Here is a 240,717-nt window from a genome sequence, read left to right on the forward strand (position 1 = left end):
ATCGAAGCGATTCACTGCAAAGGTAGTCACCCTGAGGTGTGAGTGTTTTCGTTTCCTAATTATCTCATTTCACCTACATATAAGTATCTTCACACCCGCTACCTTGCTAGAAAAGCGCCAACCAAACGTGGAAAGCCGAGAAATAATAATAAAATAAAAGAAAAACTGCCGCTGCTGGAAGGAAAACTTTAAACGAACCGCATCCGACAGCAGCGCCAGGAAGCCCCATTTATCACACAATGCAACTTTCCCATATTACGAAAACCGCATAAATCAAAGCGCATATGAGCCGCTTTTCTACTAACAGATGAAATGGCGAAAAGTGAAGTTGGTTTTTCAGATCGATGCAAATATTTATAAGAGGGGAAATTATCGGGAAACTTTTCACTCTATGGTGACAGCTCAATTCGATGATTCAGTTCAATGGGATGTATTGGATTCAGGGCTTTTAACGTTCGACCTAGATAGGACCCTTTTCCTGACATGAAATAGTATGGGTGTTCCTTGTTTTGTCTTTTTTTTTTATTGAGGTTTTTGATTTTTCTAGTGAATAATGCAAACTAAGAACTGAGGGAATGGTGGGTTGTCCAAGGTTTCCTAAAAAAATCTGTGTTTTTCAGAAAAAAAAATTCTGACTTTCTGCGATTTTAGCCAAAATTCTGCGATGGTTTTCTGTGATGCGATTTCCTTCAACTTCATTGAAAATTCATGATAAATTGGGTCTTTTTAACATTTTAGTTGGGAAAAATCAATTGACATTACCAATCTTATCATACTTTTCTAATTCAAAGTAAGAAATCTAAATTTAATGTTGACCATAAAAATTTTGAAATCCATTCGAAATTGAAAAATTCTGTTAAATCTGTGAATATTTCAAAACTCTGTGTTCTGTGACACAGATTCCGTGATGAAAATTTGCTCAAAATTCTGTGAAATTACAGATTTTTCTATGATTTCGGCAACCTTGATGGTCACCTGGAATGGGTCATTAAGTAGGGGAGAGTGGGGTATCGTGGGCAATGGGGAAACGTGGGCTACTTTTAATATCTCAGATGTGTGTTGAGATAAAAATCTCAAACCAACTGTCATCGTCGTCGCTTTGCGTGAGCATATATTCCTATATGTTGTTGACTGAAATACGCATCATATGCTTCTTTTATTTATCAAGCTAAAAAAAGTTAGAAAAATTTACTTACATCATTAAAAAAAAACCCGCTAATTTCATCGATGGGGAATTTAAAGTGCATAACAAAAATATGCTCATACGCTTATGATCTTAATTTTGTCATGATTTTTCACGTGAAAAAGGAATTTTTGATGAAATATCAATAAGTCACACAAACGCAACCAATTTGCAAATCATTGCTTGTGGGGAATCGTGGGCCACACATCTTGAATCACCTATATTTTTATGTTTTTATACACATTCAGAACTTAAAATACGTTTTACCTATCCGCACAGTATTCTTATGCCAAACGAAGAGTTGTGAAAAATATATTGTCAATTTTGCCAAAACGTTTGCGAGCCAGGTTTTGGAATTTATGCGATCATACACAGCTCTCTTTTTTATTTCAACATCTGAAATTGCTTTTAAATAACGAAATAAATTAGAAAATCACAGTTTTGGGTCAACTTATAAACTTTGCATGTTATTTAGTCAATTTGGATTTGGTGGCCCACGATTCCCCACCATTTTGTAAAATCCAAAAAATATTGCTTTTTTTCAAACACTCAGAATTAAGGGAAAACAACTTATTAAAATTTAAAAAAAAATACCTTATGATACCTTGAAAATGTAGAAAACCATACTATTTTTTATTTTCATTTTATCTTTTCTAATAAAGAAGTTATGGAACAACGAAAAAAAGTGGCCCATGATTCCCCACTCTCCCATATTAATTTAGCTTGTTCGAGATTTTAATATTCGCTAAGAGGATGTTAACATCCTTACTAATTTTTTTTGTTTATTCTCTATTTTCCATAAGGTATCCACAACTTTATTCGAGATTTGTTGTGAAGATTCAATAGTTTGACAATAAAACAGACTCAATCCAAATTTTCGTAATCAGAGTTTCAAATAATACTCTAGGTAGTGGAAATAAGACCATGATAGCCACACAAGGCAAATTAGGTACTTCCAGTTTTTGCGTAACTCTGTGTTTTTTGGGACTTTTTTCGAAGCACACTTTTTTAAGAGCTAATTTCTTATTTATTTCCGTACTTGGGTACTTGGATTTTCGATTCAAAACAGAGAAAACATGAAGGAAATGAAGTGAATCGAGCTATGACCCAAATTTTTCAGATTGGGCAACGTATACCTGCATTGAAATGGAATTGGTAAGAATAGCTTTTTGAAGTAGTTTACTTCAAGATAATGTCAGATTGGGCAGCAGTTTATCGCTTACTAGCTTCCTGAAAATGTATTTCAAACTCTCTTGTCGCAATGCTCGTTATATGATGAAATCTGTCCATTTGATTTAGGTTTATTTCGAAGGAGTAGGTATAGAATATTTCTGTAAGTTTTATCAATATCAATTCGAAACCCTACAATATTACTTAATATGCTCGTCATATCCTTATTTCCCCCATATTTTTATCAGATGTTTAATATTCGATTTATGGAAATAATGTTAGAGAACTCAATTGTTATACTTTTAGAAATATCTTTCATTCAAAAACAAACAAACAACCTTTTTTTTTCTCATTTCAAACGATTATTAAGTTATTCCAAAATTTATTCATGAAATTTTTTCAAAATTTGTCTATTAAATTCACCTCTGATGCCTTTTTTACTCTTAACTTGTTTGCGGCTATTTAATAAAATAAATAAAATTAAATAAAATAAAAATGAAATTGTTCAAAGTTTCAAGTTTTTTTTAAATTCTCAATCGAAAATTATAAATGACTGAATAAATATTGAATTTGAGTTTGAACATGGGAAAATTGATATATGAAATTGAATAATGAGAAACGACTGATTTCTTGAATCTGAGCACTTAATTTTTATGAAAAACTTATAATTTTCATTATTTTACTTTGTTCTAGTGATTTTCATTCAAGAGATTTTTAATTAAAATTTTTAATTTAAATTTATATAAAGCACATGAATGTCTATTTCGAGTTTTATTGTAGGAATAAAAACATTTATACTGTTCGTTGAAATTTTGTTAAATATTTCCATTTTTCAGTATGAATTTGGAATTTCAATCAATCATTCAATTTTAAAAAGTTATTGTGCACTGGAAGTCTGAATTTTGTTAAAAAAAATCAATTTATGATATTATTCTATGATATATTCTTTATTAAAACTGATTCTTAATCCGTGTTAAATCCGTGTTAAAAAGTGTCAACAAAGATTTTTGATGAACTTGCTTTTGATAATTTCAATTCTGAAAATATTTAAACGTTTTATTTAACCTTTTCAACAAAAATTTGGTAGTGGTAGCATTTGATCTAGATTTATCTTCCGAATTTGAATAAGCGATCAATAGTTTTACCAACGTATTTCTAAGGTTTTATAACTTTTCATTGAATGTTGCAACTGCATTTGTGATACGATTCTGAATTGTGATCCTGATTTCATTGTTTATTGTTTATAAAATTATTGCTAATGTTTTTATTCTGCAGATGAAGATCAATATTTCATTTTAATTTGGTTATTTCAAAGTGTCTATTTGTTTGTTTTCGACCGGGAGTGTTTTGGAAGTTATGTTAGGCTTTCGGTCTTTCGGCCAAGAAAAACAACACTTTTTATGTGCTCTTTATCAAATGTTTCGAATTACCAAATATTCATACTTTTTCAAGACTTTTTAAAGCCTATAGCATATTTCTTGTGAAACGAGAAAATAAAAAGTTTTTATGAAATTTTAACCTTTTTGAGGCTTGTAAACATTAAATAATTTAGAGATATATTTTTGAATAACAGATAAGGCCGGAAGAAATTTTAAATCCACCTTTTGTCATATAAGTTGAGACGAGGGCGGGGAATATTGAGACACAGTTCAAGTTTTCAATTAACTGAAACAAATTGAATAGAATCTTGTATGCATCAAAATTGCACACAATATGTGCTGCACAATATAAAGAAATCAAGTTACCGTCAAACGGAGCATTATGAAACAGCAGGATTGGATGCAACTTCTGTATGCCACAACACTTATCACAAAGTTATCGTTTAATGATCACAAAATGATCATGACATAATTTTTCACTTCGTGAGATAGTTTTTGCAGTTTTTGATTCTCATAGACAATTGAAAAATCGAGCAATAGATGTACAAATTTCAAGATTGTACGTTGCCATAAAAAACTTTATCCAGTATGACGGATATAACCTACAAACTGTATATTGCTTTTATTTTTTTTTCCTATAAAAACAAAAAAAATATTTTTTATGAAAATCACCATTTTTTTAAATAAATATTTTTTAATTCAGTTACCAGTCTGAACTAAAATGCATCAAAATGCAAATCAAAGATTCACTTTTAAATCCCGTTTCCATATGCTGAAATATGATTGTTTTGCATCACGCTTTTGTTAATTTCATAATTTCATTCATCTAAACATTAAATTTTATGATTTCAGCTAGTTGTATTTTTGGTAGTATTTTTTAACCCTTAATGTATGCTTTTTCTTCAAAAAAAACATTTTTGACAGAATAAATGGAAAATTTTATTCGATTAAAACGAAAAATAACAGCAATTGGTGCTTTATGCGAGATGACATCCCAAACATAACAAAAACAATAAATTTTCAAACGTTTTCATTTGATTTTTCATTAAAAACAGAGTTTGTTGCAACTTGCCCCTTTTTCTAAGTAAGGTGAAAATCACATGTTTATGTAAATCTAAAAATAACTATTGAAACCTATAGTTTTTCTGACTACGTCAATTTAATAAAACATCTAACTTAAAACTTTTTATTAACAAGCGGTACGATGCTTTGTACATATGAAGCCCTAGTTAACGGTATATAAGATCGAAAATTTGAAAAAAAAAATCGCGAATGCAAAAAATGATAGAATCTACATGTTCTATAGCTTGATTTCGTTCTTTCAACTAGTTGAAATTTCGAATATTTTTTTTTAAATTTTCTTAATTTCCTATTTGAGATTTTCAAGGAAGGGAAGAGGTGACAAAAGAAAAGTTTTACATTTGTTCCAGTCTAGCTACATCGTTATTAAAAAAAAAAGAAAGAAAATGATAAGAGTTCCCTGTAGAAAAATTGGACGGAGGCTTAATCGGGTCCTGCTCCTATCCTCACTGAGGTTTGTTACTTTATTCTTCATTAAGGAATAGATTCTGTTTCTGTTTATTTTTAATTGTTTGCCAGTTGAGGTTGAGAATTAAAGTTGTTTTTAAATTTTTAAATCTGCTCAATGTTAAAATTCTGCATCAAAGTATTTACAAGTTCTGAACATATTTTGCAGAATCTGAAAATTGATTATTGATTTTGAGTGCCAAAAATGCATTTTTGCAGAATTCAGTTTACAGAATGAATATGAGGTAAAGGCTTTTAAATGGATCTTCCCCCTAAGGCTTAGGAAAATATAAAAAATAATCTTTGCATCACAATAATATCTAAGAACGGAGGTATCTAGGAATATTTTCAAAAAAAAAATTAATTTAGGTATGTCTTCAAAAATACTTTCTAGAGATGTAAACTATGATAGCTAGATATAAAAAGATGTTTTCAATATAACTTCAGAATCAGCACTACAGTACTTTCTGTATTTCGACCACTTAAACAGTAGTTTTTCAGATATTCTGTTTGCGTCGATATCTTGAATACATTAATTAAATTCTCTTTCTTATATTTCTACTCGTCGGTGCTATTTTTAGCACGACTCGGAACTGCCTTGTCGTCTAGCTTCTATAATGGACTATATGACCAATTTATTCACTAAAATACTGAAGTTTCAAAAGTATACACTCAAAGCATTGTTATTACAGATTTCGTAATTACACGTGAGAAATTCTACGTAAAAGGCTGAAAATTACAAAATCAAATTTCAACAATTTGAGGGATGAACCAGCCTTTGACCGAAGGTCTTTGTATTAAAAATGTTATCATATTACTACAGTAGTTTTTCGATTTTATCACGGTCAAAAAAAATTTCACCTTGAATATGGCGAAACCGTGAATTTGGCGAAACTATAAATTGAAGTGGAAAAAAGTATTTTTATTGTCTTCAATCAATAATGTACAATGTTTTTAGTAGCGCAAACGTTTTGTATCAATAAATTTTGATCATAAGGTGTAACCATCAAAGATTACTAAAAAAAAGGATCGTTTTCAGTTCAAATTATTCTTCTCTAAAGCAAATTTTTAGGTTTTTCTTGAAATAAAACCATATTATATATCCATTTGATAGTCTACATCTAATTACAGTGAATTATTTTGTTTTAATGGAAATTTAACAGTCGTTATCTCTTATTTCAATTCTGAAAAAAAGTTCAAAGTAGTTAGCATTAATAAAAGTTTTCTGCTAATTTCATATTTCAATATTTTAATCTTAACGCCTTTGATGAACTAAAAAGTAAACTTTTTCGAAAAATATTTTAAAATTTGCTCAACTTAGACTTTTATAGTGTGTTTTTTGAAATTTGCTTTATGGGCATGCAGATAATCCTTTGTCTTTATATGTAGAAAAACAGAAATTTCAGTCCTTTTTACATATTTTCAGACAAAGCTAGTAGAATTTCATTTTGGTCTTCCAAAATTATCCATTCAGACAATACTAAAGGCTATCCAATAAGGATTACGCGCACCACGCTTTAAAATAAACAAATTCAACAAAGAAATCAGAGACACTTATCTGTTTTCAAAAACGCTTAAATTCACTCACATTTTTATATGATTCGCATAACCAAGAAAGTTAACTTTTTTAGAGCGACTAACCAACACAAGTAACAACACTAGCATCAGCGTGACGTTAAAAAACTTGTGTCGATTATTACAAGTGTTTTTGAAATCCAAATGACGATTTTGAACACTACATAGATAAAATAAGCAGTTCAATGGCATTTTCATATTATTGGATACTTATATACCATAACATAAACCATAAAAAATATCATGAACAAAGACGCTTTACGCTTTTGAATTAAAATTAAGATCCTGGAAATGGTTTCTGAATGATTTCTTATAAATCGTGATAAAATCGAAACAATAACCGTGATAAAATCGAGCGTGAATTTGGCGAGTATTGATAAAATCGAATAGTGATAAAATCGAGAAACTACTGTATTATTAATAAAATGAGCCCTGAAATTACGTGAGCCATCACTATACTTTGGAAGGGTATTAAGGTAAAATTTCAATACAATTGGCATCGTGGTCGCTTAGGATAAGCACATTATTGAGAAAGTTGTTGACTTGTGTACGCAATTTATACTAGTTCTATAAAACTTTCAAAAACGATTGTTCGTATTAGCGAACTTTGTCAAATTGCATCGATGTGGAACTTAACCTAAATTTGCTCAAATGCCGATAAACATAGTGTGGTAGTTATAGCAAGGGTTAGTAAGGAAATGAGAGCTGTTGGGTAGAAAAGAGCAACAAGAGTCTATCAATCTTTTTCAAGCAGTTTGAAGATTTTGTTAATTTGACAAGGAGGCTCAATAATAATAATAACAAAGTTAATATGAGAGTGAATAAACGCAAAGTAAAATTTCAATAAAACATATTGAGGCATCAAATCTCTCAATTTCCATAGGATACAACAAAGAGGAGAATTTTTGTTTCTCTACATATTCTGTGTGACGACTCCAAGTAAGAGTTTCATCTAGGTAGATTCCTTAATATTTAAAGCATTTTACCCTCCCAATTATGATATTTCGGATTTATAACAATTACACCACAATACTTTAGCTCATACGTCTATACTCCGAACCATCTCTCCAAAGACTAAACTACACTCTTCGAAATATACACACGTTTCTGTAGTGACCTTCCTCTGACCCCGCGTTAAAACGTGACTATCTTTGCCAAATTTCGTTTATAGAATGATTTCTCCCTTGTTGTTGTTGTTGCATGCACGCTTCACTTTAAAACCGTCCCTTTGTCAATACACGAACGGAAATTAAGCTTCAATTTTGAATTGTAAATAATAGTTTGTTAAACCCTTTTACTTAAATTCCAGATATTTCCACATTTGCTTATTTTTCATTATTATTAAAACATTCGAAATCATTTTAACTGTAAATCAGCTCTCATTTCCTTACTAACCCTTGCTATAACTACCACACATAGTTTCATTTTTCTGTCACTTAATAAGTTTAAGTTTAAGTCTGTTTAAGTCACAGGTGGCATTTAGCCACCAAATCGAAAATCAATGCTTCTGGGCCATATGATTGTGACTTCCTATGATTTTAAGTTGTCTAATAAATTCATTACTTGAAACATATTTTCTTAGAATGCTTAGATTTATAATGCGAAAAAAAGATTTTGAGAAATTTAAAAAAAAAACTGAAAAAATGCGGTTGAAAGGTACGTAAAACATATCTGAAGAACTTTGCCAACATGTTCACATGCCAAATTTTTAAATTTTTATTTCAAATTTTAAATTTCTTTTTAATAATTAAATGAATTGTACAATTCCTATTTTGACAAAAGTTTTTTATTTTGCATGTTATTTGATAAGTTTTAAACAGTGGCTAGTCGCTGCAAAATATATAATATTTTTTAAACAGAAAAACTCGGGATTTTTTTTTTAATATTTGATTTGATAAAATATTCGATAAAAATTAAGAATTCTATAAGGGAAAGTGAAGACACTTAATCCCTGAGGTGACTTGATCCCTGAGCAATATCTTGTAACTGGAATCTCTTAGAAAAAACTAATGTTGTTGAAAAATGTGCGAAATGGAGCAAAGATCTAATCTAGATACAGATTTAAATACCCTCCCGGTGAGTTCGAATGTATTCCGGTTAAGCGAGGGTTCTAGCTCGAATTGCCTAAGGCTGAACCCGTTTACGATGATTAATTTCATGCAAAATCTGACGCTATTATTAAAAACTTAATCTAACAAATATGTTGTTATTTTAGAAAATTTGGGGAAAAAAATTTAGGGTTATATAATTTTTGATTGAAAAATTTAACAAAATGTTACTCATAGAACTTTTTTCATCAAGTTTAAAACATGTAAAACTTGAATCAAACACAAGGCCGTGCGAACGGGGGGGGGGGGGATTGGAGATTTTTCCAAGTAAAATTTTCAGTACAAGAAATGAATTTATCGGAGATAACTTGATCCCAAAAGGTGTTTAAAAATGAGTGTTGACAAATATGTCAGAAATTTGGCTTTTGGAATTTTTACTTTCTCTAGGCTTGAGACAATAAAGGCTAAGGCTAATCTAGGCTTAAGGCAATAAAGCTTTCAATAATGAACTGAACATGTTGTTTTATAAATATATGAAGTAATAATTGTAAACTTCAGAAATGAACTAAACTATTTCAGTCCTTTAGGTTGATAACTGGACGAAATAAAAAAATGATGTTATCTCTAATTTTGATCCCTGGTACTCTTGAAATAAAATTGATATTCTTCTTTGTATAAAATTAAATTTAATCATCAAGTATGTAGGTATTCTCTCAAGTTCAAAATTAATTTTTGTCCTTATCAAGATTTCACAAAAATGATGATTAAATATTTCTTCAAATTTAAAATATTACAGTGGAGTATTTCAATCAAGCATTCGATTGAAAATGAAGGAAAGGAATGTTAACTTAGACGATTAATAAACAAAAATTATTATAGTTTTGCTGAACAATTTTAAATCATGATTAATTTCTTATATTTTCTGAAAATTATTCTAGAATTCAGATTAAGTTTCTTTTTTAATCTGGGTTAAATTGATGAATTTTATTTCTATTATTCTTATGCCCGAATCTTTTATTCAAAATTTTAAATCGCATTCTTTTTTTGTGTTTTCTAAAATATTGATGTTACATTTGTAAACTTGATTGCTTCGTATTTGTTTTTAAGCAAATGTCTAGTTCAGAAAAGGAACATTATTTTCAATAATTTATTGATGGTTTGCCGGAGGGAGCAATGATTCAAAACTTTGCAAATCTTGAATTTGAATTTTGAATTTTGAAACCCCCCTCCCCCTCCCCCATGAGCGGGTCCTTCGCACGGGCCTGATCAAACATATTTATTACACTTTGGTCATAGCCTTTAGGCCGCGAAAAATATTAATTTCAATATGTCGACTGTTGGAGAATGTTATGAAGTTCATAATTAGAGGATTTTAGAACAATAATGGTTTACTCTTCACTTTTGCTTCATTTTTTTAAATGTTACCTATGGGTTCAATAATCTCTTGAGTTCAAAAAGACATACCTACTAATAAATCTTTTCATAGAAATAAATCTTGATCATAATTTATCCAATTTCATGTCATACTTATCAAATAACCAGTCTTCATCCGACGATTGCCTGGTAAAAAATACTTAAAACATTGAAATTACCTCAAAATACCTTTGACTATAGGGTTGTAGACAGAATTATAGAATTCTCACTATCTTCAACTTTAAAATAACAGAAATAAAAAGTTATATAACCAAAAATAGTCAATTTACCTTTAATATAACAACCATCCTTGATTTTTCATAATGGTAAGAGGTTATGGGTTAAGGAGTAAGGAATAAAAAACGCCACACATTTTTTCTCTCTACGAAAATTCATCTAATGCACCAACTGGATTGAGTTTCGTTCTAATTTTTGGAGCATAGAAACTTGTATGCTTTCAGAATCTGTTAAAACGGCGATTTGCTAAATCTTCAAAAAAGATATGACGAAGACAAGAAAATGGGATCAAGTCTACCCACTCTCCCCTATCCTTTGTAATTTTCATTGTATGATATGTTTCATAGAAGTTGGGTTAAAAGAAAAAGTGACCCAAAATACTACACCTCTTCTAGCACTTGAAACGACAGTTTCGCGAGGTACGATTGATAAGTAATATCATATCATCTTAATTCCTCACAATTTCAGAATTGAAAATTTAGAATGACGAAAGCAGAGTTCTTCTTTTGGCCTGGTGATCTATATTGAGCAATTACACTTGTTTCCAATTTGTTTGTTTTGTTTTGTTTTCTTTCCATAAGAAGCAAAATATCTGCAACGGTGTTAAAACAAAACTGCAACAACTGACGGATGGTTTTCATAATCAGCCAGAAGTGTGCTAATTTGATGTGGCTGAACGCGTACATACCAACCTATGTTAAAAACCAACGGAACGCTTTTGCAGTGTAATAATAAGCCCCTTGGAGGTCTAGTTTAGTTGGGTCCGGTCCAAAGATCCGGCCTCGTTTTTTTCTACTCACTGCTTCATCCCTACCACACACAGAGAGAGGCACATTCTGACGGAAGGTGGTTGGAAAATTACAACTTTTCACCTCCTCGAGAGGGAAGGGCTGACGTTCTTTGCACATACTTAAGCAAAGTGGCTCACTTTGTTTTTTTTTTCTTCTTTTGCCCCGTCTAAGCAGAGGATGACGGAAGGTATGTTGCTATTTTCCACTTGCGGTGAAATAGTTTTTTGCGCTGATCCACTTCGGGCTGAATTATGCAAATAACCCAAGTGGATTGCTTTAGACGACTGTGGAATGGGGCGTTGATTGTTTGATTTGAAACGCGTTAACCAATGGTGGTCATTTCAATCTGCTCAATTCCATTCTGTTTCACCCGAAGTCATCCTTATAGTCTAATTTCTCAAACAAAGAATTTAACTGTTTGAATTTTCAGCAGGTATTGGTTTCAATCAACGATCTAATATTGGATGTCAACTGCAAATTCCAATCTGTCAGGTGGTTATAATGAAACGTCATGTTCTTTTTATACTATGTACAATAAACACGTACACGATGACAGGATCTAAACTCCTCAGATCTAAACTAGATCCAGTTTGGAAAACCTCCCGGTGAGTTCGAATGTCACCCAGTTCAGCAAAGGTTCTAACGATGTTAGAAACCAGTTTTCGACGATGTTTGGCGTGTAAATTCTGACGCTATGATTGAAAGCTTTATCTAATAATCATTACTTGCCAGATCAGCTGTTATACTCTACTTCTAAGCACGACAGGTGAAAAACGGTCGTGCCCCTGGATGATTGATTTAAATACTAGATCCTTGTTGAGAAGAAACACAAAAGCGTTTTATATAAATAAACTAGCAGACCCGGTAAACTTCGTCTTACCGTCTTGGCGTCCATTTTCCATTGATTCTTTGCTGTTTAACTTTTTAAAAACATCAAATTTTAAGTTGTATATCATCTTGCTTTCGTGACCTTTTCCTAGTTTTAGTTACATTTCCCTCCTATCCGTTTACTAATTGTCCCGTTTAATACTATCGGAATCAAACCTAAGAATTTTAACTTAATTCTACGGGTCTTAACTTAAATTATCATAAAATAACCTTCAATAAATCTTACATGTATCTTACATGAATAATTTTTTATTTACTTTTCTTTAATTCGGAAGTTTTGAATATTGAATATTGAAAATTCTTTTTTTCTGCTCTCAACGTAACCATCAAACTGGGCTAGCCTCGTGCAAAAAAATCCACTTTTTGTACCTTGTTGATAATATCTTTGTTTTATTTATTGAATACTATTTAGTTGATTTATTTACTCTAGTTTGCTCGAGTTCCTTTAAGGTTCTTTAAGGTTAAAATCGGAATCAAAAGTTTCTCATCAATTGTAAATTTATTGCATATGAAACTTTATAGAAATAGAATTTTGAGTATCGGGATAATTTTTGAAATATTTACCCAATGTTCTCCCTAATGTAGCACTTTCAGCTCCTGATTGGCTTTGGGTGGTATATTTGTTAGAACTGAAGAAATAAAAATACATAAGAGAAGATTTTCCAAATAATGATTTTCAAGATGCTTTTTTTTCACCATCCTCGCCCTTCGAAGAAGTTAGAATTAATATCCATATTTTCACCAAAATCATGCCCACTAAAAGGTTTGATGTTTTTAAATATTTATTCAAGGAAAAATTGATATTAATTTCCTTTGAACTTTAACCCAATTAATCAAGCAAGGAAAAACATATGTTTAGATTTTATATCATTCAACCAAATATTTTTTTTTTCTTTTTTATTATAAGGGACATATGTACGAATTTAAGCCATTGTATATTGAGATTCTATCTGAAGCATTGGGGTGTTCTGAGTTCAAAATTACCTGAGTAGTGTTGGAGGTTATCTGCGATTAAATTAAAGATTATGTGATATTTTCAAGATTCAATAACATTATAAGCAGATTAAAAAAAAAAAGATCGAAAAGAATAAATTTGTTACGGCTACGATGGTTTCATGAGTTCATTCTATTTTCTGGAAATTTTCATGTAAACAAACCTCAAAACCTTAAAAAAAATTAATGTGTCTTTTTTTATTGTAATTGTACTTTTTAATAAAGAAACACCAGGGCAAGTGTAAACGGATACCATCGTGTGAAATGACGGGAGTGAATATTATTTTCACAACATTCAGGTCATAATAAAAACTTATTTAAAAAGTTTTGTTCTACTATAAAAAAACACTTCTGGAATATCAATCACAAAAATACACTTGCGCCTTAAAGTAAAGTGTCCATCTGAGCACCGCTAGAATTTATCTGGTGTTATCTCAAGAATAATTTAGCGGGAAAAGCTGTAATTATAAATGTAGAATAAATAAAAACTCCCTTTCATTTTAATTGTTTGCCAAATAAGACGTGCTATTTTCCTCCGAAAATGGTTGACCTAACTTTTCATCAAAAAAGCGGACCGAAATTCTCTTCTATGTAGCCAACATATTTAAAACAAAAACATGTAAGCGAGCAGTGAACCTGTAAACAGTTATTCGGTGAATGATTCAAAAAAAAATTAGTTTATTTAGTCAGCTAGTTTAAAGGACAGTTCATGTGTCTGTCCATTTTCATTGGGTTTTGTTGTTGTATTAACAATTTAAAGGCGTTTGATTCATCTCCAGTTAAGTTCCTTTGAAACATGTTCAAAAAATGTTTTCGATCTGTTTCTGTCGAAAACATCTTATTCATTTTTCTGTTATCGATATAAATCAAAACTTGCCTTCTAGGCGTATTGGATTATACAATTGTATGTAAAGCTTCCCACTTTCTTTTTTCAAACAACCGTTAAAAGGTCATACCATTATTTCATATGCATCAGTTCTAAATTCAAAATTTTTCAGACAATAATTGCTGCTTTAATAAACACAAAATCAAAATAGTTTTAATTTTTTAAATCGTTTATATGGTTTTGATTCGATCGGCAATATATGAATTTTGGTCATATCTAGGCGTCATTCATTACCATGTGCTGTACAAATGAGCTAAGAATCAAGAAAAAAAACATCTAGGCTTCATATCGCCAACACGTGCATTGAAAGTATGCTTGGTTGGAATAGGCGCCCAAATATTCCCACTAATCAGTATGCTATGCCCTGGTTACTATCCTCTAGCGACGTTTGTTCGCGACGCTTCGACCTTGGAAACGAAAAACAAACCGCCCGGCGCCCAAAAGAAAGAAAATCTCGAAAAAATTGAAGGCCATGACTTTAATTTGAATCAATTTATTACAAATTTAATGATTACAGACAATTCATGCGACTTTGTGTTGTTTTTATTCGATATAAACCGATTCGCATGGCTACAGAATATTCTAAAATTAATTTCATTCGAATCGTTTCGGCCATTTCGGAGGAGTAGTACTACAAACACCGTTACAAGAGAATTTTATATAATAGATATTTAACTATTTATACCGAGCATGGCCGTAGGAACGGGAGGGATTTGGTGGATGTATAAACTCCCCCTCTCCCCAACCCCTCTGAAGGTTCATGAACACCTATCAAGATGCTCTATTCTAAATATTAAATAAAAATCTCTCTAGAAATTTCATTTTTTTCTATTTGGTAATCAAATTCTTGGCTCAGAACTAAAATCAAGACCAGAAAAACAGATCTCAGGTTAAGATCAAGTTTTTAAATTTCAGTTACGCTTATTTTCGGTCGATGTATCTAATGTAAACTAATACTCATTTATGGACTCCAGCCAGTTAGAATATGATACCTTCAATTTGGTTAAACATAGAGACACAAGCTTGGCTTGACTAGAAAAAAAAATCTATAGATGATTGTTTTCATAAATGAAAGTTTCTCGTTAAGTTAATTTCAAATTTAATATCTCGCATTACAGAACATGAAAATAAAATTAAAAAAAATCAGTTTTAGAATATTGTTTCATATTCAAAATAGCAACCTGTATTCTGAGTAACAGTACAGATACAAAAAAAATGCAATTTCATAATTCTGGTGTAAAATTGAGAATTCAAAACCAGATTCAATATTTAAAATTTAATCCGTTTTGGAAAAAAACTAACAGTAGATTTTAGTAATTGGTAGCTCTGATCAAAATTCTACATTCGAAAGAAGAAATCTGTTGAAATTCAAATTCAGATTCTATATTCTGAACTAAGCTGGTCCTAGTTTTGAAAATAAAATGAAAAAAAAATAGAAAAAAATTTCAACAATTTTCATTTGTCAGTTGCCAAATCTGAGGATGATATTTCAAAAATACTCAGAATTATTTTAAAATAATTTAAAGTTAAATCTTTTACATAATAATACATACATACAATAATACATAAGTACTTCTCCTTGAAGACGTCTTTATTGTAGTATTTGTTGCATCATGGAAACCAATCATTTCTTAAATGTTTTTTTTTCTCTATTTCAAAAAGATAAAGTTCGATTCTTGATAAACAAAACTCTACACTACACTTATCGTACTTTCACAGCCTAACTAATGTCAAATCCTGGAGAAGAATAAAAGATTGTAATAATTCTTCTTGTCTTTGCTCAAATTTCCCATTATGTTGACATGAAAACATTAAAATAATAGAAAACATTAACCGGCTGGGCCCACTGTGGAGCAGAGAAAACAGAGACGTCAGGATCAAAGGGAAAAAAGAAGCGTGGACCACCAGTACCATACGCTTCGAGGGGCAATGTGATGGAAGCACGCTGAAAAGTGATCCTTGTAGTAGAAGTAGGTCCAGGAAATGAGTTATTATGAACACGGAAGTAAAAAAAAAAATCGGAATCATAAAAATACGTTGATGAATTTAAGCTACTAAACATTCTGAGTTTATAAAAACTATCTGTAAATATTAGGGTTTATGTGTCTTCGATTTCTGGCTCAGGCTTCAGCCCTAACTTCAAACCATGGGAGAACAAAATCGGTTTTTTAGAAGGGCGCACTTTAAACGCAATTTTCCGGAACTGATAGCGACAAATTCATCCTGTAAAAAACCGATACACAGATTTTCGTGTTTTGATTTTTTATTATGTTCAGGGGTGCCAAGTGTATAGATATTGGAAAATGATTATATATTTTTTCAATTGCACTGTCAGTCACAGTCAGAGTCAGAGTATATAGATGGTACTATTATTAAAACACATAACCTTTCGAGGTCTGTCGAGAAGCCAAAAGGTTATTTTTGTTTAAAAAAAACAATCTGATTTAATCAATTCCTTGTATGTTTACAGATAAAAACCTTTAAAACATTTATAAATTGACAAAAACATCCCCCGCTTAAATATTTTTTTTTTCAAATTACACTAACTGGTATTTCTTTCATAAGAAAATCGATTCTGCTGAAAATAGGTAATGCAGTTCTTCAAGGATATTGATGTTATTTAAAGTTTATTAAAAAAATTCTATAAATCTGATGAAATGAGGATTTTGTGAAAACCATTACTTTAATCAAATAAGTCATCGACGATTCTTATCATTGCGCAGCTTCATTTCAAAGACATAAGGCTTCCAGGGATCGCAATTAACGTATGGAAAAAGTCACAGCTGTGCATTAGAAAACACATGTTCCAATCGAAAAAATAATTTTCCAATGACACTCTCCTATTCAAATTACACCACAATGCATATAAAATGCCAATCGTACTTCGATTTCTGGAGATCAATTATTATGAGCACAACCAGAACACCAGAATAAAATACGTTCTAGCAGCCATCAAAGAGCAAAACTCATTCTAATCGTTCTCGGGAGATTCAATCACGCATAAATTGCTTTCCTCTCTGTCACTTGTTTGTACTTTTCAATTTCGATTTTCTTGAAAAACTATGCGCATCAGGTTTATCGTTAATTTATGCACATTTTCAAAACTTTACCAGAATCAAAATCTAACTGACGAGGAACTTAACACTTGTTAGATCTGTTTAACACGCCAAAGGCGAGCTCAGCTATACAACTAAACTTTCAACATGAGTCTCATTTAATACATTTGATTTGCACTAAATCACACAACTTATTATACTAATGTATGTGAGCGTTATTATTGTTGAAAGCCGTGAGTCCAATTCATAATTTTCACCTATTTGGACCTCTTTTATTGGAAAAAAAATTCTTAAAAACTTGCGAAACGAAGAGCGCAGAAATTTTTTCGTCATATCCGAAGCACGGGTAACTTTGATCTCCAATTATTGTTTGACAAAACTCTACATTTGAAAAAACCAAAACCATATGGTATTTAGCATTTATATTTTGAAACTATTAGACAGTGAATGAATATTAGTATTGCCATTGATTTCGGTGTCCAATTGAAGCTTAAAAATTTAAACAAAATAAATTCACCGAAACACCACTGTTTTCAGTTCGGCTTCCGAGTGTAATCCTCTTTCGCTGATCGTGCTCCACTCGTTACCCGAGTTTACACGAGCTGCTCGGACGGTAAACAGGGTTGCCAACAATTTTTTTCAAAAATCAATGAACTGGTGAAATAAAAATCAGGCAACATCAGGCTACGATAAAGTAATGGAAATTTCCTCATTTTCTCTCTAATAGGTTTGAGTACTTCTACTGAATCAAAGCAATCGAAATATTCCCTTAAATTCCCATTTTTTAATAAAAAATCAAGGGGATATTCCGATTGCTTTGATTCAGCCACATTTTTACTTTTATACTTCAGCAATGGTACCTAATTCAGTTCCTTAATACCCATTTTTCATCACATTCGCAAAAATCAGCCATATTTTCAAAAATCAGGCAAACTCAATGGCTTATCAGGTTGTCAGGCAGAGCCTAGTAAAATCAGGCAATACCTGAAAAATTAGGCACATTGGCATCTCTGACGGCAAGTGTGAGAGCTTTCACATCTGAGGGGGAAAAAGAGAATTCTTAACAATGAGCGCTCTGGCGTTTCAGTCATACACCTCAGGGTAAACGAAGAAAAAAAAATAGACTCCCACCACACGACGTTGGAAAAATAACAACAATTTCTCCCCCTGGTTTTGTCAAAAAATCAGGACACCGGGACGAAAATAAAACAGGATTTTCCAGAAAACCAGTAGATTGGTTGAAATGAAATTCAGCTCTTCTTAGATTGCATAAATTAAGGTGAAATAATGGTGCTATATACGCCCTTATTTGTTCAGCAGAAGAGATAAAAAGCCGTTAAAATATCATCTGAACCGAAGATTCCTATCGGTTTAAGATGTTAAACTGTTCTATTACAAATTCAATTATAATTAAGACAGTTTTAAAAAAATCAGGACAGCTTCTCGAAAATCTGGTCAAATCCTGAAAAATCAGAACTCCTTTGGCACCTTTGGTTCGGAGAGCAGTGTCTTTTCTCGCGAACGTACTAAGAATAAACTGTGTTAGCTCTCAGATTTCACCTCAACAAAATATGCAAAAGATTTGTCCGGAAAAGGGAATTCTCTTCATCAGCCGATGTGAATGCTCTCGCTCACTCTTATGTGTTGACAATCTCACTCTTGATTTCAGTGTGATTTTTCTCTCCCCGCACAGCTTGGGGGAGCAGACGAAAAAAATAACACTCTCTTTTACTGGGCAAGCCGATCTGAGGAGTTTTGCCATCCATGCCTACAGGCGTACGTACGCAAAACTTGCCGGTCCAAAGTTTTGTGCACCGTACCAGCTTCCCTTTCCATACTTCCCAATCCAGTTTGAAAGGCTCCAATGCGTACTTCTTTCATTTTCGTCAACTGACTCAGGAAAATGTTGGGTAAAGTACGCCTTTTTTGCATGATATTTTGGCGCTTTTCCGGAAAAATGCTTCTCATTTTTACGATAATTTTGAGAACTGGAGCTCACGATACACAGTGTTTTAAACTAAACTGTAAAAAAAAACAGAAATCAGCTGTTTAAACGTCATCCGGAATGAGCAGGGTTGTATCAAAATCGTGCTAAGACATAATGCTGACACCCTATAAGTCACAACTTTCAACTATCGAATCACTCACACAAAATGCATCAAAGTTTTATCTTATTATCGAAAACTTTAAACGAATAATTAACTTTTGTTTTTTTTCTATTTCTTTTTTTACAGGTAAGGCCCTTCAACCATTCCAAGTAAACTGCGCATATTGAAATCTTTCATACAGAACTGTTCATCTAGATTCTTGACCTAGAAGGTATGCTTTTTTTGAGTATGTATAAAAGATACAGATAGTTTCAAATTATATTTAAGTCTTTTAAAGAACGTAGGCAATGTCAAGTGTTTCTTAAAATTAGGTAAACATAATCGAGGAGAAATGTCATCCAAACTTAATTCAATGGTTAATTTAAATATAAGAAAGTCTGCCTTTTCAAAAACTTGTAATATAAAAATTAAGTTTATCACCAAGGCATTTGAGTTTTGAAAAAAAAAAGATAACATCGACTGATCACTACTGAGACACAAAACAGACTACTAAATTGCTGTATTTCAAACCTAACTGCCCTAAGCCTAACTTTTCTGTGCATCATAAATGCTAAGCATGATAAAATATAAACGCTGTCTATGGATATTATTTAGAAAAAGTTTAATATGGCAAAAAGTAGCTTGGCGAAGAAAAATGCAAAACATGAAATGGAAAAATAATTGAAATTCACCAGAATATCGAGAAAAAATTTAACTTGGTAATAGTAAAAAATGAATTTCCCATTAAAAATAAACTTCAAATCTGAAAACCGTTTTTTAAGTGTCAGATAGTGTTTCACCCTTGAAGGAAAAAATGTTTCAAACATGATTTTTTATTCGTAACATTTTCTCATGTACATTTGAAAAGTCTCAAATTTGTTTTAAAATTTTCGTTCGTCGCCATGCTCATTTTGGTGGTTTTACTGGCCAGGCCCAATGAAATTTTCGGTGCGAGAAAGAAAAGAGGGAGAATTCCACCATTTGAATCGTGTGGCTAAACTGAGCGGATAACTTGAGTAAGAGAGCGTCATACGTTTTTTGATGTGACAGTGACGGGGCCTCCCAGGAAATATGACCGTCACCCGAATATGGGTCCATGGCGACGAACATGTTAAGAGGGATTAACCTGAAGTTTTAACCCTTAAATTTACATTTTATTGGATTCAATTATTGGTTTTTTTTTTTCTAATTAAGCATGTGTGAGAGAATGAATTAAAAAATTGATCTGAAAAATGGTTTTATTACTATGCCACCTTGTGTGTTTTTTATGTGCAATTATCCAAAAGTGCCAAATGCAATTGGTTAACGCATAAAAAAATTCATTAACCATGGTAAAACTAAATGGCTATATAATACTCCTCAAGCTAATGTTCAATATCGACTTGTTGACTTTTAAATTGTTTTTATTGCGGGTGGCAAACGCACTTTACTCACGCTATTTTGGCAGATCTACAGCCTTTACTAGGTAGCTTCCAGGCTGAAAACATAAAACGAACTTCATCCATTACTCAGTCAGGCTAAGTTAGTTGCGTTATGTTAGTTTGAGCGCAGCCAAGAACCAAATAAATGAAATGATATTTGAGTTAACTGCGATATTGAAAAAATAATCCGAACCACATGTTAAGGTTTTGATCCGTAAGTTTGAATGATTTTTTCCCTATTTTCAAAAAACGAACTCACACAATTAGGATCTCAGAGAAACTTCATATTTCTTTGAAGAGAACTATATTTTATTTAAGACTTAAGCGTTGATCTTCCATGACCTCTGGCTTAGAAGACTTAAACGCTATATTCTAGGCCACGGTCGTCAGCTAAATTTTTGAATCTGCGTTGTCTAAAAAATTTCATTTGGTTCAAACTTTCCTAAGCTTTGGTAAAAAAATTGTCAAACAACATCGATCTGAGTGCCGTAATGAAATAATAACTAAATAATGAAATAATAACTAAAATAATAACTTTAAACTTTCATATTTTACTCTTGCAAAATGGGGAATTCTGAAGTTGTTTCAAAGTTAAAGAGTTAGTTGCTGAAGTTCAAATAGTAAGAAGAACAATATTCTTTCAATATAATGAATTTTTAATTTTGCTACTGCGACTGAACCCCAAAACACTTAAAACGAATCGTCACTTTGGGTTTCACTTTCTTTGAAAAGCGCCTCACTCATGTCATTTGGCGAAAAAATTGCTGAACTCTTGACCATGTTCGCATTGCTGCTATTTAGTCGGAAAACATGATGGTCATGTTTGTGTGATTTTTTATCGTCTTCCTAAGTAGGTTACTGTCACTTTTCCTGAGTCATGCTTTGGTTGATGGAAAAAAAATCAACAAGGGAAGCAATGTAAACATTGCAGAATGACTTTTGGGTTTTCGGCTGATTATTAACACGAGTTTTGTTCGGTCGAATTGAGCCAGATCAAGGCGAGGGTTGAACCAACTGATCAGCTGAAGTTTTCAAAGCTTGTCGCTGGTTTTGAAAGTGTGCATAGTGTGGATTATTTACACTCCCGCGCTACTAATTCTTTCAGGTGCTAACGAAAGAGGTCCAGCTAAACGACAACTAACGGTGGTATGCAAATGGCGAGTAACTGGTTTATGCAAACAGAAAAAAATACTTTTACCCGGAGAAGTTGAGCTTTAACGATGAAGACGAAAGTAGGATCGTATAGCTAAGACACTCTATACCAAGGTGACACTTTTGCTTGCTGCAGTAATTCATCGCCAAGCGCGAACTTACTGCGGGTTTACAATTAAAATAGCAGTATGTTTAGCGTAAGTAATTTGTTCGGGGTTTATCCAATTTGTGCTGCGCTAGACAACCAACTCTCTCGGGGGTCCTCCCGTGAGGAGCCAGAAGATAATAATCGCTCGTGAAAGTGAAAGGATGCTGTAATGGCAATGGATTTGTCTAACGAGCGGATGGTCAAGGTGCTCAAATTACTCATACATGACGATGCCTATAGCTTTGTTTCAAGTGATTTCGAGACTGGTCGGGATAATAAGCTGGAAAAACTTGACGCTAAAACAAGCTTATAATTAGGGTGCAGTCCTAGCAAGGAGCTTCATCATCACGGAAAAAGTACTTTTACAAATAAGTGAAAATTGATCTCGAGTCGTTTCTTCGTTTTTTTGTTCATGAGACAACCTGAAGTGTGACAAATATGAAATAATGAAAAAATCCTCTGAGGCATAACAACTTTTAGCTGTAAACGTTTTCTTCTTTAATAAAATTGATATGAATAGAGAATTTGAAACCAATTCTCACAAAACAAATAACGTTACTGTGAAGTAATTAAAATATATTCTTGATTCAAATTTTCAATAACATTGATAGATATTAACTTCAATAGAAAATTCTTGTTGCTATTCAAATCCCAAATAAAATTAATTAGAAGAGTTTCGTTTTCAGCCTAAGAAAATATGGCACTGTTCATATTAATAAATATGTTTTTGTATCAAAATGAATTGTTCTGATACTGTAAATAATGGGATGATTGAAAATCAAACAAATTTTTATTTTCTGAAACAAGAATTTGCAAAAAAAAAATCATTACGTTATACCCGTCTTTATAAAAATACGAAGATTGATTACTTATTCTTTGCTGAAAAATCTGCTTACTAGAAATCTTCATCCACAGCTTTATCCATCTTCCCGAATTGCGAATCGTTTGCGTAAAACTGGACGTCGTGGGAGACTCCATTCAATCCATCGCGAGTCCATTTCTTGGACAATTGCATGCGCTGCATGATCGGTACTCGTTTTTGAAAAATCTCGTAAATCTTGATATGGTGCAATTCAAAAAAATTTTTGACTAAACAGTTGAAGATTTCCAATCGATTTTAAATTCTTCACTAGCTTGATTTTGACAGAATAAAAAAAATACGTCTTTCTCGTTACACACATACTTCACTCTCCCCATTCGTTTTCTTCGGCTTTACTTATGAACAACAATTCATTTTGTTACATTAAACTATTTTTTATTTCCAATCAACTCAGAGCAAGTTCAATCATGTTGGGAAAAGTGGTAGAAATTTCGACACTTGTAGCATATTTTAAAAATTCTACCAGGCAAAAATGTTTTCAAGATCATTGGCTGTTGTATTTAAGATTAGATTTCATTAGATTTCATAAGATTTCATTCGATTTCATTAGATTTCATTAGATTTCTTTTGATTTCATTTGAAGTCATTAGATTTCATTGAATTTCATTAGGTTTCCTTGAATTTCATTAGATATTATTAGATTTCATTACATTTTATTACATTTCATTAGATTCCATTAGATTTCATTTGATTTCATTAGATCATAAGATTTCATTAGATTTCATCAGATTTCATTAGATTTCATATGATTTCATTTGATTTCATAAGATTTCATTAGATTTCATTAGATTTCATTAGATTTCATTAGAAGTCATTAGATTTCATTAGATTTCAATAGATTTCATTAAATTCCATGAGATTTCATGAGATTTCATTATATTTCATTAGATATCGTTAGATTTCATTAGAAGTCATTAGATTTCATTGAATTTCATTAGGTTTCATTAGATTTCATTAGATTTCATTAGATTTCATTTGATTTCATTTGATTCCATAAGAAGTCATTAGATTTCATTGAATTTCATTAGATTTCATTAGATTTAATAAGATTTCATTACATTTTGTAAGATTTTAATAGATTTCATAAGATTTCATAAGATTTCATAAAATTTCATTAGATTTCATCAGATTTCATTAGATTTTATTAGATTTCATTAGATTTTATTAGATTACGTTAGATTTCGTTCGATTTCATTAGATTTCATTAGATTTCATTAGATTTCATTAGATTTCTTAGATTTCATTAGATTTCATTAGATTTCATTAGATTTCATTAGATTTCATTAGATTTCATTAGATTTCATTAGATTTCATTAGATTTCATTAAATTTCATTAGATTCCATTAGATTTCATTGAACTTCATTTGATTTCATTAGATTTCATTTGATTTCATTAGATTTCATTAGATTTCATAAGATTTCCTTTAATTTCATTAGATTTCATTAGATTTCATTAGATTTCATTAGAATTCATTAGATTTCATTGGATTTCATTACATTTCATGAGATTTCTTTAGATTACATTAGATTTCATTACATTTCACTGAATTTCATTAGATTCTATTAGATTTCATTACATTTCATTAGATTAAGATTTCATTAGATTTCATAACAATCAGATTTCAAGAAATTTCAATAGATTTCGATAGATTCTCTTAGACTTCTTTGATTTCATTAGATTTCATTAGATTTCTTAGATTTCATTAGATTTCATTAGATTTCATTAGATTTCATTAGATTTCATTAGATTTCATTAGATTTCATTAGATTTCATTAGATTTCATTGAATTTCATTAGATTCCATTAGATTTCATTGAACTTCATTTGATTTCATAAGATTTCATTTGATTTCATTAGATTTCATTAGATTTCATTAGATTTCCTTTAATTTCATTAGATTTCATTAGATTTCATTAGATTTCATTAGAATTCATTAGATTTCATTGGATTTCATTACATTTCATGAGATTTCTTTAGATTACATTAGATTTCATTACATTTCACTGAATTTCATTAGATTCTATTAGATTTCATTACATTTCATTAGATTAAGATTTCATTAGATTTCATAACAATCAGATTTCAAGAAATTTCAATAGATTTCGATAGATTCTCTTAGACTTCTTTGATTTCATTAGATTTCATTAAATTTCATAAGATTTCATTAGATTTCATTAGATTTCATTAGATTTCATTAGATTTCATAAGATTTCATTAGATTTCATTAGATTTCATTAGATTTCATTAGATTTCATTGGAATTCATTAAATTTCATTAGATTTCATTGGGTTTTATTTGATTTCATAAGATTCCATTAGATTTCATTTGATTTCATTAGATTTCATTAGATTTCATTAAATTTCATTGAATTTGATTAGATTTCATTAGATTTCTCTACATTTCATTAGATTTTATAATATTTCATTAGATTTCATTAGATTTCATTAGATTTCATTGGATTTCATTAGAGTTCATTAGATTTCATTAGATTTCATTAGATTTCATCAGATTTCATTAGATTTCATTAGATTTAATTAGATTTCATTAGATTTCATTAGATTTCATTAGATTTCATTAGATTTCATTAGATTTCATTAGATTTCATTAGATTTCATTAGATTGCATAAGATTTCATTAGATTTCATTAGATTTCATTAGATTTCATTCGATTTCATTAGGTTTCATTAGAAGTCATTAGATTTCATTAGATTTCATAAGATTTTATAAGACTACATTAGATTCCATTAGATTTCATTAGATTTCATTAGATTACATTAGATTTCATTAGATTCCATCTGATTTTAATACATTGAATTAGATGGTTTATTTCTTATTTTATGTTGTTTGATTATTTTATTTGATCTTGTAAAGCAGTGTTTTCTTTTTTTTTTTGTTATGTCTATTACAACCATGTTTTGTTTTCTTGTATTTGCCTGTTATATGTTATTTTTTGTTGTTTTTTTTTTCTTGTTCAATTGTCCTTAACTTTGTTTTTATCTCTTACAAATTGTTGTATCGTTTTCTATCCTTTTCTGTTTTGTTTCATCTTGCTTCATTTGTTTTATTCTTGTTTTATCATTTTTATATTGTTGTTACCTATTTGTATCTCATTTAATTTTTTTCATCTATGTTTTTTTTTTGTTTGAATTTAATTCATCTTAATGTATCTCGTTCAATCTTGTTTTATCCTTTTTATCTTGTTTTTTTTTTATTTTGCTTGGGGCTCGGAAAGCATTTTTAAGAAAACTTTTTCGGTCATCACTTAGAAAGGCCTTTTTGTTCCCATGAGGTTATCAATTCTGAAGTACAACTTGTTGTACGTGAATTCAAGAGTGTCCCACATCAAATTGCATCACTTTTTAAATGCTTTAGTAAATCACATATTGAGTGTTTTTGCTCAAAAATTTACAAAAGATAGCCTAGAATGTATTGTTCACAACGTATATTTTTCTGTAATTTGAAAGTTGAAGTAATAAAGTTCCTTTAAGAGTAATTCATTAAACGGGATGTTGAAAAAAAAAACATTTGGAGTCTTACTGTTATTGTGATTTTTTGTGACAAAACGCTTCAAAAAAGTTCTTAGAATCAATAGAAGAAAATTGTTGTTTTATTAGTCCTTAGAACACACAAGTGAGTGAGTGAATACAGTTTTAAGCAATATCTCTTAATTTCGATTAAAAAAATAAAAGAGCGATTCCATATAAAGGAGTGACCACGAATATTTCCACGGTCTTTATATTAAATTTACATAAATTTTACAGTGATTTTAGCAAACCTGTGGATCAGAAAAACGCACAATTTTAACAATTTTGCTCCATGTGCATACCTAGTGGACCGATTTCATCAACAGAACCATTTCTGAATTGCATTAATCGCTGCTTTTTTATATCAAATGCGTATACTTTTGGTGACATCGAAGAATTTTAAATAGATACATACAAAATTTTCTGATGGTTGTGATGGTTTTAAGGAAAGCTTCTAAAGCTCTTTGAAGCTAGACATGCATTTTTGGTTTGTTAAAAATCCAAAATAATTTATAGGGCAGACCAAGATCTATTGAGTAAGGTTACTTCATATGTCAAATCGCACGTTCAGCCATATTGAAAAAAGTTTTGACAGCTGGCTGAAGTGTTAACGAAAACGGGGGTCCAGGGATGACAGGTGTTTGAGTTAAAAAATCAGAGAAATTTGAAAAAAAAGTCTGTGCTTGTGCACAAGCTTAGATCACAAATCTGGAATCAGAAAAAAAATCCTTAGGAAAGTGCAGCAAAAACAAATACTCTTTGATTTTTAGATGAATAGAAATTGTTTGGTTGAAACAAGAACAAGACTTAAAAATCCAATGCATAGTGGATATTGCGATCAGTATCTTTCCCTTAAGTTTGATGTATTTGATATCTTTGACCAACTTATACAACAACTAAAGGCGGTCATTAAGAATGAAATAATGTTAGAGTGGCTCTTAAAGATAAAGAGATATGGAAACAATATACTAACTGTAAGAAGACAGTGGCCTATATTGTTCTACAATAATGTATTACATAATAATTTGTGAAACTTGGTCCAAGACAACAAACATCTATCTCTTGAACTAAAAGGTTTATGGCAATTAGTTTTCATGAAGTTAGGGTGGTCCTACAATAAATAGTTTTTTCATTATATCTTTTTAGGGTGATATTTTATCACAAACATTTGTTCAGCCAGATTTAAAGATCTGACCGAAAAAATGTTTTTGATAAAATATTTCCCTGGAAAGATATAACAAAAAAAACTGTTTATTTGTAGGACCTATATTTAGATAACCATGATGCGCATCTTTCGCTGAAACGTATAATCAATATTTGACTGTTTTAGAACTACGATGACTCCAGATAGGGCTAGTCAAAAATTTTATCGTTGATTGCATTTGAAAGTTTATGTTACAGACTTTACAATATAAAAAAAACTGGAAAGAAGGTCGAACAAATGTTTTTGATAAAATATCACTCTGGAAAAATACAACGAAAAAACTGTTTTTCGTAGGACCACCCTAATTTCATGAAAATTAATTTGTGTAAACCTTTTAGTTCAAGAGATAGATGTTTGATGTCATCGACAAATTTTTATTAATTACTACGTTGGAAAATAATATTCATATCACTGAAACTTTATGAACCCCCCTTAAATTATTTCATTCAAAATGATTGCCTTTAGTTGTTGTATGAGTTTAGCTAAGACACCAAATGCATCAAATTTAAGGGGAAGATGCTAACAATTTCTTCTAGCAGAATTTCATTTCTGGACCCTTCCTGTGCGATGGAACCATTCATTTATAAATTTTATTCGTTGTGATGATCGCCACAGAAAAAAATAATCTGTTTTTAACGTTACCACGTGCAGCTTCCACCTGTCGAAAGGGAATCCCATCGAAAGTAAAAACTAACAATTATCGTAACGACCAGAGATAAAATCCGATCCAGCAGTGCCATAATTCCGGCTAAATCGAATAGCAAAACATCAACAAAGCCAGTCACGTTATTGTGTTTGCTGCACCAAAAGCATCCCCCGAAGTACTCCCACATCTCTAGAAAGGGGGCTTCGGTTCATTGAACCGCCCCACGTAACTGCTCCAACCATTCACAACATCAATTCACAGGGAAATTCATCCAAATTTTGAGCTCTTTATAATCCGCCCAAATCGGGCTGAGCTGCTTTCGCTTTAACAACCCATAAATGCCCGTTTTGGCTTCACCAGTTTGAGTTTCGTATCCAACCGAACTAATGACCATTAATCCAACGGCGGCGGCCGCCCTTCGGCAGTTCCCTCAGCAAATCGAGGCATTAGGCTCAAATTTTCTCGGAACACGAGAGACTAAACTCTAACTAAAAGCGACCCACAACGGGTCATAGAGAGGGGTGGGTCACTGTTGCGTGTGCCGAAAAAGTTAATCCAATTTGCCGGTTTTTTATTGCTAAGCTACCTTCTTTCTACTGAACTGCTTGCTCACTGTTTTTTTTTTGTGGTCTGAGACTATTGCCTTCGCTCATTTTGGTTTTACCGAGGCTTTGAACCAACATTCAATGAACACATTCAGTTTTGCTGAAAAACAAGAGTGTATGTTATGCCCAAATTAAGCTGCCGAATATGTAGCGTTGAGAAAGGTCATTGAGTCGAGGGAACATGTTATCTGATTTTCTCAGAGTAACTAGTAGGTACCTACTTTTGATTTGGAGAATGATTGCTTGCATCAAGATCACAGAACTAATTGTCATGTTGCCGAGGATGTAGACGATCAAAGTACCAAACTGTATAATACCGCGAAATCCGATGAATGAAGTTTTGAGACATTTTAGACTTTTTTACTGTTTACCGGTTGCATCGACCTCCCTGCTAAAGTCTAGTGAATGGAATATATTACATATTATTTAACATTTTCAAATTTTTTAAAGCATAAACAAACATTTGTGGATTTTTTCGAAAGAACATACGTTTAAATTTCCAATAGCTTTTTGGTTTTCCATTGTGACTAAGCATGCATACTGCGCATTACGGATTAAATTTCTGTTTATCGTGAGCTCCAGGTTTCATTATGTAAGTGAAAATTAGAAGCATTTTCCCGGAGAAGCACACAAATATTGTGCACAAATGGTGAACTTTCCCCAACATTTCACGGAGGCAGTTGGCGACTATGGAAGAAGTAAGCTTTGGAGTCCAAAATGCGACTCGGTAGTTTGGAGAGGGCAGCAGCTTTGTGGACAAAAAAAAAATGGTCGTAAACCGGGTCCGGTGGACAAAACTTTAGACCGAAAGACATGTATGCTTACTTCAGACTACCACAGTTCGTAATGTGGCCAAAAAATGGGAATCCTTTCTCCGCATTATCCACCGTGCCAAGGTAAGATTGGATTTAAAGACTTATAAGAAGCAGAAGTTTTCGTGTATAAACAAGCCCAAACAAATTTTGGAAAAAAATGGTCGAAAGCAATTCAACCATTTGACTGAACCTTTCAAACAAAGCTATGCTTAAGAGCAAAGAATCAGCATCTCTCTGATATCAATTTTACGAACATTCCCCAAGTAAAGTTGAATTTCTCCAAAGAACGTTTCAAAAAGGACTTACTGACTTTTCTGGATAGAAGTTTGATCGATCTCGTTCGTATTGGTTCGTATTCAGTGGTATTTTCAAAGCCCTTTGTACTATTTGCTATAAATTTGAATTCCAAATGTTGCCAGCCGTTATTGTTTTCTGTAATTGTAAAAATATTTAAAGCGCCAAAACCTGTAATTTAAGAAGAAATAAAAGTTGAGATCTTTTTCGGTTTAACAGTCGACCAGAAAATAAGTTTCTGATTTGCATCCGAAACCCATCCAAAATGGTCTGCCCAAATAAAGTTCTTAGAGCTTTGTCACATGCTGATTATCGGTTATTAAAGGGTGATACGTTCAAAATTTGGTCAATATCAACTTGACGTATTTCTTTCAATTTTGCATTTAAAAAACCTCTACACCCCTCATTTTAAAGGTGTGTGTGTGTGTAAAATGTTGCTCCTATTTGATTTTGGAATTCACTCTTCAGTTGTCAAAACGCCGTCAAAACGCGCATCGCGAAAATCCGAGCTACTCGCACGTAAAGCTGGCAAAATCGCCAAATCAACCGTTACAAATGTAATTAAAGTGTTTTGGGAACGTTTGTCGACAGCCAGGAAGTCTGGATCGGGGGGAAATCGAAAACCGGAAGCCGCTGAGACGACAAGAGAGTTACCGGTAGTTTCAAGCGAAACCCTAATCTCTCTCTCCGAGATGCCGCAAATAAGCTGGGTGTATCGTCTTCAACCGTGCATCGAGCCAAAAAACGAGCCGGACTATCGACTTACAAGAAGGTAGTGACTCCAAATCGCGATGATAAACAAAATACGACGGCCAAAGCGCGATCCCAGAGGCTGTACACGACGATGCTGACGAAGTTTGACTGCGTGGTAATGGACGACGAAACCTACGTCAAAGCCGACCACAAGCAGCTTTCGGGACAGGAGTTTTATACGGCAAAAGTAAGGGGAAAGGTAGCAGATATTTTCAAGCACATGAAACTGTCAAAGTTCGCGAAGATATATCTGGTTTGGCAAGCCATCTGTACCTGTGGCTTGAAAAGCAGCATTTTTATAGCTTCCGGGACTGTCAACCAAGAAATTTTGGCCGGATTTGGCATCTTGCCATTACGCATGGATGCTTTGAAAATGTGTTGAAGAAAATAAAAGAAAATAAATTTTGGTTGGGCCATGAGGCAATAGTAGCATTTTCGGACATAGTCAAAATGCGAATACAGATAACTTGTCTAAGTAATTATGAATTTCACATTGGAGAAGAAGGTAACGGAAGCATCTTAAAAGTTTTTTTACTGTGGGACCGATTCTCTTAATCACTACGATAGCATAATTGATAGAGTTAGGTCTTTGGACACTTGCATCGAAAACGAAATTTCTATAATTCACAATATTGAAAACAACACTCTGACCACAAACAATGCTGAAAGCTCAAAAGATTCAAGTGATGAAAAAAGCAAAATTAAGAACAAGGATCTCAGAATAGCATCTTGGAATGTGCGTGGTTGCAGAAATAAAACAAAACGGCAAAATATAGATGACATTCTAAACCAGCACCAAATAAACATAGCGTTTCTGCAAGAAGTCAACACATTAGGTCAGGAAATAAGTACAAGAAACTACGATTGGAAAATAGTTGGGAAAAGGCTAAATCGATCAAGAGGTTTAGCAGTTGTTATGAGAAAATATGATGGTAGTGGCACAAAAATATTACAATCAGAGGAACTTTATCAAGGAATTGTTTGGACAAAAATGAAGGTGGGTGAAGAGCTGTTTTTTGTGATCAACGTGCATGCTCCCAATGCTAGTCAAAATAAATTTCTTGCAAATCTGCTAGAAGGGGCTAAGAAGAACAGGAGAAAGTTACTGATACTAGGTGACTTCAATGCACAAATTGGTATACAGGATAAGTCTCTTGAGGATAATCGGGTTGTAGGCGACGTTTTAGGTCATGACTATTGCAACTCAAATGGGGAATTATTCAAAATGTTCTTGCATACTGCAAACTTAAAGAATATTTCTTCCGTTATAGGAAAGGATACAGAATACACGTGGAGAGGTCCGGATAATCAAAGCCAAATTGATCACATTTTGAAACCGGTATGCACAGATTATTATGTGAGATTTATTAGAGGTTTTTGGACTCCTGCAAAAACTGATCATAAACTGTTGGTGGCTGGAATAGTGTTTAAAAAAGGTCTCAAAAAAGAGGTCAAAGAGGTTAAAAACTTTAAACCGAACCTTGAATTATTGAAAATACCCAAAATCCAAGAAAAATACCAAAATCGTCTTCAAGATATCTTAACCGAAACTGATAGGAGATCACAATCTATAAATGAAAAGTATCTCTTACTATCTGAAGCATTAAAAAATGCTGCATACAGCACTCTTAAAGCTGCAAAAGAACCTAGTACTCCAGTTAGAAAAAAGGCATTTAGTCGTTTGAAAAAAGCTATGGAATGGTCAAAAAAGCATCCTGGTATGGAAGTTTACAAATATAAACTTAAAAATAGGAGACAAGAATACCATGAGGCAATAAAAAAGCATAAAGAGAAGATAATAACAACATTTTTTCAAAATCTGAATGATTTTGATTCAGGCGTGAGAGTAAAAAAAACTTACAGCTACCTGAAGGGATATATTAAAACTAAACAGAAAAAGAGTGCTCAGATAAGTCTTAAAACCTGGGAGGATATTTTAAAATCATTTGAAGGACCTGAAGTTGAATTTTGTAGACAGAGCGATTTCATACCGCTGCCTAATCCTCCGAGCTCCGAAGAAGTGAAATCAATCATTAAGAAATCAGCGAATGGTAAATCACCTGGTTCAGACAAAGTATACATGGAGTTTATGAAATATGCCGATGAGGGAACTATTGAACTTCTTATTGAAATTATTCGAGAAGCGTATATTAATAATGTTCTTCCGACAGATTGGAATCAAACCATTCAGATTCCAATTCCGAAAAAAGCAGGGGCAAGAGAGGCTGATGACTTTAGGAGAATCTCCTTATGCAATGTAGTTTACAAAATTTATGCGAGGTGGTTAGATAGTAAGCTTAGAATCTATGCGGGGGAGGTGGGACTGCATCAGGCAGCTTTTACCAATAGCAGATCTACTAATGATCAGATTTTTATTGCAAGAAGATTTATGGAAGAGAATTGGAATGGAGGGAAAATTTATATGTATTAGCTTTAGATATAAAGAAGGCTTTTGATACAGTTAGTTTAAAATGCTTAGAAAGGGTTCTGTCAAATTTGAGTGTACCATCACGCTTCATAGATAGAGTTCTTGCGTGTGTCAAAAGTGAAATGACTCAAATCTTGTGGGAGAACCAACTATCAAACAGTGTAAAACGGGGAATAGGCATCAAGCAAGGTTGCCCACTGTCGCCACTTCTGTTCAATTATATTATGCAAGACGTGTTAATTAAAGTTCAGGAACAGGTAAGAGAGTTAACACTAATTGGATTAGATCACCTCCAACTCCCACTCTTATTAGCGTTCGCAGATGATTTATTGATCAATCCAATCAAAGTGAACTAGAAGTCATTTTGAGATATCTGGAAGCTGAATTGGCCCAAGTAGGATTAGTCATTAATAGAAATAAAAGTCAGGTTCTCATAAGACATCCAACGCTTAAAGCGCAACATAGTAACCATATCATTTTGAATGGAAGTGAGTTTAAAGTTTGTGAGAAAATTAAATATCTAGGAGTCTGTATTACTTCGACACTGGACAGGAAAATGACATACAGGGACAGATGTCGAAGCGCACTACAGGTAGCAAGATTTATTATTAATTTCTGCAAGACATTCAAACCATCTTGGAGTTTAGGAAAATTAATATATAATACAGTCATAGCGCCAGCTCTTTTGTATGGCACGAAAGTTGCAGTTCTGACAAAAAAAAGTAGAGTTTCTATGGCAGACTATGAAAAATTTATTTTGCTTAATATTTTCAAAAATTGCACTAAACAAAAAGACTTAAAATTCAATGCTAGAAAGCTTTTAGATGGCAAGACGATAAATAGAAGAATTAGTGTAGGTCGGATTTGCTACTACGGACATATCAGAAGAAGGGAAAGCAATCATCCGCTCAATATTGCATTTAAATTAAATGCAAGGAAAAAGAAGAGAGGAAGACCTAGCCTTACTTGGAAAAACTCATTAGCAACGGATTTTGAAAAAGTAGGTTATGATCTAGAAGAAAAATGGAACGAGCTGATTAAAGATAAAGAGAAACTGAAAAGAAAAGCTGAAGAAGTATATAAAAATTCAAGTTCCGAAATCTCAGATGGAATTTCCTCCGATGAAGAATCAAACCCATACATACATTGGAAAAATAAAAAAATATGAAGGTACATTACAGATGATTGACATTAAACCCTAGGTGTGAGCGTGAGAGTATATGACAAAAGGTGATAGAGGGGGGGGGGGGGGGGGGGGTGGAGACTGAGAGAGAGAAAAAAGGAGGGAGATATTATTTTTAAGTTAAATGCAATAAGAAAAGAAAAATTAATCCAAATTAATATAATGAGAAAACAATAATTATTGAAGCGCATGCAAAGTGGAAGATTGCTTTCAACTTACACAATTTATAAATAGAATTAATCAAAAAGTTTTTTTCAGGTCTATTACCAGGTAATTAATCAAAACTATGCATAATCAATTCTTAATCTGATATTTTTATATAATTGGGGTTTGGGGGATCCATCCGGGCATCTGATTGATGCGGTTCTTTGAGGAGAGCATTGGGCTACCTCTATTTATGGAATCGTGGATTGAAGACGGGCTCGTCTCCACACCCAGCGGAGCGCTCTTCATTATGACGGCTCGAATCAAAGATTTTTTGATTTCAATATGTTCTTTCGATGGAGAAAATTAAATCCTATCCCTAACTAGAAGTTCAAGTGCCTCTGCTTGCACTTCTTATCCTTTGGAACAGTCCATTCAAAGGCATGTTGGTTCATTTAGTCTGTGAATCTTGAACAAGTTATAAGGAAAAAGTTGCTCGCTGCTACTGGCTGCGCCTTGCTAGCTGGGTGGTAGATATACATACATACATACATACATACATTTGGCATCTTGCCATTACGGTAAAAATGCCATGGAGTGGTACGCCGCCTACAACGTGCAGGTGGTTCCCGAGGACAAGAACCCTCCCAACACGCCAGAGCTACGCCCAATTGAGAAATACTGGGCTATTGTCAAGTGGAACCTAAAGAAGACCAAAAAAACTGCTAAGGACGAGCAGCAGTTCAAGGCAAACTGGCGTTCTGCGGCGAAGAAGGTGGACAAGGTGGCTGTACAAAATCTGATGGCAGGGGTTAAGCGTAAGGCCCGGCAACTCGGATTTGGAAAAGCGGAAGCCTAACTGAATAATTTTCTTGAAATTTATACTAATTAAACTTGAAAAAGAAATTTAATTTGATTTTTTAAATAAACGACTTTACGCGCGTTTTCCCTTGACCAAATTTTGACCGTATCACCCTTTATGTATGTATGGTTCCCCCATCGGTAGCAAGGTCCAGCCTATGTCTGTGTGGCTTGGCCTTTCGAATTGACTTCTAGAGCTTCCACGGCCGATGGTTCGTCGAGAGTAAGCATCCAATCCTCAGAAACCTACAATGGTTGGCAATCCACTCCGCTTGCAATAATTGCTTTGGGCTATCTCCAGATGCTTTCTCTCTGGTAAATGAACACAGCATATAATGATAGATAAATAAGAATAAATTATAATATTAACAATAAATTATATATCATATAATAAATACTAGCAGACCCGGTAAACTTCGTCTTACCATGTTCAACTTGGCGTCCATTTTCCATTTTTTCTAGTTTTCTTTACATTTCCCTTCTTTCCCTTTACTCGAATCGTCTCTATATGTTGATAATATGTGTGTTTCATTTGCTTTATTCCATTTAGTAGATTTATTCCGTTTTATTTGAGTTCACATTAAGGTTTAAACCGAAATAAAAAGTTTCTCGTTTATTGGAATATATTGCTTATGAATCTTTTTAAAAATAGAATTTATCGGGAATATCGGGACAATGTTTGGAGTATTTGTCAAATATTTTGCCCAACGCGGCGCTTTCAGCTCCCAATTAGCTTTGGATGGTGTATTTTTAGAGCTGAAGAAATGAAACACATAAGAAAAGATTTTTTACTAACCATTTTCAAACAGCTTTTTATTCTCCATTCTCATGCTTCGAAGCAGTTTGAATTAAAATCCATATTTTTACCAAAATCATTTCCAAAAAGTTTCGCCTGATACTTAAGTTATAGACTTTACACATTTCAACTTAAAATGTTCCCAAAAATATGTAAAACAAAATCATACTTTTTATGTTAAGTTCGTTCTTGAATTATGTGTAAACAAACAGTAATCGTGTAAACAGTTTTTTTTATGAATGATTTTAAAAATTTTTTGATCATTTTGTTTAATCAGATTTAATCAGATTGTTTTTTTGGGCCCAACAATTTTTAGATGAAGAAATATTGTATACACTTTTCGTAAAAGTTGAAAGTTTGCACTTGCTCTTGTTTACTTTCTTAATTGAAAATTCTTCCGGAAAATTCATATTCTCTTTTTTTGTTATAGAAAAGTAGATTATTTTATTGATAACTTCAACTTACGTTTGCAAAAAATCAAAAAGTTCATTCGGCCTTTAAAAACTTCAATCCGATCTAATCTATTTCAAAGAACAGACTTTCGTTCAGTTAATGTGTCCAGCGTTCTAGGCGTATCGGATTATACGAAATTGAATGTAAAGCTTCCCAATTTCTTATTTTCAAACGTCCAAAAAGTGTCATTATTTTATATTTATCATTACCAAATTCATATCTTTTGGACAACAATTTACTACTTAAATTAACACGAATTAAAAATTGTTTTAATATTTGAAATCGTTTATATGGTTTTGATTCGATCGATAAAATATCAATCCGTGTCACATCTAGGCGTCATTTATTACCATGTGCTGTGTACAAATAAGTAAGGCAAAAACACATCTAGGTTGCATATAGCCCCAACGTGCATAAGAAATATAGGTTCTTGGTTGAGAAATAGGCGCCTAATTTTTAAATTTTTCCAGCGATCAATGCTTTGGTTACTATTATCTTGCAACGACGTTTGCTAGCGACGCCTCGCCCATGGAGACGAAAAACAAACCCCTCGAAGAAAAGAAAATCTCTAAAAATGGATGCCTGACTTTTCAATTTCAGATTTTGGCAAAACAAATATTATATGTTTTATTCGATCAGCAAAATGTCAACCTGAGTCACATCTAGGCGTCATTCATGACCATGTGAGCTAGGAATCAAGAACAAAAAAAATCACATCAAGGCATCATATCGCCACCACTTGCATTGAAAATATGCTTGGTTGAGAAATACGCGCCAAAATATTCTCACTGATCAGTATGCTATGCCATGGTTACTATCTTCTAACGACGTCAGGTCGCGACGCCTCGACCTTGGAGACGAAAAACAAACCGCCCAAAGGAAAAAAAAAATCTCGAAAAAATGGAAGCCATGACTTTCATTTCATTCAAAAAACTACAAATTTAATAATTACGGACAATTGATGCGACTTTGTGTTGTTTTTATTCGATATAAACCGATTCGCATGGCTTCAGAATATTCTAAAAATAATTTCATTCGAATCGTTTGGGTCATTTCGGAGGAGTAGTAATACAAACACCGTTACAGGAGAATTTTATATAATAGATGTAATACAAATAATAATTTTACAACAGCTAATGAAATCAGTTGGCTGACAATTCCCTTTTCTAATAAGAATTTACCATCACACGCTCAAGACAAATGCACAAAATGGATTTAAATCATCCACTTAGACTTTAAGTGAAATTCATGCTTCAGTTATGTGGCAGTAAAATTTTCGTTATACTACAAGACACACGTAGAATTGATATAATGCAGCAAAATTCTAGTTTCTTGGGTGTATTGTACATTGTACATTGGCCTCCAGACTATACTCGCGAAATCTAATCTAGATCTTACCAAACTGACATACAGGCTTTTTGATGGTGTATGGATCTTCCAATTTCCCAGCAAAGCGTCGAACTACACCGAAAAGTGCAAGTCCATCCGATACCAAGTTATTAATGTGATCTCTGAAGCTTAATCTGGAGTTCAAAGTAACGCCCAAGTCCAATACGCTGGTAACTCTTTGAATGTCATCGCCACCGAGGGAATACCTGAACAGGATCGGAGTATTGCTTCTGGTAAACGAAATCGTTGAGCATTTGGAGATGTTCACTTTTAGCTTGCATCCGTTCACAAAAGCAGAGAACGCGTCCAAAGCTTTTTGAAGTTTCTTACAATCTTCCATCTTTTTCACGGGTAGAAATAATTTCACGTCATCGGCGTAGATCAAAGCGAATTAATCGGTAAGTTATTCATTAACAAAATAAAGAGAAGTGGACCCAAGTGGAAATAGGATGCAGAAGTATGGACGGCTTTATACAGACTTGATGTTTACACATTGCTTTTTCAATTTTCTCTTCTTCATCCAATACAATTTAGCTATGAAATATGAGGTAAAGTACTTGTTTGTTCTGGAATAAGTATATTTTTTCGCTAAAATCGGATCTCATGTGTTGCAACATAAATTACACAAAATAATCTTTGAAAGATACCTTAATAATAGTATCATGAACTTTTTTCAATATTTTAGATGGTTAGAGCAATAAAGTAACGTATTCAACCGTCCACACTTATCCCGGTGTACCTTACAATGAAGCCTGGCACTGTATAATAACGAAGCAGGAATTTTTTGCGTACAACAATTAGATTTGAAGTAGGTAATAGCAATAAGATTTACAATAGGATGCCAACTTCAAATGTCAACGAAGCAGAAACAATCCATAGGCCAAACACAAAGAACATTCTCCCAAAGACTGAGAAGGAATCATATAAATTATCGCAATAAATCTCATTTGACCTTCCATTTGATGGCATTAGTAGTGATCATCATTGGAGCTATGATATAAGTACATTTAAGTCATCCCTTTAAATTGATTTCCTCTTCAACGAGAGAAATAGGGATTTATGCAGAATTCAATTAAAAAAAAGTCATAAACTAAAGGTCAATTTTAGTCCCTGCTTTGCAATTCAAATTAAAACCTATGAAATTGAAAAAAAAATAAAGTCAAGGCAAATCAATTACTGTTCCACGCCGATGACTGGCAATCATGCAGCTCATAAAGCCCTTAAGGGGGTTTCCAGAAGAAATGAAAAGTATTCTTAGAAGACAGCAAATAAAAAAAGGCAAACTCAGCCTACACGATACCGAACAGACCGTTAAACTCTAGAAACAAAACATCATCGATTAGAAACTAAACTGATAATTACGTATCAAAATGCGCACCGCCTTAGAGTCAACCGCCCATTCAAGAAAACAAGTTTACCAATCACCAATCGAGTCGAGACTCATACAAACATGCGCCAAGTCAGTGACATCGCAAAGGGGGGCCTTAAACACGATTACATCGAGAGCTGCTGACCAATTGCATACATACATTAGCCCCTTTCCCTTTCCGTTCCACCCTTCTAGTAAAGGCAAAAGCTTTCCTTGGACCTGTACCTCAAAGAGCAACAGCAGCCCCCCGAAAGGTTTGTTAACTCATAAATGGTAATTACACCCCCCTTCGATGACGACCTGATTGATATATGGCATACCGTACATACACACTTTACACACTCGAATCAACTTCAACTGGACGAACAGAACTGCAGTCAGGGTCTTGAAGCCGCAATTTGAAAGCTTGACCAGAAACAACAACTAGACTTGGTGCTAGTCGGAGAGCGGGTTCCAAATAGTTATTCCAAAAAATTGTCAAATTTAACGTTAAAAAATTAATCGAGAAAATAGCTTCAAATTATCTAACTATTTTTTTCAACTTTTCCAAGCCTGAAGCTCACCTGTCAAATTATGGTGTCAAAGCCATCAATTAGACGAAAAAAATTAGCCTTGGGGAAAAGTGATATCTTTTTACCAGACCGATGACAAACTTCCCAGAAACAAAAACTTCAAATAGAGCGAACATGTTTTAACAGCAAAGATGCTCTAATAACGGACCACGTCAATATAATTAGGCTGTAATCTCGGCAAGATGATTCAATTAAACCAAGTCACGGTTTCCATTTGAATACAAGTTGAAATAGTTACTTCGTAGGTCGGTTCGTAAATAGCATATTAAATGAGGCCTATGCAAATTATGAGGGAAAATCTACTATTTAGAAGTAGGTTGGACATAATGATTGCAACGCTAATGTTATGAATTTCCTATCGATACTTGTGGATGTTGAAGTGCGGAAAATGTACAGCTAGCAGGAGAATAAGGAAATTGCTGGAAATCAGTGAATTTAAACGAATTGCTTAAGAATATGCGTTGGAAATGGTTGAAAAAATGTATAGGAATGGTTTAGAAGGGAGCTGAACAGTTGAACATTTTTCTTTCATAAATCAAAAATAATTTTGTTTTTCCGAATAAAACATTTTTTTCGTATTTCATCTTCCTAAATTGCTACATCGATTTTACCCGTAATGGATGATAGTCAAGAAAGTTTGATGTGTTCAAAGTCAAGTCAAATTTCAACGGTTTACGTCATATTAAATTTCTTCACTTTGAGGAGTGTGTTTTGAAATTTAGAAACAAAATCTTTTTATTCTTTGTACGAGGTGAAATCATCCACAAATTGTTTAAAAATAAATAAAAAAAATAGTCGAATTCGGCAGCACTGAAGATAAATAAAATAAAATAAATTTGTATGGCAAAGTTTGTTATTTTGGCAACACTGAGCAAAACAAATCAAACAAAGTCAGTCATTGATCTATTCTTGTGAGTGACAGACGTGTCTGAGTGAAGTTTCATAAGAATTGTCAAATCACGACATTAATTGCGTGGTTGGTAGAATAAGGACAGAGAGCGCAGATTGTCAAGGCTGCTGCTACGGAAAATTTATTTCTGTTTCGGCCTCCGGTAGAAAGACGGATTGGCTGAGAAAGCGCAGATTTTAAAGGCAGCTTCTGATAGTTGTTTGCTTCGATTTGGCCTTCCGGTGGAAAAAAACGGAATTGGCTAAGAAAGTGCTGATTTTTAAGGCAGCTTCTGCTGATTGTTTTGATTTGGCCTTCCGATGGAAAAAGACGGGATTGGCTTAGGAAGCGCAGATTCTTAAGGCAACTGTTTTTGTTTGCTTTGAGTTGACCAGCCTGTGGAAAAAGACGGAATTGGCTTGCCAAGTGCAGATTGTTAAGGCTCCTGCTGCTGATTGTTTGTGTTGATTTGGCCATCCTGTGGTAAAAAACGGAATTTTTCTTAGAAAGTGCAGATTTTTAAGGCAGCTTCTGCTGATTGTTAGTTTTGATTTGGCCTTCGGGTAAAAAAAGACGGAATTTACTTAGGAAGCGTAGATTTTTAAGGCAACTGTTTTTGTTTGCTTTGATTTGGCCATCCGGTGGAAAAAGACAAAATATCTTAGGAAGTGCAGATTTTCAAGGCTTTGCTGCTGATTGTATGTGTTGATTTGTCCTTCCGGTGCAGAAAGACGGAAAGGGTTTGGAAGAGCAGATTTTTATGGCTGCTGCTGCTGATTGTTTGTTTTGGTTTGGGTTCTCGGTGGAAAAGACGGAATTTTTCTTAGAAAGCGCAGATTTTTAAGGCAGCTGCTTCTTATTGTTTGTTATGATTTGGGCTCCCGGTGAAAAAAGATGGAATGGCTTTAGAAGCGCATGTTTTTAGGGCGGTTGCGGTTTATTGTTTGCATTGATTTGGCCATCCAGAGGAATAAGACGGAAATGGCATAGTAAGCTCAGATTTTTAAAGCTGCTGCTGCTGATTATTTGTTAAGATTTTGTTTCCGGTGGAAAAAAATGGAATTGGCTTAGGAAGTGCAGATTTTTGAGGCAGCTTCAGCTGATTGTTGCTTGGATTTGGCCATCCGGTGGAAAAAGACGGAGTTGGCTTGTGAAGCGCAGATTTTTGAGGCTGCTGATTGTTTGTGTTCTGTTTGTGATTTGGTCTCCCGTGGAAAAAGACGGAAATTTTCTTAGGAAGCGCAGATTTTCAAAGCTGCTTCTGCTGATTGTTTGTTTTAATTTGCCCAACCGGTTTAAAAGGACGGAATTGGCTAAGGAAGTGTAGATTTTTAAGGCTGTTGTTGTTGATTGTTTGTTATGATTTTGCTTCCCGGTGAAAAAAAATGGAATTGGCTGAGGAAGTGCAGATTTTAAAGGCAGATTATGCTGTTTGTGTGTTTTGATTTAGCCTTCCCGTGGAAAAAGACGGAATTGGCTTAGGAAGCGCAGATTTTTAAGGCAACTGTTTATGTTTGCTTGGATTTGACCATTCCGTGGACTAAAGACGAAATTGGTTTAGGAAGTGCAGATTTTTAAGGTTGCGGCTGCTGATTGTTTGTGTTAAATTTGCCTTCCGGTGGAAAAAAACGGAATTGGCTAAGGAAGTGCAGATTCTTAAGGCTGCTAATGCTGATTGTTTAATTTGTTTTGGTCTTCCGGTGGAAAAGGACGGAATTGGCTTAAGAATCACGGATTTATAAGGCTGCTGCTGCTGATTCTTTGTTTTGATTTGGCTTTCTGGTTGGGAAGGCTGATTCTGAGAATACTATCGAATTATTACGGCTCTCGTAAACAGAGACAAAGTGATAAGAAAAGCACAGTTCAGGAAAGCTGTTGCAAAAAAATGTTTCGGATTGTTCCGGATTTGGTAAACAGAGCACAGATTGGGAAGGCTTTTGTGAAGAATATTTTCGGATTGGATGAATAATATGCAGAAAATTAATTAATTTTAAGATTTGAAAAGCTTTGCTGATAATGGAATGTAGAATTTTGATTAGGGATATTTGAAAAAAAAAATTTTATGTTTGAGAAAAACAAAAGTCAGTAAATAAAAGATTAAGTTGAGAATAGAGATGAAAAGGAATGTAGAGATGAGAATAAGGATTTACAGAAATTAAATAAAATTTGTAGCATGGAAAATAGAGATGCGGAATATGGAATAAAAATTAAGGATATTTGGTAAATAAAATTAAACAAACTACAAGTTGATGTCGAAGCTTAAAAAGTTTTGGATGGAATAGAAATGAGAAGGAATATAGAGGTACGATGAAGGCTATGCAGATAATATTTCAAATTTAATAAAAAATAAAATAAAATAATAGTTGTATTCCGCAGCACTGAAGATAAATAAAATAAAATAAATTTCTATGGCAACGTTTGTTATTTTGGCAATACTAGGCAAAACAAACAAAACAAAGTCAGTCATTGATTTATTCTTGTGAGTGACAGACGTTTCTGAGTTAATCTCTGAATTGAGATTCATAAGAATCGTCGAATAGCGATAAAGTGCTCAACAGAGAATAAAAAGATGCTTTAAGCAATACATTCACGGTGTCATTTTGAGAACGATCGGCTTCTCTGAAAATTTTCCACATTAAAGAGGAGACTTTCCCAAAAAAAAAAGTCGACCGGTGGGTCTAGAACAACTTTTTTTGTTGAAGATTGGCGAACGAAATACACAAGTTAATTTAAAAAATGTTCACTTATAATTACTCCTAAAAACGTCAATTTGAATTTATCTTCAAAAATTAATAATTACTTGAAATATTTTGATGAAAATATTTTTTAACCAAACGGTTGTAGCAAAACAGTATAAAATTTTGACTACAACATTAAATTTTTTCTAAATTCAGCTGTAAACATAACTGGCAGCACTGAAGAATATGTACACAAACTTTGTCATAAAGGTGCATTTTCTGTGATATTTTCCATCGAAGCCAGAATGTAGTTTTAAATTGAGGGAAGAAAGGATCAATTTAATCATTCAGCATTATATTGTTTCTCCATCAAAATTCATTTGTACTTAAGACATATGAAAGTACCTGTTTTTATCAAACACGTATTTATCAAACGTAATTTGTATAGCTTTTTGCAGTGCTTTCTATGAAGTACAACTTTTTATAATGGATATAAACCGTTATTTGGATTTGTTTACTCGATAATTTTTACTTTTTAACATTAAGTTTCCGTTTTAAGGAATGTTTTAGGCATATAAATTATCTACATAGATCTTCATAAGTAATCACAACGTGTTTGATGAACTTTCAAAAATATAAACTCAATTTAGACCGCAAAATAAAAGTTAGAACAATCAGACACTTAGTTTTTTATTTATTTTTTTCCTCTAGGAATGGTTTCCCAAGCAAACAAAAGTCGCATGTTTACTTAATGTTGTACATTTAAAGCTCACATTTTGCTGACTTAAAGTTACTCGGGGAAAATAAAAATCAATTTACCCGAGTACTTAATTTCGACTTTTGAACAAACATGAAGAGTCTTTAAAAATCTCATAAAACATTTATGGCGTTCGAAGCACTTTTAAATGTCATATGATCAATTTGAACTATCGAGCTTTCTAATGAACTGCTTACGAACTTTTCGGTTCCATGCGGAACTGAATTGGAACAACATTGAGAAATGATTTGTGGTGGAATTAAAAACAAACTTTTTTTCGATAATTTCGGCAAGATTGGAATTCTAAGCTTGTCACAGAGATGGATAAAAAAAGTACTCAGAAATATAAACGGAATTGCTAGTTAAAGTTGCTAAAAATATCAAATATTTTTAAAAGGCATTTAATATACACTAGCTGATTTTACCCGGCCTTGCTCGGGTTCACATAAAATATAAATCGAAATGAGTCGTTTGACTTTTTTAAAGCTTTTTGTTCATCATCATAACAAATTTGACCATGTGTGGCCATGTGAGCTTTGTAAGTTTTGTAAGTCTTCTTAAAGTTTTAATTGGGATTATTAGCAATGTTTATCGTTTTCATATTATTAAATAACTAATAGCTTTGCTAATAGCAATTTGAAAGAATTTCCCTTCAATGCTTACCCATTCTATCACGAAAAATATTTCAATCTATGGTTGCCAGGTTGCCCGGATTTATCCAGATTTGCTAGAACATTTGAATAAAAATTTGAGGTAAGTCCGGTCTGGCCCGGTTTCCCAGATTTTGTTGCAAAAAGCCAGGATTTGCCCGGATTTATCCACATAATTTTCAAAACGTAACATAAACTAGAGATGTTTTCATTTTACGTTCAAAAAGAAGTTTTAAAAGGCTAGTTTTTGAAATAATTATGACTCGTGTTTGGAAGCTTGATATACAATTTAAAATCTGCTGATGGGGTTTGTTAAAAAAAAATATTTGCAAGTATATTTTTCGTTATTTTCTTTTCAATTTCGTTATTTATTCAAGTTTGCCCAGATATTGCCAGGATATCGGTTTGAACATTTTGAAATCAAATGTTGGATCTGGCCAGGTTTTTCGATAAATGTTTTTCATCAAATGATAACATTTTTTTTATCTTTTCCATGGGTTATCCAGTGAAAATCGAATTTATTAAGCTTGTAAACAAATGTTAACGACCTCTTTTCAAGATCTACCCGTAGAATGGAATACCTATTTAAGTTTTATTTTGTACTAAGATATTTCACAATAGATTTCCGCTGAAACCTTATAAAAGACTTCCTCTGTATGTTTTCAATGTGCTTTTTAAGTTTTCTCATAAATGGATGGTAGAATTGAACACATCGATGATCAATAAGTACTTAAAATTTTAAAAATTTACAAATGAAATTGAATTGTACAAAACTAAAAACTTCAGATTAAATTACTAAAAGTCTCGTGCGTTGGATTTGGTTGCATAAAATGAACCTTTAATTGTCTAATTCCTATTGTAAACTAAATTTCTACACGGCAATCAAAATGTTGAGATCGCAGCCTTGAACCTACAACACAACCTTCAGTTTTATTAATTGTTTCCCTATGAAAAGTTCCGAAAATATGAAAATGGTTGGTTCCTAAAAGCTGGAATATTAGTTTTCAGTCCAAATAGTTATTCAACTGAAGAGGTCAATTCATAATGAACATGAATTAATGTATTACTATGTGTATGTATATATGTATTATTAATGTATTACACACTGCATATTCTAGTAGATACTCAACCACTGTTCTTCTCAATATATTTCTAACAGGCGAGTAGTTTTTTTAAATCCTAAGTCCTAAATGAAGGTTCATTATTGCAATCAAATGCCTCGCACCGGTACCACGTGCTTTGAACAGTAGAAGGGAAAAACACCCGCAAAAATTTCTCCTTATGCTCAGCAAGCTTTGATATGCTTTCCAGTACACGTGAACTTTGCATGGTCGTTTCTAATGAAAACAATCCCGCCAAAGGAAACGAAAATCGGTTGGCAAAATGGGTGCCATGACTTTTGGTTCGTGTGAATAAAAACGAAAGTTGTATGGGAGGGTCCCTTTTCTTAGGTGGGAGGGTCTCAGAACTGTTACTTAAACCTTACCCTGGTCCGAATACACCTCTGTACCAAATTTCAGGCTGATCGGTTAAGCGGTGTCGATTTGTATAAGGTGCATACAAACAAACAAACATATATAGTCCAACTCATCTTTATATATTAGATAAATAATTTTTGTTATATGATTTTAATCGCCGTAATTTGTATGATTATAATTTTAATGGCATGTGCTGCGGAATGAAAACTAGAGAGAATTTATTTTTATAGAATTTGAAAGAAAGGTGGATAGACAGGCATTAGTGCGCCAAGAGGAGAAAGCTTGATAGGTGTTGAAATTTTAGGCTAGAGGGCATGTTGATGAAAAGCTCCCATGAATTGCTCCCGCCTTTACTCTCTAGTTTTCATTCCGCCGCACATGTCATTAAAATTATAATCATAAATAATTTTTGGTTTTTGTACAAAAACAATGAAATTTGAAAAAAAAACTTATCAGTTCAAAATAAAAATAATATTTTCTGGTTTATGACTTATTCTAATTTCATTGTTAAAATTGTTAATGAGTCATACATTCAATTCACGTTTTTCTTAATTTATACACCAAATCCTGAGCCCTGATTCTATTTCGATCCTTCACTTTGTTCTTCTTGCTGGGCAGCAGTACAGTACAACAGATGGAATTTAAGGCAGCCGTCTCTAGACCAAAAGCAATCATCTAATTTTAATTCATTTTCTAGAAAAACAGCCAAAAAGTTAGTAGCTTCTATCATTTTTTTTTTGTATTCTGAAATTTGAAAAATTTGTATCACAAAAAGAAATAAAAACAGTAGGAGAAAGCTTTACCTTTAACCCTCATGTCTCCAATTGCAATTTCTTGCTCCTTTTTTTTCCTTGGATTCAAGTTCAATTCAACATTTTTTAGCAAACGACCTTCTTCTTCTGTAACAGTGCATAATGGGGAAAAGTGTATAAACCGTGAAGAAATTCAACATCTTCCGCCCTACAAGAGCCAAATCTATGAGAAAATACTTTCCTATAGTAAAAACAAATATACGGAGACTCGATTATACATAGTTTCAGACGCCGCACGAGCTTAAGAACGCAGATATAGTGCATTTCGTAACCCCTAATTCCCCTATATTTTGTACAGGCTCCGGTAATTGAAGTGCTACATTGAAATAAACTATAAATTGATCAAAACAACAACTTTTTATTTCAATGACATTCAATTTCTCTTGAAAACAAATAACTTTTTCAAAATTCACTGGTAAAATTCGACTTGTTCGCCCTTGAGTTTAACCACTCGCCGCAGACGGTCGAGGAACGCATCGTGTGAGGCCCGCAGGTGTTCTTGTGGTATTTTAACCCAGGCTGCCACTAGATGTCGCTTCGGCACCTCCAAACCTTCATGTTTCTCAGAGCAGACTTCGGCCTCCAACATACTCCAAACAGCGAAGTCCATAGGGTTCAGGTCTGGCGAACTCGCCGGCCACTCGGAGTTCGAAATGAACCCTGGAAAATGTTGCGCAACCCAAAGTTGTCGATCTGCCTACGGTTCGACGACATTCTGTAGAACTAGTTCCCGATATGTATTTTGGTTGATCTTCACTCCTTCAGGGACAATAACCAGCGGAGTCCGGCCATCACGGGTGATTCCGGCCCAAACCATCACCGATGGTGGTTTCTGTAGCCGAGTGGCCGTCAACAAGTCGGCATGGCTTCGTGATATGTCTGGCAACCAAACTCTGTCGTTCGCCTTATTCACGAACTGCTCTACGGTGAAGAATTTCTCGTCGGTAAACACGATATTCTTCAACCTTCCTTCCGCGGCCCTCTTCAGCGGGGCCTTCGCTCTTTTTACCCGTTCTTGTTTCTGCTTCACCGCAAGGTCTTGAACCTTTTGAATCTTGTAGGGCTTGGTCTGAAGTTTATCTTTCAAGTGTCACCACAGTAGGTCGGCGTCCCCCACCATACCGTTTTTTGGCACTTCCGGTCTCCAGGTATCTTTTAACTGTAACTTCTGTACACACTTATATCGGCCAGCTCACTAACTATGTCCTTCTGCCGCTTGCCAACTAGGAACAAGGCAACCACAGCGCTACGTTTCTGTTCGAGATCCATTTTCCGGAAAACATCTGATTACAAAAGTTACACTTACATACAATGATAGCTAAGACTAAATGTAAACAAAGCGACGAGGGGTCGTTCAATACTGTTTCGTGTGCAACGAAATAATTACCGCTGAAGTAATGTAGCAGTTCAATTGCCGGTCCCTGTAGACAATATAGAAAAACACTAATGTGGACTAGAAAATTTTAAACAGAAATAGACCTTTCTTGTGTGATTTTTTCCGAGAAACAAATGAAGGCTACTTGAGTCACCGCACGCATCGGAAAATTCCTCAGAAAAAATCACATAAATTAGTTCTATTTTCAAAATTCAAAATTATCAAGTCTGAACATGCATTTCTGCAATATGTAGAACAATTAGGGAAATTAAGGTTCTAACAGCCATAAATTCATTTTCCGAAGCGTGTGGTGGCTGAAACAGCTTTCATTCGATTCCTTGAAAAAAAAATCACACAAAATAGGTCTGATTTCATTCAAAATTTTCATGTCCGAACTTACTGTTTTCATAATTCCTTGAAAAATATAGGGGGATCGAGAGTAAAATCAGCCATTACTCCATTTTACGAAGCGTGCGGTGACATAAGTAGCCTTCACTTGATTCTTCGAAGAAAAAAACCGCATAAAATATATCTCATTTGGTTCAAAATTATCAAATCCGAACATGCTTTTTCTGAGCTATATTAAAAATGTTGAATAATTGAGGGGAAAATGGCTGAAACTACGTTTTATGATGCGTGCAGAGAAAAAATCACCCATGAAAGGTATATTTCTGTTCAAAATGTTCAAGTCCAAATCAGTGTTTTTCTGGATTGTTTGCAAAATAAAGGGGAATTAGGGGATAAAAGGGCACTATATTTCAGTTCGTAAGCTCGTGCGCCATCTGGAAGTATGTCTAATCGTACATTTTCACTAAAGGAAAGTATATTTTCAAAGATTTGGCTTATGTAGGACGGGAGATATTCAATTTCTTCGCAGTTTATACACTTTTTCACCATTGTTCAGTGATTTATTGACTGTCCGCATATGCAAGCTTTCACTATCTCAAACTGTAAATTTGATAAATTCTTCGAAAATTCAAACATTTTAAAGATTTGAAACCAAACTGTTGAAGATGGGAATTGTATTACCTCTTATTGTAAAACTTTTTTTTTTTCAAATTTTCAATTTAAAATAACTTGATTTTTCCTATTTTTTTGTATGATAGATTGCAAGCATGCAAGTTTGTTGCATACAAGGTTGTGTTCAATTTGTTCAAATTATTGAAAATTTGAAGAAGTAAATTCCGAGGAAATACGTGAAACCAGCGGACAGTGTGGAAAAATTCCAAAACAATTTGTTGGTAAATAATGGTCGATGAAAACACTTTGGTGAAGCTGATGAATATTATTTTTTGTTTTGATTATAGTCGATTTAACATCTTTATGTCATTCGTGACTTATATCAACGAAGCAGTTGGCGGACTGTCATTGAAAAACTTATCCGGTACAACTGTGATCGATGTTTACTCTTGGGCTCGAAATAACAGGCATCGGCTCAGGAAGCAACTGTCTTGCCAACTGAGCTATATCACAATCCATTGCTGATGAGCTGGTTCAGGAGAAAAATAAGAGAAACACTATTTTGCAGCACTCAAACATACTGCAAAATAACGTGTTAAAAAAACGTTTCTTTTAGGCAGGAACAAATATCAATTTCTTCTTTTGTTAATCACCCACCCCCTCTCCTCACCCCCCTCCCCCTTTTGGGTGGAATAAATAAAGTTTGAAGTATTTTTTGAAAATTTCGAAAATTTTATCCAATATCCGAAAGATATCAAGAGCAAAAAGCAAATTCTGAAAGATGGGAGTTTTATCACTTTGATTCATTGAATTTTTCGATAAAAAATTACTCATTTATAGGTTTTGTGCAATGATATAGAATACAATGTTGTTGCAATTTATTCCAATTTATTAGTTTTTGCATCCTTTTTTTATTATCCCCTCCTCGCGATTTTCCAACTCCGTGTGACAAAAGAAGGATTTGACATTTGTTCCGGCCTTTTTTGAGAAAGAAAGTGTATTCATAATTTTTAGAACAGTCTACATGTGCAATTTGGAAAAAGTCTGATCTGGCCCGGTTTCTCTAATATCTTGAAAAACAAAATTGGTTACTGGAGTTAGGGTCTTCAGAGGTGGGAAATGTGGTTTTTAATTTTAAGTTAATTCTTTTCGGTTTTTTTAGTTAGTTTAATGTTTTCATTTAGTGTTGATTACGAAGATTTCGACTGTATGTTTAGTGTTTAAATAACGGCAAATCAGTCCAATTTGGTTTTAATATACGACGTTTAATTTAAGCTAGTTCCAAAATGACCTTAACACATTGTTTGGAAATCCTAAATTAGATGTGTTGATTTGACCAATCATAGTTATCATCATATTCAGATTCAGGTGCCTTTTTGTTCTTTGAAAATTTACAAAGTTTTAAATAATTTTTCAAAATGTACTGTGGGCTTTTCAATTGGTCATTTGCAGCAGATGTTTTGTCAAGCTGAATTCATTCAACTAAACATCATCTGACATCAAACCATTTTTCAGTGGACCCACAAAGATAAGCTTACGTCTCGACTAGACACATGTTTACTCGGCAATTTAGGAAAGGAAGTGTTATGGATGAATGATGGAATCCTCGCTCGGGTCCAGTTCCACTAACATTTAACCATTTCTGGTGCACCAAGAGATGCCATAGTGTCAGGTTGGTTGGTCGATTAAATAATACCCGACCCTCACTCGGCATCTCGATGCGAAGCACCTGTTATGATGACAATTTTTTGCTCACTTATCCGGTCAACATTGACCGAAATTTTTCTCCTAAAGAACTGGCCGTCAAGAGTTTGTTTTTTATTTCCTCCAGCAACAGTAAGGAACAAAAAAAATCGGAGAAGACCTTTCCTCGGAATGGATCGTCCAAAGTCGAGCAATTTGAGTAGCGTTTACGATGGAACATACTGTACGTTTACTTACTGCGTTGTGATGATCATCAGCCAAAAACAGATGAAGTAGTCACACGTGCCTATGAGTCCGATCGTAAAATGAGAAGGTTTGGCCCGAAGGAAAATGGTTACTGACAAAGGGGCAGGAAAAAATGTGCGAATTAAATCTGTGCTTAGCCTTCGTACTGATTCATTGGATTTGCTTCCTCAAAGACGTTTAATTAGGATCGTCTTCTTAAATTCCAAAAAAAAAAAATTAGTTGCTTAGGATTCTAACACTAAAATGTATCTTGAATTCTGTGCTCTTCATCCTAGGTTTCATTTTCGCAAAATTGATTGTGGAATCCAGAAGCAAAAATCGACTCCAAATATGATGGAAACGTTGAGATTTTTTATTAATATTTCGATTTTAAAAATCATTCACTAAGTTTTTTTTTCTTTTGAGCTGAAAATAAAACACACTTACAAGCTCAAACATTATGTTTCAAGAAGTAATTCATCTCACGACACTGGTCTTGAAGTGAGTGGGCGGGATGTAGGAAAAGTATTTGAATGAATTTTTCTTGCCTCTGACTCACGTAGTATGGTCGGTATTTGTAGCTGAAGATGTTCACAGACGTTGTCTGTTGTTTCAATTCCCATGTACCGAACTACCAAGTTAGTTGCCCTAAGGCAGTTAGTTGTTGGATTGGTACGCTAATGTCGGTCTAATGAGTATGCGTAAAACAAAGCCGTTCATATTGGTAAAAGGTTTTTCCATTGGTTAATGAACCGTAGTTGTTGGCAGCCAGGTAATAACCCTGGCGAGCGATTAATTCGGAAAATTGATAGAGACTTTGGTGGAATTTAGTTGTAGCGAAGTTGTAAATAGTTGTTTTGAGCTTTTTTTTTAATGTGAAAATGAAAAAAAAAACAAAACCATTTTTATGAACAAACATAACAATTTTTATTATGCTGGCTGCGTTTTGTTTCGTTTAGGAAGAGATTTCCTCTAACAATTTTTATTTTGCGGTAGCGTACAGGAAAGTAAAAGTTAGCATTACTGTGCGTCGCACAAGAAAAGAAACGCAAAAAGATGACGATGGTCATTTGGTTAAGTCAGCCGTAAAAAAAAATTAAGTTTATAGCTATACACATGAAAACAGTTCTATTGTATCAAAATTGAAAGTTTTTCCTTGGATCATTACAAAAATGGCTGGTTGAGATAACAATACGTCCATGTATCTTGGAATTGATTATTTTCTGATACCTTATTTAGAAAAACCAGATCTACCGAATATGTCATTTTACGAGCAGAAGCACATTCAATGTGAACTTTTAATAATGATATTGATTATAGGCAGCAAAGTATTCCAGTTCCAATAAAAAATCACTCAATCTATCTAAACAATGATTTTAGTTTCCTCATGCCGTGGTAAAAATTAAAATATTTGAATTCACTTATGTTGTGTTTTTTTTTTCCTTTTTTAAAACTTGCTTTCAATTGCATCGGAAGTTTTTTTTCTCTTTGTATATTCAAAATGAATTCACTAGGATAAGAATCTACAATTTGATTTTCAAAAACGAAACTAATGAGGTTTTAAACTTTCCGCCTAAGTAGCTCCAGTTTTCCACGTTCTATAAGAAAATTTCGAAGCATTTCGCCGTTCTTATATTTTATATAAACACTAGCTGATCCCATACGAACTCCGTTTCGCTTTCAACTTGGAATATGTCATGAACAGTTTGCATGAAAGTCAATTGCCAAGCATTTTCCAGATGCACTTTTGAATTCACTGTTAAGTAATAATTGCAAAAATATTGTAAGATCATTTTGTCTGTCGTCTGCTACTAAATTTGAAATCAGGAATCAATTGACCGTTCCAAAAAAACCCGTGTATAAATTTCGGCTATTAGGCTGTGTGGCAGCGGCCTAAAGAATACTGCCACTGGGATACTGGTCCATGTCGTACGAGGCGACTTATCCAGTACTTCCCAGATACGTTTATCTCATATTTCTGTCTATTGGAAATCAATGAGGCTGTATCTGGGCGGGGGAGAAAAAAGGTAAAGGTCAATTATTGCATGCAGAGTTCAGAAGTTTTTCAAGTTCAAAACATTGGAAGGAAATGTTTTGAATCTGAATCAGTTTTAAATTCTTGCTAGTATTTTTTAACCTTTGTACGTATTTTCTCTCGAGAAGGGTATGCCAATAGTGCATATGTAGTACATGCATTTGCACAAGCTGTATTCTTCCATATTTTCTCGTTTTACCAATTTGGAATATGATTTTTCATTTAACAAATCTCTTTGCTCTCCTAGTAACTCCGTTCAATAAAATCTCTTCACAAGTGTTCAAATGTGAATCGCAAACGCATCGCTTACGATCCCATTGCTTCTGGCTATCTGTAAATATTAACCGATTTGATATCATAGAAGAATATGATCTAAATTACATCAGATATATCTGTTACATCAAGCGCAAAATTAGAGTATTTTCCTTATAATGGACAAGTATTCAGTCCCTTCTATCTTTGGATTGGCAACAGAATTTTGTGGAGGTAAATGTCCGTTCATATAAAGATATTTAATTGTAAAAATTGCATCATGGTTATTCAATCATTGAAGCCGTACAAATATCGTTTCCGTGGAAAAAAAAAATTCAAAAAAAAAAAATATTTATATTTTTTTTAAGGGTTGCCAAAAGGCTTCAATATTCCCTATTAAATCAAGTTTTTGATTAAAACTTGTATCGCATGTCGACAGTCATATCTGTTTCACCTAATATATGTCCCTTCTCTTGTATTGACACATGTTCCCTTAACTTTAGAATGGTTATAGTGTTAAAAAGAGTCAAAGTTCCTCTAATATCGCACTCTGATATTTCGTTATCATACGTCAATCCTGGTTCTGGAATCCACTGCTACAGCTTCGTGCAGTGTTTATATCGCTTGTTTCAAATTTGGCGTCACAGAAGCTCATCTGTAGTCCTTCCACTTAGTGTGTACATGTCCCTCTTTTGCCCGACTACATTTTTTTTTTAATGTATGTCAGAATTTAACAAAGGAATTTAAAAAAAGTCCTTATTTCCAATATTATGATTGAAAAAAGCTTCATTGCTTAAAAATCCCTATGTGGATAGGCTAAATGCCAACTTTACCATTATAAAATCGTTTATTTGCCCTCATTGTAGCATCCTGGTTAGAACATTTTCTGATCATTGTAAACTCAAATCTCTGAATTCTGTAGTTGTGAATCAATAATGTATGATTCTTTTAGCTCATATATGCCTGTTTTTTCGTTTGCTCGAAAGCTTTTATGTACTCTCGCCTGTTATAAGTGTATCTAATTCTAAGAATTTAAACTAAAATAACAATCTGTCATTTTTCACCCAATGTGGTTATAAGCTGCAATGCTTCAAAATCCCTACGTGGATCGGCTTTATGCCCTAAATATTTATTTATTTTCTAATACCTTTTATGGTTTTCAGGTTTCTCAGGTATATGATGAAATCTGTAAAAAAAAAGGCTAGGCACAATTTTCCCGTTTGTTTGGATAACGTGCCGCTATCAAGCCTATCCCTTTTCTGATACCTGATAAGTAATAATTGCAAAAATATTGTAAGATCATTTTGTCTGTCGTCTGCTACTAAATTTGAAATCAGGAATCAATTGACCGTTCCAAAAAAACCCGTGTATAAATTTCGACTCAATCATTGCATAACAACGCAATTATTGCCAAAAAGTTAAACCCTTTTCGGTGGCTTCTAATACAATATTTGATATCTGAAATCGATTGCCCTTCCCTCAAAACTCCCGTGTGCCAATTTTCAAAGCAATCTGTTGCATAATAACGTCAATATTGCAAAAAACCTTGAACAATTAATCTATATGGACGACCCCTTTCGTCGACCCCTGGCAAAATATTTGACATTTGAAATCGATTGCCTGTCCCTGAAAACTACCGTGTGCAAATTTTCATCCCAATCCGATGTATAGTATTAACGATAAATCAAAAATATGGAAAGGTTAATATGGACGACCCCCTTTACCGGCCCCGTACACTAAATTGAATACCTGAAATCTATTACTCGTCTCTCAAAACTCTCGTGTACCAATTTTCATCTGAATCCGATGTATAATAACGACAATATCGCATCAACAGTGAATAGTTAACATGGACGACCCCTTTAGCCGACCCCTGATTTTGGTTTGGATAAGTGAAATCAGTTGTTTGTCCCTAATAACTCCTACGTGCAAATTTTCATCCCAATCCGATGTATAAAAACGTCAATATCACTAAGATACTGAAAATTTAATATGGACGACCCCTTTTGCCGGCCCCTTACACTGAATTTGATACCTCAAATCGAATGCACGTCACTCAAAACTATCGCGTACCAATTTTCATTTGCATACGATGTATAATAACGTCAATATCGCAAAATCAGCGAACAGTTAATATGGACGACCCCTTTGGACGATCCCTTACACATAATTTGACATCTGAAACCGATTTCTTGTCTTTCAAAACACTCATGTGCAAATTTTCAACACAATCCGACAAATAGTAACGTCGATATCGCGAAAACAATATTTGTCTTCTATGGACGACCCCCTTCAGAAGGGGTCATCCGAAAATCTAAAAACATTTTTCATCCTTCCTGGTCCTAATGAGCCTCCATGCCAAATTTCAGACCTCTAGCTCTTAAGACGGTTGAGTCTACAGAGGACAAACAAACAAACAAACAAACAAACAAACAAACAAACAAACAAACAAACAAACAAACAAACATACAGAAATTGCTTTTTATATATATAGATAAAAACCTTCTCTTTGAAGGGTGATACGGTCAAAATTTGGTCAATATCAACTTGACGTATTTCATTCAATTGTGCATTTAAAAAACCTGAATACCCCTCATTTTGAAGGTGTGAGTGTGTAGAATGTTTCTCCTATTTTGATTTCGGAATCCACTCTTCAGTAGTTCAGTAGTGCCGTCCAAGGAAGAAGAGCAGCGTATCAAAATTTTGCTCGCGCATCGCGAAAATCCGAGCTACTCGCACACAAAGCTGGCAAAATCGCTAAAAGTTGCCAAATCAATCGTTACAAATGTAATTAAAGTGTTTGGGGAACGTTTGTCGAAGCCAGGAAATCGGGATCGGGGGGAAATCGAAAACCGGAAACCGCTCAGACGACAAAGAGAGTTGCCGGTAGTTTCAAGCGAAACCCTAACCTCTCTTTCCGAGATGCCGCTAATAAGCTGGGTGTATCGTCTACAACCGTGCATCGAGCCAAAAAACGAGCCGGACTATCGACTTAAAAGAAGGTAGTGACTCCAAATCGCGATGATAAACAAAATACGACGGCCAAAGTGCGATCCCGGAGGCTGTACACGACGATGCTGACGAAGTTTGACTGCGTGGTAATGGACGACGAAACCTACGTCAAAGCCGACTACAAGCAGCTTCCAGGACAGGAGTTTTATACGGCAAAGGGAAGGGGAAAGATAGCAGATATTTTCAAGCACAAGAAACTATCAAAGTTCGCGAAGAAATATCTGGTTTGGCAAGCCATCTGTACCTGTGGCTTGAAAAGCAGCATTTTCATAGCTTCCGGGGCTGTCAACCAAGAAATTTACGTGAAAGAGTGTTTGAATAAACGTCTGCTGCCTTTCCGTTGTTCCGTACAGTTTTGGCCGGATTTGGCATCTTGCCATTACGGAAAAAAGGCCATGGAGTGGTACGCCGCCAACAACGTGCAGGTGGTTCTCAAGGACAAGAACCCTCCCAACACGCCAGAGCTCCGCCCAATTGAGAAATACTGGGCTATTGTCAAGCGGAACCTAAAGAAGACCAAAAAAACTGCTAACGAGCAGCAGTTCAAACTGGCTTTCTGCGGCGAAGAAGATGGACAAGGTGGCTATACAAAATCTGATCGCAGGGGTTAAGCGTAAGGCCCGGCAATTCGGATTTGGAAAAGCGGAAGCTAAACTGCATATTTTTCCTGAATTTTATACTAATTAAACTTGAAAAAGAAATTTAATTTGATTTTTTAAATAAACGATTTAACCGATTTACACGCGTTTTCCCTTGACCAAATTTTGACCGTATCACCCTTTATTTGCCAGTTGCGGAAAAAATGTTACAAATTACTTGGTTCTTACAAAAATATTTATAGTCAAATGAATTTTTTTGCATAATCTTTTCATTTTCATTGACATAGATTCTGATTTGCTTATCAAATTCAAACCGTTTTGTCTGAGACAATATCTCAATTTACTTTGGAATTATTTTCTAGTAAAAGATCTAATCCTGTATTGCTAATCCAGGTTATTTGAATTTTTTGATGTTTTATTTTTCAGTCATTTGAATCTTTATTTATGAGATTTCCACTTCGAAACGCTTTATCCGGTTTACGTTTATCTATCAAACGAAGTTTTACATATTACTACGGAGAAATTCTGCTACATCTCTGCTCGAGGCAAGGTCCCTAGGAGTATCAAGTTTTTATTTGCTGATTGTTTTGCGCAATATATCATGATTTGGCAGAATTCTGCTCCTGTAGATCTCGAGACGAAAACTTTGGTTTTCAATGTTTTTAAAAGCTTAAAACAATTTGCATAGTCTTGTTTGATAACTTTTTAACCTTTGATCTCCTCAACTAATCGATTTAACTTTTAACCAAAGCCGTATTAAAGGGGGAGGCAATAGGCTTCCCGGCTCAGAGGGCTCTCCGCTTATTTTTGTGATTTTTCTTTACAAAAATAGGAAAGAAAATGGAAATTGGTATTGAAATGTTTAATACAACAGGTAAGGGGCCACTTGAATATTTCCTAGGATAATTTCACTCTAATATAAGTCAAGAGGGCCCCTAGAGTAAGCATTGCTGAATTTTCTGAACAAATTAGCACAACTTAAACCAAGGGATTGCAGTGGAGAGAGAATTCTTTGAATTTGGAATGGTAATAATCAAAATTCAACAACTGCTTAACAAATCGCAACAATTTGCACATTTTCACTCTATCTGAGCACCGGTTTCTCTCATTTTAACTTAAACCTTCTAATGGTCTCTAACAAATTGCAACAAATTACCTCAAATTCAATCATTGGCAGCAAAATTTGTTTGATCATTGACGATGATTCTTCGTTTATCTCAGTCCCCTGATTTAAACAATACATGAGCATTTGATTTCGAATTTTTTACAGAAAAATGAAGGAAAATAAGGAAGTTTTTCTTTCTCATTAAAAAAAATGTTTCAGCTTTTACGGGGGAAAGATGAACTTTTTCTTATATTTGTCAAAACTTAGAAAACACAGAAGCTATCAGTTTTCGAAAAAAATTTGCCGAAATTAAAAAAAAGCAATGAGAGTGTAAAAAAAACATTCAAAATCTATTTAAACTGAAAGGTTTCTCGGGCTTTGTTTGGAATCGGATAGCAAAACCTGGCAATCTAGCATGCTTAAAAAACTTCTAGTGTTTTCGTTTATTGGCAGTGGCGACCTAGTTACCCACGAGTTTTGCCCTAACTTCCGTATATTATGTTCGGTTAGTAATTCAGAAGTCCACTAGTTTTGCCCGAGATTTGAACCTCAAGCAGGCGGTTGCACCCCGTAAAAGTTGTCAGTGTTGGGGGTAAACATAAGGGTCAGTATAGCAACCATATATTTGCATCGTCCCGGGTAACGATTCTGTTCATTTATTCAGAAAAAGTTTTGCCCCACGCTAGTGGAGAAAAACGAAAACGGCATTAGCTTCGCTATTGAATTGTTATTCCAATTTTAATCTAAGATGAGAAATTCCAATTGAAATTTTTTCAACTGATTAAGCAAAAATTTCATACCTTTGATTTTAGTGTTTACTTTTTTAAATTATCCTCCACTTAAGGAAATACCCTGAGTTTAGCATATCATTCTCAAATTATTATAATGGGAAACAACGTTTAAGTTGAATTGCGAATTTCATCGAGCGATTCTTCAAACATTTTCAATCAACATTTCAATTTCATTCCAGATTTATGATTCTGTGTCTTAAAAATTTAGGTTATGAATTATTTTTTTATTTGCTGTTTAAGTAATTTGTTAAAGATTTCGAGTATATAAAGTATAATTCAATTTAACTTAGAAGATGACCTATATAAAGATTTGAACAGAAAACGCCCAAAAAAAGACATCATTTTAAAATTCCCATATCGGCTGAGTACTTTGGCATATTAAAATTATTTGAAAAGTTTTGAAATGTGAAAAATGAATTTTTTCAATCATATATAGTAATTTGAAAGTCACATTGGATTTTGGCCGTACCCTGGAATAACCAGAAATAAAATTCTCACTTTTTAAAAGAGCTTGCATTTTTTTCTACGCAGCGATGTAGTTATCTCATTCTGAATTGAACTGATTTTCAAAATTTACTGTTATTCTTAAATTTACTGTTATTCTTAATATGAGAATGAAAAAAAAATGTAGTTTTCGTACACGGCTGTTATGATACGCGCATTTCTCATTTTGTTATCGTGATTTCTTAAAACTTCTCATCAAACCTGCCCACTTTTTATATACCCAATGATAGATTAAAAACTCAACAATCGATTGATATGCTTTTTATGAGGTTTTTCAAAAATTATTTAGCAACATTTTACGCATTTACTAAAAGATTCCTTTTTTTTCAAACAAAATTATTATCATGTATAATTTGGCTTTCATATTTGAATTATAATGTTCATTTAAAAAAATGCTGAGTTCTACAGAACAACAAAGACGAAAAGTATGATAATATGTACTTATTTGTTTTTCAGGTGAAACGAATCGAGTTATCGAGTATTCTTATGAGAAACCAAGAACAGTGCTGCAAATTTTCTGAAAGCACGAATGATATTGACTGTGATTTTTTATCAGTGTAAAAAGTTTGAACTGAAATGAATGGAACAGAAAAGTCAACAAACATAAAAGCTTCTGATCGGCTCGGTCATCTTCGTGCTTACGGCAAGCTTTGCGAGTATGTCTATCAGTCAGTAGAAAGCTCACTAGTAAACCCGAACTAACTTGTTTCACTCGACTGCTACGGAAGCGTCTTTCGCTTAGGCGTTTTTGTCACTCACTGCATTCGATCAGTGAATGCAGCTTTAGCATTCAGTCAGTGTCAGCAAAAGTTGCTGATAATTTCAGTAGGAATTTGTTTTTTTTTTCATTTTCAAAAATTGTGAATTGGGATTCGAAAAGAAAACACGATTTGAAATTCGCTAGGACTATACGATTATTCAGAAGGGACGGGAAAAGAGATGAATATAAATTTCTTGATGACGACATGGCGAATATCTGACAAATATAACAAAAATTTGAAAATTGTGGTCAAAAACTGACAAAATCATGACAAAATGAATATGATGAAAACATGACAAAATTATGACAATATTTAGTATAACCAAAATTTGACAGATATGACAAAATTTGACAATAAAATGACAGCAATCTAACAAATATGACAAAATTATGGCCTAAAATGACAAAAAAATCTTATATACAAAAATGGAGGCATTTTTTTGTAACACAATCACGTATGAATGGTACATCGGAATTAAGTGAAATTTGGTATTCGAGGGTTTTTAGGGTCAGAGATGGTTTGTATAATAGTTTAAAGAATCTCACTTTTTATAGAAGGGAGGTCCCATATAAAATTAACTAGAAACGGGACAAAACTGGAACAAGTCGAAGACGATTTTCACGAAAACTGATTCACGAGCACGAAGTAATTAAAGAACTGTAAACATTTTCCAACGAATTATTAAGGAACGGGTAAAACGAAGTTTACCGGGTCAGCTAGTTAACTATAAATCGACAAAAAATAACAAAAATCTGACAGATGAGATAAAAATTTGACAAATGATAAAAATATGACAAAAAATATGAAAAATATTACAAAAATATAGCAAAATTTTCACAATACAATAACAAAACATGACAAAAAATTACAAAATTATGACAAAAATCTGACAAATATGACAAAATTGTGTCATAATTAAGACAGAAATATGAAATTGATTTAACAATAAAATGACAAAAATTAGATAAACCTTAGTCAAAAATATGACAAATGTGTTAAAAGTAAGACAAAATTATGACATAAATCTGATAAATATGACAAAACTATTAAAAAAAATTAACAATAAAATGAAAAAAAACATGTCAAACTTATGACAAATTTGGTAAAAAAATGACTACAATCTGAAAGATATGACATTTGTCATATTTTTATCACTTTGTCACAATTTTACATAGTTTGACGACTTTTTTGTCCCTTCAATTTAATTTTTTTAAATATTTTAATCATAAATTAGTCATATTTGTCTTATTTATGTCATAAATTTGTTTTATTTTTTTCACCATTTTATGTCATGATATTGTCATTTTATTGTTATATGTTCGTCATATTTTTAACACGCTTGTTTTATTTTTGAAATTTTTTGCCAATATTTCGTCATATTTTTGATTTAGCTGTCACATTTTGGTCAGTTGTTATATTTTTGCAAAATTTTGTCTTTTTTGTAAAAAAATTGTCATAATTTTATCACATTTGTCATATTTTCGACAGAGTTGCGTTGATTTTTTTTTATTATATTGTAAAATTTAAGTCATATTTCTCAGATTTTTGAAAATTTTTTTTGTCATACTTTTACCACATCTGTCATGTTTTGTTATTTCATTGCCAAATTTTTGTCATAATTTTGTTACATTTTTGTCGTAATTTTGTCATAGTTTTGTCTCCCACATTCGTCCCACACGCACCCTCGCCAACGTTCTTCTCGCCAACACTTATTTCTCAACCTTCCCACCTCTACAATAGAAATCTCAGCAGTAATTATTCAATTTCTGCAAGTCTAGCGCATCGAACAAGCTTTTCCACCATTCGACTAAACTTAATGATAATCAAATTGAGCTTTTTTCATTTTCAGGAATGTTTGTTTGATACGGAAAATGAAGATTGGATAATCTCATGAACCTGAAAAGAGCCTGAATGTATACTGAGCACCGATGTTGCCGATTCGTGAATGAATATGCAGAGTGCTTTCGGAATTGAGCTTTCTGTTCATTATCAGATGAATGCAGATGGAAATGAACTGAGAGTACACTGCAGTAAATTCAATTGAAAATTGAAAGCTGACACTGATTATTTGCAGCACTGACCAAGAATCATAATGATCCTACTTACTAAGTGAGCGACTTACAACAGTAGATTTTCTTGTAGGTGCTGTTACAATCACATCTAGGGTATTTTTCTTCGCTCTACGCGTACGCCGGGACCCAGTAAGCGCGTCCTCTCAGAAATCGACAGAGCATGCAAAAAATTGAGAGTTGAGTCAGCGAACTTAGAATAAAACGGTTAATTTCGGCGACACTCCAAGAACGAAAATATTCTCATTCGGTTTGTCCTGCCGAGATACCTAGAGGCAACGAATACGAAATGCGTACATGCGAAATCAGTTTGAATCGTACACTCGTACGGTGTGCTCGCATTTTATCCTCGTGCTTTCTTATATGTGTGCTTTCAATCGTAGCAGTCGACTTCTCAGGCAGACAAACACGCGTCTCGAAGGGAAACATACGATTCGGATTGTGTTCGTGTGTTTCTCTGGAGGGCGTGTCTTAGATTATTTCGTGGCACTCATTCAAGGCACGCGTATGCTGTGTTCCTTTCTGCCGATTAGATGATGCAAAATCGCTAGAGAGATCGTTGCGATCCCTCTGTCGATTTGAGTTACCTCTCTGCCGATTCATGTTTACTGGGGAGGTCTGTTGCGAGAAACCGTCTTAATCCGTTGCTGTTTCCGAGAGCGGAGATCGATGCCGTTTCACAGCGCTCTGTGTTTTAGCCTCTTCATACTCCTTTTCTCCTGCTCCGCAAATTCGCAAAGAGTCTTGGTGAACTTACTTCTTTGTCTCTAACATCAGTTTGCTGGTTGACCGCTTGTTCTGATGATGTCAAGGTTGTCATCTTCAGCTGCAGCTCCGGTGGCGAGTGAACGGGCACCAGGTTTTGGACCACTCCTGAGTAGCTCGATTGCGTCTCAACCCTGCTAGCAGAGATAACAGGGAGAGCCAAGCGCGTTCCGTCGAGTTGGTGACTGTTTCCTCCATCTTGTGAGTTCCTGTTTTTGTTTTGCGGGCAGTTAGATTTGAGGTGGCCCTCCTGCTTACAAAGGAAGCATTTCTGCTTGTTTCCCTCGTAGTAAATACGTCCCCTCCTATTCAGGAAAAACAACGAACTTGGAATCTCCTTCTTCACCTCAATATATACACCTCTCACTCCGGTGTACAAGTCGAGTTTCTGCCGGGAATTTCTCCTTTATCATCCTCCTTATGCTACCGTACTTGCCCAGCACAGCTGCTATGTTTGCGTCGGTTATTTCCGGGGGCAGGTCAAAGATGCGAACGTACCTTGTTAAATTACCCGCAATAGCCATAGTAGACTTCACTGTTTTTCCATAGGAATACGAAAACGAAAGCTTTTCCGCATTCTGAGCCACTGCATCTTTCAATGCATCATTGTTTTGAAATTTAATAAAAAGGGATTTCTCTTTAGCAACCTTGTAGGAGGTCTCCATTAGAGACTTGTCTGCGTTGAGATTCTTTACAAATCTAGCCATCTCGATCAACGATGGACTGGGAGCCCCATCCGGAAATCTGAAGGCCAGCGTGTTCTTGATGAGTTCATCCGCCATTGTTTAACACTATACCCAGCACTGCTGCAAAATTTTTGTTGAAAACTTGAGTAGCTTGGGATCTAAACACATCCGTACACAATGAGGTCTGATCATCAACCGGGAATACGACAAAATTTTCAAACGTTTTGTATCAAGCAAGTTAGCAGCTTCACAACTCTCCGGGAGAACTTAAATCGAACAAAATCGAAATCTGCCTTCTTATAACTGACTGAAGGCCATATAAATTAAATTAAAAAGACATATAAATTATATTAAAAAAAAGCCCGCTTGACTACGTAAAGTGGTTTGTGCTGATACGTTAGAATATTTTTACGTGATTCATAGCTTTGTCATTGTTTTCATTATTTTGATTGTTTTACAGCTTTTCAAAGTTACAGATGCCTAGTTCAGAAATAATTTAAGATATTTTTATGAATCCTCATTTTTGAAAATTATATCGGCATCTTCTTTGAATTTTACTAGAACATAAATTTGACATTCAGAAAAACTAAATACTTTAACACAAGTATGATTGTTTTCGATGGTCTAAGTTATAGTTTCTATAAAGAATATTTTATGAAAATGTAAATCCACTTGAATTGTTCCCAGCAGGAATTATTACTTTGTTACCAAAAAAAGAAACTGTCATGCGTTACAAAATCGTAAACCCATAAGCATGCATAATTCGGATTATAAAATTTTCACCAAAATTCTTTGGATTAGATTATAGCAGCTCTTGAGCAAATTGATTGGCCCAGGTCAAACAACAAGCCTTATAGATAGCTCCTGTATACAAAATCTTCAAACTATCAGGTATATTCTCATACAATCTCAACGTTCAAAAAGTTTCAAGTGTTTGCTTTTGAGTTTAGATCTTGGAAAAGCTTTCGATCGCGTCCATCATTGTTTTTCATGGCGGATCCTAAAGTAATTTGACTTTCCTATAATTGTATCCAGAGACTTGACTTGTATGCCACTTCAAAAATACTCTTAAACTGATTTTTAACTGATCCTGTTCCTATTAAATCTTCAGTTAGACAAGGATTTCTTCTAAGCATGGGTCTTTTTAGCATGTACATTGAACTCTTAGTAAGAATGTAGATAACATTACGTTATTCATTAACAATAATTTTGAATTTGAAAAAACTCTAGAACTCATAAACTATTTCAGCATTTATTCAAAGATAAAAATCAATACTAACAAATCACAATTTATGCGTTGTAACGTTTCGAGACCTCATTTGATAAAAGAAGTAGAAAACATGAAAATACAAGGTGTTCTTATAAATAAAACTTTTCGTACCACGAGAAAATATTGTTTTACAGATTTGTTAAAAAATTACAATTTTCACATTCTCTACACGGTAAACCTCATTTGAATCTTGTTCAAAAGTTTTTTTTATTTTGAATACGTATGTATGTTTAGTCGATAATTTGGAATGTCGCTCAAGTATTCCATCCAGAAAATAAATTTTGCAAAAAATTATATTTCTAATGATGGAAAAAACGGCACTATTCATAATGTTCAATGACTTAATTCCAACAAATAGTAGGTTCTTTAACCATAAAATCGGAAGAATCAAATCTCCAAATTGTTTTGTGGAGAACTAGACTCAATCAAGCACAGAATAAAACAGTGTCAACCTTCTAAAATCGTTCGGAATTTTATAGCGGACATCTTCCGAAAGCGGATAATGATTTACATTCTTTATACAAAAGTTTTAATATAAATAATCCGTAATTGGTGAAATAAGCTGTAAATTATTGCCTGCACTATGGCTTGTTGTTCAAGCCAGCTGTGTGTTTTGATTGAAATATAATTGAGCCTTTTGGTGTGGGGGAGTGTGGTAAGCCGCTACAAAAAAATATTTAAAAAAATAACCATGGGAAAATGACATCAATCGATTACAAGAGTATCAGAAAGGGATTCGCGAAAACCGTTGGAACAGTAAGGAAATTTTCAATTAACATTTTAGACATTTTTTGAACATCTGTTAACCATGTAATAAGGAAAGTTGAGAATTGAAATAAACATTCTTCCCATCTTTTATTTGTTCCTTGTTTTCAATATTATATTGAAGTATATAACATGCGCCGATATAAACGAAATTTAAATTGACGAACTTGACTTAAACCAATTTTTTTGTAACATCTTTATTTAAAACGGCTCATACCTTTAGGCTTTAAAGAGAAAAACTCGTTTTGTTTGTTTACAGTTATGTGTTTGAATCTCGTTCATCACTTTTAATTAGAATAGAAATTAAAATAGATAGGGAAATATGAAAATAAAAAGAATTATAGACGAAGATCAATAGTTTTAAGAAAAAGGTATATTTCTACTATGGCCAGCACATCTGGAAGTGCACCGATTTTATAAACCTTAATTTTTGAACTCAATACTGAATCAATTCTGAATTTGATTCCAAGATATGAATAACAAAAATTCTCTTGTTTTAATTTCTAACGAAAAACCAGATGTCCAGATTAGTTGATTTAAATTTAATCATTCTTGAATGGGTTAATTTCCGGCAGCAACCGTTAATATATTTCCACTTCGTTAAACTTTCAGTTACAAATTTTGTAGACAAAGTTGGCGAAATAATGACTGGCTTTATTGGCGGTTTTAGAACAAGTAGTTTAATTCCAATGCCTTATCCTAGCTTCAAACCTACAGAGGCTAAACTGACAGCCTTTCCTTCTCGCTACTCTAAATACTCTCTCTCTCATTGCTAGAGAGGTAATAGAAAAATGAGTTATGCGAAGCTATAAATACACACTTCGTTGAGAATGTTCAACCCATATTCCGTAACTGTTACATAAATAAAAGTAAATTTATGTCTATATTTAAAAAAAGCTTCTGACAGAGTATGTCTTAAACTTGCAACAACACGAAAACAAACGAACAATACGAACTTTTTTCCATCTGAGATTTTAACACTAACGTCATTTTTTCTGTTATTTCTTTTATTTTTACATCATTGATTAAGAGGGAACTCTGGAAAGTTTCGAAATGTCTCAACTCAAAATGAACTTTTGCTATAGTCTGTTTATGTTTTGTCTGAAACAGCGACTCATGACTCATGAAGACTTTGAGCCTAAGTAATTCTCCCTCGAGTAATTCATTTTGGTCAAAACGTCGAATCCTATTTGAAAAGATATATTTCGCTTGTTTTTGAAAAGTGTTATTTTTTTTTGAAAGAATTGAAAATTTTAACCTTCCAAAGCCGTTCGCAAAATTTCCGTACAAATCTATTTTTGTTAAATTTGACCTGCAGTTTACGAACGTTCTCCTGGCCGCAAATATTGACCGATTTAGATGAATTTTAATTCATTGTATAGATAATTTATTAGTTTCTCAATATTGAAAAATAAAGTCGAAATATTTAACGAAATCACCAGTAGCTGATTCCGAATGAAAAAAGTCCCGAAAAAGAGCTCTTTTTAGAATGCCTATAACTTGAGACATGTTCCAAATATTGCGCTGGTTTTATAATATTTGGAATTGTCAAGAATAAATCTATCCATGGATGTTAAATTTTTGGTGGTCCAAAGGAAGTTTTGGCCACTATCCTGGAACTACCGGTAGAAAAAATTCTTACTTCAAAAAAGTCACCCAATTTTGGCTTTGCATTGCTGTATCTCGGTTACCAATGGATCGATTCTCTAAATTTAAATTTTAGTTTTTTTTCGTTAACTTTATTATTATTTTCGTACAACATAGTTGGTTCCTTAAAAATCTCAGTTGTTCAGTATATGGTAATGAAACTCACATCTTTTTTGTCATTTTTCAAACTCCCCCTCGTGTCGGTGGGTTTACGCGATTTTGTTAGCGTGATTTCTCTAAAATTTGAACTCAAATTGGTCACTTTTTATATACCTAGAGATTCATTAGAATCTCCTCTTTCGATTGACATACATTTTGTGTGGTGTTTTGAAAATTTGTAGCAACGTTTTTCGAATTTACTGAAAGCGGCCAGATTTCAACCAGTTTGGTCCACGTTTTCAACAGGTTGGTGTACAAATCTCGCACCCCTCACGTAGCTGCGGGAGAAACAAATCCTGTAGCTCTCTTTTTGTCGCTCACCAAATCTACCCACCCAACCCAGCAGCAGGAGGAACTGCCGTCTCGCCGCGTGGTTTGTTGATTGATTGTGCTGATGCTGATAACGAAATGAATGCTTTATTGTTGTAGGAATTGCTTGAATCTTTTTTGATTTAATATTTTAATGGATGGGCAACATTTCTAAAGTTCACGTCCATGATTTCAGATTCAGATTATAGATTTCAGATTGCAGATTTCAGATTTCAGATTCAGATATCAGATTTAAATTTCAAGATCCGATTTTAGATTCAGATTTCAGATTCAGATTCAGATCTCAGATTTCAGATTCAGATTCAGATTCAGATTCAGATTTCAGATTCAGATTTCAGATTCAGATTTCAGATTCAGATTCAGATTTCAGATTCAGATTTCAAATTCAGATTTCAGATTCAGATTTCAGATTCAGATTTCAGATTTCAGATTCAGATTTCAGATTCAGATTTCAGATTCAGATTTCAGATTCAGATTTCAGATTCAGATTTCAGATTCAGATTTCAGATTCAGATTTCAGATTCAGATTTCAGATACAGATTTCAGATTCAGATTTCAGATTCAGATTTCAGATTCAGATTTCAGATTCAGATTTCAGATTCAGATTTCAGATTCAGATTTCAGATTCAGATTTCAGATTCAGATTTCAGATTCAGATTTAAGATTCAGATTTCAGATTCAGATTTCAGATTCAGATTTCAGATTCAGATTTCAGATTCAGATTTCAGATTTCAGATTTCAGATTTCAGATTTCAGATTCAGATTTCAGATTCAGATTTCAGATTCAGATTTCAGATTCAGATTTCAGATTCAGATTTCAGATTCAGATTTCAGATTCAGATTTCAGATTCAGATTTCAGATTCAGATTTCAGATTCAGATTTCAGATTCAGATTTCAGATTCAGATTTCAGATTCAGATTTCAGATTCAGATTTCAGATTCAGATTTCAGATTTCGATTTGAGATTCAGATTCCATTTCAAATTTCAGACTCTAATTTCAGATTCCGATTCAAATTCCGATTTCTGATAAAAGTTTCTGATTAAAATTTCAGAATATTTGTAACTTGAATCATAGATTTTGTGTCTCCTGCTTGAAATAAAAGAAAAGAATCATGATAACATTCAAAACAAATGTATCACTGAAGAATTCTAATGATAAAATATCTAAAAAGATTCAAGAAGCTAATTTCAATTTGGAAAAATAACCTTTCTCTATTTTAAAATCAAAACATTTACTACGCAAAGAGGCATCAGCATCAGCACAACCAATCAACAAACCACGCGGCGAGACGGCAGTTCCTCCTGCTGCTGGGTTCGGTGGGTAGATTTGGTGAGCGACAAAAAGAGAGCTACAGGATTTGTTTCTCCCGCAGCTACGTGAGGGGTGCGAGATTTGTACACCAACCTGTTGAAAACGTGGACCAAACTGGTTGAAATCTGGCAGCTTTCAGTAAATTCAAAAAACGTTGCTACAAAATTTCAAAACACCACACAAAATGTATGTCAATCGAAAGAGGAGATTCTAATGAATCTCTAGGTATATAAAAAGTGACCAATTTGAGTTCAAATTTTAGAGAAATCACGCTAACAAAATCGCTTAACCCACCGACACGAGGGGGAGTTTGAAAAATGACAAAAAAGATGTGAGTTTCATTACCATATACTGAACAACTGAGATTTTTAAGGAACCAACTATGTTGCACGAAAATAATAATAAAGTTAACGAAAAAAAACTAAAATTTAAATTTAGAGAATCGATCCATTGGTAACCGAGATACAGCAATGCAAAGCCAAAATTGGGTGACTTTTTTGAAGTAAGAATTTTTTCTACCGGTAGTTCCAGGATAGTGGCCAAAACTTCCTTTGGACCACCAAAAATTTATACATCCATGGATAGATTTATTCTTGACAATTCCAAATATTATAAAATCAGCGCAATATTTGGAACATGTCTCAAGTTATAGGCATTCTAAAAAGAGCTCTTTTTCGGGACTTTTTTCATTCGGAATCAGCTACTGGTGATTTCGTAAAATATTTCGACTTTATTTTTCAATATTGAGAAACTAGAATAAATTATCTAAACAATGAATTAAAATTCATCGAAATCGGTCAATATTTGCGGCCAGGGGAACTTACGCAAACTCTCGGGTCATATAGACCCGAACAGCCTAATTACGGATTTTTTTGAGGGAGCACTTCCGGTGGTCACAGGAAGTTGTCTGATACTACAGATTGTGTATTTCGTGATTCCCCAGGGAGGTTTTTAAAATCAAATTTTTGCGATTTTTTCTCGAAGAGTTATGATGATTTTAATGTGCGCTTCGGGTCATATTGACCCGAACGACTTTGGAAGGTTAAAAGTGAAATAAAAAATAAAACACGTCAGCTATTATTTTGGAAAAAACTGTAACAATCTGAACATGCTTCTGTTCACTTTAACCATTAACAGTATCAACTTATCACTTTACTGAGAGTTTCAAAACACTGAAGCTTTGCTTTCTAAATCGAACGACAAGCCCCATTAAGCAGCCGCTACAAGATGTTCGTATACTCGAACCCAGGTTTCTGACTCATTGACTGCGCGCAAACGCATCAAAACGTCATTAGCCTGGTGGGGTCTGGGCTGGGCTGGGAAAAACTCGCCTTTGCACTATGTACGTATAACTTACTCGGCAAGCCAAACAACCCCCACAACAAACGAAACCGCGTGGAACGATGCGTGTGGTTAAGAGACGAAAAAAAAACTTTCGTTTTCATTTGAATTTCAATCGATGTGAACTTGAAACGTTTTCACCGACCATAGAAAAAAAAATACTAACAACTCCTGGTTACGTTTAGAGACCCCCTGACTGAGAAAGACGTAAAAAAGTTAACAGCTGATTTCTGCTACATAAACAGAAGCCAACTTTTTTTTCCTCCAGGGCATCAGACGAGGGCTGTTTGGTGGAGGAAAGCAGAATCTGTAAAAAGGTACAAATTTACGGTCCATTTGAGCACATTTGGCCATTCGATTGTGATGACGACTGCAACTTCCTACCCCATTATCTAAGTTATGCAAAAATGGAATAGGAAAAAAAACGGTCTGGGTGTCTTTCGCTCTCTTGGAGTGAGTTCCGTTTGTTTTTTTTTTTCAAGACCCCCGCACGATGATAAATGATGGTTGCGGAATCATGGCCCCGAAATAATGAAAAAAAAAAAAAAATGAAATGGAATCAAGTTATGATTATGCTCAAATCAGGGGGTTTCCGAATGAGGGTTTTTTGTTCACTGTTCACTGTTACCTATTAACCCATAGGGTAGGCAATTTGGACCCCCGCCCGGCAGTTGCCTACGGGCAATTAATTTAAATAGTTTGCTGAAGCTATAATTGACTAAGGTCGTCGCTTCCTAGAGTCGTACTTCTAATGGGAAATTCAAGTTTTGTCTAATTGTGTTCCTTCTTTTTGTGTCTTTATTTTGCAGATGACCTGTGGTATCTCATGCGTGGACAATGCACTCAACAGATCGTTCTACAAACTGGGCCTGTTCATCGGCCGGCATCCCGGTTACTTTCTCATAGTGCCAGTGCTGTTGGCGCTACTCTGCATGACGGGGTAAGTAGAATGACAAAAATGACAAAAAAGACAAAAATGACAAAAATGACAAAAATGACAAAAATGACAAAAATGACAAAAATGACAAAAATGACAAAAATGACAAAAATGACAAAAATGACAAAAATGACAAAAATGACAAAAATGACAAAAATGACAAAAATGACAAAAATGACAAAAATGACAAAAATGACAAAAATGACAAAAATGACAAAAATGACAAAAATGACAAAAATGACAAAAATGACAAAAAATGACAAAAATGACAAAAATGACAAAAATGACAAAAATGACAAAAATGACAAAAATGACAAAAATGACAAAAATGACAAAAATGACAAAAATGACAAAAATGACAAAAATGACAAAAATGACAAAAATGACAAAAATGACAAAAATGACAAAAATGACAAAAATGACAAAAATGACAAAAATGACAAAAATGACAAAAATGACAAAAATGACAAAAATGACAAAAATGACAAAAATGACAAAAATGACAAAAATGACAAAAATGACAAAAATGACAAAAATGACAAAAATGACAAAAATGACAAAAATGACAAAAATGACAAAAATGACAAAAATGACAAAAATGACAAAAATGACAAAAATGACAAAAATGACAAAAATGACAAAAATGACAAAAATGACAAAAATGACAAAAATGACAAAAATGACAAAAATGACAAAAATGACAAAAATGACAAAAATGACAAAAATGACAAAAATGACAAAAATGACAAAAATGATAAAAATGATAAAAATGACAAAAATGACAAAAATGACAAAAATGACAAAAATGACAAAAATGACAAAAATGACAAAAATGACAAAAATGACAAAAATGACAAAAATGACAAAAATGACAAAAATGACAAAAATGACAAAAATGACAAAAATGACAAAAATGACAAAAATGACAAAAATGACAAAAATGACAAAAATGACAAAAATGACAAAAATGACAAAAATGACAAAAATGACAAAAATGACAAAAATGACAAAAATGACAAAAATGACAAAAATGACAAAAATGACAAAAATGACAAAAATGACAAAAATGACAAAAATGACAAAAATGACAAAAATGACAAAAATGACAAAAATGACAAAAATGACAAAAATGACAAAAATGACAAAAATGACAAAAATGACAAAAATGACAAAAATGGCAAAAATGACAAAAATGACAAAAATGACAAAAATGACAAAAATGACAAAAATGACAAAAATGACAAAAATGACAAAAATGACAAAAATGACAAAAATGACAAAAATGACAAAAATGACAAAAATGACAAAAATGACAAAAATGACAAAAATGACAAAAATGACAAAAATGACAAAAATGACAAAAATGACAAAAATGACAAAAATGACAAAAATGACAAAAATGACAAAAATGACAAAAATGACAAAAATGACAAAAATGACAAAAATGACAAAAATGACAAAAATGACAAAAATGACAAAAATGACAAAAATGACAAAAATGACAAAAATGACAAAAATGACAAAAATGACAAAAATGACAAAAATGACAAAAATGACAAAAATGACAAAAATGACAAAAATGATAAAAATGACAAAAATGACAAAAATGACAAAAATGACAAAAATGACAAAAATGACAAAAATGACAAAAATGACAAAAATGACAAAAATGACAAAAATGACAAAAATGACAAAAATGACAAAAATGACAAAAATGACAAAAATGACAAAAATGACAAAAATGACAAAAATGACAAAAATGACAAAAATGACAAAAATGACAAAAATGACAAAAATGGCAAAAAATGACAAAAATGACAAAAATGACAAAAATGACAAAAATGACAAAAATGACAAAAATGACAAAAATGACAAAAATGACAAAAATGACAAAAATGACAAAAATGACATAAATGACAAAAATAACAAAAATGACAAAAATGACAAAAATGACAAAAATGACAAAAATGACAAAAATGACAAAAATGACAAAAATGACAAAAATGACAAAATTTACAAAAAATACAAAAATTACAAAAATTACAAAAATTACAAAAATTACAAAAATTACAAAAATTACAAAAATTACAAAAATTACAAAAATTACAAAAATTACAAAAATTACAAAAATTACAAAAATTACAAAAATTACAAAAATTACAAAAATTACAAAAATTACAAAAATTACAAAAATTACAAAAATTACAAAAATTACAAAAATTACAAAAATTACAAAAATTACAAAAATTACAAAAATTACAAAAATTACAAAAATTACAAAAATTACAAAAATTACAAAAATTACAAAAATTACAAAAATTACAAAAATTACAAAAATTACAAAAATAACAAAAATTACAAAAATTACAAAAATTACAAAAATTACAAAAATTACAAAAATTACAAAAATTACAAAAATTACAAAAATTACAAAAATTACAAAAATTACAAAAATTACAAAAATTACAAAAATTACAAAAATTACAAAAATGACAAAAATTACAAAAATTACAAAAATTACAAAAATTACAAAAATTACAAAAATTACAAAAATTACAAAAATTACAAAAATCACAAAAATTACAAAAATTACAAAAATTACAAAAATGACAAAAATTACAAAAATTACAAAAATTACAAAAATTACAAAAATTACAAAAATTACAAAAATTACAAAAATTACAAAAATTACAAAAATTACAAAAATTACAAAAATTACAAAAATTACAAAAATTACAAAAATTACAAATATTCCAAAAATTACAAAAATTACAAAAATTACAAAAATTACAAAAATTACAAAAATTACAAAAATTACAAAAATTACAAAAATTACAAAAATTACAAAAATTACAAAAATTACAAAAATTACAAAAATTACAAAAATTACAAAAATTACAAAAATTACAAAAATTACAAAAATTACAAAAATTACAAAAATTACAAAAATTACAAAAATTACAAAAATTACAAAAATTACAAAAATTACAAAAATTACAAAAATTACAAAAATTACAAAAATTACAAAAATTACAAAAATTACAAAAATTACAAAAATTACAAAAATTACAAAAATTACAAAAATTACAAAAATTACAAAAATTACAAAAATTACAAAAATTACAAAAATTACAAAAATTACAAAAATTACAAAAATTACAAAAATTACAAAAAATACAAAAATTACAAAAATTACAAAAATTACAAAAATTACAAAAATTACAAAAATTACAAAAATTACAAAAATTACAAAAATTACAAAAATTACAAAAATTACAAAAATTACAAAAATTACAAAAATTACAAAAATTACAAAAATTACAAAAATTACAAAAATTACAAAAATTACAAAAATTACAAAAATTACAAAAATTACAAAAATTACAAAAATTACAAAAATTACAAAAATTACAAAAATTACAAAAATTACAAAAATTACAAAAATTACAAAAATTACAAAAATTACAAAAATTACAAAAATTACAAAAATTACAAAAATTACAAAAATTACAAAAATTACAAAAATTACAAAAATTACAAAAATTACAAAAATTACAAAAATTACAAAAATTACAAAAATTACAAAAATTACAAAAATTACAAAAATTACAAAAATTACAAAAATTACAAAATAACAAAAATTACAAAAATAACAAAAATTACAAAAATTACAAAAATTAAAAAAATTACAAAAATTACAAAAATTACAAAAATTACAAAAATTACAAAAATTACAAAAATTACAAAAATTACAAAAATTACAAAAATTACAAAAATTACAAAAATTACAAAAATTACAAAAATTACAAAAATTACAAAAATTACAAAAATTACAAAAATTACAAAAATTACAAAAATTACAAAAATTACAAAAATTACAAAAATTACAAAAATTACAAAAATTACAAAAATTACAAAAATTACAAAAATTACAAAAATTACAAAAATTACAAAAATTACAAAATTACAAAAATTACAAAAATTACAAAAATTACAAAAATTACAAAAATTACAAAAATTACAAAAATTACAAAAATTACAAAAATTACAAAAATTACAAAAATTACAAAAATTACAAAAATTATAAAAATTACAAAAATTACAAAAATTACAAAAATTTACAAAAATTACAAAAATTACAAAAATTACAAAAATTACAAAAATCATAAAAATTACAAAAATTACAAAAATTACAAGAATGACAAAAATGACAAAAATGACTAAAATGACTAAAATGACAAAAATGACAAAAAATAACAAAAATGTGGCAACGGAATGTAAAAAAATTTAAACAAAACAAAGTTTTAAAAAAATTACAAAAATTTAAAGAATTGCAAAAAAAATTTAACGTCATACTTTATATTCTTCGAACCGTAGAACCCACCTTAGCCAACCAATATTTTACAGAGGGTAAACGGTGGGGATTTTCTTATTCTTTTTTTGGTGTTGAAAATAACATGAGAAAAATATTACGACAACCATTTTTTTTTTCAATTCTAAAATCAACAAAATAATTTAGGTATCGATAAAAATTCACAAAATATTTTAAAACGAAAAATCTGACTAAATTCTTAAAATTGACAAAGATGAAATGTTGACAAGTGTAACAAATAATAAAAATATAAAAATTGACAAAAATATCACTTTTTGTTGGTTGAGTTGGGATTTTATGATTTTTTGCGAATTTTCGAATTCGTTTTGTAATAGTTTTGATTTTTTTAAACTAACGGAAATTTAAAATTTTTTCGATATCTTAAAACCTCTCAAAGCTGATTATGCCATGAACAGATTTTATTGTAGCGGCTTGAAATGCCTTAAATAGTGTTTCTACATTAATTTGCCTATGTTTTGCACATTTCAAATGAGTAACCAAATTTTCAAAGTAAAGCAGGCCATCTTGCTTCATATTAGAACTCTTTGAATGCTCTTTACTCTAGATAATCCTGATCAAATTTAGACTGTTTATTAACTTAATTGAATCCTGAACACTCTAAAATCAATAATTAAGTCATCCTACCCAGGATTTACGGACCAGGAATTCCCTGGAACATTCGGGACTTCCCGAATCACGGGCGCTTAAAAATTCCGGGAATTCCCTAACCCTAAAAAAGTGCTAAATTACTTAAATTTTACACGGTCTAAATTGGAAAAATGGATCAGATTGAGCAAGGAAAATGATAGTTCTACCACGATCTTTGGCTTAAACATAAACCTTTTTTTATCTGATATCTGGTTAATTCATTAAATTTGATAAAAAATGATTTTTGTCATTCGCCAACTTATTGTAAAATGAAAAACAACAAAGAATCTATGAAACCAAACAATTCCAATATAGAAACGCTACGAAAATAATTTGAATATTCTATTTTGCAATATACATCATTTAGAACTTCCGTTTCGCAAACTGTTGACAGTAGCCAAACATCAGAAAGAAATGAAGTATTTTGAAACAAATGGATTGTTATCTGAAAATTTACGAGATTTGATAATAACCTGAAGTCTAGCTAACCAAATTCTATCGATAGTGAAAAATATTTCTCAATTATTCCAATTTTTTGCAGCTAGTAGCGAGTTTGTCGGTTAAAGAACTGTGTTTTTGGGTCTTGGATTTCTTAATTGCTAATTAATTGAATTTTTCAGACATTGAAAAAATTTGAAATGTTCTGCAATACATGTTGCGCAAGCGGAATATTTAAAAATTCCATATAGATTAGGGTTCGTATACAGTGATGAAATTTTATTGTTCAATTTTTTGCGGGATCTCGAGAATTCCCGGGAACGTGAAAATGGTGAGGCTAATACTTATTTAGTACAAAAAGCCATGAGAAGTTTTATTATATTTTTCAAATGAAATAATAATCACTCCGTTTGCTACACTACAACTCTTCTCTTTCAATTTGTATCACTTTGATGTCCCCGACAAAATTGTAGCCAGGGAATTTTTTTTATTGAATCATGTTATTGAAGTCAATATGTACAATGTTTCATATGCACAGAAGAAATACAAGTGTTTTAACAGTGAATAGCATGAATGTCCCTTTGAATAAACCATTAAAAAGATTAAAAAACCTTCCAAAATATAAAAAGTTCTATACCCCCAGATGGATTGTTTTAAATTTGGGCTCAAATAAAACGATAGGGGAGAATGAGGATACTAGATCCCTGGGGATACTTGATTCCTTAGCTATATCTTGAAACTGGAATGTCTTACAAAGATCAAATGTTCTAGAAAAATGTGCCAAAATGAACAAAATAACAATGCTTGTAGTTTAAAATTTAAAACAATAATTGTTTGAGTAATTGAACTTTATTTGAAAAATTTCACAAAAAGTAACTTGAAGATCTTTTCTCATCAGTTTAAAATGTTCCTTACATGGGAAAATTATGAAAAAAAATATATGTTGCAATGTATCAATCGTTCGAGCGTAAAATGAACTTCATAATGCCATATTTTCAAAGCAATGGAAAACTTTCAACTTTTTTCAGAAAAAGTTTTCTAAAATGTTGATTATGGGTACAATTGATCCCCTAGAGTTGGGTACAATTGATCCCCCTTCCAAACGGTATATTTTTCTTCTGAATTGATCGTTATGAATGCTGATTACGAAATTACTAATATTTATCCAAAAACTAATATTTATCAAACAATTGTCTGAAGTAAAGAGCAAAAATAATGAATTTTCTCTTAATTATAACAATAGCGCCTTTAAGTATGCAATGTTATTAATGTTGAGACAAAGTTATAGAATTTTCTTCTTATGTCTGCTATAAATTGTGAAATAATAACAAACATGACCAAAATAGTCAATTACCATTCTATCTTGAAGTTTTGTTTGATTTTTATACAAGGATTAGGGCTTCCTGAATAAAAGATCAAGTCTCCTTCAATAGGGGATCAAGTCTCCCCTAACTTCAGAAAAATCGCAATTTTTTTACTCCCACAAAAATGCTTCTAGTTCATCAAGGGGTTCAAGTACCGTTCTAATTTTTGGAGCATAGAAATTTGAAGTTACAAGCTGTCTCAAAATGTTAAAGACGGCTAGTTGCTATATTTTTCCAAAAAGATATGGTGAAAATAAGTAAAGGGGATCAAGTATCCCCACTCTCCCCTATAGTCTCGAATGGTGCAAAAATTAGCGATACTTATTTTCAATGAATAAAATTATTCTATCAGAGACACCGTGTGTATTGATCATTTTGGAGGCGCTGAATTTCAAAATATTTTTTTTAATATTTTCAACATTTTAAATTTTGCGAAAATAACCTACTGATAAATACATGTTTTGGCAGTTAAGTTGTTAAAGTTAGGTTATATTAATCAATAAATTACAGACAGTCAGTAATTAAAACTTGTTTTAAAAATGCCTGACTTGAATATTTTTAATCGGAATACACAGAAAATTTTAAGAGCTTTGAAATTTTTCCCAACATTTAGATTAAGCTTGCCAGATTGCCCGGTTTTAGCCGGACTTTACTCCAAATTTGGGAAAAGTCCGGTCCAGGCCGATTTCTCCGGATGGAAAAACCCCGGATTTCGCCGGGATTTATTAAAATATTGATTAAAATCTTAAATTCAATTATTATGAATTTTGGTGTCCTAGAATGAAATTTTTTTGATTTATTTTTTTGATTAACATGAAAGATTTTTCAAGCCTGATTTAAAATCTGGTAATGTGTTGCAATAAAATAAATTATGTTAATTTTTTTTAATTTTTCTTAATTATTTCTAAGGTGTAATCCAAATGTGTTGGTAGATTTGCCGGATTTTGGGTTGAACATTCTGAGACCTTAGGCCCAGATTTTGATAGGTTTTTAGATAAAAATTACTCGGACTGGCCTGGGTGATTGGCCCAGGCGAAATATTCTGACAACCTTATAATTTTAGTTTGGATTCATGATGTTTAGATTTTTTTCAACGAAAGTTGGAATTCGTCTGTTTTTGGTTAACTGTAAATTGTCTGATTTTTTTTTCAATTCAATATAACTCCCGTGAGCTTTTATTATGTCGTATGAAACAAAATGTAAACAGTTCTATTACAAAAAACACCAAACTGACATAAACTAGTCACAACTTTTTCTCATTTAGAATATTTTATGTCTGAACAATATGTTCTATAGATAAGATTTTAAAGTTGTTTTGATAACTTTTGCAGCTGTTTTCTGTGAACTTTTAAGATGTTTCATACGACGTAATGAAACTTCACGCGAGATGAGTTAAAGACTTTAACTTTAACTTTAACATATAAGAAGATACACTTTAACTTAAAGTGTATCTTCTTATATGACTTCCTGCTACAAAAAAAAACGAAGGATCATCATCAAAATCAGCATACGATAATCTGAACTAAAAGATTTTATTTGAAATCTGATTTTCAACTATCTTTTTACACAGTTTACCTTTATAGAAGTTGAAAACACGATGCTCTCTTAAAAACATAAAATAATTGCGTCGTTTCTAGAATATATGAAAAATATGTAAAGTGCATTGCACAAAATGCACTACTGTTTTTGCATATTAAAGATGAATGATTAGGTTTCGTCCAAATTTTCTTCATGAGCATAAATTTAATTTTGAATTGGATTTGGAATCCTAAAAACAGACTACTCGTTCAAAAGCTTCGGTGTTGTATATCAGTGATAAACTATTATTCCAGTTTAAAATTCTGGAATATCTTGCTGTTGAAAGCTGACACGATTTGCTACCGACTCGGAAGTTTAATCGAGTAAACTTTGGCGATGATATGTAAATATAGGGGAAAAGTTCATATAACGCCCCATGTGGGTAATACGCGCCACCCTTGTTTTGAAGAATCTGAAGCATTTAAAGCCTGCAAAATATTACCAATTTGTTCTAAATGCTGTGATTGGTCATGGCAAGTATGAATTTTTCCTTAAAATGCTCCTGTGTCGTGATAATTTCACAATTTAGGTTTTTCTTCATTTTGATCTAAATTTTAAAACATTTTCAATAAGGTGTCACCAAGCAGAGAAAAACGAATAAGACAATATTTTCTGACACATCGAAAGAGGAGAATCTGAACTACGATTTTATGCTAAAAAATAATACCGAACTCGCTATGGTATGCTTTTTATGGGTATGTTTTATCACGGTCCATGCGCTCGTTATAACGCGCCAATCGTAGTAGGCTGAAAATAGCATTAATTTTTCAAAATGGCCAATTTTCATTGAAAATGAACAAAATGTCGAAAACCTTATTTTGAGCGTTAATTCAGCCCAAAAAATCTACTTTTATTTTTTTTTAATTTTGATTAGTCCATTTTGATTTTATTTTCATTCAAAGTGTCTGTAAGTATTGGTGTGTTTTCGGCCTTCGGCTGCTTTCGGGTGTATTCGGCTGCCAGGCGCGTATTGAATACACGGCGGCGCGTATTTGCAACACAGTTTTGTTCTGTGACTTTGAATAAGGTTTTTAAAAATCAAGTTTTTGAAGCAACTAAAGCAATTTGAGTAATAAAAAACCATAGGCATTTGTAGAAAACAATTTTCTTCAACGATTGCACCCACTTTTAACACAATTTGTACGTGGAATACATAAAAAATCAGCGATTCGCTTAGGTGGCGCATAATAGGGCATGTTCCCCTACCTGTGCTGGTGAGTTTTTGCAAATTCAGCAAAGCTTCCTTCAGCGTGACTTCAACAAAACTATGTTTGAAACTACATAGAAATGCTGAAGATTATCCTTAATGACCCCTACAAATCGATAATGGGCGTTTATATCGCTTAACAACTGGATATTGGTGCCATCTAGAATATAAAACTGGAAAATCAAGAAATAACTGATAAAAAAATAATTTTTGTAAAGGAAGCTTCTTTTTCCGATTCAAAACCAGTCGTGTTCATGGAAAAAAAACAGTTTTATAGAGTACTTCCAATAGCTAAAATGTCAAGTTCATAAGTGCTAAAGGAAAATCTCGTGAAAACCCTTAACTTAAAGTTGCTAGATTGCCCGGTTTTATCCCAATTTGCCCGGAAATTTAGTACAAAATTTTAGAACAGTCTGGCCCAGACCGGTTGCGCGGATTTTATTGAAGAATGCGAGGATTTTGCCCAGATTTGTTAACTTTAATAATAAAATCAAACAATAAACAAAAACAATTTGCGATGTACATTTTATTTATTTATGCCTTCGAAACGAATTTTTTTGAGCAAGTTTTATAAAAATAATCATGAGAAGTTTTTTGGAAGCCTAAAATATGATCAAAAGGCTGTCGATGAGTTTTGATTAAAAATAAATTGTTTATCAGTTTTTTATCTTGATTTTTGTTGAGTAATTTCAGGGTTTTGACAAAACTTGCCAGGACATTTAACGAATTTATGTTCGTCAATTTTGAAAACAAATGCCCGGATTTTGCCAGGTTTTTATATAAAATTGCCTAGCAAATCTTACCTTAAGTCCTGATGCAATCCTTAGAACACGCTTGAAAAGAAAGTTATATATCCGAATCGTTCGTAGAAACATTATTTTTTAACTCATATAATTCTTGCTTCATAGAAATACTTACACAGCAATTTATGTTTAGCTGGTTTTTGTCCCGCTGACTTTGGAAAAACAGCAAACATTAATGCTCAAATCAATCCAGATTGCTGAAAACCAGCTATTATTTTCAAAATAACCGGCTATGTTTGGTATAAAATTTATATTTCAATTCAAAATTGTATATTGAAAATTGGCAATTATTTTCTCACATTTTTTAGTAAGAGATGTTTCTTTTTTCAGAAACCGTTTTTTTCAGTATTTCAACACCGGCTCTGAGGTGGTGCTTTTTACCAAAGTGTTGATCATCCGTCACCTGAAAAAAGAGTTTTGATTAGTATCTGCCATGGAATATCTACCTGTCGAATAAAAACTCGCCCTTGACTTGATGTTGTAAAAATATAGAAAAAAATAGAAATAATTTTAACCAAAATTCGTTAAATAGAGTCTCACCTTGCTTCAACGTGCGTAACTGACACTCCAATTTGACATCTCGATTGCTGAGTTCCAGCAACCTAGATCAATTGCTGGAAAGTTCAGCAATTTGAAACCCGATTACTGATTTTTCAGCAAAAATGTCAAGCACAAAACCGAATGCTAAAAAATCAAGCAATAAGCAAAACCGCTAAAAATTTGGATTGCTTTTTTTTTTTGCTGGAAACATATAATAAAAATCTTTGGGGCTTATTCTGCGAGTCGAGTGACGTGACATGTAAGATTTCACATCGAAATCTTGACTCCAGTAAGCGCTTTAAGAAAGAAATATCAGCTCGGATTAACTTCGATGGACTATCGAAGATCATCTGTATTGAAATTTCTAGCCTGGAAAGCTTACTGCAGTCAGAATTTTGAGGTGAAATTTGAGGAGTCACGTCACTCGACTCGCAGAATAAGCCCCACAAAGTGTGTAAGTTTTGCTCAACGCCAATTGGTTCATCGAAAAAAGTAAACTTATGCTTGAATTATCTCTTCTAATCAAAACATGCTTTTAAAAACCATTTTTTCGAAACGGCTTGAATCCTATAGCGAAGCCAAGAACCCAAATCGCAGAAGAAAATTCTGATGATAGACAATTATCTATCAAGCATTTCTATTTCTATCAAGCAAAAAACAGGATTGCAATATTTTTGTTTCACTCAGAGAAAGAAAGTTGTAAACAACTCTTTGAAAATTTTAAATTGCATATTTAAAAAAAAAGAGTGGAACAGAATCTATTGATCGGTCTAAGCAAATCATCTGATAAATAAAGATGATCTCAGCAAATAAGTAAAGCTCAAAATTCAACGGAACATTTCTCGCTGTTAAGCTAATACCAAAGGATATGACGCAATCGGGATCCGGTTCATTCCATTTCAATATTCATCAAACAATCAGAAAGTATCGATGCGCACCGCAATAAAGTGGTCAAACAAAAGCAATCCATTTGGCAGTGAACAAAAGCCCGGGAGATGCTCAATGGACGCTTCATGTAAACTGAACTTCCGGGCGCCAGACAGTTAAAAATATTTTAACATACGTGTTAAGAGATGCCAGACGGTAGATAAACAACGTTGTTGTGGATTGATCAATATGTATTATTCCAAACTTCGATTGATCACCATTTGGTTGGTTGGTTTGTTTGGCGGAACATGGCATGCGTACAACCCTTAAAAATCAATAAACAATTCATCATTGCAAGTTTGGCCTTGAAGGAATTTGGAAATCATGATAACGAAAAATTGTTTCTGCATCTTTGATACTATCGCACGAAAAGAATCAATAAATTGAAAATTGAAAATTGAAAATTGAAAAATTGAAAATTGAAAATTGAAAATTGAAAATTGAAAATTGAAAATTGAAAATTGAAAATTGAAAATTGAAAATTGAAAATTGAAAATTGAAAATTGAAAATTGAAAATTGAAAATTGAAAATTGAAAATTGAAAATTGAAAATTGAAAATTGAAAATTGAAAATTGAAAATTGAAAATTGAAAATTGAAAATTGAAAATTGAAAATTGAAAATTGAAAATTGAAAATTGAAAATTGAAAATTGAAAATTGAAAATTGAAAATTGAAAATTGAAAATTGAAAATTGAAAATTGAAAATTGAAAATTGAAAATTGAAAATTGAAAATTGAAAATTGAAAATTGAAAATTGAAAATTGAAAATTGAAAATTGAAAATTGAAAATTGAAAATTGAAAATTGAAAATTGAAAATTGAAAATTGAAAATTGAAAATTGAAAATTGAAAATTGAAAATTGAAAATTGAAAATTGAAAATTGAAAATTGAAAATTGAAAATTGAAAATTGAAAATTGAAAATTGAAAATTGAAAATTGAAAATTGAAAATTGAAAATTGAAAATTGAAAATTGAAAATTGAAAATTGAAAATTGAAAATTGAAAATTGAAAATTGAAAATTGAAAATTGAAAATTGAAAATTGAAAATTGAAAATTGAAAATTGAAAATTGAAAATTGAAAATTGAAAATTGAAAATTGAAAATTGAAAATTGAAAATTGAAAATTGAAAATTGAAAATTGAAAATTGAAAATTGAAAATTGAAAATTGAAAATTGAAAATTGAAAATTGAAAATTGAAAATTGAAAATTGAAAATTGAAAATTGAAAATTGAAAATTGAAAATTGAAAATTGAAAATTGAAAATTGAAAATTGAAAATTGAAAATTGAAAATTGAAAATTGAAAATTGAAAATTGAAAATTGAAAATTGAAAATTGAAAATTGAAAATTGAAAATTGAAAATTGAAAATTGAAAATTGAAAATTGAAAATTGAAAATTGAAAATTGAAAATTGAAAATTGAAAATTGAAAATTGAAAATTGAAAATTGAAAATTGAAAATTGAAAATTGAAAATTGAAAATTGAAAATTGAAAATTGAAAATTGAAAATTGAAAATTGAAAATTGAAAATTGAAAATTGAAAATTGAAAATTGAAAATTGAAAATTGAAAATTGAAAATTGAAAATTGAAAATTGAAAATTGAAAATTGAAAATTGAAAATTGAAAATTGAAAATTGAAAATTGAAAATTGAAAATTGAAAATTGAAAATTGAAAATTGAAAATTGAAAATTGAAAATTGAAAATTGAAAATTGAAAATTGAAAATTGAAAATTGAAAATTGAAAATTGAAAATTGAAAATTGAAAATTGAAAATTGAAAATTGAAAATTGAAAATTGAAAATTGAAAATTGAAAATTGAAAATTGAAAATTGAAAATTGAAAATTGAAAATTGAAAATTGAAAATTGAAAATTGAAAATTGAAAATTGAAAATTGAAAATTGAAAATTGAAAATTGAAAATTGAAAATTGAAAAATGAAAATTGAAAATTGAAAATTGAAAATCGAAAATTGGAAATTGGAAATTGGAAATTGGAAATTGGAAATTGGAAATTGGAAATTGGAAATTGGAAATTGGAAATTGGAAATTGGAAATTGAAAATCGAAAATCGAAAATCGACAAACCGTAAAATTGCATATTAAATTAAAAAATAAAACCATTATATTAATCACTAAAATTACGAAACTACTCAAATCGATTAAAAAATAAAAATTAAACGTTAAATTCAATAATTTGTTCATACATTGAAATGCTATCAGTTTTCATGATTTCAATTAATGGAGGTATGGACGCCACCAACAAGAATCAAAGTACAAAAGACTTCAACGTAAGAAACAAACTATAAGCGACGAACCCCTTTCGGAAAATCCAACTACAAACTCCGCTTACGTAACACAACAAGTCACTTCAATTATCCCAGAGTGCCGGTCCAGTCCCGTTCTTCACCGACAAGAGATTTCCCTTTCAACTCGTTGTTCTACTTCTCACACTAACCGTTTTTTTTTTCTTCTCTCCTTTCTTTCTCCCTCGTTCCATGCTTCCAATCAACAATCAACAGATACCAACAGATACGCTACGAGATCGACCCCGAGTACCTGTTCTCGCCGATCCGAGGCGAGGGCAAATCCGAACGTGCCATCGTGGAGAACTACTTCAAGGTCAACTACACACACCGCTTCAACGTTGGCCGCATCACACGACCGGGTGAGTGTTCTTTTTTTGTACTTATTTTCCCGCTAGGCCATATACCTAATAAGTGACTTCTATGGAACTTTTTATTGTCCGTTGAAAGTGAAAGAGTGAAATGTTGATACTTAACACAGCCGTGTCTTTATGGAATGATGTCGTCTCCTGGAATAAATATTTCCAAAGAGTTATAAATCTCGTTGCAAAAGACTAAATTTTGATTTTTGAAACTACTTAAACAAAACTCTTGAATTATTTTTTCCACCATGAATATTTTTTTACATAACATATAACGTATGCCAATTGGAACTCCGAAAGTTAAATCATACCTTCATCTTTAGATCTATTTGACGTTTTACCTAATACTAAACAGTTATATTCAATAGATTATTTAGATTTTTCACTGTTGATTTTGATTTTTTTTAAGGATTACAGATCATTTACAAATATTTTCATACAGTATTATGATATCGAGCCAGTTAATCTGCAGATTTATAAGAATATAATTAATTTCACGAATTACGGTTTCAATCGGCCACCCAATCTAAGTGAAAATTGCACATCTAGGTTTTGTCTAAATATTCGATGTTGCGCGGAAATCACATCCCAAGTAACAATTTAATTTTTATGCCAACCTTCACAGTTCGCTTAAGACTGTTTCCTGAAGCTACCTTATAAACCAAAGCGCATTCTATGCTTTAGCGAACTACTTTGAAGCTAACCTATAGACTAGTTGGCCCTGTTTTGTTGACGTCTTTAAAGCTAATTCTATAAGCTATAATAAAATATCCAACAGAATAGTTTTATTGGATCCTATAGGCACAGCTTTAAGAAACCCTTCAGAGTTCTCTTAAGACTATCCACAACTCTTTTAAAACTACGTCATGGAATCTTATAGAAATATTACTGTGAGAGCTTTCTGTTCCGTGTTTTTTTCTTTTGTTATCACTTACTCTCCCAAACATTTGGTGATTGGTGAAGATTCCATTTGTTTATTTTAAGAATATTTTCATTTTCATTTTCATTATATCTTAGCATCAAGCTTCCTGCAACCTCAGATTTCTGGTGAAATATATACAAAAAATCATCAAAACATAAGTGCGCCACAAAGAACACCAAGGTTGACTACATTTCAAGCCTTTTTTAATCAAAAAATTATAATTTAGGGAACATGTTAATTTGCTCAAAGGATGCTATTTTTGTTTTGTATTGAATAAAATTCATTACCTATACAACACATAGTTTTGCTAACATTGTCAAATTTGTTGAAAATGCCTAGTTCTTAGTATTTTATTATTATTTCCAGCAAGATGGCTTCAGTAATTTCGTTTGAATTTCACAATCACCATGGCGTTTAGTAAGTTTAAATTGAAAAACTAACAACAGTGATAAAACAGTTTTAAAATTGTTTGATGCCAGTTAGAAAAATGTTGTAATAGAACAATTTCAATAAACAGTTTTAAAATAGTTTTAAAAAGACCTTGAATCACGCTTCGTTTGACGTTTCTCAAAATAGAATACACGCTCATGATGGATTTATCCATTTTTGAGTATGAGAAGCTTGTCGCAATAAATGATAACATTTCGATTTGTTGCTCGGCAAAAGGCATTCATGCAACTATTTGTTTTGTTTGCTTTTGACTATGAGGACAAGTAAGTATTATTATCAAATAATCTCAGACTGTTTAGGAATAGATCTTTTTCTGTCATCAAAAGCTTGACCAGCTGTTCTGATCAGAGCTCAAAAAAGCCGTATTCATCCCCAACTATTTTGACAGACAACGAAAAAATATCAGATTGGCCTAGACTAACTAGGTACATGGTGATTGTGTATATGTTTGTTTTATTTAATCATTCGCTTCGCAGTCATTCATTGTACAAAGTCGTGACATTTCAGAAAATGTGAATGGAATTCAATTGTTAAATTTTTAATGGAAATTTTTAAATACATTACTAGCTAGCAAGAATTAGGAAACGAAAACACCAGAAAATTCCTAATTTTTCTTTTCAAATTTTACAATTAGGTGGTTGAATGTCCTTATCCTTATCAAGCCCTTAGACGATTTCATAATAATGCTTACAGAAAAGCATAAAATTAACAGCTGCTTAAACTTTTATTCCGGAATAGGAAGTCTATTTTTTCTGACTAGTTTTATTTAGAAACTGAACAACTTTCGTTGTTTATTAAAATAAGAATTGCGAAGCGAAATCATTTCATCCAATGCCTTTAAAAACAACGACAATATCTAACAACACTGACTTCAGCATTTCAATGAATGAGATTTGTAGGAAGGTCACAGTCACAAATTTGAAAATGATGTGACTTTTGTTCGACTTTCAGTCAGAGATTGCTTTGTGGATGATCGGAAGATTTTCGGTTCAAAGTAAAATATATACTCTGATTGAAAAATAATTGCGTATTCACGGTAGCATGCCAACCGTTTTGAGCTAAATAACAGCTAAATACGGACTTTTTTTAAACAATTTTCTGGCAACCGTGGATTGCTTTACTTGTCCACTTTACTTTGAAAACCTGAGCATGTTAAAAAAAATCTGGGGAATCTGCAACGCTCACTCTACAATAAATAATACATCGCATTCTCCTAATTATTGAATCTGGGATTTATTTATGGAGGTTCCAGCTTATAAAACATTAGGTTTTAATTTTGAAATATTTTCTTCACATTTAAAAAATGTTACGGATTAAGCGCTGATGTGGTCTAGTGGATAGGTTGGCGCGAGTCTGGAAACCCAGGCGTACTGGGTTCGATTCCCGGTATCGGCAAGAAAAACTTTTTGGTTCGAACCACATAACTGCCGCTCATAGCAAGTCCGTCCCATTTGCGTTTTCATCATTTTTCAGTTTATCACTGGAAACACTTTAGTTTCATCTGGAGTTTCAAGAGAAAACTTTTTTTTTAGTACTTTGTTCTGATGAACATCCGAAAAAACCTCAAGAAATTTTGTCCCATTGAACAAATGATCGCAAGTCGGTCCCATATGGCATAAATCATCGCAAGTCGGTCCCACAGCCATAAGGGCCCAGCAAATAATTTTCAACAGAATCAAAACAAAAAAATAATCCTTATAAAGCGAAAATCTTTCATTGGCCGTAGCAGTGACAGATTCTGTTGATTACTTTGATAAAAAAACGCATACAAGTGCCGAATTAGCGTTGGACTTTTTACGATTTTTCAATGCCATTTTTCTCACTTCAACAAAAACGCAAATGGGACGGACTTGCTATGAGCGGCAGATAAGTAGCCGACAGGTAAGATGTGTTCATCGTATAAATAATTATATATTTCAGAAGGAATGCATCTGGGGTTAATCTGAAGAGACTATTGCAAGCGGAGTGGATTGCCAACCATTGTAGGTCTCTGAAGGTTGGATGCCTTCTCTCGACGAACCATCGGCCGTGGAAGCCTGAGGAGCAATTCGAAGGCCAAGCCACACAGACATAGGCTGGACCTTGCTACCGATGGGGTAACCATACAAACATACATACATACATACATACATTAAAAAAATGTTACGGATTCTACGGTTGCTAGAATGAATTTTTCTTAGCTTTGTCGAAATTTGAATAAATTTCAGTAATTATTAGATTTGGGAGAAAGAAAATGTAAAATTAGAAAAAAACATTTATCATTTTCATTTAATACACACGTCATATAAACTAACAAGATAACATAAAACTTATATTATTTGTGAGGAACTTTATAAAATGCGCGTTATAGAAAGCATCATGTTTACTTAAATTAAATAACAGACTTTTTCAATAAAAACTCCAGAATCAGGTTTTGTTGAAATAAAAAAAAATATCAAAGAATGTGAAAACACATTCTAAAGTTTGGCTGGAAATGAAATAAATAAATTGGGCTCTATGGAATATTAACTTTAAAGCATACGTATAAGTATAAATTATGCTAAATTAATGTATGCTCCCCCTTTCCGATAATCATTTTTGAGAAAACCAACAAGAACTGGGAAAAAACTGCTGTAGTTGCTTAAATTTGACCTATCGGCAATATTGAGTTCCTCTATTGAATTTTTATTCCAAATCCAGCATCAGATTTGAAATTCGAATTGAAACTTTTCCAGCTGATAGAACCAAAGTATTGACTCTGAGGTGCTTCTATTTTAAAGTTATCCTCTGTTTAGGAAAATATCCTGAATTCAGCACTCAGAGGAAATCTTATTATAAATTTCATAAGATACATCTTATGAACCACTTTTTTGCGTCCAAACTAATTTTTCATAAGAGTCTTATGAAATTCTTTCAATTTTCATACGATGTTCTTATGAAAAATAGAAGAAACGGCATTGTGAAAAAAATGATGAACACATTCATTCACATCAGTTTTTTTTCATCATCTAACAGTACGAAGCAATCGCCAGTTCATAGTTATTATAGTTTTCCTTCAATGTTAAATGTTATTGTTATCTCCGGAATGGTAAGTTCGATTTGATGTTTTTGGTGTGAACGTTGAATATATTAGTAAACCAAAATACATTATTTGTTTACTTTTCAGCAAGCTGATAGGCAAAAAACGAAAGGTTGAAGATTAAGATGCGGCAAAAAAAAACTTTGATGGAGCCGTCTGTTGATGCGCTGCTGATGGTGACGACCATGAAGGATTTAATTTTAAACAAATTTGGCAAACAATAAAGTGAATGTTTTCAGCATGGAATATCGAGAATTTTTCTTATTAGAAAGTGATTTACTGTTTCCATAAGAATCTCTTATGAAAAGCAACAACCTCTCATTGAAGTAGGCGTTCATCTTCAGAATTCATTCGCGTCATAAGACAATCTTATGAATTTCATTAATTTTTCTTATGGCGCCACTTCATAAGAGAATCTTATGGCATACATAATAGTATTTTTCTGAGTGAGCATATCATTTTCCAATTGATCGTTCATTCTCAAATTATATTCAACAAAAAACATTCTCGTAGAGGAAATTGCGAATTTCCTTAAGTGATTCTTTAAATATAAATATCTCTATTTTTCTAATCTTATCTTATGAACTCATTTTCATTTCCTTGTATGTTAAAAAATTGTGTATTCTCTGAGATGACATATGGAGAAAAAATCAATTCTTACGGCCCTCCGAGAAAAGTTGCCCTGGCCTCCCTGAACGAGCCTTAAAATCTATAAAAGAATAAAATACAGCGAAAGTCGCCGGCAATTTAGCATTTCTTATTTTTTCGAACTTTTTTCATTCGGAACCAACGACTGATAACCCGAAAAGACATATTAAATTAATATTAAAATTTAAAGAAACTTCTTAATACATTATATTTTAAATAGAATATCGAATAACTGTTTTCTGTTACAAGTTAGGTTTTGCAGGTCAGGTCAGAGTTTGCAGTGGTCTTATGAGGTTGAATCCATGAAAACTAGAAGAGTTCTACAATTTAAAGTTTTTATATTATTTTATTTTTTGTTCCTTAACATCATTTTATATATCCTCTTTTTAAACACTTAGCTTTGATGGTTTTATCATAAATTAGCTAGATACACTTTCTTTCAAAACATAGTTCTAGTTTTTTGCTTCTCTTAACAACAATAGTTTTTATTTACACCTTCTATATTTTCATGGTTCCGGTATGTTAGAAGTTTGCGTTTAAATTCTGTTTAATACTGTCCGTCAATTTGTTCCGTTAACATATTTGTTTTCGCCTTGGCATGTTCCGATAAACAAAATAGAACATTTACCTGTGAAGAAAAGCTTACAAAGGTGTCCTTAGATATATATATATATATTTTTTTTTTATTGTTCTGAATTGACTTTTTTTTCTTGTCTTCAAACTTTAAACGATGTTTTTGATAACAATAAATGCAACCAATTTCGCCTTCATACCTTCGTGAAGTTTGAATTGAACCTTTGAGATTGCGTTTTTAAACGTGAGTTTGTAGTCTTTGTTAGAGCCGTTCACATACCATGTGGACAACATAGGGGGAGGGGGGGTGTAGGGGTTTGGATCATGTCCACGTGGACATGCTTACTTCCAAAATATTTTCTAAACGTGAATAAATATTAAGATGTTCAAATCAAAATCTTAAAATTGCAAAGCATTCCAGTTTAAGTTGAAACAATTAGTAGACAACTGAAAGCAAATGATAAGTATGATAATTTAGGAGTTTAAAATTTTCAGAATTATTTTCTATCAGGAAATGCTTATTCGTTTTTATTTTCAAAATCAGCCATTTGAATAACAAAAAGTCAAAAAGTAGTGTTTTCTAACTGTCAAATTGGCTTGTAATATAGCTCAGTTGTCAAGTCTGTTGTCTCCTGAGCCGATGTCCGCGAGTTCAAGCCCAAGAGTAAACATCGTACACAGTTGTACCGGATAAGTTTCTCAATAACGATCCACCAACTGCAACGTTGATAAAGTTGCGAATGCCATAAAGATGATAAAACGACTATTATCGAAACAAAAAAAACTGTCCAATTAGATTTAGAAAAAAAAACAATTTGAAATCCATGTCCACGTGGACATCCGGGAAGGGGGGTGGGAGTTTGCCAAATGTCGCCGCTTGTCCACGAAGAGGGGGGAGGGGGTCAACAATTTCATTTTTCTGTCCACGTGGTGTCTGAACGGCCCCTTATGGGTTTATCGCCTTTTGATTATAAGAAAAACAACTAAGGTGTGAATCTGAAATATAACCAAGGAAATGTTTTTTATGAATAATATACAATTTTTCTGGTTCACAACCTCCAACACCCGTAAGAATCAATGCGGTCAATCGTTTGCATTTGCTTGATCATTATGCCATTATGGATTAAGACCGCTCACGGATTTTTTGATGAGTCCGTTGATAAGCGCAGCGCAGGCCGCCCGCCCGCATTAATTAGTAAACAGGTGCTGTTGTTGTTATTGTAGCCAATGTAGATTTCTGCCCTCCCCCGCTCAACTGGAACGTGTGAATTTTGTTGCCCAGATTGCGATCTTTATTCATCACCACTGCTACAGGTTGTTAACCGATGAAACTGGATTTGGTTCTAAACGACTCCGTTCTATTAAACGGTCAGTTGCCCAAAGTCGAATGGCAAAAACTACTCTGCTTATCATAAGAAGATAATTTGTTTAAGTTTCTAACATTTCAGTTATCAAGACATAAAAGTTTAAAACAGTCCAATACTCATACAAAAATTCTGAATTTATCTTAACTAATCATGATCAAGTAAACTAGATTTACGGATCAACAACCCTTTGGTGAGAACATTGTTTAGAGCATCTGAAACTGGTGTTTTTTTGTGATTTATGAGCACAAAAACAAGTTAATTTGATGTTTCTAATAGAGTACAACAATTAAAATATGGGAGTTTGCATTTTTATTGTCTTAGTTAGTCAGAAGGAGAACTATTTTATCGATAGAGATATCATCGTTGAACAGTTTCAGTACGCTGAAATTAGTTTGAAAATAGCACTTCTCTCTTATCAAGATTATTATGAATGCTGCGGAAACAAAACAATAATGTGATCACGTGCAATTTGCATTTTTTATACTTCGTTTTTATGATAAAAAAAAATTGTCGCAAACTTTTTGTTAGTAAACCAGTTTTCATATAGTTCCGTTCACTGGAAATCAATAAACGCTAAACCACTTCTGAGGACTGTTAAGAATCGGATTTGCAGATCGCGAAAGGTATATTTAAATCAATCCGCTTCATTGACATTCCACCGGTTGGCAACTGGTTCCAATCATAGGCAAATCGAAAAAAAAAAGAACAAGAAACTGACCGGCACAATTTGAATGGATTGATGATTTTCTTGATCTTGATTCGACTGACGACACGGTGTAGTTGATCTTGATTAGCCATAGTGTTGATTCGAAAAGGTAAAAGTGAATCGCAAGAACGCGCAAAGTGTCTTATAATTTTTGTTCTGAACACTACTTGTGCGAAACGTGTGTACGTCACTTCGGCGACGAAACAGGTTCATCAAGATTTCAAGGACCAAGAACAGCTCAAGAGAGCTTTAGCTGTGGGGTGGTAAATGTTGGCAGGGTAATGAAGCTTAACCTCTTGGCTGTTATAAATAACTGTAATTTGTCAGATCCGACCATTCGGAAAACCGTAGCTTTGTGGCACTACTATTCATGGTAGAGAAGGTTTAAAGTAATTTGAAATTTAAATATTGCTGTTTGTAGGTCTGATTTCTAATTACCGGTTTTACGTACAGATAACCGTTAAAAAGTAGTATTTACAGTGCTTGTCCATGGATTACTCCAGTAATTTGTACTTGTCGGGCCAAAGAAGTCGATTCACTCATGAGGCAACTAAAAATATATTTTGTTAACAAATCACCTAAAATCATAAGTGAATTTTCAAAAAGCTTTGACATTTTATAAACATTGAAAAAGAAGTATTAGGTACTTGATAGACAAAAACTGCAGGCCAAAGGTTTGGGACCACCCCTAAAAAAAACAAAAAAAAAGTTCGCTTATATCGCAGCAATCCTATAACAAATTTCTTTAGACTGAGTCGATTTGGGGTTATTTTTTGAAAATCTTAAACACTGGGGTCTTAAAAACTTTGTCTTGGTACAAAACTCCTCCATGATTTTTTGAAGAATTTTTGAGTAACGTTTACATGAGTATATTTCAACTTCTAGGTTTATATGGGAAAAGGGAACATTTTGTTTTGAATAATCAACATCATTTTTGTTTATTCTGTGGAACCTAGCCTGCTTATGGTTTTTGTGCAAATTTATAAATTCACCTAATGAAATTTTCCGCTCAACATCTTTGTCAAAAATCGTAACTTCGTATCTTTTGGGGGAAAAAGTTATAAGCTCTTTAACAGGGGTATGTCTTTTGGCATTGAAAAATAATAAATTAAATTGATTAAAATTCTGTAAAAATCAGTGGATGAACCAAAATAAAACTTTTTAGATGCCAGGGTTTGAGAAAGTCAAAAATGACCCCAAATCGACCCAGTTTAATATTTCATATCTTTTGATCTCATTCGAAAAATCATGAGCATGTATTTGCAAAAAGTAAATAGAACTTTAAAAGAGTTAAATTTATCTTTAAAATCGAACATCTTTCTTTCATATTTATCAAAACATATTTTTAAAATTTTGTGAAAAAAAATAAAAAAAAAAGTTTTGATAAATTGGAACAAGAATTCGAGTACAAATTGAAATTTGTAATTTAAAACACTCTACCCGGAGAAAATCGGTTTCTTATTGGAGGTGCAATAATTTTTAATTTACAGTTGATATATGGGGCCCTCAGAGTCAAAGGATTTTTAGTTATTAATGCCAAATGATTTTTCATATTTGAAACTATTTTTGATGTTTTTTAGAATTTAATTAAATATATTTCTTTTCGGAAAAATAATATGAATATTCGAAAAATATATGGAAAATGTTCAATCCAGTAACTTTAAAGAGGACGAATGACCGATGTGGTTAAAATCCTCTATAAATAAAAAATATAGAATAGAATATAGTAACTTTAAAACATATTTACTCTAAATAAGTTTTTAAGCACTGATAACCCTTTGACTCAAAGGGCCGAATATAGAAACTTTTGACAAACGCATACGAAGAAACTTTAGCTCATGATCTTCCAATTGAGATCAAAAGACACGCTTTATGTCTTAAGATGGTTGAGATATGGCCGAACAGCATTCACATTATTTTTGAAGAGGTGATCCTGAACTTTTGGCAGTGTACTGCATATTGTATGAGCAGGAATAAAATGCATTTTTTAGCAGTTTCTATTAAAGAATCATCATGATCTTAGATGTACACTTGGTGACTAGGCAGCTCATCACATCTAGGCACGTTAAAATTGCATAAAAATAATATTATTGCAAACCAGAGTTGATAAAAAACTACATTTATAGAATAAGAAAACCAACTCTGTAAAACATTTTCCCAGAATTTGAAGGTATTCTACTTCAAACAAAACACCAGTTGTCAACAACTCCTAATGGCAGTAACAAACGTTTCAGTAGAAAACATCAGAACAAATGTTAAATATTTTGATAGCATCATGGAAAAAATATGACAAGCTTGTAATTTATGGAAAAAGTGAGATACAAAATACTTGTAAACTTCAAAAGTCCAAATGCAAGAACATGCAGGAATCTCCTTTTGATGGTATGATCAATATTGCCAACCGCAACCCGGATAACATTTATATGTAAAAATAATAATTTAACAGTTATCAGTTTCAATTTTACAACTATTTCATTTGAAATATTGAAGTTAGGATTATTAAGATAAATCTATTTTTTTTGTTGCATTGCAAAAATATTATGTTAGTAAGTAAATGTTAATATTAGAAAATTGATGTGATTTTTAAATAATTGCATTGGCAAATTATTTCGATGCCCCCAGCATCAGTGACAATCATGAGAAGTTTAATTGAATTCTGAAATAGCTCATCAACTTTTGATTTTGTAGGCAAATTAATTTGGGAGTTTTTATATTTTATTATTCATCCATAAATTTCAAATTGGCTTGAAAATAAATATCTGTTGAATTTCCATTTTTTGCCATTCTCAAGCATCATTTTTAAATAGTATGAGTAAAAGCTAAGTTTTCTCTGGAGAAAGTTATACCTAATCATTTGAAAATGAAAAATCTCAATTTGAGAAAAAGAAGGTAAAAATGGAAGGTTTTGCGTTATAAATAGTTAGATGGATTTTTTTAGGTTCTATAAACAAACATTTTTGATTGTGTAAAAAAACTTTTTGCGATTTTTCTTCCCTTTTGCTCGTTAACCAGCTTTCAAATTAGCCACGAGAGACGCTGAAATTGAAAGGCAATATTTTTATATTTTTTCTATGATATAATACAGTAGTTTTTCGATTTTATCACGGTAAAAAAAAATTCACCGTGAATTTGGTGAAACCGTGAATTCGGCAAATTATAAAAGTTTACTAATCACAAAGGATCGATTTCAATTCAAATAATTCTTCTCTATAGCAATTTTAAGATTTTTCCTTGAAATTAAACTATGTAAAATATCAATTTGACAGTTTTCATCCAATTAAAGCGAATTTATTTTATTTATATGGTGTGGCATCTCACGACATAACCTGATGAATAATATTCCTCCAATTCACTCGGTCCATGTCAACCGTTCTTCAACTTTAAGTGAACTTGTTAGTTTTAATGGAAATTAAACAGTCGTTATCTTTTATATCGATTTTGAAAAATAATTTAAAAAAAAACTGTACCAAAAAACATTCCTCTGCAAATTTGAAAAATATTTTGAAATTTTCCCAACTTAGACTTTCAAAGTGTGTTTCTCGAAATTTGCTATATGGGCAGATAATCCTTTCTTTTTCATATGGAGAAAGAAAAAACTGGGGACTCAGTTGTATGTATGTATGTTAAGGCAAAGCTAGAATAATTTTATTCTGTTCATCTTAAATAATCCATTCAGATTATAGTAAAGGCTAAGACCGCTGCGAAAAATTACTTTTTGCTCCCATATGTTTTTTCGATGCCTTTTGGGTCACCAAGCATCAGTGTAAAATTTGAGATGATTTGGTTGATTCCTGAGTTAGCGCAATGCGTTTCAATTTTGTGTGCGTATTTGTATGAAAGAAGAAATTTTTGCACATCAAATCATCCAGATTATTCAAATAAGATTGAAATAAAATTGGTCTTTGATTTTTTATTTTGGCTATTCTTAAGCTTCATTTTTTGTTGATATGACAAGCAGCTAAGCGTTTCATGAAAAAAGTTATGACTATTTCCAAATAAAAAATCAGAATCCATTGAAAAGTATATAAAAATAATAATTTTAATAATTTCATGAAACGTTTTTGCAAAGGTTACATAAATCAATGAATTCCCTGGTTACGCAAAGCAGTTTTTTGATATTTTTTATTCTCATCCTACGGTTAAACAGTTTTCAAATAAGCAATCAAAAACGCTGAAATAAAAGAAAAATAAATTTGAAAAAAAAAATTGGATAACATTGCATATCTTTTCTGGAGTATTTACAAGTTAGGTTAATGCTTTGTTCACATGTACTGTACTGAAAAAAATACATATTTTCCATCGAAAGTTATATTTTTTGGACCTTTCAGTACATCCTGGCGATTTTTTAATGAAAAATTTTGTTTCCCCATACAAATTTTCATACACAATTAAAAGTGGGGCTTGTGATATAGCTCAGTTGGCAAGTCAGTTGCTTTCTGAGCCAATGTCCGTGAGTTCGAGCCCAAGAGTAAACATCGATCACAGTTGTACCGGATAAGTTTTTCAATGACTTGTTCGCCAACTTCATCGTTGATATAAGTCGCGAATGACATGAAGATGTTAAAACGACTATAATCGAAACAAAAATAAAATAAAATACACAATTAAAACTCGTTGCGCATATTCAGAACTGAATGGTTCGCTTCCAAAATTGTTATTTGGTATTTCTGGCAGCAAAAACAACAACAAAAAGTTTTGAGAGGTGTAAAAATTTAAGAATTTGAAATTTCCGTACCAAGCTTGCAGCGGTTCAATACCCAGAGATCAAGTAACTCCAATAGAATAAAGACTCGAGCTCAACATGCATATAGTATTATCAAACTTTAAGTTAACTTTAAATCAAGTTTATATCATTTAAATTTGATATTTTGTAGATACTCTTTTCAAATACATACATAGAAATTTTTGCTCATGATCTTTAAATTGAGACCAAAAAATAATACAAAAGACAGCTGAGATATAGCTGAAATTTTTGTTTTTGAAGGGGTGATCTCTAGCTTTTGCCCTGCAGTGTACTTTCAAAAATGTAAAAACGGTTCCGATATCAAAATTATCTCTCTTAATAATTTTCAAGCTTTTGTTTGAGCTGGACTAAAATAAAGTTTTTTTTTTTTCAAAGAAACATATTGATCTTAGATGCATAATTGGTGACAATGCAGCTCATCGCGATTCCGGACTCGTTTGAACTCCATAAAAAAAACTCTTACTAACCAGATTTCATAAAACTACATTTAAAGGATGAGAAAGTTATGCTGTTATACAATTTTCAAGAGTATGAAAGTTTTCGCTCTCTACTTTTAACAAAAGATCAGTATTCAACAACATTCCAACGGTGTAAAAAAGTCTCACGTCTGTTTTTGATGATAGTAACAAACGTTTAAAGCAGTCCGGATAACGCTTATATGCAAAAATAAATAGTAAATTTTGAATATTTTGTATGAATATAACTATTTTAACTAAATTGAGATAATTTCATACAAAAATGGTTTAAAACAACTTATAAAATAAGAAGATTTGTGTTATTTTCGTCCTTTTTTTGTTTCTGTTAAAAGCCGTTTATTGGACTAATTAATAACTGAATGATAAATATTATTAAAACATTTCATGAACCTCAAGAGAAAAATGTGTGAAATGGTTATGAAATTAATTATTGAAATTAATTATCATAGATTAATTAAGCGTGTAGAAACGAAGGAACGATTTTTCAATTTTTCAAAGTCTGATGTCTGTGGATACTTCCAAGATAATGAGTTGAAAAACTGGGGATGTCTTAATCAAATATTAAGTGATCAACATAAAAAAGCAATCCCCGTAGTGGACTGTGGTACACTTAGAAGCTTGATTCAAATGTTATTAATTTAATTATTGAACTCTATTCGATAAAATTGAGTACAACCTTTGTCGTTACTGTGAAAGAGCAAAACTTGTAGAGTTTCGTCTTGTGGTTTCAGAAATAAGGAACGCCGAATTGCGGTGTTTCTTGGCTTAGATTTTTGGCGGTCCTAAATGTGTAGAGAAATTTTTATGACGTTTTTCTGAATATATACGTGTTTAAAATAAAGATTTAAAAGCAAAATTGAAAAAGTCACTTTATACTATCAGAATTTTGAACAACACCATTTTAAGTTAATTAAACAAATATCTTCAAATTGATCAACTTGATATTTCTCATCCAACATGCTTGACATACAAATGTCAAAATATATTTATTTTTAATCTAAGCGTTTTAAACTGCTAATTTAAAAGCTGTCTAACCGAAGGATGAAAATAAAAAAAACTGCTAAAACTGCTTAAACTGTAAACACTGCTTAAATTGCCAATAAAATTTACTAGAAATATTTAAAAAAAATGTCTGGCACCAGTAAAAACACATCCAAGAGCTTTGTGTTAGAGCTGTCTCCTCTAATGTTATTTAAATTGAAAAGAAAATACTGTATACAAATATATGATCAGTTTTTTTTTTTTAGAAGCTCTAGTTTAAGATTCAAAGGTTTTTATTTTAAATAGAAAAAACTTCTAAAAAATGTGTAGGGGAGATTGAGGTATCATGGTACACTTTTTTCTTCGATCCATAACTTCTTTTTTATAAAAGATACAATTAAAAAGATAAAGGGTATGGTTTTTTATATTTCCAACGTATCATTAGGCATTTTTATTTTTTTATTTTTTGGTAAATTATTTTCCTGAATTCTGACAGTTTAAAATGAAGTTTTTTGTTATTTATAAAAATGGTGGGGAATCGTGGGCCACCATGTTCAAATTGACCAAATAACATGCAAAGTTCATGAGTGACCCAAAACTGTAATTCCATAATTCATGTTATTATTAGAAAGTAATTTCAGGTGAGGAAATAGAAAATAGAGTTGTGTATGATTGAATAATAAACCTGGCTCGCGAACGTTTTGGCAAAATTACTTATATAGGATTTATGTTCGTTCCAATCGATTGGAATAAAACAGACAGAATATTTTTCATAACTCTTCATTTGGCATGAGAAAACTTTACAGAAAGGATAAATGTATTTTAAGTTTTTGAAGTGTATAAAAACACCAAAATATAGGTGGCCATGATTCCCACAAACTATGATTTGCAAGTTGGTTGCGTTTGAATGATTTATTGAAAATTTATGAAAAATCATGTGATCATATTTTTGTTATGAACTTTATGTTTCCCACCAGTGAAATATTCGGGTGATTGTTTGTTTATTTAAGTATATTTTTTAAGATAGTTAACTAAAAAGAGGTATATGATAAAGTCAACAACATATAGAAATATGTGCTTACCCAAAGAGACGACGATGACAGTCGGGTTGAGATTGTGCTGAAGTTGTGCTGCAACATATCATTTAGTTATACCTTTGTATGCTGGATACACAAACCTATGCACTGCTGCTCAAAGAAAAAAATTAACTAAACAAGATACTAATATGTTATTTCAAAGATCTGAAGTAGTTTCGAATTAAGACAAGCTAGACAATATAATATATAGGTCTATTCTAAACAGGATAGAGAAATTTTAAAAAAAAAACAATCTAGTTGTTATGTCACTTTTTGAAAAATGTCTAAAACTTTAGGATTTAGGTGGTATTCATAAAAAAAAATATTTTTAGTACGTGGATTCCTACTTACACAGATGTATGCTGAATGCTGAATTCAACAAAAACATATCTTATATCTCTGCAAGCGATCACCTTGAACTTTGCCCATGCTCCGCGTAGGTACCGAAGTTGTGCCCCAAGCAACATGTCGTGAAAGGGAGTGTGAATACATTCCTAGTCGGTATGAATAACCGCGCCAAAAGAAAACAGTGAGAGCAATTTCACCTTGCGCAAACTTTTTATCCGCACCGAGGCAAGGCGAACCCAAACAAAAAAGAAATGCAAAAAAAACGCCACCAAAGAATGGAATAAACTTGGCATTTCCACGGCCGCAAGACTTGGTTACTCGTACTTTTAGACAGTAAACCGGCTCGAATAGCAATTCCAGGACTTCAGGAGGTGTTCAGCATTTTTAATTTTTTAATTGTATTATTTTATTCTATAATATTGGCATCAATTTCAAAGTTTATAAAAAATATTATGATTTTACAAACATTTTCGTATTGAGAATTTCATATTTGTGGACAGCTCTTCAAAAAACTTTCCTGACAGTTTACCAGCTGCCTGCTGGTTTCAACCAAGAAGTTTCCTGAAATAATTCAAATTTCAACATATGGCTCGAAATAGAATCTTTCCTTGTTACCACAGTATTCATATTCGAGCCGGTCTTATTTGTATTTATTCATGAGGTCGACGTCGATTGAAACTGTCATAATGTTAACAAGAAAGGCACCATACGATACGATCCGATCGAAAACACACCAGTCGATCCAGCTTTGGGGCAATTGGTGGGTATTTTTTCTCTGACTTCAAGCTGTGTATCTTTCCATCGAAAGAGTAAGACATGCGGTGCACTTTTACATTGTACCTTCAATATCGGTTGGCAATCACTTCGGGGTGCAAATTCATCAGTAACGCATTCATTGTCAGCTAATGCAGTTTATGGAATGATTCAACAGCTTTAGGAAAATTGTTAGAAATTTAGAAAAGATTTCAAACTTACTAAATGTTTCTGTTTGAATATTACTACAAAATTTTTGGGGTTATCATTAGAATTTTGAGCTGTTCTAATGCCACACGATCTAGCAGACTCGAACTGATCAAAGTTTTACTGATCGATGAGCCAACCCGAAGACGACGACGACGGATTGCTTCCATCGGAATGATTTCTCAAAACCAAAACCGATGATGAATCAATGCAATTCACTTCCAACTGCAGCCAGCAACCCCTCAAATGATGCACTGATCCAGCAAGCAAGCAGCTGATGCAAATTCGCAACATTATTACTGAAACGAATCAGCTGCTACTAGTGTTGCTGATTCTACCGACTCGGTGCATGTGCATTGACCTCAATTCGACGAAAGTGGTTTTGGTCGGTCGGTCGGGTAATTTGGTTGCCAACAACTAAACTCATTGACTGACTTTGGTACCGGTCGCCAATTGTATGTATGGAAAGAAGACGATGGCGACGCCGGACGTCGAATATGCTCATAAGTGTTTATAAACATGCGCTGCCCTTGCCCAAAAATTGTAAGATGCATGCTACCAGTTTGTGCACCAAAAGTGTGCATCACTTATTGTATATTGTAGCTACACATTGCAAATTATCCGTTGGACCGGTGCAATCGCACGCGCACTTAACAGCTGATTTGATTTGCTTCCGCCGGCCGGGTGCGATTTATGGCTTTCGTAGTCGTTCTTTCTTCGAAATTGATAAAAACGCCGTTTTAAACTCATTTATTGCATCTCATATTTAAATCATTGGTTCCCATTCACAGATTCATGTCAAATCTTACTACAGTATGATCCCAAAAAAAATTACGCTGAACAACTATGTCGAATACGGTAACTTGGTATCTTACTTAGCAAAAAAGTGATAAGCTTTTGAATAGGTATTTGTGTTTGGTATTGAAAAACAATCTATTCAATTGACATCACTGGTGGTGCCTAGCGAGGTATTGCTTGAAAAGAAGTCATGCAAAACCTCATGTAAAAGTGCTAAAATCGGTCAAGACGTAAATGAAGCGTAAAAGCTCAATCCGGAGGCTGGCTAAAGAACGAATATCTCGAATTCTTTCATGCAACGATTGATCAAAGATGACTCAAATTCATCATCAAGAGCAAAAGCGAAGCGCAATTTGATCGAGTTGAATCGATCAAATCAAGCCGATCGAGTTGAAACCCTGCGATTTAAGCATCCGAAGTGATTGCTGTCTAGGTTGAAGAAGAAGCAGCTGATTGTCGTGAGCTCAGTCGAAAAACTTTTTAGATTCATAGATGTTCCAGAAAATGTGAAATTCGAGTATACTACCTAGCATCCCGTTGGAGTCATGGTACAATTTGGAACGATTGCTTCAAATGGGTTGAAGATGCCTCCTGTTTTCAAAAAAGCTCGAGTAAAAGTTATAATTGATGTTAGTAGAACGTGCTCCTAGCAACTTAATCAGCCCTTCTCCCTTTTTCTAGAGAATTCTATACAGCTTAAAATTTAAGTTCTTAAAGCTATTTTGAAGTTCGTTTCAGTGGCTGACGAAAATGCTATTCAATCTCTAAAAATACGGTTGACGGATTGCTCTGACAACCAAATGACAGATTGCTAGATTGGGATTGCCGGGAGGGGGGGGGGGGGGTGGTGATCGGGGTGATTAACCGAGATCACCACCCGTTTAAAATTTAAGAAAATGCTCGATCTTCATAGAAATTTAGAACATTTCCTAGTTGATTTACCTTTGAATTTTCAAAATTTTCCACTCCGTGGGAGAGTTTCTCAAACAAATTGCAGTCAAATTTTCAATTGGGGTGATCAATTTTCCAATAGGCATTTCAGAAGCGTAGGACTTCTACTGTCTTACTTTAACATCTTTCTATAAACATTGTAACTATTATTTAATGTTAAAACTCTTAACCTCATTTTTTTCAGAAAAAATTAAAGAAGTTTAGTTATGATTACGTACCACTTCAGTTCTACGAATAACTTTATCGTTTAGGAAACAATTTTTACATTTTTCTCCAAAAAATGCATAGCTACATGGGCTTCATGACTTAATTTCAGTATCTACTTTTACGGTTGCAACCATTTAATATATTGGTTGATTTAATGTCGTTTTTTATTTGAACCCCGCCATAAGACGTGTTTTACATTTCTCTTTTTCAAGGTCCATTTCCCGTTTTCTTATGTTAGGCCTTTCTTAGATGTAGCTTTTGACAACTGCTTGTCATACAGTTGCCATTAGTATGGATTGCAAGATTAACATATTTTGAATCATTCTGCGCAAAAAGTAAAAAAAATAGTATAGGCTTGGCTTTAATGACGATTGTAGTAAACTCCGTGTACAAGCGGGTTCAGAGGTTTAATTAAATTCAATTTATTTAAGATATTTCTTCACTTTAGTTAAAAATCGAAAACAGACATGTAAAAAATAGAAAGGAAACAATTTTTTTCAATTATTTTACCGTTGGCTGTGAAACATGATTTAAATAAAACATTAAACGCTTTATGGGTATAAATTTGTTTTTTTTTCTTATGATTACCTTTTTATAAATTTCATCAAAATAATTAAAATACACTTTTAATAGGAAGTCCCGAATTGGACAGAAAGCATGATTAAGACAATAAAACTGGGTAGATAATTTCAATTAAGAAGATGCATTTAAATTTTAAAACCACACAAGAAGTTAAAAACACAAAACCTCACATTTTACACTAACTTTTCGATTGCTTCGACTAGTTGATACGGGTGTATGTGGATGCTTCTACCCAAGTGTCATTTTAGATTGAATGTGGAAATATCGAGTAATTGTTTCTTTCAATGTTTATCTGAAGCTTGCCAAGTTGACCGGTTTTAACCAGGTTTGTCCGGATGTTTAATTCAAAATTTGAAAAAGTCCGGTCCGGCCTACTTATCCGAATTTCATTGAAAAAAACCGGATTTTGCCCGAATTTATTCATTTTGTTTGACAAATAAAAAAAATGTGTTCTAAATATTTTTGATTCATGCGTACAAAATTAAATTTTTTGAGCAAGTTTTATACAAATAAGCAAGGAAGGTTTTTGGAATCTGCTGTTGAATTTTGATGAAAAAAAATGGTTTTCATGTTTTTTTCTTGATTTTTGTTGTTTCTGAGTTTTGACAAAAATTGCCCGGGTATTGCACGGATTTTGACAATTTTGAAATCAATCAATGCTTTCAGATAAAATTGCCCGGATTTGTCCGGCTAGGATATGTGCTGACAATATCCTGGCAACCTAAGTTTATCTACATGTCTGGATTAATTAAAAGGTTTTCAAATCATGTTGATATAAAAAATTTTGTAAATTCTTTATTTGAAACGGTTCATACCTTTAGGCAACTTTTGGCATTTTCTTATGGGTCATACTTTATATAGTTTACTAAATATAGTCTTATTTCTAGACTAATTGGAGTTTCAAAATTCAGATGATGATGCGTTCATACAAACTGTTCTTCGTTATGATTCGTTGCTATGACATCAAATTTGAATTGTTCGGGTTACTGTGTCAGTCATGGATATGTGGTTAAAGTCACAAACTGTTAAAAGATCCTATATCGATGTTCAAAACCTTCTCCCGCAAAATCTTTTGAAAGAGTTAACTTCGAAAGATTTTGTGATGGTACTATTTTTTTTCTCTCTCTTCTTCCCATATTAATTTTTAAGAGCGAGTATTGGCGCTATATCCAAGGTGCACAAAAATCCGAAACATGTGATTTGATTAAACGTTTAATACAGATATGATATAATCACAATTTATCAATTGATTCAATTTACACCGCAAGTTTTGGATTTTTGTGCAAAAAAACTTCATTTCCATCCACAGAAGGACAAAATCACAAGAGCCACCATCAAGGAGCACAGTAAATTTTAGCAAAAGTGCTTTCAACGTGAATATTTTAAACATTTCATAACCATGGAAACGTATGGTGCTGTTGTCCACGTTTCTTCCTGCCTTGGTTCCAGTATTCTCTGCGTCCAATACTACACAATGGGCTCGGCCGAGTTAAGATGGGTTGCAAATGTACTTTTACTTCTCATCGGAATGCTGACAAGATCTGGCTGTGTATGTATCATAAGCGTAAGCATAGATGGTGCATGCGTTCTAACTGTATGGTTCTGAGAAATTCGTGTTTTTTTTTCAGATTTTGAAAAATTTCGAAGATGACAACAAAATCGTGATAATAATATTGAACGGATTTTGTAATACATAATTTTGCCTTTTAATTTTGCATTTATTCATTTTAGTTTTTATACAAATTAATACACTAAGTATTGGTGAAAAACCTTATTTTCATGTAAATCATCGGTCTATTGCTAAGAAATTATGTCCTTTGACCCAGCTACTAAAATTAATTGCAAATTATGACTCATGTTTGCTTTACTATCCAAAAAACTCTCAATGAAACTTTGGTAGAAGGTGTTATGTCATATGCGATTTATGACAGTTTGAATAAAAAAGGTTCATAAAGTCGATTTTTTGTAGAACTCCTGTTCCTTCTTTATAGATTTTTATATAAAATCAATGGACAACAGCAAAATCAGAATTCCTAGAACTATTCAACCACTTTTGTCAATTGTTTAGAATCTTCGATATTTTCTTTTTTTTTGTATAACATTGGTAAACCTTTTTAAATTTAAAACAATAGTATAACAGGTCTGCCAGATATCAAATATTATGTTTCTACTGTTTAAATTTTCTTTCAGCAGTCAATCAAAGAATTTTTTTTTGCAATGTTGGTCATAACTTAGGACCAATGAGGACATGTGGTAGCTTGAATCACTATGGATAAATTGAATACTGGCAACTTTTGATGGCTTGGCTTCAGAAATCTGAATTCTTAAGGATATACCCAAATAAACAATAAAGCTGCTGGAGCATTTTCATACCACATCTGTCATTTTCTTACTTGGTTCTTGACCCTCCTGAAACTGTTATTGGATGACATTGTTCCAATCACAAACAAAGTTGGAATAAAAGGGTAAATTATGATTTCAAAGCTGCAAATTAGAAATGATGGAAAAAAAATCATAAAGAAAGAATCAATAAAAGAGGAATCACAAACGATAAGCTGCAATTCTACATCATTTTAAACGTTATAAATTTTTTTTTTAATAATCTTTGGATTTGGAGATTTCCGAAAAAAAAACGAAAACGGATACATAAATAAATGTCAAAACATAGTTGTAACAGAAAGTTCTAAACAAAATAACAGAAACAGGTCTTTAGTTCAATCAGGAAAAATAGTAAAAATCCGTCCGCGGGTTGGTTATGAAAACAGAGAAAAAAAAACCCAAAAAGCAAAACCAATCAGCTTAACCACTTAACAATTAAGCTATCAATCTTTTAAAAAATAAGACTTTTGAAAGATGCTTCTTTTCTTTCTGGCTTGTATCAATCATAAAAATGTGTTTAGTAACAGGGCTTCAATCACTTCAGCATTTTTAAAAACATTTCTGAACGTTCCATTTTCAAAATTTTAAGTTTAGTAAAAGGTTTTTCGAAAAAAAAAGTTTAAACTATTCGAGAAAAGTAGCCAAAACTAAATAGCTTTGCTTTTTTTCTTTTTCTTTCGATTATTGTCGTTTTAGCATCTTTATGGCATTCGCTACTTTATATAAACGTTGCAGTTGGCAGACAGTTGTTGAAAAACTTTTCCGGTACAACTGTGATCGGTTACTCTTGAGCTTGACCTCGCTAACATCGGCTCAGGAAGCAACCGACTTGCCAACTGAGCTGTATCACAGGCCTTGTATTTTTTTTTTCAAAACATTCAAGAACTAAGAGATAATTCTTACAAAATTCACGTTAACATTCTTGGAAACAGTTTTAAACATTTTTAATGTATCATTATCAAGATTTTAAGTTCAGGAGAATTTTTTTCGGAGAAAAAAATGACATAAACTAAGCGAGTGATACGTTTGTTCATTGTTTGATTTCCCAGGTTTCCCCATACAAAATGTATGGGAAATTATACACAAAAAGGCCTATTAATTTTTTCGCAAAGTCCAAAACTTCTAGTTGAGAAATTCCTCCTGAGTACAATTCAATGAAATTTTAAGATTTTTTCAGTGTTACCAGAATTAATTATGACTTTCAAAGGGAAATTTATATTATTTTTGATGAACTGATGATGTTAAACTTCAAGTCGTTTGAATGTCGCCTTAGAAATTTCCAATAAAAGTGAAATTTTGTAATGTTTGTTTTTTTTTTATAAAAGGATCAATATTAAGGAGTGAGAGCAGTGAAATTTTGGCATTTAAAAGCTTCCCCATGGCTAAGAGCTACCCTTATAGCCATAAACTATGGAAAGAAAGCTTTTCCGCCATTCCAAAAACTCCATCTAAACGAAAAAACCTTCGATATATTGAGAATTTTGGCCAGGGATTTTTCAGGTTCCTGAAAAAGTCAATATGAATCAACAGTTGCAAGCTTATTGATAATGATATGAGAACATTCAAAGAAAATTAGCAAACATTTGTCACTTTGAATAGTTAACCCTTCATTATGATGATGTTTTATTTTTCCTTCAAAATCATTTTTAACAGTTGGAAATAATATGTAAACCAAGAAAAAAAATATGAAAATAAAATACGATTTTTCACTTTTTTTATACATTAATAGTTGCAAATTTGTTACTTTATGAAACGAAGTGTTAATTTCAACTACTATTCTATTTCATTGATTTTCTCTTCTTTGTTTAAACAAACACGTCAAGTAACTCTCTATTATAATTATTGGCTTTTCTATTCAACTACTGGTTTCAAATTAATTCGAAAAATTTGTTTAAATTGTAAGTAGTGGTTGTTGTTATAAATTATATCTAATAAATGATGTATTTTAACTTTTGATCATTCATACCAAAATTTCAAACGACTGTATGTTAGTTTATTAATATTTGAAAAAAAAATATTTTATTTATTTAAGAAATCACATTGTCATGTGTTCAGAAAATGAACAAATAATAGACGAATTATTGCATTCTAACGATAGCGCCTCCAAGATTGATGGATTTTTTCAACAGCAATTTATCTTTCGTGTATAATTCTCTAGAGTCTAAGCGGATCTACGTTTAATGACATTTTACTTACATTTACACAACACAGTAAAGACAAAAGTAGTCGATCAACCCTCGGTCAAAAGAATCGATTAACTCTGAAAGATGATTATTATTACCCAGACTGTTCAGAGATCCGGCAAGTGTTTTGTTTTGGCAAAATTTTTGCGGTTGAGAATTGTTTTCATTACTTTTGTGAGGTAAAACAAGTTAGGGATTTAGCAATAACACCACAGAAACCACAGCGCAATAAAACTCATCAAAGATTGATTGAATCTCATTATTGCTTAAATTCTCTATCTTCCTAAGGTAGCTAGGATGTCATCGCTGGCATTTTTTTTGTTAACTTATACTATAAGTATTATTTTCTCAAATTTTAAATTCCAACAACTGAAATTTGCAAAAAGGAAACAAAGTGCTCTTTATTTTTTCTTTTCATTGTAAACCCAAACGAACGTTATCAAATATCAATTTTCCAAAAATTTTACAAGCCTGTTTTGAAAACAAACTTGAAAACATGAAGAAACAAACACTTCAACACCTTGTCGAAATGTTTCGTATTCAATTACTAGAGCCTAGCTAAGTTGAATGGACCTGAGACCACATCTTTACAAGCACCAGACTGGGGGTGGCGAATCATACAAACCTTACAGCAAACCATAGGTTACACCGTAAAACTGATTAGATTACAGCCTGAACACAACTTCCCTAACTCCGGGGAATGATTCGGATTGTAAGTGTTGTATCGTGTGTTGTATGTATCAATTTTCAAGTGCACTGCCTCCCAGAAGTAATATTCAAGCGAAAAAAAAATCGCGTGCAAACCGGACACGATTATCTATCTATCTCTAAGTCTAAGCCTAGGAGGTTTGTTGGGGTGTAATAATGCGTGGTCTGTTGTTGTTAGCTAAACCACAAAATGGCCACTCCCGCTCATTATCCTGGCTGCCCCCAAACGGTTGGCTACAAAAACTTCATCACCATCATCACGATTGAAGAAACATGATGTCGTGGTGCACCTATGTATGCGCATTTCCTTACCCTTCGGAAGATCACTCCTAGGCACAACAGCAAAAAAAAGGGAAAGTAGTTTCATTGCCCGGCAAATCGATAGCCTAATGGCTCCGGCTCAGATATCCTATGGTGAGCATAATTTGCAATTATTGCGTATGGTGAAATTATCAATGTAGATTAGAGTTGCTCAGCTAGGATCGCAAGCTAGTTCGTAGATATACGTGATTGCCTCTAACCACAGCTCGGGTGGACATTGATCTTTCGATGGTTTCCTGCGGCGATTTCGATCCGTATTATTACACCAAATGGATATTATGTGAGATTTTCAACACACCATTTAATTAAATTTTACCCAACAAACGACATAGATGAGTTTTGGTTTGATATTTTATACCATCATCTGCTATATTATTTCTCCTTCTATGTTTTAAAAAAGTGTTTGTTATTAGTTATTCTATTATATATCTACTGTATGTATTATGAAAAACGTGAAAAAATGTTTGAAGACTCTTCTATTTGAGAAAATGAAGGTTCTCATACAAATTCTACTCAAAGTATGACAGAACTCGAACAATTGATTGAATTGATATTAATAATGTTTCCCATTATGAAAACAAAAGGCTCCCATGCAAAATCAACATAAAATTCGGAAAATGTTCATAAAATGTTCCTAAAATTTTTGAAAAAAAATATAATTTGACATACAAATTATTTATTTCAATAAATGACTACTCCCACTTTCGATTAGGGAGGTCCCATACACATTTAATATAAAATACGAGACAACACGAACAAATTTCAAGTGTTACTCATCAAAATAGTAAAACACGCCATTACGAAAAGTACGGTGGGGTAAAAGTACTTTTCGAGATTTCTGAGAACTAGGAACAAAACAATACAAATCTGTGGCGTGGATCGATGGTGATCTGCTTATTCCTTTTTAAAGTGATTCAAAAAAAAAATCTAATGAGGCAAAATTTCGTGAGAGAGTAAAAATTTAAAAAAAGTGTGGATTCTACCGAAGGAAATCTGAACTAAAAGTTTGAACATATTTTCACATACAAACAGGGTAACAAAAAAGTCCAGTCACACTGGAAAATCTCGATATTTCAAAAAATAAGAAGAAAATCTGAATCTGGCCTCCAAAGCTTTAATCAGTAACTCATGAAGATACTTTACAGACTTTTTTTTTTTCCTGGGATTTTAACGCCTGGACGTTATTCATCCCCTACAATACTTTACAGACGATATCTCGGAATTACACCACCTTTCTCTGTTCGAACCAGCTTCAGACGTCTCGGAAAGTCGTCGCAAGCGGCGCGCAAGTACTCCATCGGCATCTCGTCCCAGATTTTCGAAACAAATCGCTTGAATTGCTCCAAATTTGTTATTTTATAGTCGTTAAGCTTCGACATCATGTATCTTGACACGAAATAATCCAGTGGGTTCAGATCCGGAGACGGCGGAGGCCATTCATTCTTCGAAATGAAATTGGTCAAGTCTTCCTCACATCACGCCTGAACAACCTTTGCGGTGTGGGATGGGGCGCCATCTTGCTGGAAGCAGTAGTAATCGTCTTCAAACAATAGTTCAGCTTGAGGCAGGTCATTTTTCTTCAAAACCGTGTCCAGGTAGTACGCTGCGTTGATATTGATCCCTTTATCGATAAAAATAAGAGGCAGTTTACCTCTCTTGCAAATGGCTCCCCAAACCATCACTGACGTCTCATTTTGGAACCGGGAAATGTTCAGCTCGTCCGCAGGAGCTTGCTGGAGGCTCACACTCCAAACTCTATCATTTTGGCGATTGACTGTTTGCTCCAAAACGAACAGCTTTTCGTCCGAAAAATAATCTCGCCATCTGCGCGCCAACCGAGCAGCGATAACAGCTATTCTTAACTCTGCCTTGGCTCACAACTCAATGTAAACAAACTGCACAGAAACGAAACTCTGCCACTTTGGTCAGCAAAGTTAGCCCTTTCATTTGACATATAGATGGCACCAGAGAGATGCAACGTGTAGGCTACAGGCGACCCCAAAAAAGTGTGACCGGACTTTTTTGTCACCCTGTACAAAGTACACTGGTAAGGGCAACCATCTGCGCAAAGAAATATTTCGACTGTTTTCGCAAAATGTCATTCATAGAGACAGCATGAAATTCGTATCGGGTGGAAAAAAGAAACTGATGCCATAACAGAGATTCATTTCAAGTGTTGTGAATCTAATTTCTAACTTGACTTGAATCATAAATAATGACGGATTTTAACCCACGGCACAATTCTACGACGCAGTGTTGAGTTATTTGGCTAGTATAGTAAAATGAAAGATTTAAAATATGATGACGATGACCTGTATTTATTTAGCTTTGATATTAACTTACTGTTGTGCCCGTCTTCGAACACTTCGATGGCCGATGAGCCGATGGCTATCAAAATGTCAACCGTACACGAAAAACTTAGAGTGTAAATTCATGAAATATTTATTTACGGATGTTTTTTTTTTACCATGAATTACATGGTCACAATGAAGTTCACTGGAAGATGAATGTGATACCATGGTTCTGTTGTATTAGAGCGGTAGCATCAATCAGCTTTAAATTCTACTCATGATGATTTTTGACTGTTACTCTCTTTTAAAACGAGGGGTTCATATGTAAAACAAATGTAAGAGATTCATTCAAGCTGAAACAATTTTCGAGAGATTTCCACCACATTTGGTAAATTATTAGGTTTGTATATGATTTACTGGTTTATTGTATAAAATTACCCTTCAAACAAATGAAGTAAGGATGGATATCGGTAAAGACTTTCCCAACGAAAAGGGACCAGCGATTGGAAACTTGGGACCAGCGATGTGTAAACTCGCTTCGGAAAGAATCATTTGGCTGATTTCTTCCGAGTTTAACTTGTTGTGCAGCGTTACCACAAAAAATCCCTCTCATAAGTGTGTCTTATTCTCACCCATAAGAGTCCCAATGTAACAGAAAGAGATACACTGCTGAGACAGATAAAAATGTGGCCTCGTTGTTGTTGTGTGCAGATTGATTTTATCTTCCTTCGTCAATGTACACAAAACGAAGAGAACAATTCTGCATTGATGTTTTCCATGCCTCGCAGGAATGAAATCACATCAACGCAACAACAGAACGAAGCTTTCCGTACACGAATGCACACGAGCGATCGTTGCCCGACGGACCGAGTGAACATAGCCTCACACCAACCTTGCCATATCTACGGATTTCTCTGTAGTTCAACGGATTTTAAGCTTTTCTACGAAGCTACGGATCGATGCTTGAAATCTACGGGTTTTCAGCATTTTCTACGGATTATCGAAAAAAATCATGGGATTCTGCGGATGAATGAAAATTCTACCAGACGACCAAAAAAAAGGTTGTCAAGGTTTTTTGTCAAAATCAATACATTTTCCGATTTTCGCTTGAGCGGTTTTCAATCTGGCAACGCTGCCTCGCACCCTTCTCTCGCTCGTTTCCCGTTCACTTGTATCCATCACTTTTAGCCACGCCCCGCCCCGATGCGTTGTCCGATAAATGTGCTCGGCTGCCGAACGAAAATGATTTGAATTTTGAATTCGCAGAACTGTACGTTCGCTTCGCTAAAGCGGGCCATAGACTACACAAATTGGCCTGTACAATTTCGATGATTCCACGTCGATTGTTTGATCTATGCTCGCCCACACACTATACAAACATATTTCACGCGAACACAAATGATTGCTGGCGAAAACAGCAAAAGCAACAAAAAAAACCATCTCCACCCCGGCTGGGAGAATGTTTTGTACAAAATATTTCGATCCCGACCGATTTTACTCCAACCGTTTGGGCGCTGATTCAAGCAGTGCCATACATTATGCAAATCGTGCTCACAGCGACAAAATTTCATCGAATTTCATCGCATTTGTACAAATGTTGTGTAGTCTGTGGCCCGCTTAATGTTTCTCCCGATTGCTGTTTACTCCTGCCGAGTTTACCCGAGCTTACTTCCTGATGCTTTCCGAGTTGAACTATCGATAGCATCATTGCAGTTTGAGTTTAACGAAATAAAATCGTTCTGCAAAGAAGGGAAAAGTGCTTCTGCTTGGGACATAGAACTTCCGATCTCTAAATTTCACGGGTAGTACCCGCGTGCTCTCTAGCGAATTGAAAAACCGCAAATTCGACATCGTAGCGCTGCAAGAGGCATGCTTAATGTTGCGAGATTGCCCGGTTTGCCCGTATATTTAAATCAAACTGGTGTTAAAAAATTTTTTGTTTATACGTCCAAAACGAAATTTTTAGAGCAACTTTCAAAACAAATCATGACAGGATTTTTGGAAGCCTAAAATACAATTTAAAATCTGCCGATAAATTTTGAAGAAAAACATTTTTTTTAAGTTCTTAATTTTTGATGAGTAATTCCGGTTTTGACCAAATTTGCCCAGATATTGCCCGGCTTTTAGTCGACAATTTTGAAATCAATTGCCCGGATTTTGCCAGGTTTTTACATAATATAGCCTGGATTTATCCGGCCCATATACGTGTTAAAAAAAATTTTGGCATCCTTGAGTATGCTGGAACAGCTCCACGGTACGTGCGTTCCGAAATAGTCATACCATCTCCCAGAGCTGCGGCAACACACACGGGCTTAGAACAGCTTTTATAGTGACGGGAAAGATGCAGAAGCGCGTGATCGGGTGATTGCCGATCGACCCACAAATATGCCGGTTGACATTCAAGGGCTGGTTCTTCAACATCAGCATCATCAACGTGCACAGCCCTTACCTCGGTGACGACAAAGACGAATTCTACGCGCAGCTGGAACGTGAGTAAAGTCTGCTTCATTTAATATTGGAACAAATTCTTTTGCTCATTGTGGCGCTCCTAGTGGACGGATTTGGAAACTTTTTTCACCCACGTGTCGGGAAATTCATTACCTTTGATCATGTATTTATGTCATAACACCAAACGATAGCATTTTGTAAACAACCGCCATGGAAGCCGAACGGAGAGATCAAATTGTGCACAGTTTTCTTACGAGTACGAGTACGAGAATTTCTTCGAAACAGCAATGAATATTTTTTTTAATTTGTTTTTATGAAAGAGTAAAGAAAATGCTACATTTGTATGAAAAACAAATTATGAATTCGTTAATAAATGACTGAACTACACGCAATTGTTTGTGTTCCAATATTAAATGAAGCAGACTTTACATCCGTCGAACTTGGTCAGCACTTGGTCGTACAGCTTTCGAGCACGGATTCTGGCCACATTGTTCTGCTTCAGCGTCCGATTTGGCTGTTTGCTGGCTCGGAATGACCTTATTCCTTCCCGGAGACGAATTCGTCGCACCGTACTGTGAGCGGCCTGGAACTTATTGGCCAAATCGCGGTCTGAAAGATTGGGATTCCTCTTGACGGCCTTGATGACTTTCCCACGCAGTTTCCGGTCGACAGTTCCACTCCGACGCTTCGAATGCGGCTTCCGAGCCGTCGTCAATGTTTCCTTGTACTGCTTGATAACACGCCAAACGGTATTTCTGGGCATTTTAAGCTGTTTAGCTAGCTTCGATGCCGACAACAATGGATTTTCAAGAAAACTGTGCACAATTTGATCTCTCCGTTTGGCTTCCATGGCGGTTGTTTACAAAATGCTATCGTTTGGTGTTATGACATAAATACATGGTGAAAGGTAATGAATTTCCCGACACGTGGGTGAAAAAAGTTTCCAAATCCGTCCACTAGGAGCGCCACAATGAGCAAAAGAATTTGTTCCAATATTAAATGAAGCAGACTTTACGACCGCGCGCTGTTTAAAACAAGATCGTCATCGGATTTTAACGCTCAAGTTTATCAGGAGGAGGTATTCAAACAGCTGTCCAACGGAAACGGCCTCAGACTGATAGATTTCGCCGCCTCCAGCACCGCCTCCCACACTAATACACCTGGAGATCACCGGAACAAACGTAATCACAGATCCACCACATTTAGATGGACAGCAGGCTATTCTCAAAAATCATCGACGTAAGATCCTGTCAAAGCGCCAACATGGAGTCAGATCACTATTGACGATGGTAAAGATGCGCCCAAAAAACGATCCGTAGTGAGCGACATACGTAACCGACGCCCACCTCGGTTAAATATCGCATGACGGAAGCAACCTGCGGTCGAAGCACACTACGCTCATTCGCTCAAAGCCGCGCTTTAAACAGAGGGCGTGCTTAACGCAGTCCCCCTCGAGGACTGTTGGAATACCATCAAAACAGTCATCTACAACGTTGCGGAAGAACTTCATCGGGAATGTGGAACGAACTCGACGGAAAGACTGGTTCGACGTGGAGTGTAGGAGGGTGATGGACGAAAAGTACGCTGTGCAGGCGGCAGTAGTGCGAAGAAGCACCCTTCGAAACGTGGAAAATAACAGACAGCGGAAGAGGCAGCGAGCTCGAATCTTCCAGGAAAAAATGCACAGCTCGTTGGAGGAGGAACTCGAGGAGCTGGAGCAGCAGCATCGTTCCCAGGAAACACCAACGTTCTATCAGAAGCTCAACGCATCCCGCATGGTAAGGAAGGAGGCATCCTAACAGACAATCGTGAGGTGATCAAAAGTTGGAAGCAGCAGTCCGATAAACACCTGTACGGAATATGCCGGAGACCAAGACAATGCGGAAAGATACATCGCCGGCGTAGCAAACAACACGTAGTGAGCCACTCCCAACGATGATTGAAGTTAAGGAAACCATTTGCCAGAGGTTTCGGAGACTCGCAAACGCAAATCGGGCCTTTCTGATCTGGGTTTCGATGTCTTTCTTGGTACCACCATCAGCCGTTATCTGGCTGCCAAGATAATGGAAACACACCACTTTCTAAACTTGTTGCCCAGCTACCACGACATTGGAAGGATTTTCTGTGTTGATTTCCATCGCCTTGGTCTTCCCGACATTGACTTTGAGACCTGCTGTCTTGAAACTTTCGATGAGGTCGTCGAGGGGTTAGGGAGCCCCTTATAAAATTATAAAAAAATTTAAATTAGGTGCACGCACAAGCTGGTGATGATAAAGGGTGATACGATCAAAATTTGGTCAATATCAACTTGACTTATTTCTTTCAATTTTGCATTTAAAAATCCTGAACATGCCTCATTTTGAAGGTATGTGTGTGTAGAATGTTGCTCTTATTTTGATTTTGGACTTCACTCCTCAGTTGTTGAGATGCCGTCCAAGGAAGAAGAGCAGCGTATCAAAATTTTGCTCGCGCATCGCGAAAATCCGAGCTTCTCGCACGCAAAGCTGGCAAAATCGCTAAAAGTTGCCAAATCAACCGTTACAAATGTAGTTAAAGTGTTTGGGGAACGTTTGTCGACAGCCAGGAAGTCTAGATCGGGGGTAAATCGAAAACCGTAAGCCACGGAGACTACAAAGAGAGTTGCCAGTAGTTTCAAGCGAAACCCTAACCTCATTCTCCGAGATGCCGCAAATAAGCTGGGCCTATCGTCTACAACCGTGCATCGAACCAAAAAACGAGCCGGACTATCGACTTACAAGAAAGTAGTGACTCCAAATCACGATGATAAACAAAATACGACGGACAAAGCGCGATCACGAAGGCTGTACACGACGATTCTGACGAAGTTTGACTGCGTGGTAATGGACGACGAAACCTACGTCAAAGCCGACTACAGGCAGCTTCCGGGACAGGAGTTTTATACGGCAAAAGGAAGGGGAAAGGTAGCAGATATTTTCAAGCACATGAAACTGTCAAAGTCCGCGAAGAAATATCTGGTTTGGCAAGCCATCTGTACCTGTGGCTTGAAAAGCAGCATTTTCATAGCCTCCGGGACTGCCAACTAAGAAATTTACGTGAAAGAGTGTTTGAATAAACGTCTGCTGCCTTTCCTGAAGAAACACGGTTGTTCCGTACTGTTTTGGCCGGATTTGGTATCTTGCCATTACGGTAAAATGGCCATGGAGTGGTACGCCGCCAACAACGTGCAGGTGGTTCACAAGGACAAGAACTATCCCAACACGCCAGAGCTCCGCCCAATTGAGAAATATTGGGCTAATGTCAAGCGGAACCTAAAGAAGACCAAAAAAAAAAACTGCTAAGGACGAGCAGCAGTTCAAGACAAACTGGCTTTTTGCGGCGAAGAAGGTGGACAAGGTGGCTGTACAAAATCTGATGGCAAGGGTTAAGTGTAAGGCCCGGCAATTCGGAATTGGAAAAGCGGAAGCCTAACTGAATATTTTCCTGAATTTTATACTAATGCCGTTTTCGTTTTCTCCACAAGCGCGGGGCAAAACTTTTTCTGAATAAACAAACAGAATCGTTGCCCGGGACGATGCAAATATATGGTTGCTATACTCACACTTATGTTTACCCCCAACACTGACAACTTTTACGGGGTGCAACCGCCTGCTTGAGGTTCAAATCTCGGGCAAAACTAGTGGACTTCTGAATTAATAACCGAACAAAATAACAGCAGCTAGGGCAAAACTCGTGGGTAACTAGGTTGCCACTGCCAATAAACGAAAACACTATAATTAAACTTGAAAAAGAAATTAAATTTGATTTTTTAAATAAACGATTTGACCGATTTACACGCGTTTTCCCTTGACCAAATTTTGACCGTATCACCCTTTACGCCTTAATGATTTATGCTTATGCAGCTTATGTATTGTTCCTCCCACCCTCGAAACTGTTCAATGTTTTTTTATTATATTGTAAATAGAAACAATTTTTGACAAGCAGTTATCATAAACGGGGTATGCTTTTGCAAAACAAACTTTCCGTCGATTATCGGGATTTGCGTATTTGCGGTGAACTGCTCTGAAAAAAAAACATTTCTCTAGGAACAATCATTCCACTATTTGAATTTCCTCAAATTTGATACAGAGGACTGAGTAGAACTTTCTGTCGGTGTTGTCGATCAATTTCTAGAAAATAGCTCCATGACTCCTTTGATATCTTTACCTTACAGTTCGATCATTCATACACGGAGAAAAATTACGCGAATTATGTGAGTTCAAGCAGGAAAAATCCATTGCTATTTTCATTTTCAAAATATAACAAATTGAATTTATAAAAAACCATATATTCATCGATTTTTGTGGTCTAACATGATCGAAATTTTCTGGGAGAAGTCAGCCACCATGGTCCTGAAAGAAAAAGAGGTTCCATTAAAATTCTGACCGACATCTCCTTTTTTAAATTTCCTTATCAAAAAATAGCTCGTTCGTCTTGGATATTAAAGTTGGCTGACCAATATTCGAGGTCTAGCCCTTAGTATTTTTAAAAAACACATTTGGAAACTGTATCTAATTTATCAGAATATCACATTTTTCTACAAATTGAGCATTTTAATGCAACAAACAATATATGGCTTTTCAACACAGCTGAAGGTAATATTTATGCAATTGTGTTCATTTTTTGACGATTTGAATATAAATTCAAACAAATTGACTTTTGAACACAGAAATATGAACAATTTTCGATCATTTAACAAATTTTCAACACAGACAGAAATTATATTGCTTGCTTTCAACAAAGAGGGACAACGATAATTTTTTTTAATGCTCATTATTTATGGTCTAGATCCGGAAATCCAATGCAAAAATAGTTCCGATGAGCCTGCAGAATCAATCTTTAATCTGAAGCCCTTTTCAAAAGAATCGACGGAGAAAGTAACAATTTTAATTGCCATTCTATATAAAACTGCAAAACTTTCGTAACTATTTTTGCTGGTATGCAAGAATGCTGTGTACATATACGGAGCTTTCAAGTGACGTTGAGCGCAATGGCCTACGTGTTATTTTCCAAGTGCTATGGGTCTAGCCAAGCATCAGTGATATTAGAGAACTAACTTTCAAGTTAACTATGAAAAAATAGCCTAACCTATCAGATTTTTGATTGTTAAAGCGATAAGCAGTTGTGAAATCCTGTACAGCCGAATCAACTTCACAACAACGCCAATTTGTTAGTCAATAAAGATGTTGATTAAGCAATATTATGGGTTCAATCAAAAATGTGTGATATGAAAGAGCCAACAATACGCATTTTGTTAATAACCTGCACATAATAGAGTTTACATACCGCAAAACGTTCAATCGATCTCATTACCCAACAACTCAGCTGTGCAGATGAACTTAATTAATTTGTTCGTGCTTTCATAAACATCTCCATCGACGCATCTTCGCCAAACGCATGGCTGTGGTTATGGCTTTTCCAATACTTAAACCAAGAGGCGGCAGCAATAAAAACGCGCTGAATTGGTTGGAGGTGGGAAAAATGGATGATTAAAATAAAAATTGCTCCAAGCAAACCAACCGAACACACGCTCCCCGTTTCCAAGCCCATCGAAGCCCAAGGCGTAGAGAAATTAATCAATTAAATTATTGCCAACAACTTTAGTTGAAAAGTGTGTGCCTACGAGCAGAGTTGATGAGTTCGAAGAAATTGATTCGATATGGTTAGAAAAGCTTGATTACCCTATGAGTAATATTTGTATTGCGGGGTTTTGCAACTTTATCGTTTATCTTTTTCTAAAACCAATCAAAAAAGGAAAATCATTTTCGAATCCAGTACCTAAAGAAATCTCATATCAGATCTAAGGTCATTAAACTCGGTGTTTAAATGTTAGTTTCAATATGATTATAAAACGATATGACTTTGATGGTTTCTGGAAAACCCCTCTATAACTAAGCCATAAATGAACGTCCTCCACAGTGTATACTTACTTTTTCCACCCAAAATTCAATCAACTGGAACATCGAAGTCGTTCTTTTCAATGAACTCTCGTCTATAGTCAATCATCCTTCCGGTATGCAAAGCACCACCAATCGTATGTTCAACCTCTAGAAAATCGATTTCGCATGACTTCCGCATTTTCCACAGACTTTTCAACGGTCGGACATCATCGAAACGACTAACAACTCTAACAACTCGATGTTGTTCACAGTATTGTGAAACACTAATTCTTGGGTGGTACTTATGCAAAAAAAAAATCCAACTAAACACACATGGGCCGCCACGTGCCACTGCCAAAGGGTGTGTGTGATTTATCGGTGCCCACCCTTAACTTAAGCCATTCTAACCGCACTGTTTGCAATGGTAGAGTTTTGTTATTTTTTTTTTCAATTTCGGTTTTAACCAATCGAATGCACTGCAGGAATTTCATTGCTCTTCGAATGGCGAACGTCTGTCTAATTGAGATGGTTTAACAGCGCATCCTTGAGGCAAAATTGATTTGGTGTGCGTACAAAGCATTTGAAATGCAACCAAAACGCTTAGCAAATTGGTTAATTTGAAAAAAATAAATTGATTGAGTTAGATGTAAGCAGGTTTGTTTGAAAAAAAAAATAGGCGTTTGCATTGAAAAATAGCTGGGCCATTCGCCCAAAGGGAGGTGTTAATGAGGATTCGTTCCATTTAAATTGGTACACCAACGAATATAGATTAATCCTAAAATCGGTTTAGGAGTGAGCTTCAGTGGATTGATTTGTTAAAAGGATACATAAAATTTTCTCCAAACTAAGGTTTTGGTTACCTGTTTTGGATTTCAAATTTATTAATTTAGACATACAATTTATCAGTAAAATTGACTCATACTAATAACAATTCTGTTTTCTCTTTCTCATTTGCAGGGCGTTTCGGTCGGGTGATTGTCATCTCCAAAGACGAAAACAACAAGAACCTTCTGAGGAGAGAAGTGTGGGAGGAGCTGCGGCTGCTGGATGGGATCATCCAGAATGCAACGGCCCACTACGATGGGGAATCGTATACCTATCGGGACATTTGTGCCCGATGGGAAAAGGAGTGCTTTACCAACGATATCCTCAATCTGGACCAGATTATTGATGAGGTAAGTTCAAAATACCTTCTTTCAAGAACATCAGATGCAATACTAAGATGAGCTTTCATAACGTCGTATAAAACATCTTAAGAATTCATAGAAAACTGCTGCAAAAGTAATCAAAAAAATTTTAAAATTTGTATTTCACATATCAAATATGTTGTCCCGGCTACACATATTCTATATGGAATAAAGTTGCGACTAGTTTATGTCAGTTTTTTTTTTTCGTAATAAAACCGTTTGTTTAAATGTTGTTTCGTACTATATAATGAAAGCTCACGCAAGAATAGGAATTTGAAATTCTATTTAAAAATAGGTTTTATAAAAATGCGTTTATAATTTATGAGATTCATACACCAGTATAACGTTGCATTGACCTCACATAAAATCACTTTTAAATTCCCATTGAAAAAGATATAAAGAACGTTTTCGTCGATTCTGCTCATTATTTTTTTTATCTCAGAACAGCTTTTTAATTTTTTTTAAGAAAGGCTTAAAAAAGCATACAGAAAATTATAAGACCTTATGGTAGATGCAGTTACTGAAATCTAATTGTATTATGTACTTCCCACAGCCTTTATAGAATTTCCCCCCTATGACCCATATGGCAAATAGTTTGAAATCTTACTAAAAAATTTATTAAACATTTGTAGGATTTGTTTTACAAGTTATATAGAACGCCAGAGGCATGAAATAACACTAATATGTTTCTTAAAATATAACACCATTCACACAATAGGGGAGATAAGGGCATAATGGCCACCTTAAGAAGGACGTTTATTTAACCATAGGAAACAGTAATAATATGTGAGTTACATCATATATTTGTGTTCAGATACTAAAGGAGTCTATTTGGTATCTGAAAATTTGAAGAAGTAGATAGAAACGTCTAAAAATGCATTTCAATTTTTTTTTACGAAAGCTGAAAACCAATCACTGGCAGTATAAGCACCATTAATCCGGGTACGATGATCGATCTAGTAGCGAATTAAACTCGATGAAGTCAAGTGTATTATAGAGCTACAGCTTGACTTGTTTCATCTGACAATTTGGCCTATTGGTAAGATATCAGAGAGATATTTAGAGGACTCGACTTTGATTCCTGGTCGCTGCGATTTTTTTCCATATACCATCCATGATCAGTATGCTAAATCGTCAGATGAAAACTAGTCAAGCTGTAGCTCTATACCATCAAGACGCCATTCACCGCCCAGTTAAGCGGTTTTTCAACTTCAAACATGTGTAATAAAAAAACGACGGCAGATTTTTATTCGCTTTCTTTTCCAATACATCCCAAAACTGCTCTACTTTAAATAAAAAATTTAGTGGAATGCGAAAAATGTACGCTTTTCGAAATAAATAACTAAACTTTGGGGTGTTCAACTGGCCCCATTACCGCCCACTCGACTTTTCCGGGTATCGATAATGTTTTCTTAAGGAAAAACTATCTAAACAACACGGAAACTTTTCTTTTTAGTATTTTCCATACAACGAGCTGTCAAAACCATATTTTGGCTCTTTAGAGAATACATTTTGTGAAATTTTTTCCGCAAATTTAGTACAAATTTTAACAAAGTGCGTTGACTGACAAAATGATGATTCCCGACAAACAATCTCAAGTAACCGGTTACTTTCAGCGATAAAACATCATTTTCTAACATAATCAAACTAAATGCTTCTTACAATTTACACATTTGACACAATACATGCGTTAAAAACAAAGAAATTGTGCGTGACCGGTCATTAGAAACCCACACTTTTTTTATACACCAATTACCGCCCATCACTAAACGTTTCAAAAAACAACAACTATTGAAAAAAATCGAAAATTTGTTAATGCAAATCTATTCTACGAAAATAAAACGTCGTTTCAAGTCGATTTTAGGTCCAATAGGTACTATCTAGTAAACAAAAAACCTTTTTGCCCTAGGAGTACAGTAATGCTTAGCTCGCTAACAGGCGTCGAATTCAATAATTTGACCGGAAACGAAAAACCAAATATTTAATTTCTGGCTATAGTTAGCATAATTAAGTGATGTTTTTCAGTGAAATGTTCGAACAATGATGCCGACACAGAACACAGGTCTTATATTTGGAGAAAAGATCCCAGTTTTTTCAAAATACACACAAAAGGGTGATTTTGGGCGGTAAATGGTGTCTGGGCGGTGAATGGCGTCTTGATGGTAATTCAATTGACTTCATCGAGCTGAATTCACTGCTAGATTCGACGGCAGAAAATGCTCATTTTGCCCCGATCAATGGTGCCCTGTTCCTGAGGTGGAAGCAATGCTTAATCATGGTGAAATACAGAATTCTATTTTTTTTTTGTTTCGATTATAGTCGTTTTATGGCATTCGCGACTTTATCAACGTAACAGTGTGCGGATCGTTATTGAAAAACTTATCCGGAACAACTGTGTTCGATGTTTACTCTTGGGCTCGAACTCACGGACATCGGCTCAGGAGACAACAGACTTGCCAACTGGGCTATACCACAATCCACATATACAGAATTCTAAAATCCATATGCCGTATGAGAATTATGAAATTTATAAATCTCTGGACATTAGTTTACTTAAAAATAATCCTTCTTTTTTAGATTATCGATCCAGTAAACAGTAGACAGTAAACACTGAACACATTTAACTTTGTATTCAATTAAATATTTGAGATTTTGCTAAAAGAGTTGTGGACGAAAAATTTATCAGATTTGTTTTTAATACACTGACTTTGAGTTTCATATCAAATTTTTGAACCTAACTATCTATTTCGACTGGTAGTCTTAAAAGCAAGGATTTTTTTTTTTGTAGAATTGAATTGAAAAAAGTAGATATCAATATTGATTGTACGTTACAGATGAATAATGGAGAAATTTAAACCACCTCTAATTCTTTTGTATAAAACATACGCCGTAATTTTCATCCATTTGGTTTTTTTTATCAAATCCGTACTAAGCTTTTTTAACGTTATCAACTATAAAATTATGATAAGAACGAAGATTTAATGATCTAATGATGAAAAGTGAAAAGTCAAAATGGTAAACATGTTTTTTTTTTTTATAAATTAAAGGAAGCAACCTACGAACTAATTTTTATTTAACCAGTTCTCTGATTTTTGAAAAAAAAATTTGGCAATTCCTGGTGGTGAAAGAGAAATAAGAGAAATCAAAAGTGGGAAAGATCACATGCGGGATATACAAGCAGGGTTGCCAACTTTTTTTTCAAAAATCTGGGAAGTGGTGAAATAATAATCAAGCTTCGTTAAAGTAACGGAAGTTTCGCTCAAAGTGATGACATTTTTTTGGTCATCGCTCCACATTTTCACTCTTATATGTGTTGTGAACCTACTTGGTTGAATAATACTACTGAATCAAAGCAATCGAAAGATTTCCTTTAATTTCCTTTTTTAAATAAAAATTAAAGGGAACACATTTTCACTTTTTAACTTCAATAATGGTACCTAATCGAGTTCCTTACTACCCATTTTTTGTAACATTCGTAAAAATCAGGCATATTTTCGAAAATTAGGAAAAATCAATGGCTTATCAGGTTGTCATGCTGAGCTTCGGAAAATCAGGCAAATCCTGAAAAATCAGGCACAATGGCATCTCTGGTGTTTCGATAGAAGGTCCAGCAGTTGATCGGCAGAGCTCGATGTGCACGCTCGTGTCAGTCGATTCCGTCATGTTCACCGCGGTGAAATTGGCTAACGCGCCGTTGTACTGAAGCGGAGATTCCGGGGTCAAGTCTTGCCGGTGAACCGTTGTATCTTTTCCCAAAATTCATAATATTTACAGTTTATGTTCTTTCTCTCTTTGATACCTCATGTTTCTCATATACTTTCCATCACCTTCGAAAATTTCAAAACCGATGATATGAAATGAAAAAGTTTTTAATTTATTTTTTTTTACGTTTATTACTGATTGTTTTTGATGAAAAACAATGAAACGAAGGGCTTGAACTTGTTTTTTTTTTCTTGTGATCTTTGTGTGATCTTGTGTTCTTTTAAATATTCTTCTTTTCTCAATGTTTGCCTGGTTTTATCCAGGCCAGCTCGGGTTTTCAAGGAAAAAAAGGGAAAGGTCAGGTCCAGCCCGGTTGCCCGAATATCGAGGAAAAAAAACCAAATTTTGCCCGGATTAATCCACAATACTTGCAAAAACCAAACAAAATATCAAATTCAGCAAACAATTTATGATTTATGATAGACGGCCGTTAGGGAAACACGCGGCCAAAAAAGTTTTTTTCTGAAGATAGCTGAAGCTCAGTAGGCCGAAACGTAAAAAAACAGCAGTTTTAATCTCGTCCTAAATAAATCACCGAAAAATTATCAATCAAAGAAAACCATAAAAATATTTTTTGTATTTAAATACTCTTTCCAATTTTTACCATCTGCTAGATTAGCACTCGAGTTATTTGGAAAAGAATGTATGGGAGCTCCTCTTCCCCATTCCTATCGAATCAGTGAGTGTAAGGAGGAAGAATCCTTAAACAATCAAAGAAAAAAATACTCGAATACCCCCTGCTATTTTGTTGTTTGTATAATAAGTTCTCGAGTGATCCAAAAATTTTGTATGAAACCCTCCTCCTTCCAATTGAAGAAAGGGAGGGGTCTCGAATCATAAAAAAGTCATTTTACGTACTCGAATATACTTCCATGATAAATTTGATTTTTTGTTTTTTGTTTGGAACCATTTGCTTGATTAGTTCTCGAATTTTACCAAAAAAAAATGGGACGCCCCTTCTTCTTTTTTCTATCTCCACACTGAAAAGAGGGAAGAGTCTCAAGCCATCTTCAAAATATTCTTCCTACCCATATACTTTCGCACGCCAAAATTAGTTCCGTTAGCTTGATTATTTTTCAAGTTGTGCAAAAATTGTATGGAAGCGCGCTTCTCCGCATCCAATTCCCTATTGGAAGAAGGGAGGGGCACTTAACCATTTCAGCAATATTTCTTGTAGCCGAATACACTCTCATACCAAATTTGGATCAATTTACATGATTCTCGAGTTATTCAAACATGTTTCTTTTGTTTAAGAGGCCCCCTCCCCCCTTCCAGAGAGTGGGAGGGGTCTCAAACTGTTGTAAGAACCTTCCCCGGCCCTCAAAGATCTCTCCTGCCAAATTTCACGCAAATCGGTTCAGTAGTTTTTGAGTCTATACGGAACAGACAGACAAAAATTAATTTTTAAATATACATCTGTCAAAATCCGGTAATTTTATTCCAATATTTCGAGCGAAAAAAACCGGGCAAATTTGGTCTAAACCCAGAAATCATTCAACATACATAAATCGAGAAAAAATATTCAAAAGTTTTTTCTTTGATCTAGAAACCTTTCATGATTATTTTTATGGACGCATAAATCAAAAAAATTATAACACTGTTCCTTTTTTTTTCGTTTAGCAAATAAAATGCAACTTAACGTTTTAAACAAACAAATTGTAAAAAAAATGCGAATAATCCGGTCTTTCTTCAATGAAATCCAGGCAACCATGCCGGATCGGACTTTTTCCAAATTATATATTATATACCCGAATAAAACCGAATAAAAGCAGGAAATCTTGCAACATTAGTTTAAAGTATGAAACTAAATTATACACTTTCATTTTAATTGAAACGTTTATTGTTAAATTTAAAATCAGTTTAAGCTCAATAAGATGAAATCATGACCGAACACTAATTTAATTTACTAAATTTTCCCCTCTCATGAAATTTAATATTCCCGTATATATTCCGGTTTTTTATTGAGTAGGTGAATTTTATGATAAATCTTTTCAAAACTAGATGAATTGGCGCTGTTTATTGAATTTACAAGACAAGTTGACATATTGACATACGACATGACATATTAGTATTAGCTTAGCTTAGCTTAGCTTAGCTTAGCTTAGCTTGATTGACTACTCATATTCGCCTTAAATCATTGAACTCAAAATTCTTCATATCTCTCGTGAGCTTCCATTACGTAGTATGAAACAAAATGTAAGCAAAGAGTATTATTACGAAAAAAATACAAAAACTGACATGAACGACTGACAACTTAAAATTTAAACTTTACTGTTCTGATTACTGTTAAAGCAGTTTTCTCTGAATTCTTAAGATGTTCCATACGCCGTAATACTAGATCATACATTATTATACAGCTATGAAATATTTAAGAAAACAATTTTTTCAACGCCATCTTCATTTAAACATTTGTCCTATGAAAAAGAAATCGATTGCGCTTAGTGAAGAACCCCATTTCGAAAATTCCAAACTTTTTACTGAGTGGTTCAATTTAAGCAAAGTTTGTCAGGTACTGATATAAAAAGTGATATGGTCAAAATTTGGTCAATATCTACTGGACATATTTCTTTCAATTTTGCATTTAAAAAACCTGAACACCCCTCATTTTGAAGGTGTGTGTGTGTGAGTAGAATGTTGCTCCTATTTTGATTTTGGTATTCACCCTTCAGTTGTCAAAATGCCGTCCAAGGAAGAAAAGCAGCGTATCAAAATTTTGCTCGCGCATCGCGAAAATCCGAGCTACTAGCATGCAAAGCTGGCAAAATTGCTAAAAGTTGCCAAATCAACCGTTAAAAATGTAATTAAAGTGTTTGGGGTACTGTGCAGACCGGTCCGGAGCTCCGAAGCCCGGAAGTAGAACCAGAGAGTCTACTGTTCACGAACTACCGGGAGAATCACACAGGTACGTTTGTCGACAGCCAGGAATTCTGGATCGGGGGGAAATCGAAAACTGGAAGCCGCTGAGACGACAAAGAGAGTTGCCAGTAGTTTCAAGCGAAACCATAAACTCTCTCCAAGATGCCGCAAATAAGCTGGGTGTATCTTCTACAACCGTGCATCGAGCCAAAAAACGAGCCCTACTATCGACTTACAAGAAGGTAGTGACTCCAAATCGCGATTATAAACAAAATACGACGGCCAAAGCGCGATCCCGGAGGCTGTACACGACGATTCTGACGAAGTTTGACTGCATGGTAATGGACGACGAAACCTACGTCAAAGCCTACTACAAGCAGCTTCCGGGACAGGAGTTTAAAACGGCAAAAGGAAGGAGAAAGGTAGCAGATATTTTCAAGCACATGAAACTGTCAAAGTTCGCGAAATAATATTTGGTTTGGCAAGCCATCTGTACCTGTGGATTGAAAAGCAGCATTTTCATAGCTTCCGGGACTGTCAACCAAGAAATTTACGTGAAAGAGTGTTTGAATAAGCGTCTGCTGCCTTTTCTGAATAAACACGGTTTTTCCGCCCTGTTTTGGCCGGATTTGGCATCTTGCCATTACGGTAAAAAGGCCATGGAGTGGTACGCCGCCAACAACGTGCAGGTGGTTTCCAAGGACAAGAACCCTCCCAACACGCCAGAGCTCCACCCAATTGAGAAATACTGGGCTATTGTTAAGCGGAATCTAAAGAAGACCAAAAAAACTGCTAAGAACAAGCAGCAGTTCGAAGCAAACTGGCTTTCTGCGGCGAAGAAGATGGACAAGGTGGTTGTACAAAATCTGATGGCAGGGGTTAAGCGTAAGGCCCGGCAATTCGGATTAGGAAAAGCGGAAGCCTAACTGAATATTTTTCCTGAATTTTATACTAATTAAACTTGAAAAAGAAATTTAATTTGATTTTTGAAATAAACGATTTCACCGATTTACACGCGTTTTCCCTTGACCAAATTTTTACCGTATCACCCTTTAATTTGCAACGCAATCTTCAAATTATATTTTTCATGGAAACAGCTATAACTCGTTTCAAACTCATGCGCAACTTTCAAGTTTTGTTAAGTCTAATAAATGTAACTATTTTGAGAAAAAGTTTGATGAAAAATAATAACCGATCAACTTCAAAACATAGTCATTTGTAATTTAATCATGAAATAAGTTTGCTGTTTTAAAATTCTAACATACTGTTTTTCCAACTTACAGGTGGAAGCCGGTGAGCTGAATCTCACCTTTCCAGTCATGTTTAATCCGGTCACATGGGATGCACACGTGTTTCCGGTCTTCTTCGGGGGGACACAAGTCTCGGAGGACAACCTGATCATTTCCGTTCCCTCGCTGCAGCTAGTATACTTTGTGACGGCTGATTCCAAACGGCAGGACGCACGTGGTGCCACCTGGGAGGAAGCTTTCCTGGATGCAGTCGGCTATGCGGAGGACAGTGGCACCGTCTTCAAACACATATCGGTGGCCCGATTTGCATCCCGAACGTTGGATCACGAGCTGGAAAAGAACACTCGGACAGTCGTGCCTTACTTCAGCTCGACCTTCATACTGATGGCGGTTTTCAGGTGAGTTCCTACACGATTTATCGTTTTGTTTCAGGAGGAATCATCTAATTTTCCGCCGGGGCATGTGTGGTATTTTTCACAAGTTATTGGAATGGATGAGTGGAATCGCGTGAGCAGTAAATTACTGAGAAAGTATGCCACCGAAACTGATGCTCGAAAGTTCATACTTTTCTGTGTAATATGAAATTTGAGTCATGATGGAGCTTACATTAATAAACCAATATTTTTAGAAGGAAAACTTAATTTTTCCAATTCAATTTTTTTCGTTTCATCACTTCTCGTCATTTTAATGAAAAAATCAAGCAGTTTGATAAAGTATTATAGCTCCAATGTCAAATTCATTTGTGTTAGGGAAAAATTTATTAAAACCCTTTAAAACCTTTTGGAATTCTTGAAAACACTTAAAAATGCAGTTATCTATTCAAATCATTCGTAGAAGCACGATTATTCACTTGCACATAATAGATTTTATGAAAAAACACATCAGTGATACTATTTTTATTTCGCTCCCTTTTTCTTTTTTTTTTTGTCCTCAACGCCAATTGGTTCATCGGAAAAAAGTAGATTTATACTTGAGTTGTCAGTTGATCAATTTTTTTAACTGACAATTTTGACACAACAAACAAAAAATGTTGACAATTGTCTGTCATTCATATTTTAACAAACCAAACACACATGCTACTATTCTTGTTTCGCTCACTGTATAAAGGAGTTGCTTTTAGAATCAAGACCTCTCCTGATTCAAATCTTAACAAATAAAAAGGTAAAAAACCTCACCGATTCACATCAATCCTAATCTATTCTAACCATATTTTTTACTCACATATGCACTTGAACTCTAGATAAATTACCTGTTCACGACTTTTGTGACTCATGCATATCGTTCCGGTCATCGGGCTGAACCTATTTTACCTTCCCCATATTTCTCATAACCACATTAACGTCTTTCTTTCTCTATTCCCAGCGTTGTGACGTGCATGATGGGTGACGTCGTCCGGTCGAAACCGTGGCTCGGCCTGATGGGCAACGTGTCTGCTGTGATGGCCACGATGGCCGCCTTTGGACTGGCCATGTACCTCGGCATCGAGTTTATCGGCATCAATCTGGCGGCACCGTTTCTAATGATCGGTAAGTGAGATTATTGGGGCGTGTTGTGGGATTTTGAGACAATATCGCTCTCTTGAGCTTGGGGTGGGTGAACTATTACCCTCGAAAGACTCGAAATCTGGTAAGCGGACACTAATTGGAACGGCTTGCTTGCTGATCATTCAAGCGCACAACAATGTTGCATTTTGTATTAGGGGGTGGAACAAGTGATAGTTCACGACCACGATCAATTCAAAGGGTTTTTAAGGGCTAATTCAGTTCGTTTCATATTCAATGAGTCATCCTTCTGGCTTTATCATATTGGAAACCAAAATAAAGCCTGACCGTGATTGACGTAATTCTACTTTTCTTTGCCATGTTTACTCGTTTCAATAAGAAGGATTGATTCAAAATGATTCTTGGACTTGTGATATAGCTCAGTTGGCTAGTCAGTTGCCTCTTGAGCCTAAAGTATGATACGGTCAAAATATGGTCAAGGGAAAATGCGTGTAAATCGGTGAAATCGTTTATTTAAAAAAATCAAATTAAATTTCTTTTTCAAGTTTAATTAGTATGGGAGAGTGGGGAATCATGGGCCACTTTTTTTCGTTGTTCCATAACTTCTTTATTATAAAATATAAAATTAAAATAAAAAATGGTATGGTTTTCTACATTTTCAAGGTATTATAAGGTTTTTTTTTTAATTTTATTAAGTTATTTTCCCCAAATTCTGACTGTTTGAAATAAAAGCAATATTTTTTGGATTTTGAAAAATGGTGGGGAATCGTGGGCCACCAAATCCAAATTGACCAAATAACATGCAAAGTTTATGAGTTGACCCAAAACTGTGACTTCCTAATTCATTTCGTTATTTTAAAGCAATTTCAGATAATGAAATAAAAAAGAGAGCTGTGTATGATCGTATAAATTCGAAAACCTGGATCGCGAACGTTTTGGTAAAATATCTTATATAGGATGGACAAAATATTTTTCATAACTCTTCATTTGGCATAAGAGAAATTTATAGATATAAAAAACGTATTTTAAGTTCTGAATGTGTATAAAAACATAAAAATATAGGTGATTCAAGATGTGTGGCCCACGATTCCCCACAAGCTATGATTTACAAATTGATTGCATTTGTGTGACTTATTGATGTTTCATCAAAAATTCCTTTTCCACGTGAAAGATCATGACAAAACTAAGATCATAAGCGTATGAGCATATTTTTGTTATGCCCTTTAGGTTCCCCATCGATGAAATTAGCGGGTGTTTTTTTAATTATGTAATTAAATTTTTCTAACTTTTTTAGTTTGATAAATAAAAGAAGCATATGATACATATTTCAGTCAACAACATATAGGAATATATGCTCACACAAAGCGACGACGATGACAGTTGGTTTGAGATTTTTATCTCAACACATATCTGAGATATTAAAAGTGGCTCACGTTTCCCCATGGCCCACGATACCCCACTCTCCCCTATAAAATTCAAGAAAAATATTCAGTTAGGTTTCCGCTTTTTCAAATCCGAATTGCCGGGCCTTACGCTTAACCCCTGCCATCAGATTTTGTACAGCCACCTTGTCCATCTTCTTCGCCGCAGAAAGCCAGTGTGACTTGAACTGCTGCTCGTCCTTAGCAGTTTTTTTGGTCTTCTTTAGATTCCGCTTGACAATAGCCCAGTATTTCTCAATTGGGAGGGTTCTTGTCCTTGGGAACCACCTGTACGTTGTTGGCGGCGTACCACTCCATGGCCTTTTTACAGTAATGGCAAGATGCCAAATCCGGCCAAAACAGTACGGAACAACCGTGTTTCTTCAGGAAGGGCAGCAGACGTTTATTCAAACACTCTTTCACGTAAATTTCTTGATTTACAGTCCCGGAAACTATGAAAATGCTGCTTTTCAAGCCACAGGTACAGATGGCTTGCCAAACCAGATATTTCTTCGCGAACTTTGACAGTTTCATGTGCTTGAAAATATCTGCTACCTTTCTCCTTCCTTTTGCCGTTTAAAACTCCTGTCCCGGAAGCTGCTTGTAGTAGGCTTTGACGTAGGTTTCGTCGTCCATTACCATGCAGTCAAACTTCGTCAGAATCGTCGTGTACAGCCTCCGGGATCGCGCTTTGGCCGTCGTATTTTGTTTATAATCGCGATTTGGAGTCACTACCTTCTTGTAAGTCGATAGTCCGTTGTAGACGATACACCCAGCTTATTTGCGGCATCTCGGAAAGAAAGGTTATGGTTTCGCTTGAAACTACCGGCTACTTTCTTTGTCGTCTCAGCGGCTTCCGGTTTTCGATTTCTCCCCGATCCAGACTTCCTGGCTGTCGACAAACGTACCCCAAACACTTTAATTACATTTGTAACGGTTGATTTGGCAACTTTTAGCGATTTTGCCAGCTTTGCGTGCGAGTAGCTCGGATTTTCGCGATGCACGAGCAAAATTTTGATACACTGCTCTTCTTCCTTGGACGGCATTTTGACAACTGAAGAGTGAATTCCAAAATCAAAATAGGAGCAACATTCTAGAAATGAGGGGTGTTCAGGTTTTTTGAATGAAAAATTGAAAGAAATACGTCAAGTTGGTATTGACCAAATTTTGACCGTATCACCCTTTATGTCCGCGAGTTCGAGCTCAATAAATAATAAATAATAAACATAAAGATGATAAATGACTATAATCGAAACAACAAAACATAGTACTGCTCAAAATAACCTAATTATTAAAATTTCATTGAAAAAGTATTCATTCTATCAGGGAAGCGTAGATACTCAAATGATTCACATTTTGTAGTATTATTTATATCCTAACACCTTTGTGTGATCAAAGTACATCGCAATCAAGTTCTTGAGTCAAGTCTCTCGACTCAGTTAATTGTTGGAATAACGCGACTCAATCTGTGGCACTGAATACTAATCAGCAATAGCCCCTGTGCTGATTGGAAGACTTTTTGCGGATCCCCTGTTTTATTGCCGTAACTTTTTCGAAATCTCATCGATACGAGTCGAAGCACATCTTTAAAATATTTATAAAAAAAATTAAAAAAGGAATTTAATAGAAATAGTAAAATTTTCAGAGAAACAGATTTTGTTATTTGGAAAATGGTTCAAAAAAATCCCGACCGCTCTGTGAAGTATTTAAAATTATTCCATTTCAAGTATAACCAAAGTTTAAATTTAATCATTTTCAAGGTATTTTCACTGCAATTCGGCGTTAAAATCCAATGCCAGCAAAGGTTTCTCACTTTAATCCAGGTTTTTTTTTTTCATAAAGGTTATCCCCAATCCTTCTTCCTCAACTCAAAAAATTATAAATTTTACTGATAAAATAAATCATAACTTCCCAATGAAAGTTTCAAATCAATTATATTTTCGTAAGTAATTGATAAATTTTTCAAAATGATGTTTCTTATTCTGAACTAGAAATTTGCATCAAAATAATTTCTAAGTAGTCTAGTCTCAAAATTTGAAATAAAATTTCCCAAAACACAGATTTAGACAATAAAAAAATAATTCAAAAATAAATGTCAGATCTGGTAAAAGAAACCATGATTAATTGTTAGAAAAAAGATAATAACTGTTATTTAATATTCATCTTAATAACACTTCATTTCTTCATTTTCACCGGTAGGATTGATTGAAAAAAATCTGTTGTAGTGTTTGAATTTGAAAAAAAATTAATCACGATTTGAAACGTGAATTTTTGATTAGGAAAACAAGATTAAAGGTTTATGTTTTTAGAACACCAAAAAATCAGAATTGAAAAACATAGAAAAAATTATCAAAAATATTTCTTCAAATAAAATAGTTTGGCTTTAAAATTCGAAAAAAATTTTTTTTAAAAATAAAAAATCTGTACTACAAAATTCGGTAAATGCATTTGTAAATAAAAATAAAATATGAAGCTTCAAAAGACAAGTTTTTTATCGTTTAAGGGGGGAGTAGGGTCTAACACTTTCAAAAAATCGATTTTTTTATTTTTTTTTTTATTTCTAATTGTAAAACATTTCAAGAATGTTGTGTCAAATTTTCAAGTCAATCGAAGCAAAACTGTAGAAATTATAGGCCTTTATCTCCTCTTATCTAATACTGCAAGAGAGAGAGAGCAGAAACTTCAAACGCGTTTTTCTCGAAAGCACATTTTTAAAGTCAGTGGACATCTCCATTTGAAAACTACTTCACCGATTCTTTTCAAATTTGGAACATATTTTCTACATATAAAATACCAAACCCCAACGATTTTCTTTTTTTTAACTTTGGGGAGATTTTACAGATAAAAAATGGCGGATTTTTTCGTGAAAATCGTAGTTTTTACTTCAAACAGCCACAAAAATTTCATAAAAAAATTTTTAAGTTAAATAAAAACGTTGTGGTTCAGAAAAACATCTATTAAAAATATTTTGCTCTGATTTTTTTACTTCAGATGATTCTGTGCTGAGATACAGTGTCCACCGCAAATAATGTTTTCTAAAAGGCATCCTCGAAAGTGCTCCGTCACCGGCTCATTTTTCACTATTTTTCTACGAAAAAATTACTGAATGTTCTTTTAATAATGCTTTGTATAATGCAAAAAATTTGAATACATTTGTTGAACGATAGCTTTAAAAAAAATCGTAAAAATGGTGTTTTTTCACCCGTTAGACCCTACTCTCTCCTTAAGAAGTGTTTTTTAACACTATTTGTACCGGAGGGGGTCAAATGACATTTTTTTAACTTTAAATGACTATAACTCCCATTGAAATTGTTTTTTTCGCAAATTTTTCGTCATGACTATTTTAATTTTCAAAATGCGCATATTTATACATTAAAATATTTTTTTTAAGTTTGTAGATTTCATAAAACGTATGTGGTAAATTGTGGTATACCTACGCTAAAACTCTCTTGTTTCTCAACCGATTTTTACAAAATTTATAATTTTGGAAAGCTTGTAACGTTTTTTGTTGACAATATTCAGCTACAATCATTGATTTTAAAGTTATTCGACATTTAAGGAAAAAATCCGAAAAAACATGCTCCGGAAAAAAGACTGTAAGTCAGTTATTAGGATCTCGACCAAAAATTCATTTAGTGCCTTAAAAAGCTGAAGTTAGAAGCTATATGTTGCACATATGGATAAAAAATTTAAAAAAATTTAAGATCATGACCACAAAAAAATGTTAAAAAGTGGTGTAATAATCGAACTTTTTAATGAATCAATTGTCAAAGCTCGTCCAGTCACAGTAGAAATTTTTGGAAAAGTAAATTGGAAAATTGACGTTATTTGTTAAATTATTTCAATAACAAAAGCTGTTAGGAAAATAACATATTTAGATTCAAGATTCAAGATTCAGATTGAAAAAGTTTCGGTTGAGCCTGAAATTGATTTCTTGAAGAATGTATCATATCAACATTTGTAATGACATACACGATTTGTTTTGAATCGAAATTTTTAATAGTAAAGTACAGTATATTAAACTTATAATTGGTTTTGCTTATTCTAGGAGGTAAACACCTGTTACATGGTGTTCATCGATGAATTAACTAATGACTCTGATTTGTTACACTTTTTATTAAAAACCCATTCAAAAGAGTTGAAGTTTGAGTTTGAATACAAAAGATTAATTCAATTGCAAATTAAAATTTACAATAAGAAATTAGTTTGAATTCGTGAACGTCATATAGCGTCGTAAACTGATATGTCTCAAGCCTAGGGTGATTTGAGACAAAAATTCCGCCGGTGACGAGCCAAATTTCTGACTTGTTTGTTAACACTTATTTTTAAACAACTTTTAAAATCAAGTAATTTCCCGATACTAAGAAGAAAATTTTATTTGGAAAAAAATCTCCCTAACCCCTAAAAAATACGCAAAGAAACATTTCTCATTCTAAAATGCCCTTTCGTACCAAATTTGGTTTCTTTCGTATAATTTGTTTAAAAAAATTTATGGGGCTTCCGTCTGCTCTTCCTATCTTACTAAATAGAAGAAAAGAAGATTATCAAATAATCTGAGAAAGATGCTATACAAAATATGGTTTCGAACAGTTCTAGAGATATGGAAAGGTATAGTAAGGTTGTCAGAATTTTTTCAGCACGTACCCGGGCCGGAAAATCCGGGCTATTTTTGTCATAAAACCTGGCAAAATCCGGGCATTTGATTCCTAAATGTCGACCAAAATTCCGAGCAATATCCGGGCAAACTTGGTCCAAATACAGGAATTACTCAACACAAATCAAGAAAAAAACCTGAAAATAATTTTTTTTCATCAGCAGTTTTTAAATTGTATTTTCACTTTCAAAAAAACTTCTCTTGGTTATTTTTATTAAACTTGTTCCAAAAATTCGTTTTTGACGCATAAATAAAAAAATTTACAACAAATTTTTTTTTTGTTGTATTGGCAAATGAAGTGGAAAAATCCGGGCATTTTTAACTGAAATTCGGGCAACCGGGCTGGGCCGGACTTTTGTCACATTTTGTGTCAAATATCCGAGCAAACCCGGATAAAACCGGACAATCTGGCAACCTTATTCTATAGAGATCTGGAAAAAACTAAAAAGTATGTGAGCTTCATTTTTTTTTTTTTTTTTTTTGGGATAGGGAAGAATGACCCTGGCAGTTAAACTCCCTTGAAAAAAAAAAATAAATAAATAAAAAAAAAAGCTTCATTTTTCACTGAAAGAAGGGAAGGGTCCCACATAACTATTGAAACATGAATCGTATCAAAATACAAATCCATACCAAACTCGGTACCTTTCGACTGATTAATTCACGAGATCATTATCTCAAACAACCATAGAATCGTGTCTGGTATCAAAATATCCTCCCATGTAAAATTTAGTTCCATTTGCTCGCTTATTTCTTCATTTAGAGAAAAAAAATAGTATGGAAACCTCATGAGGAGGAAAATTCCTCATTTTAAGTTTCCCGAATGGAAGATGGGAAAAGCTTTAAATCATTTCTGGAACATTTTGTTCACCCAAATATCCTCGCATGCCAAATTTGATTCCATTAGCTTGATTAGTTATCGATTTATTCAAAAATTTTATAGGTGCATTCTTTGGTGGCTCTTAATTATAGGGAGATTTTCAAAAGCCAACATTTTAATGCTCACACCCCCTAATATTGACCCTTTTGTCAAGATGACAAACTGTGCAAAATTTCAATATAGTTTGGACCACTCTGAGGCGAACCTTGAACGGTTTAAAGTTGAAAATTAAAAAAAAAAAAAAAATAAAAATTTTCATTGAACAAATTATAATCATTTTGTACACTGTAAAAATCTCAAAACAAAATTGAAATGTAGAATTTTAGCTGAAGAACAACTTCCGACAACTTCTGAATATGTCTTACTTACTTAGACTTTGCATACATCTGCCAATTCAGACCATCAGTTCCAAAGGATTAACATGTGATCCGTTGATTTTTTGTACAAATAAACAAATAAACAAAGTGAGGAGTAGGCGTTGTCTAAATGGCATCGCACGTGTTTTTTTCGGGTATGTGAAAATTTTACTAAATATATAGTTTTAATAGTGATTTTTTGTTCAATTGTTCGAAAAAATGTTCAACGATTAGTCGGAGGACAACTAAAACACTGACCAGTGGAAGTGATTTAAACGGGCTTGAGGGAGGATTGTTTCATTAAATTGGCTTTGTGCAGGTGGTTTGTTTTTTTTTTTGCCCAACTGAAGTGATATTTTACAAAGTTTCTCCGGGAAAGGGGAGGTTGAGTGTTGGTTGAGTGGTATTGGAAATTACTGATTTTGGTTTAAAAATGTGTTGGGGATGCAGTGCTTAAATATTGAATTTGGCATTTATATGATGATTTTTAAAAATTATGACTCCGTGTTATGACGGGCTGGGAAAGTAAATTCCTAAGTTCTAGCACCAGTCATATCAATCTCAGCATGCTGCGATAGAATAGGTTCGAAGCACTGTGAACAACATAAACATTACTAGAGACTTTTTTGGTATAACAATAAGTACCCTTTCACCATAGGGGTACAAGTGTAAGTATAAGGAAAAGTACATGGTAACAAGGGAAGATGTAAAACATTATTGAAAATGTAAAAATATTTATCTTTTGATTAAATATATTAAGAATAGCTTAACTCTATTATGGGGTTTAGTGGGGGACAGGACATTTAGACGAATGGACAGGACATCAAACGACCAGAAGACTGGTATACAATGGATTGTGGGTTCAAGCCAGCCGGAGTATCTCGGCAAATTTGATCTTGAGTAGGTTACTTAGGTACCTTTTCAGGATTCTTTATTTGTTTCGAACAGTTGCAAGGGAGTAAGATGAGCCAAACCTGCCCCAAATCAGTGGTAACGGACCCCTTGGTTGTGTTGCAATTATTGTTGATGAGTTAAGCATGAACAATATTTGAATTTGCGATTGAGACTTCCCGTACCGACACGGGTCGAAAGACCTATCAGCCACTGTTGGGTTCTCTTACATACATACATACAAATAAACAAATAAACAAAGCTGGATCAAATGTTTTGCGGGGTACATTATTAGCGGTGGACCGAAACATGTATCAGTGTGCAAATATAAATGATTTTGAGTTAATATTGCCAAACAATTTTTAATATTTCAAACTATTTATATTTGGTGATTTTTTAAGATCTTCAGAAATTTTGTTTCCAAACTTTTACGTACGAAGCAAATATTCAAATTTTCGAAAAATATACGAAACTATGCCAAACACAACAACTTAAAAGCGAAATAAACTTTTATGCACTTAGTTAACTGTCATTTCAAAACCTCAGCTCAACTCTTCCACTTTCATTTTTACGGGGTTGCTTTAATAACTTTATTTTTCAATATCAAAAGAACATATCAAGGCTGCACTCAATCTAACAGAAGTTAAGTGACCGGGGATTCTTATCTCCTGACAATGCTCTAGTATCCACTTTGGCGACCGTGACAGCCATCATTCTTAGACGTAGGAAGAACCTCAACTATCATCTTCAGGAGACAAATGCTCACGATTGTTTTCACCTCGTTCTAATGCAATGATCATTTCTTCATTTTAATCAGTCAACGACGTAAATGTACCGACTGCCGTCAGTAGTCATCACCTATGCAGAAAGTCTGCATCCATAATTAACTTACACACTCTGTCTGTCTTCAGTATTTGACGGCTACGAGTTGTTGCTTGTAGGGAGGTGTTTCACGTGTCACAAATTGTCACTTTGCTTTGTCTACTAGCTAACTACCTAGTAGGGGTAAGTCACATTAGCTCAAACGGTCACTGCCACCATCATCCGCCGACCTGCTTTTTGTTGTGGTTTTATCGTCATCTCACAATCCATCTCATTGTTCATGATGGCGATCTTCCTGACGCGGCTTGGATCGGATGAGTAAACGAGACTCATACCTCTTCATAGCTTGAAGACGAGATAATCTGCGTGGGAGAATTTTTAAAACATCAGCCAGACACCACCAGCCGCCAACTCAAGAGACGACACTTGCAAGAGTAACAAGCCAAACACACTAGAAGAGACAGTGAAACTTTTCTTTTATGGAGGCCAAGTTGACTAATGCCAGAGTGTTGGCTATTGTTGCGGCGCGTCTGTGGAATTTAATTATTTCCGATGGCAATGACTTTGAAGACATATGCACTCAGGGGGGTACTTTGCCTGGGGGGTGACTATGAGTTAACATTATTTTTAATTATGTGTTTTCATTAATAAAAGGTTTTCAAAATGTCACCCCGCTGAAGAATGAATTACGAGTTTGTGCTGTGATTTAAACTTTCGGATTAGTTCATCCATCTAATAGAGATATGAAACTTTGACTAATTGAACGCGTATAAAACCTTTTATTTAGTTGAAAACATAAATTAAATGTTCGCTTAAATGTTCGTTTTCAAAACTTATTTTCTCGTGCGATAGAGTCAATCCACCGAGAGTAGAGGATAAGCAATATGACGATCGATGGAAGGTTACAAAGATTTGTCAGATGTTATTGTTTGAATTTTCGCGTGATTAGATATGATCTAAACAAGATATTTAAAAGACAACCATGAAAACAATACACTACCTACTACCTATTTAATAACTACTATCTTTACACCATAAATTCGAATCCACAAAAAATCGCAATCGCTAACCATAATTAAACGAGGTTTTGCAATAGCAACATAATATACGAAAACCTTTGACATAACTTAATAACGTGATTCTCACGCCCTCACCTAAAAGGGAAAACAGCTTTTAGTCAATAGATATCACGGTATTTTCGGTCAATCCAAATAAGCCAACAACAATCGTGCCCGCCGTCGCAAAACTGCTGAAGATAGGCGAAATTTTTTGTGATATTTCACAACAAAATTGACGACACTAATTGCAGTTTTGCAACCAACTTGTTGACAATTACTACGATGAGACACCTATTCGCATGCTACTAGGGGAGACGAGGCTGATTTTATGCAATATACAAACGGCTTGGGCAATTCTTAAACGATGAGCCAACGCTTCATATTTTGATGGAACATTTTATTGGTCAAGGACATTACTTGAAATTAGACAACTTTGAATTCAAACATGAGCAATAGTTTGAACTTGTTTAAAGTTATGTTGTTTATTGACATAATAAACTAAATGAATTCTGACTGGTCAACGTATCGTTCTGTCCTGAAAATAATTATTGACAATTAGAAAAAAATGTTTTTTTTTTCTTTTCAAACTCAATTTATCATATTTCAGAATAGTTTCCATGGTATTGACTGTTCCAGAAATTATAAGCACACCTAATGTTAACGGTCACTTTGAATCGATTTTTTTTTTTCGAATTCTACTGGCTGCGTCCTTTTGTTTACACATTTCTGTACAAGGTAACACCAAAAAAACATTTAGTTTGTGATTAAATTTCAAAATGCGTGGTCTTAGTCCGGAGAAAAGAAAAAGTATCGTGCACAAGTGATGGACTGTGAGTGGAATTTCATTCAGAAAATTGAGAATTGAGAATGTGAGCGTCGGAGCGGCACGGATAGCTATTAAAAAATATGGTGAACATTGTACATTCGAAGATGAACCGAGGAGTGGTCGAAAATCTGGTCCTGTAAGTTCTGCTATCGACAAATTGGACTATAAAACTCTTCCTTGGCCACAATTCTTCACTGTATGGAACGACAAGGATATCCCCGAAAAGTAGAAGGCCATTTTCACCGAAAAATTTGGCAAGAAGGTTGTGGTATGTCAGACAATTTGCGAGTAAGGCAAAATATCTAGCCCGTACGTCACATCGGAAACAATGAACACCCAGAACTATTTAAAAGAATACCTCCAGAAGCGTTTATTGCCGATGATCAGCAGTTTATCATTAGGCTAAAGACACACTAGGGTGGTACAAAAGCCAGAACGTCTGCTTTGTGCCAAAAACATGAATCCGCAAATTGCCCCGAGGCACGGCCAATCGAGACTATTTGGGCTTTGACCAAAGCAAAGCTACAAAAATACATAAAACCAGCTGATGACATCGGAAAATTTAAAAAAGATAGGTCAAAAGTATAGACACTATAATTTCATATAGTCTGGCAAAGAGAATGACGGGAGCCAATCGAACTGTCATTCGCGCGGAGCCAATCGAGCATTCAACGATAATGTTCAAGCTCTTCATAATTCTCTCCAGTTGCAAAATAAAAAATAGTTTCTGAAATTCGTTAATAACATGCTATTTTTATCACTTCAACTAGAAATCGTTTTATATGATGAATTATAGGTTAAAAAATAGTTAAAAAAATAATGCTAAATAACTTTAGTTTATGTTAACAAAATTCCAGAAAAGCTTTGTGAATCACAATACTTCAACCATGATTTTCCAAAATTAAGAAAGTTTGCTCGATTGGCTCCCGCAAATGACAATTCGATTGGCTCCCGTCATTTTCTTTGCCAAACTATATGAAATTATAGTGTCTATAGTCAAAAGTGGTGAAAGTGATGGATATGTAACTGAGCAGAAGCTTATTAGTCATGTTCGAGGGACAGTGCGAAGTCTGGCTTATGATTATTTTAATTTATTTGAATTTAATATACCAATATTTTTATTTATTGTTTTGAAAGTGTACTTATAATTTCTGGAACAGCCTATATCATATATGGTTTTCAAACTTTTTCCACTCACCGCCCCTTTTTGCTAATTTTTTTAGCTCAACGCCCTCTTTAAATAAAAACTTTAAATTACAAATCGCTGATTGGAATCTTTGAACTAGAATCCATAGCCAGCCGAGGTTCATAGAGTACTCTGAGGGTGGGTATCTTCAGAAAAGAGCAATAAACTATATAAAATGCTTGCAAAATTTGATAGAATTTAATTTAATTCGATCTAATACGTTTTAATTTTTGATCAACATCTTTGCAGCAGAAGAACTTTTTAAACTTTTCGAAATTCACGTTTCAATTTCTGAATTTTGTAAAAAAAAATGCTACTTTCAAATAAAATCCATTATTGTAGAAGTGAAATAACGACAAGTCTCAACTTGATAAAAAAAATATGACAACAAATAAAATAAGAGGAATGAAAAAAAATCAAAATGATTTGAAAAAGGTTATCAACACTGAAATCGGTTTGAATTTACATCTGTGCTCCATTCGCCCGAAAGAACGCTACACAAGCTAAAACTATTTTAATTCAATTCATAATTCAGTTTGAATTTAATTTTTTTAATTGTTAATCAATTTTTGAGACATTTTTAAGATCACAACAACTAACTTGAATTTTGGTAAAAAAGATGCTTTAACAATTGAATTCAGCATAATTACTGCATTCACGGGTCTCAAAATCAACATAGATTTCAATAACCAACTTATTTTAAAGGTTTAACCAGGGCAATTCTCACAATTTAATTTTTTTATCGATTGAACTAAAAATGAAAATCTCGAAACTTTAAACTATGTGGAAAAAAGTCAGAATTCTGTAAAAAAAATTTCAAAATCTATGATCAAATCTGTGACGGCTTTTTAAACATATTTTTAAGGAAGCATTTTTAGTCCAGCAAATTTTTTTAGACAATACATTGCATAAAATGAGCATTGACAAGCATTGGCATTCAAAATTTACGCTTATTTCTATACATATTTTAGTCTCAAATCTTATTATAATTTAGTGTTTAGTGCTGCAATGTCTTTACATTGTTGTGCATTTAATTTAAACATTGTCATTTAAATTCCACGTTGATTCGAAACTTGTAAAATGTGAATTTTATTATGCCTTACCGCCCCCCCTCAGCCCTTCCAACGCCCCCAAATTTCAAATTATGATTATTCGGATTTAAACGTTGGACTGACTTGTGTAAGGTTCAACTATCGAGCACATATATTTTTCAGTAAGATAGCCTCAGATTAGTTTAAAATGATTTTGAATAACTTTTTGTTTTCATAGGAAATTTCTCTTATTTTTTAAATTTTTATGGAAGTGTTAGATTACAGATATTTTTCTTGACTCTAATCTAACAAATTCAGCTTCAAGGTGGCAAACAAATGGATAAAAAACTTTAAAAAAAATGCTCCATTTTACTCCTTCGACAGATATTTAACTTTCAATGTGTGTTGAGCTTCAACTTCAATTTACGAAAATCCTCAGAATTACTGGAGTGAACTCTAACAAAAAAAAAGTCATATTTTGCCAGTGTCCTTATTTTGTCTTTTTTAAATGGATCATAGTTAATAAATAAAAAAAAATAAAAGGAAAACATTAACCCTAACAAGAGTTGCCTTGCGCTTAAGCTTACCAGATTGCCCGGACTTGTCCGGCTGCTTGATACAACATTTGGGAAAAGTCCGAAATCCCCCAGAATTTTATCATAAATTCCTCGGATATTGCCAAGGTTTATTCACTTCATTTGCAAAATCAAACAAAAAACTCAATCGAGTCATTACTCATTACCATTTTTCATTTTTCGTCAAAAAAAAGAATTTTATTGAGCAAGTTTTATCAACATAATTATGAGTTGTTTGTGAAGCCTTAAAAGATATTTAAATCTGCTGATGTGTTTCAATAAACAAATATTGGTTTAAGCATTTTTTTTAATTAATTTTTATTAAATTGTTTGGTTTCGCCCTGATTGGTCGAAAATAGCCTGGGTGCCAGTTCAAAGCGTATACCAACTAATTCAAGAAATCACATATTACTTGTACTTATTTTTGTACCAAATATTAGCAAACAATTTTTTAAACAAGGCCGTACAAAATGTCAATTTTTTGGTGGTTCGAGATCATGGCCCTAGGAACGGGGTGGGAGGATTTTTGTGTTTAAATATGATTCTGAATGTCTCACATGGGTTAAACAAACGGTAAAATGATAAAGTAAAGTTCCATACTTTCAATCTTTCGACAAAGTAATAAATATTTACACAAACCATAATTTTTATGAGGCACATATCTAAAAATTTTTGATTATGAATAGAATTTTTGTTTTGTACTATTATAAGATAAATTCCAACTTTCACGGATTCAAAACTTTATTTTATCAATACCAAAGTTTTCCAATTTTTTCATGTCCAAAAAAAATTTCATCATGAAAAAGGCGAAATATTGCAAAAAGTAGTATTTTTACTGTCTTTGGTTTTTAATTTGAATGTCCTTAGTAGTGTAAAGGGTTTGTATCAATCAGTTTTTATAATTCTATGTATCTATTGAAGTTCACTTACACAAAGAACAAATTTTTTAATTATTATTTTCACACCTTTGATTAAACGAAAAGTTTACCTTTTTCAAAATGTGTGAATTTGAAATCAGTGAGTTGTGCACCAAGGTTGCCGAAAGCAGAGAAAAATCTGCAATTTCACAGAATTTTGTGTGAAATTTCATCACTAAACCTGTGTCACAGAACATAGAATTTTGAGAAAATTCACAGATTCCACAGAATTTTTGAACTTTTAATGAATTTTCAAAATCATAAGTTTTTTGGTCACCTTTTTTTAGATTTTTTACTTTGAATTGGAAAAAAGTTTGAAAAGAATGGTAGTTTTAAATGATTTTACCCAACTAAAATGAAAAAAGACCCAATTTATCATCAATTTTCAATTAAATTAAAGACATAACATCACAGAAAACCATCACAGAATTGCACAGAATGCTTCAGATTTGCAATTTTAGAGCGGCTAACCAAGCACAAATAACGCAGGGCACAACAAAGGTTGACGAAAAAAATTATGTGATTTTGAAAAAAAAATCTGACTCTCCGTGATTTTACCCAAAAATTCTGTGATAGTTTTCTGTGATGCTATTTCCTTTAATTTTATTGAAAATTCATGATAAATTGGGTCTTTTTAACATTTTAGCTGCGAAAAATCAATTTACATTACCAACCTTATCGTACTTTTCTTATTCAAAGGACGACATCTAAATTTTTTATTGGCCAAAAAAATTATTATTTTGGAAATCCATTTAAACTCAAAAATTCTTTAGAATTCTGTATTCTGTGACACAAATTCTGTGCTGAAAATTTGCTCAAAATTCTGTAGAATTACAGATTTTTCTGTGATTTCGGCAACCCTGATTCTAATGCTAATTTCGAGGAATGGAAAAATCTTAATTGTTCTTTTAATTCTGTCGGCTATTCAAATTCTATAGAATTAATTTGTAATTTGAATCATTCCTTCGAACGTAATTGAGATTCTGCTTTTAAATATGGGAGAGTGGGGAATTATGGGCCACTTTTTTTCATTGTTCCATAACTTCCTTATTATAAAAGATAAAATAAAAATAAAAAATGTTATGGTTTTCTACATTTTTAAGGTATCATAAAATTTTTTTTTTTAAATTTTTAATAAGTTTTTTTCCCCAAATTCTGACTGTTTGCAAAAAAGCAATATTTTTTGGATTTTGAAAAATGGTGGGGGATCGTGAGCCACCAAATCCAAATTGATCAAATAACATGCAAAGTTTATGAGTTGACCCAAAACTGTGATTTCCTAATTCATTTCGTTATTTTAAAGCAATTTCAGATGATGAAATACAAAAGAGAGCTGTGTATGATCTCATAGTTTAAAAAAACTGGCCCGCGAACGTTTTGGCAAAATTTCTTATATAGGATGGACAAAATATTTTTCATAACTCTTCATTTGGCATAAGAAAACTTTACAGAAAGGTAAAATGTATTTTAAGTTCTGAATGTGTAGAAAAACATAAAAATATAGGTGATTCAAGATGTGTGGCCCACGATTCCCCACAAGCTATGATTTGCAAATTGGTTGCGTTTGTGTGACTTATTGATGTTTCATCAAAAATTCCTTTTCCACGTGAAAGATCATAACAAAACTAAGATCATAAGCGTATGAGCATATTTTTGATATGCACTTTAGGTTCCCCATCGATGAAATCAGCGGGTGGTTTTTAATTATGTAATTAAATTTTTCTAACTTTTTTTTAGCTTGATAAATAAAAGAAGCATATGATGCGTATTTCAGTCAACAATACATAGGAATATATGCTCGCGCATAGCGACGACGATGACAGTTGGTTTGAGAATTTTATCTCAACACACATCTGAGATATTAAAGGTGGCCCATGGTTTCCCCATGGCCCATCATACCCCACTCTCCCCTACTTTTTTTTCGGGGAGTTTTTTCAGCTTGCAGTCTTATTTTTAGCAAAAACGACGTATTGATTTACGTTTCCAACGTTTCGATCCTTATTGGATCTTCTTCAGGGACGAAAAGATGCCGTTTTCTTGTGAGTGTCGACTCGGCTGGTCGTGTTCAGCTGTCTTTTGATTGCGTACAGATGTTTGCGGATAAAAATCCGTCTGTCTAATGATTTTGGCATTAATTTTCCACAGCATCGAACTTTTAGCACAGTCTTCACTTTTCACTTATTTTGTTGTCACTATTTTCATGGTTCACTAGTACAATTCTTAAGGAGAATTTTGATTTTTATTTTTACTTCGACTTTTTCAACTTTATTGTGTGATTAAATATTCAACCAGGATTGATCTCTTGAGTTTGTATAAATAATATGCAGTTTTACTTTGAATTTTATTAAGCAGAAACGTAGCTTGGTTTTAAAATAAATAAACTAAATAGGTTTTTTTACAAACTGCTAAAGATATTTCTTTAACTAAAATGAAAACAAAATTAGGGCCTCCTGGACAAATTGCCCGGGGCCCCAGACGGCTTATTTCGTATATGCTTCCTTTGCAAATTCAAAGAAAAATTTAATTTGACTGATCAGAATTACCTATATGAGGCCCTTGAAGCCAAAGTGGTATAAGTGCATTAAAGCTTATCACGAGAAAACACACTTTTCTATACACTTTTTTTCAAAACTTGTATTGTTCTTTTGAACTTAAAGTTATGCAAATAAAATTCTAAAAATCTAAAAAATCAAATGAAATATGAAAAATCGTTTTGCATTTTAAACTCAAAATCTATCATTTTTGCACTTATACCCAAGGTTGCCGAGAAAAATTCTGTGTTTTGACAAAAAAAAAATTCTGACTTTCTGTGATTTTAACCAAACATTCTGTGACGGTTTTCTGTGATGCTTTTCCATTAATTTCATTCAAAAATCATGTCAAATTGCGTCGTTTTTACAATTTACTTAAGAAAAATCAATTTATATTACCAATTTTTTCATATTTTTCCGATTCAAAGACAATCATCCAAAATGTATATTGACATAAGAAATGAAATTTCGAAATAACGTCCAAAATTTTAAAATTCTGTGAAATCTGTGAATGTTGCTAAAATTCTGTGTTCTGTGACACAGATTCTGTGATGAAAATTGGCTTAAAATTCTGTGAAATCATAGATTTTTCTGTGATTTCGGCAACCTTGCTTATACCCCCTTTGGCTCTGAAGCCTTCATATGTATTATGCATCAATTTTATAGAGATAATTTTATCCAAATAAATATGCAAGTTTTATTTTAGAGTCCTTAAATATGATTTAAAACTGGCTGATGTGTTTCGACAGAAAAAAAAAATTACAAGTTTTTTTTTCTTCTTAACTACTTTTGAAGAACTCTCAAATTTGCCTGGATATTGCCCAGATTTTGAGTTGTAGACTTTGAAATCGAATGCCTGGATTTTGCAGGTTTTGAGATAGAATAGATCAGATTTGCCCAGCCCGGATAAGTGCGGAAAAAATTTGGCGAGCTTAGATGAGTAGATTAAGTCGATTCGGGATCTTTTTTTAATTCATCAAACCCTAAGGCCGGTTTGGTTCAAAACTCATTCATGATTTTTTGAAAAAAAAAAAAAAGTAACTTTTACATGAGTAAATTTGAAATATAAAGTTTGTATGGGGAAAATTGAACATTTTGTTATGGAAAATCAACATCAAGACCGTAATCAACCGTCACCAAAGTAATTAAAGTGTTCGGGGAAAGTTTTCGACAACTAGAAAGCCTGGATCTGGGGGAAATCGAAATTCGAGAGCCGGAATGACAAACATAAGAGTGGCTAGCGTTTTCAAGCATGTTGGAGACATGCTGTGACTCCAAATCACAACTATAAGCAAAATCTTACGACAAAAACAAGATCTCGGAAGCTGTATACGACATTGTCGACAAAGTTTGTTTGCGAGGTAATGGACGATGAAACCTACGCCAAGGCAGACTTCTGACAGCTTCCTGGACAGGAGTTTTATACAGCAACCAGAAGGAGAAAGGTGGAAGATGTTTTCAAGCATATTAAACTATCAAAGTTTTCCACGAAATATCTCGTTTTCGCTAACCAGGAAATTTACGTGAAAGGGTTTCATCAAAAGTGTTTGCTGTTTTTCCTGAGGCCTTGGAGTGGTATGCTGCTAACAACATTCAGGTTGTGCCCAAGGATAAGAACCCTCCTAACACACCAGAACTTCGCCCAATCGTAAAATATTGGACGATAGTTAAGCAGAATTTTTAGAAGACCCATAATACTGTTAACAGCGAGAAGAAGTTTAAAGCAAACTGGCGTTCTGCTGCGAAGAAAGTGGATAAGGTGACTATACAAAATCTGATGGCGGACGTCAAACGAAAGTCTCGCATATTTGGACCAGGTCGACCGGAATCTTAACTGAGTATTTTTTCCGTATTCAACTTGAAAAAAGAAAAATAGTTTTATTTTTCTAATAAACCAATAATCGATTTACACGCAATTTAATTTAACCACTTTTAGATCCGAAGACCGTTTACCTTGATTTTGAAATATTTAGGCTAAAACAAGCCTCAATGTCTGTCTTTTATTAGGCTAAGGAGTTTCACAATCGATTAAGCTTGAATAGAACATTTAAATTGACGGACAAGAAACACGGAACTCTAATGGTGCAAAGCAGAACAAATTCCAAAACTGCTTTGGCTGCTTTGGCTCATCATCTTCAAAGTCGATGATGCAAAACCATTTTTCAAGCTTAAAACCTTTAACCAAACGTCAGAACCGGAATCTAATCGGATGCACGTACGTGCAATTGAAATATGCATGGAGGTTCTACCTACTTGAAATTTTATTAAACGTATCCTCAAGCCATTTGGTTTCACATTTAGCAGAATCAATTAGTTTCGGAAACGTTCGCCAGCCGCCCATCATCATCATCATCATCATTGGTGACGTTCCGTTGGATTCTTGAGACTAGCAACGTTCTAGGTTCGTCTTTGGGTATAGGTACGCATGCACCTAAGTACTTATCGTAGTGAGTTTGCGACTTCAATTTCGCGACATAACCACTGTCCCTCTCAAATCCGCACACCTCCAATTACGTGTGGAAAAAACAAGTTTTACCACTAATTTCGATCGGAACGGTACTTTCGGATGTTTAAGGACGGCGGCAGCGGTATCTAGAACCCAAATTAACCGAGTGAGGGTCAAACGTTTCGAAACCTTAACGTAACCGGACACTTCCCATCGGATCCGTTCTTCGGTCAACTGGTTGCCTTTTTGGCCACAAACTTCCATCGCACCTAAAGTGTATGTTAATTATTAGCTAAGTTATTTGACTCCGACAGTATACCAACAAACGGTATCCGATTCGAGGGGGTTCGTTTGGTCCAAAAACGATTATGTCACTCACATGCAGTCTCAGTCCCAGTTTAAACAAATTGTGTGTGAGTGTGTTTTTTTTCTCGATTTTACTGCAAAGACATTTTCAAGCAAACGATCTAACTAGTAAAACGAATGGCAACTGATGGACGTCTTAAACTTCTACCGGCCAGTCCGGATAATTGTAGCCATCTTTCTGAAGCTGAACACGCGTACACAGTAATAATTACCAATTGAAGACTAGAAAATGGTCTCGCTCATATAACTAACCAGTCGGAGTAGTGGAAGCCTTTAGGAGATTTATGGCCAATTGCTAGTTGTAAACAACTTATAGAATATGAACAAGTACTTGCATGTGAGTTATAGATTCACTGAATTGATCTTCAGCAGCATGTGATTTGTGTTCGATTACGAAATTCGATTACAAGATGCATAGGAGCTCTTTGTTCAAAACACTCTTAACTCGAACGATTTGACATTTTAACTTTCCTAAGCATTCTGTCAACATTGACAATTTTGACCATTTTAACAATTTCGACAATTTTGACAATTTTGAAAATTTTGACAATTTTGACAATTTTTACAATTTTGACAATTTTGACAATTTTGAAAATTTTGACAATTTTAACAATTTTGACAAATTTGAAAATTTTGAAAATTTTGAGAATTTTGAAAATTTTGACAATTTTGAAAATTTTGAGAATTTTGAAAATTTGTCAATTTTGACAATTTTGACAATTTTGAGAATTTTGACAATTTTGACAATTTTGACAATATTGACAATTTTGAAAAGTTTGACAATTTTGACAATTTTGACGATTTTGACAATATTGACAATTTTGACAATTTTGACAATTTTGACAATTTTGACAATTTTGACAATTTTGACAATTTTGACAATTTTGACAATTTTGACACTTTGACAATTTTGCCAATTTTGCCAATTTTGACAACTTTGACAATTTTTACAATTTGTGACAATTTTTTGCAGTTTTGACAATTTTGACAAATTTGACAAATTTGACAATTTTGACAATTCTGGCAATTGTGACAATTTTGACAATTTAGACAATTTTGATAGTTTTGAAAACTTTGACAAATTTGACAATTTTTTTTCATCTTTTACAATTGATGATATTAATACATTCTTTAAATGGCCTGCTGGCCTGTTCTCGTGGCAGCGTGGCTATCATTTCTAAAAGTCAGTTTTAAAAACTGATATCAGGACTAATTTTTTTTCATTAGGTTATTTGAATGTTTGAGTAAGTAAATAAAACAAATAAGTAGTAGGACTGGGGTAAGTACCGCCATGAATCGAACAAAAACAAAAACATAGATGAGTTGAGTTGATTGGGGGAATAAAGTTGGATGCAGAGAAACCGGCAGCACCACGTGGAGGGCAGCGGAGTATCTAAATAAGACACTGGTGGTCAAGATAGGTACATGAATAGGTATAAAATTGGTAGATAAAAGTGTATTACATTCGAAAGAGCCGTGTAAACGCAGGGTCAAAAACAGTTCGAATTTTCGAACGATATGTATGTGATTTGAAACAAAATTACAATTTAAGCAAACAAGTAATCAGTCGCATTCTTTGGAATAACTTGTGTGGCAATAAGTAAAATGTATGTTCAAAAGCTTTCAATATTCTGACTAAGAGACAGTTTTTCTTTGGAAATTTATCAGTAATTCAGCAAAATATTTGAATTTTTGGAAGCATTTTTTCAAATGTAGTTGTTAAAATATACCTAAAATATGGCTGGTAAAACTTGAAATGAATGATCATTTATTCTAGATCCTTCAACTATAGGGAATTTGGCGAAATTTTCACTCGTTAAAATATCCACAACTAAAATATTTTTCCATCCGCATAAGCGCTCATTACATTGCACAGGGGTCCAGAACGGGAATTTAGTGAAACAAAATTAAAATAACCCAGAAACAGATTTAGACAAAAGGACGTTTTCAGCATTCGTTAGTTATAAGGCTTTTTCTATCAAAAAGATGTATTTTTCAAACCTTAATATCCCGAATTGGCGCAGACAAAAAAAATAACAAGGACAGCGTTGTGCAGTTCAAATATAAATCTATTATTTCTGAAATTTTCCCAGATGCGTTTTTTATGACTCGAGAATAAAAACCGAAGTTTGATAATTTTCAGTACAAAATAACACATTTCTTAAAGGAATGTCCTCTAATTTTTCATGAAAAGGCGCATTTTCATCGTACAATGAATAGCTAATGCAATAAAATAATTAAATAAGCGAATGAGCCCCATTTATTACCATCTTGATCAAATTTATATCATTATTGTTAAATTAAATTTCAATAAATTTCATTTTCCTTGGAAATACATTTCAACAGTTTATAACAGTGTAAACTTAAAATTAGATTTCAATTGCCAGCGGCTATAAATAAGTGGAAAGAACTCAAGTCAGCTATGCCAATGGTTTAAGTTTACACTGTTATAAACATGGTTGAAATTTTTTCAAGGAAAATAACCTTTTATGAAATTTAATTTAACAGTAATGGTATTAGTCTGACCAAAATTATACCAAATGGAGTTTATTCGCTTATTTGACTATTTTATTGAATTTAGCTTTTAATTGTACGTTGCGACTTTCCACTTAAAATTAGAGGACCTTCCTTTGAAGGGTCAGTCTCATGTGTTATTTTGTATTGAAAATTAACAAATTTTGGTTTTTTTTTTCTCAAATAAAAAAAAACAACGCATCTGGGAAAATTCCAGAAATAAAAGATTTATATTTGAACTAAACAACGCTGTCTTTGTTGATTTTTTTTTTGTTTGCCCCAATCTGAGATATGAAAGTTTGAAAAATACATCTCTGTGATAGAAAAAGCCTTATAACTAACGAATGCTTCAAGATTGACATTTGCTGTCTAAGAAGAAAAGGTGCACATTTTAATTTTATTAAAGTTCTTAGAACACACCGCTTATAAATAAATTCATTCATTAGAGCTAGAGCTGAAAAATTGTTTTTTTAGACACGCTCTAACATTTCTACATTGAACAAATCATAGTGCGCTTCTTGATCGTCATATGAATTTTATGTCATCAAAAAAGTTGCTTTAAAAGGTATTGACTGCAACTTTGTAGAAAACAATTTTACTCTATCTTTTTTATTAAAAAAGTTTGTGAGTTAAACTCAGGGAAAAAATGACACGTCTTTATATCTGAAAATGTATAATTAAAGCGCATTATTAGTTAAGCATCTTTGCTGAAGACACTTTTTGTTTAAGTCTTATAGTTTCTGCGTTATATGATTTTATTTGATTCACAAAAAATTCTAACCAAATCTAACTCAAAAAGAAAATGTATAAAGTCTGAAAAAATACATGTGTTTTAAAGCCGTGAAAATGAACCCAATTTTCATTTTTGGTGAAGATCTGAAGAAACCCGGCGCAACCCGTCAGATAATAAGTAAAATGCATGAAATGCAAGAAACAAGGTAGTAGTAGGTAGATTCTGTTATGAAATTTGCTCGAAATTCTTTAAAACTGAAGATTTTTCTGCGATTTTGGCAACCTTGGATAGACCGTTTAAGTTTTGCTTGAGATGTTTGACGGGAATTTTAATTGCTTGGTGAGCATCATAACATCAAAAGATGTATGCTTAGAGTTAAGGAAAAAAGATCTCTTCAAAGAAACTTGAAGTTTCACTGATCTTCAAAATGGAGAAAAGAAATCGATTATTGTTCTTTTCCATCATATCTGAATAATATGGACAAAAACATACGATTCTCCCCTACCTTCTTCCGTGGACAAGCTTAAACATTTTTCAAAACCCTACTTCCCCTGCCCTGATTTTCACGTGAACAAATTGGAAATCTATTACAGTTGGAAAACACTTTTTTTTTGTTGTTGAAATGATTGAAAACAATTTAAAAAAAAATAAAGATTTTTTTTAAATTATTATTTTTATCACTTGCTTCCATGGGTGTTCACATTGGTTTGTCACGCCCATTTAGTAGAAGAAAGTGATGACACTTGTTCGCTGAGTTGCATATTCTTCAGTCATACGTCGTTACGAAATAACCTTCAGTAAAGCTCAAATATTTACAAAAATGTGAGTCAAATTTAGCCCCAACCTAAAACTGGATTACGTGAGATAGTAACTTAAATTTGCTCGAGAAAAATTAACAAGAATTGACGGCTTTAGCGGATCCCGAGCATAAATCTCGACTACAAATTTGAAGTAAAAATTTGTAGTAAAAATGTTATTGTTATGTATACATTTTTTTTAATTAGATCTATTTTTTTTTCTTGAATACAATAAATTTCTGGACTTTAGAGAAGAAAAAAAACTTTCGAAAACATTTATTATTTAAGCATGTCCACGAGGACATAACTCTAACCCCTATAGGGGGAAGTGTTCCTATATGCGCATATTGGGTAATATGCGCATACAGCCGATTGACAATATGGCTGGAGATTCATCATATCTAATTAGTGCAGTTTGAGGGTAATACGCTTTTAACACATGGCATAAAAAAATTAAATTATTATATAAAGTCGAAAAAATTTAAAAATTCAAACAAGATTTTTGTCAGTTTTGTTATAATATATTGAACTTTAATTATTGTGCATACAGATTCTGTGAACAAAAATTTTAGTGGTTTTTCTTTCTTATTCATCTGGAAATCGGAAATTCAGCAAATCGAAGCTTTTGGCAAAGTTGTAAATGATAAGATATTGGAATAAGAGACAGGTTCTGAATGCCCATATCAAGGCAGGTTAAATGCCTATATCAAGAAAAATAGATTAGTCTTATAATTTTTTTACTTTTTATCATTTAAACATGAAATCTACGCTCAAATCACAATCTTACTGCGAAAAAAGAAGAACTTCCTACTGATCCGATAAAAATACAATATGAACAAAAGATTACCCTGAAATATGGCCATATGGCATACTTAACTATGTTTCGTGCAAAAGAACTAGTGATGTAAAAAATTTCACCAAAATTTCGGCCTTGACGTATGCTTAACATCCTTTTCTACCATTTTCAATTAAATAATATCAAAATATTGCAAATGGTAATGAAATATAGCTAAAAACATAAATATGCGCATTTAGCCCGTCAGTTTCGGAAATCGGCTATTTTGACTTCTTTTATTATAAAATTATTTTCACAAAAACTGTAAGAGATTTTAACAGAAAAATTTCACTAACGTATATAAAACAGATGTCCGCTCATGTGCATATAGTTTTCAGACTCCTATCTTTTGGAGTATAGGATAAAATGAGTGCTTTCCTTAATATGCGCATATAGCCTTCCTCTCCCCTACCCCCTTTGTGGACAGGCGTGCACATTTCCAATCCCCCTCTTCCCTTAAGTTGTCCACATGATATTTGACCGAATCTTACTTGTTTATAAGCTTGTTAGCTTGTGCTGTTGTAATTTTAATATTTTTTTTTTCTTCTCACATGCCGAAATCGGACACGAATGCCAAAAAGTTGGTAAAATGTCCCAAATTAAATTAATCAATCAACATGCCGAAATGATGATTTTTAAATATCAGGTGCTTGGAGCTGAATTGTATAAAAGCAGATTTAGAGAAAACACGCTTTTAAGTTGTTGTGTTTGGCCATGTTCCATATATTTTTCGTAGCTTTGAATTTTCCCTTCGAACGTAAAGATATGGAAATAAAATTCTAAAAATCTGAAAAAAAAATTTTTTTGAGGAATTTTTTGGCATCATTAACTTAAAATCAACCATTTTGTCACTTATACCGCTTTGGTTCTGAGGGCCCCATATAGAATATGAATCTAGTTGAGGTTTGTAATGTAAAACCCACGTGAAATAATTTTTTGAAAAGTATCACTCTAACTTAAGTTATCTGGAATCTCTAGAGTCAGCATTATAGAAATTTTCTGCATTTATGAAGGCTTAGCAAATCATGGTTAATTTTATTCAAAACTTGGCAAAATCTGGGCATTTGAATTGAATTTTTTCAACCATAAATCTGGACAAATCTAAGTAGAATCCAATGAGAATAAAATTCAGAGAAAGTGAAGAAAACTTCTCACTTATTTCAACAAAACACGCCAGCAGCGTTCAAATTGTTTTTCAAACTCCAAAAATAAATCAGTTTAGAAAACGTGCCCAACTCGAGTTATCTGTAGGGGAGATACCCCACATGGGCCACTTTTTTCTTTATTAACTTCTTTATTATGAAAGATAAAAGAAATATTAATGGAAAGATTTTTTACATTTTTAAGGTATCATTAGGCCATTTTTTATTATTTAAACAAATTAATATCCCCGAGTTATGTTTCAAAAAAAAGTAATTATTTTAGGATTTTGAAAAATTGTAGGGAATCGTGGGCCACCAAATCCAAATTGGTCAAATAATGTGCAAAGTTTATGAGTTGACCCAAAATTGAAATTTCATAATTCATAATTTATTGTAAAGCAATTTCTGATGAGGACAAAAAAAGAGAGTTGTGTATGATCGAATAATTCCTATAACATGGGTCGCGAACGATTCAGCAAAATTCCGACAAAATATTTCTTATAACTGTTCATTTGGCATAAGAAAACTGTAAAGATACGAAAAACGTATTTCAAGTTCTGAATGTGTATCAAATATAAAAATTTAACTGGCCCACGATTTTCCCACAAGCTATGATTTACAAACTGCTTGCGTTAGTGTGACTTATTGATTTTTCATCAAAAATTCCTTTTCCACGTGAAAGAATTTGACATAACTAAGATCATGAGCATACTTTTGTTATGAACTTTAGGTTTCCCATCGATGCAATTAGCGGATGCTTGTTTAATTTATTGTATGTATTTTTTTCTTTAATTTGTTTAAGATTCATAATTGAAAGAAGCATTTGATGCTCAACAACATATAGGAAAATATGCTTACGCAAAGCGACGAGGATGACAGTTGGATTGAGATTTATATCTCAACACACATCTGAGATATTCAATGTGGCCAACGTTATCCCACTCTCCTCTATGTTTTAATAAGGTCGGAACAAATATAAATTCTTCTTTTGCCACCCCTTCCCCATCGATTTTTTAAAATAAAAAATACTTAAAGGGGGGGATAAACAAATTTTGAAGATTTTTTCGTCGAATTTATCAAAAATTGCAACAATTACAAGAACGAAAGACAATCCTTGAAAGATGGGAATTTTATCACTTTTTAACATTCTACATTTTTGCATATTTTCGTTCTTAAATAGCTCAATATTCCGTATTTTTAATATGGATTTAACGGCGACTGAAAAATCATTTTCTAAGCGTTGTCGAAATTTGAAAAAAAATACAATAGCTAACATACTGGGTTGAGAATTCACCATATTTACCTGGAATGTTTTATGTTGCTTTGTTAACTAAAAAAATATAACCCTAGCTAATGATCAACGTTAACAGGATATAAATTTTTCTAAAAGATGTAGATTTATTGAAACTTTCGTAAACCTAGGATGAGAAACTAGATTAGTGTATTTTTTTAGGTTTGTGTTTGTATTTCATTTTTTTGTTTGTTATTTTTTGTTTTTGTTATTTTGTTATTTTTAGGTTTGTGTTTGTATTTCATTTTTTTTTTTGTTATTTTTTGTACAAAGGAGGACGTGGAAGACCTCTAAGGTTAAAGCGTCAATCAACTAAAAAAAACTAACATAGTAACGAAATTTAAATTAAATTAAATTAAATTCATTGCTAAATTTATCACATTTGAGTTATTTGATAGAGTGCTACTTCTAAAAGTAGCGGATTCGCGACAAACGAAAAAACGAGAATCTTGTATTTGGTCCGTAATGCGTTGACGTAAATTTTTTTAAAGAGTTTGTAATAAAAATTCAAAAATTTTATGCGAGTAATATCTGCATAACATTTTGAAATTTTCTACACATTACATTTTTAAACTGTGACCCAGAGATGGGTCTTGACTCAAACATTCAGTCAGCGAAACTTTTTTTGTAGAGAAATGAATCCAACTTAGATGAAATTTCAGGGACTAGATAAGAGAAAATCGATATTGAAAAACATGCGAAAAAAAACACATTACAAAAAAAAAACAATTTTATTGTGTTTTGCACTGTGCACTGTGAACACTTCTCATTGACGATATTGTTATGAAAGTGTAACCGCATAATGAAATAGTTTACATAACATTGCGCAATTCTAGTATCAAGAACATTCTACTAAACTCAGCAGAAGCTATAAAATATTCCATAAAGAGCGCGCATCGTTTGTCTACCCCAACTTAACAACATAATTACCATCGAATGTCTTATTGTTTTGATTAATGTTATTCGTCGTAATTATTTCTTACGCAGGAATCGGTATCGATGACACATTCGTAATGCTCGCGGCGTGGCGACGCACCTCGGTCAAACTGTCGGTGCCAGAACGCATGGGCCATACGATGTCCGAGGCGGCCGTTTCCATCACCATCACATCGCTGACGGACATGATCTCGTTTTGGATCGGCATCGCCAGTCCGTTCCCTTCGGTGCGGATCTTCTGCAGCTACAGCGGCCTGGCCGTGTGCTTCACCTACCTGTGGCATGTGACGTTCTTCGCTGGCTGTATGGCCGTTTCGGGGTACTGCGAGTACCGGAATCTTCATGCCATCTTTGGCTTCAAGGTGCTGCCCGAGTCGGTTGCTATCAAAGGTAAGTCGTTGTCTTATTCGAAACGCAAATCAAACTTTGCCCACATAAAAAAACGGATAGGGTTAAACTATTCGATACGCATATCGAATTAACTAAAATGGACTTCACCGTCACCGTCCTTCTTTCTCTCTCTGTGTGTATCTATCAGTGGATCAGTCAGCGAGAAGTTCTGTTCTAAGGAATTCCAGCCATAACCTCCTACAAACGCTCTTCCAGCCAGTTGCTATTTTAACGCACTTCTAATGTATCGTTTAACCCACTTAACGATCGTCGGCTGGTTTGAAACCTTACAAAAACATGATCCTTATCACGCACATTACCTTCCTAGAGGACCGCTGACTGGAGAAGGTATTCTTCAGCTTGATGCACCGTAACTGTGAAATGCAGTATCTTTATCTTTGGTCAGAAATCCGCAACGGCCAGCGGCCACTCTTCCTGCTAATGTGTGGGATTGATGTGATTCATTTAATTGCCCCTCAATCCATTCTTTTGCAGTTCACATTCCGAACATGCGGTGAAATTGAAGCAGTTATCTTAAAGAGTTTCCGGGATGCTCAAGAGTCACCCACCGGTATCTTTCCATACTTTTCTTAAAAACTTTTTGTTTAATATGTTTTTAGGTTAAATCGATTCTTTCTACCAAATATTTCTATTTTTTTTTTTTGAAATTGAAAACAAAATTTGAACATCCCTAGCTCCCAAGTCACCAAGAACCAGGAAGCAAATGCGTGCTAGCAGAAACGAAGAAAACAGATGACCATTTCTCTCGCCACACATTTCAATGGCCCCTGATGTGGTATTAAATGTGGCAGATATCTAACTGTGCGACATGCTAGACATAAAAGTGTTGTTGCATGATCCTATTACCAGCATCCGACACAACTCGGTTAAGAAGTCTTGATCTCTTGATGCGCCGAAGTCAATTGAATCCAATCGATGGGAAGTGCTTCTTGGAAGTGCATATTTTATTTTATACACATGCAAGGATGGAATAATTTGATAATAATTACATTTTTTTTCTTTTCAAAAAAGCCTGCCAACTTTGTGTGGGGTTTAATTTAAAAAAAAATGGCTGAGCGATAACTTATTATCTGCATGGACTTTGTTCAGGATCGCCCCTGAAGGCACGGATCGATAGCATCAGATGTTCCGAGATTAAATAAAAACCGCACTCTTTCAAAACAAACATTACAAACTTTTAGTGGACTGTATAACGACTTAAAACTATTTTACAAATTTGGACTTCCGACAAACAATTATTCTGACACAAACTATGGCATCTCTGGGCCTCTGACTCTGGCCGCACGGGCCGCTGATGATGTTACCGTGTTCCGTCTTCGCTGGTGGTTGGTCGGGAAAAGAGACCGAGTCAAGGATCGACGGTGGCTCGATCCTTCGGAAAAACCTCTTCGTGTCCGAGGAAAACCGATGATTTTGGCGCGCATTACCGCCGTTAATGCGCGCAGCATCGCCATGTTGCTACTGGGCCTTTTCTGGTGTTAGGGTGGTTCAACGGAGCTCGTTCGTTCCAGAACATGCCGCCCGCCTTGAAAGGTGACGGAACGGATGCATTTCAACACCTTCCTTGTTGGGCCAACCGCTGATGATGTACTTCGACCCTCGTTTTGGCTTCGATCACACCGATGACCTGCGCTCGTTGCTATGATGTGCCGCCCGCCGTTGACCCACATCGCTTTCGACCTCGCCTATGCTGTTGCCTATTGCCCTTTTTGATTGCAACCTCTCTCCCAGCAAACATTTATGAAGGTATAACACAGGAACAACAGAATTATTCAAACCAATATACCAGATGAAAAGATTGTATTAAACTTACCAAAATAGCATATAGCTACAAAATTGGAGGCGATATATCTACAGCCACAAGATTCCAACGATTCGATTTTCCCACCAAATGCAAAATAAACGAAAAAAAAATGTCCCCGACCGTCTCTTGAATTCCAGACCTCCGAGTTGGCTGCCGGATGTCTTACCACGATGCCAACTCATCATCTGATATGATCCACGCTATAGCTCTATGGGTGAGATTCTTTTTTTATGAGAGGAGACCGAAAAGAGCGTTAATTGAAGGACCGCCCATTTATCGTAAATTAGTTCACTGAAATCGTAAACGTTGAATTAGCATATTCTCAACGTTTTAGAGACATATATACGAATTGACTAAACTGCTATCCGATTCAGCTTTTTTTAGGCAAAGCTTGTCGTAAATAAATTATGGAAAATCACTCAATACCAACGTTTTTACGATGGTTATTGAAAATGTCTTAATATTCGATTTGGATTATCATTTCTATTACGATTTCATGTTAGCTGGGCTGGTTGTCCGCCTTCGTCCGATGGTAGTCTTGGTAGGTGCCTGATAGCTTGGGAAAGGAAGTATCACTCTTCAAATTTTGTCTGATATTTCAGAATACTTAACCTCTCTGAGCGTGCGCTGGCCTTTGCCACGACCAGCGTTGTGATTCCAACTCATGCTCTGACTTGATTCCGAATGCCTTTCTGACTGTTCAAACTCTGAGCTTTCCAAGCTCTCTGACTTTCAAAAAACTGACATAAGCCGAACAATCAAGTTCCCAAGCTCTTCCGACACATACTCAGACTTTATAACTGACATACAACTAACATAAAAGCTGACTCAACATACATTTCTTTCCAACTTATTTCTGACAGATATTCTGAATGAATTGCTGACTTTTCTCAAAATATTTATCCGACAACCAATACTGAATGATTTTCCAACAATATTCTCAGACTGATTTTCTGAATGTTTTTCTGAACGTGTTTCTGAATGGGTTTCCAACAATTTTCACTGACCGTTTTTCTAAATGGGTAGCTAAATGGCTTTCTGAATGGGTTACTGACTGGGTAGCTGAATGAGTTTCTAACAAAGTACCGAATGAACCGCTCTGACAAAAGTCAGACTGACATACCAATTCTCGACCAATAGTCAAACCGTATCTTCAATGACTCAGACTCTGATAGCTTCATTCCAATTGATTGATTGTGTGTGTAAGTGATGTGTGTGTGATGCAGAGTTGCGTTAGAGAGTCCTGGTACTTAATCCAGGATGATGCTTGATGAGAGACCGCCAAATGCTAGTTCTGATCCCGTCGATCAGACTAACCGAAAACCGAAATCCAACGCAACTCTGAAGTGTACCGAATGATATAACCGACTGATACCGAATAATTGAATCCCTTGGATTCCCGATAACTCCTGATGGCGGAGTGAATGCACTAAAAACTTCCGTAAGTAATTTGTGTATTCGGAGGCGCGCTGGAAAGCCCTGGTATTGCCATGCCCGATTGAAGCAGAAATGACACAGCAGAAGTAACCGTCATATGAACATCCTGATCCCGCGATCAGGTTAACCGTAAAACGAATTCCAACGCCTACTCCGAACATTTCCGAATGTTAATACCGATTGATGACCAAATGATTGATTTTCCAATTGAATTATTACCGAATGGAACCCCGTTTGGTTCCCTTTATGAGTTTTCCCCAATGATGTTCAGTGTAAATTGTATGTGTATTACAAAGTGAATATCTGAATGATTTGCTGACCGACTTCAAATGACTGACTGTGTCTCCGAATGATTTTTAGACCGATTTGAACCCAACTGGTTCCCGAAAAATATGAATGGTTTGCCGATTGATACCGAATATGAATCCATTTGACTCACAAAAAACTGAATGATTTTCTGACATTTTCGAGGTGAACCTGATCCGCTGTGCTCAGGCTCCTCTATACTGAATGGTGTTCTGATAGTCTGAATGGTTTGCTGACTGATTCGAGGCGTACCTGGTCCAGGCCCCTCTATACTGAATGGTGTTCTGACTTAGCCTGAGTGATTTGCTAAATGATTTACTAACCGTTTTTCCGATAAACTGACAAAATGACCAACTGAGTTTCTTTTCAAAATAATATAAATAGGCTTGTTTTAATTCAAAAAGCTTGTTCAAAATGATTCATTCAGGCTAGAATTCCCGCATGCAAAAGGCTATTGTGGGTAGCCGAACAGAACATGCAACGACCCTTTTGCTCACACACTCTCATGCCATGTTTTGAACTGAAGCAATTAAAGCATAGTCGTTTTGCCTTAACAAACTCCAACCGTTCGGATCCAGTTTTGGCCTTGAAGGAAGCACACTCGAATAAGTAATGCTGTCCTTTGCAAAAATGGCATTTTGCCCGGTTACCCACTGTTATCCGCAAATTGTTCATCCGGTTGGAGTTGTGGTTGGACTCGAACCATAAAATTTTCGTATTTATATTTTCAAGCACCGCCTGATACCCGCCAATGTTATTCCCTGCACGATTACTTGCAACCATTTGCTCGCACAACAGTTCTTTTGTTGCGAGCAAATAGTTGTACAGAGTTCTGTCGATTGCTGCCACACTTGCTGCAGCTTGAGATGCTTCGAAGAGGCATTGGTGAAACCGCTCCATGTTGTTGTCTCTCGGCTGCCGGGACTCGTGTGCAAAATGGCGAAAGCGACCGTTCGCATTGCTAAAAGTTACAGTCCTTTTCTTAATCCCACCGTTTTGTTTTCCGACCTGCCCGTTCGATCCCAAGTTTGTTTTCAAGATTGGGCGCATGGTCTTGCTGTTGCACTCCGAAAAATGAGCTGTTCCGTCGGTGGTTGGTTGGAAAAAAGACCGAGTCAAGGATCGACGGTGGCTCGATCCTTCGGAAAAACCTCTTCGTGTCCGAGGAAAACCGATGATTTTGGCGCGCATTACCGCCGTTAATGCGCGCAGCATCGCCATGTTGCTACTGGGCCTTTTCTGGTGTTAGGGTGGTTCAACGGAGCTCGTTCGTTCCAGAACAGACTTCAAAGTTATAAACAGTGTACTTTCAAAATATTCTATCAGAAACGTGATCAAAATTGCATTATTCTGTATAGCGTTATTGTGTATACATAAGGATGGCCCTGAGTTATTTGGAAGTTTTTAAAAGCTAAAATTTTACTGCTCCTACCGATTGCCAGATTTTTTTCAGTTCGTATCCGTAATTAAAAAAAAAATATTAATACATCAAAACTCGTCGACAGATTTTAAATCGTATTTTAGGCCTCCAAAAAACCTTTCATGATCGTTTATTCAAAGCTTGCTCAAAATATTTCGTTTTGGAGGCGTTTGTTGTTTTTTTTGGATTAATTTGCCAAATAAAGTGAATAAATCCGGGCAAAATTCAGGTATTTTTAAATGAAATCCGGGCAACCGGGCAGGGCCGGACTGTTCTCAAATTTTGTATCAAATATCCGAGCAAACCCGAATAAAACCGGGCAATCTGGCAACCTTATCCTACCCCGTAATCAGTGTTCCGAATATCACTCATTTTCAATGAATGTTTCTGATTGCCCTTCGCACCTGAACGTACAGCGGTCGGGTTTCGTTATTGATTGCTACTCGACCTACCCGATCATCGATCGTTCAATTCATCGCTAAAATACAGATCACCTCGCACGATGCTTGCTGTCAAAACAGTGCAGCACCATCATCAAATTGGAATCTCACCAATGCGCAATGCATATGGCGAATCTTGTTGGTCTTCGATCAGGAGCGAATGAATCAGGCAGTGAGTGAGTGATACATGAAGCCGATCATTAGCGTATTTTGTTTGATTTGATATACATCATTAATAAATTTATTTGTTGTTATAACGTTTTTTAACATCAGTATGATAAAAATCAAATTGTAGTTGTGTTTGTGAGGGAAAGATGTTCACTTTCGCCGTGTTTTTCAATTTTTAAAAGTTCTTTTATTAAACTGTCGTCCGTCACGTTAAAATTACTGAGAATTTATGGTGTTCCTCACAATTGTTTGATTTTTCTCGTCCTGCAAAAAATAATTTTGAATTTCATATAATTCAGGCAGATACTGAGTGAGCTACATTCAGAATGGATCAGTTTGTATCTCAATCATCTCCGATATGCGATGTTTGCTAAACCGATTATTCTGAATGATGCGACTCGGTTTGCATAGCTGATAGGAGCGCTGATCGAGATTGCATACCAGCCAGGCGAAGCAGTTACGAGAGGCGCTATCCCATTATACAATCAGAATGTTTCCAACAGGAAACGCATCCTGAGTGTTTGTTTTGATTGATATTCGTAACACTGCCCGTAATATTGATCTTATTGCAAGCGCGTTCCTAAACCTGACTCTAGAGGAGATATTTTGAAAATTTCAAAAATGTGAAGGTGAAAAAACCGTTCGAATGAGTCTTCAATATTTGATGCAAATTGCTCTTCACACTTCTCTTGAATTTCATTAAACAAAATTTGAAGTATTTAAAAAAAATTTAAATTAGAGAAGAATAGTGAATTTTTTTACAAATTTGCTCGATATACTTATTTTGATGTCCTTTTATATACAGCTCATATGATTATATAAAGTCAATTTTTTTACCTGGTAGTGTAAAAAATAACCCCTCATTAACACTTTGAAGAATTTTTCGAATGAAAATAATACACACAATTTTGGAAGAAGAAAATGTAGAAAAAAAATCTACAAGTTATCTACAAAAAATTTCTAAAACTTTTTTATACCGTACTAGGCTCCCAACAAAAAAATTCGATGATACCTACTAATTTTGCAACTATACGTTTGAAAAAAAACACAAACATTTGATAGAAGTAATTGTTAATAAATGCTATGGATTTAAAACTGATCGTAGAACACTGATACTATTTTTTCAGAAGTTTTCGGAAATGTCGTTTTATTATTATCAATTCCAGTTTCGATTCAAAACATAGATTTAAATCTAAAATTTGATTATTAAAATCAGATTCTGGGGTATGAACCTTTTTGAACTTTATTTATTTATTTATTTCAATCTTTGCAGATGCTCTAAAAACTAAGTACAAGAAAAATATCTAAACTATCTTATTCTAGATTTAAAAACAGTTTTGGAAACATTGAAATCAAAATCACTAGATATTTCATTGAAGCGCGCGCAGCATACATCTAATGGGTTGTTTTGACCGTATTGGGTTCGTCGCAGGGCAAGTCTAAGAAAATAGCGCGTCCGGGTTGTTCTGATGGGAGCATTTAACGGCAGTAGTGATAGCAGTTCTGAGCAATCCACGTTGTTCTGCAGGAGGTCGAAGATGAAAAGCCGTTGTAGGTAAACGCGCCTTGATTCCAGTGTCGGCAAATTCAATAACAAACAGCGTTGTTCATAAGGCGGGAGGTTATGAGCGTCGATCCATGGTAGTTGACGCAGAGCATATCTGATGAAGCATCGTTGTACTCTCTCGACCCTGTTTACATGCACAGTCTGATATGGTGCCCAAATTTGCACCCCGTACTCCATAATACTGCGCACAAGAGCGCAGTACAAAGATTTCAAACTGTAGAAGTCATTGAAAAATGATGTGTTTCGTCGTATAAATCCAAGGACTGCAAAGCCTTTCGCTACTGTTGCGGAGATATGCTGGGAAAAGTTTAGTTTACTGTCCAAAATAATTCCAAGGTCCTTGACAGTAGATGTGCGGTTCAAAACGGTCGTTAGTACTTTATATTCGAAATTCAGTGGACGACGTAGACGAGAGAATGAGACGACACTGCACTTAGTAACATTGGGTGCCATACCATTTTGATAGCACCAACTTGAAAGTGTGTCTATGTCCTTTTGAAGAGCACAACAATCAACCAGAGAGGAAATCGTTCGGAAAATCTTGAGATCATCGGCGTACAGTAATTTTTCTGATTCGATCGTGGAACCTAGGTCGTTTATGAAGAGAAGAAAGATCAAAGGTCCTAAATGACTTCCCTGAGGAACTCCAGAAGTGATTTCGAAAGGTGTCGAGTTAATGTTTTTCAGTCGTACAAAAGCAGTTCGGCCTACAAGGTATGAGTTGAGCCACCTACAAAGCCAATCTGGGAGTCCAGTACGACGCATTTTTTCAATAGCCAGCTCGTGTGGTACCTTATCGAAAGCCTTGCTCAAGTCTACATACACAGCATCGACTTGTTGACGTTTGTCTAGTCTAGGAACCAACTTCGAAACGTAAGTCATAAGGTTAGTGGTCGTGGATCTACCTTTCATAAACCCATGTTGATCTTCCGAAATAGTACGACGCACCGATTGGTAAAGCACGTCAAATACTAGACTCTCAAACACCTTCGGAAAACAGCTCAGAATCGATATTCCGCGATAGTTTTCAGCTTGGTGTATGTTTCCGGATTTGTGAATCGGCGTAATCGATGCATTTTTCCAGGCATTGGGAAAAATACCCTCCATCAATGACTGGTTGAAAATAATCGACATAGGAACGGACAATGAGTTAGCGCATTTTTTTACTAGAGCTGGTGGAATTCCATCCGGCCAGGACCTTTCGATTCATCCAACGCGGCCATCTTGCGGAACACATCATTCGGTGATAAAATCAGCATATCCAGGTTGAAGTCTCGGCTCTGCAAACTATTCAGGTACGATTCCGACAAAGGTGGTGAGTTATTACTTAGCACGCTCTGAAAGAATGACGAGAATAGATCTGCAGCAGCACGCGGCGTCGCAGCGGTTGTGTCGTTGTATTTAATGGTATGAGGTACACCTTGAGTACCTTTTCGTTGTCTAACATATGACCAGAAGGATGCGGGATCAGCTCGAGCGTTGTCCTGAATGCGATTCATGTAATCACAAAAACTAGTCACATGCAAAGAGTTGTAGGCGCTCTCTAAGTCACGTAACTCGTTAAAGTGATCCATGCCATCCCTGCCATCATCGTTGTGAAACCTTTTCCTTGCCTTCCGGAGGCGGTTGCGCAGGTTGCGGAGTTCGGGGTTCGACCAAGGTTGACGGGTTCCAGAATGTGCCCTCCGTTTTTTAACAGGAACATCGTTTCGGAATATTTCATTCAAGATATCATAAAAAGTTTTCACCACGTGATCTATTGAGCCATGCAAAATATTTCTCCAATCGGTAGCAGCCAAAGATTCATTCAGTGATTCAAAATTGCATCTTTTAAAATCAAATTCTATTTCTTCAGGCAATTGTGTTTTCGAATTCTCCTCACACAGCAAAAGCATCACAAAAGGAGGATGATGCAAATCTACATCAAGCAAAGTTATCGGCGGTTCAAAAATAGTTACGTTGAAAACGTCATTCATAAACGCTAAGTCGAGAGTTTTCATGTTTCTATTCGCAATGTGATTCATTTGTTGAAGCCCTACAGATAGCACAGACTCAACAAGAATAAGTTCTTGCTCACTAGAAGCGTTCACAGGTAGATAAGCGCTCAAATCCTCATCAAATTGCCATCTCAAGTTGGGTAGGTTATAATCCCCGGCAACAATCAGTTTATCGTGCTCGTTGGCTAGCGAGCAAATTTCTTGCAGGCAAGCAGCGTGACGTTCGTATGCCCAACTTACTTTTATGGATTTTATTTTAAAATTCAATTTTAATATCATTTCAACTGAAACAAAAGAAGTAGCTAAAAATTAACAACGAATAAATTATTTTTAAAAAAAAGTTGAAAGCCGTATTTTTATTTGTTTGTACACTTTATACTCAATTTTTTGGATAATTTTATATATTATAAAAAATGATAGAAACGGTTAATCAAATTAAATAACTAAACTTTCAGATTCAGAGAGGGTTTTATATTTAAAATCAAAAGCTAGCTTTCTACTTAAAGTTTTAATAACATTAATTAACAGCATTTTTGAACTATGTAAGCAAAACGTAGTTTTTATAAATAATCAGGCGCTGAATCTAAAAATTAAATTCCGAAAAATCTCAGTAGAACAATTTTTTTAATTGCGCTCCAAATATTAAATTTTGGAAAAATAAAAATAGTACTTGTACTTTTATTCCAATATCTCGGACTACATAGCATTAATTTTAAACCATTTTTTTGCATATTAAAGATAAGTCCCATTTGCTTTGAAATTTTCAAGTCCGAACAGCCTTTTTTCTGAAATAATTGCAAAATGAAGGAGAATCGAGGGTATAAACAGCCATAATTCCATTTTCTTAAGCGTGCGGTGGCTCAAACAGCCTTCATTGGATTTCTCGGAAAAAATGCATAAGATATGTATTAGTTGGCTCAAAATTTTCAAGTCCGAACATGCTTTTTCTGACTATTTAAAAATTTTATTGAACTGAGGGTAAAACAGCCATAATTCCTGTTTCCAATCCGTGCGGAGGCTCAAAAAGGCTTCGTTGGATTTCTAGGAAAAAATAGCATAAGGAAAAACTTATTTTTTTCAAAATTTTCAAGTCTGAGCATGCTTTTTTCTGAAATAATTGAAAAATGTAGGGGAATTGAAAGTAAAATCAGCCGTAGCTCCATTTTTCGAAGCGTGCGGTGTTTCAAACAGCCTTCATTAGATCCCTCGAAAAAAATCACACAAGATAAGCCCCATTTGATTCAAAATTTTCAAGTCCAAACATAAGCTTTCTTATCTATTTGAAAAATGTAAAGGAATTGGAGTAAAATAGCCATAACTTCATTATCTGAAGTGTGCGGTCGCTCAAATAGTATCCATTTGATTCCTCGAAAAAAAAATCACATAAGAATCGTCTCATTCGGTTTCAAATTTTTAAGTCCAAACATGCTTTTTTCTGAAATAATTAATAAATACAGGGGAATTGAGGGTAAAAACAACCATAACTCCATTTTCCAAAACGTGCGATGGCTCAAACAGCCTCCATTCCATTTATCAAAAAAAAATTACACACGATAGGTCTTTTTTTGTTCAAAGTTTTGAAGTGTAAATGAGTTTTTTTCTGGATTGTTTACAAAATATAGGGGAATTAGGGGTTAAAAAGGCACTATAACTCCATTCGTAAGCTCGTGCGGCATCTGAAACTATGTCCAATCGCTTCTCTGGAAATTTTCACTAAAGGAAAGTACTTTTTCATAGATTTGTTTTGTGTTGGAGGGAGGATATTGAATTTCTTCGCGGTTTATACACTTTTTTCCCCATTGTGCGATGGTAGAGAAAATGAATTTCAAATCAAAACATAAATTTTAAGTGGTTATTTTACTTAAACTGTAATATTTGCATTTTTGAATAATTTAACGAACCGCAGTTTTGTAATCTTAATATAGGAAGAATTAAACATGATAAATCTCACTAGCCCCTAGCTAAAATTGATCATCAACTTACCATAAGGTCATCCACCAAATTTTAGTTAGATCTAACCATGGGGAGGGGTTCCTTGAGTCGCAAGTGTGAATGGGATTTTAAGGTATTTTGCTTGAAAGAAGCAAAAAATACTGATTTTTCATCAATAACTTTTTTATTAATTGTTTGATTGCGTTTAAAGATTATTTTTTCTCAAAGCTTTCATTGGATCAAATATTGCACCCGAAGACTGCAATACGATTGAACTTAAAACAAAAAAGTTATTTCAGCTCAAAGATTTTATTTTCTCCGCAAATTATCGCCTGGAACGCAATGCGTTAAATGTACTCATTACGTTTTAGACGACAATTTGCGTAAAAAATACAATATCTAGAAAACGGAATAGATATCATTTTAACTATTTCTGACATCGTTTTCTTCAGTTTAGTATTTTATACGTACTAAAAGTTTCAATCAATTTTACTTTGTTGTAGACTGCGAAGCATTTTCACTAAAGCTTTAAAAATATCCAAGATTTTGGTTAAAACTTCTTCAAATTTTACCCTGGTGTCAAGTTTACTGCAAGTTTTTGGGAAAATTGATATTTTTTAAATCTTCTAAATATTTACACTTTTGCCAAAAAATTCCACAAATTAAATGATGAATTTTTAGGTATCTAAGAATAGAGCTGATAGAAAAAAATACAAATTGGAAATCAGCGCCTAAAAACAGTCAAAATCAGTTTTCAAATTAAAACACCTCGGAAAAATGTAAACTTAGTTCCTTGTGTTATAACTATAAATGTGTATTTTGAAATCTTTAAATATAAATCGCAAAAAACTGTATTAACAAATATTCATTATCCCTTTTTGGCTCTGAACATTCTAAATGAACGCAATAGTTAAATCACACAATCTTTTCTTCTGATTGTTGTTGCTGGAAACTTTTATTCTCCTCTAACGAGAACTTAGAATTCTCGATAACAGAAATATTCGATTTCTGTTTTGAAGTACCTGTATTTTTCACGGTCATCCATAATATGAATTTGTTTAAGTGATGGATTTGAAACGGAATAAAATTAATACGTATCCAAAATTTAAATTACGATCTCGAAAAACCACATCATGAATTCATCTTTAAAGCGTTGAAAATAGCATTGATATTAGTGCTTTATATTTTGAAATGAGCTAAGGTCTCTCATTTGACTTTATAAATATCTAAGTTTAAAAATAATAATTGCAAAAACTGACTTTGAACTTCTAATTTTTATACCAATTTTAAATGTTTATTAGCTTTTTATTCTGAAATCAAAGTTTTTTTTCAATATTTTGATTTTGATTCTGAATTCAAGATTTTCCTTTGAACTAGGTGTCTTTTTAAATTCCTAAAAAGAACCAAGATATATTTATTAATTAAACATAAAACATGATTCCGTACATGGTATATATCTGGATTACAGAAATCTTCTTGCTTCTTCTATGTCAGCGAATAACAAAATATACTACATGAAGGCAAAATTAACTTCTTAATTTGATTTTTACAAATTTTTCATTCCATTTAAAATCATAAGAAAAAGAAGAATTTAGAAGCTCTGAAGTTGAAGCAAATACAAAACTCATAACCAATTGCTCGTGTAAATTTGGGCATGTGAGAGCAAATAAGTGACTTTTGTAAAGTTGCCCTTGCATTCCATTATGTTGCTAAAACGAATAGTGGCTAAATGGTTGGCTAAATTTAATAACTCAACAAAAGTTATTTGGTGACATTCGGTTCAGTAAATTGCAAGTTTCGTCTGTCTGTGTTGGCAAACCAACTATCGATCTTAAGCCTTTAAGTTGAGCTTCCCAGATTGATCGAATTGTGTTAAATTTATGTTAATTTTATATGAGAGTTCCTCCTTTTTGGATTCGGAAGGGTTCGAAAATATTAGGTATAGAAACTTTTCCCGGTTTTAAAAATGGCTACACACCAAATTTCACGTTGGTCAGTTAAATATCTTCCGAAAAATTTTCGAATTGTGTCATATTTTTATTAATTTTGTATGTGAGCCCCTTTCCTTTAACTCGAAGCGGTTTGAAAGTATTTTAAAATCCACCTTCGACACCAAAAAAAACATACAAACAAAATTTACCTTGATCGGATTAGTAGCTTTCGAGGTTATAGGGAACTGACAGACAGACAAATGAATAAACATATGTCTTCAGCTAACCTAAAATCTCTGTAACTTTTCTCACGTGCGTCAAAGCGATTTCAAGTGTTCTACAAAGATGATCGTCACATTTACAACTTAACGTCACATAGTTTGTGTTGTTCGGCAGTGTTGGCAGAATAAATTGCGCTTTTTTTTATAATTTCCACTTTTTCCATTGAAAGTTCCATATAAATTTGAAAGTCTTTCAGGGTTGCCTTAGAGTTGAGCGAATGAACTTAAACTTTGCCAGTATTGTTTTATTATTGTTTGGATGAAGATTCGGAATGGGAGCTAGGTTTCAACGAAGTTGGGAAGTATGGGCCACCCTAATATACAGTCAGGGACAAAAGTTAGTAACCAGAAATAATTTCCACCATCATTTTGCTCATATGCCTCATTAAATGGATGTTTTATGATTTAATCTGCACTGATACTATATGAGTTCCTAAAGGCTATTATGAAATATTTTTTTGGAAAAATTAATCAACAAATGTGTTAGACCTACTTTATTTTTATCATTAAAGTTTAATGAGACTAAAGTTAGTAACCGTATAAGGAAAAGAAATGAATTCATCAAAATTCAAAAGTAAAACTGAATCTTATGTACATATTTAAAAGAGCAACAATTATCGAATCAAGCATCGAGTATGACCACCTTTGATATATATTCTCGAGTATTCTCGAGCTACGCCTATTATTTAAGGTTTCTGGTCAATTATATTTTCTTGTTCCCTATTGCACCTGAAAATCTTGTTTTTCAGAGGATTCTTGACCTGCATCTAAAACAGCTCAATAGAGTTGAAATTTGACAATTTTGGAGCTATTTACAGGCGTTTAGGAAGATCATACAGTATTGACTCTCTTACACAATGATTGATTTTCTTAGTTTTAATACAGTATTGGAAGAAGTTATGACGTGCGTTGAATTGTGGAACTCCATGCTTTAATATCTCAAACAAACTAAATTTTAAATGCTGCAAAAAACATGGATGAGTATAGAGTATTTTACTGACATGTAGTCTTAGTCACTGGCCTTCCTTCAGGAGCTCCCCGCTCCAAACCAGAGCAAAGAAAATTCATCTAAAACGAGATTTATTAGACTCCATGACCAGAGAAATTCAAAAACGAGCTTAAATTGACTAAGTATAGTGCCACATGAATCTTTTGAAAAGCCGTATTTTCCAGTGCTGGTTGAATAATGTGCATTTTTCCTCCAAAGTAGAATCTAGTGGTAAAAATAATGTCCCCATCTGAAAACATATAACATTTTCTATTGTTACTGAAAAATACCGTCAAATAAGGTTAATTTGATTATAACGAAGTAGTTATGATTCAATTCAATCTTGATATTCACTGATATTAAGAACCAGTGATAGTTGTGCTTGTTTTCCAAAGGGAGCAAACGCAGCGTTTATCGCACCTTCGGTGGTCTACCAATATGCGATCGTACATTGTATAGAAGCCATACATTTTGATCATACCGCGTGCATCAAAAGCCGCTAATCGGCCACGTTAATATCAATTTCAGACGGTCAAAAGAATCATGTTCAAGTTTTATTAACCTTAATAGAATTTCTTAATGTGCAAACCTCAACAAAATCCACATAAAAGTTGGAAGAAAAAGACTAAGATTTATTTCGGCAGACGAAAAAATACAACTATCAATCTATTTCTTCACACAATGCTATTAAAACTATGACTTTTCAAGTTCTGTTCTACCATGAATTTGTGACATGGTATTAAAGCTGATATGACGTTACTAATGGGCTTAATTACAAGGAAAATCTTTGCACAAATAACTCGGCCCTTAGAAAATCAAACATCAAACCCGTTAGAAAAATAACAGTTGGATGAACTGAACTGAACTGATGCACATCTTCGGATCCCAAACCATAACCTCTACATAATCGCTCCATGCTTTCACGTTTCCGTGGGTTTTCCTCGTGAGATCATTTTCAGTTGGGAGGCCCACTCACGCAACTGTCCACGAAGGGTAAAAGCTTAATTAAGATTATCGCGAAGCTATAGCCTCAGCCAAACATAAATGACAAAGAACGCTTTGAATTGAAACCTCTAAGGGAAGAGGAACATCTAATATTGTTGTTGTTTAGTTTTTCTAGTACAGAGGTACGAGTACGAGGTACTTTCTTTATCTTCTTTTTGTCTGGTGCCAGATTAACAGTTACCATGAAAATACTTGAGCGTTGTTGACGGTTCTTGGTCGCACTAATTAACTTCTTTATTGGATTATTACATGTTGAGGGCCGCGGATGTTGCGATTTTCGTCTTTCTTCATGTTCTAGACCAACACTTAAGTATTGTTTGATTGCAAGTGTAACTGTCTTGTTAGCTGAAGGAAATGTGCTGGTTAAATGTTGAGCCGTTAAAGATCTAACTGCGTGACAATTTCGTTTCTTGCCGAAGTCGTTTGCTAACGAGATGGCGGGCGACGGGAATTTCCAAGAACTAAACCAACTACGGATGATGACAATCATGATAAAGTACGATAAAGTATACCTACGTGATTGTCATAAACAATTATTCTGTAAACTTAGGTTCGAGTGCTGTTTATCGTAGTGGAGAACTTTTGTTGCTAAAGAATGGTCGTTTTGTTAACGGTATCAAATTTTATCCTAGTTCTTAGAAACCATTGTTTTAGAAATCGATATATCCAAAAATTTTGAAATAGGATGGAAATAAATTCCACGAAAGAAGTACCTGTTCAATAAAAAGGCATCAAACTGGAAGCAGAAAAGACGACCAAAATTACATAAATTGCAAAGATTATAAAAATTACAAATACAATGACAAAATGATGTCATCTACCAAAATGGCATTAAAGACATAAATCACTAAATTCAGAAAAAACATAAAACAACTAAACATCGATAAAATTCAACAACATAAAACAACTAAATATGAGATGATTAGTATCTAGGTTACTATTTGGCGAAAGACATGCTAAGGAATATTTTCAGCATTTTCAATTCCTGAATAGTGGTATTTTGATGTCACAAAGACCTCTACTGTTACGATCCTTGTTCAAGGTTCTCGTCGACAGTTTGGATTTCGGTGGCAAGGCCACCACGAGCTTCTGTGTCTGCCATACCTCTCCTTCGCTATTCTTCTGGATTCCATTCGAGTGCCTCTCTGCAAATTTCGTTTTCATCTCTTCACAGCGTGTGCCCAATCCATTTCTACTAACGTTCCCGAATCTCGATTTCTAGCGCATTTTGATGACAACCGGCGATGTAGTTTCACGCTTGAGATCCAATCCTATCGCCAGGTGCCTGGTGGCTTGGCCCGGATGATATTCCGTAGGCAGCGATACACGTATACTTGCAGTTTTCGCGTCGTTACCGCATATGTGCATCAATTTTCGCACCCGGACACCCATACGGATTTGACGTTCGAGTTGAAGGTTCGGATTTTCATTTCTAGAAATATCTGACGTAAACGGCAGATGTTTCGGAGTCTCGCAAATGCACTGATCCTGGTTTCGATGCCTTTCTTGGTACCACCATCAGGCTTTCCGACATTGACTTTGAGACCTGCTGCCTTGGAGTTTTCGATGAGGTCGTTAAATATTCTCTGCATATCTTGCAGTCTTAGAGCGAGCAAAACAATATTGTCTGCCAGGTCAAGATCGTTTAGTTGCTCCATTGTCGAAGGATCCCACGGCAATCCTCGGTTCGGTTAATAGTCCTACGATTCGGTTAGGATCTCATCCATAACGGCGAGAAAAAGTAGCGGTGATAAAATATATCCTTGTCTCACTCCAGCAGTAACCGGAGTTGGATCACCCAAGACACCTTCATGCAAGATCTTGCACGACAATGTTTCGAACTGTACTTGGATGAGATGGACTAGTTTCTCTGGGACTTCTCTACGTCTAAGTGCAGCCCTGTTGCTTGCATGAACAGACCCAATTGGTACACTGAAAGTCAGGGCGGACTCTCGGAGAAGCAGTTATGTTTCCATAGAGGATGCAGCACCGTAGACGCCATTGAGATGGAGGACAGAGCCAGGCTAATTAAGAAGAGAGGGCTCCGCTTTTGCGCGGTTTTCACTCTGGACATGAAGAAAGCCTTCAACAGCGATTGCGTCGTCGATCATCCAAATGAGGGTCCCGGCACATCTATATAGGCTTGTGGAAAGTTATTTCCACAATCGTCAACTACAGTATATGACCGGTGAGGACATACGGACACAAGAGGTTTCGGTGGGTGTGCCACAGGGTTTAATACTTAGACCGGTCCTCTTGGAACATTACTTACGACGAGCTCCTACGGATGAGCCTCCCATCGGGGCTGAACTCGTAGGATTTATGGATGATGTAGTTCTCTTGGCGAGAGGCTCCTTTACAGCGGAGGCACAGCCACTGGCCACAGTAGCTATCCAGGCAGTGGAAAGCGAGATGCACTCCAAGTGCCTGCGCATAGCCCACCACAGAATCGAGATGGTGCTAATCACCAACCTAATCTCACTCCAAACAGGTACCGTTGCAGTTGGACCGTGTGATATCGTGTCCAAACGCCCAATTAAGTACCTTCGGGTGATGATCGACGAAAGACTCAGCTTCACAAGTCATGTCGATTACGTGTGTAATATAGCGACAATGCCGACGGTCGCACTCACACAGATGATGTCCTCGGCATTCCGAAGTAGCAAGAGGAGGATACTGTCAAGCGTGACCATGTCAACTTTGCGGTACGGAGCGGTGCCCTGAAGGCCTGGAGGATAGTGCAGTGTAACCTGCAGAAACTTAGCAGCGTTCAGCGGCTGATGAACCAGGTTATCAGTGGATATCGGACTATTTTGTCCGAATCCGCCTGCGTCGTGGCGGGCGTCATGCTCATCTCGGGTTTGTTAGAGAAGGATGTCTTTTATTACGACAATAAAGACATGCCCAACGTACGAGATCTCGCCAATAAGGACTCGATGTCCAACTATCAGCAGATGTGAACCAATCAGCTGATCCTGCACATCTGAAGCTGACACGGTGAAGTGGACTTCCATATGACGCAATTCCTAACAGGTCATGAATGCTTCACTGCCGGTTTGGACACTTGGCTTCGCCATATTGTTCAGATTGTGGTGACAAAGACGAGGCACTCGTGGTGTTTGCCTGTCCGAGGTTTGCGGTGGTATGTACCAACATACTTGACGCCTTTGGGCCCGACACGACAAGATAACGTGGTGCAGATGATGTGTACGGATTCCAACACTTGGCATGCGGTCAGCGGTGAGTTCACCTGGGTCATGACTGCCCTGCATAGGAGCTGTACTAAACAGCAGTCCGCGAACGATGTAGGATGACTCCATCGCTGGGGAGCATTTTAGTAGAGTGCGTTCGGTCGCTTGATCGGAACTACAAAGGTAAGGCATAATCTTCTGCGTAGTGGAGACCATGGGTGCGCCCAAAACGGGTGTAGGATACCCCACTGTCGGGGAGTATCCGAGTGGTGCCGCTTCCTACGGGGAAAGCTGCGGGGATAAGACAATACCTTTCTCGTAGCGAACCTCGTAGAAAAAGAATAAACCACTGTCAGGGAATACCCACGGGTAGAGAGATTCTCGATGCCGGGCGAGCCTCCGAGTCGGTGTAGGATGTCATCACTGTCGAAAAACATCCATAGCGATCAAAGTCCCGAATATGTGCAGTGACAGGTACGAGTACAGGACTAACTAGATCTGGCACACGACGGGCAGAAAAGGCCGCGGGCCAAAAATCCTAGGGTTGCCAGCCAACTGACTCCATACACAGAGGGCTGTTGAGTAGCGTGCGTCCGACCCCACGGTTTGAAGCTACAAAGATAATTGGCAACCTCTTCTACGTAGCGGATGTGGTGGGTGCTCCACCTTCGGAGAGCATCTGAGTAGTGCGATTTCCAACGATCGAAGCTGCGGGGATAAGACTTTATCTTCTTCGCAGTGGAAATAGTTGAGAAAGGGTTATTCCGCGATCGGGGAATACCCATGGGTAGAGTGGTTCTCCACGCCAGGTGAGCAATTCGAGTCTATGTAGGATGACGTCTTCGTCGGGATCATCCGAGTAGTTGCGTTAAGTTCCGCGCGTGTGCTGTGAGATGCGCTAGTCCAGGATAAGCTTTTCTCGATCGGCAGATGACGGGCATAATGGTGGCAAACCTCGAATCCTGAAGATAAATGGACGGGCTTCGAATAGTTAGAGGATAGGTCAGGCTTCAAGTCTTCAGGAAGAGAGGTTTGTGTGTTCAATCCCGAGTCTTTACGATAAGTCAATCCCGAGTCTTTACGATAAGAGGTCGAGGCTAGAGTCGCAAGAGGAGAGATCACGCCTTCAATCAACAAAAGGAGGTACATATATAAGTGTTTACCTCGAGTCATTACGAAGAGAGGTCAGATCTCGAGTCGCTAGAGGAGACGCGGCATCTTTCAGTGGCATTCTAGCATTACGCCAATAAGTCAGCGATAAATGTCATATAAAGTAATCGGATATCTCCATTGGCGGCGCCTCTTTCTCCCTCTTCGGCTAGGGAGTTTGTCCAGACTCTCTTGTATCGTCTTCAAGCTCGTTTAGCTACTTTTTCCAGCTACACATATCGTAATCGGGAGGCAGCTTTGGCCGACCCGGTATATACTTGCTCAATTTTTGCCGTTCTCATATCATCGACCTTCCTCCAGGATTGACATCCATTCACTTCTTCTTCTACAAACTTTACCGAGAGTACCATGGCTAGTCGTGATAAAGGCATTCTTGATTCCACACCACTGTTCTTCGACTGTCCCATCTGTCGGAAATTCCAATGCTCGAGATTCAAGCTGTTCAACGTATGCTCTTTTCACCTCTTGATTCTCCAACCGGTGGAGTTCGTATCGACATCCGACTATTTCCTCTCACCGCTCGTGCAACTCTCAGTCGTATCTCACTAAGGACGAGGTGATGGTCAGATGCAATGTCTGTGCTTCGTTATTCGTTATTGCGAACATCAAGAAGCCTTCTTTTTCATTTTCTGCTGATCAATTTGATTTTCTAGGCTTCTAGGCTTCTGGCTATCTAGGGATACCCAAGTGACCTTATGTGCTGGTCGATTAAGGAAGAGCGATCCATCAATGTTTATTTTCCACAATCCTACAAACAGCAGTTTCCGCTCATCTGTCCTAGACCATGGCGCCCCATGATACGCTCAAATTATCGCTGATTATCGGAGCCAATTTTGCGTTGAAGTCCAATAAAAGGATTTGAATTGACTGATCTTGAAAAGATGTGAAACGTGTAACTGTTCTTTATTATGTAAGTTTTAACTTTAATTCTGTTGATACTGTTTTGAACCCATAATGGGCATGTAGGATTATTTTAAGGGAGCATGTGGTCTAGTGGATAGGCTGGCGCGAGTCTTGTTTTGGTATGCCAAGCGTACTGGGTTCAATTCCCGGTATCGGCGAGAAAACTTTTGGGTTCAAATCCCATGAGTGGCCGACAGGTAAGATATGATTCCTCTTATAACTGACTATATAATAAGAATGTTCAATCAGTTGTCAGCTGGCTAGGTATATACACGAGTGCGGAATACCTGTCGTAGATTCATAACACTGAAAATGTGATGAATTTTATACGGTTGCGAAACTGATTGTCTCGTTCTCCAAATACGACTCACACATACACAAAACACATTCATTACATGACAGTTCACACGAATCCAAGGTGTCGGGTATGTGGTGATTTGCATTGAAGATTAGCCGAACTCATGATCTAAAGAATGCAGTTCAGCGCATACGTTAGAGAAACTGCGGTGAATCTGTGCCCCCATGATGGATCTACATACATACATACATAATGGACATGTAGGATTAGTTTAATTATTCAAAGCTATGTTTTTTAAAAATAAATATTTTCAATCAACGAATATCGACCCTTAGATTAAGCTTTTCCATCACTTATGAATGTACAAAATTGCTTGTCCTTTTATACGATTTTATCCTAAGTTACGGCAGTTCAATTTAAATGATCATGATGATTTAGCGGCGACAGCATAACTACATTTTTCATGTCACCATCTAAGTCTGTGCAATATGTTTGCAAACAACAACTTTCAAAGAAATTCTGTGTAAACAACCGGTTTTTCGATGTGTTTTCTCGAATGTATGTATGTATGTACTTTTACTCCATTGGCTTCAAAATTTACAATTAGTTATGTCAATTACATTCAGTCTAAAGAGTAAGAGTCACATCGCTTTAAATTTTCCGTTCATATCAAAAATGAATTTTATTCATATTTCAACAGATCAAACATATCAAACCATGTGAAGCTAAACAATACTGGATATTCCATCCCATTTACTACAATCCACACATAAACACAAAGCTCGTTGAATGAACGCAATTCAACAGATGTCCAACCAAATTATGAAATGCTATCATGACAAACCCGGGATCCACTTCACGCGTACGCCTTGTTGCTAGAAACCAGTCTGTTGATGCGGTGTGATGGATGCTACTTTACCATACATGACCCCCATTCACAGAGAGGGTGATACGTAATCAAAATAAAAATAATAATAATAGTATGCATAAATAGACTAGACGTGGGTCATTGCTTGTGAAATATGTTTGAACTCGTACTACACACTACAAGCAGACACCTCAAGCAGCTGATTGATGCCGAAGACAGTGGAATCGAGAAAGCTCACCCTGCATTGAATGTGGAGTGTTAATTTCTGTCAAAACAATAGTCACTTCTGAAGAAACATCATTGACACAGTTGGAGAACGCCTAAAGTTGGTTAAGTCATTAACTCCTCAGGCGACGACCGCAGACAGACAACCTTCTCGGAAATGGGATATGTATTTTAAAAATTAAATTGAATTGAATTGAGGAGAAAAACGGCTCCTATCATCACCTTTCAACGTGGTTACGATAAAATTAACGGTTCGAACGGGTTATCTGCACGATCCGGAAGCCCTCTCGCTCTCTAATTGATTGGCAATTGCTGCTGACCGGATTCACTTACCGCCTTCAGTATCAAACTGTAATAAACTGCAATGGGTACATTGTAGAATGGGCAGATCAAATCAGCCTCCAGCTCTGTTACCGCTTCACATTTTTGCCGAGGATCGAAATTAAATTCTACTATAAATTACCAATGCATTTAATGTGCAGTTACACTTTCCTTCGCGGGTCTTATCGTGAGAGTAGGTTCAAATTTGTAGAACTTCCTCCAAATGCAAGCTTTTCCGGACTTTTAATGGGCCAGTTAAATCACTGACACGGCAATCTTAAACAGGAAAAAATAAACGAAACTGTAAGATTTAAAAATATTTTTAAACTACTGCAGTTTTAAGATAAAAATTATTTCATACTAAAGTGTTAAGAATATTTAACTTTGTTTTAAAAGTTCGTCAACATATAAATCTTGAATATCTGAAAATTTACATTATAAATGAGACCCTCAGAGCCAAAGGAGTATAAGTGACAAAATGATCGATTTTGAGTTATTGATGCCGATTCCTCATATTTCAAACTATATTTGGTGATTTTTTCGTATTTTTAGAATTTTTTTACATATTTTTAAATTTGAAAGAAAAATACAAATTCTCGCAAGAATATATGGAAAATGGCCAAACACAATAATCTAAAAGCGTGTTTTCTCGAAATGAGCTTTTATGCACTTATACCCTTTGGTTCCAAGGGCCTTAAATGTTGATGATGGTCGAAATAAGGGCCTCAGTTTGAATGATTTTTTTTTATATTCTTATCGAAAAATTTGATACACGAAGTGAATACTCGGCACAAAAAATGAATGAGTTAAAGGCCTAAGTAAAACTATTTGTGCATTTATGTATACCTAAAAAAAATTACACACACTCTTGCACTATTGCTTCTTAATGAATTTGTTTTATTATTACATGCGAATAAAATTGTTAACATGTATCGTTCGGGGCAAACGATTTACAAATCATTTGTTAAAACTGGTCACAACCCAAATTTCATATATTCTCCTTATTGTAATTGAACGCCATCAAACTATTTTAGACACTTGGAGCCAAAGAAATAGCAGTGCATAAACGCTAATTTCACGAAAAAGCGCTTGAAGGTTGTTGTTTCTGACCATTTTCTCATTTTTTTGGAAAATTTGTTATTTTCTTTCGAAAGTAAAAGTAGAAATATAATTTTAAAAAATCTGGAAAAAACAGCTAATATGGTTTGAAATATGAATAATCGATAGGGATTATTAACTCAAAATCGAACATTTTCTCTTATTTCCGTTTTGGCTCTGACGGCATCATTAAGTTTTATACCAAGAAATGTTGAAGTTGTTGTTCTGTTGCTTTCAGTGAAAAGTAATTAGGAAAACATGCAACTTGGAACCATGGGATAGAGGTTTGGGAGTTAAACACCCCCCTCGCATAAACGAAAAAACAAGCGAAGTATTGCACTCTCCATTCAAAATTTCATGATCAAACTATGATGAATGAGTAAATTGATACAAAACTCTTAAAAACTAATTCTGGGTTTTTTGAAATTCTGCCACAGTTTTGAATGACGTTAATTTTATTTTGGAGGTTCTGTTATCGTAAAAAAATTGTATTTTTAAAATGAGATTTTCTGTACCCAGATTTCTATTTGAAATTTTGAATAGGAAAATACGAAAATATGTTCGGAGAAGGTTCCTTTTTTTGTATTTCTTGTCTTCGTGAGAACAATGCAAATAAAATTCCAACATATGGAGCTTACTGGAAAATTCTCTGGCTACAGCTTTACTGAAGACGGCAAAGCTGTAGGAGTAGTAAGAAAATAGTTATAACGCCTCAAACAGAGCATTCTTTTTTCATGAAAAGAAACTGCCAGATTTTCGTCCAATTTTCAGAAATATTATGTTAATAAGAAGGTTAATGGTAATAGAGTAAGTTTGCCAGAATTTGTTCAGCTCGGATATGTGCTGAACAAATTCTGGCAAACTTACTCTATCATCAATAACTGCTGCACAAACCCAGGCTATTTTATCTAAGAACCTAGAGAAAACCGGGCATTTTGATTCCAAAATTTTTGACTAAAATCCAGGCAATATCCGGGCAAAATTGGTCAAACCCCAACAATTTCTCGACAAAAAAATAAGAAAAAAATACTTAAAACAAACTTTTTTTTATCAAAACTCAATAGCAGATTTTAAATTCTATTTAAGGCTTTCAAAAATCCTTTCAAACCTGGATAATATCGGGCAACCTTATTTTAGAGCATTGAAATGTTCTGATGAAATTATCATCATAGTTTGCACCCAAAAATAAGGGCCACCAAAAATTAAGAGTTCTCAGATGCCTCAATTAAAAATTTATGTTAAAACAGGTAGGTAAAACTACCTTTTTTTCTTCACATTTTGATTAAGAACAAATGAACTTACAGTTATTTGTTCAAATCTCATTTCGAATAAAATTCAGGATGACTTTATTCAAAAGAGTAAACGTTTTCTGAAGCCTCCGATACAATCTTACCACGATCTTGATTCCTTGACCATGACAGAATAAAGTTGTATTGAATGAAACCATCCGTAAAAAACCGTTAAAACCATTGTTACCAATGAAAGATTGTAGTTTGGTTTGAAAAATACTGTTTTTGGTAGTTTTATTTTATGAAGGATTCAAAACTAAACTGATTTCAATATTGATAAGCAAAATAATGAACTTATTTTCAAGTTCTGCTAATTTGAGTTAGAATACCCCAGCATTTTTTTTTTAAATTCGATTGTCTGAATTAAAGCAAAACAACTCCAACATCGAACTTTTTTAGTATCAGTCATGATGAACAAGAATATGTCTAAAATTTTATGCCTTCAAGGATCAAAAATTCCTACAGATTTTTTTAAATGCTAACAAAAAAAATTTCTATATAAATTCACAGATTATTGGCAACAGTGACGTCACGGCCTGTATCAATACTTAAGCAGGACTGTCTCGGTACTACCTTTTTTAAATATTCCATGGATTTAAAGGGTTTATTTATTGTATTGGAGATCCCTCCTATTTTTTTACTGAAGGGTGGTACTGAAGTTTATTTTAATTGAAATAATTTTTACGAACTTATTTGTTCCATGGAAGGTGTAGTAAAGCACACCGGAATTGTCACATGTATTGACTAAGTGGAAAAAACTATGGTATTGAAAGACTCCTTCCACTTTCAAACTTGGTTTATTTTTTATTTTTTCAATGAAATTATTTATTGTACTATTGTAATCGAGATCCTTCCCATGTTTAAGCATTACACTAATTGAATCATTTCTAAGTAATATTCATAAAATTGGTATAGAACTAGGTTTGACATAGTTAGATGATTAGTTGTTTTGAAAAACCTCTCAAATTATTGTAAAAGGGGGCTCGCATCCCAAACAATTCACTTGCAGAATTTCTTCCTTATATAAATGTTGGCACTCAACATTAGGAGTGTATTAGCGTACGAGAAATATTTTTTGTTGATTTGAAATAGCTCCCTTCTTCTAGAGTATGGTTGTCAGATTGCCAGGTTTTATCCGGGTTTGCTGGGATATTTAATGCACAATTTGAGAACAGTCCTGCTCGGCCAGGTCCGGTTGCCCGGATTTCAATGAAAAATGCCCGGATTTTCCCGGATTAACTCACTTTTTTAGCATATAAATACAAAAAAAATAATTATGTTTTTTTTTTTTTTTAATTTATGCCTCCAAAACAAGATTTGATGAGCAAGTTTTATAAAAATAATCATGGAAGGTTTTTTGGAAGCCTTAAATACGATTCAAAATCTGTCGGTGAGTTTTTATGGATTTTTTTCTTGATTTTTGTTGAGTAATTTCTGGGTTTTGATAAAATTTGAATGGATTTTTGGTTGTCAATATTGAAATCGAATTCCCGGATTTGGTCAGGTTTTTATACAAAATTGCCCGGATACGTGCTTAAAAAATTTTGGCAACCTTATTCTAGAGGGATTCAGTAAGAGGATAGGTACATATTTATTCATAGCTTAAGAACTAATCGAGCAAATAAAACACCAGAACCAAATTTGGCATGGGATGATATTTGAGTACAAAAAATATTTGTATGAAGATTTGGATTACTTACTTGAAAGAAATTTGGCATGGGAGGGTTATTAGATACTAGAAATGTTTCTAAAGCTGTTGGAGACCCCTCATACTTTATAGTTGGAATAAGAGAAAGAAAGAGCAAGGATAAAATTCTTTTTCATTATGATAACAATACCTAATCAAGCAAAATAATGTAAATTTTACATGGTTTAGACCCCTTCTTCCATACAAAAGGGAGAGCGAAAGGAAAAAATATGGCTCTCATACAATTTCTCTTATACTCATAGAAGAGGGGAGACGAGAGAAAAAGAGAGGGTTTTACTTATATATATATTTTTTTTCGCATATGAAAACTAATGCAGCAAATGAAGCAAAATGATTCAAGTGATGCTATTTAGTTACGAAAAACATTTCTATGTTAATTCGTCTAATTGTTCTCCATTTGACGGGGAAGAGGAGGTGATCTCCAAATATCTAAGTAAAACATACGTTTTTTCATAACTAAAGTGCTTTTGAAGAAAATAAAGACAGAGTACTGATTAATAGAGGTTTTAAACAATGATTGAAAACAAACAAATTTTAGAAAAGGTTTTGGGGTGATCTTTTTTCCTAATGGCGAACGTCTATGGCTTATAAGCCAGAGGTCCATTGATCGAATCCCGCCACCCTAAATCTAGGTTGAGAAATTTTTGTAAGTCTTCGGAAGTAAAAATAAACACTAATATCACGAAATGTAACGAAAATTGTAAACTCTACTGAGTTTAAAAGAATGCAAAATATCTATACGAAGTATTAGAATATTGTAAACTCTACGGAGTATAAACAGATAATCTGGTCGAATAGTGTCAGTAACTGGACTATAATAGGAGCTAGTCAATAAGACAGTTCCGAGTCGTGCTACATCTATATATATAAAAATGAATTTCTGTCTGTCTGTCTGTCTGTCTGTCTGTCTGTCTGTCTGTCTGTTCCCTATAGACTCGGAAACTACTGAACCGATTTGCGTGAAACTTGGCAGGTGGGGGTATTGGAGGCAGGGGAAGGTTCCTATTGTGGTTTGAGACCCCTCCCTCTCTCATGAAGGGGAGGAGGGGCCTCCCAAACAAAAGACAATTTTTTGCATAACTCGAGAACCCATCAAGCAAATGGTATCATATTTGGCATGGGGTGGTATTTGGGAACGAGGAATATTTCTATGAATATTTGGTACCCCTCCCTCCTCTCAGTGGGGAGATAGGAAGGGGGGAGGGGGGCTACCTTACAATTTTTCATATAACTCGAAAACTATGGCATGGGAAGGTATTTTGATACGAAAAATATTTCAATGATTATTTGAGACCCCTCCCTTTTTGCAGTTGAAAGGGGGAGGGGCCTCTTTCATATTTTTTACATAACTCAAAAACCTATAAAGCAAATGGAACCAAATTTGGCATGGGAAGGTATTTGGATACGAAAAATATTTCAATTATTATTTGAGACTCATCCCTCTTTCCAGTAGGGAGATATAAAGGGGGGTGGGGGCCTCTTTTATATTTTTTTACATAACTCAAAAACTAATTAACCAAATGGAACCAATAGTGGCATGGGCGGGTAGTTGCGAAAGTGACATGTTCTAATGATTGTTTGAGACCAACGGGGAGAAAGGAAAGAGGTAGGGGAGTTTCATTCAAGTTTTACTGCATAACTCAAGAACTACAACAGCAAATAGAAGCAAATTTTGCATGGAACGATATTTGTTTACAAGAAATGCTTCTCTGAATATTTGGTATCCCTCACTCCTTCTTAAAGGTGGATGAAAAGGGAGAGAAAAGATCTCCCTTACAATTTTCAGTATAACTGGAGAGCTGATCGAGCAAATTTGAACCATATTTGGCATGTGAGGGTATTTGGATACAAGAAATGTTTCTATTATAAATTGAAGCCCAAACTTTTTTCAGCGCAAAGATATAAAGGGGGAAGGGGGGGCTTCCATACTTTTTTTTTGCATAACTCGAGAATTAATAGAGCAAATGAAATAAAATTTGGTATCCAAAAGCATTTGAGTTCAAAAAATACTTTTATGAATATTAAGTTTTCACCCCTCCATTCAATGAGGAGAACGGAAGGGATGGTACTTCCTTTCAAGTTTATGCATAACTGAAGAATTTACAACGCAAATAAAACCAAATTTGGCATGGGATCGTATTTCAATACGAGAAATTGTATTGTGTTGCAATCCGAAACTCCAGCTGCAGCTCTCATTTTATAGCGGTTGCTTATGAATTACGTTATAATTTGATTTAAAATAATGCAAACAAAACAATAAAAATTTGAATAAATTCTGAACATATCAATCGATTTTGAAAGGTGTAGCAAAGCACACCGGGTCAGCTAGTGGAAAATAAAAAAAAAAAAAGGTCAAATCAAAAGGTCGAGAAGCAAGGTTTCGAGATAAACCCAGCAAAAAGGAATATTTTACCTTTTTTTAATTCATCTACAAAAAGGTAAATTTTACTTTTTTCGCATTCACATAGCAAAATAGTAAATATGCATTTTCCCATTCACTGATTTGGTTAGTTTCTTAGATAAAAATAACGCATAAACAAAATTCATTCAAATTGATATTTCTTTTAGATGAATAAGATCTGGAAAATGACGTGGAAAACACCTCGAAGCTCTGTGAGCCAATCTTAAACAAAACCAAAGTATTATGACGAGAACCAGCATAATCAAATAATATCTAATAAAACCATTACGCATTCCGATTTTCACATATTGGGCACCAAGAAAAAATTTTTCCTGAATGACTGAGCTTAACTTCAGTGAACGGGTTCGGCAAACAGTTACTTTTTTCGAGATGAATTATACCCTTTTGCTTAGCTCAATCCAGGTCAACTTCACCTCGCTACGAGATATTTTTTTTTGGATTTACCTTTTTTTCTGGATGAATTGTACATTTTTTAATCAGGTCACCTTTTTCCCGGTAAATTGCCCTTTTTTCCAGCTTGATTCAAGTAAAATTTACATCACTGTGAGATGAGTTTCACCTCGAAAAGGTAGGAGTTACCTTCAAAGAGCGTTTACCTAGCTATCTCGGTAAATTTTACCGAGATTATTTCCGTGTAAAAATGGCATCGCCGAGTAGAAAGAGAAGAAAGAGAAGAAGAAAAGGTTTCGAAGCATAAAAAAAATCATTTTAGAAAATAAGAATTAATCTTCTTAGTATGACAGTTCGAAGCTGAAGTTGCAGCTTCCATTTTAAAGAACAATTTGAAATTTGAATTTGATGTACTGATAAAAATAATTTTAAAAGATGTTGCAAAGCACTAGCAAATTATATAAAGGCCTAATGTTAATGTTCTTCCCATCACACAAAAGCTTTTATTATTTTTTACAATCGCGAAAAAATACCCAAAAGTTTTCGTAACACAATATTTATCACTCGATATAATGGAAAAACGTGTTTTAAAAAAGTTATTCAATGAAGAATATAAACTAAAAATTAATACACTTTCAAAGTTTATCGGAGAGAAAACAATGAGGTTCAGTGAAATACTTTATATATCAAAAAAAAAAATATCCATGTTTAACCTTCTGGTCAGCTAGTATCATTGCTGTGTCTTCTTAATTTACAATGGAGGCATTAATGCAGTGAGCGAAAAAACAATAAAGCATGGATCACGACAAATCTGGACGAACTGTTTATTATACCATAGCGCGCCTAGTTGTCGGATCTGGATTTTTTGACAGTATTTTGTTCGGAAATGTTTCCTCTATCAGTGCAGTGCGAAATCGTTAAAAATAGTAAAATCAACCGTGTGCAGCGGGGTGGATGGAACAGAGATGAAGAGATTGTGGAACAAAATGGCCGCTGAGGTCAGCGAATGGGGTGTCCAAACTATAATCGACGAAAGTTCGAAAATTCATCAAAACAACATCGGAATTTTTTTTTATTATTTTTTTTCTTTAAAGTGCAATAAAAACCACACATTTTAAGTACAAAACATTTTTATTTCGTTTACATAGCTCCGAGATAGAACCGTTTTAATGCGACCAGATTTGTAGTGATCCATGCTTTAGTACCACAATGCAAGGATAGAAAAACTCATTCAAACGAGCGACTGAGCCTGCATCGCTCCGATTTTTGCTCATAAAATTGCCCTGGAACGCGAATGAGGTGTGAGCGAGAATCTCCTTCTCTCACGAATCATGCCCGACCAACACGAAAACACGACCAAAGCTCCTGATTCCTTTTTGCCTTGCTTCCTTCTCCGCACACAAAATCTAGCATCAACCTGACGATTGCGTAGCAGCGAGCCGATTCATGAAACTTTTTACCAACCCGCTCATGAGCCGTGTTAGTAATGGTATTATTCTTTCCCGTGGAAAAATGTTCGTCCCTTTGCAAAGCTTGAGCTTGAACAAACACGAACAGCAACAAAGATGACGCCAAGCCGTGTTGGCTGTAAACACGCGTTGGCCAAAAAGAATGGAAAATAAGAAGAACAGTGTGCATACGGCCGGCACATCCAATCCAATTTGGTGATGTTATTATTCTTTTCAGGCAAATATGCCGAGCCAAAAGAATTGCTTTGCTTCTTGCTAGTGCTGTTATTATTGCTTCCTACGAAAGAATGTGCGTCACTTTTTGAAGCTACGAGCTTGAAGGAACATCAATAACATCAACAGCAACAGTGTGCACTTGTGTAGGCCAAGCCAATCTTTAAACGATCGGTGCCCGGACGGTAGGTACGGACGGTTTGGCTCTGAGAAGGACGAGCCGAAAGATTCCTTTTTCTTTTTTTCTTCCTACTTTTTTCTTCTGAACTGGCGTACTTCCTTCCCTAAACAGACAGCAAGCTCGGTATAAAAATTCTCATGAAGCAAATTCGAGTCTCTCGTGATCCCGTTTCTCAGACTCGCTCATGAATGTTTTTCAATACGATCAGCATAGAAACCGCCGTCGTAGAATCGTTTTTGTTGCTGTTCGTGATTGTATTGAACACAAACGAATAGCGAGCCGGCGACGAAGCATTTTCGTGTGCGTTTCGAGGAGTGAGCGATTTTTATAGTCCTTGCCACAATGTGCTTTTTTTTTTGTTAAAATATGAATTATTGACAATCGTCAAAATTTTCATCTACAAATTGTTTTAAATTGGTCAATGGAAGAATCAAGCATAATTTTCCTTATTTTGGATGAAGCAGTTGGCGTTGGGAACCAAAACTATGAAAATAAAAAAGAGCGAAATAAGAATAGTAGCGCATAGTGTATTTCATCAAAATCAAGATTATTTCTTAAAATTCTCCAAGTGAAAGGGAATAATAATGCTTCTACGAAGTATTTTAATTTGAAATTTGACATCGAGATTTTTTACACTATCAAACTGCTTAGTTTTTTTTTTTTTTTCATTTAAATGACCGGATATTATGAAACACAGATTCTGGCCTGAATTGGAATTCAAAAAACAGGCTTCTTTTTCGGAAATATTGTTTTTATATCAGTTAAACACTATTTTTCCAGATTCAAGTCATAGATGACAGCACCATCTTACTGTTAAACTAAATTAAGACCCATTTTCGACTATTCGGGCATAATTAAGGCGTGCTTGATGATTTTGGTAAAGAAATCAGTACTTGCTACCGCGTGAGCCCCTTGGAAGTTCATAGATCTCTAAACCAAATTAAAAGCATGATGTAAGCTCACTTAAAAGTGAATTTTTTGGACCGATAATCGGAAAAATGTGGTTCTTTCATATGGAACTCGATGAGCCAGATGGCTGACATTATTATTAGTATGATTTGATATTGACTCGAAAGATGTGATAGGAAGAAACTTCGGCGGTGGTTTACTCTTGTACTGGTGAGTTTTTGCAAATCCAGAAAAAATTCCTTAAGCTTGAACTCCTACAAAGCTATGTAGAAAAACTTCTTCGAAATTATAAAAATTGGCCTTGATAAGCATTGCAAATCGATATAGAGTCATAACTTAATTTAACTGCAAGATAGTTCCGCCATCTACGATTTGAATCTCGAAAAATAGTGTAATGATTTTAAAAAATCAATATTTTCGAGTGTGAAGCTTGTTTTCGGATTCAAAGTCAGCCCAGAATCTGTGTTTTATAGTTTTACGTCATTTTAATGAAAATAAAACTAACCAGTTTGATAAGGTATGAAAGCTCAAATGTCAAATTTCTGAGTTCTAATGAAAATCTCTTTAAAACTTTAATTCTTATTTCGCTCACTGTATTTTTCAGTAAAAGTTTAAGTTTATTTCATTTGTGACACTTTACTTTAACGGCGTGGCAAAAAGCCAAAATAATTTTTGCTGTTATACTTGCTTTCCGTGAATTCACTTTCGCGAACATAGACGCAAGTAAGAAGGCGCCAAAAAAATGTCAGTATCAAGAATCAACCGCTAGTTACAATTAACAGCGCAACTCGTCCGGTTTCTCATAAAGTAGGTATAGATATCGAACCCGCGCAAGTTCTAATGATGTATGAATGAAACTGCCTACGTCGTCGTCGCTTATCACTTCATGATCGAAAGAGCGATTTTGTGCGTAAGCTTAGCTAGCCTTATTGGGTTAGGTATCGGTTAGCAGTTTCCGTATGCTTCCGATGCCAATTATTTAGAGGTGGATAATGTGTAATATTGCTCAGCTATGTCGATAAAAATGGCACCAAAACGGACAGGTTGATCTTGGCAAGGGGAATACTAATTGAAAATAAATTGTTCTAAATGGCGATACAAAAAAAACTGTTGATTTCCGGACATCCTGAAGGGAGTGATCGAGTAACTTATTTAAGGTCGCCGTGTAACATTTCATGTGTAATAAACGTCTAAAAATTTATACACATTGCAATGTAATGAAAGAAATAAGAGGTTCAATGTTCTATAACTGTTTCTTAGATATTAGGTTAAAATTCATAATTTCTACAAAAAAAAAATCAGAGAAATGCTCCTTTCTTTTTTTTTTGTTGAAATTTCGCTCTGTTTGATTTCTCGAGGATTCTCTCCGAAAAAGTACCAATTGCAAACCTATACTTTGTACTAGACTATGTTTAGACTGCAATTTTCAATCAAGTTATTTCCTATCATAACCGCTAATATCTCTACGGTGTGCAACCTGTTACTTCAGATAGGCAAATCTTAAATTTATGTTGGTCAATCTAAACACTTTACCGGTCTTCAATTTTTTACCTCGTGACATAACGACACCAATATACTACCGTCTCGTATAAATATCCCATAACTATCATAAAATGTTCGCTCGATAGTGCTAACATTTTTCGTGTCCTGATCTTTATCGTTCCTGCTGAAGTTGTACATAGAAGGTACCCGCATGAATGGACCATCAATGAACGCGAACATCTTGTCGATACGCCTGGGATAAGTCTACATTTGGACGACGTGGTTTACTGTCTAATGTCGGTGGTCGTGTTGGACGATCGAGGATCTTTGGACCCCGAGCGAATTCGACCTTTTTTGTCATCTGATAGCCTCCGGACACAGATCGGGAGGATGATGGGAGAGAAAAGATGCTGGCTGCTGAATCAGCCATCGTCACCGGCTCAGCAGACCGCCCATTGAGAAAAGTGAGCATAAAACACAACCGGCAAAACTCGTTATTACATAACCTACATCGTAGGGTTGGTGGATGTTGTGCCATTCCATGTACCATGAGGTGGGCGGGTAAAAGTAATCGATAACAGGATATTTGCGAATTGTTCATTAACCGGTAATGCTGAGCCCGAAAAAAAAATGCACCCGCTCCGACTGACACAGATTTTTCGATTAGGTAAGGCAGATTTTGAAGGTCGAGTTTGTTTACAGCGCTCAGCGTTCGGCGATGAATCAGGTGGTTTACCACGAGGTGTAACTGCATATCCAAGTTACCTCATTGCTGGAAAGGCGTTGTACTTTCCAATACGGAGAACAAGGTTTTTTGTAACCCCTTTACTTCAATATTTTTTTCACGAATGTTTAGGGATGTGCAATATTTGAAACCTGATCTTGATGCGGAATCTGATCCTCATTTTCATCTTGATCTAGAACCTAATCATGAATCATTGAACTGGGTCTGTAGCTCGTTACTGATCTTGATTCTGGTCACAATCTCTAAGTTCGATCCTAAACCTATTTCTGGATTCATTATTGGGAACAAGTTCAAAATCCAGATTCTGATCCTGGATATTGATCGTGATCTTAATTCTTACTAAAATCTGAAACTGATACTGTTTAAAATAAGAGATCCTAACCAGGATCCTGATCTTCCTTCCCCATTTCTATTCCGATTTGAGATTTGATCCTAAACCTTTATCTTGACCAGGAAACCTGATCCTGATCATGGTTCCTAGATCTTAATACTAAATTCTGGGTCTTAATCCTTGGAAATTACTCAAGTTTTTTTTGTGATCAGGGAAAAGCTCGCGGGAGCGGAATTCCAGTCAGGGTCCTTCTCCAATAAGCGCGTCGGATGTGTTATTGCGTTATTGCTTGCAAATTGGTAGAATGTAAGGCTATGATCGACTTGGCTACCAGCGAGAGAAATCTCTGTTAAGGAAGCACTGATCGACTATGACTCAGTTAGGAACCATCGGGTGTTCCAACAGCAGGATACTGGCTAGCCAAGTTCGACTTTATTTTGGATGTGACGTTTTAGCAGGGTTTTAAATCTTTCTTCCCTGAGTGTCGAAGGAAGTATCTAGTTTATAAAGATGTTTGCTTTATTAAGAAAATGCTTTCCGTCACATTTCACTGTTTGGTTGGCTTATTGATAACTGAAACTCTCTAAGTGCCAGGATGGGTCGAGTTAACAGCTTCCGAATACAAATTTCGTGTAGGATACATTCTGTGGCGGTTGTAGAAGGCTTTGAGACAACGGTTCTGAGCAGTTTGTAGTTGTTTTTTTTCATATGGGTATTAGCTGCTGTTCCCCAGATGAAGAACAAGTACTGTAGCTTTGACTTTGCAAATGCTTGGTACAACAAAGCTAACTGTTTATGGGACCATTTCTTTTCATCTTCCAGAGTAAACCGCATGTTGCGCTTACTTACCTGTTTTTGGAGTTTCTAAATATGGCAGCACTTCAGTTTGCAATCAATATCTAGACCGAGATATGTAGAGTGGTTTACCTTTTCGATTGGTACTGAATCTACTATCAGATCGTCATGCACTTGTTCTGATCTTCTGGTTGTGGACAAAATCATGTATATTGATTTCGTAAGATTCAATGATAGTATGTATGTATGTATGTATGTATGGTAGCCACCTTGGGTGCACGGTTGTACCGCAGTTGTGGCTAAGGCTTCATCTACAAGTCACAGTAAGTTACCATATATCCAGTTAATAACAGCTGGATGAGAAGTTCAAGGGAATGGATGCGTAAGTAGAGTAACTTACAATATCTGAAGGGTTAGGATCGATTGGTCTCGAGATGTTATTGCCGAATATACATACTCACTATGCAAGTCCCTGTAGTCCCCGCCCCCAAGATTTGTTTTTAGAAGAGCACGTAAGATTCAATGAAAGTAGATTTTTATTGATGTTACTTCCAGTTCCATGTCATAGCACATACTTTCGACTATTGCTGTAGAATCATTTCCGGTGTAGAACAGATATGTGTCATCAGCAGAAAGTCGCGGCTTCCCGTTAAAATTCAGATTTGACAGATCGTTCACATATGTCAGAAATAGAGGTGGTCCAAGATTGCTTCCTTGTGGTACCCCCCCCCCCTTTTAACGCTCGATCACTGCTAAATAAAACTAAATTTGATTTATTTTCACTATTCTTTGATACAAAACGCAACCACTGTCACTGCACTTCTTTCTATCAACAGCAACAGAGATGAAGAGAGGGTGGAACAAAATGGCCGCTGAGGTCAGTGAACAGGGTGTCCAAACTATGATGATATTCGAAGAAAAGTTCAAAATTTCATCAAAACCCTATCGGAATTATTTTTCCTTTTTTTTTCCTTTAAAGTGCAATAAAAATCCTACATTTTGAGTACAAAACATTTTTATTTCGTTTTTATTTCGTTTGCACTATACCCTACAGCATTTGTTTCAATACGTAGGGGAACTGGGTATAAAATGCGTAGTCGGGACAAGATGCGCCACCCTCAGTATTTCACTAAACAAACATTGTTAAACATTTCTGAAAATGCCAGTTTGTTCTATTTACACTTTTGTGCGTTTATAAACATTTGTGGACCTTGTAAGTTTTCTATATTGCGTAAATTTTACGAAAAACGAAAACAAATTTATTGGGGAGCTTTTCTTGCAATTTTTCATCTTTTCTCGTAAGGAATTATGACATCTATCAGCAAAACTTTACCTGGTATCTGATCCAATGTTCATCATTGGTCAATTCATCAATTGGTCTTGACAATCATCACACAACGAAAAATTTCCTTATTCAATTATTTTTTCTGTTATTTTTAACGATTTTTATTAAGCATGTCTAGGCAGGGCAAAACGCACTATGTCCGTTTATCTTTAAGCATGTTTTATATTTGTTTAAATGTTTATATGTTGAATTGGAAAACATAACTATTCACAAGAACGCCAGTATATCTGGCAGCACTGCGCGTAGCAATACATTTTTTCATCTGTGAAGTAGAAAAGAAGTGTTTTTACCTGGCAAACACTTTCGGAGGCCCTTGAATTACTAAACACTTATTAATCGTTAAACGGCGCGTTTGGGTACTCACATATGCGCACTTTGCCCCAAACGAAATGAAAATCATACTTTAGAAAACCTTTCAAAATTTAACGATTAAGTCGAATATAATTGGTATAAATGTTCCTGTTTGTATATTTCTGGTGAAGAACAATCCCCTTTTCAAAACTATTGTCGAATTTACTGGATTGCATTCTTCATTTAAGAGTTATGAAAGATTCTTCTTAACGTGGGCGTCTTACCCCCAGTTCCTCTACAAAGCTGTTCCTTCTCGACGTGCCGGAACTTCTCTTATCGAACCACTTTCGACCTACGTAAGAATATATTTTCCTTCAGCGGGGATCAAATTATATATTATGACTTTGACTTACTCTTTTCTTTCGATCTACAAGGGCTTAAAAATTTCAGCATCAGTAACGTAGATCAGGGTTTTGAAAAAACCACGAAATAACAGAAAAAACGTGCAACACAATTTTAACAACTCTAACAAACTCAGCTGATTGATTCCATCTTTTTTTTCTTATAAGAATTTATAATTAAAAGCTTGAAAACAATTCCCCAAAATGGATTTCAGATGCCATTCTCTTGGATTTTACGTGAAATTCATGATGCTAAATGTCAGTTGCTACCAGATTCACGTAGAATCGATTGGAAGCATCATAAGCTAAGTCTACGCGAAAAAAACCGTAAAATTTTGGGGCATTGGATTTCTTAGGCTCCATATGTTTATTTTTTTGATTTCTTTAAATATTAGGTACTAATTTTTTTCGCTGAAAATATTTACAACACATATAAAGTTAAAAAACTTTATTCAACCAAAAATACGGCAACTTCGAATGTTCAAACTAAAACTGCTCAGCTGAAAAAACTCGTACGCAACAAAAGCAGTTAGAATCTCGACTCAAGCTAGATTCACAATCCTATTGAAAATACGACCTAACATTCGCTTTGTCCTACAAGATTTACTAATAATAGTCTCTTTAGAAACAATTTTTGAACGATAAAAATAATGTTGATCCAATCCGTCTGTCTGTCTGGTATCGCACATATTTTCTTTAGCACAGTTTAAATGAAGTTAATTTAAGTGGATCTAAACATGAAATATGACCTTATTATGAATTCAAACCAAAATCTCAATGTTACGAGCTATCTGATTGAAACACATACTGTTTTTTCCTTTTACAGCTAAACTACTGGTTAAACTATGGTATTATATTCTGGAAACCGATGTTGAATTTTAATCGTTACTCTGTAATTCAAGTCGAGCTCCTAGAATCCATTCTTTATGGAATTTGATACTAAGGTTTTTGATATTTTCGCAAGATAACGATTTACAGTACCAATTAAAATTTCCATGAAATGTTTCAAGTTGTAATTTGTGGAAAGAATATTATTATTATTCAAATGGGGGAACGAAAACTCTTATGGTCAGAACTTGGACACAAAAAACGATAAGTATTGTTGTTGAGCATGCTTAATGACACAAAGTTGAGAAGAGCATCGTCTAAAGATCGCATGAGATTTTGCGGCAGTTAGGTCTGAAAGGGCTCAAAAGCTCAAAACTGATATGTTCAAAGTATGATTCAGGGACATCAAAGGCTGAAATCGCAGCTCAAGGAACATTTGAATAGTCTTTTAACTAGTACCAGGAAAGTATTATAAACGAGATTTACTCACCTTTTTCAAGCTTTTGATACAGATGAACTTTCGATGATAAGGCATTTTCAGTGGAGCTAACACTTTTTCGATCGGCTTCGGTGACCAGCTGCTTGTTAGTGCTGGATTTTTTCCGGTGGTATGTTGTGTGTTTCATTTAGGATGAGCCACTTTACTGGAACGTGGACTAAGTAATGAGTGGGAATTCCTCCGTTCTCAGTCACCACATCGCCATAGATGCTCATCTTTTTACCTGACAAATACTCATACAATTCTGATAGATTGGAATGATGCATGTCACCTGAAAATAGTTTATATATTGCAAAATATGTAAGTTTCTAATTCTAATTAAACTCACCTTAAATAGTTCAGTTCGTACGAAACTTCGTACAATTTTGATGGACTCGCTTCGAAAAGCTCCTGGTGACGGTTCTCTGTTTTGCATCAGGAACCACCATTTAATCGATTTTTCGGGAAAACTATTCATTCCGACCCCGCATGAATCACGAACGTTTGTTTTTCTTTTGATCAACGTGATCAACTGAACACTGTGTTAAATCAAGTTGTTCGTAATTTTTAGTGACAATTTAAAATTATACTCGAGTAAATAATGTTCAACCTGGAAAATTACGGTGAATGTCATGCTCCATTTTGTTGCAGGACATTTACTTTAATATTAAATGATTTTCTTTTAACTTTCAGTCAAATTCATTTAAAGTAACAGGTTTATTGTTTTACAGGTTCTATTAATTTACGTGCAACCATTTTAAAGTACACATACATAAAATTCATTATTTTTTTCTGTGTAGTTTCGAGTCTTGCTTACACTGCTGAAGTTTGCTCGAAGCATGTTTCAACAGGTTTTGGATATTCAAGTCTAAGGGATTTTTTTTTTCATGTTGCTAGAAGGGAATCCTTAATTTTTATCCAATTCCAAACGTTGACATTCATCCACGGACATAATCCTCAGACTCTGACTTTTATTTCGATAGTCTTTGAATACTTGGGGTTTCAAGTAAAAAGTTCCTCAATAGAATCAGCAAGCGAGGGTAAATACGCCATTTTGAGTGAGAGTGAGAGATTTTAAACGAGCAAATGACGTTTTGTCTTAAACGCGTGGACATAAGCATTCAGTTTTACGAGTGATGTTGTACGAACAAGACGTTTTAACGTAAAAAAGCGTTTAAAGGAAAAATTGTCTCGCACTCAAGGCACAGACACTACAGATGTTCATGGCGGATTTCGGGTGAATTGTCGAGTTCATTCGAATCGCGCAGGGGGCTTCGACAAGGTGATGGTCTATCCTGCATGATGTTCAACGTGGCGCTAGAAGGTGTTATTCGACGTGCGGTGGACGAAATGCGGTCCACTATATTCAACAGATCCAGTCAGCTTATCTGCTTTGCCGACGACATTGTCATAGTCGGCAGATCATCTGCGGCGGTGGAGTAAATCTACGCAAATTGAAAAGCGAAGCAGGAAATAATTGGGATGATCATTAATACGTCCAAGATGAAGTATATGCTGGCCTGCGGATCCGAAACCTACCGAGCCCGCTTATCCAGTAATATTGTCAATGCAGTTGAAGTCCGAAGTTATCTCGTTAGTAATCGCCAACCTTTGCCTTCCGCTTATGTTGACGAAAACTCCAGTTTGGGGATTCAGCAACAATACAAGGTCACAATAACAACACGGCGACGAGCTGGAGATAATCGAGGACTTTGTCTATCTCGGCTCACTGGTGACCACAGACAATGACACCAGCCGAGCCGTGAGATCCAGCGGCGAATGATCAGCGAAAGTCGTGCTTACTATGGACTCCACAAGCAACTCCCAGCTAACATGAAATCGTAATGGAAATGATAATCCAAATCGAATATTAAGACATTTTCAATAACTATCGTAAACACGTTGGTATTGAGTGATTTTCTATCATTCATTTCCGACCAGCTTTGCTCGAAAAAAGTTGAATCGGATAGCAGTTTAGTCAACTCGGAAATATGTCTCCAAAAAGTTGAGAATATGCTAATTCGACATTTACGATTTGAGTGAGCTGATTTACGATAATTGGGCGGTCCTTCAATTGACACTCTCTCTGGTTTCTTCCTTTGACCGGTTTGTAAACAGAAAATCTCACCTATAGAGCTATAGCGTGGACCATATTAACTGGCATCGTGGCAAGATACCGGACTGCGAACTCGGAGTACTGGAGTTCAAATCTCGGTCGAGAATTTTTTTTTTTCGTTTATTTTGCTTTTTGTTGGAAAATCGAATCGTTGGAATCTTGTCACTGTAGATATATCGCCTCCACTTTTGTAGCTATATGCTATTTTGGTAAGTTTAATACAATCTTTTTATCTGGTATATTTGATCGAATAATTCTGTTGTTCCTGCGTTATACCTTCATAAATGTTTGCTGGGCTGCGGCGAGAAAAATAAGCCCTCGCACGAAGTGTAACCTGTACATGACGCTCATTATACCGATTGTTCTCTACGGGCACGAGACATGGATATTGCTCGAGGAGGACCTGCGTAAACTCGAAGTATTCGAGCGAAGAGTGTTAAGAACCATCTTTGGCGACGTGTAGGAAAACGGAGTGTGGAGGCGAAGGATGAACTACGAGCTAGCGCGACTCTACGGCGAATCCAGTATCCATAAGGTAGTGAAGGCTGGCCGGATACGCTGGGCAGGATATGTTGCGAGAATGCCGGAGAACTGTCCTGCAAAACGGGGTTTTGCTGCAAACCCGGTAGAAACGAAACGAGCAGGTGCTCAATGAGCGAGGCGGCTAGCGAATGTGGGATGTTCGAGAAAACGGAGAACGGTTGCCATGTACCGAGTGCATTAGAGGAATATTGAACATCACTCATCAGGTTATTTCGTGAGACGGAAAACCATGTTAATAAACCATTTGTTAATGTTGGAATGTTTGAACAACGTTTGAAGACATTGAAATTTATAAATTTTGTTTGCCTGAAAAAAATAAGTCCAATAAATGCCAAGGCTATTAGAAGTTATCGTTCGAGAAAACCTTTCGATTTCGATACTATACAAGATTTTCTGAGATTCGAGCCCATGTTTTCTAAACAATAAATATTGATGTTTATTGTTCGCTCCAGCTCATAATATCCACCTTTCCAATAAAAAAAAGCCAAAAAACCATCCAGTCACTTTTAGCCGGGAGCATCCAGCCGGACACACCTTGTTTTGACTAGTAGGTAGGTGAATAAAGTCCAAACGAGCGTGAAAGTGTTTTATCATGCTGGTGGTATGGCCAAACCAATATTTTTGCTCAATTTGCAAACGTTTATGGAATGGAATTCCATCAGACGACTGTTTTGACGTGACCAGACCACTTTTACCGAAAACTGGTGGTAGAAAGTATGTCACACTAGGTGACCAGCAAAGGTTAATGTGCGTCGTAGGTCTATGTTAATTTTTTTTTGGACAAACATTTGAGGATCAAACAATTGTTTCAAATATGTTAAACATGAGTTCAGTTCAACGATTGAGTCTTTGAAATTTTACGAATTATCTCTAGTTCCGTTTAAGTGGAGCTGATAATAAATAAACCGCCTCTAGAAGTGTCTTTTCCGGGAGGTTTATGTATTCATTAAAACTATTTTTCAAATTAAAGGGAGAGTGTCGTGACTGAGATCCCTGGGGTGACTTGATTCCTCAACCACATCTCGAAAATGAAATTAATTTAGAAAAAAAATGGAAATTATTTTGAATAAATTAATTACTGAGTTTTTCAACTTGGGTTGAAAAACTCGACAAAATGTGACAAAAATATCTTCTATCATCATTTTCAAAAGATTCCAACTTGAATAAGTTATAGTAAAAAAAAATCAAATATTTTAATTGTTGGAAATTTATATAAAGTTCATAATTCCATGTTTTCATAACTTTAAGAATAATTTCTCATAAACTTTACTTATAGGTTTAAGTGATCCCTAGAGTTCAAAAGCCAAATGGCCAAAGAAATACTCAATACGTTTTTTCTATTTTTAATTAAGGATGAAGTCTCTTTAACTTAAAAAAAATCACTTTATATTTCGCTCGACGAAAACGCTCTTCAAATTAAAAACTTATGTAATAAAGAAATATGTAAATAGAAAATTCAACATAAAATTTTGTTGTACAACAAATTCTAAAAATATCCAATAAATCAATTTTCTTGTAATGCATTTTCTTTTTGTTTACAGGTAAAAACTTTCGGTGTGTGCAGTAAGTAGAACATTAAACAATATTCAATTACTTAAAAAATATTCAAGTTTAGATCCGTTTTTTTGTTAAAGAAATTCATGATAGTTTTTTAATGAGGCTTTTTTATACATTTTCAATTTTCTCTGGCGAACAGTATTAAAGCTATTCAAATATGAATGTTTCAAATTGAATTAGTTTTTTTTTATAACATTCAATTCATAAACAAATCTATGAGATTTAATAATTTTCTCAGCCAGTGCCCTCAATCGTTTTAAGCTCATTTTTTACCAACACACTGTCTGTTATATCCATTATTTGCAAACGCATAACCTCATAAAACCTTACCCACCGAAATCAAAAATCCTTCATTTCGGCATATCGATCAAAAAAGCGAAATGGAACAAAATCATAAACAAACTTGGCAGCAGCCAGCAAACAAAAGTCAAGATCAAAGCCACAATGCAAGGTGGAAACCGCCATTAAGATCTGGCTGGGGGGATAAAAAAAATCGCAGCGCTAAACCGCAACCGAAAAACCCTTGCGGTCATCCATCTTCCTCGAGCGAGGGGTAAGAAGATGGAGGGCAGCTCCATTATCGACTATTGACTAGGTTTATTCGAATGAAGATCGAAAACGCCCGAGAAATCCTTCACGAGAGGAAGTGCGAAAAACAAGTCCACTAGTTGTTACCTACAGAGCATCAGTCAAACTCTAGTTTTGGGCTAGCTAGTTCGTCTGAAGTCTAATGGCGAGCCTCTGCAAATTTTAGATCGAATCTGGTATGAAGTCTATTTTGGTCTCGATGCCTAGGGTTAAGGAGTAACTTTTTTTTTGCCAACACGTGCCCAGTTTTGGCGGTCTTCTCAATGTAGTTAGTCTCAGTCTTGAACCGAGGTCTTAGACATGGCCACATTTAAATTATGTCATTCGTCATCTCAGCAGAGACATAAGTAAAGTAAGGGAGCGTGGGGTATCATGGGCCACTTTTTTTCTTCGCTTCATAACTTCTCATTTTTAAATGAATAAAATAAATGGAAAAGTTTTCTACATTTTTAGTGTATCATTAGGATTTTTTTTATTTTTTAAATATATTAATTTCCCAAGTTCTGTCTGTTTTTAAAAAAAAAGTAATTTTTTGGGATTTTGAAAAACTGTGGGGAAACGTGGACCACCAAATCTAAATTCAAATTTCATAATTCATTCAGTTATTTTCAAACAATTTCAGATGAAGAAATAAAAAAGAGAGTCTTTAAAACCTGTGTTTGATTACCATCAAGTATAAGGATTCTCTTCTGCAACGTCAACTTTTCTAATAAGGCGATTTAATGCGATGGCAAATATCAAGTCAAGAATATTTCAAAAATCTATATCAAGTTTAAATTAATACTTTGCATGATGTTAAAACGAGAGATTTGAAAATATTAACAAAAGCAGAATTTTTATAATTTCTTCGACAAAGAAGAGCTTATAAAATAACAAAGTTAAGGGAAATAAATTTTCTTTAAATTATAAATCTTTTTAATGACATTTCCCAGATTAAGCTAATTCTTATACCTTATACCCAAGTATAAGGTTTAAATCAACTGAAATGTATGTAGTTGAACATTATAATCCTCCTGAAAACTGGTAGAATTTTCAAAATTCATGTCATCAAGAAAACGTGGTATGTCCAATTAAATGAAGTATGAAATTCTGAACATTGTAGATCAGGGATGAGCAACGTGAGGCACACGGGCCGCATTTTTGTGTGACCCGCGAAACTTCCCGAAAATTGAATTTATTACCTACTTTTTCTCTAGGATAGGATGTTAATCATCATAAAATACTGCTCCATACCAAATTTTAAAGAAAAAACTATATGTCAATAACTTGATCAAATCTTGATCACTTGTTTGCAGTTGCATTTGCTCCACAATCATTCAGTTTGTTAACTTTTGCAGCATAGTTATTATTCAACTACCACTTTGAAATTTCAATCCATAAAAGCGGGTTGGAAAAGCAATCTAAAAATCGGAAGGCCACAGATGATCACACGTACATATTTCGAAGTCTGTTACTGAGACGATAATTTTTTTTTTGTTTCAATAAATTTGCATGATCAATATTTTCAGCAGCAATTTTTTTTTTAAATTAATTAATTAATTTTTCAAAAAGACTAGATCCGGGAAAAAAAATTAAACCATTAACAATTGGAATGTTTTTGTTCTTGAATGGTAATGTGGTAATGTGGAACGATTTTAAATTTCTTAACAACATTACTCAGTTTCAAAGTCTCCGACAAAAGAATGATCTGAACTTTCGACAGAAATAACATCTATAATTTTGTTATTCAACCCAAAAAGTTTGTGACGATTATCTGTAATGCTTTTTTCAGTCATTTCACGGTAAAATCATCCCAAACATCGTTAATTTGAGTCATGTTTCTTGAAAATAAGCAATCCACATTGTCAAAGCCAAAAGATTTTCATGAATCAGGTTTAGAAAGCCTATCCCAGTGGTATTCAAATTAAATAAGATAATCCATGAAATCTGTAAAAAATAAATCTAGAATCAAGAATGTTAATTTTGATGAAGTTTACTTTAAAATAAGGTTGCCATTGCCCGGTTTTATCAAGGTTTACCCGGATATTTAATAAAAAAAAATTGTCAAAAGTCCGGTCCAGCTCTTTTGAGCGGATTTCATTGAAAACAGCCCGGGTTTAATTACTTTATTTGCCAAAACAACAAATTGTGTAGTAAAAATTTTATCTTTATGCGTCCAAAACAAGATTTTTTGAGCAAGTTTATAAAAATAATAATGAAAATTTTTATGAAAGCCTGAAATACGATTTAAAAACTGCTGATGAAAATAATTGTTTATCATATTTATTTTCTTGATTTGTGTTGGGTAATTCCTGAGTTTTAACCAAATTTGCCCGGATTTTTGGACGACATATAGTTAGGAATCAAACGCTCGGATTTTGCCAGGTTTTTAAATAAAATTACCCGGATTTGTCCGGCCCGGGTACGTGCTGAAAAAATTCTGGCAACCTTACTTAAAAATATGTGAAATTATAAATTTTTCACCGTTTGTAGAAAACAAATTGGACCTTTTACACCTAAAATAATCTGCATGTAGCGGCTACGTGAAAAACTACATAGTTTTCATCCAATTGATTTTCACGTAGATGCTACGGTATAAAAATTTAAACGCGTCGCTATAAGAGTCGGTGCATAATGAAGATCAAATAAAATTTACGTGAATTTTTAGTGAATACAACATGATGTGATAATGAATGATTTAAGAAATTCGTTTAGTATTGAAATGTTAATATGGTTGATTTGCTCGTTGCTTTTGTTTTGTTTTTCTATTCATTTTTATTTAAAAAAAAAACAAGAAGTTTCTTTGTTAAGCATTTTGTTCTAAATTTCATTTTGCATTTGAATTTTACTCCAACACTTAATCACAAAAAAAAATCAGCAACAACCCGTATTCCGTGCCTGGTTTGATTGGGGTTTCCTGTAGAATAAAATAAAAAATTGAATAAATAAAAATGAATTTTCTGAATAGTAAATAAGTTTGCTTTACCAGATCAGTCGAGGATTCGTTCTCTTATAATTCCTGGAAGGCACCCGGATTTACTTGATCCGCAAACCTAACGCCAACCTTCCGATGTTTCGAGGTCTGAAAAAATAAAATAATTTCGTTGGTGAGAAATTTCAATTTCACCATGTCCAAATCAACGGTAAATCTCTTCGGCCACGAATCCCGAATATTGTGTCAACTCATCTTAAAAATAATCCTGAGACAACTGACAGAAGTCGTGGTCTTCGGTGTAGTATTAGCGAAAACTAAACATAACTTTTCCAACTGATTTTTTCCAGAATGAACAAAGTCTGCTGCATGACCTTTTCCTTTAAGAATTTGAGAAAAAAATAGTCGAAACCGATTTAAAGCATCCACTTAGATTTTACGTGAAATTCATGAGGCAATTATGTTGAAGTAAAGTAGTTTCTACCGGGGCGTCCTCGCTACACTGGGGTTAATACAAATTTCACGTAGAATCGATATGATGCATCGAAATCTTAGTTTACGTGAAAAACACCGAAGAAATAATTTCAAAATTATTTTGGGTGTAGGATAAAATATAAATTGTGAAAAAACTTTTCGAAAATGTGCACAAAAAAGGAGTCAATAAATTTCAAGAAGTTAGTGATTTTCTTAAAATAAATATTTCTCACTTAAAGTTATCGGTGTTATTTAGCTCCATAAGACTTTCAGTTCACGTCATCAATTCAGATGACTTTTTTTTTTTTTTTTTATACGGGATTTTCATCCTCTGGGATGATTCATCCCTACAATTCAGATGACGAATAATATCATCAGTTCAAACAAAACAGGGGGTTTCCTAGAAAACGGTTCTAAATTTGTACGAACACTCAATAATTTTCATTTTAAATAAAATTAACGGGAAGAAAATATTGTTTCTGTTTGTAAGAATATTCACAAAAAAGTTGAAATCATTTAAAAAATTCAAATTATTGTAAAAAACGGTTTTTAAATTCTTTTCGTTTCAACTCATGTAGGTATTAGTTTTATTTTCGTTTTTTCAGTTATATTTTGTCAAAAAAAATTCGTTTTAAAAAATGGCGTAAAGCTCTGCTAATTTTAAAGAAATATTATATAAAGTGCGGTCCGCCGACAAGATCTCAAATCCAAATTAGCACGATGTTTCAAAAGGTTGCTCATCCCTGTAGTTGATTATTCATCAATACTTGCTAAAGCACAGATAACTGCAGAAAAAAATCTGTAGTTTTCCCAGTATAAATCTGTACCAATGTGATTTTGTAACCTTCATTGATAGTTGGGGAAAAATAATAAAGAATCAGTACATTTCAACTGGCAAAATCAGTTCAAGGATACTTTTAAAGATTCGACACAAAAAATAATAAGATTAAATCAACGGTGATTAATTTTAATCAGAAATGAAAAAAAAAGATAATGTCCATTACATAAACTTTATTCAAAATTTGTGTGCTTTTGGTAGATATTAGCTGCAGGCAGCACACTTTAAATTTTATGTGTGTTCAGGTTTACTTTTTTAAAAAGTTACATTCAATTTAATCATAAAAAAATGCTTCGGAGTGTAGGGGAAAATTTAATTATTGATTACAAGTATTTAGCCTGTGATTAAGGGGGGGTAGGGTCTAACGGGTATAAAAAAAACTCCATTTTCACGATTTTTTTCTAGAGCTATCGTTCAAACCAATGTATTAAAATTTTTTGCATTATACAAAGCATTGTTAAAAGAACATTTAGTAATTTTTTTGTAGAAAAATATTGAAAAATGAGCCGGTGACGGAGCACTTTCGAGGATGCCTTTTAGAAAACAGGATTTGCGGTGGACACTGTATCTCAGCACAGAATCATCTGAAGTAAAAAAATCAGAGAAAAATATTTTTAATAGATGTTTTTCTGGACCCCAACGTACAAACCTAACTTGTACCCCAGAAAATATATTCGATGTTTTATAAAATTTTTGTTTTCAAAATTAATTTCTTCAATTTTAGCGTTTTTGACTGCTTTTTTGCCATCTGTGAAACCGTAGGATGAGAATAAAAATCTTTAAAAATAGCTTTACATAGATTACTTATTGATTGATATATGTATCTAACCTTTACGAAAACATTTCAAAAAATTATAAAAAGCTCTAGCAAGCAAAGTCAACCATTTTTAAATAGTTTTCAATGGATTCTGATTTTTAATTTTGAAATGGTTATAATTTTTTTCATGAAATGTTTAGCTGCTTGTCATGTTAGCTAAAAATGAAACTTAGAAATAGTCAAAACCAAAAACGAAAGACCAACTTCATTCCAAGTTTATTTGAATTTTCTGGATAATTTTATGTGCAAATATTTCTTCTTAGTAAGAAGTTATTACATACAAATTTCCATACAAAATTGAAACGTGTTGCGCTAACTCAAGAATCGAATAAATCATCTCGAATTTTACACTGATGCTTGGTGACCCTAAAGGCTTCGAAAAAACATATGGGAGCAAAAAGTCATTTTTGCCGCGGTCTAAATAATACATAAGTTTTGGAAATAAATAATTTGACTCTAGTTTTTGTTATTCTCAGCATTTACGGTAAATGATAAATTAAATCTTGATCTCTATGTTGACGTTTCAAAAACAGTGAAACGCAAAAAAATGTAAAATTTGGCTTAAAAAATGCTATTTTGCCATTTGGTCTTTTCCGCTTGTTCCTACAGCGGATGCAATTTTTATTTATTTTTCTTCTAGAACTATGAAAACCCGTGTGCCAGGTCACGAAGCTGAAATATCGGTTAAACTAGTTTATCAATTTAGCAATTGGGCATACTTTCGCATTTTTAGGTTGTTAAAATTCGAAACACAGAATTTTTGACGAATTTTTTTGTAGAATTTTACGACAGCGAACGGTTTAATAAATAAATTCTTATTTTAAGGTTTGTAGAGAAAAAAATTTTGTTCTGAAAAACTCACTTGAACTTTCAAGCGTCCAAAGTGACAATTAGAGCTTTAATAGAATCTGCATCTTATATTAAAAACAAAGTTAAGATTCGCGAGCACCTTTAATCCATCTATATAAAACACTCAAGATATTATCTAGAACAGATGAATGGTACCTTTACAAAGATTGATAAATTTAATATTGTATTGGAAAAAATAAGCTAAACTAGGGCTGCTATGCGTCCCGCAAAAGAGAGACATGTCCCGCTTTTTCGTGAAAAACTTTTACAAAATGTACCGACTTACACTGGAAAAAATTTAATTTCAATCAATTAGTTCAACACAAAAAATCTCTAAAATACGTCTTTTTTTCTCAAAATAAACAACACAACACCAAAAAATCTCAAAATAAGCATCAATTTTTCAAAGTTTACTTAAAACATTACTGAATAATCTCAAAGTTACAGTGAGATTCCGATTCAGTTAAGCGTTCTTGGAACACACTAAAAAATAGCAATGTAATTAAGTTAGGTTTTCCCTCCACAAAAGACACTCGGCTCCTTAGGCCATCAGGCAGCTGAGCCTTCAAAAAAGAAAAATAAATTCTATTAAAAAAAAAAAAAGAAAATTATATTAAGCTGCCCCCGCCGTTTACAGTAGTACTTGAAATATATCTCTCTAACAAAGTGTTGCTTTGCGAGAACCGTGGAAAATAACCTTGATTATTGAAAAAGAAAAAACATGTAAATGGAAGTCATGTAAGAAAAACTGAGCAAAATCAATCCGCATTAGCAAAACCTTAGTGTACTTTCTATGAATAACTCTGGCTGATGGTAAACGTATAAGTTTGACAGTTAAATTTAACTTTTTAAGAGTTTTTGAAAATGTCCCGTTTTTTTCTCGTGAAATGTCCCGCTTTTTTTTCTGAAAGTATCCGGCAAGCCTAAGCTAAACTAAACTTTAGAAAAGTTCCAGGTCAAAATTTTACCCTACCAAACATGGGCTTGAAAGAACATTCTGCAGAGGAGAAATTAAGCCATTACATGATTTAAGTTGAATGCACGTTCAGCACGAGGTCGAATAGACGCAAAGCCGGATTTAGGTCAATCATACATAAAAGTGAAGTTTCAAATCTGACATTTCCCACTCAAATGACACGAACCTAAAAAACACTGAACTGAACGTTAATGTGTAGAAAAGATTATTCGTAAAGTTTTGGGTGTCCTATTATGTTTATGCACTATTTTGATACAACCTGCTCATTCCGGATAACGTTTAGACAGCTGAATTCTGCTGTGTGTTGTTGTTTACAATTCAACTTAAAAATCTGTGCATCGAGAGCTCCAGTTTTCATATTTTCGTGAAAATGAGAAGCATTTTCCTGTAAAAGCGCAAAAATATCGTGCACATACGGTGTACTTTCCCCAACATTTCGCTGAGTCAGATGGCGAAAATGGAAGAAGTAAGCATTGGAGCGGCCCAAAATGCGATTCGGAAGTATGGAGAAGAAAGCAGCTTCTTGGACAAAACAAAATCTTGGCGGCCATCGGGTCCGGTGGACAAAACTTTTGACCGAGAAGTCACGCGTGCTTACGCCAGTAGGAATAGTGTCTCAATTCGAGATTCCCCAGAAAAGTGGGATCGCTTCTCCGCACCGTCCATCGTGCCACAGTAAGATTGGGTCTAAAGACATATTAGAAGCAGAAGAAGTCAAAGTGGAGTCAAAAACAGGTCCTGGCAACGATACAGGATTTGTTTATGTATCGTGTGACCAACATCTTTTAACTAAGTGTTGGTGATTCTCGTTTTCAACCTTTTTTTCCCTCAGATTTAAGCTTTTTTTGCCTTGAGAGCATAGGAGATGAAAGCTCAAATCTGAGAAAAAAAAAGCTTAAATCTGAGGAAAAAAGCTTAAATCTGAGATATGTGCTCCACACGGATTGTATATCGTTGCCGGGACCTGGTCCAAAACAAGCTGCTTCTGTCAAACTAAGAGCTCGTTAATTATAAGAAAAATTGCTGTGTGGAAACTCGGTTTGCGTTATCATCAACGAGAAAACGTATTGCAAATTTGATTAAAAAACGCTTCCGGGTAACTAGTATGTATTACACTGTTAGGAATGGCCAAAGTATTGACGAGACGGAGGCATCAATTTTTACCGAAAAATTCGGTAATAAGGCAAAGGATATGTGAGTATGGTATGCTTTCCGAGCTGTTCGTGACCACTGATACAATGAACATGCTCCAAGAGTACATGAACTGTCACCTGCTGTCCATGATCACCCAGTACGGTTTAAGCCGCATTTGGTATCAGTTCAGTACTCAAAGGACACGATGGCTTGGTACCAATCCAACCAAGTCCAGGTCGTTCCTATTGAGATGAAACCGCCTAATTGTCCTCAAGCGCGACCGATTTAAACTTTTTGGGCTTATACCATATCGTATTTGAGGAAACATTTGAAGCCTATCGAAAACTTAAAAAAACTGAATAAAAGAGGTCACAATCATCGTTAATCAGTTTGTGCTGAAGCTAATAAGCAGTCTTCGATCGAAAATTCGATCACTGACCTACGATTAACTGGAATTAGTTTTATTATGTATTCACTGTACAAGAAAATAAACATAGAAGAATAAAAATGGCTTTGCTCAAATTGTTTTTATACTGTTCTCTTTCAATCTTGCTTAGACATAAATGTAGTGATTATAGGAGCTTATAGATAATGCAAGAATTGATCTTGAAGTTGATGTCACAAATGTTTATGGGCATATATATTACGCAGTATGCGATAAACTCATTTCAACGTGCATATGACTCAAATCGTTCGTGAACGTACCCGAAAAATCGAATGTGAAAGAACGAAAGGAAAAATATCATGTTAGGAGACAAGAAAGAGAGAGCGCATCGTGATGACGTTTCGAGCGTAAGTCGAGCCAGTCTGTTAACGGATTTCGTGACGAACAGAAGCGTTGTGTTTAAAAAAGTGAAAACTCAGGGAATATCCTAATAGTGTTGAAACAAGTACGACAATAAAGGATATACTATTGATTTTTTTTTTGCTTTCATAAAATGTAAGAATTCTTAAATATGTACATAGCTTGATTTTCGATGAAGACAAATATTGGAAAACGCTAATCAAAGAGTTAGAAAAGACGTCATCAACATTTTATAATCATTGAATGATGATAATATTACATATTTTAAAAATTGATCTAACTTGAATTATTAGATGAGTTATTTTTGAAAATTCAAACACATTCGAATATATTTCACAACACGGACTCCGTCCCATAAATATATTGACAATCACTTGCACAAAAATGAAGGTTGAATCAGGTTGGATCGGAATTTTGAACACGCAAAGAGCTTCAAAAAGTTTTATCATGAATAAGACCTGATTATAGGTTAATTTATATCCTCGTATTAAGTAGAAACCAAATTTCTTAAAGCGGTTTTGGCAATGTATCATTGAACACGATCAATAAATTTCAATAATTTTTTGTTTGTTTTCGGAATGTATTCACCAATGAACGCAGACATTAGTACAAATGGACATGAGATTGAAAGGATTCTGAGATGATGTTGAGCCAAAATCTATGTCTAGAATGTTTAGAGCTTCAAAAAGTGAAAAAAATCAACTCATTACTACCCTACTTATGCCAGCTAAATTTCGGTAAAATGCAAAATAATTCAGCTTCATTAGGTGTTTCCATAATTTAAATATTTAACCATTTTAAAGCCTCCAGTAAACCGTTATTACTATCTATAAACTACAATTATCGATGATTATCATAAGTTTTTGTAGTGCTGCTTAGTGCTGCATCAGCCAAAAAAAAAGTGCCAGAGTATGTTCCAAATTCCCCGATCAGTATTAACATCTACCTTAATCGAATTAGTCACGGCTGAAGCAAATTAGCCTTTCGTCAATACCTGACTGACGCATGTAACAGTTTGCTGACGAGCGGAGAGACAAAAAAAACCTTACAAATCCCCTTTGAAGATTATGATCACATTATGCCTCGGCCTCAGCATCATGTTTTGTTTTCTTCTCCTCTCAACACTACTCGGCGCAGCAACTAAAATTTAAATCCACTCGTTAGATAATTTTTCTCTTCCGCACCTCGGAGCACAGCTTAAGTTGACGAAACCGCACCTAGACATATAGCGATAATCATTTATTTGGCTTATGTGAGATTTACAAGCTTCAAATTTGTTAAACGATTCTGTAAATTTTCGACTTTTTGTATTGAAATTTATTTTTTTTAAATATTCGCATCGAGTATTGTTTAGATTTGTTTAACACATTTGCTCATCTTATCTTATTTCGCACTTAAGACATTAATGCCATCAACCAAAAATTATGTTACATTGAAATTTCGGCACTGGAACTACTGATCCAATTTTTTCGGTGAATTTGGCCGTAATTGCTTGCAAGTTGTTGAACGAATTTTCCTGCTCTTGGGTGCGTATATTTAGTGACTCGTTCTGTGTCTCTACGGGCCAAATTTGGCAACCTTTGTTTTGCCGGTTAATTTAACAGCTGAAATTTGCTGTTGATGCTGCTTCTGCTGTTCGCTCATACATAACATAATCCGAATTATGTGACGTTCGTGGTCATTACTACAAGCGTTCGACATCACCAAGAATGCCACATATGTGAGTACGGTAAACTTCAATCTAGGGGGCTCGCGACCTTAATCGGACCTCATTGAGGCCACGACTCGAAATGCGATGCTTGATGTTTCCTAGTTAGATTCGGTTAGCGAGAGTTTTAAACTGTATTTGAATCTTATAAGTTAGAGAAAATGGCACTTCCAAAGAGTAGGAAAATTTTGAAATTTTGGAAAAAAAAAACATTTTTATACCTGAATTCAAGATAATCTGAAGATGATTATTCAACTTTTAAATTGATTAGTTTGTTGCTTCAATGAGTTTGTCGACTTTCCAAAAAGTTGACTGGCATCAAGTACCTATTCAAAAATTTGGACATATTTATCCAAGGCTAGAACGCCATCACACCCCAAAACCAAAACAAATCTGGTAAACAAGTGATGCTGTATACATGTGTCTGATACATATCAGTCGGAACGGTACATATGTGAGACAAGTGATACCGAGATTAGTGCCCCGATCGTCGTCGTCGTCGTCGTCTAACGAGTCACAATTGAACATTTCCTGAACCCTCTGCGAATCGCCCGCGCTGTAGACGGATTCAAAAAAAAAATATTGGTATAGTGGAACGGCTAAATGCAGCAATGGGACAAAGTACTCGGATAGTGATTGAACTCGTAAATTTAGAATTTGTTAATTTTTTTCCCCATGTGTATATATTTTTAAATTTTTGTTTAAGTAATTAGTGCGGAACAAATTTCAATCTCCCCTCCCCCCCCCCCCCCCTTCGAAATTTTCAAAAATCCCGAAGTTTGATGTATTTTATGGAAATTTTGGAAAATTTATCAAATATTCGAAAGATTACAAGAGAAAAAAACAGATTGTGGAAGAAGGGAGTTTTATCACCTTTTGTTTTCTTGATTTTATAGAATTTTTCGATAAAAATTTGCATGATTTATAAATTTTATGCAATGGTATAGCATGCAATTTAATTGCATACAATCTTTCGTGCAATTCATTCCAATTTATTTGTTTTTCGCATTATTTTTGATTTACCCCCCTCGCGATGTACAAACTCCGAGTGACAAAAGAAGGATTTGAAATTTGTTCCGGCCTAATATATTCAAAATATTACTGAGTGTAGGCCAAAACATATGCTTCCTGATAAAAATCAGAGTTCTCTGAATAAATCCATAAAATCCTAAAAAATGATTGAATGATTCTATCGTTAAAATTATAAGTGGTTACTTAGTTTATCGGCCTTATCGGTGTAAAGCGATGTCCTTTTTAGTAAGACATATCAAGACGGTGTTTTCCGTGACTTCCATCCTCGCGGATGATTCATCCCTTGACAACATCTTAATATGTACATATACCACTTGACATGAATTCTCTTTTTAGGACTTTTCTGAACTGTTATTATTCTAGATTTCAACCAATTAAATGTACAATGAAAAACAAATGTAGCAAACAGTCGCAAGTCCTATATTTCCTTTGCAATGAATATGATTTGGTCATTTAAAAAATTTAATGTGTTTGTGTTGCGATCGATTACTTTTGTGACGTGAATTCACGCTAGAATTCAACATTTTTAACTTTATTACATACCATAATTTCCTGTTTTCCCGGAGGAAATAGAATATCGATGTCTTAAAAAAAATTGTAAACGTATTTATTAACCACAATACACTAGGAGAGGAAGACAGAAATCCGCTGTATCGTTTTCTGTATCGTTTTTTTTACTGGTCGGCAAAAAACCAGCAATTGTTGAAGAAATTTGTAATCGTTCAAATTTTAACTTTAGATGATCAGTTTTGTGTAGCAAGTCATGTAACTCAGTTGTTCAGGTGCTACATTTAAGTCTTCTGAGTTGATTGCTGCAGATTCAAAAGTAAACATCGAAATCGAATACACCAGCTAGATTATCCAATACCAGTCTGTCAAATCTGTCGTAAATATAAACTTTGAATTATATAAAAATGTTGTTCGGTCCATGGGAACTACCCAAAATCTAAATCTGTTATTTAAGCTATTTTTAAGAACAACCATTGATCGAACAATTTTTATTTATCAGCTTTAAAAACTTCAACGAAATTTGAGCGACTTAATACGCCTGAATATGCAAGAATTTGCCAGAGTGAAACAAAACCTAATTAAGTAATTGTTTAATGCAAAACAAGTGCTTTTCAGCATCAAAAAAGTTTTATTGAAATTCTCTAAATAAGAAAGTAAAATTTTGAACCTTCGCATTGGTTGGTAGATTGATGAGAGAAATTTGACGTTTGAAAGATTTTTTTCTTTTTTTATTCAGTCTTCCTCCCCCAAACAAAACATAGCTTTCTGACTAAACGACAACAAACAAAATTATGCCTCTTTAAAATTGTGACGTGAATTCACTCAGTTTAAACACAACAGAGATGTGAACTGAATCCAAGGCACAAAATTTCAAGCTATTCTAAACGATTCTTTACAGACTTCAATTTTTTTTTTTCATTTTTAGCTATTCCGTGATTTGTAGCTATTCTGTCTTGTTCAATCATGAATTTCCAGTATTTTTTCGAACTTTTTTCCTGATTTTGACTCACATTTACATAACAACATATTCAGGAATCACACGTTAAAAATACTACTGTTTCTCACAATATTTTTTTCACTATTCACCAAAAAATATTTCCAAAAATTTTGGTTTTTTTTTTAATTATGAACTATTAAGAAAAATTAACCAAATTATGTTAGATTTGTAAAAATCCTACCGTCTAGAGTAGTAGTTTTCAAACTTTTCAGTCATCGCCACCTTTTTGCAAAATTTTCGAGCCCTACGCCCTCCTGGGCAATTTTTTAGAAAGCCTGGATAATCTGAATCGTTGAAAAGCCATAAGCTTTTGGCTTTATGTTGTTGTAAGACTTAACTCAAAATTCATTCAAATTTACATGAGGCCCCTCCAAGTCAAAGGGGTAGAGGACAAGGTTGCCGACAAAAATTCTGTGTTTTTGAAAAAAAAATCTGACTTTCTGTAATTTTACCTAAAAATTCTGTAATGGTTTTCTGAGACGCTATTTCCTTTAATTTCATTGAAAACTCATGACGGATGGGGGTTTTTATACTTTTTAGTTGGAGAAAATCAATTAACATTATCATTTTTTCATAATTCAAAGTAAGAAATCTAAGTTTTATACTGGCTTGAAAAATAGTAATTTTGAAAATCCATTCAAAATAAAAAATTCTGTGAAATCTGTGAATACTTCAAAATTCTGTGTTCTGTAACACAGATTCTGTGATGATTATTTACATGAATGAAATTTTTATTCAAAATTCTGTGAAATAACAGATTTTTCTGTGATTCCGGCAACCTTGGTTGGGGGTATTATAAGTGTAAAAATGATCGATTTTGATTGAACTATGTCAAACGATATTTCAAACATTGTTTCGTAATTTTTCAGATTTTTAGAATATTATTCACATACTATTTCATTTGAAACAAAAATGCAAACTTTCGAAAACCATAAGGAACAGCACTTATGTTTTTTTTTTGGCTCCAAGGGCCTCATATTGTTTCAAACCTTCTGTAAACACTTAATTCTATGTAAAGTTTCCTGGACAATTACATAAACTGATTGAGTAGTTTTTTTTTTGTATATTCTTTATTTGAAACGACTCATAGCTTAATGTTATAGGAATTGATTAGTTCGTTTTGATATCAAATCATATATCTTAAATTTTGGTAAAAAATTCTATATTCAACATTAGTTTGCATTATTGAATACAAATCAATTACAGTCAAGTCGGTTAAATTAAGTTAAAAAAATCGTATTATATTTGAATTTGAGTCCTGTTCAAAGCTATGCAGCATTCACGAGTCTCACAGTTTAAATTAGATTATAATTCTGAATTCCGGCAATGTTAGTGATTACCCAATAGATGAACAAATAAGAACTCAAAATAAAAATTCTTTTACCGGAAAAATTCTTCCATACTTTCACTACCCAAAATCTATCACTAAATCACAGATGACGCATTTTTGCACAGATTTTTCCGAAGGTTTTTTCTGATTAGCAGATTTTTTGAAGCAATACATTTTAAAGATTATCAAGAATTGATATCTAAAATTAATCTTTTTAGTATCACCCAAAATGATCTTACAAAATCAGATCTACGTGTAGAGCTTATACAAAATCTGTGACCATTTTAAAAAATCTGTTAGATACATTTTTAGATTAAGATAGAGTGATTTGCCAACCGTTGCACAGCTAAGCACATGATTTTGGTTTTTATGCTGTGTTTTAGTCATTTCAACCGAATTCACTCGTTTTTTTTGTCGATTGCGCTTATACAGGATTGGTCAACAAAATCCAAAAGTTAACGTGTTTGAAAAAAGTGACGTAAAATTAAAAAAAATCAATTAAAACAGCTTGTCTGTGCCCAATAGCTGCAGGTACAGGCAAATTTTATTTCGTTCCTAATGTTGTCCAATTTTTTCCAATGGTTGCACATTTTAAAAACCTTCTTAAGGCTCAGCCACCATTTGGCCAAAAAGGCTGACGTTTGTTAAAAAAGTTTATTATGAGAACCTCTAGTTAAAATGGAATCCAATTTGGAGACGGCCCTTTTGAGAGGGTTCTTCCATATAAACCGTCCAATTGCACAATGTGAAAATTTGGACCAAAATCGAAAAAAAATTCAAAGCCGCCGGTTTTAGAGTCTGGAATAGCATTTATCGCACGTGAATTTTTTCCTTAACAGGAGCTATCTGAGTGAAGTGTTATTTGACCTTATTTGCCCAGTATTGTGGTTTTTTCTTTAAATGTCCTTCCAACATTAAATTTGGTGTCATTGAAATTCCAAAGAAGGAACTGAAAGGTATTTAAAACATATTTTAAAGTACCTATTTACAGGTGAAAGGATAAAAGGACGCCTGTTTTGCCCTCCTATACCCCTATGAAGAAAATGTGATTTCATATAATAATTGCTTTAGGATTCACTTGGAAGTCGATGGATTTTTATAGAAAGAATATCAATTAAAAGCTTAAAAGAGGACTCAACTCAGGCTTCGGACGAATCCTGAGGCGCGACTCAAAAGAGGCAGAGCAGTACCACTCATAGAGGAGGAACTCCCAAACTCCTGGCAGTTGGAAATAACTCTTTCTCGCTTCTCCTAACGCCAGAATCTCTTAGAGCGCCAGTCACTCTTTGCTCTCCCAGAGGCTCTGCGTTCCTCCCAAAGAGGCCTCCCTGGGAGGAATTACTTTGCGTGTGACGATTCAGAATTGCGTTCGAGTTAGGTACATATTTGATTGCTTCAAGTAGCTCACCGCTGCTGGCTGGCTGATGGGGTGGCTGTGCGGCGATGTAAGCACAACGAGTTATAGACTATTTTTAACTTTAACAACGTTTACATTATTACTCTAAAGCTTAGTTCTTTTAGAAATGGGACACTTTCTTTTGGTCATAGCTCGTTTACTAGCAATCGGACATTCAAAATTTGGACAGCATTTTGTTGCCTGTAAAAAGTACTATCCGAACTATTTTTTTCAAAATTTAAAATTTACGCGTTTTGGGGATATTCACGATGCAAGTGAAAAAGGAAAAAATAATTTTGCACAGTTTCATTCAAAATCCATCATTATCAAATTGATAGCCGACAATACCGTTGATTATTCAAAGAACTACTGTGTATGATTGGTGGAAAAGTATGGAAATACTGTCAAAAATGTCCACAAAGTTCAAATCAACCATTGGAGTGAAGCATATGATCGGCAACTTCGGCTAAGGGTCATCAGGGAAGTCAAGTCTCATACCAGCATTTTTAATTTTCAATAAGCGAAAAACTAAGGGTAGATCGCTGAAATTTGCAAAAAAAATTTCTCCGATAAGCTGAAAGTGTTGCCTCTTAATGAGTCATTCAAACCTAACCTAAACCAATTTTTTTTTTTGCCAGATCCACAGCTCGTAAGCTGTATATCTGGTTCCGAGGCTATGGGACAGATGATTTCTGATGAACGACAAAACTTATGAAATACCCTCTTTTAAACAAATTCCAGCGTTTGAACCCTATACCACTTCTGCTCGTGGCAAGGTCCCGAGTATATTAAAGTATGAATTTGCTTATAATTTTGTATAAAATATAATGATTTGCCAAAATTCTGCTCCAGTGGAAAAAAAAACAACAATTTTCAAAACGAAAACTATGGTTTTCACTCTTTTCAAAAGCCTAAAAAGAGTAATCTTTTATGTACCCTTCGCAACCTACGATCTATACTAACCGATTATACTTTAAGTTTAATCTCCTCATGGTTTCACTTCGTTATTGCCAGATTTTGCCAGCAGAAATTCCATTGAAAACGCTCAAAAAGTGGCTCAAAAATAATCAAATTTGTTAATTTCGACACAGATCTATCCGCTAAAGTGGCCTCAGTTTCTTTCAAAAGAGAAGTATTGGTCCTAAATGTATCAGAAATTAATGGAGGGGGATGTACCCACCTAAAATACAGATTAGACGAAGTATTAGTTTGAAAAACTGATCATTATCATGACTGAAAAAAGTGTGCGCTGACCGAAGGGAGGTATCAAGAATAAAGTAGAATTTATTCTTACAAAAAAACGATAAATATTTTTTTTTAATTTTTTCATGAATTATCATAAGATTACCTTCATTTCCTTCATAGAAAGTATTTAGATCAAACGAAAGGTTTTTGAGATACACGCATTCGTAACTGTCCCATTTCTAAAAGAACTAAGCTTTAATTTACATTCAATGATCATGTAAAACATTTGTCGTATTTTTGGTTTTTAGATAACATGTATTACAAAGAATTCGGCCGGTGTTAAAAGAAGTACCGTCAACTGGGGCATCATGCACACATTTCACCATGAATGGCTTCTAAAAACTTAACGTACACATAATTATTATTGATAGGACACCAAATTAACTTAGTCAGAAAAATTATTGGTTTCCCCAGTTATTTTTAAATTAAAAAAAATATGCGATTATCACCGTACTAAAAAAGGGACAAGATGCAATAAACTTTTTTGTTAATGAAAAAACAAATGGAAACGTCGAATATTTATTGCTCTAGATATATTTGTGATGTCATAACGTATAAAGCACTAATTTTAGTAAGTTTCGATTTTGCTCAAATTTGTTCTGTCAAAAATGATTTGAAAAAAAGCATAAGGGCGCTGCATACATTCAGGGGTAAAAAAAATACTACAAAAATCAACTAGCTTAAACCATAAAAGCTCATGTTATGATAAATGAAATTTTGAAATTAACAAGCGCGTGATGCAAAACAATAATATTCAAAAAAAAGTTCTGTAAAACATTATTTAAAAAAAAAGCATAAGGGTGCTGCATACATTTAGGGGTAAAAAATACTACAAAAAATCAACTAACTTAAATCATAAAAGTTCATGTTATGATAGATGAAATTTTGAAGTTAACAAACGCGTGATGCAAAACAATCATATTCAAGTATATGAAATCGAGATTTAAATTTGAAGAATTTTAAACCCAAACTGGTAACTGAATTATATTTATTTTTATTTATTTATTTTTAAAATATTTGCATCAGAGTTGTTATAGGGTAATAAAAGCAGTATAAAGTTTGTATGTGATATCGTTTAGCCAATCCGTCAAACTTGGTAAAATGTTTTACGACATCGAAAAATGTGAAAAATTGTACATCTATTGCTCAATTTTTAAAATTGAGAAAATGAGAATCAAAATTTTAAAAATCTATCTCGCGATATTAAAAACTGAGTAATCATCATTATCATTAAATGATAATTTTATTGCATAAAATATATTATTCAAATAAAAATTGAATAAGTGTGGTGGTATACAAAAGTAGCATCTAACCCTGCTCTTGCATGATACCCCGTTTGACGGTTATTGAAGAAATACTAGCTACACGAGCGAAATATCTCATATTTCTTTACTAACTTGAGGCTCGTTGCGCGATTTCTTCTTATGCTATCGTACTCAAACTTTTCATGTAAACTTCACACAGCAATCTGCTTATTTTGGCCGCTCTACTCAACAAACTTATCAGCCGGGACACCTTCTATCTACTGCTATTCGTATTAAATCATTCCCAAATGACACCGCCGGCGTAAACCAAAACAAACGAGCAAGGGCCAGCCAGATACCTAGCACATCAAAGTTCTTCGAAATAACAGGTTACCTCATCCGCCATATTGGTTGGCAGATTTCCAGAATGATGACGTAGTTGTTATGAAAAATAGCGAGCATTGTATTGAATTCTACAGTTTTTCCTTAAAAAAATATTTTTGATGCCAGTAATTTGTACGCCACTGTCCTCAAATGCATAAATTCGACTTCCCAGATTTATGAGCTTCTTCAAAAAATACGATTTGGTTTGTGGTTCTGCATAAAATGCGAATTAACCTCGGAAATATCTAAATTTTGGTGGAAATTGTAATTACTGGAAACTATTTCCAAGCATATTGTGAGCTTAAAAATGGAAAATATAACAAGAAGACTCATCTAATAGTCCTAATAAATCATTTAACACGCAAATTTCGAGTTCATAACCAGTGAAATATTTAATTAATAAATCATCTTTTCTCGTAACTATTTTCTTATTCGATCTTTTGAATGATTCCAAGCTCTTTATTCGATATATTTCATACTGAAATCAATTTTTTCAACACTAACTTTAGTTCCTTAACACTAATTACTGAACTTTTTTATGTAAATGATGAAAAACGTAGATTTATTTTTTTTTCTATGGAATGTATGAAGAATTCATAACAACTACGTCATCATGCTCGGCGTGGGGGTACGTTCACACATGATTACGGTACCCTATAATTCAAATACTCTGCTAGCACATAACGTTTGCTTTATAAGCGTGCTCCTAGGGAGCTACTCCCGTAGAGCGCTCATTTCCCTTTTCAGAGCAGAGCGAGAGGCAACAAGAACTCCCTGGGAGCATTGCATCATTGAGGCAAAGGGTAACTCCTTCTCATTCCATCTTGCCGCCTAAAGAGTGGGAGCAGATTTGAGCTCCGTGGGTGTTTGCTCTCAAATGAATCCGAAGCCTGGACTCAACCACGCCCAAAGTTTTAGATAGTTCGTCTGATCTATTGGATATATCTTTTCAAAAAGTCAATTGATTTTGAATATATTTTTCATAAAAGTGGGATTATTCATAAAGAATTTAACCTCTGTAGCATCAATCAATCTTCAAGAAAAATTTATTTCACATTGAAATCTTTACAACAATTTCCCGGCTGAGAAACTGTTTTGATCAAATTAAGTTTCACGAAGTTATGACTGTTTATTTTTCTGAATAATAAGAGCTTAATAAAGCTTCGATCAAATGTATCCGGTCTAGCTTGACGGCAGATTTGAATTTCTGAAAATTGCACATGATAATTAATATTTCGGGTCTTTCAACCTTCGACTTCGAGTTTTTAGGTATTTAGGGTCGAAGTTTTCCAACTGTACAATATTTTGACAAGATTATTATCAAAAGGAAGGGGTTTGCTGTTGACATGAAATACAGTTCTTCGTTCGTCTCGAAATAAGAGCGCAGAAATTACTAAAATGAATACCTAGTTAAACACTTATTTAGCAAAAAAAAACAAGTCATAAATATTAATAGACAATCCCAGATTTTTTTCAGTTGCATATTATCAATGAACGTGTTCAATTTTGTATGGAAATTTGTATGGAAGAAGAAATTTTTCCATTTAAAACCATCCAGGAAAGCCAAATAAGCTTGAAATGAAATTTGTCTTTCATTGGATAGTGATTTTTATTTTTCTTAAGATTCATTTTTTCCAACCTGAGAAGAATGAAAGAATTACACGAATAAAGTTTTAACCATTTCAAAATTAAAAATCAGAATCCATTGAAAAGTATTGTAAAATTGCAGGCTATGCTTGCTGGAGCTTTCAATAATTTCGTGACATATCTTTGCGAAGGTTATATAAATCAACAAACTCATTGGCTATGCAAAGCAGTTAATTACGATTTTTTTATTTTCACCCTACGGTTAAATAGCTTTCAAATTAGCAAACCAAAACATTAGAATTTAAATTTTTATTTTGAATTTTTTGTACGACATCGAATATCATTTCTGAGGTACTAGTAAGGATTGGGTCTTGTTAACATGAAATATATTGTAAAAACCAAAAAATTATTTCAAAAATCAAAAAAATATGTTTTTTTAAATTTTAGTACACCTCTGGTGTATTTGAATGAAAATTTTCATTTCTCGCCCAAATCAAAACACGTTGGGCTAGTTCAGGGCTAATTTTTTGGTCCTGAATTTTCCAAAAAAATTATAGCTTTTTTGGCAGTAAAAACAACTAAACAAAGTTTTTGGAGGTATATAAATAAATAAATTTGAAATTTCCACACAAATCTTGCAGCGGACCTATGCACAACAATGGGGCAAGAGGAGATTGAGTGGATCAATTGTTGCACGATCCGATATTTTCTCTGGTTGTGTATGGATCGTATTTTTTTTCCAAAATCATGGTGTAAAAATTGTCTAACAAACGTTTCGCAAAGAAAACCGATACGAAAAATGTTTTGTTCTGACGTAAAACCTTATTTGCCGTAGAAGAAATCTAAAGTATGTGTTTAATAATTAGCACAAAAATCGCGAAAAAAACAAGAAAAATTAAAACTTTCGTTCGATGCACATTTAACAGGAGAAAATATCGTAAAAAGCCTCAATTCTGCTGAAATATTGCCAAATTTAAGTTATTCCGTGCAACAATGGGTGAGGGGACAACGATTGGCAAATCACCCTAATAATATTGAGTTAACTGCAACAAAAATTAGCTTGCAGCTCTGTAAAACTATAAATATTTTAGCATTGAACCTGATGATTAGTTTTGCATTGAACTTATTCGTTGTTAATTCAAATCTACGTTGTTTCGTGATTTGTGAAAATGTGAATTACGACCTCATCGCCCCCTGAGCCCTTTCAACGCCTGCAAATTCCAAAATTGAGCTAATCGCCCCCTGGAACCTCTCAAGCCCAAGAGGGCAATAGGGATCACTTTGAAACCCACTGATCTAGAGGATCAAGACAGATTTCAAAGCATATTACCCTTAGAATTATTTACCAAAAATGAAATTTTATGACGTGAAGTTTCTATTAAATTCAGTGTTTCAGATTGGTCTCGTCACGTCCCTAAACGTAATATTTGAATGATCCCTTATAATAATTGAGGCCCTTGGATCCAAAGGGGTTTAAGTGCATGAAAGTTGATTTCGAGAGAACACGCTTTAAAGTTGTTGTGTTTGTCCATTTTCCATATATATTTTGAAAATTTGTATTATGCCCGGAAACATAAAAGTATGTAAATAAAATTCAAAAAAATTGAAAAAATCACCAAATATAGTTTGAAATATGAAGACATGTTTGGCATCATTAACTCAACATCGACCATTTTGTCACTTATACCCCTTTGGCTCTGAGGGCCTCAATTGATAAAAAAAAAAGTAAATCTATAGATTCGTTATCAATAATTTTGCCAAATTTGCAAAAATTATTACTTAATCCAAAAAAATGTATAACTTAAAAAAATATGTAAAAAAATCTCCTTTTCCATTTATTTTTTTGTGATTTAAATTATCATTACTGGCGATTTTGAGAATTTTGTGATTCGAGAACGGATAAAAATCATTTGTGAGCGGTACAAACGCGTGGAATGTGTCTTAAGATTATCACATTTTTATACCAGAAATATATGTATAGAAACCAAATAAATAGGTGCAGCTTCTTAGCCACATCCCGAACGAAGGCGATCGAGTTTCGGTTGAAGGCTCCAACTACGCGGTTATGATTTTTGATGTTGTACGGAATACTTTTTCCTTCACTTCTGGGCTTCCGATCCGTGATCAATCATTCCTCGAACCGCTTAATCACTCGCGACACCGTGGGATTCGCGATTCCCAACGTTTTAGCGGTGGAACGAATGATTGCGCAAGATTTTATCACGCACGAACTAAGCTCTTCCGACTCCATCTTCGCGAGTTTTGATCATTTTGAACTTTAAAACTTGCAGGATGTAAACAATGTACTATAAACAAAATCCACCTAAATTTTCATTAAGTTCTATCCAACGGTTAAAAAGTTAGAGCAATTTCATAGTGTGGCAATTTCACCGTGGACACCCTTTAGTTTGAACCAAATGAGCAGAAATTTGGCATGGGTCCTTCTGGAAGGCCAAAGATGTCAGCCTTAACTTATGTTGTTGTATGACTAGTATGTTGAAGTTTTACAAAATGTCTAATACAGTTTGATGACACTTTGATCTATCTTAAGATAAAAATCGTTGCAATTATGGATCTTCGACATTATGTCAACTCAGGGAGCTAAAGATTTATTACGCCGTATAACTTAAGTGCATGCGGCTACCATATGTACCTATGTATGTCGCTAGAAGTAGCCAGTCTCACGCACTCGACAGCATAATAACATCTCTACGCGCCAATTGAAAAGCCATAAATGTCAAGCGACTTTTATGTAAGCCTTGTATGCTCCATCATTTCGATTGATCACTGCAAGTCACTGAGCTCGTAACCAGTACATATGTAGCTACGCAGAGTATCTCTCTTAAGAATCCATTAGACATACCTAGATAATAGTTTTATTTATTCAAAACTTCGTTTCACTCTAAGTAAATTTTATCACAATCCGGTCTTGATGTGGTAAATCACCAATAACCGAGTACCCTGCCGCTGACAAAATCGATTTCAAACTATTTTACATACGGATGTCATTAGTATCAATGTCGCGTGAAGGCTTCGACCAGTCTTGAACTACCTGATGAAGTGTAATTTAGGTCTTTTCGGTCGATTGGTTTCGAATTCGATCGATTTTTATGATGAACGCTGGTAGAAGCGTTTATCGGTTATAGAACCGTAGGAAACTGATCACTTGAAACAAGACATCAAAACAAAAGAAATTTAAACTACAACCTACAAATAAGCCTAGAATATAATCAAAATATATTATACTAAAAATCAGTTAAACAACAGTTCAAAGTAAATTTAGTCAAAATGTAGTCTTACACAAGGCCCATGATAGTAAACAGCTAGAGTTTCCAGCCTAATTCGGAGTAATTATCAGTGGCCATCTCCTTGTAAAGATGTACAGGTTTGATCGAACTTAACTCATTCACTTGTTGCACTGCGATTCGATCATAACCGCATAACCGTTTTCATTCATGGATTTGTTAGATGATGTACAAGGTAGACACTAATGGTTAATAGTTGCAACATAAGGAAGCCCAAGAGTTTCTTCTCGGTAACACTTTATAATTGCTCCAAATTTCATTCAATTTAAGTTCACAACTTTGAACGACAACTTTTATCAAGTTCAGAGCATTTTTGTTATTTTGAAATAATAGGTATTGGTAAACATAGAACTTTAAGATTACTAATCTATTTTATCACTTTTTATTTAATGTCTGGGTAGTCGGGCTATTCCGGGTGATTTAAAAAAAATCTTCTGGGACCATCAATGAATTTTTGGTATCTTTAAATTTGCATCATTACTTTTTTGATGGACGCACTCAGAAACCCCAGACAAAAATACTCCCTGATCAGACCTTGATTGTCAATTTGACAATTTAACGCTTAAAACCGCTATATCTCTTTTGTTTTTCATCCGATTTCTACAAAATGTATAGTTTTGGAAACCTCGTAACGTAACTCAAATATGTTTTTCAAACAATATTCAGCTCAGCTCAGCAAGTTTAAATTAAGCTTTAGAAAATCTGAGAAATAGCAAATAGATTAAAATTTTAAAAAAAGATACCTTTGAAAATATGTCAAAAATTCCGTGTTTTGTATTTTGTCAACTTTTCAATTTTTTTTTTCAAAATTTAACTAGTGTTACTCTAACAATTTTGACGGTTCATTGATAAGAATGTAGTTTTTCACAACTTTTTTATATTTTTTGTGGCTATGATCTTAAAAAATATCCTTATTTTCAACGTATAGCTTCTCATTTCAGCTTTCTTTGACACTTAATGTTTTTTTTTTTTTGTTACATTTCGTAGCTTATCTACAGTCTTTTTTCCGAAGTATGTTTTTTTCGGTTTTTTTTTCTAAGGCATTGTATAACGGAAAACTGAAGTGTTGTAGATGAATATTGTCTGAGAAAGTTCATATGCATTACAGCAATAGTAGTTACCTTTTAAACTTAGGCTTGGCCTGGATAATAATATGATTTATTCCTAACCTCTCTGATTTCTCGAAATGCTTCCTACTGATTAAGTTGTCTGTTTTGCCAATAAAGAGAATGTACTCTTTTTAAAGCACGTTGAAAATTTTATTACAATTTACTTTTTATGGCAAATAGTGTTATGAAAGGATAGAGGAAAAATAAGAGCTCGTTTTTTGCATAGGAGTGTCTTAAATCTATGCAAACGAAATGAGCTATTTCCGATTTTTGGCATTTTAGGATCAAAGTAGGTCCTAGGTCCAGTTAAGCTCTAGGAGCACTAACCCTACATTGTCCGATAAACATTATTTCACGAACAGTGTTGCAATATAGTTTTCAAACCAATGTAAAGATTGTAAGTGATTTCATTAAGAAACCCCTTCGTACTCACACAGATGTCGTACTAGTCGTAAAATGTCGACATGTATCGTTCGATTTTAAAATTTTTTCATGGCAATCAAAAATTTTGAGAATCTATCTTAAGATGTGAGAAACTATGTTATTATCTTTTTTTAAACTGTGACCCAAAGATGGGTCTTGACTCAAACATTCAGTCAGCGAAACTTTTTTTTTTTTTTTTTGTAGAGAAATGAATCCAACTTAGATGAAATTTCAGGGACTAGATAAGGGAAAATTGATGTTGAAAAACATGCGAAAAAAAATTCGCCTTGTCTCCCGGTGAGACTTGAACCCACATCTTGCGCCTCTCCGGGGCCCATGTATTAACATTCTACTACAGGAGACCAACCTGGCGTATGAATATTATACTGGTTGAGTGTCGATTTTCCCTTATCTAGTCCCTGAAATTTCATCTAAGTTGGATTCATTTCTCTACAAAAAAAAAAAAAAAAAAAAAAAAAGTTTCGCTGACTGAATGTTTGAGTCAAGACCCATCTTTGGGTCACAGTTTAAAAATAGAAAATAAGGCGGTGCCAAACACCGAATTTGGTTGGATATCCAAATACGGCAAACGCATCATTTCTCATCATAACTGACAACCCGTGCAGTATATGAGAAGGCAATGCAAATCTTGCCGTGCCTAAAATATCCAAATTTGAGTCCAACTACCGTAAGATGAAAAGATGGGAATAGAAATAGACCAAGAAAAATGATTATGATCACATGGGAGAACTGTTCCCTTCATTCCGATAGACATCGACACTCAACCAGTATAATATTCATACGCCAGGTTGGTCTCCTGTAGTAGAATGTTAATACATGGGCCCCGGAGAGGCGCAAGATGTGGGTTCAAGTCTCACCGGGAGACAAGGCGAATTTTTTTCCGCATGTTTTTCAACATCAATTTTCCCTTATCTAGTCCCTGAAATTTCATCTAAGTTGGATTCATTTCTCTACAAAAAAAAAAAAAATATGTTATTATCATTTTGTGATCATTAGATTATATTTTGATAACGTTGTATTAAATTGAAAATAAAATAAGTCACATGTTATGACTCGCCAAAGTTTTAGCACTAGAGTCAGGACATTTAAGTTTGACTAGCTGACCCAGTGTAAAATTGCTGTACCTTGTAAAACTGATGGAAAATTTAATAATGTTCTAAATTTTGATTTGTAAGTGCATTTTTTTTATTTAAATTTCAACATAATTGTAGGGGTGAGATGAAGAATATACAGAAAATAAATCAAACTTAATTAGGAATAAAATAAATAATAGTTATATTCGGCAACACTGAGGATAAATACAATAAAATAAATTTCTAAGACAACATTTGCTATTTGGCAACACTTGACAAACAAACAAAACAAAGTCAGTCATTGATCTACTCTTGAGAGCTATGGACGGGTTCAAGTGAATCTCTGAATTTAGATTCGTAAAATCACGACAATAATTAAATATCAACTTCTTGAAATGGAAGCAGAAACGTAAGTTACAACTATACAAAGAAAATTAAATCTAATTTTTTTAATTAATTTAGTGCTGATCTTAAAAGCTGATCTAAACGCCCAAAGTTTTTTTTTAATTGGACAATATGCAAACGGATTTTAAAAAAATGAAGAGGTATTTGATTTAAGATTTTCCCGCCAGAAAAGCTATATTTGAAATTCACATAACTTTGTTATTTTTCATCAGATATTATAACATAGCACATCAAAACGCATTGAATGTCAATAGCATTTCGAATTAAATATTTTAATAAAATTAGTAGTGAAAATCTATGTGAAAAATCAATGATAAGCTTCGAAAACTGTTAAATAGCACCGTCAGAAAAAATGAGAATTATTTTAAAATCGGGTGAAAATCGGAAGACACCCTGCGCAAATTGTCATATCATATTTCAATTTTCATATTTTTTCGTGATATTTAAAGTAAAATTTCGTTGCTTCGCTCTAAAATTCCTAAAATGCTAAACTTTGACAAACAAATTGTTTAAATGTGTTTTGATATTCACTATAACTTCGTGCTAAATTTTACGGAAGTTTTTTTTATAAACATCATATTATTCTCTCCGTGAAACCTTAAAAAACCAATCGAAATTCGAACTATTGCCATGCACCAATTGTGGGGCTCTCAGTGCTTTTAGAATAATCTCAATTAATGCGAATCAAGTATGAGCTAATTAAACGAAGGGAAATCATCGCAATACGCAAGCTGTTATTCAAAAGTACTGTTCATGTGTCAAATATTGAAAAATGAAAACAAAATATTTAGATTTTTCTTCGACTTTTGTTTCGATATAAATTTTGATCATCTCAAAGTTGTACAGAAACCATCAAAAACCCCAACTCTTAAATAAAATTAAGATTGGAATGTGATCATTCTGGAAAAAGCTTTGTGGGCCAGAAAAAGACAGCCGCGGGCTCGCGCCACCCATTCCATAAAGTCTTCTCCTGTATCCAAATATCTGCACATGCCAAATTTAGTTCCATTAGCTCGATCATTTCTCCAGATGTACAAAAGATTGTGGAAGATCAATGAAAAGTGCGAAGGGCCTTAAAACATCTTGGGAACATTTCTTTCACCCAAATAAACTTGCACGCAAAATTTGATTGCTTTCGGTGGATAAATTATCGCGTTATCAAAAAAAAAATGTATGGGTGCCCCCTTCCCTCTTCATATATTCCCAATGAAAGTATAGAAGGGTCTCAAACAATCATAGCTCATACCATACCTTTTCCTATATCCAAATATTCTTCCATGCAAAATTTGGTTCGATTTACTCCACTAATTCTAAAGTTGTTTAACAATCTGTATTGGAGTCCCTCTTACCCCTTTCAATCTTCCCACTAGAAGAAGGGAGGTCTAATACCATTCTAGAAATGTTTGATCTTCTCAATTACCATGCTTAATGCATGCTTAATTTGGTTTCATTTCATTAGTTCTCGAGTAGTTCAAACATGTTTGTTTAGTTAGGGGTGCCAGGGAAGGGTCCCAAACTATTATAGAAACCCTCCCCTACCTAAAAAGCAAAAAAAAATAGAAAACGAACGATATTTATTTCTACTCCGACGTTCCCGACGTTTCCGAAAAGAAATAGAAACGAACGATATTTATTTCTACTCCGACGTTCCGGTGTCGTTTAACAACTTAACAAAATAAAAATAGTGTTTGTTGGTTTAATTAATGTTATGTTGTACTCACAAAATGGTCGTTGTTTCTGTGCTTTATGTGAAAGCGTACTACATATTTTTGACGGATTTTTGACGTTTCTTTATGTAGTAGTGTTCTGAGCATATTACAAGAGCACAAGAGTGATAAAATACCGAAAACAACGCAAAAAGATTCGATACAAATACCGCCTGAATGTTGATTTTTAAAACAGTGAGAACTGAAATTATAATTATGTGTTAGACGCCTTTTTTAGTTTAAATGGAAATTTGAATTAATAGTATAATCCATTCACAGTGAAACTAAACCTAAACGCAAAATCCGGATAGTACGCTTTCCTATAAAGCACAGAAACAACGACCATTTTGTAAATACAACATAACACTAATTAAACCAACAAACACTATTTTTAAGTTGTAAAACACATTATAACACTTGTAGAATTCCTGAGGATGGTGTTAAACGACACCGAAACATCGGAGTAAATATCGTTCGTTTCTAAAAAAATGTGACTGATTTGGCGGAAAAATTAACATTAAAATATACAGTCGACACTTTATATTTTGATTTATTGAACTTTGTTTGAAAAATTTAACAAAATATGATTGGAAGATTTTTTTTATCACTTCAAAATGTTTCCCTCATGAAAAATTGTATTAAAATTTTTATTTCAATATATCAATCGTTAGAGTATAATATGAAGCTCATAATGTCATATTTTCACAGCAATAGTAAACTCTTAATTTTTTTTTATGAAATAGTTTACCAAAATATATGTTATGGGTTCAGTTGATCCCTAGAGTCCAAAAAGATATATTTTTCTTCTGAATGGACCGTTATCACAAAATAACTAATATTTGTTCAAAAACTGATAATCATCCCGAATTACCCGATGAAAAGGACTAAAAAAAACTATTTTAATCTAACTAACAGAAAATCGCGCCTTTAAGTACGCAATTACTTTAAAGTAGCAGACAAACTTTTAGAATTCTGAATTAGAAAACTGTGAAACGAGATCTAATACGGCCAAAACAATCAACGGACGTTTTAGCTTTGAATTTTGCTTGATTTTTGACAAGGGTTAGGGCACCTTGAATAAAGAGTCAAGTCCTCAGGAAAATGCTTCCAGTTCATCTATGGGTTCGTGTATCGTTCTAACTTTTGACGCATATAAACTTGAAATTATACACTGTCAGAAAACGTAAAAGGCGGCGAGTTGCCTTTTTTCCCAAAAAGATATGAAGAAAATAAAAAAAAAAGGGATCAAGTATCCCCATTCTCCTCTATGGATAACCTAAACCTTATTATCGAAGTTATTTGAATTCATGTTTCCTAGAGCATTTACAGGAGTAAGGACTGCAAGGTGAAATAAGGCGTGGCAATCTGACTGACATTTTGCATTTCATTTACCATCAAGTTACTGTCATAAGCCCAATAAGGCGATCACCTAAAGTGCTTACGACTTTTATGGCATAATTGCATACGAATGTTGAGAAAATATCAAGAACATGCATTTTTTGGGAATATATATATGGCTATTTGAGGAACCTTGTGTAACTTTCATTCTCACATTCGAGAAAATTCGGTACCAATTCCCTTTGGAACCTTTGTTCAGCGAAATTCGAACTTTGGAGGCATGCGTTTAAGTAGATATGGAACTTTTGGTAGTTTGGGTAATCATTAAATTTAAAAGATGTCAAACGAGTGTTTTTGGGTGAGATTCAGCTTGGAAAATTTCATGTACCTATGTGATGTGAGATATCTCGTTTTTTCGCTTGTCCACTTAGAAGCATACCGTCAACTGGGGCAACATGCATCAATTTTCAACTTCAATGGCTTCTAAAAAACTTATGTTCACAGTTAATCCTACCCCTTATGCATCAAAAGTTTTAAGAATGATGGGACATCAAATTGGCGTAGTTAGAAAAAATATTGGTTTCTTTAGTTCTTTTCAACTTTCGAAAAACATGCGATTTTCACCCTCCTTAGAAAATGGGGTAACTTGCACCAAACTTTGTTTTTAATGAAAAATGTTTTAAACACTTATGAAAATTTATAGTTTTTAAAATATTTGCGATGCTTTATAGACCATTACGCATGACAACACCAATTGCAGTAATTTTTTGATCTGTAAAAACTAATTTTTTTTTCTGAAAATAAGGATGCTGCATACATTTAGGGGTTAAATAATACTACGAAAAATTCTAAAAGCTGAAATCATAAAAATAAATATTTGGATGAATGAAATTTCAATATTTACAAACGCGTGATGACATTTATATTCCGGAATGGAAACGAGATTTACAAGGTGTTTCTTCGATTTGCATTTTGTTGCATTTTACCCCAGACACCTAACTGAATTATAAAAGTATTTACTTAAAAAATTGGATGATTGTTCGAAAAATATTTTTACACCAACAGTGTTTGTATAGCATGAGAAAACCAGTAAAAAGTTTGTAGGTAGTATTATCAAGCCAATCCGTCATACTGGGTAAAGTTTTTTACGGCATCAAAAAATGTTATAATTTGTACAATTATTGCCTGATTTTTCAACAATAAAAATAAAAAGTAAAAATAAAAAACTTTAAAAAACTAGCTTAAGATGCGAGAAATTATTTCATCATCATTTTGTAATCATTAAAAGATAACTTTATTACAATACAGTAAATTAAAAATTGATTCAATGTGGTGTTGTATAAATGTTGTATCTAACCCCGCTGTTGCATGATGCCCCGTTTGGCGGTACCTCAAAAATTATGAATCTTATAATGAAACTTAATTCTTAGAATTTTTAAGAACACTTTCCGTAACTGATACGTACCTTTTAAATTTATAGATTTTTGTCTTGTTGTTTCTGAGATTTAGAATGACGAATCTTGGCTTAGATTTCTTCGCGGTCCTTAATGTGTTAATATTAGTTTTCAAATAATATACTTTAGTGATATAAAATATAAGTATTAAGAAGTAAAATTGTAATTAATAACATTTTCGAAAAGAGTTCATAATTTCAGCATAAAGCAAATCCAAATGCATTTGTGAATTATTCAGAAAGAAGAGTGTCGACCTCATGGTACAAACGTTGTTATTCCAATAGGCATTTTATTCTATTTAAAAGCTAATATTTTTATTTAAATATCGAGAAATATAAACTGAAACAAATAAGAAGCTACATCAACACCTACCCGTCAACCCATGATTCTAACCACCTTTTTCTCTCCATTTTCAGAAAAGCGAACCTGGCTATACCGGAAGCTGAACACGGGTGGAATCAACCGGGACGATCCGGACAACCCGATCGACAACAAGGAGCACGTGCTGATGAAGTTCTTCCGGGATCGGGTGGCGAGCGTGCTGAACAAGGGCTGGGTCAAGGCGTTGATCATTTTGGTGTTTGCCGCTTATTTGGGTGGGGCTTGCTATGGGCTGACGAATATCAAGGAGGGTTTGGAACGGAGGAAATTGTCCAAGGCGGATTCGTATTCGGTGAAATTTTTCGACCTGGAAGACGACTATTATCGGGAGTTTCCTTACCGGATACAGGTGATCGTTACCGGGGATTTGAACTATTCGGATCCCAATACACAGGCACAGATTGAAGATCTGATGCAATCGCTGGAGAATACATCGTACATTACTTCACCGCTGTACAGTGAATCCTGGCTGCGATCGTTCATCTCGTACGTGGATCGGAATAATGATTATTTGAATCTTACGCTGGATAGCGAACAGGCGTTCATCGATGCTTTGAAGGAGGTAAGTTTAAAAGGTTTAATGGTTTTAATGAGGGTGTAGTATAATTGTTTTTTTTTTCGTTTTTTAGATTTGGCTGTTCCCGGCTAATCCGTTCTCGCTGGATGTGAAGTTTAGCGCAGATGGTAAACGCATCGAAGCGTCACGTTTTATGATCCAAGCGGTCAATATTACCGATACGAATCACGAGAAGGTTATGGTGAAGGATCTTAGGCAGATATGCAAGGAATCGCCGCTGAATGCGACCGTTTTCCATCCGTATTTCGTGTTCTTCGACCAGTTTGAGTTGGTTCGGCCGACTTCGATTCAATCGATGGTGGTGGGTGCGCTGATAATGATGTTGATATCGTTCATCTTTATACCGAACTTCCTGTGCTCGTTGTGGGTGGCGTTTTCGATCGTGAGCATTGAGCTGGGCGTGGCAGGATACATGAGCTTGTGGGATGTGAATCTGGATTCGATTTCGATGATCAATTTGATCATGTGTATTGGATTTTCGGTGGACTTTACGGCGCACATTTGTTACACTTATATGTCCAGTAAGGCGAAACATCCGGATCAGAGGGTGCGGGAAGCGCTGTATAGCTTAGGAATGCCGATCGTGCAAGGAAGTCTCAGTACGATATTGGGAGTTGTTGCTTTGCTGTTGGCTGATAGCTATATTTTCTTGGTGTTCTTCAAAATGGTGTTTTTGGTTATCTTCTTTGGTGCTATGCATGGACTGTTCCTTCTGCCGGTGTTGCTATCGTTGTTTGGACCTGGATCGTGTAGCTCGTATTCGGAAGATGATTTGAAAATGTCTCCGGTGGAGAAAACTTACCCACATCCGTATTGCATTTCGCATCCGCAACTTGCTTTAACGGGAGCTTTCGGTAGTAAAACGTTTCTGGGAGCACCCTATAAGGCGTATGGAGATGAGAAAGATCTAGGTCTAGGAACATCCGGAGAAGACTCGAGTGAAAGTTCAAGCAGCAAATCACAGCGTAGACAACAGATTGAAGATGAGAACACTAGGAGACGCTATGAGGAAGGATGGAGACGATCTTCACACAACCTGACAGGTCAAAGTCAGTTCCAACCGGTGCTGGATTTGTACGGACAAGATAACCTATGGGCCAAACCCGTTCCGAAGCCTCCGATGAAAGTTGGCAATGCACGATACGGTTACGACGATATGCTAAACCTAGCTCAAGGACAGATTGCAGCAAAGAAGAAGTTTGAGCTCGAAAGTGAACGCGATCGACGAAAACCGGACGAGCTTCGTAATCGGAACAAACCACGCTACGAAGACAACCGAACGTTCGAGAATGACGAAGCTCTCGATGAAGAATACGCTCACACGAACCGGTACTACATCTACGATACGAGTCACGTGAAGCGTCTATCGAACGATAGCAATAACAGCGGAAGTGACAGCAACAACAGCGCTAATCAACGTCGCAAATACTCGGACGAAAGCGACAAAGACAAGCAGCGACGATTCAGTGACGAACGAAGGCCACGAAAGTATTCCCCACCGGAGGGAATCTACAAGCAGAACCCAAATCGTTCGTCCTCGCAGCACAATCTGTACTACCCTCGACAACCTCCGCAGCGAACTTCGTCCCAGAGCAGTCTCCACCAGCTGAGGCACATGGGCGATATGAGATTTCCCTGAGGATCTCTCTCTCCGTGGAGATGAGTCCTCAACACCTCGAAAACCGTCTGTGCCCATGTGGCTCCCCCTTTCCACTGACTGGGATGCGGGTCGTCTGATGATAATGCACCCCTAGGCGTTTAAGTAGGAAATTTAAAGATTCTTCCCCCCTTAATCTTATAAGTGAAACCCTGTAGAGATTAAACCTTTTCCTAGTGGGGTGATCTAGTTTTTTGAGTACATAGGTGTTTGCGAAACCACCTTGTTGTCGCAATGATGAAGTAGGCAAGCGTTAAGCTAAGGAAATAAGTATGAGTTGGACCAACCAACAGATCCAACTCCCTGTAAGCTTCCTAATAGATATACCACAATCGAGTCTTGTTCTAACAATAATGTTTCAGTCGCACAAAGCCTTTTGAGAAGTTTGGCATTCAAAAGGTTAACCGATTGTCTTCTGGTTGAGTTCAAGCTTGTTCCATTTTGGAAAAAAAAAATCAAGAATAAGACATTTTGAAAGATAAAAACCTCTCCTGGAACTTCGAGAACGCTGCAAAATATATTTAAATAAAATACTTCGCGTTGGATTAACACAATCAGGCCAACAATCTCCCCAATTTGCTCAAACGTTTTTCAGGTTTACAAGTGCTAAATACTAAATAGGCTTACCCATTTTCAAACAAACTTCTATCGGATTTGGTTTAAACTACTAAAATCACTTGCTCACCAACTCTTTTTTTATGTAGAAAAATTAACGTTCAATTTACCATTTGCCAAATGAAGCACCCAAGAAAGGACTATCACATACCTAAAGACATATTTGCTAAACTGCTTCGCTTGAAAGGAAAATTAATCGTAATCTTGAGGTTAAAAGCGTAATGTTGTATTATATTGATAGGTACTGAATAACTGATGAGCGAATGAAAGTGTTTGAATGAGTGTGAATGCTAGTTTTGTCTTATTAAAGTAAATAAATTTAAGAAAATAATTATGAATCAACAAGCGATCGTGTGCCCCCTCATTTAACTTAATCAAACGAAACCGACATCGATCAGAAACAGGAAAAAAACCGATCAAACAACTGAACGAGTGTTTGCGTGTGTGTTATTTAATTTAATTATTGAGCTTAGTAAACTAATTGTAGCTGTAAGTATGTTAAAAAAACAAAAAAGTGTTATTTAGATAATCCTAAAGACAACCAACAGTTGAAACCGACGGGAATCTGGAGATTTATCCCCCTATTGGACCTTCCTTCGATTTTTTCGCGTTGTACGATAAGAACAAACATTTTTTCAGGTAGCGGAACTGATATATACTAGTAAACAAATATTTACTGTCGGATTTAAAATAAAGAACAAAATAACAAGCATATCTATTCCTACACTTTTGTAACTACACACATTTTACAGGAATTGTTTTCTTTTTTTTTTGTAACGATATTCATACATCTCTTCATATAATTGAATGGATACCTCCGGCGGGTTAGTAATCTCAACATGGACTCAGCAGACTCGAATGCAAAGTCTCCCCGGGATAAACTCTTTCGACCTTTTGCGATAGATAGCCTGTCTTTTGGGTGGGTATTTGTATAATATTTAAAAAAAAAAGAAACAATAACATCGAAACGTGTTAATTTAAAACTGAGGCCAATATATTTTGTATAAAAAATCGTGATTTTGTTTTTTTTTGTCTTTCCATAAGATGTATCCGAAATTCATGATAGCTCAGATCATCCCAATTACCAGATTTTTCACAGTATCGGATCTTATTTCAATGGTTCGATGATTGTTGGAATGAGACCCTAGAATAGATCAGTGTTATAGTTGCCTTAAAAGCTGTGAAAAAATTGAGCACAGTTGGCCAAATTCATGGCATTAAAGGTGGCTCCAGAGAAATGTCTCAGGAGCCACCACTGTCTTCCTCCATATATTCACCCTGGTTAAGTTAGATGAAGTGTAATACCCCATAAACCAGAATTTAATATTTCTAAAATAATCATCGACAAAAAATTTCACATCGATTGTTTCATTGTTCATATCGACAGTTTTTAAAGGATGGAAAAAAAATTTAAAATCGCATATTCAATCACTTCAAAAATGTCTCAGCATCAAATTTACATATTCAATTGATACCCTCATAGCCCAAAATGATAAAAGCGACAAACATGACAAAAATGACAAAAATGACAAAAATGACAAAAATGACAAAAATGACAAAAATGACAAAAATGACAAAAATGACAAAAATGACAAAAATGACAAAAATGACAAAAATGACAAAAATGACAAAAATGACAAAAATGACAAAAATGACAAAAATGACAAAAATGACAAAAATGACAAAAATGACAAAAATGACAAAAATGACAAAAATGACAAAAATGACAAAAATGACAAAAATGACAAAAACGACAAAAATAACAAAATTGACAAAAATAACAAAATTGACAAAAATGGCAAAAATGACAAAAATGTCAAAAATCACAAAAACGACAAAAATGACAAAATTTACAAACAACAATTCTGATTTCTGAATCTGAATTCTGAATCTGAATTCTGAATCTGAATTCTGAATCTGAATTCTGAATCTGAATTCTGAATCTGAATTCTGAATCTGAATTCTGAATCTGAATTCTGAATCTGAATTCTGAATCTGAATTCTGAATCTGAATTCTGAATCTGAATTCTGAATCTGAATTCTGAATCTGAATTCTGAATCTGAATTCTGAATCTGAATTCTGAATCTGAATTCTGAATCTGAATTCTGAATCTGAATTCTGAATCTGAATTCTGAATCTGAATTCTGAATCTGAATTCTGAATCTGAATTCTGAATCTGAATTCTGAATCTGAATTCTGAATCTGAATTCTGAATCTGAATTCTGAATCTGAATTCTGAATCTGAATTCTGAATCTGAATTCTGAATCTGAATTCTGAATCTGAATTCTGAATCTGAATTCTGAATCTGAATTCTGAATCTGAATTCTGAATCTGAATTCTGAATCTGAATTCTGAATCTGAATTCTGAATCTGAATTCTGAATCTGAATTCTGAATCTGAATTCTGAATCTGAATTCTGAATCTGAATTCTGAATCTGAATTCTGAATCTGAA

At 34.0% G+C, this 240,717-nt stretch overlaps 1 protein-coding gene across 1 annotated transcript; it reads left to right on the forward strand.

Moving 5' to 3' along the window:
- The first annotated feature begins 71,607 nt into the window (after window positions 1–71,607).
- LOC129749407 (patched domain-containing protein 3) lies at window positions 71,608–239,272 on the forward strand. Its single transcript, XM_055744379.1, has 8 exons — window positions 71,608–71,742; window positions 86,138–86,283; window positions 122,315–122,532; window positions 130,446–130,810; window positions 131,775–131,938; window positions 160,171–160,509; window positions 235,449–235,975; window positions 236,043–239,272. Exons 1-8 carry the CDS (start codon window positions 71,612–71,614, stop codon window positions 237,627–237,629), a joined length of 3,477 nt encoding a protein of 1,158 aa, XP_055600354.1. The 5' UTR covers window positions 71,608–71,611; the 3' UTR covers window positions 237,630–239,272.
- The last annotated feature ends 1,445 nt before the right edge of the window (window positions 239,273–240,717 follow it).

This window comes from Uranotaenia lowii, chromosome 2 (assembly GCF_029784155.1).
Source record: "Uranotaenia lowii strain MFRU-FL chromosome 2, ASM2978415v1, whole genome shotgun sequence".
Taxonomy (NCBI): Eukaryota; Metazoa; Arthropoda; class Insecta; order Diptera; family Culicidae; genus Uranotaenia; species Uranotaenia lowii.

Bases quoted from the DNA above. Each gene is read 5' to 3' on its own strand.
- LOC129749407 (XM_055744379.1), top strand. From the start codon at position 71,612: ATGACCTGTGGTATCTCATGCGTGGACAATGCACTCAACAGATCGTTC. The intron at 160,510-235,448 runs GTAAGTCGTTGT...CTCCATTTTCAG, and splicing joins CGAGTCGGTTGCTATCAAAG to AAAAGCGAACCTGGCTATAC. The intron at 235,976-236,042 runs GTAAGTTTAAAA...TTCGTTTTTTAG, and splicing joins TCATCGATGCTTTGAAGGAG to ATTTGGCTGTTCCCGGCTAA.